The 222,155-nt window shown below is 38.7% G+C and overlaps 11 protein-coding genes and 2 long non-coding RNA genes across 38 annotated transcripts in view; 8 read left to right on the plus strand and 5 right to left on the minus strand.

Moving 5' to 3' along the window:
- Positions 1-349: 349 nt before the first annotated feature.
- Positions 350-11,693, plus strand: LOC147873610 (uncharacterized). 2 transcript variants are annotated; one of them, XM_087350034.1, is made up of 4 exons: positions 359-452; positions 1,130-1,290; positions 6,571-6,641; positions 10,634-11,693. In XM_087350034.1, exons 2-4 carry the CDS (start codon positions 1,288-1,290, stop codon positions 11,649-11,651), a joined length of 1,092 nt encoding a protein of 363 aa, XP_087206160.1. In that variant the 5' UTR covers positions 359-452; positions 1,130-1,287; the 3' UTR covers positions 11,652-11,693. The 2 variants fall into 2 exon arrangements, with proteins under 2 accessions (XP_087206158.1, XP_087206160.1); XM_087350032.1 differs by lacking the exon at positions 1,130-1,290 and having other exon boundaries at positions 350-452.
- A 14,789-nt stretch (positions 11,694-26,482) lies between these two features.
- Positions 26,483-50,918, plus strand: LOC110840691 (uncharacterized). Of its 2 annotated transcripts, XR_015535437.1 has the most exons (15): positions 26,483-26,597; positions 27,865-27,935; positions 30,784-31,843; positions 32,346-32,520; positions 34,855-34,911; positions 36,325-36,543; positions 39,195-39,310; positions 41,226-41,336; positions 42,015-42,095; positions 43,093-43,193; positions 44,098-44,248; positions 44,851-44,991; positions 47,727-47,804; positions 49,537-49,677; positions 50,476-50,918. XR_015535437.1 is itself a non-coding variant. In XM_087350035.1 (14 exons), exons 1-13 carry the CDS (start codon positions 26,550-26,552, stop codon positions 47,790-47,792), a joined length of 2,397 nt encoding a protein of 798 aa, XP_087206161.1. In that variant the 5' UTR covers positions 26,483-26,549; the 3' UTR covers positions 47,793-47,804; positions 50,476-50,918. The 2 variants fall into 2 exon arrangements, 1 of the variants encoding a protein (XP_087206161.1); XM_087350035.1 differs by lacking the exon at positions 49,537-49,677.
- LOC110840689 (uncharacterized) lies at positions 47,554-91,135 on the minus strand. 15 transcript variants are annotated; one of them, XR_015535439.1, is made up of 10 exons: positions 90,894-91,105; positions 87,775-87,976; positions 86,055-86,109; positions 79,143-79,253; positions 78,506-78,583; positions 76,720-76,821; positions 73,922-74,111; positions 73,255-73,384; positions 66,777-66,914; positions 47,554-50,853 (listed from the first exon to the last, which is right to left on the minus strand). XR_015535439.1 is itself a non-coding variant. In XM_087350039.1 (9 exons), exons 4-8 carry the CDS (start codon positions 79,175-79,177, stop codon positions 73,274-73,276), a joined length of 516 nt encoding a protein of 171 aa, XP_087206165.1. In that variant the 5' UTR covers positions 79,178-79,253; positions 86,055-86,109; positions 87,775-87,976; positions 91,057-91,135; the 3' UTR covers positions 66,243-66,914; positions 73,255-73,273. The 15 variants fall into 15 exon arrangements, 13 of the variants coding, with proteins under 13 accessions (XP_087206165.1, XP_087206163.1, XP_087206168.1 ...); XR_015535438.1 differs by lacking the exon at positions 47,554-50,853 and adding an exon at positions 62,008-62,141; XM_087350039.1 differs by lacking the exon at positions 47,554-50,853 and having other exon boundaries at positions 66,243-66,914; positions 91,057-91,135.
- Positions 59,341-64,674, plus strand: LOC147873611 (uncharacterized). Its single transcript, XM_087350036.1, has 2 exons — positions 59,341-59,611; positions 60,520-64,674. The coding sequence occupies exon 2, from the start codon at positions 60,536-60,538 to the stop codon at positions 62,261-62,263; it is 1,728 nt and encodes a 575-aa protein (XP_087206162.1). The 5' UTR covers positions 59,341-59,611; positions 60,520-60,535; the 3' UTR covers positions 62,264-64,674.
- Positions 91,136-94,813: 3,678 nt separating the features above from the next.
- On the minus strand, positions 94,814-109,122 carry LOC147873612 (fizzy-related protein homolog). The gene is made up of 10 exons (XM_087350046.1): positions 108,953-109,122; positions 108,442-108,474; positions 105,589-105,654; positions 104,886-105,146; positions 104,393-104,581; positions 103,041-103,265; positions 102,623-102,755; positions 101,743-101,900; positions 100,476-100,673; positions 94,814-100,351 (listed from the first exon to the last, which is right to left on the minus strand). Exons 2-10 carry the CDS (start codon positions 108,442-108,444, stop codon positions 100,307-100,309), a joined length of 1,278 nt encoding a protein of 425 aa, XP_087206172.1. The 5' UTR covers positions 108,445-108,474; positions 108,953-109,122; the 3' UTR covers positions 94,814-100,306.
- A 9,376-nt stretch (positions 109,123-118,498) lies between these two features.
- Positions 118,499-118,935, minus strand: LOC147873613 (histone H2B-like). The gene has a single exon (XM_087350047.1). The coding sequence runs from the start codon at positions 118,901-118,903 to the stop codon at positions 118,532-118,534; it is 372 nt and encodes a 123-aa protein (XP_087206173.1). The 5' UTR covers positions 118,904-118,935; the 3' UTR covers positions 118,499-118,531.
- Positions 118,936-119,107: 172 nt separating this feature from the next.
- On the plus strand, positions 119,108-119,562 carry LOC110834261 (histone H2A). The gene has a single exon (XM_022073219.2). The coding sequence runs from the start codon at positions 119,157-119,159 to the stop codon at positions 119,529-119,531; it is 375 nt and encodes a 124-aa protein (XP_021928911.2). The 5' UTR covers positions 119,108-119,156; the 3' UTR covers positions 119,532-119,562.
- A 2,999-nt stretch (positions 119,563-122,561) lies between these two features.
- Positions 122,562-129,255, plus strand: LOC147873614 (uncharacterized). Its single transcript, XR_015535441.1, has 2 exons — positions 122,562-123,230; positions 123,482-129,255. It is a non-coding gene; the product is annotated as an uncharacterized LOC147873614 (long non-coding RNA).
- On the minus strand, positions 127,530-135,641 carry LOC147873615 (uncharacterized). Its single transcript, XR_015535440.1, has 3 exons — positions 135,310-135,641; positions 132,601-132,866; positions 127,530-128,114 (listed from the first exon to the last, which is right to left on the minus strand). It is a non-coding gene; the product is annotated as an uncharacterized LOC147873615 (long non-coding RNA).
- Positions 135,642-135,700: 59 nt separating this feature from the next.
- Positions 135,701-143,952, plus strand: LOC147873616 (fizzy-related protein homolog). 2 transcript variants are annotated; one of them, XM_087350055.1, is made up of 5 exons: positions 135,701-135,828; positions 136,508-136,640; positions 137,357-137,514; positions 138,645-138,779; positions 138,904-143,952. In XM_087350055.1, exons 1-5 carry the CDS (start codon positions 135,766-135,768, stop codon positions 138,946-138,948), a joined length of 534 nt encoding a protein of 177 aa, XP_087206181.1. In that variant the 5' UTR covers positions 135,701-135,765; the 3' UTR covers positions 138,949-143,952. The 2 variants fall into 2 exon arrangements, with proteins under 2 accessions (XP_087206181.1, XP_087206180.1); XM_087350054.1 differs by having other exon boundaries at positions 135,705-135,828; positions 138,582-138,779.
- A 4,473-nt stretch (positions 143,953-148,425) lies between these two features.
- LOC110834264 (mini-chromosome maintenance complex-binding protein) lies at positions 148,426-178,279 on the plus strand. Of its 3 annotated transcripts, none has more exons than XM_022073220.2 (12): positions 148,426-148,584; positions 150,678-150,769; positions 153,718-153,900; positions 156,622-156,936; positions 158,539-158,770; positions 161,430-161,547; positions 161,914-162,087; positions 164,428-164,671; positions 166,658-166,825; positions 170,228-170,316; positions 171,376-171,522; positions 174,947-176,389. In XM_022073220.2, the coding sequence occupies exons 1-11, from the start codon at positions 148,578-148,580 to the stop codon at positions 171,488-171,490; spliced, it is 1,737 nt and encodes a 578-aa protein (XP_021928912.1). In that variant the 5' UTR covers positions 148,426-148,577; the 3' UTR covers positions 171,491-171,522; positions 174,947-176,389. The 3 variants fall into 3 exon arrangements, with proteins under 3 accessions (XP_021928912.1, XP_087206178.1, XP_087206177.1); XM_087350052.1 differs by lacking the exons at positions 148,426-148,584; positions 174,947-176,389 and adding exons at positions 149,692-149,871; positions 177,821-178,279; XM_087350051.1 differs by lacking the exon at positions 148,426-148,584 and adding an exon at positions 149,699-149,871.
- A 7,355-nt stretch (positions 178,280-185,634) lies between these two features.
- Positions 185,635-200,780, plus strand: LOC147873617 (uncharacterized). 3 transcript variants are annotated; one of them, XM_087350048.1, is made up of 2 exons: positions 185,635-185,798; positions 191,980-200,780. In XM_087350048.1, the coding sequence occupies exons 1-2, from the start codon at positions 185,769-185,771 to the stop codon at positions 195,871-195,873; spliced, it is 3,924 nt and encodes a 1,307-aa protein (XP_087206174.1). In that variant the 5' UTR covers positions 185,635-185,768; the 3' UTR covers positions 195,874-200,780. The 3 variants fall into 3 exon arrangements, with proteins under 3 accessions (XP_087206174.1, XP_087206176.1, XP_087206175.1); XM_087350050.1 differs by lacking the exon at positions 185,635-185,798 and adding an exon at positions 188,455-188,838; XM_087350049.1 differs by lacking the exon at positions 185,635-185,798 and adding an exon at positions 189,515-190,524.
- Positions 200,781-209,175: 8,395 nt separating this feature from the next.
- Positions 209,176-222,155, minus strand: part of LOC110834252 (mitochondrial import inner membrane translocase subunit TIM44) — a 13,758-nt gene continuing 778 nt past the window's right edge. The window contains exons 1-6 of one of the 5 annotated variants that reach the window (XM_022073204.2): positions 219,144-222,155; positions 217,206-217,322; positions 214,547-214,710; positions 213,551-213,684; positions 211,325-211,598; positions 209,176-210,041 (exon numbers count right to left, since the gene is read on the minus strand). The exon at positions 219,144-222,155 is cut by the window's right edge and continues 778 nt beyond it. In XM_022073204.2, coding sequence (XP_021928896.1) covers positions 209,402-210,041; positions 211,325-211,598; positions 213,551-213,684; positions 214,547-214,710; positions 217,206-217,322; positions 219,144-219,251 — 1,437 coding nt within the window. In that variant the 5' untranslated portion in view covers positions 219,252-222,155 and the 3' untranslated portion in view covers positions 209,176-209,401. Of the gene's footprint in view, positions 210,042-210,083; positions 210,400-211,324; positions 211,599-213,550; positions 213,685-214,546; positions 214,711-217,205; positions 217,323-217,405; positions 218,032-219,143 lie in introns of those variants that run through there. The other 4 variants (XM_022073205.2, XM_087350058.1, XM_022073207.2 and 1 more) reach the window with 4 other exon arrangements.

The following is a 222,155-nucleotide window of genomic DNA, read 5'->3' on the forward strand; positions in this document are numbered from 1 at the left end:
GGGTGAAAGTACGTGATTTTTTTCGCAATTAATTGCCTACGCTGAATAAAACCTTGTTAAAACTCTCCGTGGAAGGTAAAGCTCTTCAATTTTAGTAAATTTATTTATTCACTAAGCAAAATAAAAGATCAGAATAAACAAAACAAATGGAACTATGTCACAATGAAACAAACTGTTTATATTTTCCTAATAATCCATTTACAACAATGTACACATTGCAGATGACTACAATGGAACATCATTTTAAACACGGAGTCAATAAACAGCCTGTCTCTCAACAATAGAAATCAACTTCGCTGCGATCTTCAATTGTTGTGATTCAACAACTCCGGTTTCCATAGTATGCAAACCGCAGGGAGTATTGGAGTGAGAGGCAACATACTTTTATTATTCTTTTGATCATAATGTGGAAGTCTAGGAAAAATTATTCGAGACTTACCGCCGATAGTCCTGTAAGTAAAAAAATAACAGTCTTCAGCAGCAATAACAAATTTAGTAGGATTCCTAGTCAAGATAAACTGTCTTAAGTTAAGTGTATGTTTTCATCACAATTCAATTGTAACTTAATTACTATTATTATTATTATTATTTCCTTATTTTATGGAAACAGGTAGCAGTAGTTCCTGTTCTTAAAAAAGGCAGCTCTGCCACTGTTAGTAACTACCGACCCATTTCTATACTTAATACTTCTTCCAAATTATTTGAACTTGTTATTTATGTTCATATCTCACATTACATAAAGTCTAAATTAAATCCTTGTCAGCATGGCTTCACTAAATCTAAATCTACAGTAACTAATCTCGTAACCTGTCTACATTTTATTAATCCAATATCTGGCTCCTAGGGTCAAGCTGATGCTGAATCTGAGAGATTTTTCTATGTTCAGTTTTAGCCCATTGATCAAAAACAGTCCTTCTGCTAGATGCGCATCAGCTGTTAATGTCGTCTGCAGAGACTTGGACATATTCGAGACGAAAATTGTCACACATCTTCACATTCTATAATAGTACAATTCGCTTAATTGATTTAAATTATTTTTATAAATATGCTAATGTATTTAGTTGCAATTTTCCTGTGTATTTACGTCCTCCGTATTAATGTATTTTATATTCTGCTTATTTTATGGTAGGGTCACCCAAGCCGGACAGGTCTAAGGCGATGCGACAGACTAAGAGTGATACCCTGGTCTTCCAGGTTGGGGGTTGGGCGTAAGGCTAACAAAATTTCACCGTAATTAAAGCAACATTACGAAAAAATTAACTAAGCCTCGGACCAGGACGGACTCTTATGGTATGACCACGGCAATTGAAAAATGACATGAGATTTGGTACTTGGAACATTAGGAGCCTCTATAAGGCTGGGGCACTGAAATCAGTGAGTAGGGAATTAGAGAATTATAAGTTAGACTTAGTGGCAGTGCAGGAAGTGCGATTGGAGGGGGAGGGCACTATCCCAGTGGACAATTTCACATTTTTCTATGAAAAGGGAAGTGACAATCATCAGTTAGGGACGGGTTCATTGCAGAATTAGGGCAGCAGTTAAGAGAGTAGAATTTGTTAGTGACCGGTTGTCTTACGTAATTTTGGAAGGACGTTGGTGCGACATCATTGTCCTTAATGTTCGTGCCCCAACTGAGGACAAAAGCGATGATATCAAGGATAGCTTTTATGAAGAATTGGAATCAGTATTTGATATATTTGGCAAGTATCACATGAAAATTCTGCTAGGAGATTTCAATGCAAGAATTGGGAGGGAGGATGTCTTCAAACCCACAATAGGCAGGGAGAGTCTCCATGCACTTAGTAATGATAATGGCGTCAGAGCAGTAACCTTCGCTACGTCAAAAGATGTAATTGTAAAAAGTACAAAATTTCCACACCGTGATGTTCATAAATACACTTGGACTTCCCCAGATGGCAGAACACACAATCAAATAGATCATGTTTTAGTAGATAAGAGAAGGCAGACAAATGTAATTGATGTGAGATCATTCAGAGGAGCAGATTGCGACACTGATCATTATCTGGTGGTAGCAAAAGTGAGGGAGCGGCTTTCAGTAAGTAGACGAACTAAACAAAATTTTGATACAGAAAGATTTGATTTGAAAAAATTAAGTGAGGGAGAGGCAAAGGAACAATATCAAGTTGAAATTTCGAATAGGTTTCAAATTTTAGAGGCAAATGAGGATAATGAAAGTGTGGACATCAACAGGGAGTGGGAAAATTTCAGAAACTGCATCAATCGTATTTCAGCCAAAGAGAAACTAGGATACTACAGGAGAAAGCAAAATAAACCGTGGTTTGATGAAGAATGTTCCAAATTAATAGATCGAAGGAAGCAAACAAAATTTCAATGGTTGCAGGACCCAAACAAAACAAATGCGGATAATCTATGTAACGTGAGACATGAGGCTAGTAGAACCTTTGGGAATAAGAAAAGGGAATACCTGAAGGGCAAAATTGCTGAACTTGAGACAAATAATAAGGAAAAAACTTTCAGAGATCTGTACAGAGGCATTAATAACTTTAAGAAAGGATACCAACCCCAGACCAATTTGTTAAAGGATGATAGTGGCAATTTGCTTGCAGATCCAATTGAAATAGTGAATAGGTGGAAAAATTTCTTTAGCGAGCTCTTAAATGTTCATGAGACTCGTGATATTAGACAGATTAAAATGCATACAGCTGCACTGTTGGTGCCAGAACCTAGCTTAGATGAAGTGGAACTAGCCATTGGGAAGTTGAAAAGTTATAAATCTCCAGGTATCGATCAGATTCCAGCAGAATTAATTAAGGCAGGTGGCAAAGGGTTGCATATGAGGATCCATAAGCTTATTCAGTTAATTTGGGATAAGGAAGAGATGCCACAACAATAGAAGGAATCCATAATTATTCCTGTTAATAAGAAGGGGGACAAGACTGAGTGTGGTAATTACCGAGGATTTTCTCTGATATCAACCTCATACAAAATTCTATCAAACATTCTTTTGGCAAAATTAACTCCATATGCGAATGAAATTATTGGGGATCATCAGTGTGGGTTCAGAGGAAACAGATTAACGATTGATCAGAACTTTAGCATTCGTCGGATACTAGATAAAAAATGGGAGTTCGGTGGGACTGTTCATCAATTATTTATAGATTTCAAAAAAGCCTATGTCTCGGTGAAGAGAGAAGTGTTACATAATATTCTTATTGAATTTGGTATACCAAAGAAGCTAGTGGGTCTAATATAAATGTGCTTAAATGAAACCTGTAGCAAAATTCGAGTAGGTAAATATGTATCTGAGACATTCTTCAACAAGAACGGTCTGAAACAAGGAGATGCTTCGTCTCCCTTGCTCTTTAACTTTGCGCTAGAATATGCCATCAGGAAGGTCCGAGATAGGCATGAGGGTTTGCAATTGAACGGGACACATCAGCTATTGGCATTTGCTGATGATGTTAATTTATTGGGGGACGATATACATACAATAAAGAGGAACGCAGAAGTTTTACTAGAGGCTGGTAGACAAGTGGGGCTGGAAGTAAATTCAGAAAAAACTAAGTACATGTTAGTATCTCGTCATCAGAAGACAGGCGGGCAAAATTATCTTAGGGTAGCTAATAAGTCCTTTGAAAGGGTTACAAAGTTCAAATATCTGGGAACAACAATAACAAATCAAAATGACACTCATGAGGAAGTTAGGAGGAGATTAAATTCTGAAAATGCTTGCTACTTCTCAGTTCAAAATATTTTGTCTTCCCGTCTGATTTTAAAAAACCTGAAAATTAAAATATACAAAACAATAAATTTGCCCGTTGTTTTGTATGGGTGCGAAACATGGTCTCTCATTATGAGGGAGGAACACAGATTGCAGGTATTTGAGAATCGGGTTTAGAGGAGGATATTTGGGCATAGGAGAGAAGACGATGGGGCATGGAGAAAACTGCATAATGATCAGCTTAAAATCTTCACTCCTCCCCCAGTATTGTGAGGGTGATTAAGTCGAGAAGAATAAGATTGGCGGGACATGTAGCGCGCATGGATGGGACAAGAGGTGTGCACCGGGTATTGATCGGGAAACCTGAGGGGAAGAGACCCTGAAAATGGATGGCGCTAAAGCTCCGTGCCTATACCCGGCCGCCGGAAGGCAAAGGCGTGTAAGCTGAAGCCCCGGCGAGTAGGAGGGCGCGGCGGTGTGCGCGGAAGGGTCAGGGCGCGAGCCCGCCTGGAGCCGCCGCCGGTGCAGATCTTGGTGGTAGACGTAGATGGGAGGATAATGTCAGGCGGGATGTATGGGAGATAGGAGTTGAAGGAGACTGGATTTTGTTGGCCCAGGACAGGGTCCGGTGGAGGGCTTTGGTTAATTCGGTGATGAACCTTCGGTTTCGGTAAGCCATCTAGTTAGTTAGTTAGTTGAAAACGTACAGCTTGATTGTTGCAGGTATAAACTGGGTAAAAATGTTCTTGGGAATGACTAAAGAGGAAAGACGACATGAATTTCTAGGCGTAATTGAGAGGACAATATTAAAATGAAACTAAAGCAACGGATGGAAAATTGTTGATTGGATTCATAAGGCATTGGACAAGGGCAGGTAACGGGATCTTGTGACCTCGGTGCTGAATCTGAAGTCCCATAAAATTTGGGGGATTTCTTGACTACTCGAACGACTATCATGTTTTCAAGAAACACTTTGCTTCAGCCTTTTCGTTAGTAAGTTAAACCCTGTTTGTTTGAAAGAACATTAAATATACGTAAATTAGAAGTACAAAAATTTGTAAGGATGTTCATGAATGAAGAGGCAGAATTTGAAGCGATGATCTGGAAGAAAATTTTAAAACCCTTCCTGTGCTTTAAGCATTACTATTCGTATCTTACAATTATAAGTGTACATTCAGAGAACGACAATGCAAACGCTAAAATGTGGATGTTTGATGAGAGGAAGCCAACACCTAACGGACGTTTACGTACAGTTTCTTTAAGAATCAAAGGATTTTCAAAATTAACACATAATCCTGAAACGATGTACGTCAATAGAGTTTCGAAGATATTTATCTGTGATATTGTAAAGGGAATAAAACATGGCAGTAATGCGAAAGTCATTTCGATCCTTCAGTATGACAGTGAATTTCAACTAAACTTGGAGCTAAGAAATTAAAATCAAGATCTTAACACAACAGTTATATTTGAATTAGCTGTAGACTTGATTTACTTAAATGTGAAACTGACATCTTAAGATTTGTAGAAGCAAAAATTAAGGCAGTATGAAAAGATGCTTTATGGTTTGTTTCTAGTTTTCTTTCTTGAATGATAAGTGTGGCGGAGTGAGCTCTCGAACAGAACACACTATTCCAACTGAAATTTTTACTAGACATGGTTCTTAACAAAAATAAAAATAAATGTTATAACTGAAAAGAACATCTGCCCCGATATTTAAACATGTAGCCTGTGAGAATAACCAAGTTCACGACTTTGCCCCACATCAAATTACTTGCTCTGCACTACATACATCAATCTAAGCAGGTGTTCTTCAGGTACAAGGACTGAGAAGTGAATGATCTGTTATAAAGATGTGTAAACTGATACTTACATGTTTAATTATGCTAACTGACGCTAGGATCCGTATGTAGGTTTACAGGAGCTTCAGATACTCTGCAGTAGATGTGTGCTTAAGTACAACTAAGTAGAATACCTCTCAATTCTAGGATTGAAGAGTTAAATGAAACAGTTATAAAGCTGAAGATTACCGTCTTGAGGGATGTTAGGCCGTATAATGCGGTAGAATTTGACGAAGGCATCGGTGGTGCCTAATGAGACCACTGTAATCGACCTGGTGATGGAGACAGTAACCATATCTGGAACGCTGGTCCAATTCTACCAGTCTATAAGGAGAAACATCCCAAAAAGATAGTCATTATCATGCCTGACTCTGTGTGAAATTAAAATCTAGTCTGGTTAGAAAACTAAATTTCTGGCGTTAATAGGAACTTTGTAAGTTTGGCCGATTAATACTTTTACATTTTCGTTAAGAACTCAAGTGAACCGTGCCTGAAAGTAATGGATTATTTACGCAAAATTTTAGTATCCACTGCTGAAATGCTTTAGACAGATTACTTACACAAAGGCCTGTAATAACATTTTATGTATCTGACCCATCCAGAGTTTAGAATTTCCTTTAATTTTATAATCTCGTGTAACTAGACATTTTAACTTTAGTGTAAAATAAATAATGACCAAACACACAAAATTTCCCTGCTTACACTTCGTCAAAATTTCAGCCTTTTAACTGACGTGACTTTTCATGCTAATACCGAGATCCATTCCACATTATTCTATTGCAGTGTAGCTTAAACTCCAATAAAAACCGAGGCGTGGATCCCAGCGACAATTAGCGAATTTAAACAATTGCATCTTCACTTGCGATGACACCTCACAAACCAATATTTTATATGCCGTAACGGGAAATTTTCAGGATAAGTGTTCATTTTTGTAACGGCAGAGATGCCGTGAGTACTGTAACATTGTCAGTGTTATGACGGGACATCCGATTTGCCAGGGTTTAGTGAATCGCATCTTCTCTCTTCCAGGAACGTTCGAAACGTGACAAGGAAAGCGAGAATGCCAAGGGAGAAGAGAGCGACGGGGGCACCAAGGCCAGGTATGTAAAGTTCACTGTTACAAGAGCCACACTCAAAGTTATGAACACGTGGTGCATCAACTGCTTCGGTTATTGGCTCACGTATACTGAAGGTAGACGAGATGGTTTTGTTTTACGATAAGCTACAGCAGTGATTTGTGTCTGTGATCGCATGGAGAATGTGTCACTTCACTATCTCAGTAATTCACATTGAAATCAAATTTTAGAACCACGTCGAATGTTCAAAGAATATCGGTACTGAAGATTTCAGCCTTGTGGGTTGTTGCGCTGTGTAGTCTGGTTGATGATAACCAACGTTCAGAGGTCATAGTGCCTCCGTCATCAGGGCGATGATTATGCCAATAGCCAATCGACCAACCAAAAAAGCTAACTAAGGGCGGAGTCCTGCGCAAGCGCAAGACATCGTCCCTTGCTGGGTAACACCATTGCTGCGTACGAAACGCATTGCTGGAAATGGTAACAGAGCCTTATAACTAAAAACGGAAATTTTGCTAACGGTAACAGGGATCCGTCGTGGCGGGAACCTCGACCGTTCAAACTGGGGTCTGTTGCTGCTGATGGGAGGTTATCCCGTCAGGTAATTGTCCAAAGAATTTGGTTTGTTGGTTCTCTGGGGTTTGAACCCAGAGAGGGAGGAGCCGTTTCGGCTGAAGGCCTCTGCGGCTTGGGGGGTCACTTCAGCTGAGAGCCTCCGTGATCGAGGGTGGCGGGCCGTGCCCCTATTAAATTATACCCTGGCATTCGCCTTACAACTGAGGAAAAGCACGGAAATCCCTAGTCAGGGTAGCTGAGTGGTCTGAACACTGGTTGCGCCGACTTGGCCTCTTTGGGGACAGCCTCGGCTGGAGTGCTGAACATCAGTCCCCCTCGGTTGCCCTTGGGTGACCTCTGAGAGCCCTCGTTCGGCACGAGTGCCTCCCGAGTTGCCGGACTAAGGGGTTCCCCGCACCAGCTAACCTCGAGTCAAATCTCTCAGTCAGTGCTCTGATGTGGTCGGCAAAGAGCGGGATCCCCAAATCCTCATGTATTTGCCTGTTACTAACGTACCAAGGCTCGTTAGTAACAATGCGAAGACACTTGGATTGCAACACTTGCAGCTTGCTGACGTGCTTGCTGGCAGCTGACCTCCGGATCGGGCATGCGTAATATCATGGGACGGATGAGCTGCTTATAGAGCAGCACACCGTTCCTGATGGACAGGCCACTTCTCCTATTGATGAGCGGGCCTAGCACACCTAATCGTTGCGCCGCCTTCTTTCCCACCTGGTTGACGTGCGCCGACCAGATAAGCCCGGCGTCAAGGGTGACCCCCAGATACCGCGCAGTTTTGACCCATTGGATCGGCTGTCCGAGAAACTGCACCGCTCTGGGCTGTTGGATGCGTCTTCTCGCCGAAACGAAGAGAACCGCGGTGCTCTTCGAGACGTTGATAGCAATCCTCCAGGCCCTGAGCCAGAGCTCAAGTCTACTGAGGTAGGTCTCCAGGCGTTGGGCTACGGGACGTGGCTACTAGAGCCGTGTCGTCCGCGTACTGTGCTAACTCGACGTGGCGGGACGGTGTGGGTATGTCGTTGACATACAGACTGAAGAGCACAGGGGAGAGAAGACCGCCCTGCACAACTGCAGCCCACATGGCACGACGTGCGGACGTGGATGACTGGAAGGACGTTTGAGCACTGTTTGAGAGGTTTGCTCGAAGTTAGCTGGTGTGGGGAACCCCTTAGTCCGGCAACTCGGGAGGCACTCGTGCCGAACGAGGTCTCTCAGAGGTCACCCAAGGGCAACCGAGGGGGACTGATGTTCAGCACTCCAGCCGAGGCTGTCGCCAAAAGACGGCCTAGTCGGCGCAAAGAGTGGTCAGTCCACTCGGCTACACTGACTGAGGTTTCCGTGCTTTTCCTCAGTTGTAAGGCGAATCCCAGGGTATAATTTAATAGGGGCACTGCCCGCCACCCCCCCCCCCTCCGATCACGGAGGCCCTCAGCTGAAGTGATCTCCCCCCCACAAGCCGCAGAAGCCTTGAAACGGCCCCTCCCTCTCTGGGTTCAAACCTCAGAGAACCAACCAACCAAATTCTTTGGACAATTGCCTGACGGGATAACCTCCCATCAGCAGCAACAGACTCCAGTTTGAATGGTCGAGGCTCCCGCCACGACGGATCCCTGTTAGCGTTAGCAAAATTTCCGTTTTTAGTTATAAGGCTCTGTTAACATTTCCAGCAATGCGTTTCGTAAGCAGGAATGTTGTTACTTAGCAAAGGGACGATGTCTTGCGCTTGCGAAGACCTCCGCCCTTAGTTAGCTTTTTGGTTCGTTGGTTGGTTGGTCTATTGGTACATTCATCGCTCTGATGAAGGAGGCACTATGACCTCTGAAACGTTGGTTAGCATTGACCAGATCACACAGCACAACAACTCAGAAGGCAGAAATCTTCATATTCACCGCTGTGAAAACCTCAAATCTTACAATATCGTTACTGTTGAGATAATCCGACAAATAAAAGTACCTGATTCTTTATTGACTAAAGTTTTTAAGTTTTCCTCACGTGTGTGTTGAGATGGAATAGTGTGATGCCATAAATGAAATCAAAGATGTTTTCACAACCAACTGTCTCCGGTGAGCAATTGTATAATTTATTTTCGACTCGTGCATACGTTAGAAATCAGACGATGCCCATAATGTTTAAAACCGTTCCTTTCGCACCCAGAGTGCCCGAATTTGTAGACAAAAGATTACTCCCAGTTAATATTAAATGGGAACATTCAGTAGAATGCCAGCGAGACATTTTTGGGCCGACCGTCAGTATCTACTTTGATGACTGAGGAGAAACGCGTCATATTAATTTATGTATATTCAATGTGACTAAAATTATAAATCACAGGACAAAGTTTTGCATCACTAACTCGCGCTGTTGTATGGGAAGGACCGCGTTAAATCTTGAATTACTTCATGACGCACCTACAACTTTCACCATCACTTTTTAAATTGAATTATTTAATACTAATGAAATACTTCATAGAGTTTTGAATATGGCTTAGGGCACGATTTAGAATGAAGTTTCGAAGCAAAATCATATTAGGGCCGGGTCTCTATCAGAAGTTCTAATCGGAGAACACGTCTCCCCTTGTTTGAAATCAAGCCGCGAAGTACCTTACCAAAGCCCAATCATGATAATTAGTTTGGTTTGATGTCTGATTCCAAACTTAATCCGAACCTCACGACTGACCCTTCCCAAATAACTACTGTGACATGCGTGTCCAGAAAGGGAGATCTCACGACACCTACTGGGAATTCCAAAAGAGAACTTACAATGTCATTAGCATGCATAATGCCTATTTACAAATTATACATAGGGCAGAAGGTCAACTGTAGCAGCTTAATAGTAAAATTAACACGGCAAGATGGCTACTTAATTATGATTGTACATGCACTTTTAAAACTAATTTCAAGAATGTCTTGTATTTCTATTTTGTAAATATTATTACAAAATCGTGTTTTTACTATTGACCCCGTGAAAAAAAACCTATGAAGGTTAATGTACCTGATATGTCATCCTTTCTGCGAAATTAATATAAAATCGGTAAAAATGCTTTCGTTTACGATTTTAATGTTGCTGGGCTCAACTGTAACATGTTACAGACGTCTCAATTATCAATGTTACAATTATCCCCGCGACGTTATTACCGATAAAATACTTACTCTCTTTAACAACACAAAATAAATTACATTTACATTTCTATGCATTAAAAGAGTAATAAATTTAGCATGTTTTGAACATATGGCAATGTACTACAGGCTTACGTGTAATACAATTGAAAGGATCGAAGAAACCAGAAAAATGCTTTCTTGTCGAAAAACACGTCTTTAATATATTGTACGTGAAGATTACATATAAATTTGTGTATGTTTTTCGTGTTGAATTTAAAGTACAGTGTTGCTATAATAATAAAAATAATAATTAAATGCAATGTAATTAAAATTGTTTTAATGCAGGACCAAGGTGAAGAACCTCGATGAAGAGAAGAGAGTATCTTCAGAACAGACAAACGAGGAACGTCTTTCAACGGTAACTTCCCAACATGAAGGGCAGCAGAGGGAGGAAGTGGATGCAGCACACAACTTCAAAAGCTGCGATGTAACAGAAAAGACTAATAAAAAGTTACGGGGTGATCTAACAGCTATTCAGAAGAGGCTGGACGACGTCGAAAAATTCATGTTCGGACTTGGATCAAATAAATGTCCTATGAGACTAAATGAAGTCGGGAAAGTGGATGCTAAAACGGAGCAGGACCTTCTGGAAACCATCAGCAAACTGAAGGAAGCTGTAGAGAGGATCTCTTTCGAAAATGAAACACTGCTAGATAAAATGAGGGAGGTAACAGAGCAGCGTCGCAATGAAGAGAAAAATAATGAGGCCATCAAGGCACTTAATGAGGCTGTACGCACGTTCAAAACTGATAATTTTATAGATAAAATTTCCGAACTGCAGGAGCAGCACCAGAATGAAAAGAAAGGAAATCAGGAAACCATAAAAAAACTGAATGAAGCTATAGAGAGGATCTCCTCAGAAAATAAGAAGTTCCTAGTTAAGATGGCAGAACTGGAGGAGAAGCACCACAATGAAAAGAAAGAAAATGAAGAGAACATCAACAGACTGTGTGAAGCTATCGAGATAATTGCTTTAGATAATAAGAAAATGAATGTTAAAATAAAGGACCTGACGAAGCAACGCCATAATGAAACAAACGAAGATCAGGAACATATCGACACAATGGGTGAGCCTGCAGATATGATTTCTTTCACAAATGAGAGAAGACATGTTAACATGGCGGAGAAGAACTGCAGAAAAGTTAAATACAATGATGATATCGTCAACAGGCTGAACAGACTGAATCAGGCTGTAGATAGGATTTCATATGATTACAAGGAGCTGAAGGAGGAAATCGGTTTGTTTCGAAACTGCTTTCAGGATGGCGACATCGCAGTTGCCAAACCTGACGAGGCGGTGTAGCATCTCAATGCCAGTGGACACAGGAAACTCGAGAAGAAGCAGGTAAGTCAAATGAATACTTTCGTATCCCACTTACCGAACACGCTTTATTATTACATCTTGATGTTCGATAACCATAGAAGAAATCATGGCCACCTCCCGTACTCTAGATCCTCCACTGTATTTAATTAATCAACTTCAATGTCTCCCGATTCACTGCTGGATCGGTCTGCAATCAAATCATGATTGAGTAGAAATTGTGCAGTGTCAGTGGGTTGGTCACTCAAACACTAGGAAACCTCCGAAAAGGAGGCGGTAAAAACACTCAGTTGGGTTGTAGAACCAAGAAACAACAACAACAACGAATCCACCACCTACCTTAGGCACCAGATTTTCCTCATCCATCATTTTTCTATCACTGCTCATAGGATATTAGAGTATTATATTGAGGTCATGGAGAATGGACAACCTCCAAAATAAATTTATCCAATTCCGTCCAGTGGGTTGAGTAGCGTTGACTGGACACACGTGATAAGCCCATTATGCATTCTCCATTTGCAGTTCGAGCAAAGAACGCATAACAGTGAGTGGCATTATACAGATTGATTTTGAATGTATGTTTTAATGGCAAAATGAATCTATCTTTTACAGAAAAATTGTGCAACAGACGCCAGCGATCCCTAAGAATTTCACATCCAGAGGGTCACGTTTTGTCAGAGGCCTTTTGGAGAAAATGCCATTAAAACGGTTAACATCAGGGAAGACCATCAAGCAGGACATCATGCAGCATCAGTTCTTCAATGTGAGTTCTTTCCCATGTCTGTTATCACAGAATACTAGGCTGTATGTACATGTTTCACTTCTAAACTCTGCCTTGTACACTAAGAAACTGCCCCAAAACGGCAACGCGTACACAATTTGAGACCCTTCATGCTATTTCTAGATGAATTCATTCTTTCAAAACTTGAGTAAGTGAAAAGTTTGATTTTAATTCCCAGAGAGCAACTCGTGTGTAATAAATGTCATAGGCCAAAGAGTCTGAGGACAGTAAAAGGTTAGGATGAGAGTGCATTATGTACTGTGACATGAAACCTTAAAGGCGTGATGAGGTTTTGTCAAACGTCCCACCCAGCAAATGAAGTATTGTTGAATAACTTAAAGCACAGACTAACATTTATAGCCAAACAGATAACAGCATTTCAAAATTCTTGTACTTTCTGCACAACTGAAGTATACAGGGTAAGTCAAATGTAGCTGCACAACTTTGAAGAACTGTAACAGTGTTACCTAGGCCAAAATGTGCTGATATCACCAGATATCTGTAGGGCGTAACCTCAAGTTTTGTTTGTATGTTGTAGTTCTTTACATTGCCGCTGAGAGCGCTTGTGAATTGCGGTAAACACAATTGAAACTTATCGTGGCGAGGAAAGAGCACAATATGTGTTGTGGTTCGAACAAACGAAGGGTGCAACTCAATATCAGCAAGATGGTGCACCTCTTCACTTCCATACAGATGTCCGAGCATGTTTGGATGTCCACTTCCGAGCTCTGTGGATTGGTCGAGCAGGTCCAATCGCTTGGCCACTTCGTTCACCGGATATCACATCAGCAGATTTTTTCCTGTGGGTACACATTAAGGATCACGTTTACCACCTACCCTTACTCAACGATCTTAGGGAATTACAGAAGAGAATTTGTTGGTTTCCACAAATCACAAGCGCTCTCAGCGGCAATGGGAAAAACTACAACAAAAGTACGAAATTTACGTTACAATCACTTTAAAAATTACATTATACATAGTGATAATACAATAACCCCTGTGTATAGGAATTTGGACTGTTTTCAATGTTTTGTTAATTATTCATTTTTCCATATAGAATTTAAAATATTTTGTATCTCAGGATGTAGTGTTATGCTATCTTCTTCCTGGTTCAGTATTCCCAGAATTAGGTCAGTACCTGGTGATTTATAACTATCAACTTCTGTGCTCATAAACAAGGTACTCTGCATGTAGACAAAATTATTTCCGATGATCAGCTTCTTTTTGGCATATACCATCAACAACTTCCAAGATATTCTGACTATAGAAAATGTCGTGGAATCAACTGGGGATTGGGGCGTCAACCTGTCAAAATACCTCAGCCTACGCTGAACAATACATCTCATAGAACGTGAACACACATCCGTGCATGGAATGGGTTTTGAACCCATTACCAAATTTTTTGAATGTTCACGATTTTCACCATAGGCCACGTAGCCTCTGTCATGCGCTGCTTAGTACACAAATTAATGTTCATATTTCGGGTAAACAAAGAAATCCAATTCTCAACAAACGTTTGCCTATTGGAAATGAGTTTGTCACCATCTGAAATTACGTCTGATTGCCTTACAATCAGATGTACGAAAACATCACGTGATGGAATAACGTTTCCATTGCAGTACAATATTGCCCGAAGTTAAGTTTCGGAAATACAGGGCGTATTTTATGACTGACGTCAACAGTATACATTTCCTATTATCACGATTGTACTGGGTAGGCAGGCAACCTAACATAACATAACCCAAACTTCCCTTTTCTACCGTCATTAAACAGAATTGGGCGACCTGTAGTTATTCTAGTGACAGAGTGAGACAATGTTTCGGCGTAACAGGGTCATAGCCCATTCCTCAGATGATACATGAGCAATTATGAAGCAGCGGCGTGAGGATATTGACAGTGAAAGACGGAAGGACTCGGAGAAAATTCTGTCCTGGTGCCACTTCGTCCTTCTCAAATTCCACATTAAGTAGCCCAAGCGCAAACCCAGGGTTCCACGTTAACAAGGCCTTTACTAATTCAATGATCTGAGACACAACCTTCAGCTAGAACATAGGAAGAACGGTCTATAATGTAAATAACATTAAAATAAAAGCTTGAAGCCCAGTATCTAATAAGTTGCCTTATTTTCAGGGTAAACTTCGGAGCGAGCGACCTGATCCACGCAGCAGCGTCGAATGACAGAAATGTATTGTCGGTGTCTAGCTTGATCACTGGATTGCTATTGGAAGAACTGGAGCCCACAGGAAGAATGAGAACAACGCGTACCACGACACAGAGGGGCGGAGACCTCTACATTCGACAGAGTCTTTGCTGAGTGTTGGTCAGGATCATGCCCGTCATCGAGTGGGAGCTGCAATGCAGAATTAAAGTGGCCATGAATTGCGACGTCAAGCGGAATTTATTTCTGAAAAAGAAAAATTCTGCTTCGATATTCAACTCCTCATGGGTCCGTCAATGCCTGTCTCTCGTCTGTCAGCCCCACATTCAACACCAATTAAGAATTGTTAATCACGATCCTACGTCTTCCGCCAGCAGGGCTCTTTGTCCCGAGGCCTCTGCCCCATTCAGTTAGCCCCAGTTTGTGTCTTGGCCCTTAGGGCTTGTATGTTTGCTCGTACTTTGCCGGTCTAGCACTCGGGAATAACCTACGAGGAGCAAGCCCCAAGGGCAGAGCCCCAAAGAGAGGCAAGCTGATTGGGGCGAATTTATGGGGATAAACAGCCCTGCCGAGAGAAGCAGCGGCCGAAAGGGAGATACGTAGAAGATGGAGGCAGAGTGCCCTTTCGATACATTGGTATTTGAAATTTCACAGGGCGTTATACAGAAGTGTAGCAGCCATAAAGCCCAAGCGATCCAGGGCACGCCACTGGAGTTCGAGCTCGCTTATACGCCAGTGAATGTATATATATGTATAAAGTGATAATTAGTGGTTCTTGATGAGGACCAAATTGTTCACTGTGTATTTTGAGACATGGCGTCATCACATCCTGTAACATGGCTTCAAGATATTCGTGTCAATTTCTAATCCAAGGACAAATAAAAGACGTACTAACAATTGTGGCCTCTAACTTTTTATCGTTCAAACGGGCCCCTTGCCCGAACCTGCCACATAAGTCTACACTGACAAAAATATTGCATTACAATAAAAAACCGAAGTTACGTGGCATACGCCATTTGTCTCTCATATTTGATTTTTTTCTGCGTTTAGTAATCTATTATAAAAATTCGTGATTTGTCGTCGTCGTCAACTAATTTGTCTTCAAGAAATGACGTCATCAAACAGTGTTACTTTTTAAAAAAATGCAATAGGAATTATATTATTCTTTGCGGCGATAACGGTTTGGAGTGTCATTTTGATAAGAACTTATTACATAAATAGTGTTAAATGTTATAGTTCTACATGCTGTTAAATTTCATTCTGTACAAACAATTTGGGGTGAGTGCATACCTATTGGAACAGCTCGTTGAACAGCCCGTTTACGGACAACCACGAGGAAAACATTCTTTCGTGAGTTCTGTGACGTGTAACAGTAATTTTTGTGAAGTCAGAGTTATCAAGTAACAGTTTCTGTGTTCGCGAAGCCTGGTGACTTGTGTGTTTATATTTAAGTTACAGCAGTGTATATATTAGAATAAAATTAAGTGTTTTGTAAGAACACATTCAAGATGGCTGATAATTCGTTTGTAAAACATAAAAGAAGTAAACCTCTTACAAGCGGTGAAAAAAGGTGTGTCCTTTACCCGCTCAATAATAAGTGCCAGGATAATTCAGAAATGATATCTCAAGTTACAGGAATAGGGAAGTCTAGCGTGTAAAGAATCCGAAGAGATTCGAAAGCTGGTAATAACAGACTAGCCTGGGAAAAATTCGCAACATTACTTGTTTTTTGAAAAATGTATGACGATTTAACGAAATCAGCAATTCGGGTGAAAGTACGTGGTTTCTTTTTCACAATGAACTGCAAACGCTGAATAAATTCTTGGATGTTGTGAACAGTGATGCTGTATCGGTTACTGAAGTTTCTGAGATTCGAGTATATTTCCACAAAAATCGACTGCTTTCTAGTCGACAAAGACGATATTGTGCTGTGGCGCAGAAAATACCTCCAAATAAATAAGCAATTCAGAGCCGAAGGATGGACAATTTATTACCGGGACGAGACACGGATCAATGCAGGTCACACCTTTCAAAACGTTCTAAAAGATGAAACAGTGGGATCACGAAGAAGCTAATGAATGATAGCAGCATATGTTTGCAGGACAGACAGTAACATTGCTACCACGTGTTTCAAAAGAAGTGGGAGGAGAGAAGAATTTGTCTTGACCGCCTCTCATCTTAGTTGGAATAGCCTATAATCAATAAATAATAGGCATGTTATAACACATTTTACATCATCTCAGATAAAAATAATAAGGAAAATATTTCCAACAAAAGTCCAGTAAAATAAAATAAAAATTATTGCATATAAGGGCTCAGTAAACATAACTATTCAGCTATTGTAATTGAAATAATCAAATCAGTAAGGACGGACATGTAGAACGCATGTGGTGATCAGAAATTACAAGAATTGGGCTAAAAATCCCAGGGAGAGAAGACCGTTAGTAAGATCAAGGCGTGATGGCATGTTAAAATTAAAATAATTATTAGTCTAGTAAGTTAGGGTGGTGTGGATTGGATTAACCTGCCTCAGAAAGGGATCCTTGGCTGTCGCTTTTATACACGGCAATGTTCCATCGGGTTCCATAAAATCCTGAAAATTATATGCCAAAATTCTGCTCCGAATGGTCAATGCGCAAGTCTTGACTACAGCTGCACATTTAATCAAGAAATTGTTAAAACCCTCGGTGGAAGGAAAAGCACCTTAACTAATTCCATGTATTATGTTTAATTTGATCACTAAACAAAGTAAATGGTCAGAACAAAAAAACAAAGAAATGTATGAAGATATCTGCCTTCTGGGTTGTTGCGCTGTGTAGTCTGGTCGATGTTAACCAACGTTTCGGAGGTCATACTGCCTCCGTCATCAGGGCGATGAGTATGAACATTTCCGTCTTCTGGTTTGTTGCGCTGTGTAGACTGGTCGATGTTAACCAACGTTTCAGAGGTCATACTGCCTCCGTCATCAGGGCGGTGAGTATGAAGATTTCTGTCTTCCGGGTTGTTGCGCTGTGTAGTCTGGTCGATGTTAACCAACGTTTCGGAGGTCATACTGCCTCCGTCATCAGGGCGATGAGTATGAAGATTTCTGTCTTCTGGGTTCTTGCGCTGTGTAGTCTGGTCGATATTAACCAACGTTTCAGAGGTCATACTGCCTTTGTCATCAGGGCGGTGAGTATGAAGATTTCTGTCTTCCGGGTTGTTGCGCTGTGTAGTCTGGTCGATGTTAACCAACGTTTCGGAGGTCATACTGCCTCCGTCATCAGGGCGATGAGTATGAAGATTTCTGTCTTCTGGGTTCTTGCGCTGTGTAGTCTGGTCGATGTTAACCAACGTTTCAGAGGTCATACTGCCTTTGTCATCAGGGCGGTGAGTATGAAGATTTCTGTCTTCCGGGTTGTTGCGCTGTGTAGTCTGGTCGATGTTAACCAACGTTTCGGAGGTCATACTGCCTCCGTCATCAGGGCGATGAGTATGAAGATTTCTGTCTTCTGGGTTCTTGCGCTGTGTAGTCTGGTCGATGTTAACCAACGTTTCAGAGGTCATACTGCCTCCGTCATCAGGGCGATGAGTATGAAGATTTCTGTCTTCTGGGTTCTTGCGCTGTGTAGTCTGGTCGATGTTAACCAACGTTTCGGAGGTCATACTGCCTTTGTCATCAGGGCGGTGAGTATGAAGATTTCTGTCTTCTGGGTTGTTGCGCTGTGTAGTCTGGTCGATGTTAACCAACGTTTCAGAGGTCATACTGCCTTTGTCATCAGGGCGGTGAGTATGAAGATTTCTGTCTTCCGGGTTGTTGCGCTGTGTAGTCTGGTCGATGTTAACCAACGTTTCGGAGGTCATACTGCCTCCGTCATCAGGGCGATGAGTATGAAGATTTCTGTCTTCTGGGTTCTTGCGCTGTGTAGTCTGGTCGATGTTAACCAACGTTTCGGAGGTCATACCGCCTCCGTCATCAGGGCGATGAGTATGAAGATTTCTGTCTTCTGGGTTGTTGCGCTGTGTAGTCTGGTCGATGTTAACCAACGTTTCAGAGGTCATACTGCCTTTGTCATCAGGGCGGTGAGTATGAAGATTTCTGTCTTCCGGGTTGTTGCGCTGTGTAGTCTGGTCGATGTTAACCAACGTTTCGGAGGTCATACTGCCTCCGTCATCAGGGCGATGAGTATGAAGATTTCTGTCTTCTGGGTTCTTGCGCTGTGTAGTCTGGTCGATGTTAACCAACGTTTCAGAGGTCATACTGCCTCCGTCATCAGGGCGATGAGTATGAAGATTTCTGTCTTCTGGGTTCTTGCGCTGTGTAGTCTGGTCGATGTTAACCAACGTTTCGGAGGTCATACCGCCTCCGTCATCAGGGCGATGAGTATGAAGATTTCTGTCTTCTGGGTTGTTGCGCTGTGTAGTCTGGTCGATGTTAACCAACGTTTCAGAGGTCATACTGCCTCCGTCATCAGGGCGATGAGTATGAAGATTTCTGTCTTCTGGGTTCTTGCGCTGTGTAGTCTGGTCGATGTTAACCAACGTTTCGGAGGTCATACCGCCTCCGTCATCAGGGCGATGAGTATGAAGATTTCTGTCTTCTGGGTTCTTGCGCTGTGTAGTCTGGTCGATGTTAACCAACGTTTCAGAGGTCATACTGCCTCCGTCATCAGGGCGATGAGTATGAAGATTTCTGTCTTCTGGGTTGTTGCGCTGTGTAGTCTGGTCGATGTTAACCAACGTTTCAGAGGTCATACTGCCTCCGTCATCAGGGCGATGAGTATGAAGATTTCTGTCTTCTGGGTTGTTGCGCTGTGTAGTCTGGTCGATGTTAACCAACGTTTCAGAGGTCATACCGCCTCCGTCATCAGGGCGATGAGTATGAAGATTTCTGTCTTCTGGGTTCTTGCGCTGTGTAGTCTGGTCGATGTTAACCAACGTTTCAGAGGTCATACTGCCTCCGTCATCAGGGCGATGAGTATGAAGATTTCTGTCTTCTGGGTTGTTGCGCTGTGTAGTCTGGTCGATGTTAACCAACGTTTCAGAGGTCATACTGCCTCCGTCATCAGGGCGATGAGTATGAAGATTTCTGTCTTCTGGGTTCTTGCGCTGTGTAGTCTGGTCGATGTTAACCAACGTTTCGGAGGTCATACCGCCTCCGTCATCAGGGCGATGAGTATGAAGATTTCTGTCTTCTGGGTTCTTGCGCTGTGTAGTCTGGTCGATGTTAACCAACGTTTCAGAGGTCATACTGCCTCCGTCATCAGGGCGATGAGTATGAAGATTTCTGTCTTCTGGGTTGTTGCGCTGTGTAGTCTGGTCGATGTTAACCAACGTTTCAGAGGTCATACTGCCTCCGTCATCAGGGCGATGAGTATGAAGATTTCTGTCTTCTGGGTTGTTGCGCTGTGTAGTCTGGTCGATGTTAACCAACGTTTCAGAGGTCATACCGCCTCCGTCATCAGGGCGATGAGTATGAAGATTTCTGTCTTCTGGGTTCTTGCGCTGTGTAGTCTGGTCGATGTTAACCAACGTTTCAGAGGTCATACTGCCTCCGTCATCAGGGCGATGAGTATGAAGATTTCTGTCTTCTGGGTTGTTGCGCTGTGTAGTCTGGTCGATGTTAACCAACGTTTCAGAGGTCATACTGCCTCCGTCATCAGGGCGATGAGTATGAAGATTTCTGTCTTCTGGGTTCTTGCGCTGTGTAGTCTGGTCGATGTTAACCAACGTTTCGGAGGTCATACCGCCTCCGTCATCAGGGCGATGAGTATGAAGATTTCTGTCTTCTGGGTTCTTGCGCTGTGTAGTCTGGTCGATGTTAACCAACGTTTCAGAGGTCATACTGCCTTTGTCATCAGGGCGGTGAGTATGAAGATTTCTGTCTTCCGGGTTGTTGCGCTGTGTAGTCTGGTCGATGTTAACCAACGTTTCGGAGGTCATACTGCCTCCGTCATCAGGGCGATGAGTATGAAGATTTCTGTCTTCTGGGTTCTTGCGCTGTGTAGTCTGGTCGATGTTAACCAACGTTTCAGAGGTCATACTGCCTCCGTCATCAGGGCGATGAGTATGAAGATTTCTGTCTTCTGGGTTCTTGCGCTGTGTAGTCTGGTCGATGTTAACCAACGTTTCGGAGGTCATACCGCCTCCGTCATCAGGGCGATGAGTATGAAGATTTCTGTCTTCTGGGTTGTTGCGCTGTGTAGTCTGGTCGATGTTAACCAACGTTTCAGAGGTCATACTGCCTCCGTCATCAGGGCGATGAGTATGAAGATTTCTGTCTTCTGGGTTCTTGCGCTGTGTAGTCTGGTCGATGTTAACCAACGTTTCGGAGGTCATACTGCCTCCGTCATCAGGGCGATGAGTATGAAGATTTCTGTCTTCTGGGTTGTTGCGCTGTGTAGTCTGGTCGATGTTAACCAACGTTTCAGAGGTCATACTGCCTCCGTCATCAGGGCGATGAGTATGAAGATTTCTGTCTTCTGGGTTCTTGCGCTGTGTAGTCTGGTCGATGTTAACCAACGTTTCGGAGGTCATACTGCCTCCGTCATCAGGGCGATGAGTATGAAGATTTCTGTCTTCTGGGTTCTTGCGCTGTGTAGTCTGGTCGATGTTAACCAACGTTTCGGAGGTCATACCGCCTCCGTCATCAGGGCGATGAGTATGAAGATTTCTGTCTTCTGGGTTGTTGCGCTGTGTAGTCTGGTCGATGTTAACCAACGTTTCAGAGGTCATACTGCCTCCGTCATCAGGGCGATGAGTATGAAGATTTCTGTCTTCTGGGTTCTTGCGCTGTGTAGTCTGGTCGATGTTAACCAACGTTTCGGAGGTCATACCGCCTCCGTCATCAGGGCGATGAGTATGAAGATTTCTGTCTTCTGGGTTGTTGCGCTGTGTAGTCTGGTCGATGTTAACCAACGTTTCAGAGGTCATACTGCCTCCGTCATCAGGGCGATGAGTATGAAGATTTCTGTCTTCTGGGTTCTTGCGCTGTGTAGTCTGGTCGATGTTAACCAACGTTTCGGAGGTCATACTGCCTCCGTCATCAGGGCGATGAGTATGAACATTTCCGTCTTCTGGGTTCTTGCGCTGTGTAGTCTGGTCGATGTTAACCAACGTTTCAGAGGTCATACTGCCTCTGTCATCAGGGCGGTGAGTATGAAGATTTCTGTCTTCCGGGTTGTTGCGCTGTGTAGTCTGGTCGATGATAACCAACGTTTCGGAGGTCATACTGCCTCCGTCATCAGGGCGATGAGTATGAACATTTCCGTCTTCTGGGTTCTTGCGCTGTGTAGTCTGGTCGATGTTAACCAACGTTTCAGAGGTCATACTGCCTCTGTCATCAGGGCGGTGAGTATGAAGATTTCTGTCTTCCGGGTTGTTGCGCTGTGTAGTCTGGTCGATGTTAACCAACGTTTCAGAGGTCATACTGCCTTTGTCATCAGGGCGGTGAGTATGAAGATTTCTGTCTTCCGGGTTGTTGCGCTGTGTAGTCTGGTCGATGTTAACCAACGTTTCAGAGGTCGTACTGCCTCCGTCATCAGGGCGGTGAGTATGAAGATTTCTGTCTTCCGGGTTGTTGCGCTGTGTAGTCTGGTCGATGTTAACCAACGTTTCGGAGGTCATACTGCCTCCGTCATCAGGGCGATGAGTATGAATATTTCTGTCTTCTGGGTTGTTGCGCTGTGTAGTCTGGTCGATGTTAACCGACGTTTCAGAGGTCATACTGCCTCCGTCATCAGGGCGATGAGTATGAATATTTCTGTCTTCCGGGTTGTTGCGCTGTGTAGTCTGGTCGATGTTAACCGACGTTTCAGAGGTCATACTGCCTCCGTCATCAGGGCGGTGAGTATGAAGATTTCTGTCTTCCGGGTTGTTGCGCTGTGTAGACTGGTCGATGTTAACCGACGTTTCAGAGGTCATACTGCCTCCGTCATCAGGGCGGTGAGTATGAAGATTTCTGTCTTCTGGGTTGTTGCGCTGTGTAGTCTGGTCGATGTTAACCGACGTTTCAGAGGTCATACTGCCTCCGTCATCAGGGCGATGAGTATGAAGATTTCTGTCTTCCGGGTTGTTGCGCTGTGTAGTCTGGTCGATGTTAACCAACGTTTCGGAGGTCATACTGCCTCCGTCATCAGGGCGATGAGTATGAATATTTCTGTCTTCTGGGTTGTTGCGCTGTGTAGTCTGGTCGATGTTAACCGACGTTTCAGAGGTCATACTGCCTCCGTCATCAGGGCGGTGAGTATGAAGATTTCTGTCTTCCGGGTTGTTGCGCTGTGTAGTCTGGTCGATGTTAACCAACGTTTCGGAGGTCATACTGCCTCCGTCATCAGGGCGATGAGTATGAATATTTCTGTCTTCTGGGTTGTTGCGCTGTGTAGTCTGGTCGATGTTAACCGACGTTTCAGAGGTCATACTGCCTCCGTCATCAGGGCGATGAGTATGAAGATTTCTGTCTTCCGGGTTGTTGCGCTGTGTAGTCTGGTCGATGTTAACCGACGTTTCAGAGGTCATACTGCCTCCGTCATCAGGGCGGTGAGTATGAAGATTTCTGTCTTCCGGGTTGTTGCGCTGTGTAGTCTGGTCGATGATAACCAACGTTTCGGAGGTCATACTGCCTCCGTCATCAGGGCGATGAGTATGAACATTTCCGTCTTCTGGTTTGTTGCGCTGTGTAGACTGGTCGATGTTAACCAACGTTTCAGAGGTCATACTGCCTTTGTCATCAGGGCGGTGAGTATGAAGATTTCTGTCTTCCGGGTTGTTGCGCTGTGTAGTCTGGTCGATGTTAACCAACGTTTCGGAGGTCATACTGCCTCCGTCATCAGGGCGGTGAGTATGAAGATTTCTGTCTTCTGGGTTGTTGCGCTGTGTAGTCTGGTCGATGTTAACCGACGTTTCAGAGGTCATACTGCCTCCGTCATCAGGGCGGTGAGTATGAAGATTTCTGTCTTCCGGGTTGTTGCGCTGTGTAGTCTGGTCGATGTTAACCGACGTTTCAGAGGTCATACTGCCTCCGTCATCAGGGCGGTGAGTATGAAGATTTCTGTCTTCCGGGTTGTTGCGCTGTGTAGTCTGGTCGATGTTAACCGACGTTTCAGAGGTCATACTGCCTCCGTCATCAGGGCGATGAGTATGAAGATTTCTGTCTTCCGGGTTGTTGCGCTGTGTAGTCTGGTCGATGTTAACCGACGTTTCAGAGGTCATACTGCCTCCGTCATCAGGGCGATGAGTATGAAGATTTCTGTCTTCCGGGTTGTTGCGCTGTGTAGTCTGGTCGATGTTAACCGACGTTTCAGAGGTCATACTGCCTCCGTCATCAGGGCGATGAGTATGAAGATTTCTGTCTTCCGGGTTGTTGCGCTGTGTAGTCTGGTCGATGTTAACCGACGTTTCAGAGGTCATACTGCCTCCGTCATCAGGGCGGTGAGTATGAAGATTTCTGTCTTCCGGGTTGTTGCGCTGTGTAGTCTGGTCGATGATAACCAACGTTTCGGAGGTCATACTGCCTCCGTCATCAGGGCGATGAGTATGAACATTTCCGTCTTCTGGTTTGTTGCGCTGTGTAGACTGGTCGATGTTAACCAACGTTTCAGAGGTCATACTGCCTTTGTCATCAGGGCGGTGAGTATGAAGATTTCTGTCTTCCGGGTTGTTGCGCTGTGTAGTCTGGTCGATGTTAACCAACGTTTCGGAGGTCATACTGCCTCCGTCATCAGGGCGATGAGTATGAATATTTCTGTCTTCTGGGTTGTTGCGCTGTGTAGACTGGTCGATGATAACCAACGTTTCGGAGGTCATACTGCCTTTGTCATCAGGGCGGTGAGTATGAAGATTTCTGTCTTCCGGGTTGTTGCGCTGTGTAGTCTGGTCGATGATAACCAACATTTCGGAGGTCATACTGCCTCCGTCATCAGGGCGATGAGTATGAACATTTCCGTCTTCTGGTTTGTTGCGCTGTGTAGACTGGTCGATGTTAACCAACGTTTCAGAGGTCATACTGCCTCTGTCATCAGGGCGGTGAGTATGAAGATTTCTGTCTTCCGGGTTGTTGCGCTGTGTAGTCTGGTCGATGTTAACCAACGTTTCGGAGGTCATACTGCCTCCGTCATCAGGGCGATGAGTATGAATATTTCTGTCTTCTGGGTTGTTGCGCTGTGTAGTCTGGTCGATGTTAACCGACGTTTCAGAGGTCATACTGCCTCCGTCATCAGGGCGGTGAGTATGAAGATTTCTGTCTTCCGGGTTGTTGCGCTGTGTAGTCTGGTCGATGATAACCAACGTTTCGGAGGTCATACTGCCTCCGTCATCAGGGCGATGAGTATGAACATTTCCGTCTTCTGGTTTGTTGCGCTGTGTAGACTGGTCGATGTTAACCAACGTTTCAGAGGTCATACTGCCTTTGTCATCAGGGCGGTGAGTATGAAGATTTCTGTCTTCCGGGTTGTTGCGCTGTGTAGTCTGGTCGATGTTAACCAACGTTTCGGAGGTCATACTGCCTCCGTCATCAGGGCGATGAGTATGAAGATTTCTGTCTTCTGGGTTCTTGCGCTGTGTAGTCTGGTCGATGTTAACCAACGTTTCAGAACTCATACTGCCTCCGTCATCAGGGCGATGAGTATGAAGATTTCTGTCTTCTGGGTTCTTGCGCTGTGTAGTCTGGCCGATGTTTACCAACGATTCAGAACTCATACTGCCTCCGTCATCAGGGCGATGAGTATGAAGATTTCTGTCTTCTGGGTTGTAGCGCTGTGTAGTCTGGTCGATGTTAACCAACGTTTCAGAGGTCATACTGCCTCCGTCATCAGGGCGATGAGTATGAAGATTTCTGTCTTCTGGGTTCTTGCGCTGTGTAGTATGGTCGATGTTTACCAACGTTTCGGTGGTCATACTGCCTCCGTCATCAGGGCGATGAGAATGAAGATTTCTGTCTTCTGGGTTGTTGCGCTGTGTAGTCTGGTCGATGTTAACCAACGCTTCAGAGGTCATACTGCCTCCGTCATCAGGGCGATGAGTATGAATATTTCTGTCTTCTGGGTTCTTGCGCTGTGTAGTCTGGTCGATGTTTACCAACGTTTCAGAACTCATACTGCCTCCGTCATCAGGGCGATGAGTATGAATATTTCTGTCTTCTGGGTTCTTGCGCTGTGTAGTCTGGCCGATGTTTACCAACGATTCAGAACTCATACTGCCTCCATCATCAGGGCGATGAGTATGAAGATTTCTGTCTTCTGGGTTCTTGCGCTGTGTAGTCTGGTCGATATTAACCAACGTTTCAGAGGTCATACTGCCTCCGTCATCAGGGCGATTCTTAGTATGAAGATTTCTATCTTCTGGGTTGTTGCGCTGTGTAGTCTGGTCGATGTTTACCAACGTTTCGGAGGTCAGACTGCCTCTGTCATGAGAGCGATGAGTATGAAGATTTCTGTCTTCTGGGTTGTTGCGCTGTGTAGTCTGGTCGATGTTTACCAACGTTTCAGAGGTCATACTGCCTCCGTCATCAGGGCGATGAGTATGAAGAATTCTGTCTTCTGGTTTTTTGCGTTGTGTAGTCTGGTCTATGTTAACCAATGTTTCAGAGGTCATACTGCCTCCATTATCAGGGCAAATTAATACTACACAGCGCAACAACCCAGAAGACGGAAATTTTCATACTCACCGCTGTGAGAACCTCAAGTCTTAGAAAGGAATGTATGTTACAATGAAACAAAATGTTTTCATTTTCCTCTTAACTACCATCAATTACAACAATGTACACATTGCAGTTGGCTACAATGGAACATCACTGTAAAGACGAAGTCAAGAAACATCTTGTCTCTCAACAATAGAAATCAACTTACCTGTGATCTTCAACTGTTTGAAAACAACAACTCCAGTTTCCATAGAAATGCGTAGTTTACAATCCGCAGCGATTACTGAAGTGGAAGTCAACATACTTTTATTAATCTGTTTCATCATAATGTTTAAGTTAACGAAAAAAATTTTGAGACAATCCGCACAGAGTCCTGTAAGTAAAAAGGAACCTGAAGCCTTCGGCTACAGTAACACATTTAGTAGGATTCCTAGTCAAGATAAGCTGTCTAAAGTCAACACAATTCAATCGTATCTTTATTATTTATATTATTAATATTATTATTGTTGATAGTATTAGTGGCGGTACATATTAGAGCAAGGATAGAACTTTGACTTTCCTAAGCATTATACAAAGCAAAATCTTCTTCAGGTACTAAGACCAAGCTTTGAGTGGTATGTTATATGGATATGTATAGTGATACATTTATGATTAATTATGCTAACTGACGCTAGGATCCGTGCGTCGGTTTACAGGAGCTTTAGATACACTGCAGTAGATGTGTGCTTAAGTACAACTAAGTAGAATACCTCTCAATTCTAGGATTGAATAATTAAATGAAACAGTTATAAAGCTGAAGATTACCGTCTTGAGGGATGTTAGGCCGTATAATGCGGTAGAATTTTACGAAGGCATCGGTGGTGCCTAATGAGACCACTGAAATCGACCTGGTGATGGAGGCAGTAACCATATCTGGAACGCTGGTCCAATTCTACCAGTCTATAAGGAGAAACATCCCAAAAAGATAGTCATTATCATGTCTGACTCTGTGTGAAATTAAAATCTCGTCTAGTTAGAAAACTAAATTTCTGGCGTTAATAGGAACTTTGTAAGTTTGACCGATTAATACTTTTACATTTTCGTTAAGAACTCAAGTCAACCGTGCCTGAAAGTAATGGATTATTTACGCAAAATTTTAGTATTCACTACTGAAATGCTTTAGACAGATTACTTATACAAAGGCCTGTAATAACATTTTATGTATCTGACCCATCCAGAGTTTAGAATTTCCTTTAATTTTATAATCTCGTGTAACTAGACATTTTAACTTTAGTTTAAAATAAATAATGACCAAACACAAAATTTCCCTGCTTAGACTTCGTCAAAATTTCAGCCTTTTAACTGACGTGACTTTTCATGCTAATACCGAGATCCATTCCACATTATTCTATTGCAGTGTAGCTTAAACTCCTATAAAAACCGAGGCGTAGATCCCAGCGACAATTAGCGAATTTAAACAATTGCACCTTCACTTGCGATGACACCTCACAAACCAATATTTTGTACGCCGTAACGGGAAAATTTCAGGATAAGTGTTCATTTTTGTAACGGTAGAGACGCCGTGAGTACTGTAACATTGTCAGTGTTATGACGGGACATCCGATTTGCCAGGGTTTAGTGGATCGCATCTTCTCTCTTCCAGAATCGTTCGAAACGTGACAAGGAAAGCAAGACGGCCAAGGGAGGAGAGAGAGACGGGGGCACCAAGGCCAGGTATGTAAAGTTCACTGTTACAAGAGCCACACTCAAAGTTATGCACACGTGGTGCATCAACTGCTTCGGTTATTGGCTCACGTATACTGAAGGTAGACGAGATGGTTTTGTTTTACGATAAGCTACAGCAGTGATTTGTGTCTGTGATCGCATGGAGAATGTGTCACTTCACTATCTCAGTAATTCACATTGAAATCAAATTTTAGAACCACGTCGAATGTTCAAAGAATATCGGTACTGTTGAGATAATCCGACAAATAGAAGACGCATCCAGACAGTACCTCATTCTTTATTGACTAAGACACCGTTAGCGTCAGCAAAATTCCCGTTTTAATTATAAGGCTCTGTTTACCATTTCCATCAATGCGTTTCGTACGCAGGAATGGTGTTACCCAGCAAGGGACGATGTCTTGCGCTTGCGCAGACCTCCGCCCTTAGTTAGCTTTTTGGTTCGTTGGTTGGTTGGTCTATTGGTACATTCATCGCTCTGATGAAGGAGGCACTATGACCTCTGAAACGTTGTTTAGCATTGACCAGATCACACAGCACAACAACTCAGAAGGCAGAAATCTTCATATTCACCGCTGTGAAAACCTCAAATCTTACAATATCGTTACTGTTGAGATAATCCGACAAATAAAAGTACCTGATTCTTTATTGACTAAAGTTTTTAAGTTTTCCTCACGTGTGTGTTGAGATGGAATAGTGTGATGCCATAAATGAAATCAAAGATGTTGTCACAACCAACTGTCTCCGGTGAGCAATTGTATAATTTATTTTCGACTCGTGCATACGTTAGAAATCAGACGATGCCCATAATGTTTAAAACCGTTCCTTTCGCACCCTGAGTGCCCGAATTTGTAGACAAAAGATTACTCCCAGTTAATATTAAATGGGAACATTCAGTAGAATGCCAGCGAGACATTTTTGGGCCGACCGTCAGTATCTACTTTGATGACTGAGGAGAAACGCGTCATATTAATTTATGTATATTCAATGTGACTAAAATTATAAATCACAGGACAAAGTTTTGCATCACTAACTCGCGCTGTTGTGTGGGAAGGACCGCGTTAAATCTTGAATTACTTCATGACGCACCTACAACTTTCACCATCACTTTTTAAATTGAATTATTTAATTCTGATAAAATACTTCATAGAGTTTTGAATATGGCTTAGGGCACGATTTAGAATGAAGGTTCGAAGCAAAATCATATTAGGGCCGGGTCTCTATCAGAAGTTCTAATCGGAGAACACGTCTCCCCTTGTTTGAAATCAAGCCGGGAAGTACCTTACCAAAGCTCAATCATGATAATTAGTTTGGTTTGATGTCTGATTCCAAACTTAATCCGAACTTCACGACTGACCCTTCCCAAATAACTACTGTGACATGCGTGTCCAGAAAGGGAGATCTCACGACACCTACTGGGAATTCCAAAAGAGAACTTACAATGTCATTAGCATAAATAACACCTATTTACAAATTATTCATAGGTGAGGTCAGCTGTAGCAGCTTAATAGTAAAATTTACAAGGCAAGATGTCTACTCTGTTGAGATTGTACATGCGCAATTACAACTAGTTTAATGACTTTCTTGTATTTGTATTTTGTATACGTAATTTTGCATTTGACCCCGTGAACAAGATCTTTGTAGTTGAATGTAACTGATCTGTCATCGTTTATGCCAAATTAAGATAAAATCTTTCATATTTACGATTTTAGAGTTTCTGGGAACATTTGTAACATGTTACAGACATCCATTTTATCAATGTTACAATTATATCCTCAACTTTATTACCGACAATATGTTTACTCATTTTAACAACACAAAATAAATGACATTTAAATTTCTACGCATTAAAAGAGTAATAAATTTAGCATGTTTTGAACATATGGCAATGTACTACAGGCTTACGTGTAATACAATTGAAAGGATCGAAGAAAGAATAAAAATGGTTTCTTGTCGAAACACACGTCTGTAAAATATATAGTGATGTACGTAAAGAGCACATATATGGGAGACGAGAGCAGAACGGGGAACTTAATCTTTGGAGGCACATTAATAAAGTTAAACATATGGAGGATTCTTGCGTGTATTATTTGTCTATTTGATATTTATAATGAGCCATTAGTTTAGTTCTAAGAGTTACAGTTTCTTAAATATTAATTTTTCTACAAGAATATACCTTATCCCTTTCAGCCCCGTGCCAAGGACAAGACGCAATACGGTTGACATATGTTTGAAGAGTTGTAAGAAGACACAAATTATCTAATGAATATGACGTAGGATATAAAAATGATTTAGTATACAATGTAAAATGTCGAAATATTACAAATTTGATATCTAATTAGGCCTAACACACACGGCACACATGTGCACCTCTTCATCATCGTGACTATCTGCACTTTCACTTGAGTTATGGGCCCCTTTCAAGCAACACGAATACCGGATCCACCCTTCAATAGACTGCGGATAGACATCGCCACAATACAGGCACTTATCGTTTTATCCTCTTCTCTGGGTACCCCATTCAGCCCTATCCCATCCTGCCCCGTGTTTACTCTTTCAAATTAGGATTGCCCCAACAAAAATTACAGCATGAGTGATTATTTCATAAACTGTATCCACAAAATGGCGCTGACTGACATGACATGACCTTGTGCTCTATGCTAATGATATTTCACCCTGTCCCGATAGATCTCAACGAATTGCAGTCGATATAAAGCCGATATCCCGTTCTGCCCTGGTCTCCCCTAAATTTTTTTTCGTGTTGAATTTAAAGTACAGTGTTGCTATAATAATAAAAATAATAATTAAATGCAGTCTAATTAAAATTGTTTTAATGCAGGACCAAGGTGAAGAACCTCGATGAAGAGAAGAGAGTATCTTCAGAACAGACAAACGAGGAACGTCTTTCAACGGTAACTTCCCAACTTGAAGGGCAGCAGAGGGAGGAAGTGGATGCAGCACACAACTTCAAAAGCTGCGATGTAACAGAAAAGACTAATAAAAAGTTACGGGGTGATCTAACAGCTATTCAGAAGAGGCTGGACGACGTCGAAAAATTCATGTTCGGACTTGGATCAAATAAATGTCCTATGAGACTAAATGAAGTCGGGAAAGTGGATGCTAAAACGGAGCAGGACCTTCTGGAAACCATCAGCAAACTGAAGGAAGCTGTAGAGAGGATCTCTTTCGAAAATGAAACACTGCTAGATAAAATGAGGGAGGTAACAGAGCAGCGTCGCAATGAAGACAAAAATAATGAGGCCATCAAGACACTTAATGAGGCTGTACGCACGTTCAAAACTGATAATTTTATAGATAAAATTTCCGAACTGCAGGAGCAGCACCAGAATGAAAAGAAAGGAAATCAGGAAACCATAAAAAAACTGAATGAAGCTGTAGAGAGGATCTCCTCAGAAAATAAGAAGTTCCTAGTTAAGATGGCAGAACTGGAGGAGAAGCACCACAATGAAAAGAAAGAAAATGAAGAGAACATCAACAGACTGTGTGAGGCTATGGAGATAATTGCTTTAGATAATAAGAAAATGAATGTTAAAATAAAGGACCTGACGAAGCAACGCCATAATGAAACAAACGAAGATCAGGAACATATCGACACAATGGGTGAGGCTGCAGATATGATTTCTTTCACAAATGAGAGAAGACATGTTAACATGGCGGAGACGAACTGCAGAAAAGTTAAATACAATGATGATATCGTCAACAGGCTGAACAGACTGAATCAGGCTGTAGATAGGATTTCACATGATTACAAACAGCTGAAGGAGGAAATCGGTTTGTTTCGGCACCGCTTTCAGGATTGCGACATCACAGTTGCCAAACCTGACGAGGCGGTGGAACATCTCAATGCCAGAGGACACAGGAAACTCGAGAAGAAGCAGGTAAGTCAAATGAATACTTTCGTATCCCACTTACCGAACACGCTTTATTATTACATCTTGATGTTCGATAACCATAGAAGAAATCATGGCCACCTCCCGTACTCTAGATCTCTCACTGTGTTTAATTAATAAACTTCAATGGATTAAAGACACAATTTTTGCATGCGTTCGAAACCCTGCTGAGAGCTCGTTACAATCACAGAGCCTATCTGTGAGCTCAAACGAAACAACTCTGGTTCTATGGAGATCGTTACTTGGGAGTCCTCTAGCGGATAGTCGCGTATATTAGGACTCAAAAATGGCGAGCGTTCAGTTTCTCTGTCGTCGATAACCTCACTTAATGGGCATTTAACAAACCAGTCGTTGACATGCTGAGCGTAAATAAATCTTTCGGAATAATTATTATTTTTCTACTGTACAATTCACATTGAAAGTTTTCTTCACTCCTCGGACATGCAATTTGTCAGAATCTAAAGCGGCTATCATAACTTTTCTCTTCCAGGATCGTGAGAGCTCTGACCAGCTGGATAGTCAAGACACCGAGAGCATCGAGGACGACAGCGACTGGGACGAGGACGCCGTCAATGACGATGAACCAATGCGGACAATGTACATGCCGCTTTCAAATGAACCGTCAGTTTATACCACTGAAGGGGTCAATCCACAAAGCCCCCAAGGTATGCGACAAAACCTGTTATCACTTTACGTTGCTTTCTTTTAAGAAACAAGTTTTCCTTGAACTGCTTTGGCTTCATTTGAATCATGGGAGACAGGCAGCAGGACGTTTGACCTTGGACAGAGTTACTCCTGAAGGGAAGTGCAAATGGTACGCATCTGAGCCACCTGAATTTGTAGTCCGTTTAAAAAGTAAAATGATCCCGTTACATGCCAATGTTGACACTTAGAAGGTTTGAGTCATGACTCCTATTCAGTCTGAACCTCGGCACTAGATACGGGAGAGCGGTTAGCGTCACGCTCCGGCCGTGCTTTACCCCCGGGAAAAGACCTGAGTACCCAGTGGTCAAGAGGCTCGGTGGGCCCCAGAGCCGGTCTGGACGCAGACGCTAGAAGGATAAATCCTCTGCTCTTATCTGAGCTACCAGGCTCACTTATAGTCTGTCCATTCATCTATTCATTTGTGATTTATTTAAATAAAACCTCAAATCCTGTATTATCTTCGCCACATTTTCAAATCGTATTTTATTAGTGACCCTTATTCAATGATTTTGTTTCGTAGAGAAATTCACAGTATTTTCTTATTTTACTTCTAGACCATTTTCCTCCCCTGCATCTAATAGATAGCAACTGTATTGTACTCTACGATGTTTACGTTTTCAAACATTAAATTGACATAAGCTGCACTGACCAGGAGCTGATGTGACCCATTCAAATTCAGTCCCCCTGTGTTTCTTTTCTGACACTCTGAATGTCCCTGTCAGACTAGTTAGGCAACCGGAATTTCTAGAACTGATTGATTATCCTTAATTAACATTAACGAGATTAGAAAGGCTATTGCAGTATCAGCATTTGGAACCGGTCTACTTTCTATGAAAAAGATTTGAGGTTATCACAGAGGGGAATAAGAAGATGACAGACTTCTCGGTTTTTACGTCGTGTAGTCTCGTAAAAGCTGACCTAAGTTTCAGAGGCATTTTTCGACAATGCTTATCTCGTTCCGCCCATGTAAAAAAACCACAAATGCACAAGTGATCCCTTCCGAATGTTTCCACAGCTGTTCAGATGGCACCCACGATCTGTCAGTGCCGATCTTAACCCTTCTTCTCATATATTGGTCCGATCTACTCCTAACCAACGGATTTAAATTAGGCCGAAAGCATATTTTAATAACAAAATTCTGCCAGGCCTGACACATTAGTCGTCATGACAGCAGACGTCCCATTACAAACCAATAATAAAGATTACATATACAGAGTGGCGCACGAAATGATACCCGGCTGAAAGTTTAAATAAAGGCTTTAATATTCATATAATGGGACATATATATCTATGAACACAAAGATCAATTCATGGAGATTTATCCTTTATGGATTACATCCTCAATATGACCACCGTTCTGTCGTGCAACTTCCGAAACACGAACGGCTACGTTCGTGATTACTCGATGGCACATATCCTCCGTAATTTCACCATACATTTGAACAATCAAAGCCCTGAGTTGCATGATTGAGGCTGGTTTTTTTTGGAAACAGTTTTCCCTTAAGTCGCAGGGGTTTATGTCCGGGCTATTGGGTGGCCAGTTCTGTCCACATCCGTGGGAAATCACACGTGTACCGAAAGTATCGTGCAGGAAATCCTAGACAACGTTTGCTGTGTGTGGTGTAGCCCAATCTTGCATAAACCACTGTGTATTTAACGGCAAACCGGGCTTCTTTGCATGGCTACTCTGACAGCTTCAATGTTCTGTGGGCTACGCACACGTTTCTTTTCCAACACTTTACCACCCTGTTGAAACTGCTGATGAAGTCTGAATAGTTTTTGAAGAAGGGGCCCACCGCGTACCAAAATGGGCATGAAACCGTCTCTGCGTTTCCACAACACTTTTTGTTTCCACAAAAAACAAAACTGAACCGTAAGTCTTCCCTTGTCTGCCATCTTCTGCATACTGGCGGGAAACCGCGACATAATCACCTCGCGTTAGCTAGGTCATGCATATACCACCTAATGGTATCTCCATGAACTACTGCACTTACCCACATGACCGAAAACTTCATCCGTAACGTGGTTGCTGATTTATCGTTATAACAAATAGGCCATCATTTCGTGCCCCACTCTGTATATATGCACACACGGCAAAATTTAAAGAACAAAAAAGTGCACAAAAGTCATACCTACCAAAATTTAATATTTCGGAAAGAATAACGCCATTTGAGGTGGCATTCGTCAGTAACTATAGTGGACACAGTTCATACAGGTGAATTACGTGTTTTACTGTGAGTAAAATGGATGTAAGTTGTTTAGATTATGCCTGTATTTATGATATTTTGTTTCAGTGCTCATCGTCCCACTGTTAGGCGACTTCAAACCCTTGAAACTTTTAGGAAGTGGCGGTAAGTAAAATTCTGTGTTAACAGGCGTATTAACTGCGCATTTCTCTGCTTATAAAACATGAAGCGTTGGTATTTGATCTCTGGATCCATGGCTAAATAGATACAGTAGCAGCAGGATCGGAGACAGAACAAATGGAGAACACAGATGAGCACAGATGAGTATAAAATGGCGTGTTAGGTGTTGTCGTGTGTAGGTCTGAGGTACAAAGTTTCCAACAGAAAGCGGTATTCAGTTTAGAGGCATTCGTTCAATCGCCATGGATATATTTTCTTTGTTTCCTTTATTACAGTGGTGTTTTACTGAAAGCCCCGTAAGTACTATATTCTATATATTAGAAATCTTTATTACTTTACCAAAAATAATTTAGTTTCAACACTTTGTAATACATATGAATGTTGAATTTCGTAATTAGATTAAGATGTTATTTGGTTTCAATCAGTGCATTCCGGGCAATAAGAACCACCTGCGGCTGCTATTGCTCCAATGCTGGAACATTTCATTATCAAATGTTGGTTTACATAGCAGCTGCCAACTCCTGCATATTTTATTGCAATTTTCTGAAATGGCAGTCTTTAGTTTTGAAGACTCCTCGAAACTGAAAACGGAACTATTCATAAGGCTGCTTGGGGGGACAATTCAAAAGCGGATGCCAAGACTTTTAGTTTAAGCTAGAGTGTCTGTTCACAGAGCAGCAACGTGGATTGGGATATGTTATGTTACACTTCAGAAAAGACTGAGAAAGAGTGTAGTGTCTTTTCTTAAAATTAGTAGGAAATCTGCTCAAAGTTTTCATTCAAACTTACTATTTATTGGATTTCATTTATTTTTTATGGTTGTATGTGGTTCCTATATCCCCATGCTGATGGACAGTGTTGGTCAAATCATATTTATATTTAGTACGATGTTCAGATGTTTGTTAATATATCAGTGATTAAAATGTGTCTTGTAGTTTTTATTCACAATTATTTACTTGTTCTTGAGTAGTATTCAAACAGTGAAGGCCTGCAAAAACTGATTTTTACAACCAAGTAGCTATTCAATCAAACATTTCAGAGTTGGTGTGACTGGGACAAAGACCTTCCAATGGATTCAACACATACATATTATAAAAATAAGAGTTATTATTATGACAAGATCACAGAATTTATTGGCATTTGGTCTTGTAGGGCAATTCACAGCAGCTGTTGGAAATTGCATGCTGTAATCGTTCGGAAGAACTGTGACACTGGTGACTAGTGCTTCTTGAATAATAAGTCTGTATGGAATTCATATTGATTACTTACCTTTCAGTCGTGAAAGTATGATATTGCACAAAACAGTTGTACAGAATTCTGATCCTTATAAAGTGAAAGTCTACAAATATCAGAGCCCTTTGTTGAGCAGACGTGAAACATAATTGGTTGTTATCACAGGCTATGGTCACATCCACTTGGTGCAAAAGAAGAATGGCAAAGATAGAGGCAAACTGTATGCCATGAAGACGATGAATACATCGCAAATATTTTCTGCAAACAACGGCCCAGAACGGCACAACACTGAATGTTACATCCATCAAAAAGTAGCTGACCATCCGTTTTTGGTGGGAATGTATTACCGCTTTCAGACAGAATTGAAGGTGTGCTTAATGCTGGGTAAGTATATAAAAACTTCCTAATTCCACAAAATTTGAGAAGTGAATTTAACATCTGAACAGAGGTGGATGGTCAATGGAGTGGGAGAGGGCTGTTTCTGGTATACGATACGCTCATTGTTTTAAATATTACACGTAATAGAAAGGAATGTACTTGTGTAGGTCCTTTAAATCAAGTACAGGACTAATTAGAACTATTAATCATTGGCTTAGTAATATTCCCTTTGGGCATAACTCTCTTTATTTTGAAGTATCAGGCAGTACGGTTACATCTTGGAATGTATACAAGTATTTATTTGCCTCACCATCTTAAAACAACTGTACGAAAGGAGACAAATCTTTTAAGAATAATTACAGTTCTATGTCACAGCTAACCTCCTCCACTAAAGTATTAAAAGTTTCCTAAAATTGGTGTAGCCCTTATATGCATACTGACAACTTCATAGTCCCTGAATAGTTTGGCTTTAGGAAAGCTTAACTAACATAAAATAATGTTATCTATATTACATTCTTTTGGCTTTCAAGGAACTGCTGTTAACAGGTTTAGATCAAATCTTACAAACAGAAAAAAGTGGAACTCAAACCATCTAACGTATTTTCAATCTTCTTCTCCAACTCGGATATTGTGATACGTGAAATTCTGCAAGGGGTCAATATTAGGACCTTAATTTTCATAACTAATATAACTGACCTTGCTTCAATAATAAGGAATCTTATCAGAACCCATAATATTCGCTGATGACACTAGACACTAATGTACTGAGTCTAGATAAAACAAAATTATTAATAAAGTCTGTAACAAGTGATTCACCAGAATGTGCCTTAAGTATTGGATGCAATGGAAGATATGTAGAAGAGTCAGAAAATACAAATTCTCATAGTCCATGAGTTGATAACCATCCAAACCAGTAGAGTCATATCAATCAAATATTCCTGAAGTTAAGCTGGGCGTGTTATCCAGTTAGACAAATGCTTCATATTGTCAATATTTACACACAGTAATTAATCTATTTCACCTACTTTCAACCTATAATGAAGAATAATTTTTGGTAGTACTTCATCTGATTTTTACTTTACAAAAGACCATCATAAAAGTTATTGTTACTGCAAAACTAAGAAATCCATGTAGAAGCCTACTTCAGTAACTGGAATGTTTTCCCCATTAATAAACTTCATTATAAATAACATACAACTTTTCAAACAAATTCAACTATACACAGTGTGAACACAAGGAATAAGAATAATTTTCGTAGACCAATTGCCAACCTTTCGTTTATTCAGAAGGCGATTATGCTGACATCAAAATCTACAACAATCTACCAATCAGTTTCAAAACTATTTTACATTAAAAGGATAAATTTGAAAGCAGCATTAAATACACACACTTTTGATTCTGTTGGTGAAACCCCAGAGTTCAAAAAGGACTCATAATGCTTTTAGATTTTACTGTACGTATATGTTGAATAATCATGATTAATAGGGGCTTATCTCCTGTGTAGTAGTCGATTTAGTGTAACATTTTATTATTTTCGTTAATACCTTATGGTTTATGAAATTTAATTAATATACTTGTGACTGGCCAGGCATTCTGTGTGTGAGACGGTCACCTTGGTCAAGAGGCCTGCAACAGTGCAAAGCTCAGAAAGCAAGCTAATGAATGTTTTCACTTGTACTCTTCTGTATGTTTTATGCTCTGACTTTTTCCACATCCTACAGTTAAACTAAATTTTGAATCCTTGAAACGTGTGTGAGTGGAGTATTAACTCTACCCTCATACACAAGTACCCACCTGCCCAGGTACACAGTTCTTTAAAAAACATGGTTCAGGATCATGGGCTGACAATCTGTGCTTAATTAGTTTTCTAGCTTTCTAGTGTTTTATCTTGTTTTGATATTTATAATATATCATACATTATACAAAATTTAATATATTTGCTGTGTCACTGGTAGCCCACCCACAGTATAAAATATCAGTTGGAATATTTATCAAGGGAAAATGTTTTCAGGGCAGCAATCAATATAATGTTGTAGCTTCGAGGTTGAGTAAATTCTCTGCTCATACTGTATATGTGCATGTGTGTGCGCACGCAAGCATGTCTGTATCTATGTACACACACACATGTACGGTGGATGCTCCCACTGACTGAGCATTCTGCATATATTAGTTTGAATCATTCTGACCAACATGTGTTATGTGCTGTGGTGTAAACACATTGTTTTACTGCTCACTTTTTGTGTTATGAGTCATGTTTACAGATGACTGATATTTGTATATAGTGCGTCTACAGGTTTGCACAACAGTAAAATAAGTTTCAATGTCAATTGACTGTCTTTAGACCAGGTAATACAAGAAGTTACCACGACAGAAAAAGGGTGGGGTATTATTTACTTTCCTGTCAAAAATCAAGTATACTACTGTCTTGCAAGAAGATGTTCAGTGCAACTTTGTGAACAGATTCTAGTTCATCACTGACTGGGGGAACAATTTGTCGCTTCTTTGTGAACTTTCTTTCAGTTTTCAGTCTTTAGCAGAGTGTCACTTTGTAGTAACACTGTTGTTGACCTGAATATACAACACATTGATATTCAGTGACCTTTAGTAGCAGGAAGTAGTGTCCTTACAGTAACAAGGTTGTGTTATTATTTTTCCAGATTATTATCCGGGTGGCGACATGTACCATGTACTACTTGAACAGGGCGTGTTTAGAGAGAGTGCAGCTAGACTTTACCTAGCTGAGATAGTCCTAGGTGTAGAACACCTGCATCAGGTAGGCACAAATAATTTATGACAAATAAACGTTCTCTTGTTCATTTGAAGTTCTGTCTGTTACCCATCCAGTCACTTTTATCAACAACCCTCATGTGTGTTTCTATTTACACTACCTGGGGCTTTAAAGCAAAATTCACACTAAACATTCTCATCAGCTACAACTGTACCTCCCTCTCTTGTCTTTCTAGCACACTGCTATGATACTGGTATGATCATTACATATAATACTGATTGTTGTACACCTCAAAGTATCATGAATTTAGGTACATACACTTCTCAGCTTCCACACATGATCATACTACTGTTTTTCTCTGTAAGTGGCGTGGGAGTCAGGGATGGTTTTGTTATCAGCATAATGTTTAAATATGAATAAATAGGTTTTGAATAATTCTGTTAGACAAGAAAGCTGTCTAGTACTGTTTGTCGTGCACCAGTAGCTCCTCTTGTGCCCCCTACAGAAAATAGGTGCACTGAAAGCTTTCAGCTCTTTGCTTGTGATACTCTGCAGTAGCAGGCTGGTAGTTCCTTGTAGGATGTAATAATAACGACAGTAAAGATTTGATTCCTCAGATAATAATGTGACCAGAAAATGGTATGGAGTCTAGAGTATTCAATGAAATAAGAATTACTCTTATAAAAGACTCTCGGTCAACCAGCCGCGTCACGTGGCTTAATGGTGAATGAACCATTTCTTCTGCCAAAGTTTTGAGAGCCATCTCTGCTCTGGAAATGTTGACAGAAGAAATGGTTCATTCACCATTCAGCCACCTGACGCAGCTTGTTGCCTGAGTCTTTCATCAACTTCATTCTCCACGAAAGCTTCACTTTATACATAAGAATTATTTTTGATATCAGGTGTTGCATTATGAACGAACCCAGTCTCTGTCTAATACTACTCCTGCTGTCCATGTACCTGCAACCTATTCTGATCATTTCTCTTTTGAATAAGAAAAGACCTGTTCCACACAGTTGGCTTCTCATCCACAAGCTTCTCTCCTGGATCTTAGTCTAGACAGAATCGTCATACCATATATTCTTCACTCAAACAGAAACATTTCAAGGGACCTGCTATTTAATTATTTATAATATATTTTGTTACATAATGAGAAAAGTAATGCACATACACAACAGACATCTGACCATAACTGTAGACCACACACCAATGATAAACATAGGGTGAAATGAACCATTAAATCAGAACAATCACATTTCTGTATGCCAGTAAATGATATGGACCCTTCTAGATTTTTCTGGTTCCTCGACACCCAAACCTGAACAATAACAAACGTCTATAATTTAGAGAATCATTAAATGAAGCACATTAGTGTAAATAACGCATAATAAGTTTCTAAAAACAGAAAGAAATCTGTGCTCATGTTCCTGGTCTTGCAATAAGCCACCACCAATACTTGGTATTGTATGCATATAGTCAGTGTATCAAAAGTGAAGTGGACAGTGTGGCTAGTCGGCACATTTCTAGTCAGCGTGCCTTGTGAATGGGCACCTTTGGTAATCTAGTAGTCACCATTAGTTGCACAACTAATCTTATGCTAATAGGTTCTGGTTCACTTTTAATTAGTTCTTTTGTTCTCTTAATACTTGTTTTCTTCAGAGGTTCTAAATGCTAATGTATATTTCTTCTGGTATATATTTTGTATTAAGTGTAGAATAATGACAATGTAGGTGTTACATTTACTATTATCATTTAAACAAAATCTTGGATGATAAATACAGAATTTTTATTCAATATATGTTTTTGGAAATAAATGGTTGGGAGGGAGAGTAGCCAGAAGGTTCTCTTAGGGTGTCTAATACCCTTGCGTCAGCCCTATACAAATCAGCAACAACATAGAGCCTCACTCATATTCTACATCACAAACTTTGTAAACAATTTGTTGATTTGTTTCTTTCAGCTTGGAATCATCCATCGAGACTTGAAACCGGACAATATACTGATAGACTCTGAAGGTCATATAGCCATAACTGATTTTGGATTAACTAAGTCATTCCTGTCCTACACAAAGGTAAGTTTAATATCCTTCTTATCTTTTGTCAAGTTTATATTCAGAGAAAACATAGGTTAGAAATGTAAGAGCTACGTGGACCGCTGTTTCAGTACTCTTTATGTGAGGGAAATCCAGGCTTAGAAACCATAAAGACTGGAGAGGTTTCAGGAGCCTGAAATTGGACTACATATTTAGGCTGTTCAATTAGTACCAATATTTAATGGATAGTAAATTTAATCATGTCAGAAGTTCTCCGAATTTCTAGGGGTCAGTTCAGGAGTGTGGAACTATAATACATAAAACTTTTTTGGAGTTTCATACAGGGCAGTGGAGTCAGTACACAAAACCTCGGACTACTCAATTTTTAAATCTCCCAGGCTGGCGGTGGCTCACATGGTAGTGAAAGTGTTAAAATAGTGTTTTCTTAAGATTTTATATCGACATTGGAGTCGGAGTCAGTACATTTTTACCGACTCCAACTCCCTCTAAAATTGCTTCTGAAACCAAGACTCTGACTTCACAGCCCTGGTTTCATACAGTAGCTGCTATTATCAAATTTATAAACCATTAAAATCTACTAGCCTTCGGTATTAACCACGATCAAAGTTTTATTTCTGTTGCAAGGAAGTTAGTTCCTAGTTGCTTTGTGTTTCAAATTCCTGTCACAGTCATTTAAAATGTTCTTTCCATCAACAGAAAAATCGTGCTTACTCGTGGTGTGGCACTCCATCGTATATGGCCCCAGAGATGATTGACTCTGAAACAGGCTATGGCATTGTAAGTATCGAAGACCTCAACAAGGTGAAAATAATGATTCCATTCTTTCATGTAACTGAACCAATACTATGATGAATGTAAAGTAATAAGCCATCACGTTATAATAATATGGGGATAATGATAATTAACAATAAAAATCTTATTATCTCCTGTTGACATAAACTGATCCCAGGTGCATTTACACATTGTAGTTGTTCTGATGTAGGTTGTCCATTAATTGAGATTAGCCGATTCTAATGGACCCTACAGAGTAGGAGCCATTTCCCTTCATTACACTTGAAAATGAGGACAGATCCAGCCCTTGAAACACTGTGTAATTTTATAACATCAAACGATGGACAAATTTCAAAAATTCAGACTATATTACACCATCATCACAACAATTCAGAATAGATAGAGAGAATAATTAAATATCTTTGGCAATATGTCACTTTAGTTTTGGGGCAAGGTTGGCCATATAACCTTTTTTATCTGTTCCGAACGGAGATCAGTGTATGTCATAACATTGTTATAACATGTAAATACAGAAATTTCCCTGCAATTTAGGTTTAAAAATATAGTGCATTTAGAGGTAATGAAGATTAACAAGCAGTGTGGAAATTACATGTACACTGTTATCCTGACATTTAAATGGATTCTGACTAAATTTATTTCCACACAGTTGGCCCCTGTCTCATTAAACATCACTTGGCTGATTTTCTGACCTAACGGTGCTGACTTCTGTTGTCAAATCTGTAAAATTACAGGTATGGCAGGATGTGGCTGTACCTCCTGTATCAGCCATATTCCCCCCTTCAAGTACATTACATGAAATAAATAAAATAAGAAAGAGTACTTAACATACACGGGAATGTTCCATTTTAACCTGGAAGCAATAAATGAACAACACAGTTCATACCACAATTTTTCTATTTCTGGAAACCCTTGTGAAAATGTCTGATAGTATGAAGAAATGAAAATGAGTTACTGCAGCTGTTCTTAATTTGAAATGTTGCAGGAAGTGGACTGGTGGGGCGTTGGACTTATCTGTTATGAGATGCTGTCAGGGTGCTCGGCCTTTGAACCTGGTGATGAAAAAGGCTTTAAAAAACTTTTTGAGTAAGTCATTAAACTTTTTCAAGAACAACTGACATAAGTGTTCAATCTGAACCTCACATTGAAGAAAGTTCTATACAAACTAGTTTTTGACAATATTAATGGCAGTAAAATAGGTACACACATTTGGAACCTGCAGATAATTGGAATTAATCAAAGAAACAAAATGCTAGCACAACAATTAAGAAAGAAAAGGGTTCCAAAGGCTGGAAAACATAATATCCGTGTCATGTTTAACATGGACCAATTCCCCTATCTCTTGCATGATGTTCCTTGATCTCCTTGCAAATCAGACACTGACCAGGCATTTTATAACTCTGCAAGACATAGTCACTAATTCCAAGGTCATATTCAACATGCATGTTTTTATAAAACATGCATACAAACAAAACTGTTTACACTTTGAAGGACACTAATGCCAAATGCATTTCGACTTCAACACATCATCAGTGGCAAAACCAATTAATTCATATAATACAAATCAAAAAGTTTATAGTTTTTAACAACATAAAAGATATGTACTTTACAAAACCGTACTTACGTAACACCTCACTGGACATTGATTGCACAAGAGTTGGTGTATTGAATTGAACACTTGGCTTTTATGTCCACTGGTCTTATTGCTGTTAACGCCCATGCATCGTTGAAGTTCACAGAGACAGATGATGCAACCGTGGCTCACCGCAGATGAACACTGGCAATCTTTTTGATTTGTATTATATGAATTAATTTTTTTTGCCACCGATGATGACCTCTTGAGGTCGAAACGCGTTTGGCATTAGTGTCCTTCAAAGTGTAAACAGTTTTGTTTGTATGCATGTTTTATATTCCAGTACACTACATGGTATGCAAGGTTCTAAGATGTATGTTTTAATGGTAAATATAAGAATGGACCTTTCCTTTGCAGACAAATTACATCGGTGTCACCGGTAATACCGGATTGGCTTTCTGCTGAGGCAGGACATTTTATCTCAAGTTTATTGGAGAAGAACCCATCAGAACGGCTAGGAACAGGAAAAAATGGTTCTCAGAATATCAAGCAACATCCATTTTTCAATGTGAGTTCCATTCCCACATGATATATGTGTGTGTGTGTGTGTGTGTATATATATATATATATATATATATATATGGTTATAAAAACATGGTCCAGTTCTGAATTGTTCCTTGTCTATGTAATGCACTAAGAAAACCAAGCGCAGTGCAAGTTGCAAGTTTGAGATTTCTGAAACTGTTCCCAGAAGATATAATTCCTTTTAGAAATCAGTATGTTAAAAGTGTGATTTACATCCACAGCAAAACAACTTGCATGTAACAAATGTCATACGTTTAACGTTATCAGTACACAGGTAGCAAGATCACAGTAAATATTTTGGGAAGAGTGCAGAATGTACTGTCAGATCAGTATTTCAGTACATGCCATAAAGTTTCCAACAACTTACTTTAAACTTTGAAGACATTATTAGGTGTCCTCAAATGTACCTCACAGTACCATTAAATAACTTCAAGGACAGACAAAAATTTAAAGCCAAGCAGAAGACTGCTTTTCAAAATCCTTGTACCCTATGTACAATTTAAGGAACTTTTAAATTGAAGTGTTCTCACTTTCCTCTGCATTCAAGGTCTGGCATACCACTAATGCCTGTTCTTCATCCTGCAGGGTATAAACTGGAATAATGTGTCAAGGAAACTGCTGACGATGCCACGTCTGCCATCTTGTGTAAATGAGTCTCAGTCTGTTGACAAAGATCTGAGAATGGAATGTATAGTCCACTTATATGCCAGTGGCAACAACACTGAGGTCAGTACAAGTAGTACTCTGGTGTTTTAGTATATAGTAATGCATAGGAATAGGGGTTATTTCTGTTGCTTGTGTTACCTGTAGAACAGGTTTTAGAAGCTGAGGTCTGTGTTGAAGGTATTATAACAATTAAGAATGTTGTGGCTGTCCTTAGCAAATATTTTGGTACTGTAATATTCATATTATCACATTCATGGAGTTTTATGAGTACTAATACCAACTACTGCCAAACTAGTGGACATTAGGGTGAACTGCATATAAAATAACAGTTAGATAAAAGTTTTCAACCCTAGAAATATGTGTTATGATAGCCGACTTCAACCTTGGCATTTCCTTAAAGTAACCTCATTTCAAATAATTGAGTTGCTTATTTATTATGACAGTCCTAAGAATTATCTGCAGTAACCAAAGAATGTTACTGAATGTGTCCATAAATCACAACCCACTTAGAAAAAATTAACTGATGCTTCATGAGTCTAAGAATGAAGATTTCAAAAATGTTGTTGGTGTTGCGTCACTGAAATACAGCTGACAGATGTCAGACAGAAACAGCAGAAATTAAATTTCTGAAATTAATTTAATCGCATAGCCTCTAAAACCAAACAGTGCACAATGAATTTGAAAATTTTAACAAAGACTAACAAAACATTTATAAGAATAACTTGCACATCATCTGTGAATTTACTAAAGCAGAATAACTCAAAGAATTTATAAATGTGCAAGTCAACTGGTCACAGATTTGTAGTATATCCTAGACGATGAAGAAAATTTTGCTTCAACAACTTTTTGCTACTCTTGTTGATAATGATCATAATGAAGAAAAAGATGAGGATAAATATAATTTATGCATAATAAATGTTCGCTGCAGTCTAATTTTTTGGTATGTAGTCATGTGCAACATCGATTATATACTCTTACTTGAATAGATCAGATTCTGTTTATGATGTGAGGTTTTCACAGCGGTGAGTATGAAGATTTCTGTCTTCTGGGTTGTTGCGCTGTGTAGTGTGGTCGATGTTTACCAACGTTTTGGAGGTCATACTGCCTCCATCATCAGGGCGATTAGTATGAAGATTTCTGTCTTCTGGGTTGTTGCACTGTGTAGTCTGGTCGATGTTTACCAACGTTTCAGAGGTCATACTGCCTCCGTCATCGGGGGGGATCGATCGCCCTGATGACGGAGGCAGTATGACCTCTGAAACGTTGGTAAACATCGACCAGACTACACAGCGGTGAGTATGAAGATTTCTGTCTTCTGGGTTGTTGCGCTGTGTAGTCTGGTCGATGTTTACCAACGTTTCAGAGGTCATACTGCCTCCGTCATCGGGGGGGATCGATCGCCCTGATGACGGAGGCAGTATGACCTCTGAAACGTTGGTAAACATCGACCAGACTACACAGCGCAACAACCCAGAAGACAGAAATCTTCATACTCACCGCTGTGAAAACCTCAAATCTTACAGATCAGATTCTGTTTCATGCAAGAGTGAGTGTTGTAGAATTTGAGGTTTTCATGGCTATGAGTCATGAGAAGACAGCCATCCTAAGGGAAGGTGTTCTTTCTTTATTTCTCATTTTCTTTCTTTTTTGCTTAATCCCATGTCTCATTCCATACCCTTTTTTGAACAGGGCTACCATTAAAATGCTATTACAAAGGCTGTACACAATCAAATAAGCAACTAGCTCTTGTTTGTTCATGCACCGCATATATAGCAGCAGCACTGTATTTCTATACCAAGCGCTTGAAGAAGATTGGCGTGAGACTATATAGGACTGCATAACATATAATTCAGTGTAACCAAACATTCACCCTGTGTATGGAATAGATAGGAGAAAGATTCACTTTATATACCTGCTTTATGTTGGCAGATCCCATGACTTTAATTCAATTATCAGGAATGTCAAATTTATAAATGGGGTTCAGGGGGCAGAGAGATCATTTAGCCATTGGCTGCAGACAAGAGGTGGCATGAATACAGAGTGAGGCCTCATGATTATTTTTCCTCTTAGGATATGCACATTTGCAATGATTAATTCATTTTGTCATATTCTAAACACATAAATATGTACATAGAGAATTCTGTTAAGGAAACCAACTGAAAAATGCAATTGAAGATTTGCATAAAATATTGAACTTCGTGGAGCAGAGTCTTTTTGAGAAGCTAACAGTATGCTAAGCTAGTTAAAAAAAACTGGCCTTTTGTAACTTTTCTTAACAAGAGTTGTTAGCATCCCACCCAATCCCCATCTACCCTACATGCAGTCGTGACAAGGGCTCTGCAGTAAAGCAGCTAAATAAACTGGTCAATTGAATAAAAATTTTCTTGGATATTATCCATCGTCTAGTAAATATAAAACGTAAAACGAAGTTTCAGAGATGGGACTCTATCTCCGTCTTCAGGTTCCTACACAGTTGGGCCCACTAGATAGAGCTAATCCCTATCTCCGGATTAGATTTGATATAAATAAACTGGTGTTTGTAATGTGGATTTCATTGAGCTAACTCAGGATTGGGTTTACTGGTGGACTTTTACATATGGTATATTTAACATTCAGACTCAATACAATGGAGACATGTTTAATTTGTATGGGCCTAGTCAAAGATCTACAATGAAGATACATTTTTATGATCAAGTTTCAACAAAACATAATTTTGTGTCTTATAAACACCATATTAAATAAGTTCCTCTACAACTGAATTTGCTTACATTGTGACTTTGAAATTGGTTTTGCAGATCTGCACATATATCGCACCAGGATTGATACCTATCCAGACCCATGGCACAGAAACCTCTTATTAGCGCCCAAGATCAGTAAGTGATATTTTGGCTGCATTAATTTTTCAGAATTTTTGTCTTTCAAATACAGGCATAGCTCAGAGATAATGTGGGTTTGGTTCCAGACCACCGCAATAAAGCGAGTCACACGAATTTTTTGGTTTCCCAGCGCATATAAAAGTTATGTTTACTCTATACTGTAGTCCATTAAGTGTGCAATAGCATCATGTCTAAGAAAACAATGCGAGACATTGCGAGAATTACCAAAATGTGACACAGAGACACGAAGTGAGCACATGCTGTTGGAAAAATGGCGCCGATAGACTTGCTCGGCGCAGGGTTGCCACAATTTGAAGAAAAAAAAGCAATATCTGCGAGGCGCAATAAAACAAGGTATGCCTGTATATGCAAATTATAAAATTAACAGCCATTGCTTTTGTTTTTGTCTCATGCAATAAAATATATTATATTATTCAGTCTTTAAACATATATAAGAAGATATAATAATTATTTAATAAAATGCTATGTATTTTGGCAATTTTTGCCATTTACAGGCTGTACCATAATATTATTATGAAATATTGTTACAACATTACGTGTGTCATCACTGGAGTGTCACAATAATATACAACAGAATTATGTGACTTTATAAATGCTAGATTGACAGACGTATTTGGCCACCTTCAGCTTATTCCCAAAAACATTATTATGTAATGGAGAGGCGGTATACACTTTACAAAATGTCATAGGTGGTACGGACATGTACAGGCTTTGGGGTTAGCTGACGGTTTGTCACTGTGGGGGCCCAGATTCACACCCAGGGCAGCCAATGTGGTACTGTAGTGAATAGTGGACAATATGGCACTGGAAAGAGTTATTCTCAATATCACTGCAATGATGCCCCACAGCCACTGATGAATCATCTCAAGGCTTGACACTGGGCCCATTAGCTGCTGCATTTCTATAGAGAGAGTCTCCCTGTTCACAACAAACAAGCAGTAGCTTGCAATAATAGAAAGACCATGTCATTAAAATATACAGGTCAAACAGAGAACAGAACTATGTGTTATATCCAATCTTTCATATCAAAAAGCAACGTAAAAGACCAGAAACAGTTGTGTCTCATTAACTTATGACATTTCCTGATTTTTGTCTACCTTAATGATGTATTCTAAAGCAAAGTTAAAAATATTTATTTATAGTTTATTTAAAGATGCTTTACCATTAACTCAGGCTATATATAATGGAATGAGCAGATGACAGTGAATAATGAATTTGAAAGGATGTGGAAGGAAGTAGCATGGCCTAATTTAAGGTACTATCATGGAATTTGTGTGGAGGGACTGAGAAAAATCACGAAAACCCTCAATCAGAATATCTGTCTCCGAGCTGAGATGTGAATGTGGGCCCTTCCAAACACACATGATAAATGCTAACCACTCAAATATGACATTCGGTGCCGAGTTGAGAGTTTAAAAGAAATGGTGGTAAAGCATTTCCTAGTTTCAGACCATACTGAATCGAAAATGAATGAGATAAATGTTTACTTATATGCAAAGTAATATATATTTGTTTATACCAAATTCAATGAAAATACTGTTTGCCACTTATGAGTCATAGGTTTTTGGACAACTTTGATTCTGGGGTAGTTATTCTTTATTTGAAATAAAATTAACAATAGTTTAAATCTCAGGATGTAATGTAGCACCTTCTGCTTAGATCAGTACTGTAGCAATTTGATCAATATCTGCTCACTTTTACCTTTCAGTGTCCGTGTTTCTCAATAAAGTACTCCATATGCAGAAAACATTATTTGGGATTATCTGCACTGACTTTTATATATTTGATCAGCAAATTAACAGCTTTTCTGACTACAGGAACTGTCGAGAAATATCTCTGTTACAGACTGGTGAGTGAACAATGATCACACATCCATGCATAAAACTGGTTTTCAACCAACAATCAAAGTGTCTGTGTGGTCAAGATCTAAGCCATAGGCTTGCAGCCTATGTGATAGGCTACACAGAATGCAAATTTATGTTTATATAGATAATAGAAGAGGCTCGTCAGAGAGAAATGATGAAAAAGAAGGAAGTTGTCTCATATGCTGTGCGATGTATAAAAACGTAACAAGATAAAATGTGTTTGCATGACAGTGTTATGTGCAATGTTACACTTATTGGTGTTGCAAGTTCCTGTTATTGATGAGGCTAAATAATGGAAATGCAGACATAGTTTATGCCTCTGTGAACTGTAGTGGGTAGGCAGGCAACTGAGAACATACCCAAGCTTCCTTCTTTTATCATCAGTAAACACAATTGGGTGAGCTGTAATTATTCTTGTGAGAGGGTGATAATGTCTCTGTGGAACTGCAGCCACTTACAGAGATGTTTTCCATCCTACAGATTATACATGAGTAATTATGGAGCAATGGTAGAATGACGACAGTGAAAAATCATAGGATAGTGAGAAAAAACTCTACCATTACCACTTTATCCATCACAAATTCCAAATATCTGGTAGAAGATTACTGGCGTTTCAGAGGTCCTTGCTGTCTCCATCATCAGAACAATGGAGGCAGCAAGGACCTCTAAACGTTGGTAAAACTAATGCCAGACCTGGCTGAATAAGTCCATGGTTCCCCATTCATGACGAACGTATTCTAAAAGCTTAATGGTCAGTAGCTAATAAGGTACATTATTTTCAGAATGATCTTTGGACTGAGTGAGGGTGCTGCATCGGAGGCTACAAATATCCTGGCTGTGACCAACTCCATGATGGGAATTACGCTCACTGACCCAGAGGCAACAGATTTTAACATGAAAATTTCTGTCTTCTGGATTGTTGTGCCGTGTAGTCTGGTAGATGTTTACCAACATTTCAGAGGTCAGTATGACGTCTGAAACTTGGTAAGCATCTGCCGTACTACATGGTGCAAGAACCCAGAAGACAGAAATCTTCATACTCGTCGCTGTGAAAACCTCAAATCATAAATAGATTTTAACATCTTAACATAGAGTCATCAGCGGCAGGCAACGCTCTTGACTTGAAGTGGAAAGCAGTTTGTGTACGACTCCTGTGAACCCTGAAAAATATTGGTTTTGTAATTATAAGATACAGTGACTTGATTAAATATTTTGTTGCACTGTATTGTGTTTTCATTACATCATTCAGACATTCTCCCTAGATTCTTAGGGATAAAGCAAGGAGGGAACTAGCTGCAATGCCACCAACCCTCTTAACCAGCAACAACAAAGTAGAGTAGGCTGGCTATGCACTTCAAACATGAATGTGATGTTTTCTAATGTTTTTCCTGTAAAACATGAATTTTCCAAAGATGAAACAAATGCGTGTTTTAAACAACAAAATTCTGTGTCATGGAATTTCATATAGACTAATAAATAGTTTTAAAGTATCATTTCCAGTAACAACACATTTAATATATATTAATTAGGTAATAATGGCAGTTATATTACAGCCATATAAACTGAACAGAATTATAATCCAAATCATCTATTATGCTCTGATTTTTTACATTTTAACCTTTAGACATACTTTTTATTAAATTTGTCATGCAGTTAGATTTGCAAGTTCTATTATTATCATGCGCAACATAATCATGGTCAGAAGTTAGAGCAACAACTTCAACACGTAATGGGCCCATCCATATGTCTGACGCTATGTCAGCTGCCGTCCAAAAACTGGAGAACCCCTAGGTATTCCCCAAGAGATGAAGCGAATCCAGGGGTCTGTACAATGAGGGTCCCTCTTCTACCAGAGGCTTCCACCTTACATCTTTCCCCCAGCACAGTTGTTTCTCTCTTGGCTGTGCCCCATTCAGCATGTGTTACGCTGATATACGTGTTCCAGTATGGGGAATGAAAAATCTGATCTGGAGCCAAACATGATTTAGAGAAATCATATCCGAGTTCATACACGATATTCTAATTTATTTAAATGTTACTGGTTGAGAAACACAAATGTATTAAAATATTCATCTATTTTTCTTTCAAATTTCATGCATATAGCCTACATAAAAGTAGGAGGCTCATGACAAAATCAAGAGCAGATTAAAATCAGAGAATGCTTGCTATGATTCAGTTCAAAATATTTTGTCTTCCCATCTCATTTCAAAAAATCTAAAGGTTAAAATGTACAAATAAATAATTTTGCCAGTTATGCTGTATGGATGCAAAACTTGGTCTCTCACTCAGCGGGAGGAAAATAGATTGAGGGTCTTTGAGAACAATGTTTTGAGGCGGACCTAAAAATGATGAAGATAGATCATGGAGGACGTTGCATATTGATGAGCTTCATGGCATGTACTTGTCACCTAATATTGTTAGGGTGATTAAATTGAGGGGAACAAAATGCACACGTGCCTACCACATTTGGATGAGGAATATAGAACAAATGACATTGACCAATGAGAAGCGCCAATTACCAGGACCTAGGTCACCTTGCGCTTTCTTAGAAATTTTGTAAAAGGTGTGAAGGAGCTGCAAGCCGAATCTGTGTCACTTGGGGCCATTGTTCGTCAGGATGTGCAGTTGGGGTGAGTAAGAAAATGTTATTTGTTCTATGGTGACAAGCGAGGAGGAACTGGATATGGTTCGGAGAAGGGGATAGGAAAGTGTGTATCAAAATTTGTTTAATTATATTGTAGGGTAGCATGTGGTGTTTGATTTTTAACGATCAAAAGTGCTACTCCCCCACCCAGTGGCTCCCGTCCTATCAGTCCAGCCAAGAGGGTTAACCTGTGGCAAAACACTAGGCATTAGTGGGAGGATAACGTTAAGATGGACCTTTGGGAGATATGAATCGATGGAGCGAAGTGAATGCATCTAGCTCAGGATCGAGTCTAGTGGCGAGCTTTTGTGAAGATGGAGATGAACTTTTGTGTTCAATGAAGACAAGCTGAGAATACAATAAACTTTTCAAAAACTTTCCTGCACCTCAGAGTGAGTAATCTACATGAAATGAATGTCAACAAGAATGTAGTGGCCTACTCCAGTTTGGACTTTATTTTCATTGAAGAAAATATTCGTTATGTTATTTTCCAAATGTCACAAGAATGAATTGTTTAATTCAAGATATAACATGATATCAATTCAAAGTTATGTTTCTTTCAAATTTTCACTAATTATCAAAGTATAACCTCAACATTCCAGCCTTCACACACTACAATGTTTAACACAGCATTACATAGCCTACTTTGAACCATAAGAAGCGAAATTAGATATCAGGTTCTCGTGGAGATAAATAAAGAAGTTTGCTATCTTCTGGAGTATTGTGTTATGTAGTCTGGTAGAAATTCACTGCAGTTTCTGGGTTGTTGCGCTGTGTAGTCTGGTCGATGTCAACCAACGTTTCGGAGGTCATACTGCCTCCGTCATCAGGGCGATGAGTATGAATATTTCCGTCTTCTGGTTTGTTGCGCTGTGTAGTCTGGTCGATGTCAACCAACGTTTCAGAGGTCATACTGCCTCCGTCATCAGGGCGATGAGTATGAAGATTTCTGTCTTCTGGGTTGTTGCGTTGTGTAGTCTGGTCGATGTCAACCAACGTTTCAGAGGTCATACTGCCTCCGTCATCAGGGCGATGAGTATGAAGAATTCTATCTTCTGGGTTGTTGCGCTGTGTAGTCTGGTCGATGTTTACCAACGTTTCAGAGGTCATACTGCCTCCGTCATCAGGGCGATGAGTATGAAGATTTCTATCTTCTGGGTTGTTGCGCTGTGTAGTCTGGTCGATGTTTACCAACGTTTCGGAGGTCATACTGCCTCCGTCATCAGGGCGATGAGTATGAAGATTTCTGTCTTCTGGGTTGTTGCGCTGTGTAGTCAAGACGATGTTTACCAACGTTTCGGAGGTCATACTGCCTCCGTCATCAGGGCGATGAGTATGAAGATTTCTGTCTTCTGGGTTGTTGCGCTGTGTAGTCTGGTCGATGTTTACCAACGTTTCGGAGGTCATACTGCCTCCGTTATCAGAGTATGAAGATTTCTGTCTTCTGGGTTGTTGCGCTGTGTAGTCTGGTCGATGTTAACCAATGTTTCAGAGGTCATACTGCCTCCGTCATCAGGGCGATGAGTATGAAGATTTCTGTCTTCTGGGTTCTTGCGCTGTGTAGTCTGGTCGATGTTTACCAATGTTTCAGAGGTCATACTGCCTCCGTCATCAGGGCGATGAGTATGAATATTTCTGTCTTCTGGGTTGTTGCGCTGTGTAGTCTGGTCGATTATTACCAACGTTTCGGAGGTCATACTGCCTCCGTCATCAGGGCGATGAGTATGAAGATTTCTGTCTTCTGGGTTCTTGCGCTGTGTAGTCTGGTCGATGTTTACCAACGTTTCAGAACTCATACTGCCTCCGTCATCAGGGCGATGAGTATGAAGATTTCTGTCTTCTGGGTTCTTGCGCTGTGTAGTCTGGTCGATGTTTACCAACGTTTCGGAGGTCATACCGCCTCCGTCATCAGGGCGATGAGTATGAATATTTCTGTCTTCTGGGTTGTTGCGCTGTGTAGTCTGGTCGATGTTTACCAACGATTCAGAACTCATACTGCCTCCGTCATCAGGGCGATGAGTATGAAGATTTCTGTCTTCTGGGTTGTTGCGCTGTGTAGTCTGGTCGATGTTTACCAACGTTTCGGAGGTCATACCGCCTCCGTCATCAGGGCGATGAGTATGAAGATTTCTGTCTTCTGGGTTCTTGCGCTGTGTAGTCTGGTCGATGTTTACCAACGTTTCAGAACTCATACTGCCTCCGTCATCAGGGCGATGAGTATGAAGATTTCTGTCTTCTGGGTTCTTGCGCTGTGTAGTCTGGTCGATGTTTACCAACGTTTCGGAGGTCATACCGCCTCCGTCATCAGGGCGATGAGTATGAAGATTTCTGTCTTCTGGGTTGTTGCGCTGTGTAGTCTGGTCGATGTTTACCAACGATTCAGAACTCATACTGCCTCCGTCATCAGGGCGATGAGTATGAAGATTTCTGTCTTCTGGGTTGTTGCGCTGTGTAGTCTGGTTGATGTTAACCAACGTTTCAGAGGTCATACCGCCTCCGTCATCAGGGCGATGAGTATGAAGATTTCTGTCTTCTGGGTTGTTGCGCTATGTAGTCTGGTCGATGTTTACCAACGTTTCGGAGGTCATACCGCCTCCGTCATCAGGGCGATGAGTATGAAGATTTCTGTCTTCTGGGTTCTTGCGCTGTGTAGTCTGGTCGATGTTTACCAACGATTCAGAACTCATACTGCCTCCGTCATCAGGGCGATGAGTATGAAGATTTCTGTCTTCTGGGTTGTTGCGCTATGTAGTCTGGTCGATGTTTACCAACGATTCAGAACTCATACCGCCTCCGTCATCAGGGCGATGAGTATGAAGATTTCTGTCTTCTGGGTTCTTGCGCTGTGTAGTCTGGTCGATGTTTACCAACGATTCAGAACTCATACTGCCTCCGTCATCAGGGCGGTGAGTATGAAGATTTCTGTCTTCTGGGTTGTTGCGCTATGTAGTCTGGTCGATGTTTACCAACGTTTCGGAGGTCATACCGCCTCCGTCATCAGGGCGATGAGTATGAAGATTTCTGTCTTCTGGGTTCTTGCGCTGTGTAGTCTGGTCGATGTTTACCAACGATTCAGAACTCATACTGCCTCCGTCATCAGGGCGATGAGTATGAAGATTTCTGTCTTCTGGGTTGTTGCGCTGTGTAGTCTGGTCGATGTTTACCAACGTTTCGGAGGTCATACCGCCTCCGTCATCAGAGTATGAAGATTTCTGTCTTCTGGGTTGTTGCGCTGTGTAGTCTGGTCGATGTTTACCAATGTTTCAGAGGTCATACTGCCTCCGTCATCAGGGCGATGAGTATGAATATTTCTGTCTTCTGGGTTGTTGCGCTGTGTAGTCTGGTCGATTATTACCAACGTTTCGGATGTCATACTGCCTCCGTCATCAGGGCGATGAGTATGAAGATTTCTGTCTTCTGGGTTCTTGCGCTGTGTAGTCTGGTCGATGTTAACCAATGTTTCAGAGGTCATACTGCCTCCGTCATCAGGGCGATGAGTATGAAGATTTCTGTCTTCTGGGTTGTTGCGCTGTGTAGTCTGGTCGATGTTTACCAACGTTTCGGAGGTCATACTGCCTCCGTCATCAGGGCGATGAGTATGAAGATTTCTGTCTTCTGGGTTGTTGCGCTGTTTAGCCTGGTCGATGTTAACCAACGTTTCAGAGGTCATACTGCCTCCATCATCAGGGCGATGAGTATGTAGATTTCTGTCTTCTGGGTTGTTGCGCTGTTTAGTCTGATCGATGTTTACCAACGTTTCAGAGGTCATACTGCCTCCGTCATCAGGGCGATGAGTATGACGATTTCTGTCTTCTGGGTTCTTGCGCTGTGTAGTCTGGTCGTTGTTTACCAACGTTTCAGAGGTCATACTGCCTCCGTCATCAGGGCGATTCTTAGTATGAAGATTTCTATCTTCTGGGTTGTTGCGCTGTGTAGTCTGGTCGATGTTTACCAACGTTTCGGAGGTCAGACTGCCTCTGTCATGAGAGCGATGAGTATGAAGATTTCTGTCTTCTGGGTTGTTGCGCTGTGTAGTCTGGTCGATGTTAACCAACGTTTCAGAGGTCATACTACCTCCATCATCAGGGCGATCGCGATCTTCATACTCACCGCTCTGAAAACCTCAAATCTTTAATTAGCAAATGTTAATACGGTGTTTAAAAACAGATCAGAGTGTAATCATTTTGTAAATGAATAAGTTTTAATCGTATGATTTACTAATCACGACAGTTTAAATTATATTGGGAAACTCTTAGAATTGTTTTATTAAAACAATAGTAAAAATGAGGAGCTAAACAGGTTTGAATGAAATTCAAAAATAACGAAAACTTTTTACATGCAAACTTAATTATATTTACACAACTTGTGAGTTTTGCTCAAATTTTGTTTTCATGTTAGTTTTTATCACTGTTACCAGAAATATTCATTGGCGCCACCTATCATCCTGCTTATGAAAACAAAATCTGCAATGGCATTTGGCCCTGTCACTTGCTGCTAAACAATGGACTTCAATTTCGGTCGTGCCCTTTCTTTGCGATAGTACAACAACAGGGTTTACATGAAGTGATCAAATTATGTACGTATTATTTCGATCAGTAATTTATGTATATATATTTGTATATTACATCTCCACAGTGACATTTTCAGTGAATATATTTTAATAGTTTTTACTTGTATCGTATATTTTATAAAAATCAACTGTAAATAAAAGGTATTATTCCACGCAAGTATTTTTATTATTATTAGACGGCTTGTTACCAAATATAATTACAAAACATCATATTTAATTGAGTCATTACAGTAGCCATAAAAAATTGCGCACTTCAAGGTCACATCAAAATGTTACAACACCGCGACATAAGAAATAGAGCCCACGGAAGTGAAGACAGTTCGTAACTTGCAGCGTAGCAAAACTAGTAATGCTGTAATCGTGACTCAGGGCTACTGAGTAGGAGAGATAAACTCCTTCTGGGGTACGGAATTTGATAACGCCCACCCAAATACTTCTGCTTTATATTAGAAGGTCTTGAAACGAGCAATGGGTAAGTTGTGGTTTTCCTCAGGGCCTCCGGGTTGAGATAATGCCTGGAATTTGGCAATAACTGCTACCTTCCACATATTTCTAATTCATTTTTCTCTGATCATCGTATAATTCAATGTTATACAGGACTTTTTTCGTACACAGTACCACTTAGGACATTTTCTAGTCACAAAAACAATTAAAAATTCTATTGAAACAGATCCTTTCTACACCTCACTTGAATGAAAATGTCGATTATAGTCTCAATCCTGAAGATGGCGGTTATACGTTCCTTCGTACAAGGTCACGTGGAGTCTCAACGAAGAACACCGTGATCGACCAATTATATTTCTACTTTCTGTGTCGAGCAGGAACTAAAACTGCCTAAGTGTATCGTGTACTGTAAATAGTTTTATCAATTGATCAAGAGATTAGATCTCATCTTCCTAAATCCCCTGACAAAGTGGCGGACGACAATAAGAGTTCCATTTTTGTAATGGAGTCCAGCGTTTTGGACTTGATACATTACGGAATATCAATACGAGGTGCGATCGGAAGGTTTCCAGACTGCGCGTATAAAAACTCGTACACTTACCTCAGGTATTAAATTCATCCATCACCCTCGAAGTAGTTCCCCTGGGAGTGAACACAACGATCCCAGCGCCGCTGCCAAGCCTGGAAGCATCCCTGGAAATCTTTCTTTGTCAGCCTGTCAAGCACCATCTGCGATTCTGCCTGAATCTCTTGCCAAAGACTCGCCAAAACGGCTACGGAAACCTATGAAATGCTAAAGCAAGCATTTGGGGAGTCCGCAATGGGTCGTGCACAAACTTTTGTGTGGCATTCACGTTTTAAAAATGGCCGAACCTCTGTCGATGATGACGAGCGTTCTGGACGACCATCTTCGAGCACAACGCCCGAAAATGTTACGAAGATTCGGCAGGCCATTCACGAAGATCGACGTCGTACCATCAACGACTTGCGCGACATTGTTGGGATAGGCTACGGGACCTGTCAGCTGATTCTAAAGGAAGAACTCCACATGCGACGCATCATGACAACGCGCCAGCGCACACCGCCCTCAAAGTTCGGCAGTTTTTGGCCTCAAACACCATGGCCGTCATCCCGCACCCTCCTTATTCGCCGTGTGACTTCTTCCTCTTCCCAAAGATGAAAATTCAGCTAAAGGGAAGGAGATTTGAGACGATAGAAGAGATTCAGGCAGAATCGCAGATGGTGCTTGACAGGCTGACAAAGAAAGATTTCCAGGGATGCTTCCAGGCTTGGCAGCGGCACTGGGATCGTTGTGTTCACTCCCAGGGGAACTACTTCGAGGGTGATGGATGAATTTAATACCTGAGATAAGTGTACGGGTTTTTATACGCGCAGTCTGGAAACCTTCCGATCGCACCTCGTATATGCAGTCCGAGTCTAATGGAAACTAATGCTGTTTTTAGATATTATCATTTTGTTTTATTTGTTAGTGTATCAATGCTCTGTCAAAATCGTGTAGTGTCAAGACAAGAAGTAAATTTTGACACCAAGTCATCAGCTGATGCGGACATGAGAAAAAGCTGTCGTTGCAAATTTTTATGCAGAGAGAGAGAGAGAGAGAGAAGATTCCCACGGAAACCGAGGCAGTTCGCTTGTCCTTGGTGCAAACCTCCAGCGGAACAGTCATAACCACACTCGCAACATGTCGCAGTCTGGCCTTCAGCAACAGCATGACAAAGCCTCAGCAGTTTTGCCAATCTTACAAGAAAAGTATTACAATATTTCCTTCACTTTTCAAACCTCCTTCGTACATAAACTTAACAGTAAACCGTAAAACTGCAGACAAAGACAGAACTTGAATCAATACACAATTACGTGTCTACATGTGATCACCAGTGCGCTGAAAGGTTATGTTTTTCTTTTATTCCGATACGCTGATAGCCCTTCTAAAAGCCAGGTAATGGTTTTAATGTTCCCTGGATGCAGGTACTGCGCGGTGGCGCACTAGAAGCAGGTCTCACTTGAACTTCAAAAGATCTGCCGTTCATACGCTAGCAACTTCGTATTTGAAAGTCATAAAGCGGATAGAAGGAAAACGTTACGACAAATACAGTTCATTCGCACTGCAGAATCAAGAACACGCGTTGAAGACGCAGAAGAATACATGTCTGGAGGCTCAAAGTAGCAGGCGGGACAGTGAAACGAAAAGATCACGGAATTGCTTCTTCAATCTGCTCTGCTCAATATTATCAAGTATTAGGTGTGTAAAAATATATATGTTACGATATAATGTAATAATATAATACATATACATAAAAGTATGATGTTTATCAACGTCTTTGATACTCGTAACTGGCTAAGTTCTCGTAAGTTAATGACGCTAGATGGCAGAAAGATCTATTTTATAATTCGTGCTTCCATTGGGTGGCTTTTAAAAGTCCCACCTAAAGATGAAAGGCAATTGCATAACGGAAAAGGAGAAAGAGAGTTAGGCGTAAAGACAAGAAAGAACTAACTCCGCGTAGGATTTAAACGAGCATTTTCCATTACGTCCTCTTTTTTACAAGTTTAGGCTCATTAGACTTGTTTTGAGGTTATAAAATCCGTTCAATACGTCACATTTTTGGTCTCCAAAATCCCGTTTTCCCGAGCATCGACAGTCTTTGACCTGTTACAGAATTATTTAAATCTACTATAATTTTTATCTTATCATATACTACACTCACACTTCCATGATATTTAATTTATCTTCTGATATACTAATGTTGCGTAATTCCAAAATGTTGTTAAGAACAAAAAGACAATTTCTTCACTTCTATTCTACTAGTAAACTTTAACATTATTGTAACATAATTTAACCCAAAGCTGTATATATATGTATATATAACAGTATTTAAAATAAATATGTCCATGATTGGTACATTTACACTTACAAAAAAATTCTAAAATTTGGTTTTGTCCTAAATGGACTGATGAACTTGTAATTCCTTCACAAATATTAAACAGAATTAATAGCTGCTTGCTCAGTACTTAGAACCAGTAAGTGTAGAGAAGTATAATAAGTTACAACGTAACAAAATGTAATACTACAAACATCGCAATACGATTTGCAAAGCTGCAACAACTTTTGGGAGTGAGAAATATAAAAAAATGTATTTTATCTACCAGAGACGAACCGGCCGTCATGTTGGTTCCAGCGATGCTAGCGCTCTTGCAGTGTGCGACGAACGAGTGTGAGCAGAATCAACTGGTGTCGAGTGTCGCTGGCATCGCCCAGCGGAACTTCAACCCCGAACAGACGCTGCTGATCTCCAGCACAGGAGAAGACCACGTGGATCTCCTCCTGGGCTGCATCGGCGCAATGTCAAAGTGGACCGTCCGCGTTGTGCGCCCGGACATCGCGCCGGAGGAGACAAATCACGAGGATCAAAACACGATCGGCAGTTACGTCATTCTTGCGCGAGATCTAGAGGCCTTGGAGGAACAGAGACAAGAACTGGCGGACAGGATGGCGTGGAGAAACCAGGCGAGATTTCTGGTAGTGGTGACAGGAAGAGTGGACGACCCTGCGATGTTGGCACTGAACATCGTGCAGGAGATGTGGAACAGCGCCAGGGTATTGCAGGTTGTCGTGCTGGTGCAGAATCAGCTGTACACCTGGTTTCCGTACCAGCAAAGTTCAACATCGAAGGAAATCGTCCGGTTGGATGAACATTCGACGTTGTTCCCAGACAAGACGCTGTCCAGCCGACACGGCTGCGAGCTGACTGTAGGCACCACACCGGTGAAGGCCCACGTCATGGAGAGTGGCAATAATTCATTCTGGGGTCTAGAGATCGAGTACCTACGTCTACTGCAGCGAGCCCTCAACTTTACAGTGACGTACAAAACGCCGGCTCCAGGAAGCAGCCATGACAGGCACATCAAACTGGTGACTGATCTGCACGTGGGTCTGGTTGACGTGATACTGGGGGACTTCCCCTTGCATCAGTTCATAGCGCAATATGCCGACCCCACGATCCCATACCTGGACAGCAATCTCAAGTGGTTTGTGCCTTGCGCCAGGCCGGCGTCTCGCACGCAAAGCGTCTTACGACTCTTCTCGACGTCCGTCTGGACTGCCTTGGGCGGAGTAATGTTACTGGCGACTTTGTGCACCTGGTTGCTGGGGAGACGCGTCCGGCATCCTCCGAGCCTCTGGAGCGTGCTTCATGACGTATGGGCCCTGGCGCTCGGCGTGTCCGTTCCTCAGTTACCACGTGACTCTCGCCTCCGTGCGCTGTTCGCTTTCCTCGTCTGGTATTTTCTCGCTATCAGCACCGTTTTCCAGACTCTGTTCACCAGCGTGTTGGTCGATCCTGGCCTGAACAAGCAGATCTCGACGTACGAAGAACTCCAGCATTCCGGACTGAAGTACTGCACCCATCCGGACATAGAGCTCCTTATCAAGGCGTCGGGTCTGTACCTCGAGGACATAAAGCTTCAGAAAGACAAGACTCTTAACCACACCGAATGCATCAGACGCGTGTTACTGGGGGACGACATGGCTACAGTCACCTTCTCTTACCTCACTGAATACTTTGCTCTGGCGGAACTGGGGACAAGAAGCAAGATATGTTCCCTGGACGAGGATATCTTCCAGTTGAGGTACACGATGTATGTGACAAAGGGCAGTTCTCTGTTGGACAAGTTCAACATGGTTATCAGTCACATGCTGGAGGCTGGCGTGATGCAGAGGCTTTGGCTGGACGTGAAGGAGTCAGTACGCAAGATCGGGCTGCGAGAAGCATCTGAGGAAGAAACGTACTTCATCCTGTCGCTGTCACACTTGCAGCTGGTCTTCTATATGCTAGTGATCGGAAATGCCGCGAGCTTTGTCGTGTTCCTGGTCGAATGCCTGATCCGCTCTTAAGCGTGTAAATTGTATTGAAGATTTCTGTCGTCTGCGTTGTTGCCCTGATGATGGAGGCAGTATGACCTCTGAAACGTTGGTAAACGTCGACCAGACTACACAGCGCAACAACCCAGAAGACAGAAATCTTCATACTCATCGCTGTGAAAACCTCAAATTGTATTCATTGTCGACAATTACACTTTTTTTCCCGAAGAAATGGCCGCTAAGAATGAAATTTTATTTTCGTCTCACCAAAATTCTGAAATTAGCATAAGAACCATGACGATAAACGAAGGCCTGTAATTTGACAGAAATAATTCAGGCGTAATCAAACTGGCATTAACTAATCGCTGTGGCTGCTGTTACTCTAGAAACAACATTTCTTCAACGGTTCATGAAATGAATCACTGTATTATCCGAGGGGAAACAAAAATTGCTGTCTACATTTTTTTCACCGAGGTGAAGTCAGCTTTCCACGTGTAACTACGAGACATCTACATAGTGCACTCCACTAATACAGGAAAACGTTTCACGCAAAGTCAGGAACAGAATGCTGTAATGTTTACATTCAACTTGATGAAAAAATTGAATAATAATATAATTTTTAATTCTGAATCTAGTTTGAACCATTTGACTAAATGCATTAATTTCCCTGACGATGACCTCTTGAGGTCGAAACGCGTATGTCAATAGTGCAGTGGTCTAGGCAACACGGTGTTTTCCTCCGTGGCATCCCAACAATTACTCCATTCACACACAGAAGAAGGCAATGGCAAACCACTTCTGGATCATCTGCCCAGAACGTATATGAACAGGTCCCAGTCCGAGAAAAGGATGGAAGGATCCTGTTCATATGGGCCTGTCGTCAGACAGAACACTAAATAATAATAAAATAGTGTTAATAGTTGTTGGTTTCTTTACTCTATAGAAAATAATTCAAACGCACACATGAAGCTATTCGGACTATTTGGTCTCGGAATTATGAAGTTCACTTATTACATTTACACGCTCAAAAGAGCGACTTCTTCCAGCTTCATTTCAAATGGGACGGCGGTCAAAGGATTTGTAATGAACGTGTTGAACATTCTTAAAGCTTATATTTTCTCGATATAATACCGTTATTCGTGTTCACTCCTTTGCTGCTGTGTTCAATATTCTCGAATTTTTATTCACCTCGATATAATAAAGTCTTTGTATTCACTCTTTATTGCTGTTATAGTGAAGAAAACAAATGGCTTAGGACAAGACGAAATGCACATACCGCCTTCACTTCGCGTGTATATAAACAGACTACAAGGTTTCAATGTTTTTATTTTTTTTTTTTTTTTTGGGTTTTAATTCATAATTATTATATCCGTTTTCTATTAGAATTTGTTTTATTATATTACATTCAATTTATTTGTTTATTGTAGTTATGGGATATGTATTTTTTCTGTTTATTAAGTAATTGATAGCCATTTGTTTATGTTCATTTGGATGGCATGAAGAGGCGTTAATTATGGTGCTTGTATTTGTGGGTTTCCTGTATATTTTGAATTCGAAATTATTTGTGTTACGCATTATAGTTAAAATCTAAATAGTTTAATTTGTTATTTTGTTCTGTTTCTAATGTGAATTGTATATTTTGGTTTATATTGTTAAATTCATTTAAAACATTTTTTATTTTTGTATTTTTTGTGTCAAAAATCATAAGTATATCATCTACATATCTGCTGTAATATTTTATTTGGTTTTTGTTTAGTATATTTATAATATAATTATGTTCAAGGTATTGTAAGAATATTTCAGATAGTATGCTTGATGTAGGTGCCCCCATTGGTAATCCGGTTTCTTGTTTCCAATATTCATTGTTGAATTGGAAATAGTTTTGGTTAATGATAATATTAGTTATATTCGTAATTTCGTTTATTAGATCCATATTTATATTTTGTCTAACTAGAATATCTCTTACAATATCCTGTAGCATAGTTGTGGGAATGTTTGTATACATATTATTTATATCAAATGAGCAAATTTGTATATTTTTATTATTATTAAAATTTAATTTTTGGATTTCGTTTATTAATTTAATGGAATTTATTATATTAAACGTATTTGGTAGATTACAATATTCTTTTAAAATGTTTGCTATTTTTATTGATATTTTGTATGCTGGGACGGATGTCCAATTTATTAGTGGTCTAATAGAATATGGATTCTTGTGTAGTTTAATTTGTCCTGTGATAATTGGTGCAGTAGCACTATGGTTAGAGTATTGCGTTTTAGGGGGGTTAAAAATGTTATTACATTTTTGGGTTATTTTTTGTATTTCCTTTTGGTATTTTAATGTTGGGTTTTGTGTTAATTGTGTGAATGAATTTTTATTTATAAATTGAGTAATGTATTTTTGGTATTGTTCTATAGATAGTATTATAATGGTTTTACCTTTATCTGCCTGTGTAATTGTTAATTTATTATGTTGTAATTTTTGTTTAATACTTTTTATTCTTTTCCATTCATTGATATGTGTTTCATTATATTGATCGTTCCTTTTTTGTTTTGTTTAAGTAGGTGTTCAATTTTATTAGCTACTATGTCGTATATGGTCTTGTTTTTGTATAGGAATTAAATTTATAGCAAGTTTCTGCTTCTAGTGCTAAATTTATGATCCATGTTTTTTGTTTGTAATGTAGGTTATATTTTAAACCTTTATTTAGTAAATTATATTCGTTTTGTGTGAATTGGATATTAGTTAAATTTTTTATGCAATATGCGAAAGGGTGTGGTGGTTCGTTTTGTTGAAATTTGTTATTATATTTGTTTCTTATTTTGTCTCGTAATATTTTTATTTTATTATTTTGTTTTTGATATAATTTTGTCAATTCAGTTTTTAATTTTTGTGTTATTTCATTTTCTATGACTATCCATACATCCTTCCATATATTTGCGGCTTCTAAATGTTTTTTATAAGTTAATATGTTTAATTGATTTTTATTTTTATATAATTGTTTAATTTCTGATTTTATATATAATGTTCCTGCTTTTTGTTGTATTATCGGTATATTTGGATTATTTCCTTGTATTTTTATTTTTGCATAGTTTGGTGTTATTTTTGCCTTTAAACATATTTTGTTAAATCTAATATTTGCGTTGCACTTTAGTACGCTTTCGTTTCAAATTTAAAAATTGATATACGCAATTTATTTGACTGTTATTCAATTTATATCTTAATTGCGTCATGTTAAGATATAAACTCATTAATTTTGTCTTTCAGTTATTCCATCTTTTTGTTCCTGAAATGTCTGCTAGTTTCTTGCCATACTTTGTTCACATTATCTCCATTTATTTGGCTCTGATAATGTAACCACTGCAATTTGCATGTATTGTAAGTCCATGTCATCACGGCGTGGCACGTCCTGAGGTTTTGAATGGAGAAGACGACCTCCAGGTAGCTGCGAATATATCGAATAAGCAGTAGCGGACAGTCGAGAAGGGGTGGTCTTCTAAAATATTACACAGGGCCTTGTACTGGGATGGATTATTTGGAACAAATATATATCCAATAGTTCATTTCTTTATATTAGGATGGATGCCAGGCTAATCACTAGGCAAACAAAGCTCCTGTCTGAGGCAATGAAATTCTGGTGGTAAAAAAGTGAATATAAAATAAAGATAGGTTTGGGATGAGAATATAACAAGAGTCTAAAACCAGAAAGATAAAAATTGAAGGAAAGAAGAAATGTGTGTTCATGTTCCCAGTCTTGTAGTATACCACAAACAATACTCGGTACTGTACACAAGGAACTGACATGTGTGCAGTGAAGATGACAGTGTGACCATTTTGGCGATTTAAAGACAGACTGAAGACATTTAAATGGGGGAAGGAGCTATAAGGCTAAAGGTTCATCTAGGTTATAAAATACCCTTGCACCAGTCCTGTGCACTGAAGGGACAAAGCAGGGCCTTACTCAAGATCATAGTCACATTCTCAGAAGTTAAAATTAAGTAGACCTAGTAGTGATCTTCATCATCATACTTTCATTGACTAGGAGAATCGCCAGTTCTGGCCTATAATTTGTTACGTCTCCTTCCATCTCTTGTTCTCGTGTGTCATCTGCCAGATGGGCAGTAGTTATAATGCTTGTAATAGAATGTGAGTTTTGAAGCTTATCAGTAGCAAAGAGTTCACTCTGGCTGTGTTATGAACACCACACATACATAAATCAGTGGTGGGGCTGCCACCTCTCTGCTTTTGAGATTACAGAATGTTTGTTTGGGTCATCTTCCCCAGACATGCTGCATTGACCACTGTTGTCAAGTCATATCCACCTGATGTGGGTTACATTTAGCTTCCCCTCATCTCTTACCAGCTAGCTAGCTGTTCAATGACAATACAATGACGATAGAAGAGATTCAGGCAGAATCGCAGATGGTGCTTGACAGACTGACAAAAAAAGATTTCCAGGGATGCTTCCAGGCTTGGCAGCGGTGCTGGGATCTTTGTGTTCACTCCCAAGGGAACTACTTCGAGGGTGATGGATGAATATAATACCTGAGATAAGTGTACGGGTTTTTATAGGCGCAGTCTTGAAACTTTCCGATCGCACCTCGTAAGTCCTGACATGGAGTTGGTCACGGCCAGGACATTTGTGGCTTCTGACGCCATGCCCTTGCTCATCTGAAGATCAATCTGAAAATAATGTAACTTCTTAACTACTGAGCATCAAGTTTTAGAATATGCCGTTTACTGTGTCAGCTGATTGTGCTGTATTAAATAGGCTATGGTGCCAGTAATAAGGCGGTTTGTCACTGGCTTCTTAACCGGGATCCCCGCGCTTCTTTGCCAGGTTAGCCAACGTGGAATTTGCAATAAACAAAGTGGAACTTTATTTTTCACTGTCATTATCAATCTACCACTGCTGCATAATTACTCGTGTGGAATCTGGGGGGTGAAAAACAGCCCTGTAAGTGGCTGGAGTTCCACAGAGACATATTATCATCCTGTCGCAAGTATAACTACATCTCGCTCAATTCTGTTCACCAACATTACAAATGGGAAGTTTAGGTGATAGATATGTTGGTTGCCTGTCTACCTAATACAGTCATGATAATAATATCTTTATACTCTGATGAAACGGAGAGGCATGAAATATGTCCAGTATTTCCATTATTTAGCCTCATCAATAACAGTAACTTATAACGTCGGTAAGTTCAACATTGTACTTGTAAACACATTTCAACATGCGACATTTTCATACATCAGAATGTTCACGAGACAACGTTGTTCCTTTTCATCGCTGCCCCCCACCCAAGATAACATAATCAGACACAGATAGCAGCACTGTTAGTCAGGCCAGGATTTGTTGGCCATGCACTAAGAGACACGACTGTATATAATAAATGGCATACTTCACAAGAATTTATATCTGATGAGGCTCTTCTACTTAGTTTGCTCAGATTTGTTTCATTACCACATGAACATTAATTACTGCACTACGTAGCCCTACACAAAGGCTCAGATCTTGACCACTTGAGCACATTTGTAATCGGCTCTAAGGTTATTCAATTCACAGACGTGAGTTCAGATTCTCTGTGATGTTATGTCCTGTGTAGGTAGCAGTATTCTGACACGCTGACCTCCCTAGTTTATAAAGCCTTGTATCGACTGCGCGCGGCTGCCTCGCGCACCTGTTTGTGCGCGGCAAACTCGTTTGTCCGCTCATTGTGCTCGTGGTTACCAGCATCGAGCGCGGCAGCCGTGTTCGGCTGTGATCGACACTGTTCGTCGGTTCTCGCAAGATCACCATGAATACAGCACGTGCAGCGGCTGCCTTTATGTTGATGTTCAACATTATGGAAAAAAATAAGAAACCGAAACGAAAAGTGAGTTGGTGGATTAAGAAATTGTATCGTCAGCGAATGCAATATGGAAATAGACTTATGCGAGATATGACAGTTGAATTAGTGGAGGATACAATTAAAAATTTCACTCAAATGTCATTATCGAATTTCGAACACATAACCTCATTGATCGAGCCAAGAGTGAAAAAAATGGACACCCAATTTCGAGAAGCGATTACTGCGAGGGAGAGGTTGGTTATTACTTTGAGATTCTTAGCCACAGGAGACTCCTATACAAGCTTGCAATACCTTTTCCGAGTGTCCAAACAAAGTATATCAAGAATAGTGCCCGAAGTTTGCGATGCTATCATCGACGCCCTGAAAGAATGTTAAAATAAGAATGTCAAAATAAAACATCAGATTTTCAGATTAGTGTGTATTTATTTTTCAATGTATTGGCAAGAATTAATCACTCACTCAATTAGTGGCATTTAACAGAATGCTTTTATTCAATGTTTGAAGAAAAATATCCAATCACTTCCTCAAGATTTGTGGTTCCAACAGCTTCGTTTGCCTGATTTTCTTCTTCGGTTAGATAGGTAGTAGCTAATGACGTTGTTTGTACAGAAGCTGGAGATGAAGTTGCAGTTGGAGTCCTTATTACACTCTCTGATCTTCCAGACTGACTGTAATTTTGGGTGTAATTCCCAATATCAGCTTCGAAAATAACATTATTAATAGCACGCTTCACTTGTGATAAGGTGCTTGGGTCATATTTTCTTAGCTCGTTAGCGATATATTGGCCATATGTAAAATAAGGGTCTGTCGGTGTGGTTACACTGGACTTGAGGATATCAAACGCTTCCAGTAGCATTGTTTGATTTTCTTTAGCTTCGGCGCTGGCAGACTTAGGATCTGTGCGGGTCCTTTTACGTCGAGGTGCTTCTGGTGTTCTAGAAGATGTTATTCCTTCAACAGCAAGCTCTTCATTTTGATATTCGAACCCCGAGGTTTCGGCGCAATGTGATGTTCCAGGCTCCTGAAAAGAATCCCAGATCTAAAATATATATATTTTTTTACAGGTTCCAAGTTCAGAAGAAGAATGGCTAGCTATTGCACAAGAATTTGAGAAAAAGTGGGACTTCCCACATGCTATAGGTGCTATGGACGGAAAACACGTTATGTTGCAAGCACCTATGAACTCTGGCACAGAATATTATAACTACAAACATTTTTTCAGCAGTCTTATTTGCTCTCGTTGATGCAGACTACAATTTTCTCTATGTTGATGTAGGCTGTCAAGGCAGAATATCTGACGGCGGTGTCTTCAAAAAAACTCAATTATTTAAAAAACTAGAAGAAAAAGCATTGAAAATTCCGCCACCAACAATACTTCAAGTACCATATGCAGTTGAACTTCCCTACTATATCTTGGGTGATACAGCATTCGCATTAAATGAATATACTCTGAAACCATTTGAAGGAAACCCTGACAGAGGTTCTATTGAAAGAGTGTTTCATTATAGACTATCAAGAGAACGTAGAGTGGTCGAAAATGCTTTTGGTATTCTAAGTTCTGTTTTTAGAGTTTTAAGAAAACCAATATTATTAGAACCGGAAAAAGCCAAAAAGATTGTTATGGCTACTTTGTACTTACATAACTTTTTGAGAAAAAAACAAAGTTCACGTGCACTTTACACTCCCGGAGGTAGTCTCGATACGGAGAACAATGGACAAGTAATTCCATGTCGATGGAGAAATGATAAAAAAGCATCATCACTCCAACCACTTCGAGTTACTGCGCGAAGAGCAGGAAACAATGCCAAGGAAAACGTTTGCAACTTGCAAGACATTTTGTTACAAACGGAGAAATTCCTTGGCAATATAATTATTAACCCTAACATTACCAAGAAATGTTGTGTAAAGTGGATTACCAAGGGTGGGTAAAAATTGCCCACCAATTTGTGGCAATAAAAAGGATGGGCAATTTTTCCCAACCTTAGTAATGCTAGGATTAGAAATATTGTAATGAAAATACTTACATCAGGCAAAGTATCTACAGTATTGTTTGGAGTATTTTTATCGGCCATAAAGTCGAACTCATTGAATGCGAACCACTTGGATACGTAAACAGTACCTGCAGCTGAAAATAAACAAAAAATTATTAGTGTATTAGCATAATTACAGATAATACGAGTGGTATACTACAAATTTAATAAATATGTACGTACCAGAACCAGTTAGGTGAGACTTCTTAATTCTGGACTTCTCTCTTCTGTATGAAGCCAATAAAGTTGTCATCTTCTTTTTTAAATCCTGAAATGGAATTTTCATTTGGTCACCTATGTCCTTCCAGGCGTCCTCGCGTTTACTTTTGTTATGGCAATTCACAATTTTAGAATTCCACAACACCTCTTTAGATTTATAAATCTGTATGAGAGCTATACACTTCTCATTCTCCATGTTGCTACAACGGAACGCCACAAGACTGTCTCAACTAAAAGGGCACAGCACAGTGAAATCCCTTTGCTGCGGGACAAAGAACCGCTCAGATTTGGCTCGACGCGCGCCAAGTTCGAGCGCAGCATTGTTCGTTCTGCCACGCGTGGCAACATGGTATCGACTTTGCGAGGCAAAGCAATGAACACTGCCTCGCGAGGCAGCCGTGTGCAGTCGATACAAGGCTTAACAGTGATACTTCTTGATAGTGTCTGCCAGAATATCTATTAAGTTGGTCATCGTGTATGTCAAAATCAATTGTGATAATCCCAAATAGTTTTGCCTGCATGTAGAGTGGATTGTTTAGAAGCACAAAACTTGAAATATTAAAGTCAGCAACTACTGCTCAAGCAGGAGGTACTACAATATTACGTCCCCAGTTTATAAAATATCGTTAATTTTATTTTGAATAATGTGTAACTGCCACAGCAGTTAAAGGAGTCCAAAAGTCTACGACTAACAAGTTACATATAACACTCACTGAATTTGAAAGTAGTTAGTTATAAGTGTTTAAATGAAATATACATTAATTTGCATATAAGTAAACATTTATCTGATGCGTTTCCAATTCAGTATTGTTTGAAACAAGGAAATGCTTTACCAGCATGAAGTGGTGTCGTATTGAGTGAGGCACATCTATTTTTGGCCTGTGACATTGCTCTGTCACTTTATAGATTGGATCCAACTCATGGGCATTTTCTATTGTAACTTATAGATATGAATAACAACATGCACTGTTTCTGCTGCTGCAGTGTACTGAAGGAGACTCCCTATGGAAATGCAGCTGCTAACCGCCCCACTGTCCAGTCCCCCTATGACGAGTGACTGCGGTGCACTGATATGGTACGGGGAGGAATGTTCTGAGAATAGGCCATCCCTGTGCCACATTGTCCACCATTCCACACTGGCCACCGTGGTTGTGAACCTGGTCCCCCACGGTGACAAGTGGAAAACTAACCATAGAACCTCATCATGCCCGAACCGCCTGTGTCATTCTGCTTCTCCATGACAGTACTGCTTCTGGGAATAAATTGAAGCTGGCCAAATATGACTAATACGTGCTTGCAGTTTTAACCCATTAATGTAACATTTACAAAGTTAAATAATTGTCATTACTGCTGTATATTATTGTGACAATCAAGTGATGACACCTGAAGTTATAACAATCTGTTTGATAAAACAATAACCATTAATATTGTAACTATTGAATGACAACATATGATAAATTAATGCAGCCAATATATTATCACTTACTGATCTTTGGTGCTGCTAAGAGGTTTTTCTGCCACGGGCCTAATTAGGTATCAGTCGTGGCGCGACATACGAGCATACCCGCAAAATGACTTACAAAGACATTAAGTAAATTCACTTGTAATGGAAATTATTTAATATGTTGTTTATAAGATAGAAAGTTAAATTCTGTTGAAACTTGGACATAAAAACATATCTTCATTGTAAAACTTATACTAGAGCCATAACAGTTAAAACATCAAGTCTCTATTGCATTGGGGTCTCAATAGTAAATATGTTACATAGAAGTCCCCCAGTGAACCAGACTCCAAGACAGCTCAGTTTAATCCACTTTATCAACAACACTTGTCATCCACTCCAAGACTCTTCCTCTAAATGCAGGCGGAGAACGCGTCGATATATGGAGGATGGCTGCGAATTGGGCATGGTGCTACTAATTCTTCTTAAGACAGGTTACAGAGGGTCAATTATCCAACTAACCAAGCATACTATCAGCTTCTCAAAATGACTATGCTTCATGGGGTTCAATATTTCTTGCTCATCTTCAACTCTATTTTTAATTGGCTTCCTTAAAACAATTCTATATGCATTTAGAATATGGCAAAAGGAATTAAGCTTAGCGAATATCCTAAGGGGAAAAACTAATCATGAAGTCCTAATCTTGTGTTCAAGCTGCATCCTCTCTGCAGCCCAAGGCTAAGTAATCTCCCTGCCCCCTCTAACTCATTCCCAAATTTGATATTCCTGATCTGGAGCATAATTAAATTTAAATAAATAGTTTTGGGATTTACCAACAAAAACCATGCGTGCAGACTGAATCTTTCTCTTATCCATCACATACACAAAGGGAATCTTCAGTGCCTTAGAATGTTATGTCATGCAATTCCTCACAGTCTCGTGTCAGCCACCTCTGAGGCGCTTTATATGAAAATGTATCCCTGCAGCTCTGTACGCTCCACATTAAGAAATTAGAAGCCAGTATAGAGTCTTGTTCATTTACAAATTATTGAGGTACCCTGGTTTAGTATATTCACAGATGTGCATGCTATTTTTTGAAATGTTCTGTTACTCCATGTTAAAGTCTTCAAATTCATATGTATTTCCAGAGTAGATAACTCGTGTTATTGTTATCTTGTCTCTAGATCATCATGACCATGATTACTTTAACAGTAACCGCTGTTCACGCCCATAAGCCTTCTCATAAATATGGCAGAATAAATCTTTAATCTCATGTCATGCGTCACAGCATTGCATCACTCATATATTACCTAAGGACTAAGGAATAAGGACAGCTGCAGCACTGTTAATTTCTATAAGACTTTCATGGGAATACACCCCTCAGCTTCCAACACCTTTTCCAGATCTAATAGGATCAACGGAAGTAAACCGTGCTGTTATGCACCACGTACTAAAATGTGAAACAGAATACTTTTACTGACCTCATAATTGTTGTCACACTTATTCGACCGAATGTCTGGAGTATGAAAGGACACTTCCATGCTGCAAGTCTCTTCCGCTTGATTTGTAGTGCCAACTGGTAGCGGGTGCGACATCTCCCAACGCAAGTCCCTTTAGGTTAAAGCACAAATGTTAGTGCTCTGGAACACAATGTTGATTGCAGAGTAATAGTCTGACAAGGCAGAAGTGAGAACAACTCGGGATAAAAGACCCTTCAGTCATCGAGAAGGTCCAAGGACTTTAAAATGCCAACTTCTGATTTGATATAAAGTTTGGACTGTAGTTTAAGTTACTTGTCAATACTGCATTTACTGGGAGAGACACTGGAGGACATCTAAACATGCCTTCAAGGTTTCAAGGAAGTTGTTGAAAATTTTATGGCATATACTGAGAGGGTCATTTTTGAAAATCTTTATGCAGTCTTCCTAAACCTTTTACTTTGGTCTTACTATCTATGTACTGACAGTATTAGGTCTATGATATTTATTATACACAAGTTATTCTTCTTGCAATGTAAATTACACTTCTTATTTACTGAAATATTAAAGTAAGGAAATCATTGACAAACACTGACAGTTCCCTGTGCTTGATTTTATTTGAACACTGCATGGACAAAGCACAGTCCACAACCAAAACATGCGTAAATACCTTACTATTATATGATAACACAGATGGGGTAAGATTTACATTGAAGAATGGATGCCTCCTAATATCCCGTGTACCGTTTTCATCACCACCCAGCCATATTTCTGGATTCTTCTCTAGAAGTTTCCAGTCAAGGTCTGCCGCATCGAATGAGAACCGTGTTGGAGTATCTGCTGCGTTGCACAAAATTTTACTGTAAAAGACAGGTCCATTGCATTTGTCATTAAAACATAGTTAATAAACATGCTTTAGGAACTAATGTTTCTATGCCTGTGAATTTCTGTAAACTTCTTCGTTGTGTGTAAACTGAATGGAGATCTCTGATGTATGTCATGCAAGAGATAAGGAAAATGGTCCATTTTAAAGATATCAAAATATTTTACTTGTAAGCTTTTGGAGCCTTTACCTCTACTTGCCCTCACATTTCATTGATGTCCTGCACAACTCTGCTTTCTTAACGGCTGTGCTTGCAACCTGTTTAACTCCCGAGTTTTAATCTACTTTGTGCATGTCCCAACCCAGGTTTTTTTAGTTATTTGCTACTGCCTGCAGCAGGAGAACAAAATTTAATTCTATAAAGTTTTACAAAATGTTATATATAATAGAGAAAGAAAATAATTTATAGTTGTTTTTTTTTTGAAGTTTTTACTTGAATTTTACAATTGTGATACATTTCCTTACAGGGGTGTACACAAAGTGCTACATTGCAGTTTACACACTTATATCTGGTTTCCTTGTTTTTGCTGTCTCCTCTTTCGGTCCTTCAACGGACCACACATTCTCTTGAAGGCCCCTTCTTACTTGCAGGAAGTGTCTTTCAACAAGCCTCATCGGTGGTGGATGAGATGATGGTCGCCCCCACCCCCTTCTACTTGGGATTTGCGCACTTGCAAATTGCTCCAGCATCTGTTGAATTAGATTCAATCTGAACTCCTTCAGAGAAATGTTAGACCCCTCAACATCTTCATGGTGATGTAAGCATTTCTGACTTTTTTGTTGTTGTTTGTTTGTCATCAGTCTTTCGACTGGTTTGATGTGGTCCTCCATTTTCGCCTATCTTGCACCAATCTCTTCATTTCCACAAATATTTTACAGCCCACATCCTCAAAAATGTGTCACATATTCCAATCTTTGTCTCCCCCTACAATTTTTCCCTTCAACTGTTTCTTCCATTACCAAATTAACCAATCCTGGGTGCTTCAGAATGTGTCCCACCATCCTATCTCTTCTTCTTGTAAGATCCTGTCTAACACCAGCTCATTTCATGATATCCAAAATGTGGAAGAATAGCTTCTTGTACCACTCGATACATTTTCTTCCAGACTCGATGAAGCTTAGCTGCATATCAGCAATGTTGACTACTCCCATATTAGCATTGTAATCCATCTGTCTTGGTTTTAGAGTCTGTCTGTCTGTCATGCTTATTTACAGCAACCATTTCATGTCCATTAATGGTTAAGTGTGTAATCTTCTCTCTTATCACACCAGCGAACAAACAGCAATTCATCTACGTGGCGAACTTCGGTCTCCCCTTTTTTCAGGTTGTGCACAAAATGTTCTGGCAGGCCTTTCCTATTTTTTCTTACTGTGCCACACACATTTGTTCCTTTTTCATGAAGTTTCTCCAAAAGAGACATGTACCAGTTGTCAATGAACAACTTATGGCCTTTATCAAAGTAGGGGTTCATTAGTGTCATAACATCTCTTCCTGACATACCAATACCGTGCTTTAGCTCTTCAAAATCAATTTGTTTTCTCCCCCAACATATGTGATAAAATTTAGTACACAGCCTGTTTCACAGTCAGCTAGCACAAATAGTTTTACACCAAACCTTGATCTTTTTGATGGTATGTATTGTTGGACTGGCAAACGTCCCTTGAAAAGCACCAAAGTCTCATTTATTGCCAGATTTTCGAATGGTACCATTACTCGATTGTGTTGCATAAAGACAGCTGTTGTAGGTCTAATTTTGTGTAGTCTGTCTCCAGGTATCATTGTGATGTTATCATTAAAATGTAACATTCTTAGTAGCGTTTGATATCTGTTACGGGACATCACACTTCCACATGACCTGTCCATCTCATTCTTCTTGATCCCTGACAATATTGGGGGTACACATTTTTAAGCCCATCATTATGCAGTTTTTTGTCTGCTGATGGGATACTAAAATGTACTTAGTTTTTTTCTGAATTTACTTCTAGCCTCACCTGTCTAGTGGCCTCTAGTAAAACTTCTGCGTTCCTCTTTATTGTATTTATATCGTCCCCCAATAAATTAACATCATCAGCATATGCCAATAGCTGATGTGTCGCATTCAACTGCAAACCCTCCTGCCTATCTTTCACATTCTTGATGGCATATTCTAGCGCAAAGTTAAAGAGCAAGAGAGACAAAGCATCTCCTTGTTTTAGACCATTCCTGATGAAGAATGTCTCACATACATATTTACCTACTCGAATTTTGCTACAGGTTTCATTTAATCACATTTTTAATAGACTCACTAGCTTCTTTGGTATACCAAATTCAATAAGAGTATTATATAGCACTTTTCTCTTCACCGAGTCATAGGCTTTTTGAAATCAATAAATAATTGATGTATGGTCCCACTGACCTCCCACTTTTTCTCTAGTATCCTGTTTCTTAGCCTAAGGTTAACTATCTATATGATTGAAATGTGTGCACCTGCTTTACTGGCATTGAAATAGGCAGTAATGTGTTAGCCACAAAGTAATCTGGTGTAACTGTTCAAATGAAAGTGATGTTCGCGGGGAACATGTATGCTGGGTCATGGAATACTTACTCGTAAAGCGCTGTAATGTCTTCCTTGGCATCAAATACAGATGGGACTTTGGCCAGCCAACATTTCATACACGATGATGCCAACACTCCATCAGTTAACTTTCTGCAACAGTACAAAAAACAGGCAACACCTGCAATCAGTCATTTTCACTTCTTCACACCATCGCACATTTTCACGAGTGTCTCAAGAGACAGAAAAATTGTAGTATGTACTGTTAATTTCTCGCCTCCAGATTTATATTGAACATTCCTGTGTATGATAAGTAGTTCCTACCAACATGGAGAGTGTAGTGACTTTTCTTCTACTCTTTCTCTCAAATGCATGACAAGAAACTTAGAAATCACTTGAATAACCATTGTTTTCAATTCAAATTATCCAGTCATACTATCATTTCATTTAACATTAAATTATATCAGCAATCAAGTCAGTATAATTAACAAATGGCATTAAAATATATTCAGCAATTCTCAAACTATTACAAGTGGCCAGATATAGCTAAGCCAGTAGGAGCATTTTTGCAGGGTTTAGTTGCAAAAGCGCATATGATTGTCTTACTTTTGGTTTATACTTATTGAACTGTTAAGTTCATCAGCATTTTTTTATTGCAAGAAGTTATTTAACTCCAAAAATGTTTATTACCATTTTATTATAATAATGATCATAAACCAAAAGTCAGAGAGATGAATATTAATTGCATCTGAGTAGAGTACATGATGAAGTTTATAATTTGTGCCACTCAAATTTCCAAACTCTCCCACCTGAAACGCTACACTGTCATTTTTTAAAAGATCAACTCAAGTAGCACAAGCTAAATGTATACTGAGGTTTCACAAGACTAGGTCTATAGTTAAACTACAAAGTAATGGATTCCCTACTGTGTTTGGCTGAGAACCGCCAATATAAATATTGATTTAAAAGTGGTAAGAATTCTATATTCAAACTGGCTGAATTTGTGAAGGAATAGTGTGGGGAGATGACCAGTCACTCAGGCCCAGTTTGTTTGCAGTCCATGCAATTTAAACATGCATCCTGCCAAACATGTCACAAAATTATGTGGTAACACTTTAAATTTAAAAGTTACTAGTACCAACAGTTACAATATGCAACCACCCAAGACAAAGAAGTTCACTAAAGTTGGCCGTCTTCTGGGTCGTTGCGCAACAACCCAGAAGACAGCCGTCTTCAAACTCACTGCCATGAAAACCTCAAATCCTACAAGCTCTTTATCTGTAGTGACTTCATCATTTACACTTTGCGTTCTGTTTCACTTTTATGGTACTGAATTTAGTCTTGAACTTACAAACAGAAACAGCTCGAAATGAAGCATAGCTCCGACATTACGAAATCCAATGCTTATACATCATATATCTGCATGCAATAAGAAATGCTTAGGCATTGCCAAAGTCATATCTACTGACGTGCTCTTGCTTCTCTACAGAATGACAGGAAGCAGAAAGGCACCACTTATTACACATCTCACTAGCGACAACGGTACAGTCCATGAAAAATATTTCACAAAGCCAGTATTTAAACAGTAGGGATTGTGATCCTTTCAGAACATATTTTCACCATATTTAGCAAAGTTTCTTCTGCTTTATGCAAGTTATAAAAGAAAATCAAATCAGTTAATAACGGTAGTTGAATTTGTATAGTTTAGTGGTATTTAAATAGACCAGCACTACAAAGTCTCAGATTATTATAATGCATTGCCTTATCAATTTACAATGATCAGGCTGTTGGTTCAGATAATAATTACTCTCGCACTGTCAAGGTGGGAGATACTTACAAAACTGCATCCTTTGCCTTGCAGCATTTCTGGGGCCATGTAGGGGCCTCTATCATACACAGAATCAGCATGTTTGTCCTGTTGATGGAACAACATTTTAAATAACTGTGACACAAATTTCAGACACAAACCAAAGAGAAAGTACTTCTCTGATAACAGAAATAAAACTAAGTGTGGCTAACACCTAAGACATGAAAATTAATCAGTTCATTTATCTCCAGCCCTCATAAGGTATTTTTTCTAAGATTCTCCTAATGCTGTACTTCCATCTGCTTCATGGTTTTCCATGTTAGTATATTTCATACCTGGTATACTACACAGTGTGTTAATGGGTTCTGAATTACATAACAGCAGCAATTTATGATATTTGAATAGAGCCATATGTTATTGCAGTTCTGAGTTTATCCCCTTGAATTCAAAGAACGTCTGACATAAGTTACATTTTCCCATAAGGATTGGTACAAAACAACTTCAGGCACCTGAAACCTCTTAACTCTTAATGGTTTTTGCACCTGGATTTCCCTCAATTAAAGAGTACTGCCTAACAGACAGGGGTCCACGGTGACCTCACCATGCATCTGGCCTATGTGCCTCTGTAGGTAAAACCAACAAAAGACGAAGTGGATATTAAATTTACCTTCTTGTGAGGGAGGAAAATTTTGCATAAACCATAATCTGAGACTGCAGTGTGGCCGTGGGTATAGATCAGTATATTTTCCGGTTTTAAGTCCCGGTGCATCACGCCAATCTGAAAGAAACAAGTTAACAATTTACTTACACAGTGGGATAAAAGATGGGACATGTTACATTCTTAATGTGGTATTGAGATCCAGTTCCAAAATTTTCTCTCCCACTACATATCACTGTGATTAAGCTGCCCTATGTACTGGTATTCTTATTTGCCACCAAAAATAAAAATGACTTGACATTCAGAGCAGAAATAAAGTAATGAATGAAATGAGAAATGTTGTAGCAACACAATCAACTAAGTAGATTAGGTTCTTCACCAGCATATCATGTAATCTATTGCAGACAACTGCAGTGTGACCGTCCGCCCACCTGATGCAGGTATTCTGCAGCCAGGACTATCTCGGCTAGGTGGTGTCTAGCTGTAGTCTCTGTAAACATGCTACAGTCACACAGGAAATGGTACAAGTCACCACCAGGTTAATAGTCAGGAAAAATGATAATGCATCATTGTTAATGTAAGAACACTTTTTAATAATAGAGGTCAATGACAGCAGTTTTACTGGAAAGTGATGTTTTGCAGAAGACAATTCACAAAGAAGCAGCTGATCCTTCCCTTAGTCAGGGATGAAATGGAAGCTATAAAAAAAAGTCACGCTGTACATCTGTTTGAGACTGCCCACAGCCCAAGCATGACCCTGAATTCCATGTTTGAGAAACAAGATAAATAACGTGACCAACCTTCTCCCTATGGTCCTCATATTGGCAAGTCCTTGTATTTACCTGTTCTAAAAACATTTAATTGAAACTGAAACTATTTTACTGTTGAGTACACCTGTAGGCCACTATATACAGTTATCAATCGTCTGTAAATGCAATCCTTTACACAAGAAATGAGCAGTAGAACAGTGCATTAACAATGCAGCACACAACACGTGTCGGCCAGAATGATTTCAACGAATGTACACTCAGTACAACAGACACAGCTTGCTCAGCAGGAGACTTTGACACATACACACATACTGTCTGTGTAAGATGATAACTGACTCAAACTTGAAGACATGCAGAACACAGTCCTAAAACTATTGACCCTTATTAAGAGTACAATTCCCAGTGTTGCATGTGTCGGCAGTGACGTGAGTAATTAACTAAATTAGGAAACCTATGAAATACTAAAAATACAAGTATGAGAGGAAAGACTAGAAAAATTGAGTGACAGCCAATACTTCTTTCTGTGTATTAGAACGTCTGTGCAGGATACTTGTGTATCAAGGGCAGACAAGATCTGCTGAATGGAATTGGAAAGTAACACAACCACTTTGCAGCAAAACATATTTTGCTCCCCTTACATTTGTTGCTACTCAAAGTATTTTTCTGCAAAAAGAGGCAACAGTAAATGGGAATGACATAGCTATTAAATGGATTATAGACTTTCATAATTAGATAAATACTGATGTCTAGTTTTATTTTAAATGTAATACTTTCTCTGCTCACATCCAGCATTACACATATTACATATGCAATGGGATCTTTGGGTCGTGGGAAACTGATTTGGATACTGTGAAATAATTACACATAGTTAATAAATTTAGGATTAAATCATATTTATAAATATGTTTTAATTTATTTCAAATAATGAATATATTTAAAGTAATAAAGACGGGTAATTATGAACATGAAATAAAACATTTTTCGGTTGGGGTCGATTTGTAGCTGCAAATCAATGCCATAAACCCCACACAATATACAAAATGGGGTTGGTGTGCTGCCATGACTCTTCAACAATATTTAGTGTGCAGCGAGTGTAGAAAGGTTGCGCAACAGTGCCCCTATGCTAACAATGACAAGCCTAACTGCAATAAAATCAAAAAGGATTATCAGTCCATTTTAAACCGCAGAAATTCAACAATAGAACAAAAGGTGTAAGGCGTGTGTATTTAGGTACTGCTTTAAATTTCTACGTCTTATCTGAAATAGTTTTGAGACAAATTGGCAGATCTTTGAAGATTTTTATGTCATCGTAGTAAGCATATTCTAAAAACATGGAATATTAGAAATATGTATTTGAAAATCATTCTTATTCCTTGTGTTGTCAGGGTGACGGAGGCAGCAAGGATCCCTGCAACATCAGTAAATTTCACCAGCGTACACGTCACTACAACCCAAAAAACAGCCATCTTAGCTGTCTCCCACTCCACTGACCAACACCCCCTATTGTTACAATGTTTACTTTGCTTCTCAAACATCATGGAATTAGGAGCTGTTTTTATGTACTCACCAAGTGTGAAGCACAGCTTTGATTTTGTCTCAAAAACATAGTTGAGTGCTACTAGGAATGGAAAGGTAGAATGGTTATCGACACCGACGTTTTTCCGGACCATATAGAGGTCAGTCAAAAATATGTTTACAAACTTTGTGTGCGTGTCCTGGATCAAAAATAAGAATAAAATGTTGCTATGAACATGTGGTCGCAAATGCTTCTTTTTCAAAATAAAAGCCAAAAATAAGTTTCAATGTATGCCTTTAAAGCCAAGTATAAGGACAGGGATGCTTCATTATAAAAGATGCTCAAAGGTTGCTCCTCCATTCTCCACACAAGCCCAAGCACAACATACACAAGACTGATGGATTCATTCGTATGTACCAGGGTTTCCTCAAATCATCTGGCATGCAGTCTGCACACATTCCCATAGGTCTTCATTGTTTATGGGTGTTGCATAAAAGACAGACTTCAAGTGACCCCCACAGATAAAAGTCCAATGGAGTCAGGTCTGGTGACCTCGGTGGCCATGCTACTGGGCCACCACATCCAATACATCGGTGAGGATACTGTTCATTGAGATGATCTCTGACACGAAATCCGATGAACAGTAGCCTAAGAAGTGTGCAACCTAGCAGCAATCCTTCAAGTGCTGGTACACTGATTTCCATTCAAAGCTTCAAGAACGCGTTCTTCCACATATGATGACCGTGGTCGCCCATAGACATGGCACAGACACAGTGAATCTGTCTCACGAGCATGACGGGCCATGGCAAACATCTATCCAGAAACTTCCCCCCATATCTTCGACGTGCATCATGTACATTATATTGCATTTCACAGTATGTTAAATGAATGTCACTCAGTTCTTCAAATGAAAAATTAATTCTCTTGATCAAAATCAATGTACCAAGAGTAGTACTGCACTGTTTAACTGCTACTATTGACTTGATTTTCCAGTACTTTAACTCCGAGCACATTGTTCAGCATCAAACCTGTTTATACTTCATTGTGCAATCTTACTAGCGCATGTTGGTAAACAAACGCTATCCTGGCATCAAAACACTACGAAAGCAATATAGCAGAAAGAAAATCTCTCTTCTGAATACTCTGACATAAAGTCATTCATTGAAACTTATTTTTGGCCATTATTCCGAAAATGAAACATTTGTGACCCCATGATCATAGGAACATTGTTATTTTTTTATCCTGGAACACACACAAAAAGTTTTTAAACATACTTTTGACTCATCCTGTATACCCTCCCAAAACCTGTAACAGTACACAGGTTTCTGCTCAAGGTGGGCTGTGATGTGTGTAGACTCTGCGTTCATAAGGATCATAATTCCATATAAACGTGTTATGTAATATCAAACGTTCATCACTACAAGAAAGGTTATCGATACATATTCCTTTTCTCCTACCGCCCAAGATGCAATAAAAGCACCAGCCACCAGTGTGATAGTTGTGCTATGTGTTATCAGAATGTAAAATTTAAATATCATTAACCCTTTGCCGTGGAGATTTAAAGTCCGAGGTTGTGTTCATCCTGGGGTAATACTTTCTTAGTGTCCCTTTAAATTTTGCTCTAAAATACTATATTTATCATAACTTTGGAACTATATGAGATATAATTAAGAATTTTTCACTGAAATCCTCTTAAAAGATGGTTTTATTATCTTACCTTATAAGATGAACGCCCTGTGTGTGAGCAGTGTAAGGATGTGGATCAGAAGTTGAGCTTCGTGTGGAAGTCCTTGAAGCATCCTTCTAGGCACAACCCTACCTCACACTCACTACACCAAAAAATAGTCTCTTTCCTCTTCCCGCGTTTACTGCACACCACACATCTTTTTTGGGGCTTTGCCTTTTTTCCTGTGGCAGGAATACGTTCTTGGAAATGGCGTTCTGAGAGTCTTTTAGGTGGCGGATCAAGTGACAGACGGCCGGATGAAGGACGCGGAAGAGCAGGGCCATGTTTTTCAACAAGGCCTTGTGCTAACAGAATTCGAAATCTTAGGGTGTCCAAGGCTTTGTTTTGTGGAACGCTGCGATACATGACCATGGCATTATGAATTGACACATTCAGCAATCTTTTGAATAGTTTCATATACCACTTTGTTCCTCTCTTCCATTCCAGCAAGTACGGCTGGAGCATCTGATCTTTCAGATCAACATGTTTTTATTGTAGTCTCGAACTACGAGAGGCTTTATCTCTTCTCGCTTGGCTTTGTTTATAGTCACACACATATCATCTTTGTGGTATGTTGATAACATGGTGACTCGCTTCTTGTCTTGCCAAGCGAGAACTGCCACATCTCCGGAGTGTTGACCATAGTGCTCTCCTTTGTTCAATTTCTTGTTCTTCACTTCAGGAGGGACATTTTTTCTGTTGGCACGTAAAGTTCCAACGCAGTCTGTTTTCTTGGACTTCATAAAACGTGCCAAATCTGGTGAATTATAAAAATTGTCCATCCACACTGTGTGTCCACGACCAAGAAGAGGTTCTAGTAGTTTGACTACAATTGCTGCAGTTTTGTTGGTGTCTGCAGTCATATACTGATTCGACAGTTCCATGCCTTTTCCAGTATAAACTAGAAAAGACCACACATAGCCCAAACTAGACTCGCAGAGTTCATAAGTTTTGATACCAAATTTTGCAGCCTTGAGGGGTATGTATTGTCTGAAGGACAAACGACCTTTCCATAGAGTCAAGGACTCGTCTATCGAAATGTTCTGGTTCGGGAGATACAAATTTTGAAAATTGTTATTCAGGTGCCGAATGACTGGATAAATTTTGAAAAGTTTAGGAGGTCTTGATATTGATTTTCCTTACTATTATCTGTAAAATGCATAAATTTGTTTATTAGCTCCAGTCTTTCCAAAGGTAAAGTTTCAGAAAAGAAAGGAGTGTAAAGCAGACGGTTCTTTGAATAGTACGATCGAAGTGTAGGCTTTTGAACAATGCCCATCAACATAAATAGAGCCAAAACCACGTAAATTTCGTCCACTGTAACATCTTGCCACTTCCTAATCCTAGAGCGAAATGTGAGAGGATGGGCACTTTTAGAAATTTCCTACTGAGCATACCTGTTGGGTTCTTCAACAATGAGCTTTACTAGAGCTATATCAAAAATATTTTCAAATGAAGTCACGACATCTAGTTCAGCAGTGTCGAACTGGGGACCATGTACATTACAAAATTCGTCTCTCGAAGCAGTAAAGGATTTTATATTTTTCCACAAAAACTTGCTGGAAACAACACCAGATTCTGCCTCGAAGATTTCCTCCTGTATTTCACCGCCACCACCATTGTCACTCTCATTATCACTATCTCCAGTTGTCACCAACTGTGTATAATCAATGTCTATTATTGCACTGTCAGTGTCCGAACTATACTCACAGTCACTTTCATCCAAAACTTCTTCTAGAAGTGCATGTCTTTCTGCTTCTGTAAGTACGCGACTAGACGAAGGGACATCCATGATGAGAATGAGAAGGTCAGGATATTATTTTTAGATTCCCAGGTAGAGCTCAATGGAATGTGGCAGTGTTGCCATATGTCCACATACAGTTATCTTTTCAGAACAAAGCAGTGCAAACCGCATTCCGCTGGAGTTATTGGTTAAATACTTATGGGCTACAAAAATTAAGCTTGCAGCAGCCCGTACACTGCACCGACATCCACTATAGGGTATTTATGCCTCACGAATTTACACGTTCATCCGCGCGCAAAGGTTAACATCAAAAACAAGAAGTAAGCCACAGAGTATGGGTTCCGTATTATTTTTATCACCCTGCACAACTAGGCTATATTTGACTCCCAACTCGATTGGAGTGAACTGGATCAAGGGCCAGGAAGATAGTAATAAAATGCTGGTAATGTTACATTTATATTAGTGAGTATGTCCTTAAACGCTTCCATGAGGATGGTGAAAAGAGCTGATGTAATTACATGCATTTACTGCTAAGATTAAGAATTTTTGGTTCCTTATCTATGTCCCCTCTACTCCATCATGATACAGACATTAACGGATAGTAACGGTTCCCATTTGGCAATCTACTTTTCCCAGGTTACGTTGAAGAACATTGTCAGCCATCAGAAAAAGAATAATACTGTTGGAAAAACATGTATTTCTATTGCCTTTGTTCAGGCACAGAATGAATCTAAGCTATTTCCCATCAATCTCAAGCACTGACTGTGACCTCTTGAAACAAGAAAAGATTTCTGATATTTGTGGTGCATGATTTTGGTCAAACATTAATAAAGATTTGGCTCTGAGTTTAAGAAAGCTGTGATTAGACACCTCTTTATCATTATTATAGATATCTAAATATAGTAACAGTTGTGACTGAGGTTTAAATCTATGCTTCTGCAGTTACGTTTGCATAATTATAAGTCTTGTGAGTGTTCCTAAACTGAGGTTGAGCTGCATGTTTCTTGCTTCCAGATCAGCTATTGCTGATATTTTACTGACACTGCTGCTGCTACTATTACATTTTTTCCATCAATCCAGAGGGGTGCAGAAAGTCAGGCCCATGTTTTATAAACAGAGTATTAAACAGCTAATTTGGCAAGTATTAATGGAAAGTTATACTTGCCTCCTTTTCCAAGAAGCTTCAGCTTTGTGAAGTCTTTCAATTTGGGAAGGCTCATCTGTAACAAAGTATCATAACTGTAGGCATAATCTAAGTAGCCTGCCTTTATTTTGCATGCAAGATTAAAGTAATTTACACAGTAAACCATGTACTTTGCTTACTGAACGGCCTGTTCATTGTAATTAGGTTGAACATCACCACAAATGGCAATTTCATTCCCGAACTCTCATGCATAAGCATATGTTTAAATGAGTGATCAGTAATGGGAAGTCTACTGTCATGGTGACTAGAGTCACATTCTACATGAAAATTTGTTGCCTCTAGAATAAGCCTTTAATTGAAATTGAAGATTTTTATATTAATCTAATTATATCATATCATATATCGGCACTGGTGTTTCCTAAGAACTGCTATTCCATTCCCAATGTTAGTTATTATTTATAATGAGCACTAGAAATCCTGTATGGACAGGCATTGGCCTGATGAAACAAGGCAGTGAGAAGATGTGGAATACAACCATTATGTAAGATATTACTCTTTCCTCTTTACTCACAATTTACTGTGAAATAACAGATTCAGATGAAGAATATGGAAAATATAGTGAACTAATTAGTTTTCGGACCCCACTTAATGGTACCTGCACCTTGTCGTCGTGGTGGGACTTGAGTACCTCAGTGATCCCAAGAGCTATGCTGGTGGTAGCATAGCTACTGGTAGGGCCACCCTAGCCAGATTGGTGGAGGGGGAGAGGTCAGACTAAGGCAGGTACTCTGGTCCTCCAGGTTGGGGGTTGGTCGCAAGGCTAACAACCTTGCACCGTAAAAAGGAAAATGTTTCAAAACCTTAACCTCGGACAGACGGACCTAACAGAAGGACCGAATGGAAGAGGAGAATTGAGGAGGTCATGGGCAAAATACGGACAGGAGAGCCGTGGAAGAAGAAGAATTAGTTTTCGGAAAGATTCAAAGTAAGTTCAGTCACAACTAAAATGGCAAGTACAGTCTGCTTTCAGAATTTATAACATAATTGTCAGATTATGAGTCAGAACTCAGGGTTAATACTGATATGAGCAACATTCTATGTGCTGCCTAACAGTTCAAATCAGGTAGTGGATGATTTTAGTATTATGTTATTATCTATGTACTATTGTTTACAGTGCAATCTGTCCAGCAATATTTTATGTGTATATTTATTTTCTTATCCAATGACCTATGGTTTATAACTTAATGGTCATTGGCACGGTACCTTCCGATAATAAAGTTTTGAAGAGCATGTCATATTCTCCACTGCAAGAAATTATAATCGTTCCTAAATGACTAGCTAACAACGGGCACAGACAGAAAATAAATACATTGTGGCCACTTGAGCAATATCTGATGTCATTACCACTATTGGTTTGAAGCCTACAACCTGAATATTAAACACCTCTAATAACAATGCCTGCCTTTGGGAAACAATCCTTAGCCAGTTCCAAACACCTCAGAAGTTCACAACAGGTTTCCCTCAAATCCATCTTAATGTTGCCATGCCACCTCCTCCACAGTCTTTTAAGTTAGGTCAGATACGTACCATTAGCATGACTTCACTTGACGCCATTAGTAAAACTGTCCAGTATCAAACATATTACTTCCTGTCTTTCATGAGTCAATTCATTTAACAGCAGTTTAACATCTTGCTACTTAATAGAAAGTAACACAATATGATAACAGGTTTGGTCACATACCTGGGGGTCTAAATAGTTCGGCGTCTTTGTCGAAGTTCAAGCAGCCATTTCCCCAGTCTTTCAGGCAGTCATTGTCCACGTTTTCTGTGTAGTCATCCACATAGTTGTACGAGTCCTCAAAGCAGTATTTATTCCAGCATTTGCTGTTGTTCTGGCTGCCCTGCGAGTTCTGACAGTTGCCGTAGTCAGGGTTAGCATGATCCTGGAAATAAACATTAAGATAGTAACATTACACACTGTCAGGTTGTCACACTGATAGCATTACCAGGAGAATTCTTCCTGGTATACTGCATGGTTCATAACATTAGAAAAATATCAGTTATTCTGAAACTTTTGTTTACACTCTGACTCAACACAGCGTACCAAAGACTGGGTCGATAAGTGCCACCCAAGGCTAAGTGCACGCCCGCAATCTTAGAGTCCTTTGTACCCCTGTAAGGACCAGTAACAAACTGCATGGAGTGCAGTCAATTCTTCAGAAGCCAATAGTTTCTCAGCTGGGGATAGATGTCATACCTGTTATGAAATCTAAACATTTAATGCCATGTTAACGAAAGTTAAGCAGTGATAACTAATTGTGAGTCACATCAATCCAATCCACATCCACACATCATATATAAGAAACATTTTAACTTTTCCTCTTGTCTTTGCTACGCCTCGTAAGTGGTCACACTATGTGACAAAAAATACAAATTATGCAGCTCATTACTATACAATTGTCAGTCCATCACCCCTTCTTACTTTAAATTCACACCTTAGCACACTGTTCTTAGACACCCTAAATTCAGAATACAGTCACAGCATCCCAGATGACAGTTGTCTTCTCAGTCCATGTTCTTAACTTGATGTCACAGATCAAGTGTGACACCCATATAAAGAAACTTGTAAAATTACAATCCTGGCACGTTTTCATCTTTATGTTTGTTAAGTTCCTGAAAGACTGCACACCATAAGATAAAATATTCTGAATTGAACAATAGCAAAAACCCCAGAATTAGATCTGGTTTTAATTTATACATAAATGTAAGTATAATTTGTTGCTGGTGTTTTATTATTGTAGACTTTCAGAAAATCAGGCTCCTGCTATGTGAAATATCTGAGAAAAGAACAGCTTGATTATTTCCATGCTACGTAGTTACAGGATAAAGTTCATACAAGTGACTATACAGTTGACCCTGTTGGCCCTATAGCCTTCCGATGACATAGGCCAATTCTGTCTCAATTTTCTAAATGTTTTATGTGTTCATACTAAATAATATGTAAAATGTTCTCATGAACTGATTCAACAACATGATTAAGAAAAGTTAGTAATTGAAGCATTGTGGAAGAAAATGGCAAAGACTTGGTGTGTGAATCTGAACTGGATTCAGATGGCTCAAGAGCTCGTCATGAGATGAAAATAATGGAACTTCAGTAAACCACTGTAACAATTAAGATTCCTTTCCCATTGCTAAGTGTTCTGTTCAACATTATACAGCCTTCCGTATCAGTCACAGATAACTATACAAAAGTGTAACTGCAGTGTCAAAGTATATGCCATGGTGTGTCTTAAACAGGAGGGGTAGAGACTCAAAATACTGTGATGGAAATAGAATCTTCAATCACAGTTCACGTCTTAAGGGATTTACAACATTTGGCAGTGACATTATGAGAACCAAGAAATCAAAACATTTTCCAAAGATGTCATGACAATCAGTATGTGGGCAGATGTGTGAATGTGGGGCCTGCTAGATACAAGGGAGCGCTAAACACGTGCCAGCCACAATAAAAATCTAAATTAGCAGTAAACATGATGTCCACGAGTTGATAGTTCCCAGAAGGTGGGAGATTGATGTGTGCCCCAACATTATCAAACTTTATCCAAACTAGGCGCTTTATTCTCTCCCATGGTACATTTTTACATTTTGATGGACCCTATCATATATGAGTACAACATGTGAATATGACACAAAACAAAGTTTGTGCTATGTTCTGTTTAAAAGATTCAGCCACTGTATTCTATCCTGTGCCAGAGTAATCCAGTCGTCATCATCACATTCTGTCTATTTTAATAATAATCTCTCATGTACAAGTAGGTCTCCAAAGTGTGATACATTCACCACCCATTTCATGAAGTGCAATTTATATAGCTTGTTCTTAGATTTCCCCTTCATGTAATTGCCCTATGAGTGAACAGTCTGGTGATGGAATAGCTTGTTATAGTCGCAGGGACAAATTCAACCATTACCTTTAAACATATTATGCTTTTAAGTTGTTGAACATTCACTTACAGGAGTGAACATAACAAACGTTAAGGCCCTCCGACTTTACCAAAAACTACAGATTACATCCCCCACTGCCAAGCTGTACATTTCAACACAAACTTTTAAATTACTTTCCTTTCTGAAGAAAGGATGTAGGCTACATAATCACCATGCACTCTGCATGTGTGTGTGTGTTGTCCCATAAGTGTTTGAAAAGCCAACTGCTTTGCAAGAAATTTGGTGTGAATGTAATGCCAGTAATTTTCATCCATACTACTAGAAGCACTAAATATGGTGATCCTAAATGATATACCACGATAGCCGTTAGAAAAATACACGTTTTGTACATTAATGTAAATTTTTAAAGAACGAATGGTGTCTGCATTGTGTGTGACTGTGGAAAGTAATAAAACACTACAAAGTGGAAACACATATAAAACGTTTGTCTGGAGGTAAGTTTTGATCATAAATTCAGCTATCAATTCTTCATGCAATTTCTTTGTAAAAAATTACATGGCGATGATGCGACACTACGTATTACATGTAGACAAAGACTGTAGTTGAAAACATATATTTCTGTTCACACATCTTCTGAATTATTGATTTGTTGAAGTCTACAACAGTTGGGCAGTACATAATATGGTAAATATTTTACTTCAACTGGGAGCACTACGAATGCAAATGTGCGAAGAATATACGTTAAAACTGGTTACAGCGGTCCGGACAGCAGTTTCGTAATCTACTTACTTCAAATTCTGATCCGAACAAGGATATTATATTCTACTGGTTTGTGTTGTGTAGAAAAAGGCATTAGCATTAGCAAGGAATTATACTAAATTAGTTGCTACAACCGAAGGGTGCTCGTTAATTACTTACCGAAATATGGAAAGATGCTATATTATGCTGCACGTGATGGACACAATATATGAAAAACTGGTTTCTTTTTTGCACTATATTCGATTCTGTTCTATTCTATTTCCTGCAAATCTGTTCTATTACATTTGTTTCGATAATTTAACATACAACTGCTTTCACATACCTTCCTCTTCCCTCATGCTTATAAAGCTGATGTCAGTTGTTAAGATGGTGAAGTTTTGATTTTAAGCGCAGTAATCGCGACATCTACCCTTAACAATTTGAGATACTTGAAAGCAGTATACGCTGCACGCGAAAGATGCCATCAGCATCAAACAACAAGTTTCAGATTGTAGGCTTATATTAAATAAACGATATCACTCACTCATCAAACATCGTAGTGATAGATTGATCCGTGAAACATGTTGTGACATGATTTTGCAGTTAAGCTAACATACAGAAGTAAAAGTGAGGAACAATATGGTTATTTTCTTATATTCTTCAGGTCTGAAGGTTTTAAACCACCGTCACAGTTGCATGGCACATATAAGGAACTGTGAACTGCAACAAAAGTAGGGCACTTGAAATTTCCTTAAGTCTGAAATTAATTAGTAACATCTTTAAACAGCCTACCAAAATCCTACTGCAAACCTGAAGATGGAGGCAACATGCTCCTCTGAAATGGCCCAAGTGGCATAAGGTTGCAGATTTCCACAAGGCGAGACCTCAAAATAAAAAAAAATAGTGGCTTTAAAAGATCCTTTATGTAGAACAACATTAGTCAGAATTATGAATTCAGGTACCATTTTACTACAGAATATGCCAATGTAACTGTAAAGCTTCTTTAGCATGACTAGTCAATGCAACATTTTCTTTACACTTTCTATGAACAATATTTACCCCCTTTTAGTGTTAATACACAAGAATTAATTCAGAATGTAAGGACATATATTTTTATACTTCAGTACATTTTTGGCATGAAAGAATTATTATCTTTTCAGCACTCTGGAAAGTATATGCAATTTTGTACATTATACAGAGTGGGGCAGCATTCTTTCTTCATTCCCAAGAACTGAACTTGAGGCAGCTGGTCTCACAGTCTATTTATTGCTCTGACTCCCCTACCTACAACTGCCTCCATGGTACGTAGCGAGACAGCTTGACTTTAATAACCTTTATTGGGTCAATACTGGTAAATACATACAGCTAGAAATCATAATGGAATGTTGTAGAGAGGAATGAATAAAACTGCACTATTACAACTGCTATAAAATGCCTTTAAATAAAGGACAACAGAGGTTTGCTAGTGTGAAGCAAGTCCGGATGGAATGTGCTGACGATGAGGAATGCTCATTTTATAATCCTTCTGAGGGACCTTCTATACATCTCCATTGCTTGGACTCTTATTTGCATTTGCTGTAATTAATTATAAAATTTTGACAGTCACATCATTAGTTTCCTCTTCTGCTTCCCTCATCCTGACTTCATAAACGTTTTTAACAATATCCAAGCTCTGACATCCAATGTGTCTCTATATAAATTAAAAAACTAAAGCTTAAAGTTACCTAACTACATGATCTGGGTCCAGAACAATATAAACATTTTCAAGGCTTTTTAGGCAAAAGTTTAAAAGGTCTTCTTGGATAGAATTTTGATTCTACAAATTTGTATTTAGAGCTCTAAACATCTCAGTACAAAATGTTATTTTAAGGTTATAGAGGGATAGAAAAGTCTCAGAGATTTAAACTCTGTGTATTAGAATGCTGATTGTTTGTTCCTACTGCAAACAACTTCTGGCAATATCCAACATGATTAGGAAAACAACAAAAGCTGCACTGTTCAACACCTAGAATGTTTGCTGCTGGTTCCAGTCATGTTCCTATTATTGTCCCAATGTAAATGTGATGGAAACAGGCATGTGGGAATTTTGCTTTTTAATTGTTTGCACAAATGGAGAAGGACATTCATTTCAGTCTTAGAGCATATTTCCTCCACTTCTTAGCTGAGTGGATATATTAACAGGTAGTATTTTAAAAGTCTGTAATCTGCAAAGATGCCTCACGCACTATACCCTGACTACATAAAAGTGAAGGAGGTTTTAATTAAGAAAACAAAATAATGTGACTGTGTACGAAAGAATTTTAAGGCAATGAAAATTGATTTTGTATATGCTGTCTTATCTTTACCTAATTTCTTATCCTCATAATCAACCAGAAATTAGTTCTTGGGCATGTTGTGATTCAGAAGCAACCTTCATCTCTATATTCATAAATTATTTTAGTTATCGTACTGTGTGGGTGTTAACAGAGGTTGAAGGTGCTGCTGCCATGAAAATGTTGAGTGTCTGCCAGTCACATAAAGGACTCCATGACGGTAAGGCGAAGATGATCTTTGTCTCTCTTTTCCTTCTCTTTTGATCGCAAGAAAACTGTTCACTTTGATTTTCTTGAAAGTTACGCATCGTGACAATGTAATGATGCACTTGCTGTCAACGAGTTTTGGGCCAGAAATTGATGTTGAAACTGGACCATCCACCAGATTCACTACATCTGGCTATTACCAAAACTGAACACTCGTTTGAGGGGCCACAGAATTTCAGGGACATGCAATGGCCATTCTGAAAAGCATTCCTAAAAAGGAGTTACAGAAACGTTACCAGCAGAGGATAAACCGGTTCACAAAGTGCATTGGTATGCAGGAAGACTGCTTCAAACATGACAGCAACCATTATTGTACAAGTACTTAAAGACAGCTTTTATGGGGCATTTCAGGGATGTAATTGTCACACCTCGTGAAACAAACATATAAACATATATGTCATATGTTCAAGTTTGAAAAATGGAAATTTATTCTGAACTTCACAGGAAAAAATCTGTACCTCAGAAGATAGCCATTCCATTCCGTTATTCCACAGATATTTGAGACTATATTATTGGATCATAAAGTGGTGATTTCAGAGAATGAAGTTAATGCCATGCACTACTAATAAATCTCATTCTAAGGGTTTTAAGACAGGTAACAAAAGAGGCTTACATTTCAGTGATGACAGCTTACTCTAAGGTAGAAAAGTAATTATCCTGTAAACTCATTAACTCACACAACAGAAGAAGAATATTAAATATTGAAAATTATAATATAACAACTGCAAGAACTAAACAGTTATTTCAATTAGTTTTTGTACAAAGCAAGAACTTAATGAGTAAATTATCAACTTTTCAACTTTACCTGGTGTGGCCAAGAATTTAATTTATGAGACAGACTGCACACTTCAACAGTACAGAATGACAAACATTACACTGGCACAGGGCACTGAATGTGACCAGTAAACAACACTGTTTACAATTGTGAAAACAAACACATATTTAAGCCATGAATGCACGACATAAAGGATTCACATTATCATCAACAGGTGCATTTTTATATCATTTTATTTGGGTGGAATATGAAATCACATTAAACAGTTTGCTCATATGAGTCCCATGTTGTAAGTTAAAACCCACCTACAAGCATGTGATGGCTATGTTCAAATTGTGTCCACCTCAATTCCTGGCAGTTTGCTTCCTGCTGCTGCACTGGCAAGTGTCAGTGGATTCCGCATTTAGTGAGACATACTGTATGAGACCGCTGACAAGATGATGGAATAATGCGCCTGATAATTGCTACAATACATACACTCCATGTACAGCAGGTATGGGTGGTTGATAATGACCCATTATCACTCCAAATGAGGATTTGTCTGAGAAATAAACGAATAATAACAGAACACAAGTGAAAGGAAACAATGAAGAATTGGGAAGCAAGAATCTTATATCCTTTTCCGTCCTCAAATATTAATACTCTACTGTTTTTTGTTAAAAAATATATATGTAAAGGCCAAAGAGCTGATTACTTATCAAAAGTACTTCTTTCTGGGTACGTTGCATTAAAAGAGTGAAGATCAGTCTCATATATAATAATATATTTAAAATTAAAAATACAACACAATTAAATATCAAACAATTTAATGAAAAAACAATCATATACACATTGAGTCAAAAGTATGCTTCCAAACTATGTGTGTATTCCTCGATCAAAAATAGGAAAAAATGTTTTTATGAACATGTGGCTTCAAAAGCATATTTTTCAAAATAACAGCTAAATATAAGTTTCAATGTATGCAATTATTGCCATGTATAAGGACAGGGATGTTTCTTTGTAACAGATGCTCAAAGGTTGCTCCTCCATTCTCAACACATGCCCAAGCACAATGCACACAACAGGGTTTCTTCGAATCATCAGGCACGCATTCTGCCAGTACAATCACATACCTTGTAAACATACTTTTGACTCACTCTATATACATGAAAAGGCTACATAGCTTATTACTTACAAAGAGATTTAAGAACCATGTACTTCTGGGTATATGGCATTAAAGAGTAAACATGAGTCTTATCTAACTATATACACAGTGCGGCAACTGGAAAACGGGACTGCTGCTGGAAAAAAATTATGGTTCCATGTATGAGCAATCTGAGCATTGTATATTCAAAGTAGCTTTCTCCTGCACCTACACGCTACACACAACGACAATGAAGCAAATGAGAGGAATGGCGGATGGCCGTGTCTGGAATTCTGTTCAGTACTCTCGTTACAGCCCTTTGAATGGTGTCCATGTCATCAAATAACAGCCTTTCAGTGGTGCTTTGAGTTTTGGAAACAAAAATAAGTCACACGGTGCTAAGTCTGGTGAATATGGTTGATGCGACAATACACAGACTTTTTTGGTGACCAAAAACTCCCTAACAATGAGAGCCTTATGGCTCGGCACTTTGTCTTGCAACAGGAACCAACTTCCGTCTTCTCGATACTGAGGCCATACACGACGGATTCTCTGAAGCAAACGTTTCAAAATGTCCAGATAGTTGGCAGCAGTAACTGTCTCGCCACTGGGTATGAACACTTTGCGCACAATTCCCTCACTGTCGTAGAAAATGGTTATCATTGTTTTGATTTTTAATCTTTCTTGACTTGGGGAGAGTTTGCCGACTTCCACTCCGCAATTTGTAGCTCTGTTTCGGGGTCGTACTGGAAACATCACGTCTCGTCACCCGTAATGATCGAATTCAGGAAGTTGGGTTTGTTTTCAGTTGCATGAATGAGTTCCTTGCAGTGTTCAACTCAGAGCTGTGGTTGATCGTCTGTTAATGAATGTGGAACAAACCGTGCAAGACCTTACATTTTTTTCAAATCCTAAGTTATTATTTGTCGAATGGTTTCCTTATTAACGCACAGATCATCTGAAATCATTCGAAGCATTGCACATCGATCATTGGTGATTATTTCCCGCACCTTTTCAATCAACTTTGGCGTTCAAATCGTTTTTGCTGGGCTAGGATGTTCATTTTCCACTGACTCTCTTCCATGGCAGAAACGGTTATGCCACTCAAAAACAAGTGTATGAGACAGACAATTATCTCCGTACACTTGTTTCATCATTCAAAACGTTTCCGTGGCACTTTTGCCCAGCAGAACACAAAATTTGATGTTCGATCTTTGTTCCACTCTTGCTTCACAACACACACACAAGAGAAACGTCTACTTCAGCTCACACTACCTTCTCAAATGGTGGCAATGTATGATGACATTCAGTGTGTAGATGTAGGAGAAAGCTACTTTCAAAATACAATGCTCAGATTGCTCATATGGAACCATAATTTTCTTCCATCACCAGTCCCGTTTTCTTTTTATCTAACTATATATTTGAAAATAAAAATACAACACAATTAAATATCGAACAATTTAATGAAAAACAATCATAAACACATTGAGTCAAAAGCATGCTTTCAAACTGTGTGTGTATTCCTCGATCAAAAATAGGAAAAAATGTTTTTATGAACATGGGGCCTCACAAGCTTATTTTTCAAAATAATAGCCAAAAATAAGTCTCAATGACAGGGATGTTTCTTTGTAACAGATGCTCAAAGGTTGCTCCTCCATTCTCTACACATGCCCGAGCACGATGCATACAAAAGGGATTCCTCGAAACATCAGGCACGCATTCTGCCAGTACAATCACATACTTTGTAAACATACTTTTGACTTACTCTGTATATATATATATATATATATATGAAAAGGCTAACAAGCTGATTACTTACAAAGAGATTTAAGAACCATGTACTTCTGGGTATATGGCATTAAAGAGTAAACATGAGGCTTCTCTAACTATATATTTGAAAATAAAAATATAACACAATTAAATATCAAACAATCATATACACACTGAGTCAAAAGTATGCTTCCAAACTGTGTGTGCATTCCTCGATCAAAAATTGGAAAAATGTTTTGAAGAACATGTGGCCTCAAAAGCTTATTTTTCAAAATAATAGCCAAAAATAAGTCTCAATGACAGGGATGTTTCTTTGTAACAGATGCTCAAAGGTTGCTCCTCCATTCTCTACACATGCCCGAGCACGATGCATACAACAGTTTCCTCGAAACATCAGGCACGCATTCTGCCAGTACAATCACATGCATTGTAAACATACTTTTGACTCATTCTGTATACATTTATATATATATATATATATATATATATGAAGAGGCTAAATAGCTGATTACTTACAAAGAGAATTAATACCATGTACTTCTGGGTATATGGCATTACAGAGTAAACACAAGTCTTATCTAACTATATATTTGAAAATAAAAATACAACACAATTAAATATCAAACAATTTAATGAAAAACAATCATATACAGATTGAGTCAAAAGTATGCTTCCAAACTGTGTGTGTATTCCTCAATCAAAAATAGGAAAAAATGTTTTTATGAACATGTGGCCTCAAAAGCTTATTTTACAAAATAATAGCCAAAAATAAGTCTCAATGAATGCCTTTAAAGCCAAGTATAAGAACAGGGATGTTTCTTTGTAACAGATGCTCAAAGGTTGCTCCTCCATTCTCTACACATGCCCCACCACGATACACAAAACAGGGTTTCCTCGAATCATTAGGCACGCATTCTGCCAGTACAATCACATACTTTGTAAACATACTTTTGACTCACTCTGTATACATTTATATATATATATATATATATATATATATATATATATATATATGAAGAGGCTAAATAGCTGATTACTTACAAAGAGATTTAATACCATGTACTTCTGGGTATATGGCATTAAAGAGTAAACACAAGTCTTATCTAACTATATATTTGAAAATAAAAATACAACACAATTAAATATCAAACACTTTAATGAAAAACAATCATATACACATTGAGTCAAAAGTATGCTTCCAAAGTGTGTGTGTATTCCTCAATCAAAAATAGGAAAAAATGTTTTTATGAACATGTGGCCTCAAAAGCTTATTTTTCAAAATAATAGCCAAAAATAAGTCTCAATGAATGCCTTTAAAGGCAAGTATAAGGACAGGGATGTTTCTTTGTAACAGATGCTCAAAGGTTGCTCCTCCATTCTCTACACATGCCCGAGCACGATCCATACAACAGGGTTTCCTCGAAACATCAGGCACGCATTCTGCCAGTACAATCACATGCTTTGTAAACATACTTTTGACTCACTCTGTATACATATATATATATTTGAAAAGGCTAAATAGCTGATTACTTACAAAGAGATTTAATACCATGTACTTCTGGGTATAAGGCATTAAAGAGTAAACACAAGTCTTATCTAACTATATATTTGAAAATAAAAATACAACACAATTAAATATCAAACAATTTAATGAAAAACAATCATATGCACACTGAGTCAAAACTATGCTTCCAAACTGTGTGTGTATTCCTCAATCTAAAATAGGAAAAAATGTTTTTATGAACATGTGGCCTCAAAAGCTTATTTTTCAAAATAATAGCCAAAAATAAGTCTCAATGAATGCCTTTAAAGCCAAGTATAAGGACAGGGATGTTTCTTTGTAACAGATGCTCAAAGGTTGCTCCTCCATTCTCTACACATGCCCCACCACGATACACAAAACAGGGTTTCCTCGAATCATTAGGCACGCATTCTGCCAGTACAATCACATACTTTGTAAACATACTTTTGACTCACCCTGTATACATTTATATATATATATATATATATGAAGAGGCTAAATAGCTAATTACTTACAAAGAGATTTAATACCATGTACTTCTGGGTATATGGCATTAAAGAGTAAACACAAGTCTTATCTAACTATATATTTGAAAATAAAAATACAACACAATTAAATATCAAACAATTTAATGAAAACCATTCATATACACATTGAGTCAAATGTATGCTTCCAAACTGTGTGTGTATTCCTCAATCAAAAATAGGAAAAAATGTTTTTATGAACATGTGGCCTCAAAAGCTTATTTTTCAAAATAATAGCCAAAAATAAGTCTCAATGAATGCCTTTAAAGCCAAGTATAAAAACAGGGATGTTTCTTTGTAACAGATCCTCAAAGGTTCCTCCTCCATTCTCTACACATGCCCGAGCACGATGCACACAACAGGGCTTCCTCGAAACATCAGCAAAGGTTCCTCCTCCATTCTCTACACATGCCCGAGCACGATGCACACAACAGGGCTTCCTCGAAACATCAGGCATGCATTATGCCAGTACAATCACATACTTTGTAAACATACTTTTGACTCACTCTGTATACATATATAAATATATTTGAAAAGGCTAAATAGCTAATTACTTACAAAGAGATTTAATACCATGTACTTCTGGGTATATGGCATTAAAGAGTAAACACAAGTCTTATCTAACTATATATTTGAAAATAAAAATACAACACAATTAAATATCAAACAATTTAATGAAAAACAATCATATACACATTGAGTCAAAAGTATGCTTCCAAACTGTGTGTGTATTCCTCGATAAAAAATTGGAAAAATGTTTTGAAGAACATGTGGCCTCAAATGCTTATTTTTCAAAATAATAGCCAAAAATAAGTCTCAATGTATGCCTTTAAAACCAAGTATAAGGACAGGGATGTTTCTTTGTAACAGATGCTCAAAGGTTGCTCCTCCATTCTCTACACATGCCCGAGCACGATACACAAAACAGGGTTTCCTCGAATCATGAGGCATGCATTATGCCAGTACAATCACATACTTTGTAAACATACTTTTGACTCACTCTGTATACATATATGTATATATATATATATGAAAAGGCTAAATAGCTGATTACTCACAGAGATTTAAGAACCATGTACTTCTGGGTATTTGGCATTAAAGAGTAAAGACGAGTCTTCTCTAACTATATCTTTGAAAATAAAAATTTAACACAATTAAATATAACGAAGTAACTAACTATATGATTTGGGAACCCAAAGGTTCGTCATTGAATTAAACAAAGACCTCGACCAGACCCAGTCCTGTATATCTATATCCATGTATATCTAAGTCTCCCCAGCGCTCTTCCCCTCAGGCTACTTCATCTGAAGCTGGTGTAGAGATCCAACACTGATGATTTCTTCTCCTGAAACAAGAGATGAAAATCACATGAAACATTTTTATTAATGTCCACAAATGTAACCTTAAAAAAATGTTAACATTACAAGATACAAGTTTCCCCCTCCCAATGAATGAGTTAAACATCTTACCTTCTGTGAACGATCTTTATAGAAGATTTTCCAGAAGCGCAGTGTCTCATCTCCAGCCCCAGTTACGATGTCTTCTCCATCTGGAGACACAGCAACATAGGGCACTCCAGATGAATGGCCAGTGAGACTTGCTACCTGGGACATGCCGGGATATCTCCAAATACATATATGGTTCTTCAACCCACCGTGGGTGCTAACCTACAACAAACAATTAAATTTCCATAAGAAATGGAATTAAAAGTAACAATCTGGAATAACATCCATACCAAATTCCATGAAAATTTGTCAGCCATTCTCATTTAACAGGTAATGATGCGAACAATGACACAGCCAATGACATCATCAGTTAATGCACAGGATAATGGATATTGGCGTCACTGTAGATCGTAATCCAGATACCTCACAACTTGTACCATGTCATGTTGGTATTACAGATTGCAGAGTACAATTATTGAGTACTTTACATGCCAAATGTCTAGAGTTGTAAGTGTATGGAAGTACAAAGAAAACTTATCAGGTCCTCTACACGGACTCAAACATGCCTAGACAACACGTATTGGTACATCGCACGCACCAAAGGTATTCTAGGAAAAGGAAAATACAGCTCATCATTTAAATGTTTCTGGTTCACAATGTCTCCAGGGATGATCTTTTCAGGCCTCTGCCAACTCTGGGCAAGTCTAGAATCTCCTGTTCACAACAGAGCAGATTCCATTACCCCAAACAAAACGGCGATTACTAAGACGGGCCCTAAAGTTTACTGAGTGCTCTGAATCACCGTGGGGGGTACGGTATACTCCATTTCCCAAGAATTTATTTTTGGAAAATGTGAAGACATCAGTTCATAAGCAAAATCTGGGAGATGTGGATGATTGAAAACCCTGTTAATTCCTCTGTAAACGACAAGTATTAACCTAATGAAAACTTATTCGATGTAAAGCTGGCCCTTTTACACTGCCAACATAGGGTGAAGGTAAGGAACCGTCCCAAGTGGAGACGACTTCGCAGTTATAATTTTATGGTTGCATTAAGTGCAATCTTCACCAAAGAACAAATGTACAGATTTTATAAATTATGTCTGAAGCAAGTGGAATTTCAAAATTATTTTTGCCTATCTTAAGGTGATCACAATATATATTTCGATTTAATCTTCTATTTTACAAATACTTAACCGTCCACAAAAAAATTAAAAATACAATTCTTACTTCTATCAACAATATCGTTCCATGTACAAATTGCAGATCACATCGACATGCAAGGAACTTACCAGTTCAGAGGAATGTTTAGACCAGATAAGATTACAGACTTGAGATCCAGTGTCCACAAACTGCTTTGGTTGTCCTGTGAGTGTGTTCCAGAAACGAATACACCGATCAGCTCCACCGCTAGCCAAGAGTCCACGTTGTTGCGGGGACCAGGCAATAGCTGTAAAGTAAAATTTATTTGAGTATATTACTACATTGTGTGCACATGATCATCAGCATGGTACAAGATTCCGCATAAAATATTAACATAAACAAAGAGAACAGAGAAGGCAACTACGAGAAACATGAAGAAATTTACTTTGCAAATTATGAATGCTGCACAGAACAGTGAAATCAATGGCATCCAAAGAATATGAGCACCATCTTGGAGAAACTATGAACTTGTATCAGTTATATTACGCTCTTCTCAATTTTCCGTTCCAGCACTCAATTATGAATCATGTGAAGCAGCAAATACTATATACAGTACAGGGGAAAAGAAATGCATTTTCATTTTTTTTGTGTGTGTGTGTGTGTGTGTGTGTGTGTGTGTAGAGATGATCTGGAGTATTTCAATTTATGCTAAGGGCATGGTATGATGGCATTCCACAAAATTTGCTCCTATTCATTTTCAATCAACCCCTTCCACAATCAATATCGTTTTGAAAACATGAACCAAAACATAACATTCTTGTTATTTCACATTAGGAATATATCCACAAAAATGTGATGTAAGGGCAATGATTGGAACCGATTCTTCCAGCACTTATGGTTTTAAGTGCATCATTTTCTTGCAGCAAAGCCTGCACAAACACGTGACAATATAATAACAATATTTACTCACTTCATAGAATCTCATTTTAATCTGTCACAAATGTGGATGATAAACACAATGATTCCTACCTTTCACTGCTGCCAAATGCTGCGTGTAAGTCTGGACAGGTGAGTCTGAATGGAGATTCCAAATACTGAGACGACTGTCACTGCCACCGGATGCCAGGCTCTGCTTGTCTGGAGACCACTTCAAGCCGCAAACCTTTATTTATAGTAATTGAAATTGATGACAATAATTTTAAAACATACTTTTCAGCAATAATTATAATAACAATATTTGATGTGAGGTTCTGACCGTGGTGAAGATGTTGATGCTGTTCTTCTGGGTCGTGATGCGATGCGGAGATGAAATGTCTTTATCTTCAGAGCTGAAGATGGAGACTGTATGTATCTATGTCAGTCCACATGGTTTAACAATCCAGAAAAATATGACAACTGTTTTGCACCAATAACAAAATTAATAACACTTAAATGATTTCCTACTTACCTCCTGTCGATGGCCAACCAACCTTCTCTCTGGAACAACACTAGGAGTTCTCACATCACATTGCAAGATAAGTCCGTCCCGGCTTCCTGACGACACAACATCACCATTCCAAGCAAGCGATCCAACTCTGTCTGGATGGCTCAGCAGCTCATTCACTTGGGAATTTAAAGCAACGTCCCAGACTTGCACGTAGCCATGATGGGTGCCAATTGCTACCAAATTTCCCTACAAATACAAAACACCAGGTCATAAAGGTGTCCAATAATAAGAATCAGTCCTAAATTATGTCACAGGTGATTTCATGTGTTATCTGTTCGGTAACATTTCCAGGTCAGAATATGCAAATTCTTACCTATTATCTACACCTGCTGCAGAATATGGCAATAATATTTCATTTATACAAAATTATGACAGCACAGTACATCAGAATACAGACAAATACATTTTTCTTTGCAAGTCTTCATGGATGGAGTAGCCTATATGAATAACGCCCTCGTAACTGGCCCCATCACATACCCACCTTGAATGTGTGTTACTGTAAAGTTTGCAAAAATTACTGTTAACACTAAACAACTGACATGGCTCTCACCCACAAGCCAAAGTTATACAGACAAATGCACGTATCCTGAAATAAATATGGCTACCTCGGCACAAAAATCTCTATAAGACAAACTACTAAAATTTTGGGCTTGGTCTCCCTCACTTGGCAGACAGTGGACATAATTCTTCTCCACCTTCCTCCAGAAGGATTACAACAAGAAATCCAAATTCTTCAGATTTCTCTTAATGCACACAACAGCAAACTTCAGAAATAACAAGGTGTTTCCCTTGTCATGGACACAAAAACAAAAGATGAAAAGCAGAAAGCACCCACAGAAATGGGGTTAGCATTTGACACTGATTTGAGATGGGTACAACGAAATATTGGCCACCCGCTCTCCAATAAACAAATGTGTCAATTGTAAACCAACAATTACGTCACATAGTATTCTAGTGACGAGTCACCATAGGCTGCATCAACTTTACGCACTGCATGATAATTTTCCTATACAATCAATAATGTATTTATGCACAACAAATACTTTAAGATTAACAACAATCACAGCAACAACCAAATTCAAGATTTCTGTCTTCCGGGTTGTTGCGCCGTGTAGTATGGTCGATGTTTACCAACGTTTCTGCGGGCGTACTGCCTCCGTCATCAGGGCGATGAATACTACACAGCGCAACAACCCAGAAGACAGAAATCTTCACACTCACCACTGTGAAAACCTCAAATCTTACAATAAAATTCAAATTTAACAGAAATACTTTTCAACAACCTGAGTAAAAATAGTCTGGCCAATACTTACCTGTTCATTCCATGCAACTGAAGTTACAGAGGTGCCATCTCCAGATAAATCACACAGTCTTCCAACCTGATTAGTGCTTGCACAAAAAAGATATACGCAACTTCCTAATCCCACGCTTAACACATTCTCTGAAGACCAGTCAATAAGATTGAGGTAGAAGTTATCTTGGAGATCAGGGGCATCCAACGTCTTCAAGAGAAAAGACATAAAATTCAATAAATCAGGACAAATAATGAAGTACAGCACATGAAACGCTCAATCCTTAACATAAAAAAGAAGGTCATTATAACTATTTCATAATAAACACTCTATCACTGTCTCGTGGCTTGTGTTGGCAGAACAGCTGATCACAAAGTCACAACAGCCACGTCAGCCAAATAAGACTTCATCAGAGACCGGGGGAGAATCAGACACTGATACGGGATGTGAAGTGAGCACAGACACTTCATTTGTGGATTTTCAAAGATTAAAACTAATACAAAATATGACTAACCTTGTAGGGTACTGGTGATATTTTCCTCCTTGACCTTCTCGGTGCACTAAGCAACTTATGGCTTTGTGCACTAAGTGGTGACAAGGAAAAGACATTTGATCCTAGAATGGGCGCTCTTCTCTCATCACATGGGTCTCTAAGATCTTGAATGTTGGCCCCAAGAAGTTCGTTTTTCAGCAAACATGCGTATGCCAATCTCCCAATCTCTCCGTCACCATTTTCACAAGCCTCTTTCGTAGTAAATCCATTCTGGCCAGACTCCTACATTAAAAAACAGACACAAATTGCATTGACATTTCTACAACTTGCTTACCTTAAGAGAAATTCATAAAGCTTATAGACAATTGGGAATTGACAAAAGACCTGATGGGAAGTGAGCTATACAAATACATCACAAACAGCAGTTTTAAATGGCGGTATGATACACTCACTCCATGTGCAAAGAGAGAAAAAGTAAATTAATTAGAGGGACATACAACACTGCTTATGTCCCCAATTTAATAATCTGATAACATTTTTGTACAGTGCAATTGTAGTCAATTAACAAGAAAACAATTGTTTTGTGGATAAAGGTTCATTTACATATCTGATAAAGTACTGTCATGAATATAAATTGATCTCATCCTCAGCACAGCATACTCACTTCATCTATCCACTACTTTTAAAAAGTCACAAAAATCATAACTCAATCAGAAACACTTACTTTGTCTATCTGAAACTTCATCCGCCATCTGTCGCCATAGCGCGGCCGAATAAACCGATCGAATGCCTGCAAGTAGGGAAAAGATGTCAGTTAAAAATCTAACAATTCCTCTGAACTAACTAAGAGAACAATATACACTATGAAGATAACTGTCTTCTGGGGCACTGTGCCAAGTAGCATCGCGGAAGTCCACAGACGTTTCAGAGGTGCTTGCTGCCTTCATCATCAGAGCATACTTTGAACAGACTACGTGGTGCAACATCCAGAGGACACTAATTTCCTTACCTGTTGCCACGAGAACCCGAAATGTCACCAGTATATAAATATGTAACACACTTTTAATTCAGAGAAAAATTCTTATACTCAACTGCACACTTCATGTTTTAGAAACCACAATGCAAGCAAAATCTAGAACCGTCCTCAGTTCATACACCAGAGACACACAAGACTACAGTCAAAATGCCTTCATCACCACTAAGCAGTACAATAACGAACAAAGCTTTCAGAACGGCAAAGCAAATTTACACTTGGGTTGTGAATGAACCCATTCCGTGCTGCTGCAGACTTCGAAGTTGACATGCAGAAATTGTTTGCGATGGTGATACGTAGATGAAAGGATAACATCAGGCATGATCCATGGGACACAGGAGATGAAGACGATTGGATTTTCATGGCCAACGACAGGGACAGGTGATGAATAGTGTTCCCAAAACCATCAAGTAAGTAAGTTAATAAGACTGTTGATTCATCAGCATATATGGAAAACAAAACATGCAGCCTCACCTAAGAATAAGTAAGGAGAAATCACACAAATCACGGATATAATATAAAAGGGGAAACTCAGAGCACTTTTCTGTGCTTCTATAATTGTAAAATGCTAACTCCTCTGTGGTGCAACATCCAGAGGACACTAATTTCCTTACCTGTTGCCACGAGAACCTGAAATGTCACCAGTATATAAATATGTAACACACTTTTAATTCAGAGAAAAATTCTTATACTCAACTGCACACTTCATGTTTTAGAAACCACAATGCAAGCAAAATCTAGAACCGTCCTCAGTTCATACACCAGAGACACACAAGACTACAGTCAAAATGCCTTCATCACCACTAAGCAGTACAATAACGAACAAAGCTTTCAGAACGGCAAAGCAAATTTACACTTGGGTTGTGAATGAACCCATTCCGTGCTGCTGCAGACTTCGAAGTTGACATGCAGAAATTGTTTGCGATGGTGATACGTAGATGAAAGGATAACATCAGGCATGATCCATGGGACACAGGAGATGAAGACGATTGGATTTTCATGGCCAACGACAGGGACAGGTGATGAATAGTGTTCCCAAAGCCATCAAGTAAGTAAGTTAATTAGACTGTTGCTTCATCAGCATATATGCAAAACAAAACATGCAGCCTCTCACCTAAGAATAAGTAAGGAGAAATCACACAAATCATGGATATAATATAAAAGGGGAAACTCAGAGCACTTTTCTGTGCTTCTATAATTGTAAAATGCTAACTCCTCCAATTTCATCCTTTCCTCTCCCTTAAACAACCACACGTGTGCATGCACATGCCACTCTGCCATGCTTACAAAGTCCAACATTTTATCTTACCCACGAATCTTAATGACCACCGACCAACATCATGTGGGACTGAATGTCATCATGGCACAAAGTAACAGAAATGCACGAAATTAATATTGTCTAAAAGTGCTATCTTCAAGCGGCCACCTGCAATAATAAACATATGAAAGGGAAATCTTCACACACAGAGAAATTATTCATTATTTATTTCCAGTTTACTTGAAGACACTTTCAGTAGCTCAAACTATACAGCATCAAATGCTACAATGGTTTCTGAAGAGGAAGGGACATGGAAAGAAGTGGTCACAGCTTACTTCAAATACTATCCTGACATTCTCCCAGAGACTGAACACAACCATGAAAAACTTCAAAGATTTGAACTCACAACTTCCCAAAGACAGCGGTAACTACTTAACAGCGACATTAAGTAAAGAAATTTTACATTCAACGACAGGTTATAATTTAATAACAGTTGAGCACGTGGAAACCAACAGTCACACTAATTTTCAGCGGGTATACATTACAATCACTCAAGTTGAATTTTCCACCTTAATGTAAAGAAAATGAACCACGTGTCTTTATTTGGCCCAGCTCACTCCTCACACCTCTGACATTCGTCGTGAAACAGATCGTGCCCATCAGAGGGTTTCGCTGGATAAATAACAAATTACACTGATCCTATCACGGTAAGCTCACGGCCTGAAGATACACTTCTCAAGAGAACAGATGTCTGGGTTACATATTCTGATTGTTCTGAATTCTGTCTGCCTAAGCAACAAAGTGCAAGTCTCTCCACAAGGATCAACCATAATATTTAATGTGAAAGTAAATGATGAGCTCCACGTAAACAACGCAAGTGGTCACATTTGCAATCCTTCTTCCTTTAGGTAGGACTGAGGTACTCACAACAGCGGATGTGAAGAGGGCTGTTTTCTGGGTTGTGAAACTGTGTGGTCTGGTAGAAGTTTACCTGTATTTCAGATGTACTTGCTGTCTTCATCATCAATCAGCGTGACTTATAGCCATCATGATTGGAGGCAGCTAGTAACTCTGAAATGTCAGTATACTTCAACCAGACTACATGGCACGTGAACACTGAAATGAGCCATCTAATTACATCCTTTCAATAAAAGACTTGGTTTCGTTCTGGAGGTGTTTGCACACGTTGATAACACAAAACTGAAATATGTCCACTGGGATTTGTCATCAGCGACTGTCTACACAGTATCTTTAAGTTTACAAAATCAGAAATGAACTCCACTTACCATTCTAGTACAAGTCAAGTTGGCAGGAGTAACCTACAAAAGAAGGATTTGTAATTAGTCAAGCATTTTAACATCAATCACCTTCTTAAGTGACACATACACACAAATTAGTTGAGGCTCAAAGGGACAAATCATCTTATAAAAGTGGGAAAGGAGAGTAACAATGAATAAAAGTTACAACTACTGAAATAATAGAAATATTTAGAAGTTACAACAGCTATTATTGTAATAGAAAGTAGGAAAAATTAAATATCTGCTGTTGTGAAAGGTTATGTCACAACACACAGCTCACCCTCTTTTCTATGGTACTAAGGAGTATTGAAACGCAGGTATCAGAATCTAACAAATTTCACTAAAGTAGCTTTATCAAATGAATAAGAAACTACAGTACCATTATAAATTAAACCAGTTGATTTTAAAAGAAGGAAGATTAAGAGAATCAAGGCAATGACACACACACACATACATACCTAGTCAATGTAGGAAAGCACTTAAACACAAACCTACTTACCTGATTACATCAATTAGTCCAAAGATTTCTACAAATTAATTTATATATCCCGTGTATGTTTACGAACCTTGAATATTACAGATTTCAGTAAAAATGAGGAAAGGCACTCCGTCTCAACTCAGACAGCTGTTAAAGACAAAAGAGTATCACCAATGACATACCCATGTCACCTACTCCTGCCATCTATGCATATCATTTAATAACACAAGAATGCAGGGGTGCCAACAGGTGTACTTCGTTCACATAATTCAGCAAACGAATCGTTTATACCTGGCTATATTGTTTTATTCTACAAATTAGTAAAAGCGTTGAGAGGGTACCCCGGTTTTGCATAAATCATTTCACCTTAAGATATGAACTGCTAGCGAGGATACGTTAAAATAGACAAGGCTCACAGGAAACGTTTTAGAATTACGCAGGTTACCGATACTGAAATTTTGAACGAATGTGTAAAATGATTGGCTATATTAGGATGGCAAATTACCTAAGAACTGTACCAAATTTAAACAATCCTAAAATATGCGTATTTTCATAAACTGGGGAAACTGAGAACGTTATTAAGAAAACGGCCATGACGAGGGGAAGTGGGGAAGGAATTACAGAAGTTCATCAGGAACAAGGAGAGTAACATCTTTTTGTTACATATAACAAAACGGAAAGACAGGTTATATTTCGAGTGCAGTTTATAGATGTACGAAGTATAACTAACCATATTAGTTTGTTCCATCATTACTATCGAGGAAACGTGTACGACAATTTTACTTCACCTTCCATGTACTACAGTATTATGTAGGTTCTTTAATCGTTTGCAATTTTAATGTTGTTTGTTGTAAGAAATAATGCCACTGAAGTTCTTTGGCTTGTGAAAACACTATTTCCCACGTAAAAGAAATTGTGATAAAGCAGTTTTGAAAACAGTGTTGGGTTGCCCTCCAATAGGATAGAATTATGAATTAAAGGACAACAATCCCTTGATGGATAAAAGAATGCAATTTATGGGACAGGGGAAAGAATTAACAAAATAAATTCTGCTAAAATGAGAACCATTCAGACTGGAAAAAAGGAGTTAACAGGAATTCAAGTTGATGAGAAGATGAACTATGTTATGCTTCTTCTGAAGTGTAAATAACGTCAACTTTTAAAAAAATACGTAGAAGAAACAATTTTCTAGGAAATGATACAAGACAGAGAAGAAGAAAAAACCACTTTAAATCCTAACAATCCCCAAATTCCACAAAGTAATATTGATATAAATAAATGGCAAAGCTTCCCTCATTCTTAAGTAATCTTCATCAATTGTGTCATGCCCAGCTTGCCATGAATTGCAATAAAACACTGCTAAATCATAAATCCCAGATTTTAAGCCTGTCCAGCAGCCCTGTTTAAACCCCTCTTCCAGAACGACATACAAGAGTCCTAAAACGTTGCATACCGTGCAGTGTATTGATACATAAAGTCATGCATGCAAATGAATCTGTTTACACACAAAGTGTTATTTAATATGTAAAGAATTTCGTTGGCGTACTTGATTTTATGTGTGACATACAACAGGTTAATCACCACACAACAATGTATGGGGGATGGAGGTACAGCACCACACAATTCTAAATTTGGAACTATGTAGATGAGTGATCAGCTTTAAGCTCTGGCCAGTAGGGAAAGAGCATGGATACTGATACATTCCATAAAAGGCTAAATGAACTCCAGGGTCAGTGTGGATGTGAATACAAAAGGAATATTCTCTGCCTCTGCTAGGAGTCAAACCACGGTCTTTAGAGTAGTATGAATGTCAGACTTTTAGCACAACTGTAAAGTGGTATAGGAATTCTGTATATATTGTTAAAGGATTTGGTTCTTATTTCATTTTTAAAAACTGTGTCTTTAAGTTAATACCACATTATAGGCTAGGTGTTTAAATTTTGGGCAAGATGAAGTTGCATGTTACTCACTCATCAAACATTGTAGTGATAGAATGATCAGTGAAACATGTTGTGACATGATTTTGCAGTTAAGCTAACATATATAAATAAAAGTGAGGAACAATATTGTTATTTTCTTATATTCTTGAGGTCTGAAGGTTTTAAACCACCGTCACAGTTGCATGACACGTATAAGGAACTGTGAACTGCAACAAAAGTAGGGCACTTGAGATTTCCTTAAGTCTGAAATTAATTAGTAACATCTTTAAGAACACAAACATATAGAAATACATACTTGCTGAGGAACTCCATTTGCACGTGTTAATAAAAACTGTGATGTCACTGAATACAAAGTTTTCCGTTCCACAGACTTTGGCATGAAGCAGGAACAATTTTTATTGTACATTGTACTCGGGACGTTCACAGGATGTGATTCAGGAGGGACAATTACAGACTGAACTTGGCTGTCTTCTGACCGACTGCAGTGAAAACCTCAAATCTCTCTAAAATTTTATGAAAATTCTGTTTATTGACTGTAAAAGCTGTCCTAATATGTACCATCTAGGAAGATGTGGTATAGAACATACTCATTCGTAACCTAGGCACTAGATAAGGTTGAATTGTCAAAGCCACGTCCCAGATACGGCTTTCCCCCAGAAAAGGACTCTGGTACTCACTGGATATGAGGCTGGTTGAACCCCAGAGCATGTCTGGATTCAGAGACTAGACAAAAAATCCTACGCCATGTTAGGGATCGAAATCGAATGAACAGTGTAGGAATACCCAAGCTTATTTATATATTCCCTTGGTAATTCATTGTTGTCATGAAGAAGTCCAGAATTCCACAATTTCATGAGATGTTTTCAACTACTCTTATAAATTAGAATCAATTAGAATATTTGCTTGCATGCACCAGCTGTACCACTGTCCTTTAATGTTGAGATTACAATTTATTTAATTTATTTAGGTGTAGATTATGTATAACTTGAATTATACACCAACAACTTTGGGGGTACAAAGTTGAAGAGAAATTATATCTGGGGAATTCAAACAAAAAATGTTGAATACCACTGCCCTAGGAAGAGCCGGGATAGCTCAGTCAGTATAGTGACTAGCTACGGGCTGGACGACCGGGGTTCGATCCCCGATGGGGGCAGGATTTTTCCTCTAGCCTCTGCATCTAGACCGGCTCTGGGGCCCACCCAGCCTCCTCTACAATGGGTACCGGGGTCCTTTCCCGGGGGTAAAGCCGGCCGGGGCGTGATGCTGACCACTCACCCCCATCTAGTGCCGAGGTCAAGGAAGAGAGGAGCTATACCTCCTCTCACCCCAAACGCCTACATGGCGTATAGTGGGACAAACTTTACTTTACCACTGCCCTAGGGTGATGCCCCAGTGCTGATCAGTTACAGTTACAAGGACAGTGATGTCAAACATAGGCAGTGCATTCAAAGGGCAGGGCAGGGGCCCTCAAATACAAGATATGGAATTTACCATTCCAGAACCTTTGAACTTTATGTACTATACGACAAAGAATATATATTTCTTTCTTTTTTCTGTCTGGCATTACATTCCGTTATTTATATTATTTCTTTTGTGTGAATCGTTTGTCATTCAATTCTCCATTTAACAGCTTAAAGCTGTCATTATACAATGATCACAGTGACCTTGTATTATGATTCAGTCCCATTTACTTCAACCTTAATTTATTTATTCTTTTACTTCGAAACATCCTTTATAACAATTCAGTCACACTGCATTAGAATGTTACTTGCAATTCTCTGTGAGGTGAAACGAATCAGAAAAAACAATAATCATGTGCCGGGGTTCCACATACTTAACTTTCAAATCAGTGAAATGAACAGAGACAAATCTTACCAAATATTAAAAAATGCACTTAATGTAAAAGATGATCCTAGAGATGTTATAAACTAAAACACTTACACTAATTATGTGCGACTTGAAAATTAAGTGAGGTGAAAATTTGAATTGTACTTTTATGGGTCATGATGCCACATGATCCTGAAACCGGTTACCAAAATTTTTGGGAAACTTATCTGCTTAATCTTCTACCCTGAAGATGGATACAATAGGCTTGTCTGTAAAATCTTAAAAAATCATAAAATGTACACAGAGTCATAATGCAGAAACCCATGATCTTTAATGACGGATTTCAGTAAAATAAATAAGTAAAAATTCAACAAAACTTTACTGCACAACCAAAAAGGAGGCAAAATTACTACTCAAGTCAACTAATGTATATTGCCATGCGTACCGCTATTGTTGACTCTGGTGTTTATTTCTAACTTCTCATTACCCTGTTGACACCTACTTTCATTTAACCGATGTCATCAACTGCGTGTACAGCGTAAGACTTTAATCTTGAGAATTGAGGGGTGAGGAAGTGGGGTGAAGGAGGCAGGAGGAAAGATAGCGTCAGCCTTTAACGCTTCGAACTTCCTGCATTCCTTGCAAGTCTCAAGATTACAGTCGCATACTATAACTTCTAAGGACACTTGACAACACTTGCCCACTAAAATGCTAATACCAAGTTGCAGGAGAACTAACCAATCATGAGAAATCTGTCCATACAGCATATTTAGTCAATATAATTATTAAGAAAACAAAAATAAAAAGGAATAGCATCTACCTCATGTATTGATTATAGGTAAAATAAATTTCACATTATGGCTGGTACATGTTCTTAGTTGAGAAGAGAACCTGTCTTTCTGTATCCACTTAGCTGAATGAATGACAAAGAAAGCCCGGTTAAAGAAATCAAGCATCTGGTCGCACGCATGCGTACAACATCGGAATCCCCACATCTGATGTGGAAATGAGTGGCAGGCCTCCATCAAGCTGCACTATGACCCAGAAAATAATTGTAGAGACATGGGAGATGGGTCAGAAGACCCATGTTTATTGTCATCGTCACTGACAACATTGACTGCAACAGTATTTGATCTTCACCTCATAAAATGTACCAGCAACCTGTCCCATTGATGTACGCAGCTGAAGTCTGAACCTCTGGGCAGCCAGCTTCCTCTTATTGCTAAGTGAGAACACATTTTGAATGTGTACAAATTTGACAAAATGCATGCATAAGCTAACAAACACATACCTCAAACTCTGTGACACAGAGTTCAATGAAGTTAAAGGTGGCTGCACAGGTGATGAGTTACACTGTAGCAGCAAGTCTCTACAACTTTGTATCTGCAGGTAAGAAATATTTCACTGCATTCAGTTATTTATAATGTCCTGTAGGGAAGGTAGTATATAAATAAAGACAGTTTTTCCAAGTCCCAATACCCAGAATATAATTGTGATGAACAAATGTGCTATTTATTTTCTCCAAATACCCGTATAAAGAAAAGTGTCTGTTTCTGATATGAATGAACGTAACGAGATATGTGATCAAGGTGTCATTTTTTTGTAATGCTTCTTTCAGGAATGTTCTGCAGCAAATACCTGGCTGCTGCCTCCTTCTTCAAGAAACCGATCAACTATTTGAAATTTTTAACAATGTATCATGTGCTTTCACAGGGAGGAACTATGGTGCCCACTTAGCACAAGAGTCTTAATATAGGTCATTGGACCACAGCAAGTATGGGGAAAAGCAGCGAGATCTTTCCAAAGAACGGCAAACCAGCCTTCAAGCACCCCCTCCATCGCCCTTAGACACTGCAGCATCCAATCATGTTTTGAGAACCTTAGAAAGGCAGAGCTTGACTGTCTATAGACCCAAAGGGTGAATCAGGATCCCCTTGAGATGTCATCAATGGTCTTGCATTTAGAGGCCTGCGTGGTACTAACTGTGATAAAGAGGAAACTAGTCTCCTGGACAACCTACATTGCTTACTCAGGGGACCTGATGCTTCACAAGCCACATCAGCAAAAAGCCCTGGTATGTTCATACCAGTTATGATGTTGTTGAGCAAGTACAACAGAAAATATGTGCTGCTGTACATGCTGGTGAGATGAAAATGTTCTAGTAGCTTATGTCATCGGTTTCACTGCTAAACAGGTGCTTCCTGTTGTCCACTGTGATGCACGCAAGTTATGTCTGACATCAATCAATGTTATCAACCAATGCCTTAATATATTTCAAGGAGTTCAGTGATACAAAACAGTCTCTCACCTATGCCTCTGAGAAGTTGTAGGGACTGTATGTACGTCTGTCACTCTTCTGCAGGATATGATGGCAGAGGTCACCTACTTGGGCTGAAATAGCATATCACAGCTGCCATCAAGAACTTGGTTGGTGTTTGAAGAAGTCTGGCAGAGGGTAACAAAGTGAAAGATGAATATTCTGTCACATCAGTATGTCAGTAATAATGTAATGTCTCTTTACTTTTGCCTAGTAACTGAGGTTGCATACAGTAGCTACCTGACCACCCAATGAACAGTTCCGGTGTCCTGAACATATCAACTTTGTTCAGTCACAGGACAGACCATGCCATTTGAAAATGAGTAGTTAGTCATCAGTTATTAAATTGCTGGAAGGATGTGGCATCTATGACAAGCACTTGTAAACCAGCAGTGAAGAAGCTATACTTTTACAGCTACATACCTGTTTTCTTTTCCTAGTTGGCATTTCTGCTACTGTGGCCAAATTAAGTTCTTTTAGTATAAAATGCTTTGCTCTGGGCTTCAAGGAAGATCTAGGATGATTGATGAATTCGAGTTCTGTATAAGCATTTGAAATTACAGGAATTGTGGAGGTTTCTTTCAGTGCACAAGTGCAGACAGCCGGTGGTTGTGTTTGGATTGCAGAGATTTGGGAGGAAGTTAAAGATCTGTCTGCATAGACAGGCACAGGTGTTGCAGTAAAGGACACAGAAACCTTGCTTTTGGTTCTGGTGGGGATATGGACACAAAAGTTACGTTCAGGTAGTGAGGGTAATTAATTCAGAGAACAGATATGTTAGGAAGGTTAGTTTAGGTTGCGGGGTTGAATGTGAAGGTGAATCTGAGCCATGTGCAGCTACTGCTCTCTTCAGGCATGACCTTTCTGAATTGCAGAAATCACTCCCCACAAAATGTTTGCTGCACAGCTGTTAGGTAGAGTTGATACTTCACAGTTGGCCGACCTTTTCTGCCCATGCCTTGGCACTGGAAAAATCAGATTACATTACAAACGTTTGCATAATTTAATATTTTTTGGTAGAAAGTCTGGGTTCAGGAGTTAATCAAAATGAAATAACTTATACTTGTATTCTCTTTGATAATTTGATATCAATGTAATATGAAAATATTCATTATTGCAAGAGATATTAAATAGATGATTTGTGTCTTGCTTTAAAATAAAACTTTAAGGTTGTTCTATTCACGTATGAATATTTTATTGTAAAAGAACAGAATTTAAAATACCTGGACTGTGGTCTTGTGGAGTGTGAGGCTGCGTAGTCCTGTGGATAGTCCATATTCACAGACGTTGAAATAATTGAATGTCTTTATTGCACACATATATTACATAAGTTCAGATCCTCATAAGTTGAGTTATTGCATGTGACAAACCATAACTGAAATCTAATGTTGCAGGACATCAAACATAAAATTAATTTTGAAACTATTATTACGTACAAATAAATTGAAAGAGTTATGGTAACTTGGGATATACAGCCACATTTTGTGAAAAGAGGATTTAACTTCACTAAGGTGAGGTGTATATTTTGTACAGTGAGGTGTTATACTGCTCATCCACCATGTAAGAACATGATTCTTTTCAGAAAGGGGCTTAATAACTACCATGATTACTTTCTATAAGGTGGTGGTCATTGACACATTCAAAATATAATGCAACAATCCAATATGTCTCCTCTGTTTCTTAATTTAAGAACACCATCTCACTGCATAGGTTAAACAGTGATGAATTGGACATAAATAACAAACAGAAGAAGAGGGAAACATTCGTTGCTTATTGTAAGTTAGTATTCCAGAATATGGACCAGGGTAGTGTATTCAGTAAGTTGAACAGCTATGGATTAGACCCCATGGCTGGATTCCTGCCATGGGCAAGAAATTTTGTTTGCACCTCCTTCAATAAGGGTTATTCAACAGCTTCCATTCAGCTGTGTACAAGAAGCTCCTTCCCAGAATTAGAGACACCAGAGCATGATCCTGACCATTCACTTGAAACCAGTGCAGCCATCTACATTGGACGGAGATTCACCTCCATGTTCCCTTTATAACTTCATGGTAAGGTGCTAAAGTAGACGAGCTAATTTCTGCTTTAATTGCTGTACGAATCATTTCATGTCATGTACGCTGATATATGCTATTAGTGTATAAAGCAACACTTCAGTTGCATTCAAAGAAAGTTTTCTCTCACTAATGCCAATAACAGGTGTTAAAGATGAGAAATGAAAATAACAAACACACAAATATTAAGCAACATTTCTGGCCACCATGTATGATAAAATAAGTACTCAGCTGTTGAAGAGGAATATAGAACTACACTTGGGAAATCATTCAAGAAATAATGAAGACAGCCCTCTTAAACTTTTCTGTTTTGAGTACTGTGGTAAAATATATATTTAATTTTCATACCTTAAACTATATATGACAAAGATCATTTACACAAAACTCTATTGACGACAAGTATTTATGGGTTGTTGGAAAGTGCTCTATTCACATCCAGGCTTGTGATGCCATAGGATTCTGTGGGTATCAGGAAAAATCTCAAAATGTTGTTTAGAATTGTTCAAATATGTCATCATGAATGCATATAGTCAGTGGGCTCTGTATGCTGATAATGGTACAGTGACAAACTTCTTTCAAAGTGCATAGGTCATGTAGCAATTATAGGAATTATTAAGATGTGCTCTGGTTTAAAGTATTATAGTATATAACATGAAAATAATGGAAATACAGTTGGAACCCCCACATCAAGTCACAAATACTATCAACTTATTTGTGACATTTTACAGACATGTTTCAGTTCACTTTAGTACCTCACTGAGGCTGCATTCTGTCATTATTGAACAGATGACATATTCACGAACTTAACTTGCTTACAAGTACCTAAATACGTGGACAGGAAACACCCAACAGCTATTTCCAAAATATAGTAAAGAAATGAAATTTCAAAGAAATATGGGAAATGTGTTCATGTAATACATGAATAACTTCTACATAAGAGTATATCCTAATGGAGGCAAAGATTTTACAAGGAAATCATTTGAAAACAGAATGAAATGAAAGTAAAGAAATAACATAAGATTGTAGTCATCAATAATCCCAAAATATGATCTTTTGAGTTAAGCAATACATTGACGTGATGATTAAAGTGTAGCACAAGTTAATAAAATGGAAGAAATAGCCTGGGAAACGAAAATTCAATAACGGTGACAAGTAAAAATTGTAAATTTCATTGTTACAATAACACCCAAGGCCGCCACATAACAGATTCTGGTATACTGACGTTTTATGTGGTAATGTTACTCAGGGCAGTGCATCATTTAAATTAGAATGAATTATAAAGCAGTCCCATTCCGTGGAGCAAAATAAAAAACAGTAGATCAAATAAAACATGTGTGCCAAAGCAACATACAACAACGAATATCAACAGCCCCCCCTCATCCCAACGTAAAGGAACAATCATATTACCCATTCGAACATCTGAGGCCCTGAAAAGGGCCGTTTTATTTTCGCAATCAACTTATTTGGAGCTGGTATACTTAGTCACGGCTTTCGTCCCTTCACTTACAGCGTGTTTTGCCAGTTCACCTGGCAACAGAAGTCTCACAGCAGTCTGGATCTCACGACTAGTAATTGTGGACCTCTTGTTGTAATGTGCCAGCCTGGATGCCTCAGCTGCAATGCGCTCGAAAATGTCGTTAACAAAGCTGTTCATGATGCTCATTGCCTTGGAGCTGATGCCAGTATCAGGATGGACCTGCTTCAGCACCTTGTAGATGTAGATTGCGTAACTCTCCTTCCTCTTGCGTTTCTTCTTCTTGTCAGTTTTTGATATGTTCTTCTGTGCCTTTCCTGCTTTCTTAGCAGCTTTCCCAGAGGCTTTAGGCGGCATGTTGAACCAGACAATTGCAGGACAACCAAACAACAGAGAATAAAATTTTTTTTCAACCAACCGTTATTTATTATGTTATTCAATTGTCGCAACCTATCCAACGGGAAGCTCGCTACGGTGTGATTGGTTAGGACAATACTCCGTCAGTCTGATTGGTTAGGACGTTCCTCCGTCATTCACATCAAAATCGAACTTTTCCTGAAATTTTGTATTGTCTGCATTCGGTCGTGCCCAAGCAAAGACATCACTAAGAATGTCTGGCCGAGGAAAGGGTGGCAAGGTCAAAGGAAAGTCAAAGTCGCGTTCTAGCCGGGCTGGACTTCAGTTCCCAGTGGGTCGTATTCACAGGCTCCTACGCAAGGGAAACTACGCTGAGCGTGTCGGTGCTGGCGCCCCTGTGTATCTGGCGGCTGTGATGGAGTACTTGGCTGCCGAAGTTCTTGAGCTGGCTGGTAATGCAGCCCGTGACAACAAGAAGACCAGGATTATTCCTCGTCATCTGCAACTAGCCATTCGTAACGACGAAGAGTTGAATAAGTTGTTGTCTGGAGTCACTATTGCCCAAGGCGGTGTGTTGCCAAACATTCAGGCTGTTCTTCTTCCTAAGAAAACTGAGAAGAAGGCTTAGGTACTGATTTATAAACCGGCCCTTTTAAGGGCCCCATTTTAATCCTGAAAGATTATTTGTTTCCCCGTTTTGATTTGAATTTCTAATGGAATCCGTTTATTGTTGGACCATATCACTCGTTTCATGTATGCTACTGGCACGTTACTCAGCATTTATGCCACTTTATGAACATTGTTACGTGATGTTTGGAAGTGATTGTCTTTGATATAATATTGCTTGAGGTTAACCAATAACAGCAGATGAAGATATTTACTAACTCTGTCATCACTTCCTTAATATTGGCACTGGAGACATGGAAGGAAATGAGCTGGCTTTTTGAAGGCCCACCTCCCTGAGCTGCTCCAGCAGGTCAGGAAGTAACTAATAGATGCAATCACCGCAGAGAAGAAGAGGCAGCGGGCAGCAGCCGTGGCTGGAGGGCCGGCAAGAGGAAGGCCAACGAGTTGGACAAGTCCAACTCGGGCGGTTCGAGATTGTGATTGATAGAGAGTTGTCCACGAATAGTTGTTCACGGATAGTTATCCACGGAGAGTTTCTCAGCGCTCGGCGAGACATGGAAGGAGGTGAGCTGGCCTTTTTGAAGGCCCACCTCCCTGAGCTGCTCCAGCAGGTCCGGAAGCAGCTTCTGGACGCCATCGAAGCGGAATAGCAGAGACAACGGGCAGCAGCAGCAGCAGTAGTAACTACAGCTGCAACAGCCGTGGTCGGAGGGCCTACTCGAGCCAACGCTGGCAATAGGAAAGCCAACGAGTTGGACTTGTCCAACTCGGGCGGTTCGTCGGAACCCGCATCCAGGCTCCCGGGCCACTGTCCGGAGCCGGGTCCCCTCCTCTGCCGGCACCGGCAAAAGTTCATCGGCTCGATGGCCAGGCGGTAGCAGCAACCACCTCGCGTGGCCGGCAACTTGGCAGCTATGCCGAGGTCAGCGCGGCGTACACCGGGGTAGTGGCCGGGCGACCGGTTAAAGGGGGGACTGCTGGGGTGGATTCCTCGGCACCGCTCCCCACTAAAGCCGGGGCCTCGCAAGAGGTTAAAGGAGTGAGGGACGTGAAGTCGTCCCGCAGACCTCACCCCGCCGCGCTGAAACCGCCAAGCGGGACAGTGAAGCCCGCAGCCAAGGGACCCGCTACCTCGATGGAGGAGGCGCAGGGCTTCCGGGGACCTGTCCGGGCCGCACACTGGCATGTCATTTGAATCTCTGGGGTGAAGGACGTACGCGGCTTCCTGCATAGGATTCGCGCGGAGTCGGCCTGCGGGATCGTGGCGCAGATGAAGGGAGAAAACCTGACTCTTGTGCCTGAGACCGCCGACGGGTTCCGGGCCACCGTCAGGGTCCTGCGGTCCCTCGGTGAGGGCGAGGGTGTGAGTTTTCACACATTCTCCCTCCCCGAGGATCGGTGCGTGCGCCTGGTGATTAAAAACATGGGCTTGCGCATGCCCGAGGCCGAGGTACGCGAGGAGCTGGCCGCCATGCACATTGCTGTGCAGGGTGTCCTGCAACTCCGATCAACGCGCCGGGCCATGGACCAGGACGGTGACCGTCCCCTTACGCCACACTTCATCGTGTCGGTAGCACGGGGCCCCGACGTGGCGAAAGTGCGTTCCCTTACCGAGATCTGCGGGTCAAGGTAGAAACGTACGTCGCACCGAAGGAGCCCATGCAGTGCAAGCGGTGCCAACGCTTCGGGCACACGCAGCGGAACTGCGGTTATGCACCTAGGTGCGTGGCCTGCGGGGACGCTCACCCATCCGGGTCGTGTGCCACCCCCAAGCAGCAGCTTAAGTGCTGCAGCTGCGGGGGCAACCACACTGCGAACTATAGAGGTTGCAGTAAGTGGAAGGAAGCCAAGGCGGCCGCTGCACAGCTTGCGAAAGGGGATCGCGGCCGAAAGGACGGCGTCTTCACGCGCCTGCCAGCGCCCAAATCGGCGCCAGCTAAGCCTTCTCTGGACCAGGAGAACTTGGGCCCTGGGTGGAACCACGTGGTCCGCGTTGGCTGCGGCCATGAGGAACTCCGCCACAACGCCATCTGGCGCCATTGCACGGACTGAGCGGCAGGCTGTCTCTAAGGGCGGCCGTGCCAAGCCCGCTCGTCCTGTGGTGCCGGTGGCAAATCCCACTGCACCTGCTCCCAAGAAGACTGACCCCACCCCACCCAAGGGTCAGTCACCGCTCCAGGACATCTCAGATATCCTGGAGACCCTCTCACCACGGGTCTGCGTCGAGTTGACACGCCGTCTCCTCGCCGCGATCCATTCCCTCCCACCCGGCGGGTCTCGTCCGCGAGCCCTCCTCAAAACCGTTCTCCTCTTCATGGCCGACAATGGCGGCGCTGCCTAGGGGACACGGTGGTAAGGCCTTGCGGCTGGCTTACTGGAACGCCTTCCAAAATGTCTGTAGAACAAGCCAGTGCTCAGGCACTTGAAGAACGGGTCGTTCCCAGTACCCAGTAATAGCTGAGCATCAAGATCAGATAGCTTATTTATTACCAGTTTAATGGTAATGTGTTCTAACCTGTAACTATCTACAAAAATATTATCAATGGCAGAGTTTGAGCTATTTTGAATTCTTGTGGGAAAGCTAACTGTAGGTGTAAGATTAAATGTTGCTAAAAGAGAATTTAGACATTGCTTATGGCAGCTTTCAGAGAGATAGTCAATATTTATATCTCCACAGATGACAAACTCCATTTTCGGTTTGTAAAGGTAGTCCATAATGCTGTTTAACTTGTTAATAAATGTCACCTGTTGGTGCTCTGTATATTACTAAAAACATAATTTAGAAAAATTTGTATCAAATTATACAGCACAGCATTCTACAATTACGTTATTATAATATTCTATTTCAAGTGCTCTGTCTTCCAGTAACCTAGGCTCAAAATATTTCTTTGTACGTCAAGTGTACGGACGACTCTATCATGGAGATATTTTGTGACTTCCTCATAGATAGAGACGAAAATCTTGGTGGCTTTGGTTGCTGTCCTCTGAGTTGTAGCGCCGTGCAGTCTGGAAGAAACTTACCAAGGTTTGAGAGGACCCTGAGGCCTTCATCGTCGCCTTGATGAAGACAGCAAGTACCTCTGAAATGTTGGTAAACCTGTCCGACCCAGCGCCTTGAAATCGTAATAGCTAACTTAGTATCTTAAGCCGGCCATTCACGATCGCTCCAGATGGATGACATCCGAATGGATGACGTCCAAACGGATGTCGTCCAAAGAGGTACTACATTCACGGTCGTGTCACGCCAGTCGCGGTTTGTTGTCACTCTGTGAAGTGCGTGGTGTTTGCGATGGACGAAGAATTGTTACTAGCTACGGCAGTATGCCTGTATATTAAAAGGAGGAAACCAAAACGAAAGTGGTCAAAGCAATGACTCTTAAACAGAAGCAATTTAAGTCACGTCAATTTAATTAGTGAACTGAGTTTGGAGCTGTCAGACTGGAGAAACTATTTACGAATGGATGAGTGTGCTTATTTCCGCTTATTGGGGCTAGTCACGCCTGTGATACAAAAACAGGACACGAATATGAGACAATGCATCAGTCCTCATGAAAGATTGTCAGCGACTTTGAGATTTTTGGCTTCAGGCATGAACTATGAAGAACTGAAGTATGTGACAGCTACTTCTCCACAACGTTTAGGAGTAATTATCCCCGAGACTTGCAGGGCACTACTGCAGTGTTTGAAAGGATACCTTAAGGTAAGGTCAGGATTATTACTATATTTGTTAAAATTTAATTAGTTTCTAAATGTAATTATTTTTTTACATTTAATTAGTTTCAATTAGTTCGTGAATCACATGACTGATGATGCCACTTAAGAGGCGAAACATGTCTCATAATATATTTTAACTTATTTGTAAAATACATGGCAACTCTCTATATTTATCAATAACATCAATAACGAAATCACGCCCCGACATTATGCAACTTTCGACTTGATTGGACGAAGGCTCGTGGCATGAGAATGGACCACGTTTCCGCCACTCACGATACGATGGCGCGATGGAGTGATGGAGCGATCGGATGGATTATGGCTCGACAGAATATCCAGACGAGCCCACCGCGCCACGCCAATGGACTTGAGTTTCCGCATTCACAGTACAATTTTGGAGCGACACCGCGCCATTTGGACGAATGGAGCGATTGTGAATGGCCGGCTTTACGTTGGCAATGGTATGCTGCCACACTGGCTGTTTGCGAGAGCACTCTGGTGGCAAGAACAATTTTAATCACCTGTTGCTTGTCGCAGCTGTTCAGTTTAGCTACTTCACTGCTGCTATTATAGTGGTTTGAAGATTTCTAACCAAACCGTAAATGGTTAAGGCATTTTGCTGCTTTCCATAATTCTCTGTTTGAATTTGAAGACAATATAAAAGACGGCTTCATCCAAACTCGTGGGTGTGTTAGATAGTGGTGATCGAGCAGTATTCGAACTTCATGTTAGTTTACTAGCTCTTACCCTGAGTAAATTCCTCAACATGCAAACGCGCCTGATTCTTTCCATAAAATGGTGCTAGGAAAGAGCATACACTCCCATTATATTGTTTTTTATTTGAGTTTTCATGTGCTTCATGTATTTGCCAGTAAAGTGGAACAATTTAATCAAAGCAAGGAAATTTGCTCTGAGTTTGTTACTGCCAATAAAGTTTGTATGTAATCTGTTAATAAAGACATACCACCAATAAGTTAAGTGGATGCACATCAAGTTTTGCGATTAAACATGTAACTAACTATACACAAAATAAAGAATAGCTGATTACACGAAGAATTGGTAATAAAAAGGAGTGTGATGGTTAGTAAGTTTTTCACTAATCCCCATGATAATTGAGGCTGCAAGTACCTCTGAAATGTTGGTAAAATAAGACTGCCAGAAATTACAAAGGATTTTCTATCTACTCAGCTGTAAAGCTTGATATTATTATTAAGTGATAAGTAACATAATTGCTGAAAAGAAACTTTCTTTCAGAGACTGTTTACATCATTGTAGAAGACCTCTATTTCATGTAGTTGCCATTGGAAGGTTTGCCTTTTTTATTTGAGTTGTTCGTACTTGCAATGACAAGCATTCTGAATAAGAGTTTCAGAACTGACTTTGGCTGTACATTAAAAAAGTCTGTGTACTGTTTCACAAAGTTTTAGAATTTTAAACTTTACACTGTGGTGTGTAGTTTCTAAACTAGTTAACTGGTGTAAATTAATTGGAATTGTAGTAATCTGCATTATGACAGTTTGTAGTCCTGTTTGTGGTTACCAAGGTTTTGCAGAAACCTATCACCTCCATCTTAAATCCTGACTACATAACTTAATACCGTGGAAGACTGTGGCCCAGATTTTCACTGTTATGAAAGCCTCATCTCATGTTGATTTAAATTACGTCTGGAATAAGTATTTGTTGAATAACTGCAAATCATGGAGAAGTGAAATATGTAATTTTCTCCATCCTGCTATCATTTCTTTGGCGTTCAATTCAAACATTCCCTTCATCGCCCAATTCTCGAACACTCCGAGTATTGCTCTTCCCTTAATGGAAAGGACCGAGTTCAAATGTGTGTATTATATATTTTATATTAGGCACTGAGTGTGGAGTCCCCCAAATGCTTGAACTATCAGAATTCAGGTGGATGCACGTGGCAGATGAACCAGAGTGTGTGAAGACTCTTAATCTGTTACTCCCTTAAAGTTAAGTGGTAACTGTATGTAACACCTGCTTTAGGATTCAGTAACTCTGTATTTTATAGTTTAGATGCGTCATGTTTGTGTTTTCAATTGATACATATATTTATTCTTCAAGTCTATACACAAACCATGAATATGATGCTGAGACATCGAAACATGTTGTAATATGTAGCGCAAATTGTAACATCGAGACCTGAAGATGATGCTGAGACATCGAAACATGTTGTAATATGTAGCGCAAATTGTAACATCAAGACCTGAAGATGATGCTGAGACATCGAAACATGTTGTAATATGTAGCGCAAATGGTAACATCGAGAAAAACTATGAATAGCGCGAATTATTTATATCAATTTTAATTTTAAACATCGATATTAAAATGGTTTGTGTATAGACTTGAAGAATAAATATATGTATCTGTATTTTACTCACAGTGTGTACGGGGTTCGCCAGTTCCCTAGAATAAAAAGCGATTATTTCCTTAAACAGCATTAATTAATTGAAATTTCTAATGGAGAGACGTCAGGTTTTCTTTTGGTACGGACTGATGTAGTGGCAAGATTATTTGGTGTAATAATGTAACACAATAGGTTATCAGTTGACACAAATTGTGTTTTGAATTTAATTGGGGGCATGTTTTGACTATAATATAGTACAGTACAAGGCAGCATAACCTAATATTTTTGCTTCTGTAAGAACAGCAGATGGTTAAATCTAGCTCGTCGCTACGTCTCCAGGCAACTTTATCACCTTGCCACAGAAGACTAACTTTAATCTACCAAACGTGTCACTGCAGGATACCTGTCTTACAAATTGAGTCAATTTGTTTCTAGTATTATGTTCTCTGAGTTGTCCCTGCCTGTTTGTTCCTTCATAGGGAAGTTTGTACGTACATTTATGTGGGTTCAGGGATTGTAGTGCAGTATCTCAGTGTAGGCATTATAATTAAGTCTGCTATTTCTGCTCCTGTACATTCACCAAAATCTGGTGTTGCGACTGAGATATTTTGTAAGAATTTCTTGTCTCTCCACCCAAGCTGCAATTCCTGCTCATTGCAACTCTTAATTTTACTATCTTAACAACAGTAGAGACCTGTGCAAAGTCACGAAGTTGATCTCGAATTCATTGTCCCCCCCTGGAATATGGAGTTTTCGTTCTATTATAATATTATAATTTGCGTCGTAATATCTGTTCTGTTATGAGAAGCGTCTTAATACAGAGTCTAAACACCCCCTGCCTTTTTTGGGGTGGAATTGAATTCATATGCTGAGGATATGGTCCAGTGGCTGACTTACGAACAAAATAAAGAATCTTCAGGTTTCATAAAAGCAAAGCATTTTTATTAGCTGTGCTTATATTAGTTTCTCAGGAGTTAGTTATACATAGTCCAAATTAGAAACAAACATGCTTGAATTATTACCCATTCATATGGCAAGAATTCATTAATAAACCAAAATGTTTCACTGTTTTGTGTCCTTGAATATATTGAAGTGAACAAAGACAGAAACAGCAGAAATAAAATTTCTGAAATTTATTTAAGGCCTGTAACAACAAACATTGCAGGGTTAAATGGAAAATTTTAATATGGAGTAGCAAGACATTTAAATGAGAGACTCTCACATCATCTGCAATGAACTGAAGTAAGATAACTCAAAGAATTTATGAATGCAGGCCTGCTAGTCATTTGTTCACAGAGTTGAAGGTTGCTTCTGAATCACAAGGTGCCCAAGAACTAATTCCTGGTTGATGATTATGAGGAAAAGAAATTAGATGAAGATAACGCAGCATGTACAGAATCAATTTTCATTGCCTTCAAATTCTTTTGCTCCAAAGTCCCATTATTATTGACTCTTGATTGCAAACATTAGTTTTTATTTAATACAAGAGCAGGTGTCCTTTCTTCATTCCCTTCTTTCTTACTTTCTTCAATTCTTTCTTGTTTCCTTCTTCCCATGCCTTATTCCAGACCCTGATTTTTGAAGGAGACAGTGCTGTTGCAGTGTAATTACAAAGGTTGCATGCAGTCAGACTGTAAACTGGCACGTAGTCTGTTCATGCACAACATACGCATTGGCAGCACTGCATTTTCGTACTAAGCACTTGAAAGAGGAGCAGCCCACAAGAATTTAACAGGTTGTGAGGGACTGCCTTCTGCTTCTGCAACCAGAGGAGGTGCCATGCAGTGGTAAAAGATGACTTAATCAATTGGTATTGGTAATGTAAATTGCATTAAGCTAATTCAGGTTCAGGTACACTGTTGGACTTTACACATAATGATGACAGATGTTTAATTTTCAGGGGCTAGTCTGCATTTTAAAACAAAAATACACTTTTATAATCATGTGTTAATAAGACGTCGTTTTATATCTTTTAAAGACGATATTAATTAAGTTCCACCATATCTGAAATTACTTGCTAATTTTTGACCTTTGTTATTGGTATTGCAGGCTTGTTCTTACATAGCTCCAGTCCTGATGTCTAATGGATCGTAATTAAGAGGAAATTCTCAGCAGTGTTGAAGTTCACGATGTGATGAGTGATATTTCTGCTCCAGTTTTCAGACGTTGTCCCTTTGTAATTCAACTTATAATATTAATAGTTTATTTGAATCTCCGGAATAAATGTTGTTTTGTTATTTACCAGTAAAACATAAACATGAGTATAAACATTTTTGATAAATGCTACATATTGACCCATTTTTATCATTTTTAAGTTCTTCCAAATTATGTAAGAAAACTAACGCAGTTAGAACTCCATTCTTCACAGTCTGTGTCCAGGTTAAGACGCAAAACATTCAGAAACAGCTCCTTTGCAATTTTCCATCCACCTAAACTGTCAGCAAATTACTGTAGTTGACGTAACATGCTTTGGCCTTCTCAGGAATAGAACGGAAATGGGTGGAAATCCTGGAAACAAAACGAAAATGTTAAGGAAATCATTCTTCAAAAGGAATAGTTGCTGATATGTATCTTGGTGTTGAGGCAGGTTAAAATGGGCAAGAGTCACGCCAATCATAAGTAGCAAAGTGATGATGCAGAGAGGCAGACAAATGGTTGAATAACTGAAAAGAAACTGCAGCTGACACTCAGGAACATGTGAGGTAATACAAAAGATGAATGCACAATGGCCACTTCTCATAATAAACAATGTTTTCTGACGCAATACACACCATATACTTAATTAAGAGGGCAATACGTCCAGTAATTTTTGTTCCTGACTACTCACTTGCTGGTCAGGATTACATTTTGTGGCAGCAGATGAGTTTGTAGGTTACCCCTCAAAAGCTTTTAGTTAACAGGTATTTTTTATATTAATATTGATGTCTATCAGAGACTATTCTACCTTTACTGTACAACGTAATTTCAAGGCCAGTCCCTCTGCCAGATGTGTTTCTGCTGCCAATGCAGTCTGTAGGAGCATCGACATCTTTAACAAAGATCGTGTTTTGCTTGCTAAGGTCAGTCAGCTTTTTAAACAATAATCATGGTTTTTTATTGTTTCCTTAGTATGACATTTTATTGTGTATGTTTTTTGTCCAATATTAAACTGTTTTTAGTATAATTATTATTTTACTTATCTATAACATTTAGTTTTTTACTTATGAGTTATTTTGCAATAATTCAATATTGTACAGTTATGTTTTCAGTTCTTTGTTTGTTTGCTTTTGTATTGTAATGTCTGTATTGTTGTTAGTGCTTGGCTGTTATTGGCCTTTTTGGCTGTTGTCAAGCACTTTAATAAATGAATTGAATTGAATTGAATATAGTAAATATCTCTCTGTATTCATTTTAAATTTATGTAAGTGTTACAGTTTTATGTTTCTTGGAAGGTCTGGATGCAAGAACTTAATATGACGATGATGAGTTACACTTTGTTCCCTCTAGAAAGATCTGAAGAGTTTCTGGTCATTAGATACTAAAATGCAGTGGAATCTATGACAGATTTCCTGGTGGTAATAATGAATGGGCATTGCAAATGGTGTCATAATGCTGCATTGTGTCTGTTCATTTATCATAATAAAACGAATAAAGTTTTGATGAAATTATAGTACAGTCTACAGTATCTTACAGTTAAGACTTCTAACTCTGTATCGCTGCTTCTCCAACTTTAACATGGCCTTCATAATTGTTCCCTCCTCGAGAGCCTTAAGTGCATCTTCATACTGGCAACAAAGAGTTTGTCTTGATGCCAAGTTTTGTGTAGTCCAGATGCCTTCATACATCAGGCGATGAAATTAATTATGTGTAATGACATATTAATATGAAGAATAAATGCAGATTAATTGCCTGACACCTTCTGCAATAGATAATATATGGGCGGGTGATTCTTAATTGCATGCATTTCATTTAAGGATTGTGTTCTACTCCTAAAATAAAGCCAAGATGAGGCTCCTATAATCAAATGGTCACAAGTGCCTTGTTAGTGGCTGCAGTAATGAAGCAGCAGTTCAAAAGTAATATTTGGACAGGAATAACTGGTGATCTCCTCATATCACCTTATGACTTAGTGTTTCAACTCCTAAGATGTCTTATTTACATCATAAAGCAGCTTTTGGACCCTCATCACACATGCTGATGGATAAGATGAACCAAATTGACTTCACGGCCTCTGTGGCCTCATTTTACATCTACCAACTCCTACATGTGGGGGCATCTGAAGGGCATAATTTACTTGGAAAGAGTCAATATCCACAACTAGCTTTAGCATTTGATTCAGCGGCTGTGACAACAGTAAATTTTCAGGGTACTAGTGCCAGCACAGAGCTCAGTTACGCATTCAAAGTAACAGACCACATTTTCAGAAACTTTTGCCAATACTTTATGAACATTAAAATCCTGTTCACATATTTTTAAGAACAAAAATTAATGTGCATCTGATACGGTGTTTTACTTGTCTCATTTGATTTACTGATGCTTCCAGTTCTCACTAATGAAGAGGTTGCGACTCAATGTTTGTGGGTATTTTCTGGCTTTATTTTAGGAATAAAACATAATCATGTTTGATGCATGCACTTAAGAAGTACCTACTATGTGGCTATTTGTAATTATCTGCATATACAAAATACTGATCTAGAAAACATCCTATTATTAAATTTCAGAAGAATTACATAATTGCTTTCTGTTATACTTGCCAATTCATGTCATAAAAGAGTTTACTTTTTCCTCCATTCCTATATTTTTACAGTACCAATTCATGTACAAACTTTCACATAAAGTACCCTCCTTCACTTTTATGTAGTCAGGTTATCATGTGTGAGGCATCTTTGCAGATTACAGACTTTTAAATTATCACCTGTTAATATATCCATTCAGCCAGTCAAGAGCTGGAGACTACGAGTTGCATTTGAGAAATCACTATTTCCAGCCAAGAAGTGGAGGAAATATGCATTAACATTGAAATCAATGTTCTTCTTCAATTGTGCAGGCAATTAAAAAGCAAAATTCTGACATGCCTTTTTTTTGTCTTATGGACAGAGGGACATGAATGGAACCTGCAGCAAACATTCTAGGTGAAAAACAGTGAACCTTTTGTTGTTTTTGTATTGATGTTGATTTTTGCTAAAAGATGTTTATAATAGGAAGAAACAATCTGTCCCTCTATAACCTTAATATAACACTTTCTACTGTTATGTTTCCTTCTGTACAATGTGAGCTCTGGAAACAAATTTGTAAGGTCAAAACTCTATACAAGAATTCATTCTGGACTGCCTTGTCTAAAACGTAAGTACATGATGGGACAATGAAAATTTTCTTTTTACCCAAATAAAGGTGAATGTAAAATTCTCTTTTTGCATGAGAATCATGGTTTGAAGGTGTCTCGAAGAAGGGATGTAACACTCCATCCACCCTATCTCAGCAGTGGATGGAAGTGAGTGATTATGCTCTTTTCATGAATTGAATCCCAGTTACCATTCTTGCCCAGTGCAATTCTATCCAGGCTCATACTTTGAGATATGGGGGTCAGTGCATGTAGCTGCTTTACTGTATTATTCAACAGCTAAGATTGCAAGGAGCTTTATTACAGCATCTTCACAATGTGTTGCTTTGGTACATAGATCTCTTTGTCATGCCCTACTCTTCTGTTCTGCATAACATCTCATCTTGCTGAGTCCTCTAATAAAATACATATTTATGCAGATGTAAATGGCACATTTTGTTGACCCAATAAAGGTTATTAAAGTCAAGCTGTCTCGCTACGTACCATGGAGGCAGTTGTAGGTAGGGGAGTCAGAGCAATAAATAGACTGTGAGACCAGCTGCCTCAAGTTCAGTTCTTGGGAATGAAGAAAGAATGCTGCCCCACTCTGTATAATGTACAAAACTGCATATACTTTCCAGAGTGCTGAAAAGATAATAATTCTTTCATGCCAGAAATGTACTGAAGTATAAAAATATATGTCCTTACATTCTGAATTAATTCTTGTGTATTAACATTAAAAGGGGGTAAATATTGTTCATAGAAAGTGTAAAGAAAATTTTGCATTGACTAGTTATGCTAAAGAAGCTTTACAGTTACATTGGCATATTCTGTAGTAAAATGGTACCTGAATTCATAATTCTGGAATTCTGACTAATGTTGTTCTACATAAAGGATCTTTTAAAGCCACTACTTTTTTTTATTCTGAGGTCTCGCCTTGTGGAAATCTGCAACCTTATGCCACTTGGGCCATTTCAGAGGAGCATGTTGCCTCCATCTTCAGGTTTGCAGTAGGATTTTGGTAGGCTGTTTAAAGATGTTACTAATTAATTTCAGACTTAAGGAAATTTCAAGTGCCCTACTTTTGTTGCAGTTCATAGTTCCTTATACGTGCCATGCAACTGAGACGGTGGTTTAAAACCTTCAGACCTGAAGAATATAAGAAAATAACAATATTGTTCCTCACTTTTACTTCTGTATGTTAGCTTAACTGCAAAATCAGGTCACAACATGTTTCATTGATCATTCTATCACTAAGATGTTTGATGAGTGAGTGATATTGTTTATTTAACACAGCCTTACATAGCCTACTTTGAACCATAAGAAGCGAAATTAGATATCAGGTTCTCGTGGAGATAAATAAAGAAGTTTGCTATCTTCTGGAGTTTTGTGTTATGTAGTCTGGTAGAAATTCACTGCAGTTTCAGAGGCAGTAAGCACCTCAGATATTTTAATCAATTTATACCAGATACATGGTGAAACATCTGTATTACACCAATCCCTGTAAAAAGTAAGCTTCAGTAACTCACGCTGTAATAAGAGTGCAAGGACATAATAGAATCATCATCAGATCTGTGGTCCTTTTCTGGTTCTAATTTAAAATCTTTTTCGTAACAGCTCAAGAGAGCCAAAGCCGACTAGCTGGCTGCTGGCCTCACGTTCACATGCCTAAGCAGAGGTGAACTATCATCTAACCAGATGTGTGGTCAGCACGACGAACCCGCAGCTTTCCTGACTGTATTACGCTACTCATTGTAGCTCCCCAATTTCCTCACGATGCTGGGTTGTCACCGGTCCCATACACTGGTCGAAAGCTCATGACAAAATTTCTTCTCCCCCGAGACTCGAACCAGCGTGCATTCCTTATCACCGGTCCGAAGCATGATGCCTCAGACAGCGCGGCTTTGAATTTCTTAAATTTTTCTATGTCCTCCTGTTCTCAGAGTTTCTGGCTTCTTTGCCTGAAAACAAACATTCTGATAATATTTCTTGCTTGGCAGCTCATATCTTAAACTGAAATGTTTTAATGCAAAAATCAAAACCCAAAGCAGGGAGAAATTTCCCCCCAACAAGTGCCCTTAATCATGTGCTGAATAAAACAATCTAGTGACGAAAAGCAACCTAAGAAATATGTCCTATGAACATGATGTGAATCTAATACCCATGGTATTCTTCGTATCATGATATGTGGAGCAATTTAACACATCAAATCCCAATTATATATAATTATGAAGGAATATACACCCTAAATCTTTTATTTTTCTGAGATTGATGAAGCAGCACCTAGGCAGAAGTTTTTCACAGCTGAACTGTTAAAGACCAGATGTTATAACTTGCGATCCTACAACCACTAACAGAAATTCAGTTACAAATACAGCCCAGAAAATTGTGAAGCGTCTTGTCTGCGCAGTGCATGAATTGCATGTAAACAAGTGAGAAGTGGATGTAGGTGTGATTTATAAATCATCAAGTGCAGGTAATGCTTATGTAGTGCCAAATAAGATGTGGCAGCCTGAATTTACATTTTGCATAGAAAGATACATGAAAGTTGCTGTTGCCTATTTTAAATTTTGTAATATACTGGAATTCTCCTGGAAACAGGAAACAATAAAGTGAGAAAAGCTATCTCCAAACACCTTCCAAATGTGAGACTGACTTGAAGTAGTAACCAGATGTTCAGTGGGGAATAACTAGAGTACTCCAAACAGGAGATTTATAAATTTATAGTAAAAATGGAATATGACTACTTATTCATTGAGATAGATTTTACTGATACAGTACATTTTGTGTTGTAACCAGGAAGCTGCAATGAGAATTGATGTATGATATCAAAACTACAGTATGGCTTTAACGCCCAGGTCCTTCCCCAGCATGCTTGCTTTGTTGGAGCCTAGTCCCTGGCAACTGCTCTAAGAGGTTTGCCCCATGGGGAACCAGACCTGGTCACTCGCATTTCCATTATCCTGGTTGCAGCATTAGTGCATGAATTACCTGTCATTACTAAACATGTAGTTCAACAAAATGATGGGACAAATCATCACGTAACAGCGGACTTTCTTCTCATTCAAACATCAATGTACCCCAAAGAGTACACCATTACAAGCATGATTTAAGCTTGCTAGTTAAGATAAATAGTAGCTTATCAATACGTAGTGTGGTAATATCTCAAAGTCATGGCTGGGAGTAGTGGTTTCATATGCTGAAATGGCCGTAGATTAACCTTTCAGAATTGCCTGAACCCATGGGAGTGACATGAAACTTCATCTTGCCTAAAATTTAATCACCTAGCCTATAATGTGGTATCAACTTAAATACACAGCTTTTAAAAATAAAATAAGAACCAAATCCTTTAACAATATATACAGAATTCCTATACCACTTTACAGTTGTGCTAAAAGTCTGACATTCATACTACTCTAAAGACCGTGGTTTGACTCCTGGCAGAGGCAGAGAATATTCCTTTTGTATTCACATCCACACTGACCCTGGAGTTCATTTAGCTTTTTATGGAATGTATCAGTATCCATGCTCTTTCCCTACTGGCCAGAGCTTAAAGCTGATCACTCATCTACATAGTTCCAAATTTAGAATTGTGTGGTGCTGCACCTCCATCCCCCATACATCGTTGTGTGGTGATTAACCTGTTGTATGTCACATATAAAATCAAGTACGCCAATGAAATTGTTTACATATTAAATAACACTTTGTGTGTAAACAGATTCATTTGTATGCATGATTTTATGTATCAATACATTGCACGGTATGCAACGTTTTAGAACTCTTGTATGTCATTCTGGAAGAGGGGTTTAAACAGGGCTGCTGGACAGGCTTAAAATCTGGGATTTATGATTTACCAGTGTTTTATTGCAATTCATAACATTCTGGGCATGACACAATCGATGAAGATTACTTAAGAATGAGGGCAGCTTTGCCATTTATTTATATCAATATTACTTTGTGGAATTTGGGGATTGTTAGGATTTAAAGTGGTTTTTTCTTCTTCTCTGTCTTGTATCATTTCCTAGAAAATTGTTTTTTCTTCGTATTTTTTTAAAAGTTGACGTTATTTACACTTCAGAAGAAGCATAACATAGTTCATCTTCTCATCAACTTGAATTCCTGTTAACTCCTTTTTTCCAGTCTGAATGGTTCTCATTTTAGCAGAATTTATTTTGTTAATTCTTTCCCCTGTCCCATAAATTGCATTCCCTTTATCCATAAAGGGATTGTTGTCCTTTAATTCATAATTCTATCCTATTGGAGGGAGACCCAACACTGTTTTCAAAACTGCTTTATCACAATTTCTTTTACGTGGGAAATAGTGTTTTCACAAGCCAAAGAACTTCAGTGGCATTATTTCTTACAACAAACAACATTAAAATTACAAACGATTAAAGAACCTACATAATACAGTAGTACATGGAAGGTGAAGTAAAATTGTCGTACACGTTTCCTCGATAGTAATGATGGAACAAACAAATATGGTTAGTTATACTTCGTACTTCTATAAACTGCACTCGAAATATAACCTGTCTTTCCGTTTTGTTATTTGTAACGACAAGATGTTACTCTCCTTGTTCTTGATGAACTACTGTAATTCCTTGCCCACTTCTCCTGGTCAGAGCCGTTTTCTTAATAACTTTCTCAGTTTTCCCAGTTTATGAAAATACGCATAGTTTAGTATTGTTTAAATTTGGTATAGTTCTTTGGTAATTTGCCATCCTAATATAGCCATTCATTTTACACATTCGTTCAAAATTTCAGTATTGGTAACCTGCGTTATTCTAAAACGTTTCCTGTGAGCCTTGTTCATTTTAACGTATCCTCGCTAGCAGTTCATATCTTAAGGTGAAATGATTTATGCAAAATCGGGATCCCCTCTCAACGCTTTTACTAATTTGTAGAATAAAACAATATAGCCAGGTAATAAATGATTCCTTTGCTGAATTATGTGAACGAAATACACCTATTGGCACCTCTGCATTCTTGTGTTATTTAGTGATATGCATAATGGCAGGGGTAGGTGACATCGTTACTGCATTGGTGATACTCTTTTGTCTCTAACAGCTTTCTGAGTTGAGACGGAATGCCTTTCCTCTTTTTTACTGAAATTTGTAATATTCAAAGTTCGTAAACATACACGGGATATATAAATTAATTTGTAGAAATCTTTGGACTAATTGATGTAATTAGGTAAGTAGCTTTGTGTTTTAAGTGCTTTCCTACATTGACTATGTGTGTGTGTCATTGCCTTGATTCTCTTAATGTTCCGTCTTTTAAAATGAACTGGTTTAATTTGTAATGGTACTGTAGTTTCTTATTCATTTGATAAAGCTACTTTTGTGAAATTTGTTAGATTCTGATACCTGCGTTTCAATACTTCTTAGTACCATACAGAAGAGGGTGAGCTGTGTCTTGTGACATAACCTTTCACAACAGCAGATTTTTAATTTTTCCTACTTTCTATTATAATAATAGCGGTTATAACTTCTAAATATTTCTATTATTTCAGTAGTTGTAACTTTTATTCATTGTATTATAATTATTGCTGAAAAGTATGTTTTAAAATTATTGTCATCAATTTCAATTACTATAAATAAAGGTTTGCGGCTTGAAGTGGTCTCCAGACAAGCAGAGCCTGGCATCCGGTGGCAGTGACAGTCGTCTCAGTATTTGGAATCTCCATTCAGACTCACCTGTCCAGACTTACAAGCAGCATTTGGCAGCAGTGAAAGGTAGGAATCATTGTGTTTATCATCCACATTTGTGACATATTAAAATAAGATTCTATGAAGTGAGTAAATATTGTTATTATATTGTCACATGTTTTTGCAGGCTTTGCTGCAAGAAAATGATGCACTTAAAACCATAACTGCTGGAAGAATCGGTTCCAATCATTGCCCTTACATCACATTTTTGTGGATATATTCCTAATGTGAAATAACAAGAATGTTATGTTTTGGTTCATGTTTTCAAAACGATATTGATTGTGGAAGGGGTTGATTGAAAATGAATAGGAGCAAATTTTGTGGAATGCCATCATACCATGCCCTTAGCATAAATTGAAATACTCCAGATCATCTCTACACACACACACACACACACACACAAAAAAAATATGAAAATGCATTTCTTTTCCCCTGTACTGTCTATAGTATTTGCTGCTTCACATGATTCATAATTGAGTGCTGGAACAGAAAATTGAGAAGAGCGTAATATAACTGATACAAGTTCATAGTTTCTCCAACATGGTGCTCATATTCTTTGGATGCCATTGATTTCACTGTTCTGTGCAGCATTCATAATTTGCAAAGTAAATTTCTTCATGTTTCTCGTAGTTGCCTTCTCTGTTCTATTTGTTTATGTTAATATTTTATGCGGAATCTTGTACCATGCTGATGATCATGTGCACACAATGTAGTAATATACTCAAATAAATTTTATTTTACAGCTATTGCCTGGTCCCCACAACAACGTGGACTCTTGGCTAGCGGTGGAGCTGATCGGTGTATTCGTTTCTGGAACACACTCACAGGACAACCAAAGCAGTTTGTGGACACTGGATCTCAAGTCTGTAATCTTATCTGGTCTAAACATTCCTCTGAACTGGTAAGTTCCTTGCATGTCGATGTGATCTGCAATTTGTTCTTGGAACGATATTGTTGATAGAAGTAAGAATTGTATTTTTATTTTTTTTGTGGATAGTTAAGTGTTTGTAAAATAGAAGATTAAATTGAAATATATATTGTGAACTCCTTAAGATAGGCAAAAATAATTTTGAAATTCCATTTGCTTCAGACATAATTTATAAAATCTGTACATTTGTACTTTGGTGAAGATTGCACTTAATCCAACCATAAAATTATAACTGCGAGTTGCTCCACTTGGGACGGTTCCTTACCTTCACCCTATGTTGGCAGTGTAAAAGGGCCAGCTTTACATCGAATAAGTTTTCATTAGGTTAATACTTGTCGTTTACAGAGGAATTAACAGGGTTTTCAATCATCCACATCTCTCAGATTTTCCTTATGAACTGATGTCTTCACATTTTCCAAAAATAAATTCTTGGGAAATGGAGTATACCGTACCCCCCACTGTGGTTCAGAGCACTCAGTAAACTTTAGGGCCCCTCTTAGTAATCACCGTTTTGTTTGGGGTAATGGAATCTGCTCTGTTGTGAACAGGAGATTCTAGACTTGCCCAGAGTTGGCAGAGGCCTGAAAAGATCATCCCTGGAGACATTGTGAACCAGAAACATTTAAATGATGAGCTGTATTTTCCTTTTCCTAGAATACCTTTGGTGCATGCGATGTACCAATACGTGTTGTCTAGGCATGTTTGAGTCCGTATAGAGGACCTGATAAGTTTTCTTTGTACTTCCATACACTTACAACTCTAGACACTTGGCATGTAAAGTACTCCGTAATTGTACTCTGCAATCTGTAATACCAACATGACATGGTACAAGTTGTGAGGTATCTGGATTACGATCTACAGTGACGCCAATATCCATTATCCTGTGCATTAACTGATGATGTCATTGGCTGTGTCATTGTTCGCATCATTACCTGTTAAATGAGAATGGCTGACAAATTTTCATGGAATTTGGTATGGATGTTATTCCAGATTGTTACTTTTAATTCCATTTCTTGTGGAAATTTAATTTTTTGTTGTAGGTTAGCACCCACGATACGTTGAAGAACCATATACGTATTTGGAGATATCCCCGCATGTCCCAGGTAGCAAGTCTCACTGGCCATTCATCTGCAGTGCCTTATGTTGCTGTGTCTCCAGATGGAGAAGACATCGTAACTGGGGCTGGGGATGAGACACTGCACTTCTGGAAAGTATTTGATAGAGATCGTTCACAGAAGGTAAGATGTTTAACTCATTCATTGGGAGGGGGAAACTTGTATCTTGTAATGTTAACATTTTTTTAAGGTTACATTTGTGGACATTAATAAAAATGTTTCATGTGATTTTCATCTCTTGTTTCAGGAGAAGAAATCATCAGTGTTGGATCTCTTCCAGAGCATCAGATGAAGAAGCCTGAGGGGAAGAGCGCTCGGAGACCTAGATATACATGGGAGTATATTGTTAGTTGGGATGTGTGGGAGATACGAGCTGAAGGAGTTTGGATTAGTTGGCACAGTACTGGGTCTGGTCGAGGTCTTTGTTTTATTAAATGATGAACCTTTGGGTTCCCAAATCATATAGTTAGTTACTTCGTTATATTTAATTGTGTTGAATTTTTATTTTCAAAGATATAGTTAGAGAAGACTCGTGTTTACTCTTTAATGCCAAATACCCAGAAGTACATGTTTCTTAAATCTCTGTGAGTAATCAGCTATTTAGCCTTTTCATATATATATATGTATACAGAGTGAGTCAAAAGTATGTTTACAAAGTATGTGATTGTACTGGCATAATGCATGCCTGAAGTTTCGAGGAAACCCTGTTGTGTGCATCGTGCTCGGGCATGTGTAGAGAATTGTGGAGCAACTTCTGAGCATCTGCTACAAAGTAACATCCTTGTCCTTATACTTGGCTTTAAAGGCATTCACTGAGACTTATTTTTGGCTATTATTTTGAAAAATAAGCTTTTGACGCCACATGTTCATAAAAACATTTTTTCCAATTTTTTATCGAGGAATACACACACAGTTTGGAAGCATACTTTTGACTCAATGTGTATATGATTGTTTGATATTTTATTGTGTTGTATTTTTATTTTCAAATATATAGTTAGATAAGACTTGTGTTTACTCTTTAATGCCATATACCCAGAAGTACATGGTATTAAATCTCTTTGTAAGTAATCAGCTATGTAGCGTTTTCATATATATATATGTATACAGAGTGAGTCAAAAGTATGTTTACAAGGTATGTGATTGTACTGGCAGAATGCGTGCCTGATGTTTCGAGGAAACCCTGTTCTGTGCATCGTGCTCGGGCATGTGTAGAGAATGGAAGAGCAACCTTTGAGCATCTGTTACAAAGAAACATCCCTATCCTTATACTTGGCTTTAAGAGCATTAATTGAGACTTATTTTAGGCTATTATTTTGAAAAATAAGCTTTTGAGGCCACATGTTTATAAAAACATTTTTTCCTATTTTTGTTCGAGGAATACACACACAGTTTGGAAGCATACTTTTGACTCAGTGTGTATATGATTCTTTTTCATTAAATTGTTTGATATTTAATTGTGTTGTATTTTTATTTTCAAATATATAGTGAGATAAGACTTGTGTTTACTCTGTAATGCCATATACCCGGAAGTACATGGTATTAAATCTCTTTGTAAGTAATCAGCTATGTAGCGTTTTCATATATATATATGTATACAGAGTGAGTCAAAAGTATGTTTACAAGGTATGTGATTGTACTGGCAGAATGCGTGCCTGATGTTTCGAGGAAACCCTGTTCTGTGCATCGTGCTCGGGCATGTGTAGAGAATGGAAGAGCAACCTTTGAGCATCTGTTACAAAGAAACATCCCTATCCTTATACTTGGCTTTAAAAGCATTAATTGAGACTTATTTTAGGCTATTATTTTGAAAAATAAGCTTTTGAGGCCACATGTTTATAAAAACATTTTTTCCTATTTTTGTTCGAGGAATGCACACACAGTTTGGAAGCATACTTTTGACTCAGTGTGTATATGATTGTTTTTCATTAAATTGTTTGATATTTAATTGTGTTGTATTTTTATTTTCAAATATATAGTTAGATAAGACTTGTGTTTACTCTTTAATGCCAAATACCCAGAAGTACATGGTATTAAATCTCTTTGTAAGTAATCAGCTATTTAGCCTTTTCAAATATATATATATATGTATACAGAGTGAGTCAAAAGTATGTTTACAAAGTATGTGATTGTACTGGCATAATGCATGCCTCATGATTCGAGGAAACCCTGTTTTGTGTATCGTGGTGGGGCATGTGTAGAGAATGGAGGAGCAACCTTTGAGCATCTGTTACAAAGAAACATCCCTGTCCTTATACTTGGCTTTAAATTCATTCATTGAGACTTATTTTTGGCTATTATTTTGAAAAATAAGCTTTTGAGGCCACATGTTTTTCAAAACATTTTTCCAATTTTTGATCGAGGAATGCACACATAGTTTGGAATCATACTTTTGACTCAGTGTGTATATGATTGTTTTTCATTAAATTGTTTGATATTTAATTGTGTTGTATTTTTATTTTCAAATATATAGTTAGATAAGACTTGTGTTTACTCTTTAATGCCATATACCCAGAAGTACATGGTATTAAATCTCTTTGTAAGTAATTAGCTATTTAGCCTTTTCAAATATATATATATGTATACAGAGTGAGTCAAAAATATGTTTACAAAGCATGTGATTGTACTGGCAGAATGCGTGCCCGATGTTTCGAGGAAACCCTGTTGTATGCATCGTGCTCGGGCATGTGTAGAGAATGGAGGAGCAACCTTTGAGCATCTGTTACAAAGAAACATCCCTGTCCTTATACTTGGCTTTAAAGGCATTCATTGAGACTTATTTTTGGCTATTATTTTGAAAAATAAGCTTTTGAGGCCACATGTTCTTCAAAACATTTTTCCAATTTTTGATCGATTAATGCACACACAGTTTGGAAGCATACTTTTGACTCAGTGTGTATATGATTGTTTGATATTTAATTGTGTTATATTTTTATTTTCAAATATATAGTTAGAGAAGCCTCATGTTTACTCTTTAATGCCATATACCCAGAAGTACATGGTTCTTAAATCTCTTTGTAAGTAATCAGCTTGTTAGCCTTTTCATATATATATATATATATATATATATATATATATATATATATATATATATATACAGATTAAGTCAAAAGTATGTTTACAAAGTATGTGATTGTACTGGCAGAATGCGTGCCTGATGTTTCGAGGAAACCCTGTTGTATGCATCGTGCTCGGGCATGTGTAGAGAATGGAGGAGCAACCTTTGAGCATCTGTTACAAAGAAACATCCCTGTCCTTATACTTGGCTTTAAAGGCATTCATTGAGACTTATTTTTGGCTATTATTTTGAAAAATAAGCTTTTGAGGCCCCATGTTCATAAAAACATTTTTTCCTATTTTTGATCGAGGAATACACACAGTTTGAAAGCATGCTTTTGACTCAATGTGTTTATGATTGTTTTTCATTAAATTGTTGGATATTTAATTGTGTTATATTTTTATTTTCAAATATATAGTTAGATAAAAAGAAAACGGGACTGGTGATGGAAGAAAATTATGGTTCCATATGAGCAATCTGAGCATTGTATTTTCAAAGTAGCTTTCTCCTACATCTACACTCTGAATGTCTTCATACATTGCCACCATTTGAGAAGGTTGTGTGAGCTGAAGTAGACGTTTCTCTTGTGTGTGTGTTGTGAAGCAAGAGTGGAACAAAGATCGAACATCAAATTTTGTGTTCTGCTGGGCAAAAGTGCCACGGAAACGTTTTGAATGATGAAGCAAGTGTACGGAGATAATTGTTTGTCTCATACATGTGTTTTTGAGTGGCATAACCGTTTCTGCCATGGAAGAGAGTCAGTGGAAAACGAACATCCTAGACCAGCAAAAACGATTTGAACGCCAAAGTTGATTGAAAAGGTGCGAGAAATAATCACCAATGATCGATGTGCAATGCTTCGAATGATTTCAGATGATCTGTGCGTTAATAAGGAAACCATTCGACAAATAATAACTTAGGATTTGAAAAAAATGTAAGGTCTTGCACGGTTTGTTCCACATTCATTAACAGACGATCAACCACAGCTCTGAGTTGAACACTGCAGGGAACTCATTCATGCCACTGAAAACAAACCCAACTTCCTGAATTCGATCATTACGGGTGACGAGACGTGATGTTTCCAGTACGACCCCGAAACAGAGCTACAAATTGCGGAGTGGAAGTCGGCAAACTCTCCCCAAGTCAAGAAAGATTAAAAATCAAAACAATGATAACCATTTTCTACGACAGTGAGGGAATTGTGCGCAAAGTGTTCATACCCAGTGGCGAGACAGTTACTGCTGCCAACTATCTGGACATTTTGAAACGTTTGCTTCAGAGAATCCGTCGTGTATGGCCTCAGTATCGAGAAGACGGAAGTTGGTTCCTGTTGCAAGACAAAGTGCCGAGCCATAAGGCTCTCATTGTTAGGGAGTTTTTGGTCACCAAAAAAGTCTGTGTATTATCGCAGCAACCATATTCACCAGACTTAGCACCGTGTGACTTATTTTTGTTTCCAAAACTCAAAGCACCACTGAAAGGCTGTTATTTGATAACGTGTACACCATTTAAAGGGCTGTAATGAGAGTACTGAACAGAATTCCAGACACGGCCATCCGCCTTTCCTCTCATTTGCTTCATCGTCGTTGTGTGTAGCGTGTAGGTGCAGGAGAAAGCTACTTTGAATTACAATGCTCAGATTGCTCATACATGGAACCATAATTTTTTTCCAGCAGCAGTCCCGTTTTCCAGTTGCCGCACTGTGTATATAGTTAGATAAGACTCATGTTTACTCTTTAATGCCACATACCCAGAAGTACATGGTTCTTAAATCTCTTTGTAAGTAATCAGCTATGTAGCCTTTTCATGTATATATATATATATATATATATATATATATATGTATATAGAGTGAGTCAAAAGTATGTTTACAAGGTATGTGATTGTACTGGCAGAATGCGTGCCTGATGATTCGAAGAAACCCTGTTGTGTGCATCGTGCTCGGGCATGTGTTGAGAATGGAGGAGCAACCTTTGAGCATGTGTTACAAAGAAACATCCCTGTCCTTATACTTGGCAATAATTGCATACATTGAAACTTATATTTAGCTGTTATTTTGAAAAATAAGCTTTTGAGGCCACATGTTCATAAAAACATTTTTTCCTATTTTTGATCGAGGAATACACACATAGTTTGGAAGCATACTTTTGACTCAATGTGTATATGATTGTTTTTTCATTAAATTGTTTGATATTTAATTGTTTTGTATTTTTAATTTTAAATATATTATTAGATGTGAGACTCGTCTTCACTCTTTTAATGCAAGATACCCAGAAAGAAGTACAAGATTCATAATACTTTTGATAAGTAATCAGCTCTTTGGCCTTTATATATATATTTTTTAAGAAAAAACAGTAGAGTATTAATGTTTGAGGACCGAAAAGGAGATAAGATTCTTGCTTCCCAATTCTTCATTGTTTCCTTTCACTTGTGTTCTGTTATTATTCGTTTATTTCTCAGACAAATCCTCATTTGGAGTGATAATGGGTCATTATCAACCACCCAAACCTGCTGTACATGGAGTGTATGTATTGTAGCAATTATCAGGCGCATTATTCCATCATCTTGTCAGCGGTCTCATACAGTGTGTCTCACTAAATGCGGAATCCACTGACACTTGCCAGTGCAGCAGCAGGAAGCAAACTGCCAGGAATTGAGGTGGACACAATTTGAACGTAGCCTAGCCATCACATGCTTGTAGGTGGGTTTTAACTTACAACATGGGACTCATATGAGCAAACTGTTTAATGTGATTTCATATTCCACCCAAATAAAATGATATAAAAATGCACCTGCTGATGATAATGTGAATCCTTTATGTCGTGCATTCATGGCTTAAATATGTGTTTCTTTTCACAATTGTAAACGGTGTTGTTTACTGGTCACATTCGGTGCCCTGTGCCAGTGTAATGTTTGTCATTCTGCACTTTTGAAGTGTGCAGTCTGTCTCATAAATGAAATTCTTGATCCAATAAAATAGTCTCAAATATCTGTGGAATAACGGAATGGAATGGCTATCTTCTGAGGTACAGATTTTTTCCTGTGAAGTTCAGAATAAATTTCCATTTTTCAAACTTGAACATATGACAATATGTTTATATGTTTGTTTCATGAGGTGTGACAATTACATCCCTGAAATGCCCCATAAAAGCAGGATAAGACTGCTTGAACCAGATTGTGTGGGGTCAGGATAGCATCTAAAGCCAAGAGTTTGTGAACAGAATTGTAAGTATTTATGTGTCCTTTTCTAAATGCAAGGAATTTTTTGCCCAGTTTCATACACATGAAGTGCCTTAATAGCCTTCTGTAGTTAATGTGAATGGATTTGTTGCAGATCACAGAGGTGGTGGCTGGGAGTGTGCAGCATTTTCGGTTCGTGGACAGGTGTTTGAGTGTCCACCAGACTAAGTAAGTGCTGCTTTGGTTTACTCTGGAAAGATGTTGCTGCAACATAATTGTCCTTAATCTTCATGCCCAAATGAGGACAAAAGTGATGATATCAAGAATAGTTTTCTGAAGATGTAGAATTAGTATTTGATACATTTGGCAAGTATCACTTGAATATTCTGCTAGGAGATTTCAGTGCAAAAATGAGGAGGGAGGATATTTTCAAACCCACAATAGGTATTGAGAGTCTGCATGCACCTAGTATTGACAATGGTGTTGGAGAAACAGATTTCGCTACGTCAAAAGATTTAATTGTAAAGAGAACAGTATTTCCACATTGTGATATTTTTAAATACACTTGAACTACTCAAGATGGTAGCATAAACAATTGGATAGATCATTTTTTAGTAGATAATAGAAGGCAGACAAGTATAATTGATGTGAGATCATTCAGAGGAGCAGATTGTGATACTGACCATTATCTCATAGTGGCAAAAGTGAGGGAGCGGCTTTCAGTAAGTAGACGAACTAAGCAAAAATTTTGACTCAGAAAGATTTGATTTGGAAAAATTAGATGAGAGAGAGGTAAAGGAGCAATATCAAGTTGAAATTTCGAATATATTTCAAATTTTAGAGACGGATGAAGATAATGAAAGTGTGGACATCAACAGGGAGTGGGAAAATGTCAGAAACTGCATCAAAATTTCAGCGAAAGAGAAACTAGGATACTACAGGAGAAAGCAAAATAAACCGTGGTTTGGTGAAGAGTGTTCCAAATTAATAGATCGAAGGAAGCAAACAAAACAAATGTGGATAATCTATGTAACGTGAGACATGAGGCTAGTAGAACCTTTAGGAATAAGAGAAGGGAATACCTGAAAGGCAAAATTTCTGAACTTGAGACAAATAATAAGGAAAAAAATATCAAGAGACCTGTACAGAGGCATTAATAACTTTAAGAAAGGATATCAACCCCAGACCAGATACGAGAGAAAAAATGGGAGTACAGTGGAACCGTATATCAATTGTTTATAGATTTTGAAAAAGCCTATGACACTCTATGAAGTGTTACACAATATTCTTATTGAATTTGATATACCAAAGAAGCTAGTGAGTCTATTAAAAATGTGCTTAAATTAAACCTGTAGCAAAATTCATATAGGTAAATATTTATCTGAGTTATTTTCCATCAACAACGGTCTGAAGCAAGGAGATGCTTCGTCTCCATTGCTCTTTAACTTTGCTCTAGAATGCACCATCAGGAAAGTCCAAGATAGGCAGCAGGGTTTGCAATTGAATGGGACACATCAGCTCTTGGCACACGCTAATGGGAGGATAATCTCAGGTGGGATCTATGGGAGATAGGAGTTGAAGGAGATTGGATTTGTTTGGCCCTGGACATGGACCAGTTAAGGGCTTTGTTGAATTAGATGGTGAACTTTCGTCTTCCGTAAGCCATCTAATTAGTTAGTTAGTTTTGAGCAATATTTTTTAGGTGTGAATGGGGCTTAACATTATTGGAAACATTTGTTTTTAACTTTCCTTTGATTGTTATGACTGTGGATGAGAAAACAAATTTTTGCCAATGACTGTTACAAACATTTTTGTAAACATTATCACATAAATTATGTAACTTTTGTTAAAACACTATTAGTAATGCATGATTTTAACAGTGATATTTACATGTGAAATGGACTTAATCAACCCTCACAGACCTAACTGGCATTGCATTAATAAATTATGGATTTTCAATATTATAAGCAGACAGGAATAATGACCGGAAATGTAAGGAATAAAAGTTGTTTATGTAAATAGAGATAAGACTTCTTTTGTAAACACTTTTTTCTTCCAAACTGTCATATTGCTAGACATTTAAACATACATCATAGGCTATAAACTATATGCATTGATAACTTGGTTATACGTATGTCAAGACCGTCTGTGATATTTGAAGTTCTCAGTGGCAAGTGTGAAGATGAACATGGCCCTGTGTTTGCAAATATGCTCTTCTTATTGTCCCTTGAATAAAATGTTAATTTTTACTGGCACACTCTAAAAACTGAAAATCTTGACATACAATGAGAAAACAGTGATGTGTAACTTAACAAAAAACAATGCTCTGAAATAATGTGACCTATTTTGACATATCTAAACAAATTAATTTTTCAAAAATCTTCCCACCACTAGGTGAACTCTATATGCAATTTTCATGGTTTACCTCTGTGAAATGAACTATTAAATCATTGTACGTTCCTTAAATGTTGAATGATCAGTATTTTAAAGCAACATCTGTCCAGAATAGAAAATAATATTGTGGCTACTGTCAGATATTTGCATCGATTAATATGGTCCAATATAAATGGCTTAGATATGGTGTGGAGTTATTGATAAGTGGCTTAAGAGCATATGTGGAGGTTAGTAATTTGTGAGATGCCAAGTTTGGTAAATATCTTGTTTGAAAGCAGTAATAAAGGATTCTATGATGAGTGAAGAGGATATCATGATGTGGGGCTCAAGCTCGGGAAAGCTGGTGTCGTCCAAAGTGTATGGTGTGTAATTATAAATAGGTATTTGTGGAGCAGCCTGGTAGATGTGAGTATGTAGCAGTGATTTGGAGCATTCAATATAGAGAAGTTTCTTGGACACGCAAGTCTGAGAAAATTTTGAATGATACCAACAAGCTTTTCAGATAAAAGCTTATATTCTCTCTTAAGTATTGCCCAGGTGCATATCTTAGCCTGTGAGATCTGGTTTATTTCAACTGATACCTCCACCATGCAATTTATATCCAAGTTCATGGTGTATACGATTCTTTATTCAGTTATTACGATCTGTGTTGAACATTATGTGAACATTGTTCTTACTGGGCTGTGTTTGCATATAGGGGTTGCTGCCATACAGCATAATTTTATCTAATTGGCAACGTTTATACACTTCATGTAACAGAGGATGAAGTCGATGGCGCTGTTCGCGGTATGAGGGATGTAAGTGCTCATTGCAGGTATGTTTATAAGACAGACGTTCCTATTTCAGGAAATTTACAACTGCTATTATTTTCTCACAAGGTTTGTCCATGCGGCAGTTGAAACCTCCCGCTAAAGTCAGGGCTTCCTGTGTGATGAATTTGCGCAGTTCGATGCTTTTCTTGTTGATGCAGTTATGTTGACAAAATCAATGACTATCCTATGAGATCTAAAATTCCTTTTTTTATTATTATTTATGCATAACGGACAGCGTTAGTTGTAAAAATTCTCTTTAAAATAAAATAATCGATAGATCCAATCATTGGTATAGTTCGCCTCCTTAACACATAATCTGTTCTAATTATCCATTCTTTTCTGACAAATTTCCCTATAACCTTTCTTTCTCAACTATTGGTAATATGCTGTTTTGTGACGTTTAGCGCCAATTCGCAGCGTGTTGTGTACTGTATAATGGATATGGTGAAAGATTTTTGAAACAATCAATAACGTGACAGTATGGAAGGTAGGTTCTTTGAGTGAATTAAACTTACATTATTAATGGGACAAGGGGGGGAAAAGTCATTTGATGCAACAGTGCTTAATTTCGAAGTTTGAATTTAAGCGACTCAGTGAAGGGGGTTGCTAGAACTCTGAAATGAATATGTTCCAGGATTTTTTACGTTGCCGTCCGGGATTAGGCCCATCCCTTTTCTATGGCCTACCCAACGGATGGGGCATGTAGGTAAACTATCATGTTCATGTAATATCGACGTTACAAACACTTGGAGTTATTACCTCCAATCTTTCGTCCGTGTACAACTGTACCTATTATATTTTATTAGGCCCCAACCATGTTTCTTTTCTTGCTCTTACTCAGACGTTTCTGTGGATTGAAAGTTTTGATATGTACTAAAATTTGTTTTGGGTTTTTTACTTTAGATATATGTCATACAAGATTGCTGATATGATATGTTACTGTTGCTTACACTAATCCAGATTTCCCCAAAATCTAATTTAATATTATACTCTGATCTGTGCCTAGGTTTCTGATTGGTCTCTTCCCATCACGTTTTCCAATCGAAATTGTGTGTTGACTTACCAAGTCCCCCTTGCCCTGCATGCCATATCCTCCTTCATTTTGTCATCCTAATCAATGGTGAAGAGAACACGATATAGAGCTCATCATATGCAATCTTAGGTCTGGGTATTTTCTTAACATTCCAGTTGTCTTCTGATGTTTTAATTTGGTGTGAAATGTATCACTTTCTGAGAGGAGAAGACAAGTTGAAGGTCCAGCAGTGAACTGACAAGGAAACTGAGAAGATTGTCTTATGAGTGAAATAATTATTTTAATTCTAAATCTTGTGCTACTTTGGTTTAATTGGGCCTGTCTTCTGACACTCAAAAGGAGAGATATATTAAAAATTTGGATTTGAATCCCTCATGCAAATAGAATGTTCAGGAAATAATTCAAAACTGGAAAGATAACATAATTACTGCATTGTGAAATAGATTGAATTGGCTTATGGTAGTTTCTGTTACCAGGGCTTTGTATTTGTATGATGAACTTTCAGGAGCTCTAGGAACAGAAAATTTCTTGAACATTTGAGCATCAGTACCTCAGACAACCCTGTACCAGTGGCTTTTCCTGGTACTCTTTGTGTAGGAGGCTTGGAGATGTATGAAGTTTCAAGATGGTGACAAAGACATCATTCCAGGTCAAATCAAGATAGCTGACAGCCTCATGTACTCTGTAAAAGTAAATTAAAGCTGGTCCACTATATGCCATGTAGGCACTTGGGGGAGCAAGGTACAGTTCCTACTCATTTTTGAACTTGGCACTAGATGGTGGTGAGCGGTCAGTGTCACGTCCCGGCCACATTTTATCCCCCCCGAGAAAGGGCCCCAATACCCTTTGGATAGGAGGTTGGGTTGGCCCCAGAGGACGCAGAGGTTAGAGGAAAAATATTTTGCAACTGTCCGGGATCAAACTCCAATTGTCCAGTCTGTAGACAGTCACTATACTGACTGAGCTACCCCGGCTCTCATGTACTCTGTTTCTAATGAAATTGTGAACTGTTAAACAAGTCTTGACCTGACTTATGTTTTTAATTTAAAATTTGTAGCTTTTTAACAGTTCAAGTTCAAAGAGTGTGTTTAATGACCTTGAACTGTTTTTGTGTTGTTGCAATGATATGATAGATAATTTTAAAGCTTATTTTGTGAGATTTAAAATTAGCCAAAGTTCATCTCTGTGTGTTAGGTGGAACCAAAGTTGCAACAAAGTCTCTGATCATCTTTGAGTCAAAATTTTACAGCTATTTTAGATTTTGAAAAGGCATATATGTATCTGATATTCTGCACACATTCATTTATACCAAATTTAATTGAAATAAGAGAAGTTAGATTGGAAAGTACTTTGTGTGTTGATTTGACATGGAATGACCCAAGGATAAGAGTCTGCCTTCTCATTATCCAAGTACTTTCATGACTGTCCTTCCCCATACCCTATTTAGGTGTTTTGCTTTATGTAGTATTTTAATGCCATTACCTTTTGTTATTTATTTCACTGTTCTGATGCTTGAGTTTCTGCTTCTAACCATGGTTATTGTTCAGGCGATAAGCTGCAGTCTTGTTCGCTGCCATACTGGGAAGCAAATGAGGTCAAATGCAGACAACAGTTGGATGACCCAAGAAACTGGAACATGGTAATTAGTCTTCTCCAGAATGAAACGACTAATTATACTGCTTTGTACTATTATATATGACATTTGTGTTGTTGGATTTATGTGATTTTTTTTACTAAGATCTCTGTTCATTTCCCTCTATTCTATATTGGGGGGATGTCCATTGTAGTACTGCTGTTTCTTTGTGTGTGAGCCTTGTAGGAGTTTATTGGAATGATGGATTTCTGTTGCTCTCATGTTTACAGGATTATGTGATAGAAGGCAAATAATTTGCAGGTCAGTCTATTTTTATTAATTAGCAGAATCTATATATACATGTTACTCATTAGGGCTTGGGATATATTGAATGAATCATTTCATGCTAAAGCACACCCAACAGTGGCCAAGTTTTGGATGCTTCTATGCATCTACTGCCACATGCCATTGTGAGCCAATCCATTTCAGAGAGTTGATGTGTAAAGTGTTCAGTTAATTCAAGAGTGAAGCAGGCGCTTTTTGTGTGTGTGCGTGCGTGCGTGTACGCACCACCCACTTTCATTAATGTTGCCCTTTTTAGTAATGTAACACATTCACTGTCACTTACCTATGTGGATGACTAACCCCAGGAAGTGATGTATTTTGTATGGGTTTTCTGAAATATAATGCACGCAATAGTAGTTGTATTATTGTATTTAAATTTTCTTCAAATTAATTCTAAAAATGGCTCATGATACACGTGTGGGTTAGTGGCATTGGTAAATGGTATTTTGTCTTCTGCACTGATCAGTGCTGTATGATTGTTCTATGAGGATGTGAATAGTATAAAAATTATAAATTTTATCTCCATTGTTTGCAAACATTAAGTTCAGTCTAACTGAAGTACTCATTCAGTGTTGAAGTTGCAATGTGTCTTGTGTAAGAATAAATGTTACTCCCAAATTTTGCATAATTTAGTCATGAAAAACACTGTCTTTGTTGGTCCAAAACTTGTTTTTTCACAAAGTACATTATTTCTAGGGCACATAGTTTTGGTGGGGTTGCAAGAATCATCAGTTTTACCTCCCACAATTTTCGGACTTGGAAAGCACTGAGGTAAAACCCAAATCCATCCTCATACAACTTTGAATCTTGATCTGAATGTCGCTGTAGCAAGAAGAAACTAAACCTCAGGGCTGACCAGCTCAGTGAAAGTATGGAGGCACGCATGTTCTTAATTGGCACTTTGGGCAGATGTGTGATGCACGTGTTAAGCAGCAGCAGTACACATGTTCATGTGTTTTGATCTGTTTCCATTTTGTTGAAGTATTGTGTTTGATTAGTGTGGCTTCTTGTTTACTGTAGGTTTTGAGGTTATTATAGAATGGATTAATAAAATCAGCGTAAACTAGTACTGACATAATTGTATGCAGCCATAATCAATAATCACAGGTTGATAACTGATAAAGCATAGGTCATGTGTATTTAAAGAATGTAGGAATGGAAATGGCCTGTTGGCACATTTGTAATAATGATTTCAATTCACTTCATTTATTTAAGTGTTTGCCTACAGCAAGAAGCCAATAGAAGGCAAACACTGATATTACATACAATAGTAATAAAATAAAAATGAAAAATATTACACAAACAGATTAACTAAACATATATACATGTACAGTATTAAATATAGCAGCCAAATATAGGCAAACCCAAAATAGAAACAATATTATACACAAAGAAAAATAAATGAAGAAATATAAATAAAAGCAAATAATCCACCCAGGAAATGTAAAATGCCAAAGAAATACAGAAAACAGATTACCAAGCTAGATCATCTTTCAAGACAGCCTATCTAAATAATTTCCCTTATCGAGAACGTGCCCACAAGGGAGACAATTCTTATGCTAAATACGTCCAAAGATTTACATACAGCATTTAATATATAATTTTAACTTCCAACACACATTATTTCCTGTTTGTAAGAGTTAAGTAAATACCTGGTAGGCAAGAGATGTGACCATGCGTTAACCCCCCATGCCAGACATTCTAGAGTAGAGAACATTGGTATTTAGTACAAAGATATTTCTCACATGTGTTTGTTGCTTTCTGCTCCTTAGATGTTCGTAATATTATTTTTATTCGTTTTGTTATTATTTTAAATAGTTCTAGCATTACAAAGTATTACTCATGAAGTTTGCATCAAATCAGAAGAAGCATGACATTTTTCAGTCTGCTAGTGAAGCAGCACATGACTTCTGAGACCACATGGGTCATATGTATTTACTTACTTAACTCTCGTGTGTAGTTTCCTATATTTTAATATTTTAGCATTCTTTATAGTTACAACTTGTAAAGTTGCATAAGACTCACTTTTCTATTTATATGTTATGTATATAATAAGGTCTGATAATTACATACAGCAGGTGCTGAAATGTGCAACCTTTGACTTTGATATTTTATATTATAACAAGTTGTGTTTGACTGTGGGATATTCTTTGATAAGCCGAGTGTACAATCGACTTTTCAAAGAATTTTCTGCACCATAGAGTGACTGAGTGTGACTGTAAACAAATAAATAATTTAGTTTATGAAAGTATATTTGTTACTTTCAGGTTTAAGCACACAGATCAGTAAACATGAGTCTCTTTTTGTTCTTTTATTGTTTATGCTTTATGCAAACACCATATGAAAAGCAATAAAGCATGATGAAAACATTTCGCTTTATTAGTGTCGTAGCAGTTCTGGTGATCTACCGGAGAGGGAAGGAAGAAATTTATTAACCTGAAGATGACTGTTGCTGGGTTGTTGCTCCATGTTTTGAGTCTGGTACAAGTTTACCAAAGTTTCACAGGTCCTTTGAAGAGCTAGGACCTCTGAAACATTGGTAAACTAATATGAGATTACAATGCATAACAATCCAGAAGGCAGCCATCTTCAGACTCACTGCCATGAAAACCTCAAATCCTAAAATGTATTAATCTGTCACCAAACAATTATGTGCCTTTAAATTTCAGATTCCATCCCTGAATTCAGTTGCACTTCACAAGGTAGTTCACCAGCAGCTTGTCCGTTTCACGGGGATGATCCAGGACATGCAAAATCCTGAGTTGTTTCTTGAACAGTATGAGGTACGAAACGACATTAGCGGGCAGACGGCAGTCAAAATGGGCAAATACAGGGATATACCAGTCTGCAGGGTGAGTGTGCTGTGCATATTTGTCCATTCATTTATTTATTCTCACAAATTTCATATGATGCAGATTTTATATTAATTGTTACTATATATGACAAAGGATTTAATAATTGTTAGCATAATTTCAGAAGCCAGTATAGAACTGTGGTTGAAGGACAAGGGAGAAAACCTACAAATACAAAGTAAGACTTGAGGTTCTCACAGCAGTGAGTATGAAGATATCCGTCTTCTGGGTTATTGCGCTGTGTAGTCATCGACCAGACTACACAGCGCAATAACCCAGAAGATGGATATCTTCAAATAAAAAGTACATTAGAATTCTGTTATTATGAGAATTCACAGATGATAAAGATATACTATTAATAGTAAATACTTGTTATAGGGAATTAAACGTCTGGAATACTAAAAATCCCCAGAATCATGTAAGAAATCATTAAAAAAAAATTTCACTATTTATACCACAGTAATTTTAATCAAATTTATATGTTTTCTGTAGTACAAAAAATGACATTTATCTTACTGACAGAAGACATACAAGCTAGTTTAATAATTGAGAATGTACACTTCAAAATTTTGTTGTGAACCTTGGAACAAGCGTGGCATCTGCATAGATTGGCGGTAAATAATAATTGTGGTGTCTGCATGGTGTGGTGGTTGTAAAGTATCTATAATCTAGGTCATGACAAATGAATATTGATATACATCAATTGGAGTTATAAATTACAGCTTGGTTGTTGGATGGTGTAGTCATAATTTGTCTGCTGCTTACCATTTCTTTCGTGGCTGCAAGGCTGTTAAACCTTTTCAACAAATATCCTGTGAGGTCTATTATATGACCTGCAAAATCATATCTTCACAGCACAAATGATGTAAAAAAAGAATGTAAAATACCTCCAGGTCTCCATTTCCCATGAGTGACCAACAGTAATAGGAAGGAAATTCATTCAGTTGTCAAGTATCAGTTAGTTGCAGAAAGTAATGAATATTATAGCGTAGCATTGTCATAGATTTACGGCATGTAAAAGAACCTTACGAGCATGAATGATATGTTTCTTAAGTAAAATTCAGTGGCTATTTCTCACCCAAGTCTCTCCTGATGGCTCTAGTAGACAAATCAGGATTGAGTATAAATTGTCCAAGGCAGTGGGCCTGTCACTCACTACTCATAAATGCACGCTTCAAAGACAGAGGTACCTCCCACATGGGAGGAGGCCAAGGCTCGACCTTGGGCTGTTGCGCCATAGAAAAAGAAGAAGAAGAAGAATGTGTAACATAGGGAGATAAAAAATGCAATGCTTAAAACTAAGAAAAGTTTAAAGTAGACAATTTATTAAATGTGATTGGTTGCAAGTACAATTAAGAAGGTGTTCTGAAGTGAAAAGAATATTTAATGTTAATTTCAATTGCCAATTAGTAGTTTATGTTGCAATTTATATGAAACAACTCCCTTCAGTTCTACGTGTCTGCTCACTGCAGAAGTGTACTTAACGTTCTGATGCTCTGTAAGAAAAGTGCCACATTACCCTTAACATTCCTATATGGCTGGTCACCATTTGAGTGTGTAAATGTTTGAATTAATTTTTCATTCCACTTTTCTGTTATGTCAGATACCAAATGGAGTATAATTACTCTTCATTGATAGAATGCAACTGTTGAATAAATGGATACTTCGCATTTGATAGTGACCGCCGTGATGGTAATGTGTTGCTAGTGTGATGTGGCTGATTCATAATAACAGCAGTGTCTAGCTGTATTCCCAGACATAACATTGTGTGGTTATAGGAAGAGGCCACAACTCTTTTGTGAAAATATTGAAATAATAACAGCCTTTCCAGAAAGCAATCAAAATCACTAATGAAAGATGTGAAAAATGCTCTCAATAGAAGAAAGAAATAGTGTATTTAACATCGTTGGCTATATAAAACACTCATAAAAGCAGACTTGTTACAGGTCATACTAATTACATTGAGCTTTTACTGTAATTACAGTACTTTTTCTTTCAAAATTTAAATTTGTCTCGTGGATATTTCTGTACTGTAGGCTTCTGATTATCCATGTTAATTGGGAAATGATTTTCCCGCATAATCGAAACCCCAGATAATTGACAAAAATTAAATTAAAAAAAGAAAACCAATATAACAGATACGTACGTTTATTAACAGATATACACTACTCGGATTTGTAAAGATTTACTAATAACAGAAAATATTTTATATAATATGTAATACAGTATGTACCACCCATTTAAAAAATATTCCAATGGGTAGTGAAAATGTATTGTTGTAAATTTCGGATTTTTCCAACAATTGTTTTTTGTTAATATGTTAGATGTCATTGAATTTATTCCTTTCTTCTTAGACATTCAAATTTTACAACAGATTTTCAAAATTAATTTTTAATTTTTGTTTAAATCAGATAAACCCTGGATAATTGGGAGTCTACTTTATTTGACTTAATGGTTTTGTATGTCTCAGCAATCCTCTGTGGCGATAAGCCAAATCATATTTAGATAAAATTCGGTCTTTTCAAAGCTCCTTCTTTTGTCATCAGATATGATATACATGGGTTACTGGAAAATTTATAGTGGCTTTATATACATGAGGAAGGACTGGTGTAGGAAAACGCAGTGCAAATGTCTGAACCAATGGCAGGAGGAGAAAAATTAGAAGACTGCAGATCTAAATGAAGGCCATGACAAATAATATATATGTATACTTCTTTCTAGCTGGATGAGGTGTTTGTGGAGGATTCAGCAAACAACTTGAATGGACAACGGCAGTCACTCTGTTGTGTATCGGTTCCTGCACTTAACTCTTGGGTGAACGAGTCTCTCGTCACAGAGAAGTTTCAGCCTCTGCAGTGTGAGAAGAAACGGGCTCATCCAGATGAGTCTTCCGGTAGCAGCGAAACGCTCTTCACGCAAGGAACCAGTGTCAAACGTTTCTGTCCCTATAATCAACTTGATTCAAGGAATTCAATTCTTAATATGGAACTCAACGTCCCACTGCCAGAGGCTCAAGTTAAAACTTGTTTGGTTAAGGTGAGAAGTTTTCAGTTTTATTTTATTAACTGGCCAAAATTTTATTTGAAAGTAACAGAATTTAATAATGGTGCACCCAAAACAAAATAATTTTGAAGACACTGATTGACCCAGTTGACGTATTATTTATGGGGATTGAAAGAGTTGGTGGATCAATTGAAATGGAGACTGATGATGATGATGTTCTTCTGTGTTGTGATGCTGTGTAAGCTCTTAGGTAGATATCAGTGTTTCGGAGAAATTTACTCTCTCCATCTTCAGGATTGAGGATGGAGACATATTCTTTTATACTACAAAAGAAGTCTGTTTGTATATCTTGTGACAGCTCACACACACTTGTCATATCAAAGATATATTGGCTTATGACAATTAATGCATTTACAATTCAGCATTGCATTCCTCTGCTGTGAAATAACTGTGTGTCTAATATGACGTGCGCAAATCAGTGTTGTTTAGCAGGAAGTCAGAAAACTCCTGAAGCAGGTGGGAATTCACAAAAGGAAATGAAATTTGGTAGAATGATAGTTTGTGGCCATGAGCATCCAAAACTCATGAGCAGCAATGTTGCCAGGGCACAGAAAATGTGGCTCACGTATTACCGCTTTTCACACCACGTCGTCTATCTTACCGAGTGTTATTTAGTTCCCCACACTGCTTCCTGAAGATGGATCAGAACTTTTCAGACATTTTGTATATGTCGGATTCTGTACGGTTCTGACGATGGTGTGATATAGTCAGGGTTTTTGGACTCTGTCCATCGTCCAAGGTTAAAATATTTGTGACGTTTCGAAAACAGTATTCGTTTTCGTCTTCATGAGTATGGGGCGGGGGCACCTACTCTGTTGGGTCTAATAGAAAGAGCTAGTCTCAATCACTGGTATGTTCTGGCTGGTTCTTATGGTATACACACTACAGCTAATTAATGTGTATTAATGAGTAGAGGAAGTGATGCATGTGTGCAATGTTGAAAGTGATAATTGTATGTGTAATATATGCACATTTTGTTGTGGTGCATAAACTCTATAAGTATTAAGGTGAAATTGGCAACTGCAGTGTATGACAAAACATTTGTAATCTTAAATATGGTGTTACAAGGATAATAAATTAAGGACTTGTAGCATGCATGTAGGTATTAAAAATGCATGTAACATTTTGGTTGGAGAGCGTGAAAGGAAGAAACCACTTGAAAGACCTAGTTATTGATGGAAAGATAATATTAAAGTTGATATTACAGAAATTTAGTGTGGATTCTCAGGTTAGGAACTGGTGATGGACTCTTGTGAAGAGGGTAATGAACCTTTTGGTTCCATAAAAGACAAGGAATTTCTTGAACAGCTGAACAACTTTCAATTGCTGAAAAGGTCTTCTGCCATGCACTCATCTGGTATCTTGAGTACTCACTGTCTTTGATTTCTGGAATTATCGTTCTTCATCAGAATTTCTTAGACCATGCTACCCATAATACCTCAGCATTGATACTGTGTTGTGCATTCCCCAAAATGATTTATTGTGCTGATAACTTATCTTGTATATTTTCTTTAATGTTGAGGGTTAACTTTTATAATGCCAGATACTGACTGAAAATAAATGATCTCATTAAAGGTGTATGACAGCAATTCATCTCTTGTCTTGAATGATGTGATTGAAGTGGTTGGCTTCTTGTCTGTGGACCCAGCGCTGAGTGTTTCATCTGTCGGTACTGAGGAAACAGAGGAGGACGAGGAGTCACATCTACACAACCAGCCTTGGTCTCTGGTTCCGAGGTTGCATGCCGTTTCTTTCCGGAAGCTTTGTCACAGCAACCCTCTCGTGCATCCTACTTTGTGCAGTACAGGTATATCATGACTTCTGCTAAGTAGGAAGTTTAATTTTTTGTGTTAGTTTTCCATGCAAAATGTTTGAACTTTTTTCTCAATTATTTATGCCTGCCCATCAATTCACATTTCATTTTTATGGAGCTTGTTCTAGTCATATGCCAAAGTGGTTTGACACATTTAAATTTTTATTGATTACATAACATGATCGGTCTTCATCATATTTTTCAGAGTTGGCTGTCTCCCCCCCCCCCCCCCCCCCCATTTATATATGCACAGATACCTTCTCAAGTAAGATTGTGACACAAAATTATCAAAGAGAATTTGTAGATGTGTGGCTATCATACACCATATAAATTTTGCATAAAGTCAAAATATGTGACATGGTTGCCACATTATTCTTTGTAGGATTTAAGGTTTTCACGGCGGTAAGTCTGAAGTTGGCCATCTTCTAGGTTGTAGTGCCATGTAGTCTGGTAGTTTGTCGAATTTACAGATGTTCTTGCTGCCCGTCGCCCTGATGATGGAGGCAGCATGAACCTATGAAACTTTGTTGAACTTCTACCAGACTACACAGTTCAGCAACCCAGAAGACAACCATCCACATTATTCTTCATTTATATTGTAATAGAAGCGAGAAGCGTGAATGTTTTCAGAGATGTTTCACCGCGTACAATTCAGAACCCTCCATCGAGTGGTGCTGATGAATTTGCACACCTGTCATGTTTATGTTACGTGTGACTGAACTTGAAGCATCAGTTACATGCTATTCAACAAACTGCTGTAAATCATTTAGCAGTTGTGGTCATCTGCATATGAATCGGAATTTCTTTAACATATTTTGATTTGTATTGCTTTTGGAAGCAGAATAAACGCTATAAATTCCTCTCGGACAATCAGTTGTGTCAGTGGTGCTTTACTACGCAAGCTGATTCCATTCTGCAGTGGCAGAGCATAAGGAAATTAAGAGCAAATAAAAGTGTTTTAATGCTTACTACTATTAATTTCAGAACCTTTTGTCTCTCTGTCTGCTGTCTAAAAACATCAGGATCAAAATATGCAATAGTGTAATTGTGTCTTTAGTCTCTTACTAAGGGAGGAACATAGACTGAGGGTGTCTGAGGAGAATATTTGGACCCAATAGGGATGAAATACTAGGAGACTGCAGAAAGTTGTGTAATGAAGAGCTTCACGAGTTGTACTCCTTGCCAAAAACTATTCCTGGCATTTATGTTTAGATCCAATATGATCAGTACACTTTGCTCACTAGACTTTACCTCCAGCTGGACAAGCACTTCTGAAACAAACTTAAAAATGTAATGGCTAAAAAGCATTCCCTTCTTTTTTAAGCTCACTGTGAAATGAAAATGAATCAGACGAATGAGTAATAAATGAGGCTTAATAGACATTAATAGACATGTAATTAACATGGTCGTCTAGTACAGTATCAGACCCATTACCCAGAAACCCTGGAAACTAAGGCTTTTTGAATTTTAGGATTTTTGGCTTTTGGATCTTCACTTTCTGTTTTATATTAAGTGGCATTTGCTTCCTTTTTGTAATTTTAAAGTCCTCAGAACTCACTGTTGGTCTTTTAGACGTTTTAAAGGGTAAAACTAGTAAGTAAGAAATAATAACTGAACTGCCAAATCCTACATTATTTTCCGGTGACTGACTACACAAGTGCAAATAAGCAACCTGCTTTCTACTAGCAATAAGAAGACTACTGACAGTGGTGCCATTCGTCCATGGTGGTGAATCAAAGAACCATGAAGCACCAGTTTTAAACATGACAAACATAGGAATATTCCACTTAAATATCACCAGGTAAAATACTGATTGTGGCTACTTACAGATTTTGGAATGGCATTTATGGGATCTGGTATTGTACTTGAAATTTAGAATTTGAGGTTTTCATGGTGGTGAGTCTGAATATTGCTGTCTTCTAGGTTGTTGCACCATGTAGTCTGGCAGATGACCACCAACATTTCAGAGATCCATGCTGCCATGATGTTTCATAGCCCTGATGATGGAGGCAGTGTGGACCTTTGAAATGTTGGTGGACATCTACCAGACTACATGGCACAACAACCCAGAAGACAGCAATCTTCTTACTTGAAATATACTTAGAGTGTTATATTATACTCATCCATTAATTGACTTGCAAACTTTTCTTTGAAAATATAAACGACCAATCTGGTTCTTATTGTGTACCTCTTAAATGCAGAAAATTTGATCAATGTCAGAGTTATATGGCATGTTTGGTGAATTTTTCTTCATCTTTAATGATTAGGCCCTCTGGCCTGATCTGTTTTGAGTCAGATTTGTTTATCCATCCTGTCATCTCATACCTTTGTATCAGAATTGGGAAGTAACATGAGGGTATATACCTTCCATAAAAGGTGGAAATTTTCTTGACTGAGGATGTATTAGCTTCTCAAGGACTGTGTTCCATGGAATTAGTATCGTGTTTTCAATTGACTGTGTGTGATGGTTAGATTTACTAAATAATAATACATAATACTACAGACTCATGAATTATACTATATTTTGGTAGCAAATACATGTCAGTAGATGTGTATTGCAGGACCTGTGTAGAGTATATGAAGTTTCTGCTGGTATCTGTTACAGAATTTAGTGTAAGTCACAGCAATTATCAGTCATTTCTTGTCTCTGCAGAGGATGTTCGCGAAATGGCGAAGGTTGTGAAACAGGATCTTCGTCTGGTGCTGAGCCAAGTTTTGTTGGGGGACCACTTGGCTGCCGATTACTTCATCTGTCACCTCATTTCCACAGTGTAAGCTGAAGTTGTAATACTTCATGCTATTTCTTTGTCTTCATGTTTTAAATGAAGTGTTTTTTGGTAGACAAGGTGATGACTGCTTCCTGCTACATAATTTCAATTTATTATTCACTAATCACCCAATCATTTGGTCAATTGGTTACACGAACCCAACATTTTGGGAATCATCAGGGTTCTGTTGATCGTCCGAACCCTGATGGTGGGGACGGAGATAGTTTCCGAAATGTCGGTCTCTTCATGTAACAAATTGACGTGGCTGATTGCCTGAGAAGATTTTATTAAGTCGCTTTGAAAGCTTCAAATCATATAACTGGTAACTATAATTATCACTAGCCTTTAAAGGGTGAATTGTTTGTGCAGGTTTCAGCATAGCGAGCTGCTAGCTTTAGGCAAGTTTAGTCTCAACATTTCCAGTGTTTCGCCTGGCAATGGTTATACCACGAAGCTGTACGCAGTACTCGCAGAACTGGTGACGAAGAGCCACTATCTGCCGCTCACACTTGAAAACCTGAATAAGAGCACCTTCATACCAAAGTAAGTTTCATGCTGGCTGAGAATTCTGTTGTTGCTTATGGAAGATCTGTGGCTGTCATAATAACATGAACTTTCATATGTGGATCCACCTTTGATCTGAAAAATTTATTCACTGGTCTAGCATTTGCATATTTAAGTGGTTCTAATGTGCTGCCATCAGTAACACTGTTTCACCACTTGCATATTTTAAATATGATAATGAAGCAATGGAAATATAACTGGGGAAGTGTAAATCACACTGAGAATGGCATGAAACTGCTGTTACCTCCTTATTGACTGCAGTTGGTATAGTTGCTCAGCCTGCAGCCCACCAATGTATTCTGTGTGACCTGCATTTACTTTTTATGTTATTCTTTTAGCTTGTAGACTTATAATAAAAATTGTTACTGCCAAAATTAAAAATTTTATTTTTAGTGAATTATTTATGGAAATAACATATTAATAAATTCGTTAAAGACAAGTACTGAGTAGTATATGCTCTATTTTTGATAATAGGATTGGAGTGTACTTAACAACCTACCATGAAGTTTCAGTAAATTGTCTTCATTTATAAACTGGTGGCCCAGGAGTGGGTAAGGAAGGGTGAATGTGTTGAAAGGTTAGAGAACCGTGTGGTGACTGTCAGTACGGCTACAGATTTTTCTGTTTATTATCGTGTCTGTTGTTAATAAGCAGACTTACGATCAGTCTCATGTTACTCACAATTTCAAGTCCTGATTGATAGCATTTCTATCAGCACAAATCATCCGTCCCATCATTATAATCTCTATAATTTGTGGGTTATTGGGAATGCAATGGAACCTTTATTTACACTTTTCTGGGAATTTTAAAAAAAAAATGGTGCAAAATTGCAGGAAATGCAAAACTTATAAGCATAGTTTATCTTAACCCTTTATTGAATGTTTAACAAATAATGTAGGTGAATTACTAAGAATTGTATGAACAGTTTTCTTCTTCTTCTTCTTTCTATGGCACAACAGCCCGAAGTCGAGCCTTGGCCTCCTCCCATGTGGGAGATTTCTTTGTCTTTGAAATGTGCATCTGTGAGTAGTGAGTGACAAGCTCACTGCCTATGCACAATTTCTACTCAATCCTGATCTGTCTGCTAGAACCATCTAGTAGTGAGACTTGGGTGAGAAATGGCCGCTGAATTTTGCATATGAAACATCTCGATGAACAGTTATACAACATATAATTTTAAGAAAATAAAAATGTACAATATCATGATTCAAGTTAAAGTTATTTGTCAAAAGTTGGAGATGACTGTCTTCTGAGATATTACTCTGTATAGACTGGTAGAAGTTTATTGATGTTCAAAGAGGTGTGCCACCATACGTAGGTAAACTTTTACAAGAGAACATGGCTCAACGTAACAGTAGACAGCCATCTTTATATTTGCTGCCATGAGAACTTGGGATCTCACTATGAAAGTTTTTGTACATTTGTTTGTTTTTTAATCTGTAAATGTACACATTGATTTACAATTTCTTGAATGGTGATAATGTTTGATTTTTCAACTCAAAGTTAATACTGTTGATCAAAGTTGTCTCGGGATCTATATCTCCTATTCCTATGTGATAAAGTTAAAAGTTCCACTATTTAGAAGCCTCTTTTAGATGATGAAATTACAAAGTATTGACCCAGGCTTGCAATTTACTTTATGTGCAGTAAACCTTAATTGCACAGACATCGATTTTATGGACTTGGGATTTTTTACTGACAATTTCCAGCACACACACCCCCCCCCCCACTCAGACACACACATGTGCAGGCGCGTGCGCACACTCACAACTGTAACTGCCAGCCATGCAGCTATCGGAGTGATACAGATTGATTGGTGTTGTACAAGTCTGTTATTACTGTATTGTTATTGCTTTACTTTGATGTAAAATAAACTGTAGTATAGTACACACATTTAAACATGGTTTTTTTGTAACTTATTTTTCCCATTTACATATCTGTGTTCTCTTCACCTCAGTCTTATGGACTATCACCTAATACAGACGCTGCTTCTCCTCATATAATCGGTAGTATTGAGGTGGGGATTTAAAGTCTTTGTGGTGTTTACAATTTGGATTGTGGTCCTTCGTGTTATGCGACCATGTAGACATGTAGTTAGTTTCCATTGTTTTGGAAGAGCAGAAGTGAGTCAAGGTGGGGATGTGGGTAGGTAATGTAGGAACATTGGGAGGACTGGGCCATGGAGACAAAGAATTGGTGTGTCAGATCCTGGATTTAGAAGAGGAGGTAGAACCTATTCAGGTCTGTGAGGCTGAATGGTGTCGTACCCCAGGAGACCACAGTCTGTTGTTTATATATTGTTTGTGCGTATGATTGCAGGAAGGATTATGATGGTAATAGATTGGTAAGCGGTATACTCCAACTGAGTGCACACACGCACCTCGTCCTCGATGAAACTTGCATGGAACCAGGACAGCTGGACTCGAATGGTGTGCGTAATGTGGCAGCACTAGGCACACTTATCTCTCAACAGAAAGTTGACTATGACTTCCAGTTTTATAAGTTGGAGTTCCAGACTGATATACCAGTTTTGGTGCTCTCTGAAGGGAAATCCCTGTTGCCTGTAAGTCTTAATGTTTTCCCAGTTATCATGTTTTTAGTAAATTTTAAAATATAAAAAAAAGTATTATTCAGAATCACGTGCATGAAAAATATGTTTTTGAAGACATAATTTCTCATTTCCTGCCATTTAATTTTGACAGTCTCCTTTTTCTACCGTCTTTTCCTTAGTTCCCTTTGTGTTTCAGCTGTTTCTTATCAGATGCAATTTTTTGCTTAGCAATATTGCTTCATGATGTTATTATTTTTATTCTCATGTACATGGTTTTTTCTGGTACTCAAATGCATAGATTTAAAATTTGTCACGATAGCTTCCTTCCACATACTTCCTTATTTATGATTCAAAATTATATGTTTATTATACAGGGCGATTCAGAGGTTTGATACAATACTCTAGGGGGTTATTGGGGAGATCATTAGGAGCAGAAAATGCAAATCATATTTTTCCGGATTTGCTACCATCTTTGAGTGAAGACATTTTTATGTGGGTGTAGCTTTGCATTGTTGTGATCATTTGATGAGGACACACAAAGTTGAAATGAAGTTATCGGACTTGAACAGTAGTACCGGTAGTAAATCAGACGAGTCCCCATCACATGAGCAAAAAAGTAGTCTTAAGTGATGACTGAAAAAAACTGCAAAGGACAGAATTTTCTTTTCTTTCATACATTAAAGTCAAGGAACTGAATTGACACGTTGAAATGAATTGTTTCCATTTTGTAAAATTGACAGTCACAATAATAAAAGCGACATCAATGTAGAAATGTCACAACTTGGAAAATGTAGTGAATCAGAAAAAAACTTTATTTACATTTTCTGCTACAGATAAAGCCCCCAATAACTTTCTTAAGCATTGTACTGGATCTTTGATTCAACTGTATATGCTTAGTGTATGCAGATGAGAGTGCTTTGTTAATATTTTAAATAGAGCATTTAAATTCCTGCGGTTATCTGGATGCGATCATCTGGATCTTTCTTCTTGAAGATTTCCATGTAAAATATTCATCATCCTGTCGAGGATTGAGCCCTTGGCCTGTTCCGGACACTTGCTCAAGGCAATTTGTCATGTTTGTCTTTTAGTGCCTCAGAGTAGCAGCTGCCTCTGGACAATTTCTACTTATTCCTGATTTACCTGCTGTAGCCCTCTACTAGTGAATCAGAAGGGACATGGGTGAGAAATGTCTGCTGAATTTTGCTTACAAAACATGTATTTCATGTTCGTAAGGTTCTTTTATACGCTGTAAACCTAGGACATAGGACCGCCAGTTTACCCTCTGAAGGAAGTCGTGCTACAAATTTTTATCACCCTTAAAAATCCAGCCTTGGGTCCAGTGGCAAGGGCAACCCAATGTAAAATATTTTCTAATTTTTTTATCTTTCCCATATATCTTGCATGCCATGCTTGTATCATCTTACTTCAATTGTCCTGTTAGTACCATGGTGAAGAGTTCATATTGTGATGCTCGTCATGCAGTTTCCTTCATTCTTTTGTTACTTCCTGTCTCGTAGGTCTTGATATTTTCCCCACTACCTTGTTTTCAAGCATCCCGGCCGAGGTCAATAGATTTTTAAGGGTGATAAAAATCCGTAGCACAACTTCCTTCGGAAGGGAAGTAGTCGGCAGTCCCATGCCGTAGATTTACGGTATGTAAAAGAACCTTACAAGCATGAACAACATGTTTCGTAAGCAAATTTCAACAGCCATTTCTCACCCAAGTCTCCTGATTAACTGCTAGATGGCTCTGGCATTCAGGATTGAGTAGAAATTGTGCAGAGTCAGTGGGTTGGTCACTCACTACTCACAAATGAACACTTCAAAGACTAGGAAACCTCTGAAAAGGAGGCGGCGAAAACCCACAACCGGGTTGTAGAGCCAAGAAACAACAACAACAATCTTGTTTTCAAGCACACTTTGGATGTTGTAACAGTAACTGTGCCGCTCTTGTGGCTTATGTAAGTCAGAATATATGTGTGGGTTTGTCTGTCGCAGAGTGATGTGGCAGTCCCCCTGGAGCCAGATTACAAATGCATGGAGACTATGAATGAGATTTTTGAAGCTGTGAACCACTATCTTCAGGGGTCAGTGCTGCAGAAGTTACGGAAATATCTCACTGTCGTACGTTTGCTGAAATATTCGTTGCCGCAGAACATGGAGAAGGTTTGTGTCCTTGAGTGTTGTGCTTAACATTTGTTCATTACGTTCAGTACTGAGGATTGCTGTTACTCAAGTCAGCGCTTAACAGGATTTGACTGTGTGTGGAAGTTGAGTGCAAGTCTGTAGGTAGAACTTGGCTGTTTTACTTTTCAGAGTCACACCATTGAAGAAGATTAACAGGCTCTCTGTAACAGTAGTGTACTGGATCATTACAGAAATTTATGTAGTCTGTGTAGTCACTTTATTATATTACTGCACCATTATACATAACATTTAAGTTATGTTCTCATGTCAAAGTCATGTAAGATCCCTCAACACATTAAGAATTTTATTCATGTTATATTTAATGCTGTAATGTGTGTAATATAATCAAGGCACATTTTTAAATGTGTTTCAGTGTCTTGTTTTGTGTGTGTGCGCGCGTCACATGAGAGGCTCACTTCCCCTGGTGAAATTATCGTACAGAATAAATATTTAACCCAGATGACCTTTTGCACATATTACTTTTTTCACAGCTTTTAAGACTTAAGAATAACATACCTTTTTTGTCTATACATATAACTATCTTTTTAAAATAATTGCTTCTTTATGTTCTTACGATGTATATAGTTCATGTCACTTGAAAGAATTCTGGTTACTTTGATGGATAGGTAATTAAAAATATGACAATGCATTGTAATCTTTATATAACAAACTTCATTGGCTTGACAAATTATATTTGAAAAATGAAAGGTAGTAACAGCAGATTAGCTATTTAAAATATATTGTTTCTACAAAGGTCAGTGAATAAGTGACACATTTATAATTTTTTCAGTATTTTTATGTATTACAATATACGAGGCTCGTCCACAAAGTAAGTTTCCCTGGGGCTGTTTACAGAAACAAAACACAATTTCATGGAAATATTTATTGCAACAGATACAGCAAGTGTCCAGCTATTTTTAACACATTCGCCACCGGAATTGAGACATTTGTCATACCGTGGGACCAACTTTTGAATACCTGTGTCGTAGAAGTCTGCCGCCTGGGATTGGAACCACTGTGTGACAACCATCTCCGCCTCTCTGTCATTCTCAAAACGCTGACGCTGACCGGACAGGCATTTCTTGAGGAGTAGGAAAAGATGGAAATCACTGGGAGCGAGGTCCGGGCTGTAGGGTGAATGATTAAACACCTCCCAGCTGAACTCCTGCAGGAGACTCGCTGTCCGTCGAGCCGTGTGCGGCCTAGCGTTATCACTGACCGCACTTCACAGTCGGCGGGAGCTGGAATAAGAACCTCCATCTTCAACAGCTGCAACGATGCTACTGTGAGAACGCGGGAAGTGCCGTTAGTGCATGCGCCATGCTACGTCATTGCTCTATCACGTACACACAGTCGCTTCGCGCAATATAAGGTTTGCTAGCTGTGGGACGAGTGGGAAACTTACTTTGTGGACGCGCCTCGTATTTGTAATATTTAAATGTGAAAGCATTTGTTCATATATTAGAGTGATCTAATCTACAAATTTATATAAATTATTCTTTATCAGCGAGTTATATTATCTGTTATTTACCATGCATCAAGGCTTTGTGTATCACAGTGACATGTTGGTAAACTATATAATGAATTCTTGGGCTACCAGCCATGTCAGGTAGTTGAATGGAGAAAACACCAACATTTCAAGAACCAGCTTCGTCTTCAAAGTACTTCAGTACATGGCTGATAGCCCAAGAATTCATTATACTTGGTCACCGCAAAATCTTCGGATCAAACATAGGTAAACCGGTTGACCCTGAAGTTATAATCAGGCCAGCATGCTTTAAATCCCCTGTTGCCATACAGTGGGCATGAAGCCATTGTCAGTCACCCAGGAGCCAGATTTTCGTTTGCCATTTTACATCATGCCGCTTACTGACAACTGGAGGTAGCCATTTTCCCATTACTTTGTTCACGCTCCGATGTGCTGTTTTGTTATCAGATTCAGTTTCATTTTCAGACACTAGGTCTGGTTGTCAAAAATTTGTATCTGCACGATCGAAAAGTGACGCATTCTTGTCACTAGTAACATTATTCTCTGCCGTACTGTGTACTAAGGGAATTACAGAACTTTGAAGGTCTTTATGATGTACAGTGAAACCTCTATCCATCGTTCCCGGAACTATCGTTTTCCCGGATGCATCGTCCGTTTTGTTCGGTCCCGAATACATCCCATATAAAATAATGTTACATTTTCCCGCTTCTATCGTTCCTCGAACTATCGTTTTATCGCATCGATCGTTCAAAAATCTTAGTCCCGGCCCACAATTTTCCCGCAATGATCGTTTCTGAGAATTTAAAATGCTGGGTTTTGAGATAAATTAATACCGAAAGACGCACAATGTTTTTGGAATACACAGTAGTGGTAACCTGTTATGTCGCCCAACCAGCACATTCTTTTGGAATGAGGGTCAGCGGTGCAGGGGTGATAGTTGGAGTGAATGGCGGTGCTCATTGTCAGAAATTTTACGATTTTAATTGAGGTGCACTCATATTTCGTTCCAGCGATGCCAGATGGCATGTGCTGGCGGCACTTTTCATTCTTCTGGTTCATCTCGTTTCCAGCGGTTCAGGGTCTTCTACAGCTACGTTTCGTTGAGTTCGGCAGTAATAGTATTTCCATTCTTCCTGTTATTGTCCGCAAAGGGGGTTGGAGTGGTGAGGAAGACGAAGACGACGAATGCGAGCCCGAAGCTTTGCCGAGTTTTGCCGAAGCACACGCTGCATTGGCGAAAGTGAAGTCGTTCTTTTATGCGCTTAATATTAGTGAACGTGACGAGGAAAACATTTTGAACGTGGAAAGTGCTCTGTTTGGTCTAAAACGTAAAGTTTCGACAAACCAGTTGTCCATTAAAGACTTTTTTGGTAAAAAGAAGTAACTTTGAAAGAGAAACATTGTTTTTTTTTAAATTTTTAATGCTTTCCCGCATCTATCGTTTTCCCGCATTCATCGTTTTTATTTCCCACCCCCGCTGAAAACGATGCATCGAGGTTTCACTGTAGTTTGTTGTTTTATAGTTCACTAAATCTGCATCTGAACTACAATACATGTATAGATTTGTATGCTTGTAACATTTATTACATGTTCAAGAAATTATTTGAAAGAAAGAGCAGTATTTATTAATTCTGTTACATCACTTGTATTGGTAGTGCTGGATTTGCTTGGGAAAGATTAACATTTTCCAAATAATACTTTTAAAAATTTTGTTAAACTGTACAGTTTGCATTACACTGATTTCATTGTATCAATATTTGTTGTTATGAAATATTTTTCTATAAGTGTACTTTTGCACTAGGTGTAAAATATTTTTGTTACACCAAGGTTTTACTTACATAATCCTATAGAGGAGTACTATCTGGTGCTACAATGTCTGTTCCTTTGTACAGATCATACAAGATGACTTCGTAAGGCTGAGAAGAGAAAATGAAACAAAAACTTCAGCCTCTGATTTGCATCTACTACTGGTTCTTGCCAGGTGAGGTTATCTCTGGATTTACGTAGATAATATTTATACTCCTTGTAATTTTCTCTTCTTTATCGTAAGATAAGTATTGAAGGTATATTTCTTATGTTAAAAGCCTTTGAAATAGTGGACATAATGACTGCAATATACAGACACCACACTGAAAATAGCATTTATATCTGATCGCTTGCCAGTGAGAATTCATCTCTTAAAATTTGAAACATTGAAAGAGTGATTTTGTGGAGATTCAGGAAGAATAAAGAAATTGCATTCTACCTGTTATACATAAATGACGAGGCCTTACTTTGTATAAAAATTACCTCTTATTCACTGAAGTGGGACTGAAAAATGGGCTGTTAATTATCATTAGATTGACTTGTATAACATGAAAGAAAGTCACTTTGCACATTTATAGTAGATTCCTTTTCTCATGAAGCTTGGGTGAATATGGTTCATGCTTTTATCTAACTTTACACAAAACTTGGTGTTAATGCATTGCTCTAACCTCCTATCACTCATTTTTACAACGGGACGAAAACACTTATTCGTCTAACTTTGTCACTGCTCTGTTGCTAATGCCTTATTTGCTCTACCAAGACACAGGACGCGCCCACAGTCACGTTGTAACACACCTCTACTTTGTTATTCCTCACTTACTACTAGATGCAACACGTGTGGGAACTTAATTTTCACATCTCATATTTCATTTAGTATTCATTTTGTGTAAATTGTAGAATGATGACAGTGTTCATTTGGTAAGATAATATAATACTCCTTTACCATGAAAACTAATCACATTATATACACAGAATCTTTGTTGATATTAATGCACAGTGTGCATTTTCAAAACTTAATTGTTGTTGGTGGAAGGTTAAGTTTTAGGGCTTGCCTGGGATGCCATATACCATTTTGCTGGCCCTGGAAGAAATATATTTTAAATTTTAAGAATATGTAAGTAGAAATTACTTAAACACACCAAAATCTTTAATTTTTATTGTAATTATTGGGAGTTATTAAATAATTCACATTTTATAATCGTAGAAAAATTCAACATGATGCCCTTCTTTTAAGGTTGGTGTCGCTGAGTCAAGGTGAACTGATTCTGTCGAGGGAATCGTGGGAATTGGCGTGCAACATGGAACGACACCGAAAGCAGCGAATTAATGGACAAGCTCAACATCCGTAACGTATGTTCTCCGCTCTGTACCACAGTTCAAGGTGAGTAATATAGGCTGTTTGCTCTTCCTGTGTTTATACAGATCTAAGACCTAAATTATTTTATTGTTTTCATTAAAATTGGTCTCTGTTGAAATAGATTTTCTGCAGCTGTGGTTGTACTAGGTATTTGAGCGCATCGGTTTTTCAGTTGAAGATGAGAAGTTAGTAGAATTTTGACAATTGAGATGAGAATAAGAATTGTCTTTAGTTGACCAATTTTTCGCTGTAATCACAATTTATGACACTTGCCATTTTTTCACACTGCACTAAAATGTAACACTTATCTCTTTTGATATCACTATTCTGTGAATCGTTGCATTTAAAATAAATTACTTTTTGAGTCATTTCCTTTTTAAACTGAAAATTGACAACACCGATTTTGGGTTCTTTCATACAAATTTTCCACAGAAGTTAATTGAAAAGATTATGTAAACTGTTGCAATAGTTGACTATAAACTTATGGATTTATCTGTAGTAGAAAAATCTTCAAAAATTTGTGAACAAATATAAGAAATACTTGTTTTCTTTGCACTTCCAGCCTTCCCAGTGCAACACAAATAATGGAGTGATATTGTGGGTGATAATACTAATGATTTCTTTTAACTTGTCAACAAAAGTTACTGGACTGTTTATGGTTTACAGCCAAACAATAATTATCCATTCTCTTTTGAATATCACAGTTTATTTTGTTACGCTTGGTTTGAGTTCCAAATGGAAATTTTGAAACATATTGTTGAATAATATACAACCACAATCTGAATTTATTTTTTCAAATACATCATTAAAGAAACATCCTGCTACCGTCACTTGAACTTACATATTGGGCTCTCACGTAACAGTAATCTGCTATGCTAACCATTTGTCTAGCATTGAATGTGGATGTTGAAGTGATGTATAATTTTTCTTTTGTTTTGTTATGGAACCTAGTCTCACATCTTGGAAAATTCATTAACATTAATTCTTATTTCTCTTCAAATTAGGCATATATGCTGGTAGTTTTGCTTAATCTGTAATTATAATCAACAGAAGGCAGAGGAAAGCCACTTATGGATAATCCAAGGAAACTATGAACGATTGAATTTATGACACCAGCTTACATCATTTCCAGTTTAGATCGCAGAAAATTTTAAGTGCTTAATTTTTTATTGCACAGAGTTTACAAAATAGTTCAGATAATTATGCATGGAGAAAGTTTAAATGGAGCAGTTTCCAAACCAAACATGCACATGAGTGATTAACACTCCCATCTTTGATTTGGGAGGTCCCAGGTAAAAGTCTGAGTCATGACTGAGGTTATCATTTTCCTCTGTCCGCTACACCATATTCTGGTATGGTACAGTAAGGCCACAACTGCTACCTCAGTCTTTCCATTTCATTGTTCACTGGTCCTATCAGTTGATGCAGCATATCTGAACGAGCAACAATGTTGTTAAAATGAACCAAATGAAACAGAATAAAAGTTAGGTAAATGAAAAATAAAGGACCAGTTATGAGGATAAGAGCATATTATACTGTACTGCAGGTGAATATCATGACCGGCATATTTTGCCCTCCCTCAGTGAGAAGAGTATGCCATAATTACTCGGATAATTAAAGACACTGCGTAAGTACAAGAATTTCGGAACTACTTTGTACAGACAGCATCGAATGGTATTCAGGAGGTCCTGGGATTGAGTCTTGATCTGGGGACTGGCAATCCTGACTGACTTTTTCGTGGTTACCCTCAAACCCTTGGGGCAAATGCTGCCACAGTGCTTTAAGTTAAGCGTAGATTTCTTCCTTCAAGTTCATCAATTAATATCATACTCCCATTTTCCATTTAGTCTAAAGCTGCCCATCCACGTACGAGTCTGGCTCGGCGAGCTTGACTCAAGAGCTGGGCTCGGATATATTTCACCACACGTGAATAGCAGACTAGGCTCGTGACACCCCACCCACAAACAAGTTTGGCTCAATGGAACTCGAGCCGAGCCGGACTTGCAAGCCAGACTCGTACATGGATGGGCAGCTTAAGCTACTGAATGAGTCATGAAATAAACTACAAGGAAATAAAAGTAATTGTTTTGTACAGTGTCATTTTGTTGAAGCATCTCATTTTAACTACACTTTAAACACTTTGAGTAAAATAAATTTTAAGTGTACATTTATTCACATATTGCGCAGTTCAGATTGTAGTAGTAATAGTAGTATTTGTGTGTGTGTGTGTGTGGGGGGGGGAGACATATAATCCTTTCTGTCATGAAAAGTACTCATGGAACCAGACATAAGTACAAACAGTTTTCAGGTATAAAGAGGACATAACAATTTTTCTTATACTTAACAGTAAGAAAATAAATACTAATGAACTTCTTGACCTATTTGTTCTGATACTTTATTTACAACATATCAGAAACTCTTCATGTTAGCTTTAGACAGAGTTCTTGTGAAGCTGATAGTCACTCAACTGGTCAAGAAATTTTCTTGCCTTGTATGGAATCTTCGAATTTTATTACCCACTACTGGACTCCCATCCTGAGCCAGATTAATCCAATCTGTGCCCTCACACACTGTTTCTTCATGGTCCATTTTAATGTTATCCTCCCATCTGTCCCTAGGTTTCCCGAGTGTTCTCTTCCCTTTCATGTTTTATGACTAAAATTTGCAGGCATTGTGCATCTCAGCTCTGCATGCTATGTGCCCTGCCCATCTCATCATTGGTTTATTCATTCTAATTACTAGTGAACAGCGAAGATTATTAAGGTTCTGATTCGTCTTTCACTGCCCTGATGCTTCCTGTGTCTTAGATTAATCTTCTCTCATCAGTGCCCTGTTCTCAGACAGCCTCAGTCTCTTCTCTTAGGGGATTTAGTTGTTATTAATATCTCCCCTTTCTACTTCAGTTTCTTATAAAGACTATAAGTTGCAGTAAACAAGACGCGAATAGGATTTGAGGTTTTCATGACAGTGAATCCAAAGATGGCTGCCTTCTGGGTTGTAGCGCCATGTAGTCCGGTAGAAGTTCGTCAGGGCAATGGTCACTTTGATGATGGAAGTAGCAAGGACCTCTGAAACACTGGTAAACGTTTGCCTGACTTCATGGCACTATAACTCAGAAGACAGCCGTCAAAGATCTGAATATTCAGAGGCATGATTGACTGCAGCCATTTTGTTCTTACCCACAGACCATTGGTGCTGTGGGCTGATACATTGTCTCAGTGAACCAACCGATCTCCATTTCATCTGTCTCTTGACATTTATGGCAGACATTTATCCATAGAGGCACAGGACGTACTGCTGACTATAAGTTTGGATTATGGGGATGAATTGTGATGCACTGCCCGATTTGCATGTCCAGCATGTTTTGTATCGCTTGATAAACAAGTTTGATCTTCCTTCGATGTTGCGGCTGTGGTGTCCTTTCTGATAACTGCTGTTTTCTTTCCAGATCGCACTCATGAATCCAGATTTCGTCATGTGTAATGACTCCAACAACAAATGTGGGCCGTATTGAATTTGTTGCAGGTCATGACACACACACTGCATTGATTGTTGTATTGTTCTTAATTAAGAGACAAGGAACAAAATGTGGCAGTGATTCTTTACATGTTCAGGTCTTCTGATTAAATACATTGATAGCTTTCATACAGAATTTTTTCACACAAACCTTGAATTGTCGGGCAAAAGCCAGGACTCAGTTTAGGTGAATGAGGCACGACAAGTTATAGTTATATTTTTAATATCATAATTTTGTTTTTCTGTTCCACATATTTATTTTATGACACTTTAGGTCATAGAAAGTCACAGTTGTTCCAAATTTGTAAAATGAAGATGAGAATTGGAACAGACCGTGGCAACTGCAACATGCGTCACTTCTGTACGCAGGCAGAAACATAATTTCTGTGGTACTGGACATGTACAGAATACAGAAAAGGGATAGTGATGCTTTGCGATGAACTTTGTTGATGTGGCAGACAGTAACAGTTAAATACTGACTAATAATGTTCAGGCCTATAGTATGGTGAACCGCGCTTCAAACCGAAGACTCTCGGCTGTATGTTGTTTGCCACTGAACCACCTGCAGACCTGACAGGTTCTAGTTTTGGTAGTTTGTTAGATCTTAGAAGTGATAAAAGTGTTGGTGCACTGACTGTGGCATTACTAAAGTACTAGTAATACTAACACATTTACTGCTAAGAATTCCACTGCTGGCTTAATTCAGTGCTTTAATGGATTTCAGTATTACATGGTAAAGATAAATGGCAGGCTATTTAAAGGAATTGCAAAAGGTAACTAACTGCATGCACCATCTGATGACAGAAGAGAAAACTGCATGCTCAAAAGTTTTTTTTAGAAGACGTCTCATGACATGTTACTATCAATCCTAGATCAGATATGAGAGTATGGTCAAAGCAGTAATAAACAACCAAACTTGGGCACAGAAGTGGGTGTTTTAGTAGTTCTTTGATATTATATGCGTGTACAGAATATATGAAACAGTGGTTGTTATAGATCATTGCTAATAAACCATGGAAACGGTTGCTAATATATCTCTGAGCAGTTCTTTCATGATTATATTCAGTGATAATATCCTTTTGAGATGAGCAGCATCAATTTACAGCGGACATCTGGCAGTTCTGCTCTGAATTGACATGGCCAATGACACAAACAAGATTTTATCACTTCTAGTTGTCATGAAAGTTTCAAATGTTTTATCATTTCACGCTTACTGCAGAAAATTATGTTCACTCAGTGATAAGATGACTGACTGAAGCTGATATTTTTATATTATATGGAAATTATAGGATTTAAATTGTGTATTCTGGATGTGTTAAATGCAGCACACAGCCAAGAAGTTGAAACAAATAATAAAACTAGTCCTTCAAGTAAATTCTTTTGCTTTGATAAATTGTTTAAAACACCTAACCGATTTTTATTGACTTCCATCTACACTCCCCATCCTGTACACATCTTACTTCACACCCAGGATATGTCATTGATAGTCATAACCCACTCAAGTTGCTTTGTTTTCCAATGTTTTTGAAAACTCGCCATGCCTTGCAATATTTATACAGAGTGATTCTTAATTGCATGCAGTAAATTTAAAGATCGTGTTTTATTCCTAAAATTAAGTCGGAAGTTCCTAAAAACAGGATCACGACCGCTTTGTTAGTGAGAACAGAAATTGTTAGGAACACAAAGGAGTTAAGTAGCATTATGTTAGGAGCATGTTTAATTGTTAGGCTCCAACATAATAGCATCGTAATGTTCACAAAAGCTTACACTCCCCATTTCTTTGAATGCATAACTGAGCCTTTTGATGCTAATAAATTCCAGGCTTGTGTCATGTTGCAATGGCTCTATAAATCAAATGCTAGAGCTTGTCTTGCATGTTAACTCTTTTGTTGAGTACATTACATCCGTTTATGGCCTCACAGACAGAAGTCGGCAAGCATGAGGTTGGGTGATCGCTGAGGCCACAGATATAATCTGTTTTCTTCTGTCTTGTCAATCTGGATAGTGATAGTCCAAAAACTCCTTTATGAGATAGTATAGCTGCGTCATATTGTGATATTAATTAAAATAATTATTATATTTGTTTACTGTCAAATCACAATAAAATAGTAAGTTAAGATAATTAAAATGATTAAAATATCATCTTATGTTCCATATCGAGCATTCGATTTACATCGGAACATTCACAACATGTTTCGATTTATCAAACCGTCATCAGGTGTAAATTATAAACTTTTAAACTCAAATTACAATTATTTATAGTTTTTATAATTTTATCATCTTTCTCAGTATATTTTATGAAAGTTGTGTCTAGATATTATTAATATAACATTATTGTTGAGGTGGTGTTATTGATGTTTATACCAGTCATATATGAAATGTCATATGTGAATCAATAATGAACCTCGTTCCGAGATGGTAACACTTCTGGATCTCTCCTCTGAACACATCTGAACCGATTGCTATTTCATATATGACTGGTATAAACATCAAAACACCACCTCAACAATAATGTTATATTAATAATATCTAGACACAACTTTCATAAAATATACTGAGAAAGATGATAAAATTATAAAATTGTAAAAACTATAAATAATTGTAATTTGAGTTTAAAAGTTTATAATTTACACCTGATGACGGTTTGATAAACCGAAACATGTTGTGAATGTTCCGATGTAAATCGAATGCTCGATATGGAACATAAGATGATATTTTAATCATTTTAATTATCTTAACTTACTATTTTATTGTGATTTGACGGTAAACAAATATAATAATTATTTTAAACTCCTTTATGTTATAGGTAAAATGATCAGGAACTCCATCACACTTTGACATAGTTCATCACATTGCCAAATAGTTGAGGGTGGAGCAAGGACCACTTAAACATCTGTAAACTTCTATCAGACGACATGGCACTACAACCCAGAAGACAGCCATCTTCATACTCACTACCGTGAGAACCCCAGATCTTTTTAGTTGAGGCAATTCTGTTAAAAGTGTAAGTAGAAGGCCCTTGATAGTCAAAGTGGTAGCTTGTAAGGTCCTATAGGATACTGACAATTATTCCTTCATAAAAATTAATTATAAACTGATGCCTCAGCACTGTGCTATGTTCCCATGTCTGACAGCAATTTTAACTGTGTTTACATTGACTTGGCTTGGTTTTAGGAGTAAAATACAGTCCTTATATTTATTACATGTAGTTAAGAATGATTCTGTTATTAAAATGCCTGATTCCATATAAATGAATAAATGACAATGATGTTTGTTCTTAGTTCATTTAGCATTAGATGGAAGGATGGGTGATTCAATATGATGAAGTGGAAAGAAAGTGAACTTGACCTGTTTGAACGTCCTGTCCCAGAATTTGCCTGGAGGAACATGAAAAACTTCAGATAAATAACTAGCCTCTGTACCAGAAATCTCGCAGGACTTCTGAATGCAAAGTAGGAACGCTAAGCTCTCAGCTGCAACATTTGGTGAATAAATGTAGACACACTTCATCTATATTTGTTTTGTTTTGTTTTTTTTGGATATGAATGTGTTTTGTTTTGCCATGTTGTGTATTGAAGCCACACAGACAATCTGATATGAGAAAATCGTTTCACTGCTATTCCCTGGATAGAGCAGGCTAGCAGATCATTGCTTCACCTGGTTTATTCCATTCTGTAAGTTAACACTTATTTTCCTCTTCTCCCCTCTCCCTGCCGGTGATCAGAACATGCGAATACGATGCCATCTGACAGTCAATTGTACATACTTGCATATCTCTCGCAATATTCAGAAATTGTGAGGTAAGAAATACTCCGCAGTCACAGAGCTAATAAGAGTTAAATAATAGATAGTAAGTAGATTTCAGTTTCTTCGACAGTTTGTCTTCTGGGTTGTGCCATATAGCCTGGTAGAAGTTTACCAGTGTTTCAGAGGTGGAGGTAGCAAGCGCCTCTGTAAAGCCAGTAAACTTCTACCAGGCTACACAGTGCAACAACCCAGACTGACTTTCTTTTCCTCATCAATCTCAGTACAGATGATCAAGAGTGATTTTATTAAATACAGTTAGATAGCTAAAAAGTGTCTTATATGCATGTCATAGAATATACAGAAGAGAGTTTGCTGTGGAAATTCCATAGGCTTCAGATAGGTTTTAAATCTGAGCAGGCAAACCTTTGATGCACAGTACTGGGAAGTATGTTGGTACAAAATGTTAAAGGGGATGACTGCTTCTCTAATTCTGACATGTCAGAAGGTCTGAAACAACTCATAATAGTGGGATAAATGAATTCTTGGACTATGTCCATCGTCTGTGCTTTTGAAAGCTGGGTCTGCTTCCATCTTCAGGTTAAAGAGGGGGGGGGGGGGGGGGGGACCTACTGAGTTGGACCCTATAGAAAGAGCTAACCTCAGTCACTGGACCCAATAGTGATCCTGACTGTAACACCATCGTCAGTACCCTTTAAAATTGAATTCGTTGTAGGGTTACTACGATCTGACTAATTCTTTGAGAGCAAGTAACATTTCAATTTCAGGAATTTATCATATCTAGTCTTTGAACACTATGACATGATGTGTGGTATTTGAATCAATTCAAAATGGAGGACAGTACAGTAATACTAGATTCATCTGACATTCGGGTAATGGTGTGGTTTGTGATCTTCTGGGTTGTAATGCTGTGTACTGTTTGTGACTGTAATCTTGAGACTTGCAAGGAATGCAGGACGTCCGAAGCGTTAAAGAGTGGCGCTGTCTTTCCTCCTTCACCCCACTTCCTCACCCCGCAAGTCTCAAGATTACAGTCGTGAACTATAGTCTATAGGTGAACACCATTGTTTCAGACGAACAAATCACCTTTATCTCCATGAACAATTTTTACAGCAGTGATAATCTCAAAGTCACCTGTGTTCTTTGTGAGGTAATATCTTGAAATAAATGAGATGGGCAGGGCATGTAGCATATGAGATGAGAACTCCATATAAAATTTTAGTTGGAAAACCAGGAGGGCAGGGAACACTCACATTACTGAGGTTTTGGTGAAAGGATAATATTAAAATATATCTCAGGGAATGATGGCTGGAAGGTGTTGATAGGATTCATCTGGCTCAGGATTAGGAGCAGTGGCAGGCTCTTGTGAACATGTTAATGAACCTTTTGGTTCCTAAAAAATGTGGAGAATTCCTTAATTAGTTGAGTGTGCAGCTAGCTTCTCAGGAAGCTCTGTATTATAAGAACCAACCACTTGAAATTTTCTAAATCCCGTACTGGAAGTGATGTAAGCATAATTCCAGTCATTCATAATCTCGTATTTCTCCATATATGGCTTTTCTGTAACTTCCATTAACTACATTGATTAATACAAAAAATCTGTTAAACAAAGACTCAGTATATCAACATAATTTGAAGAAGAATGTGAATTAATCTTAATAATTTTCCTGAATCCTGCATAACCAAAGAGGTGTAAAAGAGTTTCTTTGGTTGGTTGCCCGTGTTCCCTTGTAGACCAGTTGGCATGGTAGAAAACTGGTGTTGATGAATAAATCATGTTTTGCAAATTCAAATCCTGATGTATAAATATCGTACTTTTTTATTTTTCTGTGACTTATTGGTCATCTTCTTTCAAATTTAAACGTTCTGTCTATCTTCCTTACAAAAACACATAATTAGAAATGCTTTTGTTTTCAAAAAAATAACTAATGACAAAAAATATAAATTTCTTTGTTGTCCCTTATAGAGGTGTTTTAAGGTCTAGGTTGTTTAGTAAGGTATCCAGAATCTTTGAGCTTCAACCACGGATCTCATTGACTCACTAGTATGCTTTATGAAGAAAGAACAATTGTAAGTTAAACATTTTTGCAATAAATTGTTTGTCTTTGGCCAGATTTGAACGTGGAACTTTTAAATTAGAATGACAAAATAAAAGACATACCTAACCTTCCTTCACACTTCTAGTCCTGCCAGAGCACCACAAATAGTGCATTCTAATGTGAATGATAATACTAATGAAACTGTGTGTGCTTTACAGACAAACAACAGTTAGACATTCTTTTTCAGACATCACAATCTGAATTTTTCAGGATCAATTTCTACACAGAAACTATGAAACATATGTAGTACAAATAAAGTGCACAGTTTTAACTTTGTGACAAAACACTATAATATGTGTGTATGTGTGTGTGTATATATATATGTAACTAACTAACTAACTAGATGGCTTACCGAACCCGAAGGTTCATCACCGAATTAACCAAAGCCCTCCACTGGACCCTGTCCTGGGCCAACAAAATCCAGTTTCCTTCAACTCCTATCTCCCATAGATCCCGCCTGAGATTATCCTCCCATCTACGTCTAGGTCTCCCCAGCGGTCTCTTCCCTTCAGGTTTCCCAACCAGTACCCGGTGCACACCTCTTGTCCCATCCATGCGCGCTACATGTCCCGCCCATCTCACTCTTCTCGACTTAATCACCCTCACAATACTGGGGGAGCAGTACAGATTTTTAAGCTCGTCATTGTGCAGTTTTCTCCACGCCCCATCGTCTTCCCTCTTAGGCCCAAATATCCTCCTCAACACCCGATTCTCAAACACCTGCAATCTGTGTTCCTCCCTCATAATGAGAGACCATGTTTCGCACCCATACAAAACAATGGGCAAATTTATTGTTTTGTATATTTTAATTTTCAGGTTCTTTGAAATCAGACGGGAAGACAAAATATTTTGAACTGAGAAGTAGCAAGCATTTCCAGAATTTAATCTCCTCCTAACTTCCTCATGAGTGTCATTTTGATTTGTTATTGTTGTTCCCAAATATTTTAACTTTGTAACCCTTTCAAAGGATTTATTAGCCACCCTAAGATAATTTTGCCCGCCTGTCTTCTGATGACGAGATACTAACATGTACTTAGTTTTTTCTGAATTTACTTCCAGCCCCACCTGTCTACTAGCCTCTAGTAAAACTTCTGCGTTCCTCTTTATTGTATTTATATCGTCCCCCAATAAATTAACATCATCAGCATATGCCAATAGCTGATGTGTCCCATTCAATTGCAAACCCTCCTGCCTACCTTGGACCTTCCTGATGGCGTATTCTAGCGCAAAGTTAAAGAGCAAGGGAGACAAAGCATCTCCTTGTTTTAGACCGTTCTTGATGAGGAATGTCTCAGATACATATTTACCTACTCGAATTTTGCTACAGGTTTTATTTAAGCACATTTTTATTAGACCCACTAGCTTCTTTGGTATACCAAATTCAATAAGAATATTATATAACATTCTTTCTTCACAGAGTCATAGGCTTTTTTGAAATCTATAAATAACTGATGTACGGTCCCACCGAACTCCCATTTTTTCTCTAGTATCTGACGAATGCAAAAGATCTGATCAATCGTTGATCTGTTTCGTCTGAACCCACACTGATGATCCCCAATAATTTCATTCGCATATGGGGTTAATCTTGCCAAAAGAATGTTGGCTAGAATTTTGTATGAGGTTGATAGCAGCGATATTCCTCGGTAATTACCACACTCAGTCTTGTCCCCCTTCTTATGAATAGGAATAATTATGGATTCCTTCCATTGTTGTGGCATCTCCTCCTTATCCCAAATTAACTGAATAAGCTGATGGATCCTCATATGCAACCCTTTGCCACCTGCTTTAATTAATTCGGCCGGAATCTGATCAATTCCTGGAGATTAATAACTTTTCAACTTCCCAATGGCTAGTTCCACTTCATCTAAGCTAGGTTCTGGCACCAACAGTTCAGCTGTATGCATTTTAATCTGTCTAATATCACGAGTCTCATGAACATTTAAGAGCTCGCTAAAGAACTTTTTCCACCTATTCACAATTTTTATTGGATCTGCAAGCAAATTGCCACTATCATCCTTTAACATATTGGTCTGGGGTTGATATCCTTTCTTAAAGTTATTAACGCCTCTGTACAGGTCTCTGATATTTTTTTCCTTATTATTTGTCTCAAGTTCAGCAATTTTGCCCTTCAGGTATTCCCTTTTCTTAGTCCTAAAGGTTCTACTAGCCTCACATCTCACGTTACATAGATTATCCACATTTGTTCTGTTTGGGTTCTGCAACCATTGAAATTTTGTTTGCTTCCTTCGATCTATGAATTTTGAACAGTCTTCACCAAACCACGGTTTATTTTGCTTTCTCCTGTAGTATCCTAGTTTCTCTTTTGCTGAAATTTTGATGCAGTTTCTGACATTTTCCCACTCCCTGTTGATGTCCACACTTTCATTATCCTCATTTGTCTCTAAAATTTGAAACCTATTCGAAATTTCAACTTGATATTGTTCCTTCGCCTCTCCCTCACTTAATTTTTTCAAATCAAATCTTTCTGTGTCGAAATTTTGTTTAGTTCGTCTACTTACTGAAAGCCGCTCCCTCACTTTTGCTACCACCAGATAATGATCAGTGTCGCAATCTGCTCCTCTGAATGATCTCACATCAATTACATTTGTCTGCCTTCTCTTATCTACTAAAACATGATCTATTTGATTGTGTGTTCTGCCATCTGGGGAAGTCCAAGTGTATTTATGAACATCACGGTGTGGAAATTTTGTACTTTTTACAATTAAATCTTTTGACGTAGCAAAGGTTACTGCTCTAACACCGTTATCATTACTAAGTGCATGGAGACTCTCGCTGCCTATTGTGGGTTTGAAGATATCCTCCCTCCCAATTCTTGCATTGAAATCTCCTAGCAGAATTTTCATGTGATACTTGCCAAATATATCAAATACTGATTCCAATTCTTCATAAAAGCTATCCTTGATATCATCGCTTTTGTCCTCAGTTGGGGCACGAACATTAAGGACAATGATGTCGCACCAACGTCCTTCCAAAATTACGTAAGACAACCGGTCACTAACAAATTCTACTCTCTTAACTGCTGCCCTAATTCTGCTATGAACAAAAAAACCCGTCCCTAGCTGATGATTGTCATTCCCCTTTCCATGGATAAATGTAAAATTGTCCACTGGGATCGTGCCCTCCCCCTCCCATCGCACTTCCTGCACTGCCACTAAGTCTAACTTATAATTCCCTAATTCCCTACACACTGATTTCAGTGCCCCAGACCTATAGAGGCTCCTAATGTTCCAAGTACCAAATCTCATGTCCTTCTTCAATTGCCGTGGTCGTGCCAAAGAGTCCGTCCTGATCCGAGGCTTGGTTGATTTTTTCGTAACACATCTTTTTTTAAAGGTGAAAGAATTAAGCCCTGGTGATTCATAGTCAGGTTTTTTTAAACCTCTTTAAAGACTAGTGACAATTTTTACTAGATTAGCTATCAGGTTGTTTGCCTTGCCTCTCCCAGTTTGTTCAGTTTAATCAGTGTCAATGAGTATAAAGCTGTCTCTTACGCAAGACAGTCTTCATCATTATTACCCTCCAGACTTTCTTTGACAATGAAGCTATCATCCTGTGCTTCATCAATAGTTAGTGCAACTGCATTTTATGACATTTATCGCACGCATTGTCCTTGCCTGTCAAGTGAGGAAAGACACTAGTCATCCATGTATGATGTTCCTAAAAAATTTTCCTGAATACGCTGTTACACTTATTCAGAACGATTAAAAAAACACAAAATTTCAGTAATGATTTCCATATCTAATTCAGTAACTGAGTACACTGTTCAAACAGGCATAAACTTATAATTACTTAAGAAAACTATGACATGAAGTGCATGTACACGCTGTGCAGCAGAAATCATGTACAGAAAATTTTCTAAGTCTGATACCAGAAGTGATGTAAGCATACAGCTGGTATCATAATTCCAATCATTCATGATCTTCTTGTATTACTTTTCTGTATCCTAATAAGAATTCCATGGCTATGGAGGCTGTAAAATGTCATTTATATTTAAGCCTTTCCATTTATTTTTTTCCTTCCTTTATTCACTTTGAAAAATGACAGGAATGAAGTCGGTTTCTCAACGTGTTATGGTCGAAATTAGATTACTATAATGTAACACCATTTCAGAATGTGTCATTGACAGTATGACTAAAAGCTTCCATATTATTACACTGCAGCATATTCCCCAAAAAGTTTGTGCGCATTTTTTTTTGCAAAATTCCAATTTGTTAGGGCGACTCCAAGCAAAAAAAAAACAATAAAGGTGGGTCTGCAGCCACAGAGACATTTTATTTGTATTTGTATTTATCTAAGTCATGGAATGCAGGATGGGTCCAATAAGATTAACATTATCATTTCTCAGAAGTGGCAGATAAGATTAACATTACCATTTCTCAGATGTATATTTTGTCCTGTAGCAGGTGTCTGATAATGCAATGTCATGGCTGTTATCAGCTTAATACCTCTATAAACGTTTCCATGTTGTATTAATTCTTGTTAATATTATTGCTTGTGGAACTTCACACATATTATAATTTTATTTTGTACTAGTCCATTTGTGTGTATTCCTAAGAATTATACAACTGTGGATCAATTATCTTGTATATATTACATCTTGACAGTAGCTGGGTATGAAATCAGTTCTGTAGTTTCCAGAGCAGCAAATGATAAATGTTATTCTGTTATTTTTTACTGTCTGGTGTCTTTGTTTCAGCTGCTGAGTACATTACTGAAACAGTGGTTGAGTTCCATTGACCTTGCAGGTGCAGGCAGACTGTGCCACTGTTCTGTTCTTTTCTTTTTTTTACTGCCATTTTGCGTGTGCATTGATACTCAGCTACTTCTAGCTATCAGTGTTAACAGCTCTTCATCTGATAGCAGCAAGTGATGGATCCCGTGGCTGACGACAGTGACAAGGTATGTGAGCCATGTCACCAGACCAGTTCAGAATTGGTAAATATGGAGCTATTTTTGAATAGGAGTTCACTAGATATTTCATTGATATATGCGTAGTTTTCCACTGAGGGAATGAGGAGAAAATCCGAAAGTCTTTATAAATGACAAATCAAGAGGTCATAACAGATGTGTAGATGACTGGTTATACTAACCAGGATTCAAACTAGGCATCTCCAGACTGAAATTGGAATAGTTATCGCTTGTGTCACCAGTCTGCGAGCCTCCAATGAGACGCTCTCCCTGCCACCTGTAACACTGTTTTATGGCCTGAGTTGGAACATGTGTTTAATGAAGAGTACTGCTGGAGGCTCGTGGATCAGCGGGGGACTCCTGATCTGATGTTTATTGATTCATAAATACAAATATATATATATAATTAATTATTTGTGATCTCCTTTTAAGAAATATAGATAGTTAGGTGAAGGAAATGGTAATATGAGATCTTGAAACTATGAGTGGTGAAGATTAATGACTTTGGTACTGAACTAGATGGCATTACTGAATGGCATTGAAATATGGATACGTCACTGTCACCACTAAGTTCATAAGTCAGAAATCTATAATGGTAGACCCACTGTTGCAGGATGTACATTTTGCAGTTATCTCCCTGCACAAATGAAACAGATCAGTAATAATTCACACTTCAAAGGCAGCATAAGCAGCTTCTCATTATTAGATTCTATTAGTCAATTGAGGACTTTATCATTGATAATATTTCCATACTGCTTGCTAATCTTATGGTTGTAATTTTTGATTCCTATGACATTTTTACATGGTAAACTTTGATAAGGAAGTGCATCAATGCAGTCCTCTTATGTAAGACTTGAGGTTCTCACAGCGGTGAGTATGAAGATTTCCGTCTTCTGGGTTGTTGCGCTGTGTAGTCTGGTCGATGTTAACCAACGTTTCAGAGGTCATACTGCCTCCGTCATCAGGGCGATGACGGAGGCAGTATGACCTCTGAAACGTTGGTAAACATCGACCAGACTACACAGCGCAACAACCCAGAAGACAGAAATCTTCATACTCTGATGACGGAGGCAGTATGACCTCTGAAACGTTGGTAAACATCGACCAGACTACACAGCGCAACAACCCAGAAGACAGAAATCTTCATACTCTGATGACGGAGGCAGTATGACCTCTGAAACGTTGGTTAACATCGACCAGACTACACAGCGCAACAACCCAGAAGACAGAAATCTTCATACTCTGATGACGGAGGCAGTATGACCTCGGAAACGTTGGTAAACATTGACCAGACTACACAGCGCAACAACCCAGAAGACAGAAATCCTCATACTCATCGCCCTGATGACGGAGGCAGTATGACCTCTGAAACATTGGTTAACATTGACCAGACTACACAGCGCAACAACCCAGAAGACAGAAATCTTCATACTCTGATGACGGAGGCAGTATGACCTCGGAAACGTTGGTAAACATCGACCAGACTACACAGCGCAACAACCCAGAAGACAGAAATCTTCATACTCTGATGACGGAGGCAGTATGACCTCTGAAACGTTGGTTAACATCGACAAGACTACACAGCGCAACAACCCAGAAGACAGAAATCCTCATACTCATCGCCCTGATGACGGAGGCAGTATGACCTCTGAAACATTGGTTAACATCGACCAGACAACACAGCGCAACAACCCAGAAGACGGAAATCTTCAGTCCTCTTATGTTTTGAATACTGTAAAGTGTTAGCATAGCTGCAACACAGATGAGGGAGGAATCAATTATAGCAAGGGGCTGCAAACGTCTGCTGGATACATTCCAGTTTGCTTGCATCAGTAGTCATAACAGAAATCTTAACAACAGTGGCGTATTCAAGCTTTCATGTAAGGTAAAATGTAACTTATAAAGACAGTCAAGAAAAGAGAATGGAAAGGTTAAAATGTGAGAAAGATCTATAACAACATTATACACCAAGAAAATATGTAGTCTTTGACTGTGGAATCTAAGTTTAGAATCATTAAATACTCCTAGGTCTATAATAGAGTCAGTAAGAGGTAGAAATGATTGAGAGAGTTTTTAATCTTAGATTAAAGTAGTGGTTTTTATTGAGAAAGAAATAATTATTGTTTTACTAATATTGAGTTTCATGAACTTTGTGCAGAATCAATGTCAGATTGAAGTCAGTTGCATTTGTTAGGTGATTTAATGACATGGAAGATGTTGATCAGCAGCAAAAAGAAGATACCTTAGGTGATGATGATGATGATGACTAATGGCTGAAGTTTTGGAGACATTAAAGGAGAAACAGAAAGGACTGTAGTGGCAGCACAGGATCAGGCACTCAGCACAAACTTCTTTTGAAAGAAGAAATTGAAAGCAGGTGTCGATTATTTAAAGAATATGAAGAAACTATTGACCATTTAACATCAGGTTGTCCCATTCTGGCAAAGAACATAACAAGACATAATTGTCCATACACATTTACATTACTCACTATGCAAAACACGCATTGAAACAACAGAAAACTGGTACACATCTAAGCCAGTATGTGACCATGAAGATACAACAGTACTGTGGCAAATAGTACTGACATAGCAATTAAAAATAAGAAACATAAAATTCGCTTACTCATAGGTTTATGTAGTACTACCATTGGTTAAGAATCTAATATGGGAGGAGTCTGAAAAGAGATTAAAATACAAATATTTAAGTATTGAAATTCTGTGAATGTGGAACATTAAGTGTTTTGTCCTACTCATAATCAAAGGAGCCACAAGAATTGTGACTAAAGGACTAAAAGAATACCCGGAAACAATACCGGGAAAGCATTCATTCGATTCTCTACAAAAAAAAAAAACAGACATACTAGTAACATCACACATTATTAGGAAAGTGCTAAAATCAGAAACTCGTAAGCCTGTGTGGCGGAATTTGCCATTGGTTCAAGAGGAAAAGTACCAAGGAAACCTGTGAAGAAACAAGCACAAATAATACTAATATATGATACATTCATTGCAGTATATCAATTTTTGAGGTATGTAAAGAATTTTTTTTAAATTTTTGTTATACATTAGACATTACTGACACAGGTAAATATACAACAGAACAAAATATCAGGATTTAAGGAAGTGTTTCTGGCTGTGGATGGAAGAGACAGCCTCCAGGTATGTATGGTAGCTGCGCAAATATGCAGAACAGTCACATGCAAGCAACATAAAGTGGTCCTCCAGCTTGAGGATTGGGTTTGGAGCTAAGAACCCATTGCCCTAAAAATCTAGCACATTACAAACTGTTATGAAGTGCCTCATACTTTGACACATTCTATAATAGAATTCAGTGATGGGCTATCGTGAATATGATAACAAACTTCAGGTTCCATAAAAGGCAAGGTACCTGTCCTGCATAAGAATGTAGAAAGATATACATTGAAAGTGAAGGTAGCTCAGTCATTGGCTGACTACAAACTGGTTAACCAGGTTCAGTCCCCAGCAGGAACAAAGGACTTCATTTCAAACCTCTACAGCTAGGGCAGAACACTGACCATTCACTGCATCTACTGCTGAGGTAAAGAACAAAAAGAAGCTGTGCTGCCTCTTCCCCCAGTTGCCTCTGTGGCGTGTGACGGGACAGCTTAAAAAGAGCACAGTGGGTAGATGCGCTGTACCATTGAACCAAAGTCTAATGCAGTGGTGCCCACGTTGTTACGGAAAGAGGTTATACTGAATAATGAAGGCCGTAATATGTGTAGGGAACGTGCATCAAGATGAAAAACTCGCAAGGTACGTCAACGCTATGCGTATGCAAAGGCAGATCAAAGTTTGTTTGTAAGCAGTAATTTACCTCCCGGCCGGATGCTAGTATTACGTTAAGTGCACCTACGCAGCTAGCGAGGGAATACCAGCCGTTACTAGTAAGCTTGCGAGAACACAGTGTGACAGTGCGTGGAATGTGAGCTATACTACTATAACGTGATCTTGCTGTTTTCTCGCACTTTGTGGTTTATTATACTTGGCGTTATTCTCTGCACCAATTGTATTACTTTTTGCCCCAGGGTAAGTGGACAAAATAAGAGACAAACGGAATGCCGAGTGGGAAGAATCATATTTCTTCGTCGACATCAAAGCCAAATGTGTTTGTTTGTTGTGTGGTAGTAGTGTTGCAGTACCGAAGAAACATAATGTTGAGCGTCATTTCAAGACTAATCACAGCTCCTTTGATACTAACTATCCATTTAAATCTGAGTTAAGAAAAAAGAAAATAACGGAACTGAAATGAAAACTCTCAGGCCAGCAGTCGATTTTCACTACACCCGTGGTAAAATGTAGATGTGCCACTATTGTTTCCCTTAAAATTGCTCACTTGCTTGCAAAGAAGAAAAAACCATTTCAAGATGGTGAGTTGTTGAAGGAAGCATTCCTGATTGGTGCTGGTTGCCTTTTTTTTGAAGGGTTTACCAACAAGCGTGAGATTATGTTGGCAATACAAGACTTGCAATTCTCTGACAACACAGTTACGAGGTGGATACAAGTAATTTCAGGCGACATGCAAACTCAACTAAAGAGTGGCTTGGAACTGTGTGACTGGTTCTCACTGCAATTCGATGAGTCGACAGATGTATCAGACACTGCACAGTTGGCAATCATGGTGAGAATGGTATTTAGCGACTTCAGTGTAAAAGAAGAGCTGCTGAAAGTATTGCCTATAAAAAGGCAAACAAAAGGTGAGAATATTTATAACACATTTAAAACCTATGCAATGGAAATTACTTTGCCCCTGCACAAGCTGTCAGCGATCGCTACTGATGTTGTACCAGGAATGTTGGGCAGCGTCAATGGATTCATTGCCCTCTGCAAGAAAGATGAATCCTTTCCGGACTTACTTCCGTTTGGACACGTCATGAATGTTGTTAAAAAGATAATTAACTCTATTCGCGCGGCACCCTTGCAACACCGACTTTTTAAGGCCTTGCTGGGAGAGTTTGAAGGCAAACATTCTGATCTTATCCTATACACAGAAGTGCGATGGCTGAGCAAAGGTAAAGTTCTTGCACGGTTCTTAAGCTTGATTGAGGAGATAAAAGATTTTCTAAAGTCCAAGAACGCGGACTTCAACGAACTAAGTGACCCTTGCTGGTTATTGGACTTGGGTTTCCTTACTGACGTCACTGACAAAGCGTACAGTTTAAATCTGGAGCTTTGGGGAAAAGAAAAGCGTGGCTCAAATGATAGGCTCTGTAAAATCAATCAAAGCAAAACTAGTCTTGTGGATGTCACATATGAAGATGAAGTCTCTCGTACACTTCCCAAGTATGAAGAAAATGGTAGGGGATAGTAATTTTAGCTTGTCACCATTTGTTGACCACCTTCAGATACTTCTGGAGGAGTTCAAAAAGAGATTTCAACAGTTCACTGCCATTGAACCAGTGGTAGCTTTTTTTGTAAATCCTTTTACTTGCCAAATTGAGGTTACAGAAACTGCTGTATCTATTGGAAGATTCATTCAAGCAAGGACAGAAGTACTGGAAATGGAGATTTTGGACCTTCAAAATGACGTTCTGAAATCCTATGCGACACATGAAATCTTTTTGAATTTGGTTGATCGAGAAAAGTTTCCTTCCTTAAAAAATGCAGCGTACAAGATAAAATCTTATATAGGTTCCACTTACCTGTGCAAATCACTGTTTTCAACCATGAACATTATAAAATCAAAGCACAGATCTCGACTTACTGATGTCCATCTTGACGATTGTTTGCGAGCAGCAACATCATCCTACACTCCCAAATTTGAAAAACTGGCCGATGAAATGCAGTGCCAAACATCTCACTAACTTCCCCCTTGAGTAATAATAATTGTAGTTATAAAATTACGTATTTTGATTGCATGGTTTCTTGTATCATTAAACGTCGTGTTGTTTTGTGTATTATTTGGTGTCCATATCTTATTTGTCCAGAGAAAAGAAAATTTGGCTTTGTTAATTGGTTGGTGCCCACCACGATCTCATAAACTCTCAAATGTGCCCGTAGGCTCAAAAAGGTTGGGGACCACTGGTCTAATGAGTATGCATGTATATGCGTTCATTTGCCATGAAAGCTTCATATGCTTCGTTTCATTGGGCCACATACAGTATTTGTGTCTCCATTTTATTTACTTATTCAGTCTTGTGATCTTGTTGCAGGTTGAGTCAGAGTCCTTGGTGTTGCAGTACACAAAGAGAACAGGCTGTGCTGACATGCAGGGTGAATTATATGAAATAAAGTTTGCAACCCTGTTATTTATTAGGGGACTTAATAGGTCAGAGAACTTTAGTCTTGCCTGTAACATGCATGATGCCTGTGATTTTGATGATGTTGTTTTCAAATTTGGACATCAGACGCTATTCATACAGCTGAAACATAAGTCAAATACTGAGAAGAAAATAAAACAACAACAGCTTATTTCGGAGAAGGGAAATTTCAGCTTGGTGCGGTATTTCAAGTCATATTGCGAAATGAAAAAGAAGTTGGAATATAGTAAGGACCTTCAGTACTGTGGTACGTTTAATGACTTTTCCTTTATAGTGTATACAAATGCTGTAATCTCCGAACGTTTAGGAAATGATGTTGACGAGACTGACTGGCACAATATTCTAAAGACAGGGGGAAGATGTATATCTTTCAATGAAGACATTTCTCTGATGAGGTGCATCACAGATTCATCACAGTTGTCAGATTTCAAGGAGTTCTTGTCTCGGCTGCTGTTCTTCACAGGCCAGGCAGCTCAGCAAGAACTTGATGACCTGATAAATCAGGAACTGAAATGTTTGTATGGTACAAGTGTAGTATATAATGATTTTCTGGAACAGGTAAAGAAATGGTGGCAGGAAAGAAAATGTTTCCTCACAAATGAAAATCCTTTCTGGAAAAAAATTTTTAAGGATCGTATTGACAACATTTCAGAAAAGATGCTTAATGAAACTGAAGCTCTTTCTGTAAAATTTAAAAAGGATGAACACGCTTTAATTCGAACTTACCGAATATTCAACCAGTTGCTGCATGTAATCCCTGAAGATGGCAGTGAATGTGTCATACTCAGCTGTCTCAAGGTTCACCACAGCTTATCAAATGAGTCTCACCTCTTTGTAGATGGCACAACCCTGCAATCCCGTTGGGAAGAAGTTGTCGCTATATGGAGCAGATTCTGTGACATTCTTGTTGTAGTGGAGACTGGCGCTGTGGATATGGACACACTGGTTGGTATTCTCCTCAAGAATCCGAGCAAGAGGCTGGTTTTTGTAGCTGGAACTGTTGCCTGGAATAAGCCGCAGCCAAGGTTTACAACATTTCGTGATCACGTAGCAATAAGGCAGCTGGATGAGGAATCACAGGCTCAAATATTAGATGCTTTGGTGCGTTTCCAGGGTTATGATGTATCTCTTGGAGCAGTAACTGACGGCAACCATGAGTTCGTGCCTGCTGATATCATCGTACAGCTTTCGACACACAAGCTGGTATTGGGAGATGTTCTGACCGGTGATTTAGAGTACTACATACCTCGAACTTTACAACACACAGTCCAGGTTGTTAAGGATCAAATTCTGTTTCACAGAGCGACAGACTCATCTGTGACGTTGGCTGTGAGTGGCTTGTCTTACCCTGAGCTGCAGCAGCTGATGTCGACTGATACAGAGATGTCAGACCAGCGTGCTTTAGGGAATGATAAATGTAAAATAGAAGTTATCAGTACAGAAGATGAATTTCTGAAGCTCACAGAGTCATGTGAGACTGTTCATTGGCTCCATAGAGACGGGAATGTATTCATATGTAGACAATCCTGGGGCAACATGAGCTTAGTATCAAAATATTTAAGTAAATTTGAGAATGTTGAATCAGTAATGGATGTTCCTTATAGTGTGACACTAGTGTCAGCTGAGCCAGGGATGGGCAAGTCGACGCTCCTCACCCATTTAGCACTAGGCACTAAAGAAGCTGATCCTGCCACGTGGGTGATCAGGGTGAACCTTACTGACTTCACCCAACAGCTGGTCAAATTGAAAGAGACTTTACAGCCATGTGATGTGATAGAATTCCTACTCCAAGCTTCGAAAATCATAGAAAAATGGAGACCTTTATTTAAATGGAAGTTGACAACACTGAAGAATGTGTGTGTGTTGTTCGATGGATATGATGAGGTAAGTCCTACCCATGCAAACAAAGTTGCTCTGATGTTGAAGTTTCTTCAGGCAAACAGACTGCAGAAACTCTGGGTTACCACAAGGCCAGTGATGAAGGAGAAACTAGAACGTGAACTGTCCACACGGTCTGTCACATTGCAGCCATTTTTGATGTCTGACCAACGAAATTTTCTGGAAAAATTCTGGAAAAGGAGTATGCCTGATGTTGAGGAACATATTTTGAATAACTTCATAAAGAAGCTGCTTCAGTTGACTACAAAGAACTTCAGTGACAGAGACAGGCACTTCATGGGAATTCCCTTGCAGTCCATGTTGCTGGCTGAGACATTTGAGAAGAACTTGAGAACTTCTAGTGGTCTCCCACAAAAGTTTAACTTGTACCAGCTGTACAGTAAATTTTTGGAGCGGAAACTTAAGATTTTCTTTGACAAGAACGATATGGATGTGACAAAACCTGTAGTGGGTGACTTTTACAACAAGCATAAACAAGAGATGAAAGAGAATCATATGATCTCTGCTCTCTTTATGCTCTTGCCTCTTTCTGACATAGAGATGTTTCCTCAATCAGAAATCATGACAAACAGTTTTAAGTCATTTATAGATTCAGTACAAAAGGGCAATGAGCAAACTGGAATTATCAAACAAATTTTTGAAGGGAAACCCATGTTCATACATAGGACTTTTGGTGAATATTTTTGTGCTCTTTGGTTTGCTGAGAATTTTAAAATTGTGCAAAGTTACGTGAATATAAAAATATTTGATCCAAATTTCCAAGTTGTCTGGAATTTCTTCAACCAGATTCTGGCTCAGAAGTTTCCCTTGCATCTTGCTGTTCTGAGTGAGGAAAAGGTTTTGGTGGATACTTTATTGTCAGAAGAGAATTTGGACGTGAACTCGCAGGATGACGGTGGACGGACAGCCTTACATCTTGCTGTGATGAGTCTCATTGATGATGATAATCGCAGAGTTGCGGACCAGATCCAGATCATAACAGCTCTGCTGAGACATGGAGCTGATCCCAGTATCAAGGATAAGGTGTTGTGCTGGCCGCCACTCCGTATAGCAGAGAGGATCAGGGAGTGGTTGGTTGTTGACCTGTTATTGAAACAAATAGCTGACACGGAAGACCTAGTTCTTACTGCAGAGAGCATTAATAATGATGATGAGAAATATATACAGAATGTATTGATATTTGCAGCCAGACACGGCCTTGTGCACCTTGTATCATTCATGTTGAAGCATGGCATAGATGTCGGACATGCCATTAATGTTCTATATGAAGACTCGGACTGTGCAGCTACCATGTTACATGAAGCTGCACAACATGATCAGGTGGAGTTGGTACAGTTCCTCCTTGACCGTAATGCCAACACTGAAACACGTGACAGTCGATATGAGAGAAGTGCACTGATGTGGGCGGCCAAGCAAGGTAATTTTCGAGTTGTTGATGTGTTAACAAAGAAAAACGCTGATGTTAATATGTGTGACATGCGTGGTTATACTGCGTTACTCATAGCAACTAAGAACAAACGTTGGGATGTAGCTAAACTTCTGTTAGAGCGTGACGCAGATGTCAGGGCTTGTGACTGGTCTGGGAGTAATGTATTGCACTTTGCTGCTGATTCTGGTCAAACAGAATTTGTGGCCTACTTACTGGATAAGGGACAGATTGATATTGAGTGTCATAACAAGTACCAGCAGACTCCACTGTGGCTTGCTGCTCAGTCTGGTCGGTTACAAGTCTCACAATTGTTGTTAGATCGGAATGCAAACTTGCACGTGCAGGATTTGGCCGGATGCACTCCCCTACATGTAGCAGCTGCTAATGGTCATGAGCATATTGTGCAGTTGCTTCTGCAACATGGTGCTAATCCCAGTGCAGATGATGTGCACCACTAGATGTAGCTTGTCTTTTGACATCAGAAGTGGCTAATCTCTTGGAAAATATGACCCAGTAATCTTAACTAGTGTTATACGAGGCGCGTCCTCAAAGTAAGTTTCCCACTCGTCCCACAGCTAGCAAACCTTATATTGCGCGAAGCGACTGTGCGTACGTGATAGAGCAATGACGTAGCATGGCGCATGCACTAACGGTACTTCCCGCGTTCTCACAGTAGCATCGTTGCAGCTGTTGAAGATGGAGGTTCTTATTCCAGCTCCCGCCGACTGTGAAGTGCGGTCAGTGATAAAGTTTTTGAATGCACAGAGCATAGCGCCGATCGAAATTCATCGTCAGCTGTGCCGGGTCTATGGGCCTAACGTCATGAGCAAGCAGATGGTGCGTCGCTGGTGCAGACAATTTTCAGCAGGTCGACAAAGTGTGCATGATGAGAAGCGCAGTGGGAGGCCATCCATCATTACAGACGACCTTGTGGAGCTTGTGCGGGAACGCATTATGGATAATCGTCACTTCACAATTACGGAACTCAGCAGTCATTTCCCGCTCCTTGTTGCACAAAATTGTCACGGAGCACCTGTTGTTCAAGAAATTGTGTGCCAGGTGGGTGCCGAAGCAACTGACACCAGAACACAAAACAAAGCGCATGGAGTCAGCATTGACATTTCTGCAGCGGTACCATGATGGCGGCGACGAGTTTCTGGACCGGATCATTACAGGTGATGAAACGTGGATTGCACACATTACCCCAGAAACCAAGCAGCAGTCAATGCATTGGCGTCACAGTGGATCTCCCTGTAAGACGAAATTCAAGCAGACGTCGGCGCGGAAAGTGATGTGCACGGTATTCTGGGACAGACGGGGCGTTCTCCACGTCGACTTCCTGACCAGAGGTGAGACGGTGAATGCTGAGCGTTACTGCGAAACACTGCAGAAATTTCGACGGGCCATTCAGAACAAGCGGCGCAGGATGCTTAGTGCCGGTATTGTCTTCCTGCACGATAACGCTAGGCCGCACACGGCTCGACGGACAGCAAGTCTCCTGCAGGAGTTCAGCTGGGAGGTGTTTAATCATTCACCCTACAGCCCGGACCTCGCTCCCAGTGATTTCCATCTTTTCCTACACCTCAAGAAATTCCTGTCTGGTCAGCGTCAGCGTTTTGAGAATGACAGAGAGGCGGAGATGGTTGTCACACAGTGGTTCCAATCCCAGGCGGCAGACTTCTACGACACAGGTATTCAAAAGTTGGTCCCAAGGTATGACAAATGTCTCAATTCCGGTGGCGAATATGTTGAAAAATAGCTGGACACTTGCTGTATCTGTTGCAATAAATATTTCCATGAAATTGTGTTTTGTTTCTGTAAACGGCCCCAGGGAAACTGACTTTTGGGACGCGCCTCGTATGACATGATTCAGTAATGTATGGAGCTACAGTGAGGATGATGATTAAAACTGGTTTGAAGTATTGTGGAAATGTGGTAGGATTTATTGCTGTTTTGGAACAGTTATGTAGAAGGAATTGATTAATTGACAAACATAATGTTTATCTCAGTCAGGTATTTATTTATTGTCTTTAGGTATGTTCATGATTATTCTTGGAGGATAGGAAATTCTTTAGTACGTGAGTGTATTGAATCATTTTGACCGTTCTTATCAAGTTATTTGAAATGCTGTGTAATAACATTGTGGTCTTAGCCAGTGCTGGTCTTAGTAAAAGGACAAATGAAGAATGGCATTTGGTTTTATTTGTTTTTAGGTACATTGGTAGTGAAGTTGCAAAAATAAGCCATTTAGCTTTTTCATGTATGTTGTTTAGTGGCCGCGCTGTCTGAGGCGTGGCCTTATGCCTCTTGGTCACTGGGACCGTGGGTTCGAATCCCACTCAAGCCATGGATGTTTGTCCGCGTTTTTCTGTGTTGTGCTGTCCTGTGTACAGGTAGAGGCCTTGCGACTGTCCGATCCCTCGTCCAAGGAGTCCTACCAAAATTTCCATAGATCAAAACCAACGAAAAAGTTGGGACCCGCAGTGCTCAGACACTTGAAGAACAGGTCGAAAAAGTATCAAAGTAAAGTAAGTATTTATGTTGTTTGTCTGTCCACATGTGAAAACTTCATAACCACTGAACAGATTGTCGCTAACTAGATAGCTTACAGAACCTGAAGGTTCATCACTGAACTCACCAAAGCCCTCCACCTGACCATGTCCTGGGCCAACAAAATCCAGTCTCCTTCAACTCCTATCTCCCATAGATCCTGTTTGATATTATCCTCCCATCTACGTCTAGGTCTCCCCAGCGGTCTCTTCCCTTCAGACATCCTGACCAATACCCGGTGCGCACTTCTTGCCCCATCCATGTGCGCCACATGCCCTACCCATCTCATTCTTCTTGACTTGATCACCCTGACAATACAGGGGGAGGAATATAAATTTTTAAGTTCGTCATTATGCAGTTTTCTCCATACCCCATCGTCTTCTCTCCTAGGCCCAAATATCCTCTTCGACACCCTGTTCTCAAACACCTCCCTCAGAGTGAGAGGTCATGTTTCACACACATACAAAACAACAGGCAAAATTATTGTTTTATTATCATTATTTTAATCTTTAGGTTCTTAGAAATCAGACAGGAAGACAAAATATTTTGGACTGAGAAGTAGCAAGCATTTCCGGAATTGAGTCTCCTCCTAATTTCCTCATGAATTTCCACTGGGATCAAACCCTCCCCCTCCCATTGCACCTCTTTCAGTGCCCCTGCCTCTAGAGACTCATAATATTCCATGTCCAAATCTGAAGTCCTTTTTCAATTACCATGGTCATGCCAAAGAGTCCGTCCGGTTCAGAGGCTTTGTAGTTATGTTTTTTCTTAACAATACAGGTTTCTATTTTGATAGGTTGTTAGCCACACACCCAACCCCTAAGCTGGGGGACCACCCCTCATCCGCGACTGCTTATTAAATATATTCACAGCTAACCTCCATTACTGGATGAATTTCTCCCATCTGCAACCTGAGGACGCTCTATGCCATGGTGTTTCTAAATGCATATTGAGTGTACCTTGCTAAATATTTATTGGAACAAAAAAAGTGTTTCAAACAAATGTTGCAGAGAAAAATTGTACACATTTTGTGCTTGATGCACATTTCTAATTAAGTATTACGGTTTTCTAGGTAATGAATGTTATTTTTATGCTGTGCCATCTATAACCTGAGAAATATTGGAGCTATTTTGATCAAATTTGATGTCAGAGGTAATTTACTTATGTACCTTTAATGTTTTATGCTATTTATAAGACAGAATCAAAGTTTAGCATCCACAAGTTGAAAATCCACAGGCAGTAACAGAGTGAACATACCAGAATTATTATGCTATGCATAAGGTAAAGATAAAATTGTCATCAGCTGTGTCAATTCAGAGTAAAAGTCCAACATTTTGGAGACCATTTCAGTCTGTCATTGGGTTTTGGTGGTGGTGGGCTCCAAAACATTGGACTTCGGTCTAATTTGACGTACATATTGTGGCAGAAACTTGTTTACTTACTTTTATGTTAGATTATTTAAAGTTTTAATTTGATTTGTTTAATTGTAAACAACCACATATAATAAGTAGATCTGAGTGAACTTAAAACCTATCATTCAATTATTATTGTGAAATTTCTTTGGGGAACTTAGTGTGATCACAACATCACCACAACCACTTAGCCTTATGTATACTTATGTAAGATAATCCACTCTGAAGAGTTTCTCATGGTGATATTCTCAGAGAGTATAACATATTCTTACGGATCGTCCAGACTATCATTACTTAACACCGAAGGTCGACCGGGATGGTTTCTGTCCTTCATGCTACCTGTGTCACAGGAGCGGTTCACCAGATGAGATTTTGTCAATTTGTTTGGCACAGGTGAATCAGGAAATGTGTCCCTCCACTCATTCTGGCAAGTCATATAAGAGTTCTGCTTGTGAAAAAGACACCCTTACAATTGAACTGATGAAAGACAGCTGATGGACTGGCACAGCAGTTTATAACATGACATGACCTGAAGATTGCTGTCTTCTGGGTTGTTGTGCCATGTCATGTGCAGAAGACAGCCATCTTCAAACTCACCGCTGTGATAATATCAAATCCTATGTATGACATGACCTGCATGGGTCCTTGTATAGTCACACTATGCTGGGTATCTAGCTTTAGTGCGGTAGGCGATATGTACAGAATTTCTGACAGAAAATATCTTGGATAGAAGCCACATTGCTCATAGGATAACATGAACAGCTGTCATTAGGAAACTTGTTGTGTGGGTTGTGATGATAATGTCTAATGGGAGATTTTGGTATTACTGGTGTTGTATCTTCAAGTTCTACTACCAGGGAATTATTGTAAGTAGGAATGTGCAAATACCAACAAGCCAAAACTTGAATTTTTACGCACCTGAGAAAATGGACTTCAACTATAGATGACAAACTGTTTCTAATATATGTTTTGCATATCTGGAATTAGTTATAGTTTAGCTTTCATGAAAATACGGTACATCATACAAAGAGGAAGCTGGTTGCATATGATAAGTTTCATGAAAAAATTTTCTTGCTCATCAACGCAGGAGTAACTACTTTAGCTCTGCCTCTATCATGTCATCAAACAAGAAAAGTGTTTTGTTCCCTTGGTGATATCATGATGATGAAATGGGGGAGGGGGTGATTCTGGTTACATGATGTCAAAACTGAATTTTACCTTACAGAACATTGCATGCATATAGCAAATGCAAACATTTTATTGAAATTATTTAATACAACTGGTTTCCTCTGTGTATGACCTGTATAACTCTTTCTGAAAGAAGTCATGTAGACATTTTATCATTAATACTTCTAACTAATAGTATAATCAGCTAGAGAAGAAATTACCTTTATTTTATGGAACCCAAAGGTCTATTACTATGTTCACAAGAGCCTGCCACTAGTCCCTATCATGAACCAGTTGGATCCAATCCACACCCTCAAAATTATTTCACTAAATTATTAAAATATTTAAAAATAACCGTCAATCACAATAAAATTAAAAGATTAAAATATCATATTATGTTCCCTATCGAGTACTCGATTTACATATGGGACTTACACAACATGTTTCGGCTATATATAGCCATCATCTGGTGTATTATATATAAACTTTTCACTGAATTACTTTTTAGGATTTTTAATGTTTTTTCTTCCTAAAAGGTAATTCAGTGAAAAGTTTATATATAATACACCAGATGATGGCTATATATAGCCGAAACATGTTGTGTAAGTCCCATATGTAAATCGAGTACTCGATAGGGAACATAATATGATATTTTAATCTTTTAATTTTATTGTGATTGACAGTTATTTTTAAATATTTTAATATTATTAATTCACAATATGACGCATCTACAATACCTTATTTCACTAAAGTCAATTTTAATATACTCTTCCGTCTGTTTCCACGTCTTAAGTGGTCCTTCCCTTAAGACACTGCTTCCCAAACTTTTTCTTTCATTGCCCAAAACCACTTATCAGAAAGTCCTTTTTACCCAATGTAGGTAAAACACTAACTGCACAGAAAACATGTATGACAAGTGAAGAGAGATCGGTAAAAAATAGGAAGCAAACAATATGTTTGACGCAATGTCTTTATTTTAAACATCTCCAAACATTTTAGCAGCCACAAAAAATTTGGTAATTATTCACCATGAATATTTCATCACCCAGGTCCCAGCTAATGAGTATAATGCCACTGCTCCATATTATTTACTAGTTTCGCAAAATTGGGGGCAATTGGATACCAAGCACACCTCACATCGTATTCGGGGTTCAGGAAACAGTTTCGCTTTGTGCTCTTTCTGAAGGCAATAGTGGAAAATCCTACTTCACACATGTAGGTGCTCGGAAACTGCAATAATTGCATCATGGCCTCCCCAGCTACCTCAGGATATTCATTGTGAATTGTTAACCAGAAAGACTCCAAATGGTCCCTTTTTTCTTCAAATAACATTTTGCACTGACTGCTTGACCTAAGCTCCATCATTTGCTCTGCAAAACCATTAACACTATCGGGGATTTCAGTCAAGTCACACAGAAATTGGTTTACAATCCAATAGACCTTTCTAGTTCAGGAAAGTATTTCTTGAAACGCAAAGATAGTTCTGTTAAGTGGGTGATCACGTCATCCTTGATTTCACTGAAATCAACCCCATCAGCATCCTCCAAGAACAAAGAAAGGGTGGGGAAGGATGCAATTTTATGTTGCTCTGCCTTTTTTAGCCAATACTCGAGCTTTTCTTGAAATGCTGTTATTTCTTCACTTGCAGAAATCATATTTTCTTTTTTTCCTTGAAGTTGCAGATTAAGTGCATTCATGTGAGAGAAAATATCAACTAAGTAACTAAGCTGAGCTAACCACTTCATGTTGGAAATTATGGTAAATTTTAATGTGTATTCTGAGGTGTGTCATTACCCAAAGAAAAACCACTTTTACCCAGGTTTGGGAAGCACTGTTTTAAGACTTCCTTCCCAAAATTTTGTTCACATATTCCATCTCCCCCATTTTATCATTGTAATAATATCTTGTGAAGAGCATTATGCAATTGAAGATGGTCGTCTTCTGGGTTGTTGCGCCATGCAGACTGGTAGAAGGTTACTGACGTTTCAGAGGTCCTTGCTGCCTCCATTATCAGGAAAACCTCAAATCCTACTTATGCAGTTTTTCTTCCCATCCTGTCACCTTGCACAAATATTCTGCTGCTCCCATAACACATTCTGAACTGTGTGTTAGCAGGCCATCCCTAAACTTTGTCTATGAATTTCCTCATGAATGCAATTTCAGCTTGTTACTGCCATACCCAAACATCTCGACTTCCGACATTTTCAAAAGATTTATCAGCTACCTTTATGTACGTCTTGTCCCGCAGTCTGGTGGCAGACGTACTCAGTCTTCTCTACGTTTACCTCTAGATCAACTGCCTTACTAGCATCTAATAGAGCTTCTGTGTTTTTCTTTGTGATACTTATGTTCTCACCTGCCAATTAAGGTTATCCACACAGACCAGAAGTTGATGTGTCTCATTCAATTCAAATCCTTCATGATCGTGTATTTTAAGGCGAAGTTGAAAGCAATGATGATAAAGCATCTTGTTTCAGACCATTGTGAATAGGAAAAAGGGTCAGACAAATGTTCACCTATACAAACTTCACTGTACATTACATTTAAATGTACATTTTAATTAGCCTAATTACGAGGCGCGTCCCAAAAGTAAGTTTCCCACTCGTCCCACAGCTAGCAAACCTTATATTGCGCGAAGCGACTGTGCGTACGTGATAGAGCAATGACGTAGCATGGCGCATGCACTAACGGTACTTCCCGCGTTCTCACAGTAGCATCGTTGCAGCTGTTGAAGATGGAGGTTCTTATTCCAGCTCCCGCCGACTGTGAAGTGCGGTCAGTGATAACGCTAGGCCGCACACGGCTCGACGGACAGCGAGTCTCCTGCAGGAGTTTAGCTGGGAGGTGTTTAATCATTCACCCTACAGCCCGGACCTCGCTCCCAGTGATTTCCATCTTTTCCTACACCTCAAGAAATTCCTGTCCGGTCAGCGTCAGCGTTTTGAGAATGACAGAGAGGCGGAGATGGTTGTCACACAGTGGTTCCAATCCCAGGCGGCAGACTTCTACGACACAGGTATTCAAAAGTTGGTCCCACGGTATGACAAATGTCTCAATTCCGGTGGCGAATATGTTGAAAAATAGCTGGACACTTGCTGTATCTGTTGCAATAAATATTTCCATGAAATTGTGTTTTGTTTCTGTAAACGGCCCCAGGGAAACTTACTTTTGGGACTCGCCTCGTAGTTTCATTGGTATATCAAATTCAATGAAGATGCTGTGTAATACTTCCCTCCTGTCTCAGCCATAGGCCTTCTTGAAGTATCTCAACATACTGTGCCACCGCACGCCCATTCTTTATCCACTATCTGATAATTGCAAAATATCTCATCAGAAATTGATTGTTTACATCAGAGTTTACTGATGATCCATATTAATTTAATCTACATATGGAATTCAACTTTGGAGAAGGATGTTGGATAAATTGTTGTATATAGTTGATAAAAATAATAATAATTGTGGAAAATTACTAGTTTTATCACCTTATGAATAGGTACATTAATAGATTCTTTCAGCTGCTCTGTTAGTTGCTCCTTATTCCACATAAAATTAATAAGTTTGTGGATCTCAGACTGTAATATTTTACCTCCTGGTTGGATAAATTCTACAAGAATTTGATCAATACCTGGTGATTTGTATCTTTTCAGCTTCTCAGTGGCTGTCTCAACCTCAAAATATATAAGATCAGGTACTAACAGCTCAATTTGCTTTATATCATTAACCCTGTGTGCTTTACTTAGCTGGCAAAAGTAATTCTTCCACCTAACAATGTGGGAATAGACAATCAGGCCACATTCTTATGTTTTAATAAAAGTCCCAGGGTGGTAACCCTTTTCAAATTCATTTATGCCTGTATGCAGATCTGTAATATTTCTGTTCTGTTTGTGTCACAGGTCTTTAATTTTGTCCTTCAGATGTTCCCATTCTTTGATCCTTGGAAGTTCTGGTGTCTTATCATCTCACACTGTCCATATTCTGCAACCACTGCAATTTAATCTGTTTCCTTTTATCTAATAACTCTTACCATTGTTCATCAAACGATGGTTTTTGCTGCTTTAACTTGTAATGACCTAGACTCTCTTTGACTGAAAGCTTGATGTTTCCCCCAAGCTCAGTTGATTTCCACATCATCATCCAAGTTTTCCATTGCTGCAAACCAGTTTTGAGATTTTTATCTGATATTGTTCCTTTAGCTTATTCAGTGTAGTGACTGACTACGGACTGGACGACTGGGATTCGATCCCCGGCGGGGGCAGCAGAGGATTTTTCCTCTAGCCTCTGCTTCCAGACCAGCTCTGGGGCCCACCCAGCCTCCCAGTGGGTACCAGGGTCCTTTCCTGGGGGTAAAGCGGAGCCGGGATCTGATGCTATCCACTCACCCCCATCAAGTGCCGAGGTCAAGAATGAGTAGGAGCTATACAGCTATACTTCCTCTTCCCCCAAGTGTCTATATGATGTATACTGGGACAGCTTCACTTTACTTTTATTGTTCCTTCTGCATTGTTAAGCTGCTTGAGATGAAATCTCTTGTCAAATTTTTGTTTCTTGTTTACTTAACAGCCTCCAAAAATTTTGCTTCTACCAAATAGTGGTCACTGACACAGCCCCTTTAGAATATCAGACATGAAGTACACTTGAGTGTTGTCTTCCTTCTGTCAAGACGTGACGAATCTGACTTTGTCTTTCTGTCAAGTCTAAGTGTATTTATGAATTTTGCCATGTGGGAACATTCTGTATGCTGAAGATTTCCATCTTCTGGGTTGTTGCGCTGTGCAGTCTGGTCGATGTTTACCAACGTTTCAGAGGTCATACTGCCTCCGTCATCAGGGCGATGAGTATGAAGATTTCTGTCTTCTGGGTTGTTGCGCCGTGTAGTCTGGTCGATGTTAACCAACGTTTCAGAGGTCATACTGCCTCCGTCATCAGAGTATGAAGATTTCTGTCTTCTGGGTTGTTGCGCTGTGTAGTCTTGTCGATGTTAACCAATGTTTCGGAGGTCATACTGCCTCCATCATCAGGGCAATGAGTATGAAGATTTCTGTCTTCTGGGTTGTTGCGCTGTGTAGTCTTGTCGATGTTAACCAACGTTTCGGAGGTCATACTGCCTCCGTCATCAGGGCGATGACGGAGGCAGTATGACCTCTGAAACGTTGGTTAACATCGACCAGACTACACAGCGCAACAACCCAGAAGACGGATATCTTCATACTCACCGCTGTGAAAACCTCAAATCTTACATTCTGTATGCTCTTAACAGCTAGATATTTTTATGTGGCAAAGTTTATTACTCTGACCCCATTATCATTACTAGTTTCATGTAAACTCTCATTCCAAATTTTCAGTTTGAAAATATCTTCTCTTCACATTTGTATTGAAATCTCCTAACAACTTTCACGTGGTACTTAGGAAGTTGATCAAATACATATTGTAGTTCCTCATAGAAATTGTATCATCTCGGTTATCCTCAGTTGCTACATGCATTCATTGTAATATCACACGAACTGCCTCTTTGTGTTATATATATATATATATATATATATATGTATGGCTTCTGACGCTAATAAAGTCTGCCCTCTTAATTGCTGATGTGATTCCCTTCTGTACAAAAAATCCTGTCTGATTTTCTATGGTAGGTAGTTGTTATTTTCAAGTCCAACCTCCAAGCTGAAGAAACACCCCTTGTTGGCTGTCCACAGCTGCTTATTCAATATACTTTCAGGTACTCTTCATATCTGGAGGCCTTTTCCACATGACATGGTGATAAGGGACCCACTTAACACAGTCTGATGTCATTTCTTGTGTAATTTTAATGCTAGCAATGACTAATTTTAATTTATAACTATGAAGTGTTTGAATTTTTTTTTATTGATCCCACCCCAGAGACCACTAAATCCAGTGGTTAACTGCAGTTCTTAAAATGATGCTCTTCATGTACTGAGAAAGCCCTCATAGCATTACCATGTTTTTGCTTGTATTTTATTAATATAAAACGATGACAAAATCTGTTTATTAAAAATATGGCAACCAGAAGACCAATATTTCATTTACTTCTGAATTTTACTGACAAAATTATTTTGAATTGAAAATGAGAATTCAGAATTTAATAGATTGATCACATATTCTTTTTGATAGGTACTGGAAAAAAAATTAAAACAACTTCATGTGCTGTAGAAAAAATCCTGTTATTCAATTAGGAGAGAATTACACAATATCGCAACTGAATTTGGAACATCCATGAACCTAATTAGGCTATTAAAATGTTTTAAATGAAGTCTATAAAAAGTCTGTGTAGGCAAATGTATGTATCATGCATTTTATGTTTGTTTATTTAATGATACTGTCAGCAGCTGAGACTATGTAGTGTCAGATGATAGGATAGTTAATGAATTTTGTATTAGAAAGAATAGCGAAGGGAAAAAATTGTATTTTCTACAAGCTTTCTCAGCATTTGCCATGAGAAACCTGTCGAGATAGTCATTCTCTGGGCTGAAATTTGAACCCAGATATGAAGCAGGACCACTCAACTGTCATGTCCAGTCATTTTCTATTCAGAATGGTCTTCTAAAAGAAAAGGCTTTATCAGCACTGGTTTTCAACTTTGTTTTAGAATATACCATTAGGAAAACTGAAGAAAATCAGGCAGGACCAGAATTGAGTGGGAGACACCAGCTTCTAGTCTGTGCTGCTGACATTAATTTGTTAGGAAAAAACAAGCCCTATTAGATGCCAGCACAGTGGATGCAAAATAACTGCTGACTTCGTCAACCGTTACAAATACACAAGTGGGAGGAGGGAAGACTGGAAAGGGATAGCACATAACGGACAGAGGTAACCCAGTTCTTCCTTGTACTGTCGGATGTAAAATTATTATGTTTAGGCTGTAAAAGTAGCATGTGTGAGGTAAGGCCTGTACCTCGCTGGTGTTTTATAGTTCTTTGATTTGAAAACCACAGTGTAGTGTAAAGGCCAGTCTATCAAAATGCTGCTGACAGTGTTGAAATTAAAAGGGGAAAAAATTTTGTTATGTTCAGACAGACGTTTTGACAATTTGCTGTGACGGTTCAAGCTTGAAGTTATTTCATGTCCCCTGTAAGGAGGTTAGTCTCAAAGTAAATACATAAGTTACAGTGGAATCTAACATAGATGTTCTCACAGTGGTATAGATGTTTTGATGTTAGCCTTTTTGGTTGTTAACACCACGTGAACTTTGTTAGAAGATACAAACATTTTAGAGGAACATATTGGCTCCATCTTCAGGGCTGAAGAATGGAGTCAGTATGTTCTTCTGAAGAATTAGTATTTACATACACACTTAAGCCATGATGGTGGAGGCAGTATGTTCCTCCAAGAATGTATCTACTTGCAAGTTCATACGGCATTACAACCCAGAAAACCAACATTTATACATTTGTGTCTAATCATCAAAATGGATTACGATGAAGCTAATAAACCTTTCAAAAATAAGACTAAATGCAAATATTTGTGAATGATAGGAAAAGATCAAAATTGCATTCATGAATAAATTAAAAGCAGATTAATGCAGGCCAGACTCTGTTGCTTCTTGATTTTCTATCTAAAGATTAAAAAAATACAATACCTGTATTACAGTGTTACCTGTTTTCTAAGGGCATACAACTTCGTCTCATACATTAAAAAAACTGAACATAGGTTGGGGGTGCGAGAATGGTGGTGGGGGAGAATATCGGGGCCTAAGAGGGAGGAAGTTTTGATGAGAAGTTTCATAACTTCCATTCTTTGACAGATATTAATGGACCAATCAAATCAAGGAGGATAAGATGGACTGGGCATGTAGAATGTATACGAGCAATGAGAAGTGCATACCATATTTTGCTCAGAAATATCTGAAGTGAAAAGACCACTTGTAAGACCTAAATATTGATGGAAATGGATCTTAAAGAAATGGTGTGGGAAAGTGTGGACTGGATTAATCTGGTTCAGAACAGGGACCAATGTCAGATTCTTGTGAATGCATTTTAAGGTGTTCAGGCAGAAAGTTTGAGTGCCTGAGCAACTATTATACTTATTGGCTTCTGCATGACTTTGCTATATATATATATAGGCTTTTAGTTCACATGTGAACTGGAAAACGGTTTTTTTTCTTCCTAAAACTCAGAACCCAGATCCAATCAGATGTCCATTAAATTTGTGATTATTTTGAATTGTAACCTTTTAAAGCCCAGTGACCTTTGTGGACCATCTGTTCCGACACTCAGTAAATTTGCATTTTGTCCACGGTTTATTTGCGGGTTCTGTATCATCCTCAGAATAAACAGTGATTTTCCTAGATGTACTGTTTTCTTTGAGGTAAGAACTGAATTTTTAAATATGATTTATGGGATGAAGCTTCACGGCGACTGAAATTGATTAAATACTCTCGGGCTACAAGCTGCATCAGGTGGCTCAATGCTGAACAAACCAAATCTTCTGCCAGCGTTTTGAGAACCATCTGGCGTGCAACCCAGATGATGAGAACAGAGATGGTTCTCGAAACGTTGGCAGAAGATTTGGTTTGTTTGCCATTCTGCCACCTGACACGACTTGTAGCCTGAGAGTATTTCATCATGATTTATGGGCTTCAAAGGGTTAAACTACTGGCACATACCTACAGCATAATTTTAAAATTTTTATTAGTAACTTTTTTCAGATTAGTTCTTTTAAGTAACACATTTTTAAAAGGACAACAATTTTGAACATGTGAACAAAAGGTAAAACAGGCCAAAAAATGTTAAGGTCAAAAACTAGATCAGATTATTACATTGATGTATAATATTTACAGCAACCTAATTTTTGGAAATGGATATACAGTATCAACACTAATTTTTCTCACTTGCATTTATTAAACAAATTGTTCAGTGCTGCTTGCCGACAGATCCAGTAACTTCCACGCTGCTCTTGGGTTTACTTCGGCACGATCTCTACAAAGAACCCACACATAATGGACTCTCAAAATTTTATCTGGATCACCTTCTACTACATTATTTTTATTATCACGTGCACAGAGAATCTGTTGCGAAGTGAAAGTCACAATTAGCACAGGTCCTTGATCCATAACTTTCCCCATTGCTAAATCTACATTGTCAATGTCCAATATTTTTGAATCTAATCGATAACCAGCAGCAGCGGCTTGTCTTATAGGAGTAGCCAATAAATTAAATGGAGCTTCGTAACACCAATCTCGAAGGATTTCTAAGTCACCTTGTACAATTGCTTCTAATATATTTGGAATAATGTCTTGCTCACAGTCCCGCAGAAATTTAATTTTATCAAAGCTAGGATCAAGTTTGCAGATCTCGGTCAGCGTTTCTGACAGCTCCGTTTTCTGGAAGAGGCCACCCACGATATCCGACACCTTATCGGTAAGAAGACGAGATGCTCTTATCACTGGATTGTCACTTTCATCATATTTTATCTTCCAGTCGAGTACTTTGTTCACGTAAGGATTATTATCTTTGAAATTCTGCCAGTTCTGATAAAACCTGAAAATAATATCACAATTTTGCATTATTATAACATGAAAAAATATATTAAACTCCTTATTATACATGTGCAGTATGCATAAACTAGACTTTCGTCCTCTTTCACAATCATATTGTCTGTTTGGGGCGTTTATGGTTGAATATGGTCAAAGAATACCTTCTTCTTTTGTTGCTTTATGGTGATATCAGTGGTGGGATGCGGGGTTTGTTCCAGGGGTCACGGTGGTGTAGAGAGGGGATCCTATAGGTACCTAGTCTTTTAAAATATTAGTGTCTTACAGTCAGTTCTGTTGCGCTGTACTGTGCGTCAGGAAAAAGTAATACAGTAGTCAACACTCGTGAATCCTAAGAAGAATCTCTGAAAAACATAAGAAAATTGTACAGTGAAACAAATGGTGAAGTTAATTTTAAAAATTCGAGAATGGGAAATTGGCGACAGAAATAGGTGACCTTCCAACTGCAAGAATATGAAAAAGTGTTTTTACAAAGATGTGGATTTTGACCTCCTTCAGTAGTGCAACCAGAAGCGAGCAGAAGGAACACCAGTGTCTTATCCCTTGTGTGCACAGAAAGCCAAGTACTTCATGAAGCATTGGGTTTAGAAGGTGAATTCAGTGCATCCATTGGATGGCTGACCAGAATCTAGCAGTGATACAGTGTTCACGAGATTCCTGTACAGAGAAAGGCATGGCCAATCATGGCGTAGCCAATATGTTTCACATAAAATTTCAGAAATTTGTAGAAGAAGAAACTTGAAATTGGATCAAATATACAGTGCCAACAGATTATATTAGAAAGGCTTACAAACTGATACATTCGAAAGAGAGACTGCTCCCAGACATGTTTCGTCTAACAAATGCCTTGCGGTCATGTATTGTGGAAATCCAGAAATCACAAACTGAAACACCTCTACTAATGAAGGCTGGTTTCTGTTACCTCTGTCTACATTTAAACTTTCTTCAAAATCGCCATCTTAGAGTTACTGAAGTAACTATTACAGAAAAATATGGTATCAAGATCACAGGTAAAGGCATGATCTCAGTATTAAATATGACAACAGTGCCAGTGATTCAAAAGTTATTAGTCAATGATGAAAATACACATTTGCAAAATCACAATAAAATTCTAAATGATACACAAGAAAATGTAATTCATTAAAAGTTGAAACAGACATGATCTCACTATAAGGTTGTTCTTCCCAGAAAGCAACCTTAAAATTAAAAATACTTAAATTTACAGACCACAGAGTGTGAACCACAACTAGACTGTGCCAGTAATATTACTTTGAATCCTTATGAAGTTCCATCCCTGTTGCCTTTGTGTTTGGTTCAATGACTTTATCATCCACGTCTTCTGAAGTCTCGACCCTCTTTCGGAGTCGAGCCGGTGGACGATACACGTGCGCGTGTATCCCGCCCTCATCCAGCTCTTTTTTCACTATTTTAGCTGTCTCAGAGACAGTCTGGAAGGCTCCAGTTTTACCCAATTTCTGACTTTGTTCTGACAGAGTCTCTGCAGCTTCACGCGCTGTCTTGCCCAGTCCTTCTGTCAGCTGTCCTGCAAGGATGATTAAAAACAAAGTTAAGGATTATTAGCATTTAAATCTGAAATGCAGAAGCACAGACAATATCAGGAAGTGCATTACAAAACAATAGAGGATTTCTGATGCATTGTATAACTTCCAGTAAAGTATGATTAATTTTTACTAGTTTATTTCACCTGTTCACCATCAATATTAAAATTATGCTAACAAAGTAAGTGATGATAAAACTAACTAACTAGATGGCTTACCGAACCCGAAGGTTCATCACCGTATTAACCAAAGCCCTCCACCAGACCCTGCCCTGGGCCAACAAAATCCAGTCTCCTTCAACTCCTATCTCCCATAGACCCCGCCTGAGATTATCCTCCCATCTACGTCTAGGTCTCCCCAGCAATCTCTTCCCCTCAGGCTTCCCAACCAATACCCGGTGCACACCTCTTGTCCCATCCATGCGCGCTACATGCCCCGCCGATCTCATTCTTCTCGACTTAATCACCCTGACAATATTGGAGGAGTGCAGATTTTTAAGCTCATCATTATGCAGTTTTCTCCATGCCCCATCATTTTCCCTCTTAGGCCCAAATATCCTCCTCAACATCCTATTCTCAAACACCTGCAATTTGTGTTCCTCCTTCAGAGTTAATATCATTTTGATTTGTTTTTGTTGTTGCCGAATATTTGAACTCTTGTCACACTTTCAAAGGATTTATTAGCCACCCTAATATGATTTTTCCCACCTGTCTGCTGATGACGAGATACTAACATGTACATAGTTTTTTCTGAATTTACTTCTAGCCCCACCTGCCTACTAGGTTCTAGTAAAACTTTTGTGTTCCTCTTTATTGTATTTATATCATCACTCAATAAATTAACATCATCAGCATATGCCAATAGCTGATGTGTCCCATAAGTTACCCCAAAACACCTTACATAAATGTATTCAGTGATTACACAGTGCATTCTGTCATCAAAAACATATATAAAAAAGATATTTATTTCACATTACTACAATATATTATTAGCTGCATTAATTTCTGTCGCTTCAAAGTCAATCATGATTATCTGGATACAGATGTTCTCTTCAATATATCATAATACAGGCAACTCTCAGTTTACAAACAAGTTCTGTTTCAAGACGTTCATTTTACGTTTTTGTTTGTTATGTGTATCTTGCATTCCTGAGCTTTTACGATATGTTTCGTATACGTTAGCAGCCATTTTAAAGCACTAAAACCATGTACTAAACATCAAATGGTCTATACAATACGTTTTATTATAATGTATGTATGCGTTATGTGAGAAAACATTCTACGTGGCGTGGCATGTAAACCAACGTCTTTTTACTGGCTAGATTAGTTTTATTAACCAAGAACAGTTCAGTATAATTATCAGATAATAATTTTCTGATAATTATTGTATCAAATATATTTTTTAAAAGTTTATTTATTTAAATCTTACAATTATGTTCACTATACATTTGGCATTTCATTTTATAAGAAACTCTATCTATTGGAGACTTTAAGAAATTTTGAATTGTGACGTAAATTATAGCGAATGTTTGTAAACCGAGAGCTACCTGTAGTCACTGTACTGATCTTCCAGTGTCACTCAGGTGGACACACTGCTCAGTCGCCGTCTCACCCGTAATTCACTTGGCATTCCATCTTCCAACTCTGCATATTGAATTGCAATTTCTACAATTCCTATAAAGATTTCTGTCTTCTGGGTTGTTGCGCTGTGAAGCCTGGTCGAACGTTTCAGAGGTCACGCTGCCTCCGTCATCAGGGCGATTCATCACCTCTGAAACGTTGGTAAATATCTACCAGACTACACAGCGCAACAACCCAAAAGACAGAAATCTTCATACTCACCACTGTGAAAACCTCAAATCTTACAATTCCTATCAAGTTCACATAAATAAACTACCACAAAGCAGATTCACACGACAGCCACAGTTAACACTAACCAGCTTTCTTGGCAATGTCAGATTTACTTGCTTCCTCCAAAGCTTCTTGTACCTTTCCCTTGAGAGACCCAAGTGTATCCTTCAACACCTCAGATCCTCTTGAAGCCTCTGATTCAACTGACTGAAATTTCTGCCTGTAAGTGAAATACTTTTATTAAAATATACATACAATATTAAATTAACAACGCACAACTATGTTCTTACAAAAACATGAGTTTATATTGTTAATTATGTTTCCCCTTTTTTCAATTTTTTTTTTAAATGTAATTTATGTTACATCTTAATAATATAATTTACTGCTCTATCCTTGTCCATAGTTTCCAATAATATCATTTGATATTACCAGATATTAACATTTTGTAACACTGCCAGTTTTCAACACACAAAACATTTCATGCCACGTAGGATTTCAGGTATTCACAGCGGTGAGTCTGATTATGTCTGTCTTCTGGGTTGTTGCGCCGTGTAGTCTGGTATCAGCTCACTAATGTTTCAAGTCATCACTGGGCAAGGACCTCTGAAACATCGGTAAACTCATACCAAACTACACGGCGCAACAACCCAGAAGACAGCCATCTTAATTTCATGCCACACTTTTTGAGTACTTACAGGATAAGTGACGTAGACAGACATGAGACAATATTAAAATGGATCTTACAGAAAGAGGTTGTGATGATTTGAACTGGCTCCACATCATGTCCAGTGATGATATTTTGTTAAAATGAGCATGTCATCTTGTGGTTCCGTAACAGCAGTAATTTCACGACTAACTTAATCAACTGCACAAGGATGGCCTTGCTGTACCATGCAGTTTGTTAGTTATGTTATGAAGATTAAAAATTACTCCATCATTAACCCACATTCCCTAAATGAAAGAATGAATTAAATTATCCTTACTTGCATAACATCAACTCTGGGCAGAAAAAAAAGAAAGGTACATTCAATCGTAAGTTTTATTTAAGCGATAATTTAAACATTACTGATACGTTACACAACCTGGCTTTTTGTAGAGCCTCAGACTGTTCTAGTTTCTCTGCTTCTTCCCTGAATTTTTTAAGACTCTCTTTCATTTCTTTATTTTTGGCCATGTCCTGTTTGATATTCTCCAGAAGCTGGGACAAGAAGTTTGGCCGGCGAGCTGGACTAGAGAAATATCGAATCTAGGAAAGAAGAATATTGACAAAAAGGCAACAATTACAATTTATGTTTGTTTGGCTTCATGATGCCCATAGCATAAAGAAAGTAGATAACATAAGAAAATGTCAGAATGCAACATAAACAGAGATAAAAGAATATCTTGAATATTCAACAAAAAACTGAAATCTTTTAAACATCCATTGTTTGTTTTTATAAAATCACGAGTATACAAAATTCAAGACCTCTACAAACCGTATGTTTACAGAATACAAAATAAGAAATATGTTCAAATAATTTTAAAGCTAGTAAAAATTTCTTGCCAAACTGTTTGACAGCCTGTTCCATGTAAATGATTAATAAAAGCACTGTCATAAACATTTTGTTATTGCAGCTGTAACAATGGGATGATACTACATCTCTGTGAAACTGGATGTTAAGAGGCCCAAAATCCGCCCCCCCATGTGTGAATATAGAGCAGCAGTAGACAGAAGATAGACAAGGGACTCGGCGAAAAACTTGTCGCAGTACCACTCTGACCACTGCAAATCCCATGTGGACTGCCCTAGGAGCGAAACGCAGCCTTTACAGTGAGAAACCAGTAATTAAACAACTGTGCTACAGCATACCCCATGCAAAACAAACTAGTCTCCCACGATACCACGTTCACCCCAATCACTGAAGCAACGAAAGGCTGCATAAATAAGCAGAACTGTGAGAGATGGGTAAACTGAATCTGGTTCACATAACACCTCAAAAACTACTGATTAATACAGACTGACCCACGAGACTACACGTTTAACCTGCCCTACAATATGTTAACTACGTTTACAAGATGAATTAGCAGCACAGAGAAGCAACCAGTACCCTTTAAAATTTGAATAATTTGAAGTCTTTGTGGACAATCAGCCATGTTAAGACTGTGTTGTAATCCAACATTTTGTGACTCTCTGCCTCCAACATCAGGATAGATGGAGACAGTCTTCAAAACACTGGATTATAGTGTCATTCTCACGTTGCTGATCACCCAAGGTCACATCATTGTTGAACCATAGATACAGCTTCTTATTATTTACACTTTATACATTGTTCATTTCCCTACATGTTCCAGCCCCTCATCAGAGACTCCCTTTGTACCTTTCAAAGAGCAACAAAATTCATATAGAATTTGTTACAATACTGCAGATTAGAACATAATAAGTGAGTACAACCTTTATGTAAACCCTATAGCTTGTTAAAGGTTTTAAAGAAACCCCTAATGATGGTTGTTTAGGGGTAAAATGTACAGGGAACAGAATAGAATTTATTTACATTCTATAGATCCCTCATCAACCAAAGCCAAGGATGAAGAACCTGTCATAGCACAAATAGAATACTTGTTTCTAATACAAATATAGACTACTCAGTTATGACCATAATTCAGTCCACTATAGTATTACCCCAAAAAAAACTACACAAGAAAGCATCACCACTACTTACATGAATTTATAATAGCCAAGAATTTTTTGTTGAGGTAAATTCTTCTATGGAGCAGTAGTACGGTGGTAAACAAAACATAGTGTAGATAATAAAATGTTGTATCTGATGGTTTAATACTAAAGTTAAGTACCCAGTATCATTTTACAGTACTGTAAGAGCAAATGAAATGAACCCGCTTCTAGATATACTATTAATCTTTTAACAGTACTCCGCAACGACCAGGTTCACCTATTTTTATACTTCAGGGTCAAAACAGAGCGATTGTTCTACAAAAATCATTAACAGTATTTGTCATTGTTATCAAAGTAAAGACGGTCTACTCATCATTACACTTGCAGAATGACTTCACACTAAGTGTTTTGGAATCTTATTGTGAGTACCGTAGTACTGATGAGGTGCACGTAATGATGGGTTACTTTACACCAGTGTTTTTATTAGCCACATGGCTGAGTGTCATGTAATGTGGCATGAAATCTTTACTGTGTCTATTATACAAAACTATTGAAGCCAAACTTATCTGCTTAACTATAACTCTGAGCCTTAATGTAGTTACAGAAAATCCAGTTTTTAATATCTTACTTTAGATTGGCAGAACATAGAAATATGGCAAGAGGTAGCTTTCTCTTGCACTCACATCATGCAATCTCTTACCACTTCAACATGCATACAGCACATAGGCTGTACTGGTATCCTACTTATACTGTTATAATATGGTGAACTTTTTTATTATTTAAGTTGGAATGGTTTGTATTGGGGCTAGTAACCTAAATAAAAATTAAACTTGATAGCAGGATTCGTGGATTGGACAGGTTAGAATAGTTTATATTGGTTGAATTCAACATGTGCTTGTTTTAGATTACAACAAACTGTGATTCAAGACATATTACTACCAAAGTAAGGACCAGTGTTACATCATTTGTAATGTAAATAATTTAAGTGAGTTGGTGTTCACCGAACAAGTCCTTTTTGGAGCTTTACTTTGATAAGTCCTTTCTCTGTTATTCAATTCTCATATCATGCATACTACTGTATGTGAACTCACTGCATTATGTCCACATTCGACCTGCGAAATTGCTGGGTACCGTAGTAAATATATTCTTGTGAAATGATAAATCTTAGTGGCCACTTCCCCCGGTTTGTGTAGTATACGTTGTCGAAACTAGAAACAGAACCACAAGGATGTTGTACACAGAACCCTCTTTTACATCATCTCACAACATAACCTCACAAATAGTCACTTGCTTTTCACAGAGATTTGTAACTTCAAAAAGTTGTATTATCTTGCTGTAACATGTATTCCTTTCCAAAATATTAACAACTATGTCATAAGTATATTCAATTAATTGTAATACCATTTCGACTTCGGTCAACAAGACTATTTCTATCTGTACCAGAGCGCGATTCCTGATGAATGGTCAACTTTGAAACTAAAACGACAAAACAATTGATATAAGATTGGGCGCAAGTTTAACATGGCTGCTCTGGGTAGAATGTGTGATGTAATTATGGTTAGCCGTTCAAGGTATGTTCGTCGATGTTGGTGGTACTGTTAGTGGGAACAGTCGTACATTATAGTACACTTGCTCATGCAACATTGCTGCATATTGTGTACATTGGAACCGAACGTGTTGCTTTTTTTTATCTATTTCAGGTGATGACGGTCCGTGTACTGGGTGTGGGAATTGGTTTATTCCTCATTATAGCTCTTTGGGCCGTTGCTATTCTCGTTTGCATTATCTCCCACCGTACCCATAAACATGTTGGCACAGCAATAGTTACAATTGCTACAGTGGTAACTTTAATCCTGGTTCTTATTCCTAGAGAATCAGAAATACCCAAGAAACCCGTGTTTAAGGTAAATATACGTATTTTCTTTAGTATGTTTGGGTTCCATTATTTCTTAACAGAAGTCTAGTGCAGCTGCGAGAAATGTTGAAGTATATATTTAACTTTTGTGTTCGGATATCAGTAACAAATATATAAGAGCATTTAGTAATCAAAAGATTGATCATATTTATATAGAATGTTCAGTGACTTTTGTCAGTACTTTAGTATCCTATTGTGGAGGTCATTCAATATCAAAAATGTCATGTGGACATAGCTTCCGTTCTCAGCAGTTACAAAGCTGCCAATATTTTAATTTCATCGTGATTTAAACTTTATGTAGAATATTGGGGGTCATTCTTTTATCTTGAATGACAAAACATTATACAGATGTATGATTTGGGTTAGGGCAATAAGGATAAGGTTTCAATTCAAAATAGTCCCTGTGTACATTTACATAAAAATAAAATTTACTGTTTAAAAAAACAACTTTTTACAATTAAGGGGCTATTAGTACAGATATTATGTAAGAATTTTTTTCATATTATTTAACTGTATCTTAGATATAAGAAAACTAGACATAAGCATTGACAGAAATAACTCTATCAACTGCTTATTTAAAAGTTGTTGCAGGAAATCAGAAACACTTCTTTGGGATAATGGTTGGCAATCCCTTCACTAGACCACTGAGACTGACGCTAATATTAAAAATAAGAGGTAGAGGTCGGGTGAGAAGTGCTGGCACTTGCGCAAAGGACTGATTTTGGTCGTATGAGATGGACCCGTCCGAAGCACGCGCTAGAGGAGTGTTAGCTTCAGTTGGTTTGTAGCTCTAGCTATGTTTAGATCAGTGCGTCACTGTAGCTGAGGCTGTGCGACCCTCACTACTACTGAACTCCCCTCTCTCGGCTTACGCATCGCGCATTTAGGTGCCACCACTACTTGTGTGACCTTTACTAAAGACACAGCTGACATGTGGATGTTATGTTCAGGGTTATAATGCTGAGTGGACTTGTAGGTAGATAGGTTTCAGAGAAATGTACCATCTTCATTTCCAGCCATGAAAGCACAAAGTCTACTCACACTGTTGTTGTCTAATTATGTGACATGAACATGTATTTATTTTGTATGTTTGTATATTTTACAGTTGTATGACCTGTTGTTTGTTTGGAGAACATCTCTTGTTATTCTGCTGGGACTGTCGGCTGCCATAGGATTCCTGATTTTTGTCGTCACGCATCTGATGGAACCGCAGCACGCGCATCCGATTAAGCAGTGGAAACTGTAAGTGCCTGTTTCTTCATGTTGACGACAGCAGCTTCATTAACACTTTGTCATGGTTGAGTAGAATTCTCGAATTACATAAAATGATGAATTCATCAACTTTAGCAAATGCATTAAGTAATGCTGTGCGATGTGTACCCAGAACACTGGCCATACAGGGAGCAACAAGAAATATGTTCTCCATGTCAAACTTCTGCTGCAAACAAAATATGTCCAACAACTTTTCAAGCACTTCCCAAGTAAGAAAATCTTTTGTGATAAAGAACAGTGAAGATTTTGTTAACAAGGTCATGAACAGCGATGTTCCTGTTATTGTGAACTTCCATGCAGAATGGTGTGACCCCTGTAAGATCTTGTCTCCAAAACTTAAAGAGTTGGTTGAGCCAATGAATGATATTCATCTTGCCGTTATTGACGTAGAGAACAATGCCGAACTGGTTCACGCTTTTGAAGTCAAGGCAGTACCGGCCGTTCTTGCCGTAAGAAATGGTTTAGTAGTTGATAAGTTTATTGGTTTAGTTGATGCAGATATGATTGAGAATTTGATTAAGAAATTAACGATTAAATCAAAGCAAGACGAATAACACGGTGAACAGGTGGATACATTAAGAGATTCTGAAACATAAGACATTCACAGGTTGCAAACATTAAAATAGGACAATAGTTCTGCAATACAAGCCCAGGGGTTGCCAACATTTTTTGTGTTAGGGCAAATATGAGGATATGTAAATTTAAAATTAATACCATATACTCTTACACGAAAATATAATTGTCTCTTAAGAAACACTACTTTTTATCATTAAGAGGTCATTAATATGGATATTATGTAAGCATTAGTTTCATTTTCTTTAGCTGTGTCTCAAATATAAAAAAACATGGCATAAGCTTTGACAAAACTAACTCTATCAGTTACTTATGTAAACGTTATCGCAGGCACTCAGAAACACTTCTGCAGGAATGCAGTTTTCAATCCCTGCATCAGACCATCAGACCGCAATGTACTGATTAGCAATCCGACTTCATATCCAGAGACCCCGGGTTTAAGTATGAGGCAAATAACCGACTACTTTGGCTTTAGCTTTTTATGGTTTCCATCATTCTGTTGAGGAAAATGCTGAATTTGAGCAATAATACCAAAATTTAGCTCAGTTTTCATCACATTTCATAAGTAATTTACAACACTGACTCCCCCCCCCCCCAAATTATCTTTATTTATTTCATAAATATGCGCTTAGATGAAAGGTAATGTCCCGTAAAATTTAAAAAGAAAACCTTCCCCATTTATGCTTAATACATCTACATAACATTTATGTATCGGTAAATTGTATTTAATTTTGTTTGAAACATTTTTGTGTGGTGAATATTTGACAGGACAAACACCGAAGACCATAAACAAGACTGAAAATGTGCAATCAATACAAGATTACACAATTCACACGTGTTCTTTGCACCTTTACTTTACAGATATTTTTCCTTGTAACTAACTAACTAACTGCATGAAGCAGAGTCATTTTTCTCATATATATTCAAGAAATTCCCCACGTTTTATGGAAACTGAGGGTCCATTACCATTTTACAAGATCTTTGCTACCATTTCTTATCCCGAGTCAGATGAAGCTGTTACACACTCTCCAACACTTTTTCCCTAATGTCTACTATGATATTATCCTTATCTGTGTCTAGATCCTCCAAATGATCCTTTTCCTTCAGGATTTCCAACCAAAATTTTGTACTCATTTCTCATCTCCCCCACGTGCAGTTTGCACCATTCATCTCATTATCCTTGATCTGATCATTTGAATAGTATTTGGCGAAGAGTACAAATGCTAACTTTGATCATAATATAAGCATTAGTATCTGTTTTTAGCATTTATTTCTGTCTCTCTGCTCTTATATTTCATTTGTTATCAGAGAGTGATTGTGGACAGGGCAGTATAGATTCAAACAGATGTCCTTGACTTTATGTTTAACTGTTACAAACTAATCAATACATGCAGTAAAAGCAATATTCATCATTGTCATAACTTATTCGTTTTAGAGGAAGTTATCTATAAAACAATGTATGCCTATCCCTCAGACTATGAACGTAATTTGTTAGATGAAAATTACATAAGGTGAAAATTTGAAAATCAAAAATGAAATTCCTTTTAACTCCAATGTGATAAATACGAGGCTAGTCCACAAAGTAAGTTTCCCTGGGGCCGTTTACAGAAACAAAACACAATTTCATGGAAATATTTATTGCAACAGATACAGCAAGTGTGCAGCTATTTTTCAACATATTCGCCACTGGAATTGAGACATTTGTCATACCGTGGGACCAACTTTTGAATACCTGTGTCGTAGAAGTCTGCAGCCTGGGATTGGAACCACTGTGTGTGTTTTGTGTTCTGATGTCAGTTGCTTTGGCACCCACCTGGCGCACAATTTCCTGAACAACAGGTGCTCCGTGACAATTTCGTGCAACAAGGAGCGGGAAATCTGCGGGAAATGACTGCTGAGTTCCGTAATTGTGAAGCGACGATTATCCATAATGCGTTCCCGCACAAGCTCCACAAGGTCGTCTGTAATGATGGATGGCCTCCCACTGCGCTTCTCATCATGCACTCTTTGTCGACCTGCTGAAAATTGTCTGCACCAGCGACGCACCATCTGCTTGCTCATGACGTTAGGCCCATAGACCCGGCACAGCTGATGATGAATTTTGATCGGCACTATGCTCTGTGCATTCAAAAACTTTATCACTGACCGCACTTCACAGTCGGCCGGAGCTGGAATAAGAACCTCCATCTTCAACAGCTGCAACGATGCTACTGTGAGAACACGGGAAGTACCGTTAGTGCATGCGCCATGCTACGTCATTGCTGTATCACGTACGCACAGT

Source organism: Zootermopsis nevadensis, unplaced genomic scaffold, assembly GCF_977971745.1.
Source record: "Zootermopsis nevadensis isolate Lab colony 2312 unplaced genomic scaffold, Znev_1.0 Znev_ptg000017l, whole genome shotgun sequence".
In the NCBI taxonomy this organism is placed as follows: domain Eukaryota; kingdom Metazoa; phylum Arthropoda; class Insecta; order Blattodea; family Termopsidae; genus Zootermopsis; species Zootermopsis nevadensis.

Coding starts and splice junctions, on each gene's coding strand:
- LOC147873610 (XM_087350032.1), top strand. CDS start 405: ATGTGGAAGTCTAGGAAAAATTATTCGAGACTTACCGCCGATAGTCCT. Junction 453..6,570: donor GACTTACCGCCGATAGTCCT/GTAAGTAAAAAA, acceptor TCTCTCTTCCAG/GAACGTTCGAAACGTGACAA. Junction 6,642..10,633: donor GACGGGGGCACCAAGGCCAG/GTATGTAAAGTT, acceptor GTTTTAATGCAG/GACCAAGGTGAAGAACCTCG.
- LOC110840691 (XM_087350035.1), top strand. CDS start 26,550: ATGTTTAAGTTAACGAAAAAAATTTTGAGACAATCCGCACAGAGTCCT. Junction 39,311..41,225: donor GTGTAGAACACCTGCATCAG/GTAGGCACAAAT, acceptor TGTTTCTTTCAG/CTTGGAATCATCCATCGAGA. Junction 44,249..44,850: donor AGCAACATCCATTTTTCAAT/GTGAGTTCCATT, acceptor TTCATCCTGCAG/GGTATAAACTGGAATAATGT.
- LOC147873611 (XM_087350036.1), top strand. CDS start 60,536: ATGTTGGTTCCAGCGATGCTAGCGCTCTTGCAGTGTGCGACGAACGAG.
- LOC110840689 (XM_022085904.2), bottom strand. CDS start 74,004: ATGAAAACGGTACACGGGATATTAGGAGGCATCCATTCTTCAAT. Junction 73,385..73,960: donor GGAGGCATCCATTCTTCAAT/GTAAATCTTACC, acceptor TTTAACCTAAAG/GGACTTGCGTTGGGAGATGT. Junction 69,105..70,107: donor CTGTAGATACTTTGCCTGAT/GTAAGTATTTTC, acceptor GATTCTTTTCAG/GAGCCTGGAACATCACATTG.
- LOC147873612 (XM_087350046.1), bottom strand. Junction 105,147..105,588: donor TGAAGTTTCAGATAGACAAA/GTAAGTGTTTCT, acceptor TTTTTAATGTAG/GAGTCTGGCCAGAATGGATT. Junction 103,266..104,392: donor CAGTTGCATGGAATGAACAG/GTAAGTATTGGC, acceptor TTGTATTTGTAG/GGAAATTTGGTAGCAATTGG.
- LOC147873613 (XM_087350047.1), bottom strand. CDS start 118,903: ATGCCGCCTAAAGCCTCTGGGAAAGCTGCTAAGAAAGCAGGAAAGGCA.
- LOC110834261 (XM_022073219.2), top strand. CDS start 119,157: ATGTCTGGCCGAGGAAAGGGTGGCAAGGTCAAAGGAAAGTCAAAGTCG.
- LOC147873616 (XM_087350054.1), top strand. CDS start 135,766: ATGCAAAATCGGGATCCCCTCTCAACGCTTTTACTAATTTGTAGAATA. Junction 136,641..137,356: donor GCATTTGGCAGCAGTGAAAG/GTAGGAATCATT, acceptor TTTATTTTACAG/CTATTGCCTGGTCCCCACAA. Junction 137,515..138,581: donor CTAAACATTCCTCTGAACTG/GTAAGTTCCTTG, acceptor TTTTTGTTGTAG/GTTAGCACCCACGATACGTT.
- LOC110834264 (XM_087350052.1), top strand. CDS start 149,844: ATGCCATGTAGGCACTTGGGGGAGCAAG. Junction 150,770..153,717: donor ACCCAAGAAACTGGAACATG/GTAATTAGTCTT, acceptor TTTAAATTTCAG/ATTCCATCCCTGAATTCAGT. Junction 170,317..171,375: donor CTACTACTGGTTCTTGCCAG/GTGAGGTTATCT, acceptor CCTTCTTTTAAG/GTTGGTGTCGCTGAGTCAAG.
- LOC147873617 (XM_087350048.1), top strand. CDS start 185,769: ATGGATCCCGTGGCTGACGACAGTGACAAG. Junction 185,799..191,979: donor TGGCTGACGACAGTGACAAG/GTATGTGAGCCA, acceptor ATCTTGTTGCAG/GTTGAGTCAGAGTCCTTGGT.